Source organism: Furipterus horrens, unplaced genomic scaffold (assembly GCF_987537825.1).
Source record: "Furipterus horrens unplaced genomic scaffold, mFurHor1.1.pri manual_scaffold_1, whole genome shotgun sequence".
NCBI classification, from domain to species: domain Eukaryota; kingdom Metazoa; phylum Chordata; class Mammalia; order Chiroptera; family Furipteridae; genus Furipterus; species Furipterus horrens.
In genome coordinates, this window is record NW_028327171.1 from 210,912,748 (window position 1) to 211,201,105 (window position 288,358).

Below are 288,358 nucleotides of genomic sequence, written 5' to 3' on the forward strand. Positions count from 1 at the left end.
TCTGTACTAGAAATGCTAAGGAAGTGCAGGGAACAGCCATCAGTCCTGCCTGGGACTTGCAGAAATCACCCCGAATCAGGAAATACCTGACCTGAGCATGTGAGGTTGTGTTTCACATGGCAAAAGGGACATGTGTGCACAGACATGTGCGTGGGTGTACGTGTGTTGCAGAAATGGATAGAGATGATGGTGGGAGAGCAAGTTGTCACATTAAGGGAGGGACGCCATCCCTTAGACAATAAAAAATAAGCAAAGGGACTCCAGCGGGGAGGGACAGGGTCAGACTGGTCGACTCCTCTCTGAGAATGGCTGCCTCTCTCTTTGCTACATCTTCCCATTTCCTTACATTTATCTACTTTGTTTTACTTCTTAATTTTATGCCATCTCTTTAATATCTTGATTCCTCCATTTTATTTCAATCACAGGACTTGTCACTAAAATAACTCTCCCGCCATCATCCTTGCTCCTTTGCTTCCTTGTGGGACAAACCTGCCCCTGTGGTCTGTCCAGCCCTTCATCTTCTTCAGCTGCAGATGGCTCAGTGCTGGCAGAGTTCAGTGATGTTGCTCTGGTGTTGTTGTAAGTTCCTCAGCTGGGCTTTCACGGGGGCTGTCAGAGTGAAAACGGCACTGGACAAAGTTAAATAAACAAAGAGGACTTTATCCAAGTCGATTGCAATGAGAAAAGAGGCCATAACTAAAGTCTGGACTGAATTCCATCAAAAAAAAAAATCAGAAGAGTTTTTAAGAGTTGGGATAGGTCCTGTAGTCTATTTGTGTGTGCTAATTGGCTTTACCCAGAAGAAAAGTAAATTTTCTTGTATCTTCATGACAAGAAGTAGTTTTTTAACTTGGAGCAAGGTGCCCCCTGACGTTTGCATTTCAAAAGGTGAGATTCTATTTACAATGACAAGTTTTCTAAAGTAGGTGCTGTGAAGAAAGGGAAGGCAGGACCCCACAGGGAGGAGGATAGAGGTCTAAAGGTTGGTCAAATTGGGGGGAAGTAGGTCACAGCCAAGTGATCCCCTTTAGGTGAACTCAGCAGCTTCTTCTTTGTGTGCGCTCCAGGCTGGGGCTTGTTTTGGGGAGCCCTTGCACAGCTCCCTAGAGAGTGGTCCTCTTATTGACCCTCACTTCCAGCTTCACAAGGAACACTGATGTCATCTGACGGGAATCCCTGGCTTCTCTCACTGGCTTCTCAGCACCAGCCTGGGAGCCTTTTTAAGATTTCGCTCCAAAGATGATTCCTTCTTTGTCCTGTTTCTTCAATACCTTCTTCTCCTCTGTGTGTCAAAATTTATTTAAAACAAACTAAAGCTGGAAAACACATACAAACAAACCTTCAACTAACTGTAGGTACACTGTCCCAAAGCCGCACTTGAGAGACTGATACTGCTTTCTATTTGTTCATCTGTCTGTTAGCTCCTCTGTCTTTATTCTCTCTCTCTCCACTCACTCAGAGTTAAAACTCCAAATTCGTCTCACCCTTTCCTACCCCATGGCTAGCTGGATGCTAATCCCGATGAGCGGGGTTTGGAACAGCTGGATCTCTCTGCGCTTCACCTCCATTCTCTCCACGCTTGCCTTCTTCCTGTGACTCCTCCCTCTTGGTAAGTTCTCCAGCCTCCAACCTCTGTGTATGTGAATATACATGTATATCAAGGTCATGTTTATGCTTAAAAACTGACTTTACCATTCTCTGGACTATAAATAGCCTCTGGGTCTCCATCATCTCTCAGGTCCCTAGCCTGGGATGCAAACCCCCCATGATCTTGCCATCATACATGAAGCAAGTATCATGCTTCCAGGAGAAACTCACGTGTTCCCTGCACTGCAGGCACATGGGCTTCCTCTCCAAGGCTTGGGAAGCCTTTGCTGTGTTCTGTTTATACGTCTCTCTAGATAGTTTCACTTACAATAGAATGCTGCCCTCGCTCCTGTTTAGATCAAGACGCTGCTCACGTGCCTTCTCCGGCATGGACCTTCCCAGATCAGTCCAACCACAGCTGCTCCTTCACCCCTCTGAGCACATGTGGCTCACTGTGTCTGTCCCTATGATGGAGCGTGTACCTTGTTCTCGCAACCGCTGTACCTGCGGTGTGTGCTTCACCTCTGCCATGCTTGACCCTCCTTCACATAAAGAGCATCCTGTCATTTCTACCTCATTGCATTTCCCATGGTGTCTAGCATGGAGACTTGCACCTCGAAGGTGTTCTTCGGATGACTTTGAATGGCTCGGAAAACTACATGATAATTCCCAGGGATAATCCCCACTCAGACACAATTGGTGGAAATATAACTTGATACATTTTAAAGGCAGTTTTTAAGGACGTGTCAGAAACCTTAAATATGTGCACACACTTCACAGGGTCTCTATTACCTGGGAATTTATCCTAAGAAAATAATGGCACAATGGTATAAACATACATGGATAAAGATGCTTATGACTATGTTGAAAAAGCAGCAACCAGTTTATCCAACTAGGAGGGATAACTTTAACACACAACGGCTGTGTAAGCATGTATACACTCAGTATATCCATGGGTAGCATTTAGCAGGTGTCGCCTAGGATTATTAAAATTATCAGAGTAAGTCTCTACTGAATAGTAATGTTATCCTGCCTTGGACCTCCTGTCACTATCTCCACATGTTCCCCAGAACATCCAGAACTCTCCACAATCCAGAAACTAGAAGGGGTCCTGCCTCAAGTATCAGGGTCTTGTACCAGGGGGCAGCAACTATCAGCCTGTCAGGCACGATGCTCCTCAGTCTCTACACCACTGGCCCCTTTTAGTCCCTCACCTTGTAGTTCTACTATCGCCTCGGACAGCCCCCCAGCCTCAGTTGGTCTTCCCAGTTATTATTTCATAGAACTTTGTAGATATTGGGTTGGCCAAAGAGTTAGTTTGGCTTTTCTCTGTACGACGGCTCTTGTACTGCTTCATCGCCCTTAACTTCATTTGGAACAACTTTCTTAGACTGTTTTGTGACAGCTGTCCTATCAGCATGCATTTAAAAAAATATTATCAAAATTGGAATTTTTGCGTAGCCACTTAAATATTGAAGACAGACGAAAAACATTTTTGGCACATTATGCTTTATTATTTCAAGAAAGGTACAAATGCAACTGAAATGGAAAAAGAGAGAGAGAGAGAGAGAGAGAGAGAGAGAGAGAGAGAGAGAGAGAGAGAGAGAGAGAGAGAGAGAGATTTGGGCCGTGCATGGAGGAGGTGCTGTGACTGATGGCAGGTGTCAAAAGTGGCTGCACAGTTTCGTGCTGGACGTCTCTCGCTGGATGATGCTCTACAGCCGAGCAGATCAGCTGGAGTTGATAGTGATAAAACTGAGACATTAATTGGGAACAGCTACCACATGGGAGACAGCCAAACTATCAAATCAATGAAGTTACTGGTGAAAATGAAAAATGTGTTTTTTATTTTGTGGAAAAAAACTAAATGGACTTATTGACCAAACCAGTACTTAGATATGTTGGTAAGCAATTTGTACCTCTGTTTTAACATTTTAAAATGCGGGTACTTCTAGTACTTGCCCTGTAAGGAGTAAATGACTTTATACTTGATATCATACCTGGCACCTAGTAAGCACCTAATTATTACTATTCTGACACTTGCACTTACTATAACGTTTTATTCATTTATGTATCAGTTGGTTTCTTGACCATCTCCTGTTATGTTATAAGTTCATTAACACAGGTCTCTTCCGGCTTTTTCTTACTGGGTCCCCAGCACCTAAAACAGTGTTTGCACATAAGGGGGTCTCAATATATAATAGTTAAATAAAATTATTTATGTAAAATATGAATCATACATGTGTTCAGAATATATGGGCATTTATACAGAGAAAATCTGCAAGGAAAACAGTATTTATAGTATGACCTTAAATATTTGAGAAGACATATATATGTATATGCAATGAAAAAATAAAAAGAGAAACACCAATCTAATAATTTGTCTTAATTCTAGGCTTTGAGATGATCAATACATTTCATTTTCTTCTTGACATGTTTTGTTCTTTAAAAAAATTTTTTCCTACCATGTATGTATCTTTTTTTTTTGTTTTTTTGTATTTTTGTTTTTCTTTCTTTTTTTTTAAATGTGTTTTATTGATTATAATATTACATTTGTGCCAATTTCCCTTCCCTCTGCTCCCCTCCACCCGGTGACCCCCCTCCCTCCAGTTGTCCCCCCCCTTTTAGATCATGTCCATTAGTTGTGCATACAGTTCCTCCCAACCTCTCTCTGTCTATTCCATTCCCTCCTACCTTGATCCCCAATTCCTATATCATCTCCCTCCCTTTCCCCATTCCCCCTCCCTGTTGACCTCCCCCCAATATGCTTCCCGTACCCAGTTCCTTTTCCACTCTCGTTGCCTATTTAGTTTGCCTTTGTTTCATCTCCCTAGCTTCTGTTTTTTAAACCAGTCCCTTTAACATCTCATATAACAGTGGTTTGGATCTAATGAACTCTTTCAGTTTTATTTTGTCCTGGAAACACTTTCTCTGTCCTTCTATTCTGAATGACAATTTCGCTGGATAGAGTATTCGTGGTTGTAGGTTTTGGATTTTCATTACTTTGAATATTTCTTGCCAGTCCCTTCTTGCCTGCAGGGTCTCCCTTGAGAAGTCAGCTGATAGTCTAATTGGGACCCCTTTGTACATAATTCTTTTCTTCTCTCTTGCTGCTTTTAAGATTCTCTCTTTATCTTTAATTTTTGACATTTTGATTATAATGTGTCTTGGAGTGGTTCTCCCTGGGTCCAGTTTTTTTGGAACTCTCTGTGCTTCCTGGACCTGTAAGTCTATTTCCTTCCCCAAGTCTGGGAAGTTCTCCTTTATTATATTTTCACTCAATTTTTCAAGTTCTAGTTCATCTTCCTCACTCTCTGGCAAACCAATGATTCTTATGTTGGGCCTTTTATAGCTGTCCCAGAGGTTTCTGATCCTCTCATCGTTGCTTCCCATTTCCTCTCGCTGCATTGGTTGACTGGTTGTTCCTTCTCCATATTCCAGTTTGTTGAAATGAACTCTGGATTTTTTTCCCTCACCATCTGTCTCGTATGTGGTTTTGTTCCTTTCGTTATGAGTGTTTTTCGCTTCTTTCTCATCTTTTTCCAGATCTTTTGTGAATTCTGTAAGCCACCTGATAACAATGGCCCAGAACTGAGCATCTGACAGGTTTCTTATCTGTTCATCTGTCAGGTTCTCCATCTGTTGCCTGGTGAGCTGTGCCACTGGGATTTCTATAGTTGTCTGCCTCATTTTGACAGATGCATTTTGTTTTCTTGGGCCGGCTGTCGGGGGCAGTGCCTGTGTACTCGTCACGACCCAGCGACCGGCGCCGTTCGGCAGCCTTTCTCGCTGCGCCGTGGTGCTTTGTCGTCACAACCCAGCGACCGGCGCCTGTCCGCGACCTATTTCGCAGCCCTGCGGCGCTTTCTTTGGGGGCGGGGGTCCAAGATGGATTCACACAGTTATTCCGCTAGGAGACCGGGATCCGTCCTCCCGCCCCCCTGGGCCTCACTGTTCAAGGCGATGCGGTGGCCGCTCTCCCCAGCGCTGGGGTCGCGCACCGCCAGGGGCTTGACTGCCGCTGGGATTTTTCGCCGCCCCCGCCGCTGTCTCAGGTGCGACCGCAAACAGCGCTGCCCTCTTTAACTCTTACCTGCCCAAATGGCACCGCTGGTTTATAACTTCATATGTTGGGCTTCCGTGTAGTTTTATTTTCTGGAATTTCTAGTTATCCTTTGTTTTGAAGTAGTTGTCTTCCTCTCTAGTTGTAGAGGGAGACCTAGCGCGTCCGCCTAAGCCTCCATCTTGGCTGGAAGTCCCCATGTATGTATCTTAATTTCATAATAAGGTAAAAGTTTTTAGAAAATACTACAGTTTTTTCAAGTTACTTTATTTATTTATTTTTATAGCGAGGGAAAGGGAGGGAGAAAGAGAGGGAGAGAAACATCTACTGGGCTGGCAACAGAGGCATGTGCCCTCACCAGGAATAGAACCAGTGACCCTTCACTTTGTAGCATGACGCCCAACCAACTGAGCCACGATGGTCAGGGTAAGAACATGAAAGTTTTGGTAGAACAGCTGGACTTGTTAAACATAGAAGCAACCACCTGGTTTCATCTCTTAGTTGTTAAAAATAGAAATCTGCAGAGACTCTGATTTATTTATTAGGTCTAGAATGGAGTCTGAGAATTTTCACTTTTATAGGTGCCTCTTTGATTCCTGGGAAAGGTCCATGGAAGAGGCAACAGGCCTGCTCATCTCTTGAAGGTCATTATCAACCTCTAGAAGTCCTACCAAGGTGAGATCCCTAAGCTGGGAAATTGATTAAGGAAAAAGGAGAAAGTGGTTAAGGAAAGAACAATTTTGTTTTCTTCCCCAAGGGCTGTCCTTCCTCATCTGAAGGACATGGGTGAGCTTTCTTTCCCAACAGAGTGGGATCAGGTACTGCCCACCCCAAGGAGAAGGAGAGAGCCATGCAGGTAGGACAGCGCCCAGAGTTACATGTTTGGCAAGAGATGAGTCGGGGAGTCAAGCTCAGGTCAGCATGGCCCAGGAACCTACGCCCATAGAGCTGCTGAAGAGAATGAGACCATCAGATTATTGGTAGCATTCTAGGCACACGTGACATATCTAGAATATAAGCTCCATGAGAACAAGGGCCTTGTTCACCACCCTCTCCCAGGGCCCCACAGGGTGACAGTCACATTCTAGGTATCCAGGACATGCCTGCCAAGTTAGTGAATGATGGTGAGCTGACCTGCTGCACTACAACACAATAAGTGTGTGATTTTCTTTCTGGGGTTTGAACAACTAAATTAAGATTTTTGTTTTCCTTTATGAGTTTACTAATTCTTATTGACAGTCACTATTCTAGGAAGCAGGGACCAGTTTCTTCCCCAGACTCTTAGACGCTGACACCTGACTTTATCAGATGCAGAATCTGAATGAAGTTGTTAACTGGGAACCTACTTCTGAATAGACCCAGATAGCTATCGTGTTTACTTGTTTACCAATATGAATTTTCTGCCCTAAGCATTAGATAAAACTAGCTCTGTGGTATTTCACTATCATTTAGCCATCTAGTCTTTCAGTTTTCAAAGAATTCAACTTGGTTGATACCCAAAAGAGGGGTGAGCATTAAAAATATTGGGGAACAGCCCTGGCTGGTGTGGCTCAGTGAATTGAGTGCCAGCCTGCAAACCAAAGGTCACTGGTTCAATTCCCAGTCAGGGCACAGGCCTGGGTTGCGGGCTGGGTCCCCAGTTGGGGGCACTCGAGAGGCAACCACATATTGATGTTTCTCTCCCTCTTTCTCCCTTCCTTCCTCTCTCTTTAAAAATAAATAAAGTCTTTAAAAAAAATTAAAAATCGGGGCACAGATGAGGTCTACCTTTGTCATCACTAGAAAGCCAGTCCCTACAGTGTCACTATCAGAGCTGGAAGGTTGGAGGTGTAGGGGCTTCTATTCTCAATTATATCTTAGGCTCTCAAAGGTGACTTGGGAAGAAATTTTGCCCTTCCATCTTTGCTTTGTAATTTAAGTTCATTGTACACATGTCCATAACTACTTCTTTCTTTAAAAAGTACAGATTCTTGTTAGTTGTTTTTTTTGTTTTGTTTTGTTTTGCTTTTTTCTACTCTGTTTATGATAGAGCTGGATCCATAGGAGGAGCAAGGTTAACCAGCATCTCAAGCTAAGGCCTCAGTGAAAATGAAAGAATCGTTAAGTAGGCAAGTGAACGGATGTTGGCAGTTATTCCAAAAGAATCTGAGTGCTGCCTTAAATATGTTGCTTCATAGTCTGGAAATAAGTTGTTTCACTCTTTCTGTGAAAATGGCTTTTCCTAATAGAGTTCCTGCTAAGTTGATAAATTACAGCAGAAAGTAATATAATCAGTGGTAGAGGAAGTTGGGAAATATCGAAACGTCAGTGTTGAGGTTCTTGCATCAGATGGCAGATTAGATCTCATGACATCTACGGGCCACTTATAGCTTAACATCCTACTTCCCTGTCCTTGTACTTTGGTGCTAAGCAGGTTGTATCACACTCACCTAGAGAGATTTTAAAAATACATCCCAAGCTCCACCTAGAGAGATTCTTTTTCTGTCTTCTGGGGTGGAGTCAGGTAATCCACTTTTTTCTCATGTGTCCAAGGTGGTTTAATGTTCCAGATTTTGGGATCCCTGCCCAAGTGTAAGTTCATGTTATTTCCAAAAAGCCTCTATTTTTAGATACTTATTTTTCAGACTCACGCAATGTTATTAGCCAGACAGAGTTCAGTGTGTAAAATGAAGACCACTCTAGTTATTTTAATTAAGAAAAGTTTTAATAAAGGAAACTAGATCTCAGAAAATTATTGGAAGGTCTGAGAGAATGGGTTTCAAGTTGGGCCTCCAGGAACAATGCTGGAACCGTAAAGCATTGACCTAGCAGGGGAGCTAAGCTGGAATAAAGACTCTTGGTTGAACATCCAACAGCTAGTGATGACACTGTTGCCACCACCTCAGTCATCTGTAGACTATCCAGACACCGGGAAACGGAAACCTTCCCTGCAATGCAGGCATTAGGAGCCTCACCCAGAGACCCCAATAACTCATTATCCTTGAAAGTAGAGGAAAACATGGAGTGCTAGCAGAGAAACCTCATGTTTTTGTGGCTTTGCCAGATAGCAGAAACCAGAAAAAAGAGACATAAAGATGCACATGCCTTATTTCTACATTCCAAATCTTGAACTAGTGTGTCTAATAGGCAGATAATGTCACATCCGGCACCCTAAATGAAAGGGGGTTTGAAAAATGTTGCTTCAGGTTTCCAAACTCTCCAGATAGAGGAAGAAAGGTAAAATGGAGGTTGAGTGAGCCAATTTACAATATCCATCATACAAGAGAGCAAAGGAACCTTTGGTACCAAGGGCATTTCTATGAAGTAAAGCAAATCACTTGTCTGACTATGGTGGGGAATATATTAACAAATAGGAGTACATCAGAAGGCATGCAAAGAGATTTGGGATTTAATCCTAAACCCATGAGGGATGAATAAAATGACCACATCATTTTAGAAAGATCAGTTTGGTTGCAGGGCACAGGGGGGATTAGAGTAGACCAGCATCCAACCTGTTCCAGTTTGAGGTTACTATGAATAAAACTGCTGTGAATATTCTTTTTTTAAAAAGGTATTCTTATATGGTCTTTTGTGGACCTATATTTTTATTTCTCTTGGATAAATAAGTAGGCGTGAAATTGTGGGGTCAGAGGGTGAGTGTATATTTAGTTAGTTAAGGAACTGTGGTGCCTTTTTTGGAAATGGTTATGACATTTTAAACTCCCACTTAATCATGTTCCACATCCTTGCCAACATTTAATATTGTCCGGAAAGAAAAATATTTTTTTGGTAGCCACTGGTAAATGTGTAATAGAATTTAAAAGTTTTTTTCAAATATGTGAAACATTATGAATTCTCTCCGATTTTTTAAAAAAGATTTTATTTATTTTTAGGAAAAAAGGAAGAGAGGAATAAAGAGAGGGAGAGAAACATCAATGTGTGGTTGTCTCTTGCACGCCCTCAACTTGGGGACCTGGTTTATAACCCAGGCATGTGCCCTGACTGGTAATCTAACCAACAACCATTTGGTTCACAGGCTAGTACTTAACCCACTGAGCCACACCAGCCATGGCTCTTCGATTTTTCAAAAAAGTTTAGTTTTTCATTATTTCTGGAATCTCAGTATCAATCACAGAAATTAATGCCTTCACGTGATTTTAGATATTATCTAATTTCACTCTTCTTATAGGTACAGAAAATGAGGCTCCAGGATCTTATTTAAGTATTTACTGAGAATGTTCTAGGACCCCAGCCTAGTGTTATTTTTATTCTAAAAGTCCCTGTCATTTGATTATGTGTTTTTCCCCCTTAGAAATGCCTTTCTCTTCTTGCAAAGAGTTGCTTATTCCTGACTTTTAAGAATTAGCATGTCTGACCAGAGGGACAAATGTGATTATTTTGAATGAAGTTTTAGCATCTTGTTTCATGACTCATAACTGTAACTCGCCGGTAAGTATTCATTCATCAATTGGGAAATAATCTGATGGCTGTTGATAATTGAAAAGGTTAAAGCCTGGAGGTTCTTTCATTTAACATATCTGAAACATCACTTTCTTAGAATGTTAGGACAATTTACAGAAGTTTCCTAATGACGAATACTCCCTTTTCTTATCAACATTTTAGGAATTTCTTTTTGAAGGGGATAACTTATCTGATACACACATACCTAACATTCCATTTGGAGCATCTTTTAAAAAACACGTTATCTAAGACTAACTTTAGCAGGTTGAACTCCCTACGAGGAACGGGTGGGGTTTCCCATTCTAGAGCAGTTTTAGAGAGGGGGATTTGGGCTGTTCTAGTTTCCAGCATTCTTTACCCCTTCCGTGGCTCAACCCTCAGCTTTGGGGAAGGTAGGAACAGTATTATCTCAATTTTCAGTGTCTCTTAAGCTCTGTCTTGAGCTGTTCCCTTTGCAGGGGTCTGCTGCCCTCTGTCACGTGGGACTCTTTCCTCTCCCCCTTTGCCTCTCACACTGAATCTCTTCTTTTCTCTGGATAGTAAAGGAGATAAAGGGGGAAGGATGACCAGCCTTGGTCCTTAAGGCTTTGGAAAGGCCCTCCTCATCTTGACCTTTCCTTACCCAAAAGGAAACGCAGTCCTGTGTGTGTGTGAAAAGGTATGCACTGCCACCTAAATGTTGGAGTCATTCCCTGGAGGAGAGGGGACAGGATCACCTTCTGTCTTGGCAACATTTCCTTTCTTTTCTTATTGCCTCCCCTGCCCCTTGATTTTAGCCTATCCTACACTTCAAATTTATTTTGTCTTGAATTGCTTTTTTTCATTGCCCCCCAAACCAAAAATAAATAAGAATTGAAAAAACAACAACAACACATTATCTAAAAGATAAACTATTGAAGGTGGAAGTGATGTAAAGATAAGGATTGTAAACCAACTTACCACAGAAACCCTAACCAAAAGACATTTAAGAAACTTACAGAGTATTAATTCATACATTCAATAAACCTCTGATTTAAGGGAAACATTTGTTTGTAGGTGGGGAAATTTTTATAGCAATACTGGCATTTAAAAATAGTCCTTGAACATGTGTTCACAAGACACAGTTATTTCCTGCTCGATAGCTTCAGTCTATCTCACTTCCATCACCACTCCAGTAAACAGTCTCCACAGAGGCATGAAGACACAGTGTTAGATATTTCCAAAAGCTCTATTTTCACGTCTTTTATAAAAATATCAATCCAAAAAAAAAATTGTCAATCCATCAAGACTTGTAATTTTAGTAAACTTACTGGTGGACATGTATGAATGTACTGGGGTGGTGGTGAGTTTAAGGAGGGGCTCAGTGAGATAGGAAAGAAGGCCTATTTGTGCCTCCGGAGGTAGCAGAACTCCACAGAAGTCCCTGGAAATCTCAAGTCTCTTGAATCCGAAACTGCGATGCTCTGCTCCCTTCGTCTTCGGGTTGGCCGTCTGACACACCGCAGCCTCCCTCCCTCTGCTCCGTGGAAAGGCTTATACAACTTGGCTCTGCATACCAGCAATATTTGCGGAGTAAATCTTTTTCCATGTTAAACAAAAATAAATTATCAGAGTAGTTGTCGTCCACAAACACTTGACCACACGTGCTCCCGGGGTAGATCCTTGGAAAATATTCAGACTTCGGAATAAATGTGTAGTGATTCATGAACATCAGGAAGTTTCATGAATTAATAAACTCGTGGGAACACCTTCTGCATGCCAGCCAACTGAATAGCTCCAGGCCAACAGAGATGAAACTGCCCATTCATGTCCGTCAGATGAGCAAAGGTTGATGAGTTTATGGATCAAAAGGAATTCACAAAGACTGCAGGCAGGGATGCAATTGTTACAGGCTCTTTGGATAAACAGCTTGGCACTTTTTACTAAAGCTGAGCATGACTTAACTGCTCTTTCTGATTCATACCCTTGAGAAATGCAAGCCCACGTGGGCCAGGATTCTTGAACAGGTGTGATTTTAGTAGCTCCAAACCAGTCCACCAGCTTCAGAAAAAAGATATGGATGGTGGAAATCTAGATAGAAAGGAAGGCACGCACCCAGCAACTGGACGCAAAAATAACCTGGAATCTTAAATACATCCTTGAGCAAAAGAAAGAAGAAAGAGAGCCATCTTCAGAATGGTCCATTTCTATAAAATTCAGAGACAGGAAAAGTCAACTTTATTGCTTAAGAATGTACACAAAGGTGGAAAAACTCTAAAGAAAAGTGAGAAAATGATTAGTATAAAGGCAAGGCTAACAGTTATTTTCAGGAGAGTGAGCAGGGTGTGATGAAAACTAAATACTTGAGTTTTCAGGGTGGATGCTGTACGGATTTAAAAAATAATTATTTGATATTATGGTATGTTCATTTTATGTGCTTTTTCATATGTTGCTCTGTTGGCACACTTTAAATCCTTAAAACCTCTTTTAAACGTTAAAGTTACAATCTCACCTTGAATTTTGATTGATAAGGAGGTTGAACCCATGAGTGATAGAAGCATGGATGACATTGACTAACTAGGCTAGTGATCGAGGAAGGCGGCAGCCTGGAGAACCCTGGAAGAGGAGTGGGAGATAAGAATTCGAGGCTGCGGTAAGACTCAGCTTTGATGCCTGGGATCTCAGGCTTGTGTGTCAGGGTATAAGAAATGGGACTGACAAGGCAGGTCAGAGGTCAGAAGATGTCCTACTTTTGTCTAGGGAATGTACTAGTGTCTTTTTTTTTTTTTTTTTTTTTGAAGGAAGGACATTTTTGTTATGAAGCAAGAACAGGACGACCTAAAGAAAAGATGAGGAAACAAAGTAAAACTTAGCATAGACACAAAGGAGAGAGGACAGGGAAAGAGTTGGGAGGAAGCCGGAGATAAGATATTAAAGACAGAACACTGACGGGTGTGGCTCAGTTGGTTGGGCATCATACCGTCAAGTGAAAGACTGGATTCCCAGTCTGGGCTCATGTCTGGGCTGTGGGCTCCAACCCGGTTGGGGAACATATGAGAGGTAAGCCATCCAGGTGCCCATCAACAGATGAGTGGATAAAAAACTGTGGTACGTGTATACAAAGGATTGCTCAGCTATAAACTATCTTACTACTTGTGACAGTATGGGTGGACGTAGAGGTTATTACGCTAAGTGAAATAAGCCAGACAGAGACAACTACCATATGACTTCACTTCTATGTGGAATCTAAAGAACAAAGAAATGAACAACCAAAATAGAAACACTCACAGATGCAGAGGACAAACTGAGGGTGGCCAGAGGGGAGGAGTGTTGGGGGCCTGGGTGAAAAGGGTGAAGAGATTAAGAAGTACAAATTGAAAGTTCGGCATAGGGAATATAGTCAATAGTAATGTAATAACTGTGCATGGTCCCAAGTGGGTACTTGAATTATTAGCAGGATCACTTGGAAAATTATATGATTGACTTCTATACTGTACACCTGAAAATACAATATAATATTGAATGTCAACTGTAACTGAAAAATAAAATAAAATAAAGACTTTAGAACTGGGGTTGATAAGACCATTTCCCTTTAGGTGAGGGGAGAGGAAAGGTAAATGAAAGAGAAGTGAAAAGCAAAGTTTCTACAGGAAAAACAAGGGAAATTGATCAGAACTATCTAACAGGAATGTGAAAATTAAAAGTTCATGGGCAAGCCCTGGCTGGAGTGGCTCAGTTAGTTAAATGTCATCTCACAAACCAAAAGGTCATGGGTTCGATTCCTGGTCAGGGCACATGCTTAGGTCACAGGTTTGGTGTCTGCTCAGGTAACATATGAGAGGCAACTGACAGATGTTTTTCTCTCTTATTGATATTTCTCTTCCTCCTTTTCTCCCCCCCCCAAAAGTTCATGGGCAAGAATAATATGAGGTTTGTTTTTAAAAGGACAAACATTTATAGGAAATCAAAAGTGCTCAGATTTCAAATATCAACAAAACCCAATAATGGAAAAAAACCTTTGGGAAAGAAACAAGCTTGACATGAGAGAAAAGTTCTAATAATCTAATCATTAAGATACTGAAGGAAATAATCAGCCAAAAGAAGCAAAAAACAGTTAAGAGTTAGGATGCCAGTGAAAATATATAGACGCGGGAAAAAAAGTGATATAAATAATTAGATTTTCTAAATTTCAGGACTCTTTGCATCTTACTCTGCTAAAAACAAAGAGGGGACAGAAAAGAAGCCACCCATCTGGGGTCCCTCCAAGTCATTAAAAAGGGGAAAAACCAACCATTACAGGAAAGAGTGGCGAACCTGGCCAAAGTTGGGAAGAAGGTAGGAAAGTAAGTAGAGGGATGTTATAATCATGAGCTCACTGTTCCTTTGGGGCATGGCACTCCCTCAACTGGAAGGGCAAGTTCACTCCAGCTAAAGGAGCAGCTAGGAATTGATCTGACAAAATTCTTCCTCTGTTCTAGGGTAATTTGTGCCTTTCATGATTTAACTCAGTCTACCGCATCTTGACCTAGTTGAAAACTGGGTCAGATCATTAAAAAACAAAAAACGGAAGCATAAAAACCACCCTCCTTTAAACATATTCATCATTTGCACTATTTTCTATATTCAGTTTCTTTTCTACCCTTTTGGAGATGCTAACAGAAACTGCATGAGCCAGTTTAAGAGCCTGGAGTCTAAGTCCACCGAGAACTGGAAAGAAACCGGGATTTCACAAGATAGTAAAAGAACTTCCTTGCAGATCCCGCTTTGCATGGTCCTGGGTGTTGACTTCAATGACATTCAGCTCATTTCAGTTGTTACTTATTTTCTTCTCTGAGCAATTAGGGAGCCACAGGTGAACTTCATTTAGGCTCCAAAAATTTACAGAAGGGACCTGGAAAGTGAGGAGTAAATAATAAATAGGCAACAGATAATGAGGTGAGGGGCAGGGACTTACTCGGGAGCATTAAGGAGTCGGGAATGCTTATGAAAGCAGTGGTGATATGCTGAGATCAGCATTTTGAAGCAGATTAGAAAGGGATTAGGATGGCTGCTGGAACAGCAGGGAGGACACTGGCCTGAGTGTACCGCTAGCATGGGAAGCTGTTCATAGATGAGCAAACTCTCATCCTGTCCTGGATCCTAAAGGTCACTTAGAGCACAGTTATCTATGTGCTTTCCCCCCACCTGCCTGGCTGCAGTGAGTATGATCCCCAAGGAATGTTGTCCGATAACAGAGGGGTTACCCTGTTGATTATAAATTTCAGATAAGAAACATAATTTTGAAGCATTATGTTCCAAGCAATATTTGGAATGTACTTATATTAAGATAATGATGTATCGTTTATCTGATATTCAATGTTTATGGGCACCTTGTATTTTTATTTGCTAACCCTGGCAAGCTTACCCTCAAGGCAATATCCTTGGGCACCAGGAGTAGATGGGGGGGGGGGCAAAAGCCAGAAGAAGCCTTGTCTTTTTATCAAAACCACATGAGAATGTCACAGGATGCTGCCTAGATTCTAGGACTCTGACCTCTACACCTGTAACAGAATGAATCTGGTTTAAGCTACTGAGGTTGTGGTCAGTCATTACAGTGACCATAAGAAACAAATAGTAGCCTGGCTATTCAGGGTACTTCTGGCCAAGATAGAGGTGTAGAGAGACACGCTGCGTCTCCCTCCACAACTAAGAAGGAACACAACTACCTCAAAACTAGAGACAACCAGAAGTTCCAGAAAATCAAACTGCATGGAAGTCCAGCAAACAAAGATATAAAGAAGAAATACTCATCCAGACAGGTAGAAGGGGTGGAGCTGGGGCGGAGAGGATGTGGTGTGGTGGTAGCAGCAGTGGCGGCAGTGGCAGGCTGGCGGAAAGTGCAGTTACGCGTTTTAAAAAGTCAAGAGGGACACCTGGGGAGCGTTCCCAGCTCCTCCCGAGATCTCGCAGCTCACGGTTCCAGCGCCGGGGAAAATCAAGCCTCATTGCTCCTGACTGTGCAAACCAGTGGGGATTGGGGCGGAGGCAGAAACTGCTGGTCTCTCAGCGGAGTCTGCTTGTTTAAAGGGACCCCGTGGTCCTAGAACCTCCGCAGACCCACCAACACTGTAAATGATGGCCAGGGCAGCAGCTAGAGGGGCGCCAGTCTGGTGCAGGAATGGGAGAGGTGCCTGGAAAAGGGGCGAGTTCTGGCCAAGCGACATTGTTCCCTCTCAGACCCCTCCCCCACATACAGTGCCCCAATGTGGTGAAACAGGTCTCCCTGCACTGACGAATCCCTAAGGCTCCACCCCTTACAATGTAACAGGAGCAACATCTCTACCTGGGACGCGGAGGCAAACAAACACAGGAGCCTGTCAGAATGAGGAGACAGAGAAGTATGGCCCAAAAGGAGGAACAGATCAAGTTTCCAGTGGGAGAACTAAGCAACGAGGAGATAGCCAGCCTCACAGATGAGGAGATAGACAACCTAACAGATGCAGAATTCCAAACACTGGTGATAAAGATGCTCACAGGCTTGACACATATGCTTGAGTATGGCAAATGCATAAGAGAAGAAGTGAAGGCTATGCCAAGTGAAACGAAGGAAAATCCACACAAAACCAATGGTGAAGGGAAGGAGACCAGGGTTCAAATCAATGATTTGGAACATAAGGAAGAAAAAAACAGTCCACCAGTGCAGAATAAGGAAGCAAGAATTGAAAAAAAAAAAATGAGGGAAATTCCCCAAATTTTGTGAAGGAGATGGACATACAGAGGGTCCAACTTGCCTGGATCACACCAGGACACATCATGATTGAAGTGCTAAAGGTGAAAGATAAAGAGAGAGTCCTGGGGACAGCAAGAGAGAGTTGGAGAGTTGCCTACAGTGGGGTGCCTATAAGACTATCAGCTGATTTCTCAGAGGACACTTTGCAGGCAGGAAGGGACTGACAAGCAGTATTCAATGTGATGAAAAGCAACCCACAACCAAGACTACTCTACCCAGCAAAGCTATCATTCAGAATGGAAGGGCAGATGAAGTGCTTCCCAGACAAAGTGAAGCTAAAGGAGTTCATCATCACTAAGCCATTATTATATGAAATGTCAAAGGGACTTACTTAAGAAAAGGAAGATCAAAGCTATGAACCGTGAAATGACAACAAACTCACAACTATCAACAACTGAATCTAAAAAATAAGAACAAAATCCAACTAAGCAAACCAGAATAGGAACAGAATCCTAGGTGTGGGGATCATTTGGAGGGTTATCAGCTGGGAGGGGGAAGGGGGAGAAATGGGGGAAAGTATAGGGATTAAGAAGCATAATCGATTGGTACAAAATAGACAGGGGGAAGTTAAGAATAATATAGGAAAGGGTGAAGCCAAAGAACTTGTATGCATGACCCATGGACATGAACTAAGGGGCGGTGGGATTGCTGGAGGGAAGGTGGTACTGGGCAGAGGAGGGCAAAGGGGCAAAAAATCGGAACTACTGTAACAACATAATTAATAAAATATACTTAAAAAAAAAAAAAAAAAGAATGAGGCCAAGGAGGCCTTTGCTCATGGCAGGCTCAGAATGAAACGTACACTTGCTGCATGAAGGAAGCTAAGACTTGACCCAAGACAAACTTTCTTATTCTGTTCCAACAATCTCCCAGAGCTCTGTGCCCGGAGGAGGGGAGGGCAACTGACTTTGAGCGTGAGGCATGTAAACGCCGGTGATCTCTCCTATTCCTGCGTGCCTGCTCAAAGAAGAAGCATTTGACCTGAAGGTACAGTATTGGGCATGTGATCTTCAGAAAAAGGGCCATTAACAGCCCCTTCCTTTTGTGTTGTCATTCAGGCCATGCCAAGGGAATGAGCCATATTTTTTGCACAGGAGAAGAAAAAAGAGGGACATGTGTTCAGAGGGGAGGGCCATGATGAAAAGGAGACTGGAAGCTATGGTTTGAGGAACTAGCACAGCTTCAAGGTGGTCTTGAAGGACACTGGCCTTCTGCTGGGCTGTCCTGTAGAAGATGGATTCGACTGGCTGGGTCCAGTCTTGGGAGTAGTGGATGCAGGTGAGGATCTGTCTTATTAGAAGAAAGCTACCCCTATCTGCCTTGGGAAGTGTATTCTCTATTACTGGAAAGAGCCAAGATAGGCTGAACAATGACTCTGTGGAGGTGGGAACCACTCAGGGTCTTGGCAACTGACCTGCTGTTCTTCTGAGATGATTCCTCATGCTCTGAACAAGCGTTTATTGTCCTGGGGCTAGGCGTGAGGGGTACAGTGGTGAACGCATGGACTCGGCAGGAAGGGAAGCCGGAGATAAACAGCCTTTCTCCTACACTTATGCCCATCTGCTCCCAGGACCTAGAAGTCAGATTGAGATCATTTAACACGGTGTTTCCTGTTGTTTTTTAGAGTTAACCTCACTCTCTTTCTCCTTTTGTTCATATGCCCTGTATTTTTCTCTTATTCTTTCAGTATCTCCTCTTCTCTCCTTTTTAACCACCTGTCTTAGCTACTTTTTTCTCTCTTCTATGCTCTGTTCTCCCCTTGACCTCTTTCCTGTTATCCATTAATTAATGGTTGGAATTAACAGATTTACCAAATAATATCTAAGTGCTATACTTATGTAAATATATCATTAAATATCTATTCATTGTTTTGTTCCTGGTTATGTTAGAAGAATCAAATGAACACAGTGTGCAAATATTTAAGTATCACACATAACTTTCATCAGGCTCATGACTCTTTTACTAAAAGAAAATAGGTTCCTTCTCTTGTCTAAACCGGTTCTCTAAGGTGAACTTCCTCCCTCCACCTTGGACTGGGAAGTACTAAGCAGTTTATACCAGAAAATAGATCACGCACTGTGTATTCTGTTACTGGACAATGAATAAGTTGCTTGTTCTTCTCCGGGTTGTCAACACCAAGCATTTCTAGAACAGTAAGCTCAGCAGGACTGATAGCTCTGAAAGCCAGCTTCACGCCATTGTTTCAAAAGTAAAAGTGGTGGTTTCCACTGCGGAGAAAAACAGTTGGAATTTTTATTCTTTTTTACCTCTGAAGGTTAAGTCATGGGTGAATTTTAAGAACAAACATTTCAAGTAGTTCTGCTTTAACATGAAAGCGGAGAGCATGTAATAACGTATTTTAGGAATTTTAACTGGGAAAGTAGAAAAAAGAGAGAGAGAAAACACTCTAGGCAATTGCTATGTATTAATAGTGCTTCCTGCTTCAAAAGAGAAATAATCCAAGATGGTAAAGGAAGAAGAGGGGGCACAAAACCCTGGCTTGATCGCCTGGAAGCTACTTAACAAACGTACCTGGTGAAACAGTGATGCAGTCCAGACGTTCTAGTGTGACATTGCCCTGTACTCTAAGGCTTTGCTCAGATAACTTTCTACCTCCGAAAAGAAATCAGATCCCAGCCGAAGTGATACGTCTCCTGGCTTCATGCCCCATAAGATAATGTCACAGATTCTTTTATTATCATTCATTATATCTCTGGAAAAGATTGGATCAATTACCAAACAGCCAAACAGTTTGTTAAGGAAGGAGGAACCAACCTTTGGTGCCATGTGCCAGGTAGTCTATTAGGTGGTTTACACTCCCTATCTTCCTTATTTCTCATAATAATTTTTCCACAGTGGGTTAGTATTAAATGCATGGGATGCTGAGGCTCAGTTCTGAGAAGGTCAGGAAATTGCCCACATTCTTATACGATTTGGTGGCAGGATTGAAACTCCCATCTTTCTACTCTAACATCCCTGAAATTTCTATTACAGCTGAAAACATAACTCATATCTGGGTTTAAACACCTCTTCCCCATTCTATTTTAGAGAGGGCAAGGGGGGCAAGGTCACATGGGATACCTGAGCTGGAAGGATGTCTGGGAAAGGTAGTCTTTGGCTTCTCAGCCTCCAGCTTCCTTTAGGCCCAATACATACAAGGGGTTTGGAATGGTCTTGGTGAAGCCAGTATCTGACTCTTGACACAGACACACCTTTGGCTACTTGACAACAGTGAACATCCTTCTTCCAGGACTTAACTTTCAAACCATGACAACAGCCACAAAAATGCTCTCATTATTATAGTGAAATCGTACCTCATACAAATGATAATACACAGACCTTTGGCCCCAAAGCAAAGACCTAAAATGTCATCAGTTGCAGCGTCCACCTCTGGCTGTTGGTCTTTCCTTCTTTAGTAAATTACAATCTTGTATTGTTACAGTCTAACCTATGGAGAAAATGGTAAACAAGCTCTATGGAAAATAATAGGAAAAGTGGAGAGAGAGCAGAACGCCAATATGACAGTACAAATTGAAGAAACATGTTACATGCAACTGAGCATGAGGCTTTATTTAGTATTTGTTATTTATATCTTCCTTACTCTACTGCCAGTTCTTTGCCTTCAGCTGGCCCCTCAGCAGGTTAAGGATCTTTGATCAGGGAATAACACAAACCTTCATTCATGAAGGCATGAATCTTAGGAAGGTTCTTGTTCCATTGGTTCTCCTGGTCTTCCATTGACTTCTGCCCCTTGATGTGACATGATACGGGACTACTATGTGCCATTTTTTAGTTTGAGGAATATTCTTCCATTGTCTGCCTAATTCAACAGAAGCTCCATCTCCCCTAATAAGCAATCTAATCTCCCTGTCAATGTGGTAACTCTTCTTTTTCACTTCTTTCACCTGCTTATGCAGGGACACAGGAACCTGAAATGGGCAAAGGGCTCTTCTTAGCTATGGAAGAAGCATGGTGGTGTCTAATGGAATAATTATGTCTTTGGACTCTCAGACTTCTAAACCAGCAGAGCCGAAGCTGAAAGGATAATCAAACTTTTCACCTTTTGTGAATGAATGATTAGGTAGAATTTTAAGAGATGCCACTGTATTTCTATTTTGGGGTCCCAGGACAATGTATTCTGATTACGAGACAATCGGCACCTAATATGGTTGCTGGTTCAGAGCAAATAACTACATCAAGGCTGATACACCCCAATCTAACCAAGTACTGTTTTCCACCAGCCCTGGAAGTAGGTGCTCTGTGGGGACAATAATGGCTCTTACTTCATAAAGGTTTTGGGAAGATTAAATCAATAATAATTTGTATAATATACTTGACCCAGGGCCTGGCACGAACCTAACACTCAGTAAATGTTAATTAGTATTGTCCCCTTGTTAGCAATTTGTGTGTCTTCAGCAGGGCTAGTTAAACAACATGTTCTGATTTCTTATAGCTAAGTCCTCTAGAATTATCCCTCTTTTATTATATATTCAAAAAGTAACAGCTTTTAAAAATTCTCTTTCAAATAAATTAAATTACGGCGAAGAACACATCAGTACCATAAGAAAAGTTAAAGGCAATAGAGAACAATAAATTAATCTAGCTCTCCAATTTTGAACATTCTTTCAAAGTAGAGAGAAAGATACTTTCAAATGACCAAACCTCAACAAATACTTACAAAATTGTAAAAAGATAAACAAAAATCTGTCTTAGCCACTGTTTTGGTATATCGGGGGAATGACCTTCAAAAACAAGTTTCAGGAAACCGGAAGGAAGGCATGTAGCCTGTGAAGACCCTAAACCCCTTTGTCTGACCTGGCTCTGAACTTGGGAAGGGAGTAAATGTTACAGCTCATAGATATAACATGTGTACCCTGCTGCCCCTACTATCAACAGGTTGGTTAGCAGCTAAGTTACCACGAAATGAGTGCAAAAATCCTTTGAAGTGATATTTTGGTTAGATAGTTACATATATTGTGCATCTATGTATTTCAGAGTTAGATAATTCAGTTATAGAGGTAGATAACTGCAGTATAATAATGTTTGAAAGTTTTAGGTGGCTAGAAAAACCAAGGGGTATACAGGGCACGGCATATATTTACGTCATGTCATTTGTACAAGAATCCCATGAGGCAGATACCGTTATTGTCCCCACTGTAAGTAGAGAAAACTGAAGTCCTAAACGTGACTTTGCTAGTAAGTGGCAGAATGGCACTCAAACTTCAAACTCCTCTGACTCATTTTTGTGCCCTTTCGAGACCATGCTCCGTCCCTAAAGGGGACAGAGTCACCAGCAGCATCAAGAGTTCGACTCTCAGTGAGTCTGACTAATCACACATGAGACCATCTTTCCCCCCCTCTTCTGAATTGACAATCAACTTGCAAGCAAATGCAGTAGAAAGAGAATATGAACCAAATGGGGAAGTTGAGAGGGGTGAAGGCTTTTGTGTGAACAAGATTATAAGGATCAACAATCCCTGGGCAAGTGTGAGGACTGTGGTGGCCTGCTGGATTGGAGGGGCCAGTCTGGGCAGTTCCATAAGCCCTTCCAGCCCCTGAAGCCTGGTCCTGGAGGGGTGAAGGGATGCCTTCTGGAATCCTCCAACTCAGAGGTGACGCCTTTTGTAATTGCCCCAAAGGCACACATTCAAGTGGACTTACCAGAAAGGGGCCAGAGGCGGTCTTCTGGGTGGGGGCTTGAGGTAGGAATGGCCCAGTAGGGATATTTTAGAATCTGTGATATGAAACCCTTTCCCACCACATATACCTGGACGAATTGAGTTGAGCTTGTGGAAAAGGTGATTCTTGCCTGGTAAGACTTCAGAACGGATGGTGTGGGAGGCTTATGAGATGAAAGGAATGACAAGAATAACAGCTCAGAGCATGAATAAGTTAGCTGGGTGGTACGCTAGAGCTGAATGAATGAAAGAAAATGATTTGCTGATGAGTAACCAAACGTTAAAGGTCACTGATGAGAAGGTGAGGATGGGAACTTCGTCTTCCAACATGCAATTCACTGCTGTTCATCTTTCCACATTTATTCTCTCATGAAAACACAGAGGTGGTACACAGTTATGGAACTGTAGCATCCAGAGAGAAATTAGACCTCTTATCTAGTCCTGTCTTTCATCCGGCTTTACACTCTGTTCTACAATAATCCTGCCTCCTCAGCAGAACGCTTCCTGTGCTGGGAAATTCTCAGGACCTTTGGCAGCGGTCTTGACTGGACAGACAGCACAAACTTCTTCACATGGGGCTGAAATGTGTCTCCATGTGTCTGGCTCTCTCTTTCTCTCTTTTTAAAATTTATTTATTTATTTATTTTCAGAGAGAGGGGAAAGAAGGAAGAAAGAGGGGTAGAGAAACATCGATTGGTCGCCTCTTGTACACGCCCTGACCTGGGGCCAAAAGGGCAACAGAGGCATGTGTCCTGCCTGGGAATTGAACTTGCGACCTTTCAGTTTTCAAGATGATGCTCAACCAAGCCACACCAGTCAAGGCATGTCTGGCTCTCTTAGCCCTGACCTCTACCTGTACGTAACCAGTTACTTCCCTTTCTAAATGGATCCCCAAATTCTCAAACATCAAGCATGAATAGAGGCCCTACTGTGTACCAGGCATAGAAGGTCGTGTTGTGTTCCCCCACCCCCAAGGTGCCTTTGTTCATGTTCTTTTAACCTTGTTTAAGTCATTTTAACCTTCATTGTTCTTCTCTCCTCTTCTAAATTCTCACAGGCCATTTTTTTTAAGAAGTCAAACTTATTTGGCTGCACAGAGAAAATAGTCACGTCTTATGTAAGATAGTTTTAATATTTAGACTAATTGTTCTAATACTGTTTAACACAACAAGGAAGATACACCTGCTGTCAAGTATCATACAAAGGACTCCAGGTGCTTATAAATGATTATCAGAGTCATTGTTGGTCTAGATTATCATTTTAAATGAGAACAATGGGAACAATATACATACACCCTTTCCCTAATTTCAAACAAGCAACCTTAAGATAATAAATACTTATTGTTATCCTCACCATCCTCAATACTTACGGAGTGTTTTTGAATGATCCAGAGTTAACAATACCAACTCTATTAATTGGATACTGCAATCATTTCTTTCCAATGAGGAAGTTGGAGCCATAGGGGGTATGAACTTTGCCCCAGATCACACGGCTGGTAGATGGTAGAACCAGGCTTCAAGTTGGGTGTTCTGCTCTAAGGAATTACAGCAGAAGGAAGACCTATTGTTTCTCAGCCCTGCTAGAGTGACCTGCATGTCTCAATAGGAATCCATCAGTGCATGCAAGTGTGGCCACACCTAGAGATGGGGCCTCTTTCCATAACTTCAGTAGTTCCAAACGCACCTGATGTCAAGTCTGATTCTTTCTTCAAATGATTTCCCTGAAATATGTTTTTTAGAATTGGGTCCCTTATACCTGGAACATACCTGGCATTTGTAGGTCCTTGATACAGACTTATTGAATGATTCAATTAGCGGCCCCTGGCCCTGCCAGTTTTCTGGCTCCAGGTAAAATCAGATACTTTGTGAGTCCTTTAGTAGGGTGGAGGCAGGCATGGGAAAAAGGTGAAAAATTACGTGGTATCAGTGTGTCTCTGAGCCCCTCTTCTTGGGGGTCTGCACAGCTGAACTCTACTGCCGGGCTCTGGATACTCAGATCTCCTTTTTCTATTTTTTTTTTTCTCTAGGAGGGACCTGTGCCTGTCTTTTAAAAAAATCTACTGATTTCCATGAGGACAAGTGACAGTTTGTCATTGATTGATGCCATGGTTCTCTCCGGGAGGAGCTGGGTTACATGGAAACTGCCAGGCCCTGCCATAGCTGGAACTCCTGCCAACCTGTCCCGCCTCAGTGCCAAATCTATCCGCCAGGCTGCCTCCTGCCTCCCTTCCTTTGCCCTTCCCCCCCTTCTCTCCCTCTCCCAGTTGGAGAGGTCCCCCTGCCCTTCACTTTCCTTCCCAGGAACTTTCTGATCCTTCCCTCAGTCTGAGGTCCATCGGTTTCTCCCAGTGCATTGGAACGTCTAAAACCCAATTAACTAGGGAATTCCACTTCCTTCCCACGTTGTTTCTGTGTCGTATTCACATCCTGGGATGTGGCTGAGCAACCAGCTTCCAGGGCTATCAGGGAAGACTGTTCAGATGCATGAAAGGCCTGATCATGGGGGAAGAGCACTCAGTCTTGCTCAGCTCTGGCCGAGCAGGTTTGTAACTTATTACACTAGAGCAGTGGTTTTCAAGCTTCATCATTCATCAGAATCACTGGGAAAGCTTGTTCAAACATGGATTGTTGGGCCTCACCACCAGCGTTTCTGATTCTGTGGGTGGCGGGGTGGGGCAAGGATTTGCATTTCTAACACGTTCCCAGGTGATGCCAATGGTGAGCACTGAAGCCCAGACTGGCTTCAACGCACTACATAGAGTTGGTTTGGGGGAGAATAGTTAATGCTACTGATATTTTAGCTTCTGGTTGTGTAAGGCAGGTCTCAGTGGGAAGAAACCCAGAGGCAAATATTCCCTTTATCTGTCCAAATCTGTGTGAATGGCAATTGTTGCTTGAGTGTGTCAGAGGTCAAATCAGCAGAGAATGCCGTGAATTGATTAAAAGTATTGTACAACTTTGAGGAAGGTCTCTGCAGTAGCGCCGTGAGGAAATCATACCAAGTCAGCCCCACAAGGGGATGAGGGTCCATCACCTGGGTAAAGTAGGAGTTTTGGTTTTGCATAGTTCTGTTCAGCATTCATAACTAAATTGGGGCCAGTCTAGAATGAGACAATCATTTACTCAGGCTGAGAGATTCACAGAGCAGCTTCCAGAAATGAATCAATGGTGAGCCACTTAAACACAGATTTAACCTCAGCTGACGCCAAGGCCAACAGAGGAACCCGCCTGCACTCATGAACTCTATTTGCTTCTCTTTGGATTGCCATGTTGTCTGCGTGCAACCCCACCGCCTTCCTAGACCAGGGGTTGGGAGGCATATTGGGTACTTGTGACAAGGATTCTGGGCTGGCGACTTAGAACAGCAGGAGTCCTATGAATAGAGAGGGCCTAGATCCTTGGGGAAACTGTGAGGAGAACCTTGGAAACAACGGATAGGCAGGGTGCTCGGACATCCAGATAAAGAACTCTCAAGTAAAGACAAAAGTGCTGTGCGTAGGCTGTGGGAAGGCTGGACCTCACCTCCAAGGCTTGTGCCCCAGAGTTTAACTAACGAGGGCTCTGGATATGATGGGGAGGTAATTGGGAAGTTGTCTAAGCACCTAGATGGGAAAACTTGCCTTAAGTTTCTTGAGCCAAGGGAGAGATATCAAAATTTGCAGAGCTGGGATCCATTCCTTAAAAATTAAAAGGACAACCCATGTGTTTGGTTCAAGGAAGCAGGGGAAATCCTAGAAATGGAGAGAGTGGGGAAGGGTAGGCAATAATCATGGAGACTCTTGGTTCCGTAACTAGAGGATGATGGAGGTGGAATTAGGGATGAAACAGGGAGTGAACATGAACTTGGGACTCTCTTAACAAAACAGAAGTGGAGCCAAAGAGTTTGATTGTCATCTATATCTTGTAACATTCTGAACTGTGGGAAACAAAGTCCACTTTTTGTTTTGGAATAATTTCAAACTTATGGAGAAGTTGCATGAGTAGTACAAGGAATTTCTCAAAAGAAATCTTTTGTCTAGAGTCAACATTTTGCTCATTGGCTTTATTAGCTCTTATGTACATATCCAACTGCACACACCCTTCCCAAACACACATCATACTTACATATAATTTTTCTCACAACTATTTTAGAGTTTATTGCAGATATTATACCCCTTTATCCTTCAATAAATCTGAGTTTTTTAAAAAAGAATGACATTCTCTTACATAACCAAAGAATTATAACCAAAATTAGCAAAGTTAATACTGTATTTTTATAATATTAGTATAATTTAAATTATAAACCCTATTCACATTTCATCCAGTTCTCCCAATCATGTCCTTTATAGATAATTTTCTTTTTCTAGTTTAGGATCCAAGATCATTCAGTTTCATTCAGTTTTTTAAAAAAATTTTTTCAATCTGTCCTTCCTTTCTTGACCTTGATAGTTATTTTGAACAATTTCTTCTATTTAACTTGCTCTGATGTTTCCTCATGATTCCAGGCAGGTAATGCATTGTGGGCAGGAAACTCAGAAAATTGGTGTGTCCTTTTCAGTGCATTGTAACAGGTAGTACAGATGTCCGTTTGCCCCAATACTGGTGATGTTAAATTTGATCCTGTGGTTAAATAGTGTCCACCAGATTTCTCCATTGTAGCAAACTTACTATTTTTCTGAAGGCCTAATTTTAAATGGGTGAAAAAAAACTCCACTAAAGAGTCCCTCGTTTCTATAGATGAAATCTGTGCCCTTCCCTATTTAAACCTTTTCCAAAGTCTTAATGACTAGGGGGAAGTTTGAGCAAGATGACATCTTAGATTTCACCTGGCTCCCCATTTCCCAAATGTGGACGCTTACTGCCGATGGGGTCAGATGATTTTTGTGCTGCCCATTTGTATGATTTAGCAGCAAAGGCTTTCCCATTTCCTGCATCTCTTCAACGTTCCAAGTTGTTACATGTCGTCGAGTTGAATCCAAAATATGGTGACTCTATGGATGAGGGATGTCCACCGTGTCCTGCCTGCAATAGCCCTGCTCAGCTCCGGTAAGCTCATGTGTCTATGGTTTCTCTTGTGGAATCATATTTCGTTTTCCTCTTTTCCTGCTGTCTTCTAGTTTTCCTAGCATTATTGTCCTTTCCAGAGAACCCTGCCTTCTCACGATGTGCTCAGAGTAAGGCAACTTTCGTACCTTCTGACTCCATGAAGTAATAAGGCTCAGCTGGGTGCAGGAATTGCTTAAGTTTGGGAAATTCCTACTTAGGGACTTGGAAGGCAAATTCCTTAAAGGAAGTTGACAGCCTGCCTATCTGACTCTTCCCGGACCTGTCCACAGCCTTCCTGATGAAAACCGGAGGTGGCAGGCAAGGGGCTGATGCCGGTGGTAAGAAATAGAACCGCCCGGCCGGATGAAAGCCGGGAAAGCCCGGGCTGAGAGCGCAAGGGTAGGCTGCCCACACACCTCGTTCCCATCCTCCACCACTCGCTACACCTGGACCTGGGATAGTTCTTCATCTTCTCTAACTCTCAGTTGCCTCATTCTTGAGATGGGGGTGGTATAGATGGTGCATAATTCATACCTTTGTGAAGACTGTGAGTATAGGTGTATACGCGCTCAGCGCGGAGTATGGCACCACGTCAGCGAAGGTAGGCTATTACATTGAGGTCCCCCCCTTTTTTTTGCGGGGACACGGGCAAGGGATGAGGAGAAAACGGGAAAGGGAACCGAGAAGGGATTTTTCTGCCATCCTTGCTTCTCGGAACCCAATGGGACACAGGGCGCGCAGCCCAGGCTGTGGCCTAGGCCGGCGGTCTCCGTCTGCGCCCCTGCCCTTATGAAATCATCCTTGGTAAACACACGAGGGGGCCTGGTCCCTGCCCACCCCAGGCGCGCAGGGGTGCAGGTTCAGGTGGCGACATCGTGGGCGGGAGCGCTGTCCCAGCGTCGCGCCTTGGACCCCCCGCCTGCCACCGGGCACCCCAAGGCAGATGCGGGTGACAGCGGGGGCAGGACGTGCTCCCAGCCGGCGTCTCGCTGGGCCGGGAATACCCTTCCGCCTGGGTCACCTGCGACCCAAGCAGCACTCGGGGAGCTGGGGCTGTAAGCTCCGAACGGGAGGAGCCGGCTAAGGCGCCCGCGCATGCGCCCGGCGTCCTGCTGCTGTTTGGCCGTTTCCATGGCTACGAATTGGCTCCGTGTGGGGTCCTGCAGCGAGAAAATGAAGCTCAAGAGTCTCCTGCTCCGTTATTACCCGCCAGGTACGGGCCGGACCCGCTCCGCCCTCGCATGGGACCCTGGACTCCGCACTGGGAAGGTCTTTTGTGGAAGGAGGTGCGGGGACTGAGAGAGCAGCGCTCTCCCAGAGAGGGGGACCCCCCTGGGACAGGGAGCGGGGAGCTTCCCAACACGGTCTCCTCACTCTTTCAGATCCTGGACTCAAAACTTTAAAAATGTCTGATCTCTTAGGAAGCCTTTAAACTTTTACGTTGCTGAGATAGAGTGCTTTCTGGTTAGTTAGGAATGTGGCGGACGCAGAGGGCGAGGAGGAGATTGGCGATGTCCTGGGACCCTGGTTTCTGCGAGGGGAGACACCAATGAGGGCCCCAGTGGTCTTCATTTTACACAACTCAAGGTGTGTTGAGTATGAAAAGAAAAACGCACGCTCCACATGCTTACGTTAGTGACTGTTTTCCGAATTGCACGTATCAATGGACACTTAATATTGAGAGCCTACCGCCGAGGCGCTTTGTGCTCCGCGCAGTGGGGCCTTAAAGAAGGTCTCAGGCTTTGCTTCCAATGAGTTAAGGACATTATGAAATAAGCTTCTAGAAGGCTATCGTTTCAGCAGGATAAACTTGCCTAGTTCTCTGGTTTCATGGGTGAGGACATGGTCCCCTTTCCAGAATATTTGAAGTCCACTGGTCACCCAGCTTGTTAGGGACAGAAATAGGAGCAGAATTCTCGACTGCTAATTCAGAACTCATCTTAGGAAAAACATAAAAAAATAATAAAAAGTCTGGAAACCTTGCCACAGGCAGTAGACGACCACACGTACTCACCCAATGAAAAGCTCAGGTCTTCTGACAAGAATGGACCTAGACCACGCTCCCCCCAATGTGAAGTTAACATCTGTAGGAAAGCCATTTATCTTCTTCCTTTCAGAATTCCAATGAAAATAACACAAACTGCCTCTGTGTCTGAGAAAATTTTATATTAAGATTAATGGCTTGTTCTCTTGACGCATTCCACAACCTGCCTTTGCTTGTGTGTAGTCTGGTGCTAGTCCCCATGAACAGAATGATAAATGAATGCCTTGCTTTCATTCCTTTGCTGTGGCGTGTAGGTCAAGAATCTGAGCTCTGGGATCATAACTATTCTCACCACGTCCAAATTTAGCAACTTGGGCGATTTGTTTGGATCTCTTGAGCCGTCAGTCCGATGGGGCTAATGGCACCATCTTCCAGGTCTGCTGTCCCTTTCCAGTTACTCTGCCATTGAGGTCGCTCCCTTCAGAGTAAACCTCCTTAAAAGCATGTTGTTTCTAATTTCTCTTCCCCCTTCTGTCTTGAACATCATCCTATCATGTTTTGTACTCTCATAGCTTCTCCAAAACTTTCCTTTTCAAGATCTGCAATCACCTCCAAATGGCTGCATCCCCGACAGCATTGCCGTCCTTGCCTTTCTTTGACTTGACCGCAGCAGTTGACCCACTTGCCTGTCCTGCCCTCCTTTGGCTTCCAGAACACACTTTTATCTTCTGCCCCATTGTCACTCCTTCTCAGTCCATATCGTAGACTTCTCCTCTTTTATTTTGATCTTACTGTTGGTGTGTCCCAGAGAGCAGCCCTTGAACTTGTCTATCTATACTCATGAGCTAGGTGATCTCATCTGTTCTCAAGGCTTCAAAACTGCCCTGGGTAGTCTGAGTACCTAGCTGCCTGCCCAATTCTTCATTCAGATGTCCAGTGCGCATCTTACCTGGGCCTCCTGTGGTCTTCTTCATCCAGGTCAGTGGCAGCTCCATTTCTCCCCTGTGGCTCATGCCCCAACCTTGGGGGTTCACCCTTTCCTTCTCTCTTGCACACTCCACCTTAGGTCCAGTAACAAACCCTCTCAGCTCACCTTCAAAGTGCATATTGTCATTCACTTCTTCATGATGGGGCTATGTTCTGAGAAACGTGTCCTTAGGTGATTTTGTTGTGTGAACATCACAGAGTGCACTTACGCACGCCTAGGTGGTCTAGCCTACTGCACGCCTAGGCTGTGTGGGACGGCCTATTGCTTCCACGCTTCTAGACTACAAGCCTTCACAGCATCTTACTGTACAAAACAGCGCAACTTCCAATCAAGCACAAGAGAAAGTGATGCAGTCAAGAAGCATGGTAAGTGCAGCTGTATGAAGCTGCTGCTGGCATAACATAGCTTACTGTTTTACAGCAAACTTTTATTTTTTTTATAAGTAGAAAGAATGAAAGCCCTGGCTGGTTTGACTCAGTGGATTGAGCGTCGGCCTGCGAGCTAAGTGTCGCTGGTTCGATCTTCCAGTCAGGGCACATCAGAGAAGGAAAACTCTGATTCCAAAAAACCTCCGCTGCCTTGCGGCATACCTCTTCAGGGGAAAGGCTAAGGGAGTAAACCCCAACAGAAAATCCGGAGCCGGAGTCCCTAAGGCGGTTTGACATTGTAGTCAACACCGGCAACTCCTGCGGTGCACCTGAAGCCAAGCTGTATTGACTCCGTCTTTCCCTTGGGCCCTTCAGCTGCGAAGAGAGGGGGGGTCTGCTGCATGGGCAACAGCAGACCCTCCATATCACCCTGCCCAGGCTCTGTAGCTTCAGCTTCACTGGAGAGGACACTCCAGCGTCATCGCAAGATGTCGATTCAACACGGGAGGAGACAGATACCGTGTCACTCCCGAGTCGGACTGCACAGCCATTCTCGGCGGTGCAGACAGACTCTTAAGAAGCTACACCATCGTCTCTCGAGACGGACGGCTGCCGACGACGAGAAAGAATGCATTCTAAAATAACGATAAAAGTACAGTAAATACATATGCCAGTAACAGTCATTTATTATCATTATCAAGCATTATGCACCGTACATACTTGTACGTGCTATACTTGTATATGACTGGCGGCCAGTAGGTTTGTTTGCACCGGCATCACCACAAACATGTGATCATGTTCGTCTTCGGCTCTCCAATGGTTTTTACTTGGAGTAAAAGGGCCATGATCTCTGAGGCTGTAATCTCCAAGGCCCTGCAGGATTCTCCCCTGCTTTTGGCTCCATGACTTCAACCCTGCTTCCAGATCCAGAGACACTACTTTCCTTGGTGTGCCTTAGATGGGTCGGTCGTGCTCCCGCTTAGAGTTCCTGCAGTTCTTGGTGTTTTTCCCCCTGGTAATCAGCTTCCCCTGAACATTTGCACAGCCAGCACTCTCACTTTTTTTTTTTTTTTTTTTTTTTTTTTTTAGCTCTTTCCTCAAAAGGAAGTAGTAAAGTGAAACCTCCCTTTCTAGAATTTCCAACTTCTTCTCAAGATATTCCAAAGCCCACTCCCTGCTTTAGTTTTTCTTAGTGTAATCTCATTTCAACATTGTTTTACTTATTTATCTTAGTTTCCCCAACTAGAACAAAAGCTTCATGAGGGCAGGGACTTTGTCTATTTTGTCTACTGACATATCTCTAGCACTGTGAATGGAGCATGGTGCATTCATGGGCACTTACCTATCTGTTGAATAAATGAATGAATTTAGTGAGATGATGTATGTTTAGTAGAATGCCTAGAACTCTACCTGAAATGTGAATGGCTTGGAGAGATCTCCAAGGTCTATTTCAGTTATAAAAGTCCAGGGTTCTAATAGCAATCTTACTTAAGTTAGGTTTTAGACTCATGTTTGCAACTACTGCCTTAATGATTATCTTCTAAAGAGGGCATATCACTTGGCATGCTAGACACTTAACCTCTGAATTCCAGTCTTTGGGGGAGCATGATTAAGTGCAAATTGCTGAGGTACTCCTGAATAGCAGGTGGATGCTGAAATAATATTGTCAAATGGGAAAAAAATCACTCACCACTGAATCATCCCCATGCTCCCTTTATCCCTTTGGTCTATAAGGCAATTTTGTTTCACCTCCTAATCCTCTCATTTCAGCCCTCCCACTTTCCTTTGAATAATGTATAGGTCAGGAGCACCGTCTTGTTGGCATCCACTGAATGATCTCTCCTCCTACCTAAATTCCTGACTAAACGTGCAGAGCAGTGACAGGGCTAATCAAACACGTGGTGTTTCCTTTTTATCTTGGTCACATTCATTAATTCATAAGTGCTTCACTTCATGAAGAGTAGGTGTTGAATATATGCATTCCAACTGACTCAGCTATAACAGACTTTGTCTTTTATTTAATCAGGTACAGTCCCTAATTTTATTGCCAGGAAAAGAAATTAAATACACATTAATTAAATTTATAAATGCTCTGGGCACGTTAAAGGTTTCTGTCAACTAAATATGATCTGGGTAAGAAATATTCACATCTTTTGAAGTTTAGCCTCTTAGTACATTGCAGAATTTTGGGGTTAGTGGCTCCTTAACTAAGTGTTTTGGGAATTATATCTATTGAATAATAATTCACAGCCAGGGGAAGATCAGGAATAATCAGATACTGTGGGAGACAATTACTGAAGAACTACATGTGTTCAGGAACCTCTTTGTCTGTTTTATGATCATATCCTTTTATTGCCTGTGCCACAGCCTTCTGCTTTTGTTGGAGTTCAGTGATCGTGGAAGGGGTACTATACTGCCTTGATGTGTGTGACAATGATAAAGTTAATGTACATGTTTTAGATTTTGGACTTCATTTTTGAGATTCATTTGTATATTAGTCCAACTAATTTTTAGTAGTCAACCTAAAGACTTAGGTAACCCCCTTCACCACTTTGTGGCTCTGTGTTGGGGGAGGGCTTCGAGAGGGGACAGTGCCGCTGCCTGGCTTCTGGATGTTTGTCTGGTACTCGCCCCCTTTCCAGTCACTTTACCCACTCCCCATATATGACTGGCATCCTTCTACCTGTTGCCCTGCTGCTGAATTTTAGAGTGGGTGGGTCTGCATATGTTCTAAGACTCTGTGGGCCCTTTAAGCAGAAAATCTGCTCCTGAAAATCTGGTAGTTTCTCCCACTGCCCCAACCCCAACTCGTATTTATAGCCAGAAGTTATGGGGATTTATCTTTCCAGCTCTGGAACCCTGAGCTGTGTAGTCTGGCCTGGGGCTGGAATCGCTCACTCCTAGGGCAGCCCTCCTGAGTTTTATTCACCACATGTGAATGTGGGACCACCCATTCTGCCACTGCTGCCACCTCCCGGCACCACACCATGTCTCCTTGCCTCTCTGCCCCTCCTACCTGTCTGGATGAATGTGGCTCCTCTAAATCCTTGGTGGTCAGACTTCCATACAGTTCTATTTTCCGACAGTTCTGGGTGTTATTTGTTTTGGGGTCTAGTTGTAATTCTTTCTGTGGTTGCGTGATGAGGCATAGCATGCTTACTTACGCCTCCATCTTGAGTGGAAATCCCTAAAATTTCTAATCAGCTCAGAATATACTTCTGTACATTGTGTAGTAGAATTATAGTTTTAGTTTTTCAAAATTCAGCTGATTCTTAAATCATTATTTATTGAATAATGTATTCTTTCCCCATTAATTTGAAATATTACCTTGACTTAATATTTAAAATAAAGGGACTTCTCATATAAAGGCGATTCCATTACATTGATCTAATTTTGCATCAGAACCACACTTTATTGTTATAATATTTGGTCAATTTTTTCAAATATAAAATCATCACAATTACTTTAACCCCCTAGAATAATTTGACACCTGTTATACCAACGTATGTAGTGATTCTCAAATAGTTGGGGCCCTTGAGCCTCTTCAAAGTGGGGCTTCAGGACCAAATCTTTTTTCATAACAGTATCACTTGCTTTCTCAATGTATTGACATTTGCAGTAACGGCCCAGAAGCAGTAGAAGGCAAAACCGCCGATTCCTTACTACACAGCAAGGCAGTGGCCACTGACTCTAATGGCAGCCATTGTTTTCCTCACTGATGCAGTCTTGCCTCAGTTTCAATGGCTGTTTACCTTTCTGAGGCCTTGCGATGATCCCCTGGGCTGCTTTGTTTTTCTGGGGCTGCCAGGGCTGCCTCTTGCTCCATTTCTGCTGGTCCCACCTGCCAGGGCAGACAGAAGGTGTCCCCCAATCTGCCTGTTCTCACCGGGTGGCCGTGGGTGGAGGACCAGCACCTGGGCCTGGTTATGCCACTGCTTGGAAGGCAGAGACATTGCTTTGGTACGTGGTTGTGGAGTGCCATCTGGGACATCCTAAGGCGATGTTGTGCCCCTTTTGGAGGTGGATGACACTGCCCACCGACGGCTTGGTTGTGGAGTGGGCTCTGGAAGATCCTGGGACTTCCCTAACACTGCTGGAGACAAAAGGGATGGCTCCCTGGTACCCAGCGGAGGAGCACACTTGGGACCAGTGTGGGGCCTGGTTGCTGTGCCTGCTGCAGGCAGCTCAGACAGCTGCTGGGGTCCGGCTGCACGGGGGGGGAACTGGGGCAGCCCAGGGCCCGGGCTGTGGAGCGGCGTTTGGGGCTCCCCATTAATTCTTTGCTTGACGTCCCTTCTCTTGGTCCGTTGGCCACAGCAGGCACAGTTTACGTGGTTTTGTTGCTGTTGCTGTGGTCTGTGTCTTTTAGTGGCTCCAGGCTGCAAGTGCCTTTGGTCCCCAGTCTGTGGGTAGAGGGAGATAAAAGGAAAAGCCAGGGGGTTCACCATACTGGCATGATTCAAGAACTGAGGCCCCTGGCCGCTCCATCTCCTTCCACACAACTCTCAGTTATGTTACCTTTGCCTGATGAGTAATTTCAAGGGTACGTAGCTGTTTTTAGAGGAAGGACCAAGAAAACGTGAGTTTACATGCTCTTGTTTTAGAATTAGACATCACTGCGTACGTTTTGAAAAATTCAAAAACTTGAGAAATAAAACCAAAGTGAATTGCCAAGGTTGATTAACTTTGGACATCAGTTGTCAGTCATCATACATGTTCTGTAACATGTTTGCTAATTTTCACAGGAATTATGCTGGAATATGAGAAGAGTGGAGAACTGAAGACCAAATCCATAGATTTGCTTGACCTTGGCCCCAGGTAAGCTAGCTGTACATTACAACATGTATAACATATCCAGTTGTTTTATTTTTTTTTAATTGGAAAACCCTGACATAGGGTGACGTATGGATGGGCTGCATAAATTCAGACAATACATTGTGGTGTGTTATTTCCTGTTTCCGTGACTTCTACTTGGGTGTCTTGTTGAGTGAGGAGGAGGTGGAAAATGGATCATTAGTCTGCCTTTTTTTCCCTAAATAGAACAATTTAAAAAAGTGAACCTTTTAGTTTAGAATAGTTTTAGAAAAGTTATGAAGAGAAGGTTCCCACATACCCCAATCTCATATCCCCTGCTATTATCAGATTAATATGGTCGTCGTCGTCGTCGTCGGCAGCCGTCTGTCTCGAGAGACGATGGTGTAGCTTCTTAAGAGTCTATCTGCACCGCCGAGAATGGCTGTGCAGTCCGACTCGGGAGTGACACGGTATCTGTCTCCTCCCGTGTTGAATCGACATCTTGCGATGACGCTGGAGGGTCCTCTCCAGTGAAGCTGAAGCTACAGAGCCTGGGCAGGGTGATATGGAGGGTCTGCTGTTGCCCATGCAGCAGACCCCCCCTCTCTTCGCAGCTGAAGGGTCCAAGGGAAAGACGGAGTCAATACAGCTTGGCTTCAGGTGCGCCGCAGGAGTTGCCGGTGTTGACTACAACATCAAACCGCCTTAGGGACTCCGGCTCCGGATCTTCTGTCGGGGTTTACTCCCTTAGCCTTTCCCCTGAAGAGGTATGCCGCAAGGCAGCGGAGGTTTTTTGGAGTCAGAGTTTTCCTTCTCTGATGTGCCCTGACTGGAAGATCGAACCAGCGACACTTAGCTCGCAGGCCGACGCTCAATCCACTGAGCCAAACCAGCCAGGGTGTAGATTAATATGGTACATTCATCATAATTAATGAATTCGTATTGAAACATTATTCTTCACTAGAGGCTGTATTTTATTCAGTTTTTCTTTTGTTTTTGCCTACATCTCTTTTTTTTCTTCCAGGGTCCCCTCTAGTATCTCACATGACATTTAGTCATCAAGTGTGCCTAGGCTGTTTGCTCGTGGCTGTGAGAGTTTCTCAGACTGACAATTTTGAGAAGTATTGGTCATTAAAAATTGAAGAATATTACTGAGTTAATTTTCTTATTAGATAAACGTCTCATAGGGCTGACTGCATACAACCTTCCTCATGAATTGCCCTGGGGGCACAGTTTGGAGGACCAGACTTTTGTCTCTGAAACTTATGTGCCTAGAGGAAATCCCCCTGTGAGATCATATTGGCCGAAATTCATTCCCTCTTGAAAATCTTATGCAAGACTCCACTTCAAGGGACAGAATCGGAATAGTGATTACATCTACAGGAGCCCACGTTCAGATAAGGAGAAGCTATTCTGAATGGGAGAAAAGAAAAGGACAGGAACACTACAATGTGTGGTCTAGAGTGGTGCCCCGGAGAAATCAGTGAGTTTTCACTGTGACTGTCCTTTCACTTTGTCCTGATTAGTCGGCAGGGGGCCAGAGACTGTCAGCAAATGGACGTCTAACATAACCTAAACTAAATAGTAGGTGGGCTGCTCTCTAATTTTAAAATAAACCCAAATAGCCTCCTGGCTGGCAAGACCTGCTGCCAGATTTGGAGTCTGTTTTAGGAGGAGAACAGATGTGGTCCAGACGATGGTGGTTGTGGTGGAGGCCAAGTGTTATTCCAGAGAAGGCACTCAGGGGGCATTAAAAAAAATCAGAGTGAACAGTGGCAAAGATAATGTCATTGAATTTCATCTACAGTTTATTTTCAGGGAAGACAAGGCCTCAGATGAAATCAAGACTTTTTGTTATTTTTCGTAAAATAACTTTCCTGCCAGCAGGAGGAAAGTCCCGTTGTATAGACATTCTTTTTTTTTTTTTTTTTTTAGCCAGTAATGATATATTTGCACTTTCCACATGTAAATCTCTAGGTAAAGTTTATGAGAGGCTATAAAGACTAATCATAATTCCTACATCAATGAGCTTATTGTCTAATTTGAGAAACAACTTATATGAAGCAGTGAATCATGCAGATAAACTTCTATACAAGTGAATAACTTCAAGCTAGAGATTCAGAGCAATGTGGATTTATGTTTAAAAAATGAAGACCTTTAGGATGTCACAGTCATGCTATAAAGTCAATAAATGTCTCAACCATTTTTTTTCGGAAAAAGCAAATATCTTATTTCAAGTTCTGCCCAAGATTCTGGAAATATTCTGCACATAAAAACACTTGCATTATATAGATGACACACTAGAGTTACTACACTGGAAAACAGCAATTAGAATAGAACTGCAGGATTGGGATGTATGGATTAAATATATGGTTAAAGTAGATCTTGCTAAGAAATCTGTGTTGATTCATAACATTTGTTGGAAACTTTTCCAAAAGATGTTACTATGTTTTTAATTCTTATGAAAGTAAAAAAAATTTTTTTATAACCGACTGTCTTAGAATTTATCAAAGGCATCATTATAAACCATCCCTGGTTTATTTTCATTCCAAATATTTATTCCTATCCTGCTGTAGTGTATTTCTTGAGACTGGGACTGTATCTTTCACACTCCCAGCACCTAACCTACAGTGGGTGGAATGAGTTAATGGAATGAGTCGTCCCCTAGCTCAGCGCCTTGTACAAAACTGGAGCTCGGGAAATGTTTAGTTGTGGAGACGGGGAGGATATTCATCAGAGTTCGAGTTTCTGGGAAGCAGGTGTCAAGGCAGAGGTAGGTGGGGAAAAAGAGGCAGGGCTACCAGTGACCGAGCAGAGGATGGGGCAGGGTTGGGCAGGAGGAGACACGAACCATGGGGATGCAGATTTGACAGCAATCTCTGACAACCCAAAGGCGAGTTCTGGAGTAAAGCTGCTGGTTAGGGGAGTTCCTCACAGGCCCCACACGGCCAGACCCCTGCCTGTCCCTTTGCTCAGCCATGGGTTGAGGGCCCCTGAGGAGAGCAAGCCCTGAGTGCCAATGCCAAGGTGGATCCTGAAGCAGCTGTCACCGGAGACTGTCCACTAGAACTCATCCCCTTCCCTTCTAGAAGGATAAGTGCTGGGCAGGACACCTCTGATACATATTTTGCAAAATTACCCTATTTTAAATGTTTGACAGTTTATAGTCATTCATATTTGTCCTGAGCTAATATTATTCTGGACTAGCCAAATTTACCAGAATTACTATAGATGATTTGAATGCTGGGGAAAACCAAGAATCTGGCCTTTCCAGGACAGTTCTCTTTCAGGGAAACAAAATTCTAGCTGATAAGGAATATTGATTAAAATCATCATTATTCTTTGGATGTTTATTTTTGGTCAGATACTTTCTCTTTCCTTAAAACAATATAAAGCCTAACCTTTCTAAACCTGGTTTTTAATTTTTTTTTTTTAAATCACAGAAATAGGTACTATAAAAGCATTGAATTAGAGGGTTGTTACAGGATTAAATGAGAGAATATTTGTAAAGTGGAAAGTATAGTTGTATCAGGTACATTCAATAGATGTTCACTTAAAAGAAAAAGAAGGAAAAACTAAAGAGAAAAACCTTATATTCAGAATCAGTATACACTTGGCCTTCTTGAGGTAAGCAAACCAGATTCTTTGCACCCCCCCTCACCCCACTGACACACACACACACACACACGGGAGAGAAGTCTCAGGTAAGGAAGACACGTTCTGGAGAACACACATGGCCTACGTCCATGTCATAGTGCTTTTCATTGATTTCATGATCCCCCCCCAACCCCCCAGAAACCTCTTGGTAAAGCTGATGGTGTTCTTGACATTGTATAAATGCTATGCTTTGTAAAATATTTCAGCCTTCTGTAATGAATGCATATGTGACTTCGGGGCTGGGGACAGTAACCTTCTTCTTGTGACTTTTAGCACCGACGTGGATGCCTTAGTAGGAGAGATACAGAGAGCGGAGCCGCTCATCACAGCGTCGCGGTCAGACCAAGTCAAGCTTATAATACAGAGGTTACAGGGGAAACTCAGGCAGCACAGCGACCACAGGTTCTATCTGTTCAAGGTAACGTGTGCTTTCAGAATACGTGGTAGAACTTCAGTGAATTAATTGATATCCTCTTCATTTGAGGTGAAGTACAACTTTTTTTCCCCTCAGTGCCTCACACATATATTTGCTGAGGCTAAGGTCTCAATGAATGTTTTGTTAAATGATTGAAATTCAAACAATTATTTCTTGAGGTTTAATAAATATTTGTAGGAAATATCATTTTTCTTCATAATGATGCATTTAAAGCATAAGGATTAAGACAGCTTCAAGTTATTGAATAATTAAAACTATTTTTTCCAGTTAGAGTAATATTAAGAAGTTGTTTTTCATAATATATCAATATTTCAGAAGTTCATGTGAACCAAACTATATTTCAGTAAATTATTTATTGATATGGTGCATATAAAAATTTAATGCAATGTAAATATGCTTACTTTTCTCCATAGTTTTTGATTAAGAAATTAAAAGTGTAACAAATGCACTCAATTATTTCAGGAACAGCTTTTACTTTTTATTAACATTTAATAGTTTATTCTAGAATTGCTTCATATTACATTGATTTTATTCTGTATAATTTACATGTAATTATAATAGAATGTAATTATTATTTACACACTCAGAATATTCTATTTAATACAAAATACTCAATCTATTGTAGTCATCTATTTAATTGAGGTTATTCTTGTAACATTTCTTTGTCCAGCAGGGGGCACTATTTAACTTCAAATATGAGTGCTATAACTAAACGTGACCTTGGAATTTATCCTTCCTGGGGAATACTGTTGATATGGAAAGAAAACACTATTAATAGTAGTTACACTCCAGTAGTAGGCATAATTGAGACTGCCCCAGCCTATTCTATCACTCTGTCCATAAACAGTCTGACTAATTTATGTGTATTTGTCCAATAAATATTAAGCATCCCCTATGTGCTAGATAATGTAGGGATTGAAAGATAAGTAAAAAAAGACACATCCTGACTCTAAAAGAGCTTTAGGATTCAAAAAGTAATAATATATTGTAAATATATTTAGTGTATTTTCTCTGTACACTGTTCATACATATATATAAACCCTGTGTACGAGGTAAAAAATTATTATAAATTAGTGCTATTTGATATCTTATTTAATAGCAATCATTTACTTTAAAGGTAAGTTGATAGAAAACACAGATCCAGTTATTTTTCATTATTCTTCATAACTACCAAATATATGATTGGTCATAATAATAGAAGGTACAATGCATTTTTTCTTACTTGTTCGGATATTGGATATTGTCCATTTATTAATATAATTAAGACAAACTTGAGTATTTTTATTGGTTTGAAGTTAAAATTAATTAATTAAATTTAATTTTATTGTAGCTGTACAAAAGGTATTTTCTTTCATTGAAGGTTCTCCGAGCACATATACTGCCGTTGACTAATGTTGCACTTAATAAATCGGGCTCTTGGTAAGGTTCCCTACTTATTTTTTAAAAATAATTATATTAGACTTTATTCTTAGAGCAGTGTTAGGTTCACAGCAAAACCGAGCAGAAGATACAGAGACTTTCACATATCCCCCGTCCACATGTGCCTTCACAGCTTCCTCTACTGACAACATCCCTCAAAGCATCGGGCATTTTTTACGATTGATGAGCCTACAGCGACACATCATTATCACTCAAAGTCCATGGTTTTCATTAGGGTTCACCCCTGGCTTTGACTTTCTATGGGTTGACAAATATGTAATGACACGTGCCCACCATTATAGTATCACACAGAGCAGCTTTGCTGCCCTAAGACTCCTCTGAGCTCTGCCTACTCATTTGTATTATTTTCCTATTTCTATATATTTCTATCATTTATAATTTTTAACATTCAAGGGATAAAATTTCTTTTTAAAATAAAAGTTGTATATATGTAAGATGTACAACATGATGGTTTGATATACATATCACAGCGAAGTAATTGCTATAATCAAGCTAATCAGTATTATCATCTCACAGTTATCCTTTTTGCATGTGTGAACAAAGCACCTGAAAATTATTCTTTCAGCATATTTCCAGTAATCGATTCAGTGATATTAACTGTAGTCATTCAGCCTATATATTAGATATCTAGACTTATTCACCTTACATAATTGCAACTTTGTAACCATGGTCCAAAAGCTTCTCATTTCTCCCCCTCTCCAACCTTTGGTAACTCCTGTTCTACCCTCAGCTTCTATGAGTTTAACTTCTTTCTAAGATTTCACATATAAATGGATCAAACAGTAGTCATCCTTCCCTATCTGGCTCATTTCACTTAGCATAATGACATTCAGGTTCATCCATGTTGTCACAACTGGATCTCCTTGTTCCTCAGGGTTGAACAATATTCCATTATGCATATCACATTTGCTTTATCCATTCATCCCTTGATGGACACTTACATCGTTCCCAATCTTGGCTATTGTGAATAATAATGCTGCAATGAACACGGGAGTGCAGATATCTCTATGACATTCTGATCAGATTTCCTTTGGCTATATATGCCCACCCACAAGTACAATGGATGGATCATATTGTAGTTCTATTTTTAAATTTTTGGGGAACTGCCATATTGTCTTCCATAATGACTATACCAATTTACATTCCAGAAGACACTAGGAAGAGAATGTTTAGAGGAGAATCAGGTATACTGCCTTGGCAGCCCACCTCTTTGGTTGAGTTTAGACATCAGAATCTGTTTTCACCTTTTATCATTACCACTTGGCTTGCTTTTCAATTTGGTGCATTTTTTTCCTGTGTCGGGAAAAAATGGAATATGTAAGAAATAACTAAGATACTATTATTTTACTTTAAAACATTAGAGGTCAATATACTACCTATTCCTGTAGTAGAATAGTCATGTTGAAGAATAGCTCAATATTAAATGAATATTTACTGAACAGTTGGTAGTGTGCCAGCCATGTTCTGGGTCCTGGGGTGGTGGTGGGGAACCGGATGGGTAGAAGAATTAGCACATGTGAAATAAACATGCGGTTCTCCAGAAACTAGCAAGAAGGGGAAGGTGGATCCTGGGAAAGAGCCAGGGCTGCTGGCCTAGTGCACCGTGGGCAGAAGTTTTGAATTTCCCTCTAGAGTGCTGGAAAGCCATTTGCGGAAGGTTAAAAAAAATCACTCCAGCTTTGGTGAGGGAAATCAATTTGTAAGAACTATTTATGAGCCAAGACCCATTAGAAGACAGTTTCATTTGTTTAGGCAAGAGATGGAGGCACTGGAGCTGGTGAGAGGGCAGAGCAGGGATGCATTTGGGGGTTGGAGTAATAACAGAATTAATAACAGGTTGTGTGTGGGATGTGAGAGGAAGAGAGCAATCAATGACGATGCTAAGACTATGGTCCGACCAACTGAAAGACTGATGCTCGAGTTTCAAAAAGTGTTAGTGATGATCATGATTTAATACAATGATGTTTATTAGAAGACTGGTTATTGGCAGGATTACTCTTTATTTTATTTAACGACTCCTTTTTTGGTTTGGGATGAAATTGGAAAGTTTTCTAAGGCAAAGGATTGAAATATTGCTCCCAACTTAACTGTTTATTCTACATACACAATGTCCATTGCAAAAAGCATGATAAACGGGGTTATTGTCTTGCAGGTAAAATTGAGGTTTTTATTAACACACCACAATTCTCACCTCGTGATCTATTTCTGTTCCTGCGTTAGCTTTATCACGGGGAGCTATGACCGAACCTGCAAACTCTGGGACACCGCGTCTGGAGAGGAGCTACACACCATGGACGGTCACAGGAATGTGGTTTATGCCATAGCTTTCAACAATCCTTATGGGTAAAACCACATTCACTCATCCCCTATTAATCCATGGATTCATTTATTCATCCCTCCCCCCGGCTGTCGGAGGGGAGGAAAGTAGGAAGACAGGAAACTAAAATGTATCACGTGCCTGACGTTTGCTCTGAAAGCCTTTTAAATGCCACCTTCAATGCTTAAAGGAGCTCAGGGGTCGGTATTGCTGTCCTCAGGAAAGTATATAAAGTTCACGTCCCCTCCCCAGGGTCACACGGTAGTAAAGGAGAGAGCAGGACAGACTCAAGGCAGCCCCGCTTTGCCCTTGGGGGTTCTCTTGACTGGCGGTTCCTACTGGTACTTGTAGCGCTGGGTTGATGCTTCCCGAGAAGGTGACATGTGTTGGTAAAATGATTTACTTCGTTTGGAAGTTCATTTATGGTTTTACCAGGTAGAAAAATAATGTGCACAGTAACATGCTGAGTAACAGAACCAAATACAATAGGAGCATTTTAAAACCAACCTGTAGTTCCCGGAGTCGTGGGCTACCAACGTTTTCTACCTTTTTGGCGACATACTGCTGACACCCATGGGTCCTGAATGCTTGGAGCAGCGGGGCTACCCAATGGGGGACTCCAGTTCCCTGGGCCCTGGGTAGGCTCTAAGCTTACCGAGAGCTGGTTGCATTTGTCTGTGAACCTGCTTAAGTCGACTGCGTTCAGTTGTAGTTACATAATTTAATTAAATTCTGCATATAACTAATGAAATATGAATGTGAAAATGAAGGTTTTTTTTTATAAAAACACAGAAAAGGTAAATATTTGCAAAAACTTACTAAATGAAGTTGTCGATGAGATCAATGTAAAAACTGGAAAGCACATTGTAAAAAATTTAGACGATTCTGTATTCAGGTTGTTCTGCAAGTATTTTAAAATTTAAGTTCTCATTTTAAAGAAAAAGTTGGAGTTATAGAGGTTGGATATGGTTTATCTAAGGCAGATAATGAACTGAGGAATTAGCTGACGCGCGGCAAATGAGTGTATATTTGTACATATTTGAGTAAAAACTTAAAACGTGTATCTTTTTGTTCACGATTGCCCGCCTTAACTGACTTCTTTCACTAACCGACTTGGTTCAATAAATTTGGTTCTTGATTTCAGAATTAGGGCGAAAGGACAACACAGCAAACGGTCCAACAGCTGAGAGGTCACTGTGACCCCCGCTGGGTAGAGTTTGGGAGGTTGACAGGAGACTAAGGCGGGAGCACGAGGGGTGGAAGCTGCAGCAGAGCGGGGAGGACCCCCGGGGCCAAGGGACTGCAGCAGCTCCCGGTGTGAGGGGGGCCTGGTCAGGCGCCCAGTGGCCCAGTGTCCCTAGTGAACGTTTCACGGTGAGGAACAGAGGTGGCGGAGGCCGGAGCGCTCTGTGCAGGTGAAGTCCCCTCAGGGGGCCTGTGTCGCTGGGAAAGGTGTGTGAGCCAAGGAGGGACGCAGGGAGAGGGCTGCTTCAGAAGCACCATTCGGGCAGGGAGAAGGGGTCAGAGGGCTTGGGTGGGGAGAAGCGGGAGGCCAGGAGATGAGTCAGGAAGCAGATGGGATAACACGTTCATGAGACAATGGGAACTCAGTCTAGGGTAGCGCTGGCGGCTGTAATCGGTGTTCTATACACATTTGCTGCACTAGAGTAAGACTTTTATACGACAAAATTTTGAAACCTTGATGTCTAGTTGGCTAATGTCCTCTCTTTTGAAAGTTTGATACACTTTCTAAAGATGTTAATTGTGATGACGTGAACTCCATTAGTATGTTAACGTGATTAAATATGCTAATTAAACTACAGAAAATTTAACTTTGATGTGTGCATTTTTTAATTGTAAAGGATGATAATTTTTATAAAACCTAATTACACCAGCTTGTGGGAGAGAAAGATTTTTATTAAAGTTATAAATGATACTGTTTTACTTCTACTATAATTTTTATTTTTAATTGCCATGTTTTTTAAAGGCTTTTAAAAGTAGGTCCTCTATAATACCATATTCTTTAATAGTCTGCTTAAGAGATGTGATATTTTTGGATGTCTGTCTGAGAACAAAGTTTTTGAGGATGGAGGGGTAAGAAGCACTCCTCACTTTTTGGCCCTTTTATTGGATTCTACCAAGAGCCCTTGGTGAAAAACCCACTTGGCCAACTCTTAGTTATCTTAGTCTGACTGTTCACGTGTGCGCTATAGCAGTGTTTTTCCCTGCACTTTGGGGCATTAGGGTTTCAGCAAAATGAGTTCAAGGCAGTTGCCAAAAGAATAAGAGGAAGTGTGTGTGTGTGTGTGTGTGTGTGTGTGTGTGAGAGAGAGAGAGAGAGAGAGAGACAGAGAGATGAACTTCAACTAGATTGATGTTTATCTGTTTAATACATGTGTCAGGAGTAAGCTTTGATTCAATACAGTAATTCTAAAAAACATTGGAATCAGTATCTTTTATGACACGGTGTCATATGGATGTAGAGAACAGTATGTGATAGAAGAGAAATTGATCAAGAAACAACAGCCACTTGAGACTGATATCTTTGAGGTGTAAAGAACATGGAAAATGGAAGGAGGAAACTGATAAAAAAAAAAATCTCCCAAAATGTTCTGGGTACTTTGAATAGAATTTGAAAGACAGCTGCTGCTGGAATATGTCTTAGACTGGACACCACAGGAGAAAGTCAGGCAGAGATTCCGGGTGCAGAATCAGCCTGTGTGTTAGGACGTGGGGGTGGGTGGGGTGTTTTTCCAGAAGAAGCTGTCCCTGCAGCATCCTGGAAAGGACCTCATTTTTCCTGAGTATCAGAGATCAGCAGGATAATATGTGGGGGTGTGAGAACAAAGGAGAGATGCAAGGCCCTGTGCTAGTCTGAACAAACAGAAATTCTGCAGCTGTGCTGAGCACTTAGATTTGCTTTGGGATGTGTATTTTGGATCTTAAGACTCCTCCCACTTTTTAACAATGAGCTTGCACTGTGAATGATCACCCCATTAGAGGAACATTCTGATGACTTCCTATAAAGGACAGATGGGGTAAGGGGTAAAAGAGAAGGTTTTTGTTCCACAGTCGAAGATTAAACAGGCTAACCCAATCTTACCTGTTGGGTGTTAACAATAGCACTGCTCCACAGTAAAGAAGGGAAGACTCTTGTTTGAAAGGGACTGATATCTTTATCACATATACCTTTAATGCAAAATATTGAAAATTAAACATACAGACTGATGCCATTAAAAAATTAGACCTTTATCTCTTTACCCATCAAACAAATGTAGGATTGCATGTTGTTTTAAAAGTGAAGTCAATTTCTGAGCAGATGGGGATTCACATATTAATATCTTAATATCTTAATGTCACATAACTGTGGTTGAATTTGATTTCAAAATACAACTTTTGTTTCTTTATCTTAGTGACAAAATTGCCACTGGGTCCTTTGATAAGACTTGTAAACTGTGGAGTGTGGAAACGGGAAAGTGTTATCATACCTTTAGAGGCCATACGGCAGAAATAGTAAGTACAGTTATTTTATTAAATGTTCTATGTTGCTATTCTGTTGTTTTATCTTTTCTTTCTTTTGTTTTGATAGAATTAATTATTTTAAAGGAGTTTTATATTCACAGCAAAACTGAGAGGAAGGTAGAGAGGATTCTCACATACTCCCTGTCCCCTCCCCGCCTCCACCCCCACACGAATAGCACATCCCATTATTCACATCTTTCACAAGGGTGATACATTTCTCACAAATGAGGAGCCAACACTCACACATCATTGCTATTTCTCTCTTAGGATTTCCTTATAAGAGTAGTGGTACTATCTTTACAGTTAATTTAAAAATTCTATCTCATATTTTTATTCTCTATATAATTTGTGGTGCTGCTATAACTTACAAGCTACTCTAATTTTAATATCTTGCAGATACCTGCATGGACTAAGCAGACACATAATATAAGTATATGAGTACAATAGCCAAACTTTTCTTTTTCATTCCTATTTCTTCAAAGGACTGACTTGATGAGGGTTGATGAAGTTCTTACAAGAGCTTTTAAGTTAACTTTCTATACATATAAAGTATTTAGGCTGATTGTTTCCTGGATATCATTAGAACTCAAATCTGCCTAAACAGTCTGATGTTTTAAATAGCTTCTACTGTTGGGAAGCCCTGTCCTTGGCCAACTCTGTGATGTGTCTTACAGCAGTTAGTGAGATAATTAGCACCCTGTGGAATAAATGATGGCTGGTAAAAATAAATGGGTTGTTTATTTTAGGAGTAAAATATATTTATAGCCATCCTTCAGATTCATGCTATATTCATCTAAAAAGACCTCATACTGTGTTCAAGATACTCTCTGCTAGACATGGAGAATAGTGGGGTGAAAAAGGGTAACTGGCACTTTACGGGCATTCAGCGGGTAGGAAGCATTTCCCTAAGCCCTTTACATAGGTGTATATGAACTTGGCTGTGCCTCATAGCAGCCTTCAGTGAGAGGTATTTCCCTGTTGTAGAGTTGGGGACACTGAGGCGTAGAGAGTTTAAGTATTTGCCCAAGGTCACAGGAAAGACATAGTCTTTATTATCAGAGCATGGCCAGGTTTCCACATTCCCTTGTAAATTTGAAAAGGTTTTCTTTACATATAGTTTCTAGAAGGCATTCTTTTTTTTCATGGCCAACGTCAATCCAATAGGTATTTACTGTGTGTGACTGTGTGTGAACCCTGGCCTGCGTGCTTGGGGTATCACACCAGAATCAGACCTAGCTCTTGTCCTTCAGGGATTTTGTGGTTCAGCAGAGGGAGTAGACAGGTTATAGGTGTCTAGGAGTTCATGCGGAGTTTGGCGAGAGCACAGATGGGAGCGGTCAAGGCTTCTTGGCCAGGGGAGGCGATCAGGAAAGACTTTTCAAAGGAGTGGCACGTATGTTCCAGGCAGAGGAGCCTCGCTGGCATGGTGTGCGACAGTGGCATGCGTTTGAGTGCTCACATGGTTCTGTGTGGCAGAGCAGTGCTTTTCAAACTTCCCTGTGAGGACATGCAGAATATGCTAATACAGATTCACAGCACACTGGGGAGAACTGCTTGCTGTCCATGCCAGAGATGACATGCAAGGACTCCTGTTACTGTCCAGCTGCCTGGGTTAAGGGCATCAAGGTATTAGCATACTTGTAACCCATTCAAAGCCGGATCACAAGGTGTGTGTGTGTGACTAAGGTGAGAGAGGCCATGTGATAGACATACAAAGGGTCTCATGTGATATGGTAGGGAATTTGGACTTGACCCTGTAGATATTGCCACACTGTTGAGACTTCTTGGCTGGGAGCTGACACGGCCCATTTTTCTGGCAGTATGCAGGAGAGGTGGGAGGCGGGTAGGATCGGAAGTAGGGGCCAGTGGGGGCCTCTTGTTTCAGTCCAAACAAAATGATGAAAGCCTATCATGAGGCAGGCGAGGAGAACGTGGGAGAGATTAGGGATGAGGAGTGGGACTAGATTACTAAGTCAATATGAGGCATGAAGAAAAGGACAGGTGTCCAGGATGATCCCCTGATTTCAGGCTTGGGTGACTAGCGGCGTCATTTGCCAATTCTGCACATAGAAGAGGAGCAACAAGTTTGCTTCGTGTGACTCACGTGTCTGAGGTTGATAAAGGCTGCCTGTGTGATAACCACACATAGGCATCCACTTAGTAGTTGCCTTCTGAGGGCTGAGCATTGAGGTCTGGGAGGGAGAGACGGATATGGGTCACTGGCATCTGCGTGGCAGTAGAAGCCATCGAACAATTGACATTTCCCAAAGGAAAATGTAGAGTATGGGAGGAAGAGTGATGGAACCGTGGCAGGATGGTGATGAGAAACCATCAAAAGATAAGGAAGAAGAGATAAGAAGTAGGAGAAGAAGCCGAGCACTGTCAGAACTGTCAAGGAGGGAGAAAATATCGAGAACCTCAGGGAGGGCAAGTGAGATGACCAGCCACACCCTTTGGACTGGACATTTAGCCACAGTCGTTAAGTTGAATTGAAGAGTGGAAAATGGGCAAACACTGAGTGATGGTAGACTATTTTTGCAAGGAATTTAGTTTAAAGGGAAAAGAAGGTAGTGAAGAGGTACAGAGAGTCAAGGGAGGATTTTTTTTTTAATGTGGGAAAAGCTCAAGCCCATTTAGGCCACTGGGAGGGATCTCGTCTGGTTGATGGGCACATCTCCCCTAAGAGTGTCTTAAATTGGGCAAAAGGATCTCTCTGAATCTGAGATTGAAGAACAGGAAAGTGAGCCTCAGTGAGGAAACTCCCCCCTGCTTAGTGAGTTTTCTCAGGGAAGCAGGAGGAGGCCAGGTGATCAGCTAAGAAGGAATGAGCACCGTAGTGTGGTGATGAGTGGGGAATGGGAGGATGGAGTGAACTAAAGACACGTTAGACAAAGTAGGGGATGAATGCTACCGAGGATGCGGATGAGGACAGACGGCATGAATGAGGAGCAGCAGCAGTCGGCTCTGCTGTTTTCTTCAGCTGCTTTTGCCGAGAGATGAGGTAGGGGGGCACATGAGTGGGTAGCTTTCCAGCTTGTTACAAGCTGCTAGGAGTTCTGTGGATGGTGCCGTTGAAAGACAGAGCATTGAAGGTGCTGGCAGGAGTGATCTTTCCAGATGTCAGTGGAATGGCAGATGCTGGACTAGGAGGAAGGAAGGGCTCTTAATGAGATGGAAGGTAGCCTGGTTGGGGGAAGGGGTGTGATAAGGAAGAGTGAAAACTGAAGTTTTGAGAAACCGTAACTAAATATTGGTGTGTTAGTAGTGAATCTTCTAGAGAAGGTGATGTCAAGGTCTAGGGTGTGGCCATGGAGGGGATTATGAAAAGGAGTCCAGGCTCAGAGGCTGGAGGTGTTGGGTGGATGGCCCGCACAGAGGCCACCTAGGACTTTGAACTGAGACTGAGCAGATGGCCAAAGCCCTTGACGAGTGAAGGGGCGTTATCGGAAGAAACGTGATGATGGCAACAAGGAAGATGGGAGCCACATAGCATGGACCTCAAGGGCGATGGGTCTTGTCCTTGTCCTTCTGTTGATCTGAAAGTGGTAAAGGGAGCCAGAGAGCAAGCAGCTTTCTCTCAGGAAGAGCCTGCTTCAGGAGGCAACCTGCAGAGGGCAGGCTGCTCGTAGGAGGTATTTCGTTGACCATTTGTAAAAATAATTAGGCTGAATCTGCTAAGGTAATGCACCTTGAAGCTCTTCTATATAAAAACTCACCATGGAAAACTCTATATTTCTAAAACCTTTTACATTTCATGTAATGCAGGTGTGTTTGTCATTCAATCCTCAAAGCACCTTGGTGGCTACCGGAAGTATGGACACAATGGCCAAACTGTGGGACATTCAGAATGGAGAGGAAGTCATCACGTTAACTGTATGTTAACAATGTTAATAACTTCAAGAGTTTTCTATTTTGATCAGCCATTCCTTAGGAGAAGCCTATTGTTTGTGTTTGTTTCTAGTTACATTTTTTATTACAAAATTAGATCTAAGTTAGACAATGTTTTTGAGACAGGAGTGAAAGAGTGTTCCAGTAGCTTTGCTGGCTGGTCTCAAAGGCGTGGCTGGCTGTACTGGGGAAGCCGGATGAAGCCAGGTTTATTTGGACTCACTTCAGCCTATGAACCACACCTATTACAGCTCAAAAACTATCATCATCTATCTGGCTAAAAGCAAAGTAGGTGGAGACTGGCACTTTAAAAAAGAGGCAGAACTGAGGAACCTTGCCAGAAAATTCCTTAAGAGGATGACTGTTGCCACGCCTCTCCTCTACCTCCCAGCCTTCTGTACTAAGCAAACTCTGAAATGACAAGAGGCAAGTGGTAGGAAGGAAACAGGCCAGAGGGCACTGTCCAAGGGTAAATTCTGGTGCTGTGTCTCCACTGGGGCTCCTGTCTGTCACCCCCACAAGTCTGACATCTTCTGGTGAAGTACTGCCCTCCACTTCTTTCCATCCCATCCCAAACGACTCAGCAAAAATAGGGCAGTTCTCAGCCTTGGCTGCTGTGGCTCGGTGGATTGAGTGTTGGCCTGTGAGCCAAGTGTCGCTGGTTCGATTCCCAGTCAGAGCACATGAATAGGTTGCATGTCAGGTCCCCAGTTGGGGGCACGAGTGAGAGGCAACCACACAGTGATGCTTTTCTCCCTTTCTTTCTCCTTTCCCCTCATTCTAAAAATAAATAAACAAACAAACAAATAAATAAAAATTAAAAAAAATGGTGCAGTTCTCTGTGGCAATATGTAGGAACATCTGGATAGGAATTCCAATTTTATTATCTTTTCAAATTATAAATGAGTTAAAAAATAGGAACCCTTTCTAGGAGAGCTTTTTCTAAGAAAGTTAAAAAATGGACTAAAACGAGAGAGAGAGAGAGAGAGAGAGAGAGAGAGAGAGAGAGAGAGAGAGAGAGAAATAAAAAGTGTTTTTAACTAACATCAAGGGTTTTTCTTTCTTAACTCCGAGTGCCTAGATTCTTTGTACGTGTGCCTAGTGTTATTAAAAAGTATTTTTCTGATCTGTGTTCTCCTCATTTCTGCGGGTCACTGCCTCTTTACCGCTTCTTCCTCCAGAACATTCAAAAGGATAAACCCTGCTCTGCACACCTGTGTCCTGCCAGACGTTACATTTTGTGTGTGTGTGTGCTCAAAATTGTAATGTTTAGCTACATTTGATTTTTGTCACTTGGAATGAACCAGAAATTTAATCTGTAAATGAACTTCTGTATTATTTTGTGAAATAATTATGTGAATGCATTGAAATCATTAGAAAAATGAGGGATCTCCTCCAAACAGAATCTACTGTAGAGAAGGGTTTTCTCATTGTCTCAGTTTAAGTCATTGGTTCTAGACTGTAACAAGGTGAATGTCAGACCAAAGGCCAGATATTTATTAATTAATTTATGTTAAATTATCATAAGAATTTCTGGTTTTAAAGTTATTAACTTCACAAGCATTTTTCTTTTACTCATCACTTAATATTGGCCCATAAAGTATAGAGCCCTCTTCAGTGTTTCCAAGACATTGTGCAAGCTGCCCTCTGATTTCCCAAAACATGTCCTCTTCCTTTAAAAAACACACAAATAAACAAGTGAACAGCTGTATTGAGTTAAAGTGGACTTGCTTTAAGTGTATGCTCACTTTTAGTAAACCTACAAAGTCATACTGTCATCCCCCAACAAATCTAGTTTTAGAACATTTCCATCACAGGGAAAAGACATCTCATGCCCAGTGGCAGTCACTCCCCACTCCTGCCCCAGCCAACCATTAATCTTTCCCCCCCTTGTATGTATAGCTTTGCCTTTTCTGGTGTTTTCTCTCAGGCACTGATGTGATGCATTTGTAGCACTTGCTTTATCTAAAAGTACACATGATGATATCTGCTCTTTTCTAGGGGCATTCAGCTGAAATCGTCTCCTTGTCCTTCAACACCTCAGGAGACAGAATCATTACAGGGTCTTTTGATCACACAGTTATAGTGTGGGATGCTGGGACTGGAAGGTATTCTTAATTTTTAAGAATTTTTCTACCTGGATCAGAGAGTTAAGAAGACAAGTCTTTGTTATTTATTAGTTTAGTCTTAAATGTACTAACTGCACTCTGTAGTCCATACAAATAGGACACAATTAAGTATTTCATTCTTTAACAATATTTCTGATCCACAAAAAATATAGAACTTTTCAGAATTCTGAGCAAAGAATGCCAATTAGTGACATGGAAGGGGAATGGTAGCAATAGCCTGGTTATATAGCTGTCATTTATACCTTGTACCAGTAAGAAAATTTCAATGGCTTGTTATTATGGTAGGCATGGATAGTGTGAATAAATAAAATCATGGCAAATTTCCCCAATTTAATTTAATCTGAGAACTTCAACATCCTTCGTAATTATCTCTGGTTCTAGTTGCTAAGAAGTTAACCTATTTGTGTGGTGAAACTGCACTCTTGGACTTGTCTGCATTTTGATAAAAGGGGTAATTATTGGGGGTCCCGATCAAGACGGTGGCAACAAGAAACGAGAGAGCAGGATGACCCTGCAGACATTGATGGGTAGTTTCTGAACTACCAGGGGTGCACTCATCTGCTGTAAGAATACTTCCAGAATTCCAGACCTGTTTTTACCCACACCTTTCTGAAGTGTTATCTTAAGTTCTGCTGCTATCTTTGTTTAAAATTTAAGTATGTTGTTGTCGAAATGAAAGTAATAGTTAACTCCTTTTGAGCTACAGTAAATCCATCTTTGTTTAGTTGTCAAAGACATTATTTTGTGAAAACTAGAATTTAGACTCTTACACGAACGGGGCTGCCATCATTAATTGTGCGCAGATGCGGATGGAGGGCATCTTTGAATCGTTTGCATTTTGCAGGAAGGTCTACATTTTAATCGGGCATTGCGCTGAGATTGGCAGCGCCTCGTTCAACTGGGACTGCTCTGTGATATTGACCGGCTCTGTGGACAAAACGTGCATGGTGAGCTCAAGTGACAGCTTTGCTCTATGATCCTCGCATTTGTGTGTTTTACTGGGTCAGATATTCATTGCAACATTAACAAAATTTAAAGGTGCTAGAAACTTAAGATATTAACTTATAAATCACAATTGGTCATTTTAAAATTTCAAGCTTTTGATCCCTCAAGTTTAAAGGAACTATGATGTAGTAAGAACAATTTTCATCAGTTCAAATGTATTAAGAGGTTATTTTAAAAAGGCACACTATTTTTGTTTATTGTCCCTCTATTCATTTATTAAACATTGATTAGAATGAAGCTCAAGAAGTCTCAACACAGCGTGTCCCTGCTTTTACATTTTGTAGAGCTTATACTCTGGAGTTATTATTTAATTATATATCAGATATATGATAACCTTAATGAACTTTTCATTTTCTGGCATTTTAGTTTTCGATCAAGCTCCTTGGCATTAGGTGACCTTGTTATGAAAAGAGCACATTTCCACTCCAATCGGTGAAGTGTACGCTTCAAGATTTTTTTTCCAAATGTAGGGTCAGGTTTGCACCACCCTTTTCTAAATGTCTTTCTTTGGTCTCCTCTGTGTCCAAAGTGTGCCTCGGTTAGCTGTGGTCAAAAATTAAGGTAAAATAAACAGAACATGTGAGAAGTATACACATGATTTTCGCACAGTTATTTAACCAGCCAGAAAAATGTCATTAAGACTACTTCTGGCCATTTTGGATTTTAACAAGAAGTCATAGTCTTCTTCTTTGTAATAATTGCAGTTGTGGGATGCTACAAATGGAAAATGCATGGCAACATTAACAGGCCATGATGATCAAATACTAGACTGCTGTTTTGATTACACTGGAAAGCTTATTGCAACTGCTTCAGCCGATGGTAGGACACCTCTTCATACATTTAATTTGTGGGGGGATTTAAGCTTTATTTGAAACGTGTGTGATTCTACACTATAGGTCACCTCCCTGATGACCAGCTATGGTAGGAAGTGTATCTGCCTCATCTCTGTGATAGCCATGTATGTAACTACACTATATTGGCATCATATTCTTGATAAGCCCGTGTGATGCTCTACAAGGTCTGCATCACCTCCTTGACAGCCACTTGCGGTTTTGTGCTAGGTCTTCATCATCTCCTTGAGAGTGATATGCAGAGGTATATTCTCAGTCATCTCCCTGATGTTCATGCATGATGCTACCCAATGTCAGCCTCATCAACTTGACCCCTGTCAATGGTTCTACTATAACAAATCTGCAAATTACATTTGCTTACTATGATTTTTAAAAGTATTTTATTTATTTATTTCTGTGTTTTCTGAAGATTAAAAATGCTTTTGTGTTAATTTGGAGTATCGCTCTATGCAGGATATTCCCTTTTGTGTTATTAACAAACTCGTAAAACAAGTTGGTTATGTTCTTTTAAGGCCAAAATGCCCCACTAAGTGACAAGCTTTACATTTCTGATCATATTAATTCTAAAATAGCAACTTTTAAAATCAGTTTGTCTACTTCCTCCTGAGTTGACACTGTCAGAAAAGTAAGCAAAAATTTAACATATTTTGCTTTTATCTGAAAGAAAATTAAGTGACCAAAACACCTTATCCTTGCTAATTTTCCTTCTGTGTAATGCCGTGATTTGCAATAAGAAAGCATCCTTTATATGGCCTGACAAATGTTACCTTTTTTTCTGACAACAATTCCATGACTGCTGTTTTTCTCCTCTCTGCTTATTTAACTCTTCCATTCTTTGATTCTAAAGAAACATATACTTTTCCTCTTATTTATCCATCCATCCATCCTCCCACCCACCCACACTACAGCTATTTACTGAGTGGCACTTCTGAGCACTGGGGTTACAACAGGGAAACAGGGACAAGCTATTCTCTTAGTTCTTTCTGTTGAAAAGGGTTTTCTCATGCCCCTTCTTTGTCCCTTGAGTGACAGCCACTGTTCCTTCTCAGGGTGCCTGCTTACACCTTCTATAACCTTAGACTCATGTTTGGTGCATGATGCTAAGCTTTCTGCTTGTCTCATCCCCAGCCTATCAAACCTTATTTCCATTCCCTCTTTTTCCCTTAAAAAAATTTTTTTTTCATTCTGAATTGGTGTCTCTCTGCCTTTTCTACCTTGGAGGCCATTACCTCTTGCCATATTCTCTTACCCACAGTGAGACCAGCTTGCATTTACAGAATCAAGTGACTGGCGCTCAACACAGGCAAGAGGACAAACTCAGAAGAGAGCTGTGTGCCAGAGGGATAGATATTTAGATAACTTAAGGCATGTGGTTCAAAGTTCTGTATTTCAGATGAATTTATATATATATTTCTACTCCTCTCAAAAAAGGAACGGCAAGAGTTTTCAGCACAGCCACAAGGAAATGTATTACTAAACTGGAAGGTCATGAAGGTGAGATTTCAAAGGTGAGCTGCTTTCTCACTTGGAGCAATTTATTTCCTTTCAAGAAATAGATAGCATGTTGAGTGTAAGTAGGTGCATTGGCACCAAGCTACTCAGGTTTGTGCAATTATCTCATTCTTTCTAGAAATCAGTTGCCTAAAGACTTTATTTTTAAGTGTGTCCTCAAACTCAGTATAATAAATTATTTCTAAAGATTTTCAAAAACTATAAACAATGTTTCCCTCAGCCATCAGCAAAGGATTTAGTTAGCAGAAAATACTTATTAAAGCTGTTTAAGAAGCTTACAGAGACTTCCAGCCAAGATGGAGGCGTAGACAGACACGCTGCATCTCCCTCCACAACTAAGAAGGAATACAACTACCTCAAAACTAGAAACAACCAGAAGTTCCAGAAAATCAAACTGCATGAAAGTCCAGCAAACAAAGATATAAAGAAGACATACTCATCCAGACAGGTAGGAGGGGCGGAGCTGGGGCAGAGAGGATGCGGTGTGGTGGTGGCAGCAATAGTGGCAGTGGCAGGCCAGCAGAAAACATAGCTACACATTTTAAAAAGCCAGGAGTGACACCTGGAGAGTGTTCCCAGCTGCTCACCAGACCACGCAGCCCACGGTCCCAGCACTGGGGAAAATCAAGCCTCATTGATTCTAACTGTGCAAACCCGTGGGGGTGGGGGTGGAGGCAGAGACTGCCGGTCTCAGCAGAATCCACTTGTTTAAAGGGCCCCCACAGTCCTAGAACACCCACAGACCCACCCACTCTTGGAACGACAGCCAGGGCAGCAGCTAGAGGGATGCCAGTCCAGTGCAGAAGTGGGAGAGGTGCCTGGAAAAGGAGAAAGTGCTGGGCAAGTGGCATTGTTCCCTCTCAGACCCCTCCCCCACATACAGCACCACAACGTGGTGAAACAGGTCGCCCTGTACTGACGAATTCCTAAGGCTCTGCCCCTTACAACGTAACAGGTGCGACAGCTCTACCTACAACACAGAGGCAAACAAACACAGGAGCCTGTCAAGATGAGGAGACAGAGAAGTATGGCCCAAAAGAGGGAACGAATCAAGATTCAAGTGGGAGAACTAAGTGACGATGAGATAGCCAACCTAACAGAAAAGGAGATAGCCAACCTAACAGATGCAGAATTCTAAACACTGATATAAAGATGCTCACAGGCTTGACAGATATGCTTGAGTACGGCAAACACATAAGAGAAGAAGTGAAGACTATGCTAAGTGAAACGAAGGAAAATCCACACAAAACCAATGGTGAAGGGAAGAAAATTGGGGTTCAAATTAATGATTTGGAACATAAGTAAGAAAAAAACAGTCAACCAGTACAGAATGAGGAAATAAGACTTGAAAAAAATGAGGAGAGGCTTAAGAACCTCTGGGACAACTTTAAATGTGCCAACATCTGAATCATAGAGGTGCCAGAAGGAGAAGAGGAAGAGCAAGAAATTGAAAACTTATGTGAAAAAATAAAAGAGGAAAACTTCTCAAATTTTGTGAAGGAAATAGACATACAAGTCCAGGAAGCACAGAGAGTCCCGGGCAAGCTGGACCCAGAGGGGACCACACCAAGACACATCATGATTAAAATGCCAAAGGTGAAAGATAAAGAGAGAACCCTAAAGGCAGCAAGAGAGAAGCGAAGAGTTGCCTACAAAGGGGTGCCTGTAAGACTATCAGCTGATTTCTCAAAAGACACTTTGCAGGCAAGAAGGGACTGGCAAGCAGTATTTAATGTGATGAAAAGCAAGGACCTACAACCAAGATGACTCTGTCCAGCAAAGCTATCATTTAGCATGGAAGGGCAGATGAAGTGCTTCCCAGACAAGATAAAGCTAAAGGAGTTCATCATCACCAAGCCATTATTATCTGAAATGTCAAAGGGACTACTTAAGAAAGAGAAGATCAAAATTATGAACACTGAAATGACAACAAACTCACAACTAGCAACAACTGAATCTAAAAAATAAAAACGAAACCCAACTAAGCAAACCAGAATAGGAACAGAATCATAGGTATGGGGATCATTTGGAGGGTTATCAGCTGGGATGGGGAAGGGGGAGAAATGGGGAAATGGTGCAGGGATTAAGAAGCATAATCAGTTGGTACAAAATAGAAAAGAGGAAGTTAAGAATAACATAGGAAAGGGTGGAGCCAAAGAACTTATATGCACGACCCATGGACATGAACTAAGGGGGGTGGGACTGCTGGAGGGAAGAAGGGTACTGGACAGAGGGGAGCAAAGGGGCAAAAAATTGGAACTACTGTAACAACATAATCAATAAAATATACCTTAAAAAAAAAGAAGCTTAAAAAGTGCTTGGCCTGGTTCTGGTAGACACACATGTTTATACTGTGCAAAGAAAATGTCGTGTAGAGGTATCAAATATTCTGTGAACTAGATGCAGTTGAGGAATTAGTTCATGGAAATACTTGACACTCAATAACCTATTTTGAAACTCCAAGGCTGTAACCTTGAATTTTATATAAACCCCTCCCAAAAGCTTATTCATAGACAGGGCCATCCAGTTGGTGATCTGAGATGTCGCTGTGTCCTCAGAGAATTTTAGGGAAGGCTGCGCTTGGTGACTCTCAGCTCCCAGCTCAGCCCAATTCCTTGATCTCATACCCAAGGTCAGATGTGCTTCTTCCTTTTAAAATACAAGCTTGATGGTTTCAAGTCTCCAAAGGTTCTACCTGGAGCCCCACACCACCCCCTGCCATGCTCTCTCTCCTCCTGGACCCACACCTGCTGCTGGTGGTCATTGCCAACCCAGGAGGTCTGGTCTCCAATGAAGTGCAGAGTATTCCCTTCATAGGCTGGGAGGCCTTAGGGACTGGCAGAAGCAGGGATGGGGCAAGTGTGAGCGTGGGAAACAGGCTGAGGAGAGAGCCTGTGTCGTATTTCTGAGTGTCTGGCTTGATTGCTATTGACATGTCTGGTGCGTTTCACTCAACAACTGTCCATCTATTTTTTTGTGTGTGTGTGCGTGTGCGTGTGTGTGTGTGAATATAGAGTTCTAAGTTTCTATATGATTGCATTTTATGCTTAAGTGATATATTGCTTCTTGAATTGCCACCTAGTAATAACATTTCTATGGAGTGCCAAACTAAAGTTTCATATTCATTCATTCATTTGTTCGTTCATTCATTCAACAAATGTTTTCGGAGAGCTCCCAGTGTGCTAGACATTGCTCTTGGCCTTGGTGACACAATGATGAAGAAAACACATGGCTCTGCCTTCATCAAATCTTAGCGGAGGTGGCACAAATCATTGTCTTCTGATGATGTGGAGAGGTTATAAGCATGGCACCCAAAGGAAAGGAAAGCCAACAATTGTACTTGACTGCTCAGATACCATTAGCAATAGACAGAAAGCCCTCTCTCATAGGCCCTGATGTTCCTTTATTCTCTGGCACAGATTGTATGCTTTTGACCACAGGGAGTGGGGTTGCAGCTGTAGCTTTGGGTGTGGGTATAAAGGAGCCTGACTTGGGTTCTCAGGCTCTTTGCATGAAGAAAGCCATCCCGAGTCTTTGCAAAGAAGTAGGTGGAGAATGTTCAAACGATAAGGGCACTTTGGTCTTTGTCCTTAGAATTGTGAGGGGCTAGACAATAACATTTTTCTGTCTAGATTTTAATTTACATGTATTAGTCCCTGCAATATTTTCCCATCCTGAAGGAACTTTTCTGTGTAAGAATAAACACCACGCTGGGAAGGTGACCGGTGCTTAGAAATGTCCCCTTTTCACCGATTAAAGATATGTTGGGAATCATTATGTCAACCTGTCATGGCGTTTTCCTTCTCTTTTGTAGATTTCTTTCAACCCACAAGGGAACCGTCTTCTAACGGGAAGCTCGGACAAAACAGCAAGGATCTGGGATGCTCAGACTGGCCAGTGCTTGCAGGTGCTTGAGGGCCACACCGATGAGATCTTTTCCTGTGCTTTCAACTATGAAGGCAACATAATCATTACAGGTAGGGAAAATTAGACACCATAGCCTTTGTTCTCCTTTTAAATCGGCTAGTAGGGATCCTAAGCTGAACACAGAAGGAGTTCATCTCCCTCCCTGCCTCTCTTCCAGTGTCCCTGGCTCATCTCGGGGGGCGGGGGGTCCTATACCCATTATTTAACTTTAGCTGCATCATGGAACCACAGGAGTGAGCTCCGCCACTGACTGTAAGGCTTTATGATTTTAAATTTTTGTTGCTCTACACAAAGTAAGAATTTGGGAGCCTGCTTTGCTGGTTGCTACATTTCCCCAGGCATTGTCCACTGAATGGTTACTATTCAGTTGATGTCAGTTAGGTGTTAGTAATTAAAACAAGTCAGGGCCCAGGTTCTCCAGAGTCAGATTTTAGCTTATTAGAGATTTATGCCTTGAGCTATGTTGTTTTTGCCTTGGTGTCCTCTGCTAATGTAGAAATATTTGGAGAAGAAAACATGTATTGAGCATTTTTCAACCACTACCAATTTATTGTGAATTAATCATTAACAACATTTGGTAAGAACTGAACTGAGAATAGATTAATTTAGATCACAGAAAGGAGAGAAAAAACAACAAGAATAAGGTACAACATCAGCGCAGTGCCCCTGGAGGAGGCTCGGCAGGGGTGGGGGCTACAACAGTGTGGAGCAGGGATACCCTAAGAAGTCACCGAAGACCCAGGATGCCGAACTCTCAGTGATTCCCCCAGTGTTGAGTGAATTTAAAAATTGCTTAACTGTCTAATAAGTTCAACGTCACATATGCAAGTCTGGCTTTGTATGTTGGCTGCCGTGTAGTCATATAACTTCAGGGGAGGCCTAAATAATCTCCCCTTTTGCCTTAAAGTACCTCCCCCTTCTAGGCAAGTATGAATAAGTTCTAAAATTACAGATTCCTTTCTTTGGGTTTCCAATTTTTGATGGTTACTAAAATGTAGCTACTCCTACAAGAGCACCATTAGAAGCCATATATTTTATCGTGAACAGCATGTCAAACGCTTTCCCAGGAAAAGAAAGGAGTGGGGGCTGTGATTAAAGGCACAGGATGCTCTGCAGGGCACTGCTGCCAAGTAGGGAACGGGGTGGGTGGGCACGGCTGGGCTGGCAGAGGACCAGCCTTTCCTAGTCCATGTGCTTCTGGGAGGCAGCTCTCCATACTTCATCTCACAACCCGTTTTCACAGGCTCTGGAGAGCTTAGGAGAGGAATCTTCTTTGTCTCTGCCCTCCTGAGTGCTGGCACTTAGATTCCTGAGCTCTTTGAAAGATATTTTTATTTATTTAGTGTATCCCAAGGCCCACTGGGCGACAGAGCCTATCAGAGTTGGGGTGACATACTTGTCTTGCCGACAGCAGAGCCATTTCTTTGTTTGAATTGACCCGCTCTGTTTTATTACACTTAAAACAGTAAGGTGCTTTGGGGGCAGCATGTAGTTTTCACAGGCTTCTCTCATCCAATCGCCCCCAGAATTCTTAAATGGATGATAGGCGCCTGGCCTCTGAAGAACACCACACCACGACTGTCATTGCCATAGAGGAAATGTGAAAGGTGACCCTTGGCAGGGGAAGTATGACAAGGCTGTTTTGGAAGAGTGTCTCTCATAGTAGTGGAGAGTGTAGGAAGGATGCCAGTTTTACATTTTGACTGATGATGAGAAACATCTATTGACATTTTGATATGCTCTAAGGCGGAATGCACTGTCTTCTCATAGGCGAGCACCCAAACCGGGAGATGCTCAGGTTCGCTGTATTTCTACCTGGTGGTGATGCTTGAGGGGAGGGCAGGGGAGTAGCAGAGAAGGATGACTGATGTGGTTGCCATCTCAGGTCCTCTCCAATTTTAACCAACTGTGAGTCTTGCTGGTGTGAGTAGGACATTAACGTGTACATTTTAGGACTGACAGAATCATGCAAAACAAAGACAGAGAGAAAGGAAGGAATGAAGGAAGGAAGGAAGAGAGAGAAAGAAGGAAAGAAAAAGAAAGACAGAAAGAAAGAAAGGAAGGAAGGAAGAAGAAAGGGAAAGAAAAAGATTCCCACTCCCCAGACTCCTGAGCTGAGCATCTCAGGGACTTGGTAGTTGGGCGCTGAGAATCTAGCACATTTAACACAGTGAAAATTGACAGTGACCCAGAAAATGTCAACTTGTAAAAAGAGAAAGTGAAGGGAATAAAATAAAGAAAAAATAACTTTGTGAAATTTGTCTTAACAGGCAGCAAGGATAACACCTGTAGGATATGGCGTTGACTGAAGAAAGCCAGTCGATGAATACAGTTACTGGCAGTGGGGACAGGAACCGGAGCTCCACAGAGGACACCCAAGCTATGTCGCTATTCCATGTTTTCTCTTTGTTCCACAAGTCAACTATTTATACACTGTCCTTAGCTTCACAGATGTGACTATTAAAACTGAAGAAGTTATATCGTTTCTTGGTATCATTTGTTGGAGATGACAGGAAACAGCCTACTGTTTGGAAAATGTCACTGGTCATTTCAATTTTATTTTTTAATAGCATCATGACACTGATAAATGAAACCAGACTGCTTTGACAATGTGTCTCCTAGATTCTACTTTGAAGGTTGTTACTTAGGTTTCTGCTGAATAAAGTTTTTGGAAAAATTCTTAGTGAATTGTACATAGATATGTATAATGTGTTTTTAGGGGGATATGTATGTTAAAGATGTGATTAGAAGTTTTATTATTTAATTAGATATTTTACTTTTTTCAGCTGAGAATGAAAAGGAAACTTTGGAATAGAAAGTTAATCTTTTTTCTTTCACATTCAAGAACATATTCCTTCCATCCACCCACAAAAAAAGTTTGAGGACCTACACCAAATTAAATTAAGGCAGCATATAGAGAAAATAAAACGAATCTCATTTAATAGCTAACATATTCTTGATTCATAGTGGGCTGAAAAAGTGTAGGCAGGTTTATTTATAAGGAAAAGCTAAGTGGAATAGACATTCAGACTATTGAATTAAGAAACGTAGGTGGGAAACAATTGCAGTAGCAGGGGAAAAAAAAATTAAACGCCAACGTGACCGCAGTTGAAACACTAAAAATGTTTTAATGAAGGCTGTTTTATGTAAAAGTGCCACATATTACAAGTTAATGTTTACATACATGCTACAAATTAACGTTAAAAGAAAAAACACAAGATAAAACCAGTGATCCAGAGCAAGAGAATCTTATAGAATTATTTTCTTAATAATAAAAATAGTAATCATTGGGGCTTATCATGTGCCAGACATTACCCAACCATATAGTAGATAATCTCATTTAATCCCCCAGCAACTGTTCCAAAGCAGGTCACAGTCCTGGTTTTAAAGTGAGGAAGGTGAGTCACAGCAAAGGTAAGTATTTTACGCAAGACCTCCAGGTATTAGCAGACTGAATCCTATAACACTGTGTTCTTAAGTGAATGAGATTTAATTATGGCAGAAGAGTGTCAGATCTATCAGTAGGAAGGTTTGGGGTGAGATTCGCCTTTCAGATTATCTGTGGATGTTGAACCCTCAAGAAGAAAATAAATACATAAAACAAAAGTGAAGCAAAGGAAATGAAATGTCTGTGTGGCTGTCGGAAGGAGGAAGTTCAGAGATGGTGAAGACGTGGAGAGCTCAGGTTCGAGGAAACTTGACCCAAGTTCAGCGGCTACGTTTACAACTCTCAAGAAGCAGCAGACACGGACTCTTCCTCTCTCCCTCTTTGATGACTTAAGGGAAGGAAAGTGAAGATACTGTCTTGCTTCATCGCTCCAGAGTCAGCCGAGGTATGGCTATGGAGATCATCTTGTCTTTAGACCAATGTCGGAGTAGGAACGCCTGGGCCAGAAAATGGCTTTTGTTCCTCTGATTTTTATGTACTGAAGAATTTTTAAATACAATATTTATGAAGGTTTCCAGATATCATTAACTACTTAAAAATAAGTGTTTAAATACTTAAAATCATAAGAAAAGCTACGATATACTGTTTTGTGTTGGTTCTTAGCCTATGGATAGGGATGCTATTGGCTAGGAGGCTCTCACCTGGGCCCATGACTGCTTGTGGCTGCCCCCAGAATCATTTCTTCACCGGGAGCCAGGGTCATGACTGGACTTCAGCAACAACCATCGGGGAGGGAGAAGGAGGGTGTATGGACTTAGGCCTCCGCCTTCGTTGGGGTCAAGTGTGGGGTGCCTAGGGATTTGTGGGAACAGTGGGGCTACTCCAGCAGTTAGTTCCCCAGGTTGCCCCAGAAGGGAAACTTCATGCGTGGGAGAGGCCTGGCTTCTTCCCCAGTTGTTTAGCTGATAGCTGGGTCCCCTTGCTGGCAATGTTTATTCGAGATGAATGTCTTTGAAATGGACACTTCAGCAACCCAAAGCTTAATGTCATGCACTTACACTGCCGTAAAAAAGCTCATTGTCAGGCACGCACGCTACATAGACTCGCTTTATTTCCATCTGCATTATTGTAGTGTTTAATGAAATGTGTATGGATGGGGTCTGGAGTCAGATTGCCCGGAGGTACTCATCATATATTCTGTTTTCAAACTCTTAAGTGTTGGCAAGCTACCTTCCCACTCTGTCTCAGTTTTCTCATCTGGAAAGTGGTAATAATTATAGTTCTTGTTTTGAGGACTATCTGGCACATAACAAGTGTGATGATAAATGTTTGCTATTATTTTTATGTTCAATAGTTGGCAGTCATCTTTAAAAAATTGTGTTTCATATATAAACAAAAATTTCAAGAAGGAACACAGTATTATTTACACATAAATCACAGTTGAAATAGAACTCACTTCATTTATTATGCATGTCCTAGGAAGAATGGTAAATTGAATTTTTATCAATTAAATTAAAATTGAAGATCCCTGGAAAATTTTTCTTTTAACAGTTCTCTGTTGAATAGAGGAGCTGAGATGTAAGGAGATCATCACTATAGAAGATTGTGGCCTAATCCATTTCCATATATTTAGATTTCATGTAGGATTTATGAAAGTAGATCATCCTCATAAAAATGAAATATCTTTTCTAACAACTCATATATAAAACTATAGTAGTTCATGCTTAGGCCTAATTTAAAGACAAAATAAATGCATTTTGAATTAAACAATGTTTTTATACCTGTAAATCTTACTTTTAAAAACACATCAGTAATCTTTTCATTGAGATTACAAGTAAATTTATTATTGTATGTTTCTTTCCACTGCTGCTGTTACTCTAAAAATAACTTACCTTTTTGCATCTCCAAAGGAATGAAATTTGAAATTAAAAAGAAAAAAGAAAAGCAATTAAGATATTTAAAGACATAGTCCTCAAACACAAGGAATTGTAAACTGACTCGAAATACCTACAATAATTTTAGCTATCCTACCAAGATTATTTTACATTTTTGTTTAATTCAACTTTAAAATTTTATTTTGGTTAAGATGGCAAGTAATAAAGGACAATTAGAATAAGGTCAGTCCCAAGGTCGTCTATTCAGTGGCAGGATGACTCAAGCCCCTGGGGTCTGGGGGCTTCCTCTCTGCCACCTTTTCTGGCATCTGTCCTGCATCTCCTTCCCAGTTGCAAGAAAATCAACACCATTTTCTTAGTTTAAGTAGCTTACCTTCTCTTTTCATCTCATCAAGTCCAGAAGAGAACTTCTTGCTACCCCTTCTATTTCCATCTGCCCTGTCATTTTAGCAGTTCCAGTCCTGCTTAAAATGAAATCATCTATCACTTTTTCCCCTTTATTTTCCTTATCTACCCATGAAATCATAAACGTTTTCTTTAATTAAAAAACAAATTTTAGCTAGCCAGTCCTATTTTCATTTTAATCTATAATTTCATTACTCCCCTTCCACACTAAAAACCCAAGAAATATTCTAGTTAATTACCTTGCTTTCTTTGCCCTGCCAGAGTATTTTTTCTAAAATATAAAGAAAAATATCTTCAAATATTTACATATTTTACAGTTTACAAGATTTTCATAAATTAGTTTATTTAATAAAAGAAATAGGAATTATTAGAGCCCTAATTTCGAAGTGATAGAACATGCGTGGGAAAGAGAAGGTGGCTTGCCCTCACTGGTGTGGCTTGGTTGGTTGGAGTGTTGTCCTGTAGCCAAAGGGTCGCTGGTTCGATTCCCAGCCAGGGCACATGCCTGGTCTGTGGGCTCGATCCTCAGTTGGGGCACATGCACGAGGCAGCCAACTGATCTTTCTCTCTTGCACCGATGTTTTTATTTCGTCTCCCTTCCTCTCTTTCTCAAATAAGGATAAAATAAACCTTTAGTAAATGGAGGGTGGCTTCCCCAAGATCATTTGGCCAATATGTGGCCAAACATGAACTCAAACCTACAAAGATTGTGTCCGACAAATAGCCCCCTGAGGCTATAAAACAGTGATCTGCTGCGTGTGAGTTTTCCCACACGGTTGTGCAATGACATGTGTGGTTCTTTCGTTTGCCCGAATTTCTTTTGAAGCTCTTAATGAATTAAAAAAATAAAATTATAAAGCATGTTTTTATTTTTTTCCAATTAACAACAGTGTGAGTTTGGGTCTCTATTTTGCCTGTATTTACTTAGTAATTGAGTCCAAGTTCCAAATGGCCTGATAATTCTAAACTCACTCTTATCCCAGCAATGATATTGTAACAGATTAGAAACATTTCTTCTAAACATTATAGAAACTAAGTGAAAAAATTAAAAATAATAGCTCTTGAAAATATAAAGGAGTAAATGCTTAGATTCTTTCTGTTCACATTTACACAATGAAAAGGTAGATACAATAGTGATCTGGGAGCTCCTTTTGGTGATAGAAAGGCCTATGTGAGATTATCAAACAAGCTGCTCATTCTCGACTGCAAGGTTTTCTACCCTGTAACAATAGCCGCAGTAAGATAAGAGTGGGCCCCACTCATTATTACTAAGGAATTCATTTCACAAATGCAGGTGTTAGAATTACTTTTTCCAAGACACACACTCTTGCTGAGACAATGGAAACAAAGACAAAGTCTTAGGGGTATAAAACAGGGCTCCCTATATATTAAAATGTGTATTTGTTTAATTGCTTAGTAAAGTGGTCTAATCTTATTATCTTTATATGAAACAAAGAATCTGAAAAAAGGCTTTAGAAAATGTAGGGCAAAAAAGACCACAAAAGCCAATCAAAATATTCATTATGGTAACCACATTGAGTTAATTTTGTTTAATAAAATTGATACTTTATTAGATGAATATAATGAATGAAGAACACTATATGGAGTTTTTCCTCTGATTTATATAACTGCACTTCTGTTTATCTTTTGGTGAAAACAGTCTTGCTTCTTCCAGTTACAAATGAAGGGTATAAAGAGTAAACTTTATTTTATATCCTTTGCAGATCAGGGTTTTGTGAGGATATATAACAGTGATCAGTGGTATGGCTTAAAGCTTAGAACCGTCTTGGCATATTTGGGGCAAATGACATATCTCATTAACCCTGATGCACCGTAGAGGCATTTTTCCATCTATTTATGATGACACAGACAAGTAAGGAAGAAATAATTCTATTTTTCTCTATAGATCCCTCTCTGGGAACCAAGTTATAATGATTTATTTTATAATGACTCAATCCATCCAGAATCCAACATGCAGTTATGTCTTTTATTATAATACTTGATCAGAGGTGTCATGAATTTCTTTTAAGTTTATTGTCATTTCAGTGGGTTGAGAATCTAAGAATTGTGAGTTCTTTGAATTTTACTATTTTAACATAACTTTAAGTCAAAAGGGTCAAAGTGATTTGTGTTAGATTATTAAAGACAAAAGTAAACCTAAAACTAAATTACTAAAGACCACCTATTTATAAATGTGTCAAGGGAAATCATCCGCTGTTACTTTCATTGCAACAGGGCTTCCCGGTGTTTAAAGGCAAGTCAGTTTCATAGAATAAAAAGGTGTAATAGTGAGATAGTTTCTGATTGCCAAGTGTTCTATTAAGGGGGAAATGGAGCAACTTTCTAGTTGGTCTTCATGCACATTTGGTCGCTCTTGGTTGGCGACAAGGGAGCAACCAGCACTTTGAGGCATTACACAGGAAGATTGCTCAGTGTTGTAGGTGGAGGGTTTTCTCTTGTTGCCATTTCCTGGGACAATTGTTTGGGGGTTCAGTGGCTGCTTTGTTGCCATTAAGTTTTCATAATATCCTTTATTTGGTGGGTGGGGAGTGCCTGCCATGACAGCTACTCATGAGTGACAGAAGTTTGGCCATTAGAAACAGAGACTCAGGAATCGGAATACATGTGTTACTATCCTGTTCAACCACTTCTTGAGTTTTCTCATCTATAAAATGGGACTCATAATAACATACAGAGGTTTAACAGCAATCCATAAAGGGCCTAATACATCATAAACAATTAATGTGTAGCTAATAGCATTCGTGGACACTGCTTCAATGATGTGGAGTTAAAGAATATAAGAGAAAAAATCTCTACACTCAATGTAAATTTCCTCATTAATTACTATGGCTTGGGGTGCCCCTGCAGTAGACAGAAACCTTCCAATCCAGCTTTTCCTAGGAATTGAAAAGGGAGTAGAATAAACACAGTCAATATTTTCAGTGCCGCTCTCTCATAAATGCTTATGGATTCAGGCATGTGAATAAAATTCTGGTTCAGCTGAATAAACAAGTGGTCTTGGCTCTGAATATGCCCAGTAATCACTGCTGATTAGAAGAAGGAAGATGCAGATATTCCTAAGTGGAATTTCAAAGATCTTCCTGAAACCTCCGTTTTAGTTCTTGAGAAGATATTTATATTAGAACAGTTAGAGGAAATTTGTCAAATACTTAAAAAGTCTTAAAGGTGGAAATATTCCCCAGGGTGTTCTGATGGGTCTCTTAAGATTTCACTGATTCATACATATTGGAAGAGTTGACAAATGCCATCACATTTAGATTTTTTTTATTATTATTTTTTTATTTTTTAAAGTATATTTTATTTATTATATTGTTACAATAGTTCCAATTTTTTCCCCTTTGCTCCCCTCTGCCCAGCACCCCCCTCCCCCACCAATCACCCCCCCAAGCTCATGCCCATGGGTCATACATATAAGCTCTCCTACTTCACCCTTTCATATATTCTTCTTCTTTTTTAAAAAATAAATAATTAATTAATTAATTTAACAATAAAAAAGAACAATCCCTCCCTCTCAGACTTAAGATCCTTTATAATCTTATAAAGGACGATGGGCGAAGGTCTCAAGCTCCTCTAGCTGCTTCAAGCTGGACATGGTCGTTGTCCTACCTACCCTTGGGTCCAGAAGTCCCTAATAAGAGTGGGGGTGTGGAGGGGAGGGTGGCCTTCCCACATGGGGAAGGATCGTGCAGACTCCAGGTCAGTTGGCTGTCCCCGGACAATTGCGTGCTTGGTTTAACAGGCTGGCATTCTTGTTGTGTTCTGGAGGCAACAGATTTGGCAACAGGGTTAAAGGACATCATTCAATCCATAACTACTAGAAGACAAAAGACAGGTATTAATTTTTCAATGTCCCACATTAGGGAAAATAAGGGCTTCTTTGGAGGAAGGTGTGCCAGGTACATCTCACCTGTCCAAAACCCTTTTGCCCATTATACTTAGTTTGGGCTGAGAGAAATATTTTAGGTTTCTCCCCTCTCAGGCCTCTGAGCTCTTTCTGTCCAAGTCTTTAGGACAGAAAAGAGAAATCAGTTTTAAAGTGAAGCCCACAGACCACCCCGTTCTTCACCAACCCAGCCACTTAGTTCAGCCAAACCGTTGAGTCTCAGGAGGTAGCGCTGCAGAGAGGATTAAGTGAGGCCTATACATACAGACAATCACTCAGGTAATGAGATCATAGGCTTATGCCCTTTGAAAACAGAAAACACATGTTAATTTATGTAACATAACCCACATACAAGTCTCTAAATCTGTAGGACTGTCTTATTGGAAAGACATCCAGTTGCAAGGCATTTGACATTCTTTTTGCCTGTAAATTAAACATCTTTGATAATGCCACAGACATAGTTTAAATTTCAAATGAAAACAAATTTTAAATGAAAAGAAACTTTAAAAACGGTTAGCTGCACTACTTTATAGTCTACCACTAAGCATTGTGATTCTCCTTGAATCGCGATTTTTCTCCCTAAGATTACCCTCCTTGTCATTAAAGGGACTGCATTAAGTCCATTTTTAATTTATCCTGTTCATTTGCATAAACACAACAAGAGCAGCAAATGATCACTTATGATCTTTAGTTCCACTTTGCTGGAACTTATGCAAGGAACATTTAGGGTGACCTTCAGTCTGCCCTTCAAGGCACAGAAGCAGAACCACATACCTGGCATTCAGCCTTGCCTGTAAACACCTGTCTTTTCCAAGGCCTTCTGGTTTTCCATTGTGCCTTAAGGTCCCATCTAGCCATCTTTCAGGAAAACAACCTTTATTCCTTCCCTGGAAAGATTGCCATGGACTGCTCATCCATCCAAGGTACCAGGCCTTTTATCTTGTGAACCTTTATTACCTTTGAAAGTCAATCCCAGTTCCTCAGAGCTTTTTGGTAACAGCCAAAGCCCAAGCATGTCTCCTTTAGGCATGACATTCCAGTCAAAGTCTTAGTTAAAAAAAAAAAAAAACAAACCTCTATTAACAACTGGTCTTATTAGTTTTATGCAAAGAAACTTAGGTCATTACTTACTTCTTTAGAATGCCAAACTCTGGAGGGATCAGATAGGGAGAAAAATATACAGTGTGAAGGAAAATCCTTGTCCTTCTAGTATTCACTGAACTTGGATTTCTATTCTTTATATTTTCATTCTTTCCCCCACTAAAATTTTTTTTGTTTGTTTTTCCATTACAGTTGTCCCACTTTATTCCCCCTCTTGCTTCCCTGCACCCTGCCTGCCCTTCTCCCACATTCAGTCCCCACCCAGTTGTCCATGTCCATGGGTCATTTATACATGTTCTTTGACTAGACCCTTCTCCTTCTTACCCCCTTCTCTCCTTCCCATCTCCCCCTTTGTTACTGTTAGTTTATTCCTTATTTACATACCTCTGGTTCAATTTTGCTCATTTGTTTGTATTGTTCATTAGTTTCCTGTAATAGGTGATAGCATAAGGTATTTTTCTTTCATTCCTGGCTTATTTCACTAAGCATAATTCTCTCTAGTTCCAACCATGTTGTTGCAAATGGTAGAAGTTCCTTCTTTCTTTCAGTACTTATTCATTGTTATTTTCCCCCTTTGTACTGGTGTTCCTCTCTGTCTGTCTCTGTTTCTTCATCTTCTTAAAGCAGCCCCTTTAGCATCTCTTGCAATGCTGGTTTGGTGGAGATGTATTCTTTTAGCCTCCTTTTGTCTTGGAAACTCCTTATTTCACCTTCCATTTTGAATGAGAGCCTTGCTGGGTAGAGTATTCTTGGTTGTCGGCCTTTGTTTTTCATTACTTGGAATATTTTTTGCCATTCCCTTCTGGCTTGTAGTGTTTCTGCTGAGAAATCTGATGATAGCCTTATTGGAGCTCCCTTGTATGTTATTAGTTGTTTCTCTCTTGCTGCTTTTAGGATTCTCTCTTTGTCTTTGAAGGTTGCCATTTTAATTATGATGTGTCTTGAAGTGGGCTTTGGGGTTCATCTTCATTGGGACCCTCTGTGCTTCCTGGACTTGCGTGACTCTTTCTCTCCTCATGTTAGGGAAGTTTTCTGTCATTAGTTTTTCAAAGAGGTTTTCTATCCCTTGCTCTTCTTCTTCTCCTTCTGGAATTCCTATGATACAGATATTATTATGTTTCATGTTGTCCTGCAGCTGTCTTAGAACCTCTTCAGTCTTGTTCAGTCTTTTTTCATTTTGTTGCACTGTCTGGGAGTTTTTGTCTAAGTTGTCCTCCAGCTCGCTGATCCGATCTTCTGCTTCCTCTAGCCTGCTTTTAATTCCTTCTGCTGTGTTCTTCAATTCAGAGATCGTATTCTTCATTTCCTCCTGGCTCTTATTGATAGCTTCCATGTCCTTTTTCATGCTGGTGTAATTCTCAGTAAGTTCCTTGTAGTATTTCTGGAGTTTCTTGTAGTTTCCCTGGAGTTCTTTGTAGTTTCCGCTGAGCTCATTGAGCTTCTCCATAATCCATGTTTTGAATTCCATATCTGATAGTTTGCTCTCCTCTATTTCATTTAGCATTCTTTCTGGGGATTCTACCTTTCCTTTTGATGGGGGGTTGTTTCTCTGTCTCCCCATTTTTGTGACTCCTATTGTTTGTTGGTGCTTCTTAGAATGATCTGCACTTCCTGGATCTGCCCCTGGTGGCGTCAGATCCTGTACCAGTCTGGGCCTAAGCAGCCTGTTGCAGACTTCCAGGGATCTACTGCCTTCATCTGTCTCCTTTAGTTGTTAATCTATTCAATCTGTGATTAGCTGTCAGGCTTAAGGGCTGTGGGTGTGGCAGCTTAATTCCTGTAGGCAGGGCTTTTGTTTCCCTCAGGCTGACGCCACTTGGAGGGGAATGGTCTGTCTGCAGTACTGGGGATGAGTCAGCACTGGGACCCAGCTGGCCGCTTCCCCAGCTCTCCCCTCAAAGCCACCACACCAAACCGTCCCCAAGCGTCTCCAGTCCTCTCTGCCTTCCCTCTGCTTGAGCCCAGGGTAAGTGGGGGTAAAATATTTTCATATGTGATCCACTTAAGAGCTCTTTTTCTCCTGACGTTTCTCTCCAGCTAGCAAGAAACCCTGTGGCTTTTCACTTTTCACAGCTGGATACTATTTTACTTTCCACTCTGTTGCTGTAGGCTGGGAAGCCCAGCTGGGGGTTTAGACCCTGCCCTTCTCAGGGGGAACCCCCGGCTCCTGAGCTGTTTCTCAGTCCCTTCAGCTGCCACCCGTGTGAGCCCAGCCAGCCCTTCCATGTCTCCGCACTCCCTACCGGTCACGTTGTGATGTAGTGGCCTTTTCTGTCTCTCCGTGGTTATAAGACTTCTCTCCAGCTGGTGTTCGGTTGGTTATTCCAGATGATTTCTCCAAAATTAAGTTGTAAATCCAGACTAGTTCTGGGAAGAGGTTAGTGTAGCTTCAACTTACTCCTCCGCCATCTTCTTTCTCCCATCACATTTAGATTTTAATTATTCACAGTGTCAATCTAAGAACCCAATGCCTCTTTGTAAAAATGATCACAGGCACACTTCCCTTGGCAGTTCCAGTCTGTTGGCCTGTATTGTTTTCAGAGGGGGCTAATGTTAAATGTGTGACGATCCCTTTGGAATCTTCTCAGGTATGGTTCCCAGTTTAGTATCTTTCCTCATTTATACACCTTATCTGTAGGTATATCTTAGACACATCCTCTTGTCTTTAATTATGGTGATAGCAATCAAGGGGTAAATGCCTGAATTTTTGCTCCATTTAGATGTGGTTTTTCCCTACTTTTCCAGAGGAGTACATATTCCTGAGGAGGAGGAGGATGCTGAGCATTTTTCCCCAGGCAAGAAGAGACTTGTTTTTTAGGTGCACCTGAGGCCTATAGACATGTTTTATTTTTTACTTTTTTCTAGGCCATAAAATCTCCAAGAGGTATTAGACTAGCAGTTACAGTTATTAACTCTTGAGTTATTACCATGAGCTAATAATTAGGTTGACTCATATGAAATTGCTAAATTTGACAAATTTTGGTCTGCGAACCCTAATTTTATCTGGTTCAACAAAACATATTGCTGTATATGTGCAGGGTGAGAGGTTTTTGTCCAGGCTGGTCCCCAAACAGATGCTCGAGACTAGTGTTTTCCTCCTGCAGGGGGCCCGTGGCAGGATTCAAACAAGGTCTGAAGACCTTAGAATCATTACATGACCCTGGAAGAGAAAAGCCACTTAACGTGGTATGTGACAAAGAGCTGGGACTTTGGAATAGGACAGCGCTCAACTTGTTGTCCTACTGCTCTGAGCAAGTCGTTTCACTTCTCTGAGTTTCTTTCCTGTCTATAAAATGGAAATACAATAGGAGAATGAGATGAGGTAACGCACAAAAGCAAAACTAGCTCACAAGGTCTGTGGTGCAGTTGGCAGCACCTTTTCAGTCCTCTGGACCTGCCCTTTCTCCACTGAGAATGTGCCACTCAAGGCTGGAATCCGGGCTGGAAACCGGGCTGTCTTGGGTGATGGAAGAGACGATCTTGCATGAACTGTCCTTGACATGAGCAAGGGCCGCTGCTCTGTCTCTGTGGTGGCGTCGCGCCCACGCTGCGGCCCTGAGCCTGCCCTTCTCCTCAGCCACGCACTCAGGATTTACTGGCCCCTTTGGGAAAAGCAAGTGGCCTGTGTTTAGAATAGCATCAGCTACTTTCTTACTAATTTGGGCTCATGCTCAACTCTAATTTAGCCTTAATAAAATTGTCTTGAGCATTGGCTATATGTGAACACCTTGCTTCAGACCATCTTTTAAATATGTATAAGGCATTTTTAGATTTGGTTTGAAGGAGGAGGATAATAATAGAAGAATATAAATATATATGTCTAAAGCAAGTCTCTTTAGAGAGAAGTCAGTTGCTGAAAAAATATATATTATATGTTATATAGATAATTCATTAGTAAATGAATCACATTAAGAGGTTTCACCTTCAATTTGAACAGTTTACTGAGATAAGGATGTTATATCATATCAGGAACTCATATAAGCCATTGTCTAAAGAAGTTCAAGTTTCCCATTTTCATGTTCCAAGGCCTCTGGTCTAACCCTTCTCCTCCCCTATAGGCCGTATTTTATGGGCTGAATTGTGTCTTCCCCAAATTTATATTGTGAGGTACTAATCCACTTCAGGATGTGAACAGAACGTAGTTGCATTTGGAGACGAGGTCTTTAAAGAAGTGATTAAATAAGATCTTTAATCTGTTCCTAATCCAATCTGACTGATGTCCAAAGAGGAAATCTGGACATACAAGGGGACACCAGGGAGGTGTGTGTGTACAGAAAAAAAAACCACTTGAGGACACAGAAAAAAGACAGCCATCTGCCAGCCAAGGAGAAGCCTCCGAAGAAACCAAATGTGCCAACAGTTTGCTCTTGGACTTCTAGACCCCAGAATGGTGAGAAGTAAATTTCTGCCGCTTAAGCCCTTCCATCTGTGGCGATATGTTATGGTAGCCCAAGCAGACTGATATAGCACACCATTGGACTTCTCAGATACATGCCAGCCTTTTCCTTTCCCTGTGATTTTTTTTTACCTGCTGTCTTAGTCCACTTGGGCTGCTATACCTAAATGCCATAGGCGGAGTGGCCTATTCACAACAGAAATGGATTTCTCACAATTCTAGGGGCTGCAAAGTCTAAGACCAAAGTGCCAGCAGATTCATGTCTGGTGAGAGCCAAATTCCTGATTCACAGAAAATCATTTTCCTGCTGTGTCCTCACATGGTGGAAGGGGTAAGGGAGCTCTTTGGGGGTCTCTTTTATAAGGGCACAACCTCATTCACAAGGGCTCCATTCTTAAGATATAATCACCTCCCACTTCCTAATGCCATCACATTGGGCGTTAGTTTTCAAGGTAGGAATTTTGAAGGAACACAAACATTTAATCTATAGCACCTCCATACCCCCAAATTTCTTTTCTTGTATCTCTAGCCGGGCATATCCACCGCCCCTCTGCATGGTTTCCACTTTACCGCAGATTCTTTTTTTCTTGAACTCTTCTTTATCTCTCCTACCCACACTCACCCCTCCAAAGTAGAACAAATTTTATTCATAATGCCTCTTATAATTTTTAAGCATGTTGTTCTTGGAAATAATAATAGATGAGGGTTTATAGACCTTGAACTGATGATGGAAAAGACCATGGAGTCTTTGAATGTAATTATGGTTTGTTTTTAGAATGAATAAATTTGTGCCTAATTTTGGACCAAAGTGATGGTTCTTATGGTGAAAGAAAGGTTGAAGAATTAGAAGAAAATTGGTCTTTGCTGGAACCAGGTGTTAAAGGAGACAAGAGAGGTAATTACAGAGGAGACACAGGAAATATTGGTATTGAAAGGAGAAGCAGTTCATGATCTGAGACTAGATATAAATAAGAGAATGGCCTTGTTAATACTGGAGTTTGTTATTTCTAAAATCATTAAGAACAGAGCCCCAGAGCCAGAATTGAATCCCTCCACACATTATGCTGGACCAGTGATCAACATGGCTTTGAAATTCTGTTAAATCTTAGTTTTTCCATGTTTACAATGGGTAAAATCATCACTGTCATCAAAATATTAAATGGATAACACATGTAAAGTACTTAGCACAGAGCCTAATGATAGTGCTAATAATAATAATTCATTTTACTATTGTCAATGCCCTCTAGCCAAAGACCACCAGGAATATGTCTGTCATTGAACAAATTGAGTTAATTGTTCTTTGGGGGAAATGCGTTCCCATGGAAAAGCATAGGGCATCGCAGAAAGAGAATGTTAGAAGTAATTTACTATAGGATTTGGTCTTGTGTTAGATTCATTGGGGCACAGTTTAGAGACTGCGTCTTTCTCTAGAGTGGGTGATGCTGGGAAGTGGGGTTAACTCTTTGACTGGGTATCTTCCTAACTTGTATGCACAGGGAAGGTAGACTAGAGCAAGGCTGCAGCAGGAATTCACAAAGGAGAAGCTGGTGCTCATATTAGGCAGGAGAGGAGGACACTTGGTCAGTTTTGTGCTTTGAACAATGCTCATAATTTGTGTTCAGACATGATATGGGATGGGTCCTGCTTTTGTCTTGATCCATCACAAGCACAGAGTGGTCTTGTCTGATGCTGATGCTCTGTGAGGTGGTTTACGAGAACACCGGGGCCTGGCCTCGAGTGTCAGGGCAGTAGCCGCACAAACGCCTGACTGCTCAATGCCCGATGACCTCAGCTTCTGTCAAGCTGTCTGCCGAGAATGAAGTGTTTAGGGATGCAGAGGGCTATTGACAATTTTGGGGGGGGGAGTAGTCACTGAAGAATGATGAGCAGACCCGAAGGTTCAGTCAAGGTTGGAGACTACAGGTGTGTTATGGCCATAGGCACTGTGGTTGCGTGATTCTCTCTCAGGGGAATAGCCATGTCGCACAGATAAAAAGAAGACGTAGTCTAACACTGTCCTAGCCTGGGGTTTACAGAGAGACCAGGATGAAAGGGTAGGAATTCAAAGTTGAAAGTGCCTACGACTATAGTTCTGTTGGTTTGCTGGGAGGTATGGGCAATGCAATGACTAAAGACAGACTATGAGGGAATTGACCACTGAGAAGAGACGGGAAGTCTTTCAGAGACTTTCTGAGTAGAAGCACTTTTGGATAATGAGATGATTTTTGAATGGAAAGAATCTAAGGTATTAGAAATGAGGAGATTGGTAAAAGAAAAAAGAAAAAGAGAAAAGAAAAGTCTTCATTGAAACATGGGCAAAGCCAGTGGACTTTGAAGTCCCCTTGGTTGTTTTGAATGCGTCAGACTTTGTGCCCCTTCCAAGACACGGTGCAGGTGACGAGATGAGTACACCTGCCTCCGCCCCCATGACCCCCACTCTTCCCTCTTCCGGTAGCTGACCTTCTCCGGCATTCCATTTTTAGAATTGCGGTCTGGGCTATGAAGCAGCTCTGCTGTCACCCCAATGTCTTAGACCTTTTTATGATGGAGTAGGAAATATAATTTTATCTGGGTTGATGTCTTTAGTTTTAAAATAAGGAAGACAGATAAATAGAAGATTTGTAGATGCAGCCTAGTGTGACTAATGGGCTGTGACAGAGCTCCTCTAGAAAATTATTCTCATGTGCTTGGAGTTTCTGATGAACGTCTCTAGTTTAAGCAATGGATTCATATACTGTTGTTTATGCTTCTGCCGTAATTCTGCATGGACCATTTTGCATCAAAAGCTAGCATTTCTTCATAGAAAACATCAAACTCATATGCACACATAAATACACACATGCAGACGAACTCTTCATGTAATTATAAAATTGAACAGGATAAAAAGGAAGAAAAAAATATCATTGACCATGATCAATGAGGAGAAAAGAAGGTAAACAGCCCTTCTACAGTTCTTAATGTATGAGTCACTTACCATGACTAGTCTTTGTGTATTATAGTTATTGACGAACAAGAATGCTTTTCCGGAAAGTGGGAACTTAGTTTTGGTGCTCACAGGGTGCCCAGGTACAGTGATGTTTAAATGTCTAACAGTTAAATCTGTTAGGCAGTGAAGTACATCGCCAGAGGAGAAAGCTATTCTTACAATGCTCTTAAAGGACATTTTATAAGGGATTCTAAAAGTCAACACCTCTATAGTCCTTTTGGTCTAATAATTTTATATTTTCTCTCTGTGTTCATATAGAGAACTAGACAGAGAGGCACATACAAACCAATCACAATTTATCTTTTATTACTAGAAAAGAATCTTCAAATGGCACATTTCAACTCTAATGCATTTTTTTCCCCTTTACTAAAATATTAAGAGTTGGAACTACTGCTGGTCAGGTAGCCTCATAAGAGCCATTGTTTTCCATGAAAGAAAATATATTAGCAGACAGGAATGCCAAGGAGCGTGGGGGACTAAAGCTGGAATTTCCTCTTTTTTGGAAATTCTGGACCTGTTAATGTTTGCATGCTCAACTGAGAATGTGTTATAAAATACATTTTTCTCAAGTCCACAGGAACAAGGTCCAGTATACAGAAAAGCATTCTTCTTTCAGGTCACAGTTTTATCACTTGAGGGCATTTTGAGAGGCTAATGTGGAAGTGTGATTTTTAGTATTCAAAGTGGATCTTGATTTAAAATTTATCATATTCATGCTAAAGAATAATTTTCAAGGATGCTGGTTGAATAGCAGCATGTGGTATGGCTGAGATAAATTAATGCACAGTTGTTTTAGGAAGATCTGCTTTGTGAATTATGTTTTCACACATGATTATTAATGAATTTATCTGAACTGGTTAGAGTGGGGCTATAGTATTTGTGTCTTCTCTAAATAATAAAACTTTTAGAACAATTATGCTTACCATATTGATATTTTAAAAAATCTGAGAATGATCTACTTTGGGGAGATGAACAGATTACCTTTTCCCTCGATTATTAAATAGAAACAAAGTTTATTAGTTAATTATTGCAAGTCTGTTTGCCTCAACTTCGAAATGGTGTGAACAGATAAATCACTGCTCCCAACCTGGTGCATCTGTTTTATAAAAATGGAGAGAAGAGAAGACTTACATTTCCATTCCTTTGAGTTTTTATGTGACGCTGATTTCCAGAGCATCTCTTGTCCAAATATTACAGATCGTCTGTCATCGCAGTCCTAATTGGATAAAACAGTGACTTTGGATTTAGATATATAGTTTAAGTTGTTGGTACTGAGGTAAGGGAAAAATTACAGGCACTTCATTTATCATGTGGTATCTAGACATGGCAAATCACCCAAATCACCATGGCAAGTGATTTGTCAAGTTTGTCACATTTAAACTTTACAAACTCTCTGAAATTTAAGAAGTTAAATAACTGACACAAAGTGACCCAGTTAGTCATGACAGAGCAAGGATTTGAAACTTGAAAGACCTGTTTAAAAACCCTGTACACTTTCCAATATGCTTTACTACTTCTATTAGTTATGAATTCCCTTCCATTTTGGAAATCATGCCTGGAGATGCTAAAAAGTGATATATATATATATATATAAAATACACACACACATACATTTACATATATATATGAAAAAAGTATAATCATACTTTTTTGAGATGTGTATATTTATATGTATTAATAATTGCTCAAACTCCACTACATTTTAAATCTTCATATGTGTACTGAAGGGCCTTCATTTAATTATTTTTGAGAATTCCTGGAAGTATTTCTTGCCCGCTCAAAATTTACTCATGGTCTTTTATTTTGGGACCTCCCAATCTGCAAGTCACTCATTTAGTATTTTTGAATGCTCACCTGGTACCAGTTATTGGGGATGGGTCAAAGGTTGATTTTCCAGAAATTCAGAGCCTCCTGCAAGGTTTGATGATGATAAGTGGCCTCGACCTACACCCGTAGGTCTCACGTTGTTTTGTTTGAAAGCACTTCCTTTAGCTTTTATCTGCAGACCTACCCTCCACGGAGCTTAGACATGCCCATTTGTGCGGAGTAAGGGAGGGGCAGCTATCACGCTCTTCTCTGTGTTATCTTTCTCCGCTTCACTTATAAGCCTCTTACTCCTTGCAAATCATCTGCACTGAGCCCTCACCACTGCATGAGGTACTCTCACACATGCTGGTATATTTAACATATTATAAAGAAAAAGTTCAAATATGTTTGATTTGGGGTGGCATATTGTTTAAAAGTGCACTTAGAATGTGTTCTATTGTTAGTTTTAATTTTCCTAACTCCCACTCAGTATTCCTATCCAACTTTACACATGTTATTCAAAGTTTAGCATTACTATTATCTTGGAGCTTGTTAAAAATGCAGAATTTGCCCCCTGACCCTAGACCCGCTGAATGAGAATCTGCATTGCTGTTGACGATTTCACCTTTTAAGGAGATGTCAGGGGAAACAGAACGTTGCTCACTTGAATGAGTGTTAAATAACCTGTGGCCATTCTTTAAAAAAATTACCTTATCAAAATGATAAAAGTTGTGTGTAAACTAAGGACAACTCTTAGAGGCATGAATTATTTCAATGACTTATATTGGTTTGATATGATTTTCATGGTGCTTTATTAGGGCATCCATTATAATAGATTTATTGTGCTAATCAGTTTTTAGGGGAGAGATGCCAGGCTTAAGTGCAGTTCATTCTACAGAAAGATAACAAGATAATTCTTTGGAGAGATAGTCAATCGATTTTTTGACTGGTTAGCTCCAAAATCAATTAAACTTTTTAAAAAGATAGAATGACCTTTCCAATATTTAGGAAGAAATACATTTTAGTTTCAGGAAACCTCAACTCAAAAGGACCATGTGTAATACCACAAATACTCAATGAACAAGATGTAAAATGAAAAAATAAAAATAAACAAATAAGCACTTTCATCCAGACAGATATATTTAGTCAGAACACAATGGTCAATCAACTCTTTCTTAACTCTCTAGGCTCAGTCATATGTCCACCCCCAAATCAATTACTGCAACCAATGAAATAGGAATGATGTTTGGTTAAGCCTAGGTTATGTGCTGACCCCTGAAGGTTGGGAAGGTATTAGTTTCCCTATAAGTAAGTAGTTATAAGTATGGAAATTGGGAGTCATTGGGGTGAGGCAAACAGATGCCAGAAGAGCCTCCATAAAGTGCTCATAATAAAAAATGTATAGTTAAGGCAGAGAAAACTGCTTGTGGAAGGTTCTTCAAGGTCATGGATCATTTTGGGGGAAATGGCAGGAACTGTTATGGCTGGGGTAAATTATATCCATAATCTGTGACCACTAAAAACATAGGAAGAAGATTATAATTATGTTATACTGAATGATAATTATATAATTGTTTTACTATAGATTCTTTTTCAAAATAAAGCAAAAACCTGTATTCTTATGGAGCTGAGATATGAGACTTGGGAAATATAGAGAATACAGAAATACTCCATAAAAGTTTTATTTAAAATCTTTTTTATGTTCGCCAGGATTTTAGCAACTCTACTTCAAGCTAAAGTTTATCCTCAATTATAAGTTCTGTTCATAGGTCCATGAACTTGACACTTGAAAGCTTCCCCTGAGAATCACCTGTCAAAAGTATGCTTTGCCCAGCTGAAATCTAAATTTATATAAATACTTCAGTGTGGTTTAACTCTGCCTCTGCAGACTCATATGTCATTTATCAAGCAGGTATCAATTGGAATGACCTTTCCAAAATAGAGTCAAGGATTCAGGAATCACATTGACATTGTACCTTGGATAGTGTCTTGCTGCTTACAAAACATGTTAATGAATGTTGTCAAATTTAATACTTATAACCCTGTAATGAAGCTATATTAATGCTCATTTTATAGACAATAAACTGAGGGTCAGAAAAGTTAATGATTTTTCTAAAGATACACAGATGGTCAGTGTCAAGTGAGACTCAAGACTAGACTCACCTATCCCAAATTCAGCACTCTTCCAGCTGTTGACTTTTTCTATCATCAATAAAGCAGACATTACCAGATTCCTCTCACTTGTTAAAATATGGCTTGAAACATAGATGCTACATTATATTTTGAGCTACTCTATGTAACTGGAAATACAGCAATAATTTGCCAATACACAGACTACTAGAATAATAGGAAATACAAGTAACCTACTTTCAAAACAAATGCATATAAAACACCACATTGCTTTGATGGACCCCATATCTTAGTTATACATTCAATATCTTCCATCCTTTGGAAAATAAGTTCTCCCATATTCCTATGCTTTGTCTTATATTGTCTTGGGTTTGAGGCCCCATCCCATCACCTACACTCTTCCTTTTCTTTAGTTAGAATTATCTTCCTTACCCTTCTTACATTTCTGCTTTTCCAAATCTGGCTTGGGCTTTAAGGTACTGTCCACATGGAACCTCGAAGTTACTATACTCCAGTTGACCCCTGAAGCTCTCTCATTGTAACTGTATTCCTGTCTAGTACTATCTCTGCCTCAGAATGTGTGTGATGGTACAAATGCAGATTAAAGGCATAAAGGTTCTCTGGGGTTTCCTTACAACAGTCTATACTGCCATAGACTGGGTGGATTAAACAATAAGCATTTGTTTCTCATAGTTCCAGAGGCTGGGAGAGTCTAAGATCAAGGTGCCAGGAGATCTAGTATCTGGTGGGTCATGCTTCTTGATTTGTAGATGGCCATCTTTTTTATATCCTCACCGGGTAGAGATCAGAGAGAGATTATGATTATCTCTTTATATCTCTCTTTATAAGAACACTAATTTTATTCATGAGCAATCCATTCTTATTATCTAATTATTTCCCAAAGGTCCCACCTCCAAATACCATCACATTGGGGATTTAGGCTTCAATATATGAATTTGTGGAGGACATGTTCAGCCCATAACATTTTGCTTCCCACCAATCTATGTCCTCATATAAAAAATACATTTGTTTCATCCCAACAGCTACAAAATCTTATCTCATTCCACTTTCAACTCTAAAGTCTCAAGTGAAAAGTATTATCTAAATCTCATCTAAATAAGATATGGGTGAGACTAGAGGTAAGAAACATCTAGAGTCAAAATTCCTTTCCAGCTATGAACCTGTGAAACCAGTAGGCTATATGCTTCCAAAATACAGTGGTAGGATGGGTATAAGATGAACATTTCCATTCCAAAAGGGAGAAATAAAAAAGAAAGAAGGGGTGAAGGGGAAGTCCAAAACATGACGAGACAAACTGGAGATCTTAAGGTTCAATAGCCATCCTCGACTCTGCCTTCTGGACCCACTGGGTAATTAATGCAATCTGTGCTGTCACATAGTTAGGGCCTCATGCAGGCCTCGTACTTGATTTAATGGTCTATTGTCTCCACCTTGGAATTGTTAGTAATTTGTCAACAAGGGAATCTGCATTACGATTTTTCACTGAAGCCTGCACATTATGTAGCTGATCCTGCTTTCTTGATTTCAATTGTTCCAACAGGTTGGTGCAGAAGGGAGGGAGAAGGAAAGGAGGAGTCATCTCTTATTTTTCTGGCCAACTTTGAAATCCACTCTTTCAGTTGTCACTGTTCCTCTGGCCAAGACTGATCTCTAAAAATGGGAAGAACATAGCTTCATGTATATACTCCTTAGCATGCCAGCCATCACCCTTGGCCCCCAGCTGCATGACTACTAAGTAATGAACCGGTGACTTTTCTTCTTCTTGTGGAAGAAAGTGTTTTTCTTTTCCTCTCCTTGAAATCAAGAGAGGGGATACCATGATCACCCCATAAGAATGAGATTATGCTTTACTTCCTCTTTTGATTAGTTTCCTGTTTACACAGCTGACTTGATGATTTTATCTCAAGCACATCTGAGTGGAGAAGAAAATTCCAGAAAAGAGGCCCAGCTGAGATGATGGGGAAAGAGGGACAGCTTTGGTGCAGATAAGATTCTTGGCATGATGACTGTTTAAGTTTACTGTGCACGTTGTGATAGATGACGAAGCTTTTTGAGCTGTTTGTTGGTACCTATCCAAGAGGGTTGTCTATTGGGTATTGGGAACCAGAAGAGGCTTAGATGGGGCAGGTAGGGAGAGAGATTGAGTAAGAAACAGGTGTGGCTCATTGGCTGCAAGAAAGAGAGGTGAAGGTGAAGTTGGAGTTTCATCTCCCACTTCACGGAAATGTTAAGTGTGACCCCTTGGGCTCTCGATGGTGTAACAGAACCACTGGGCTGCACCGATTGAAACAGAACCCACAAGCTGTTTACTTAGGGGTCCAATTGCCCGCCACCAGAATTACAACTCTCAGTACTAAAGTTTAGTGAAAAGAAAAAGAACTCTTTATTTAACAGTTAAATAGATTTAGATTGTTTGCGGATTTCTGCTGTTTAGTCTTATGTTCTTTAAAATACACACAAACACATAGTTCTGCCTCCCCCTACCAAACCAGGACAGCCTTAGGAAAGTCAGAAACACCGTTTCCCTACTTCCTAGGCACAGTTCAGCTTTACCAGCGGCTGCCAATCACTCAGTTCTGATTGGGGAGGTCCTTTCTGTGCTGGGGTGCCCTCCAGCTCTCAATGCAGGACCGCCTGGATTCTCAGCCTCCTTGTAAACTGCCTTCTTCCTGCAAACTGCATGGATCTCCTCTCCTCAGAACCGCATGGCGAGAGCCTCTTAAAGCAGCCTGGAGAGCCCTCTCAAAACCGCATGGAGAACTCAGCTTCTTTAATTCGCATGGAGAACCTAGCTTCTCAAAACCACATGGAGAAGGCCCCTTCACCAAGCTGCATGGAGGGAGCATGTGAGAGAGAGCAACCTGGAGAGCCCCCTCCTCCAAACCACATGGAGGGAGAGCAAGAGAGTGAGAGAGAGAGAGAGCCGGAGCTAAAATGTCCACAGCCGCTTATATATCCCTGACTGACACAGTGGGTCTTGCAACCAGTTCTGACCATTCACAGAACCCTACGCAGCCTCTGTAGGCTCCTTCCACATAATCCCACAGTTCAAGACTCCTCCCATCTTCTTGGGCCTTGGAAGTATCAAAGCCATTTTGCATAACAAAGACACTAGCAATGAGCCCCAGGCATGCAAAGGTGTCTTAAAAGCTGCTTCCTTTTCCCCAACCCCCAGCTGCAAACTCTGGGGTTTGTTTTGGGACACCCTTTTTTCTGCAACAATGGGAAAGCAGATGTTTGGGTTCCTTCTCCAAGGTGTGAAATTAACTAGAAAGCAATCACGTTCAACAGAGAGTTGCTATTGCTCTTCCAGGTGAAGACAGGAGCATTTGCCCTTCTGCCCTTTCCTCCCTCCAGTGCCCAGCGCTGATGGAGACAGAGCAGAGGAGCTAGAAGAGGAGGGGCAAGAAGAGCACAGACACAGACTCCCCCCAGTTTGAGCTCCAGGCCAAAGTTCGGCTGGAGCTTAGGGGAAGAAAACAAGAGCTTTCAATTGCATGCAAGAGCCAGGCTAGAAACTGGGTTAGATTCTCTGGAGGTCTAAGTCATGAAAGTGACCAGAAACTGTGAGATCTGTCCTAGATACATAATAGGGTCACAAAAAGGAACTCGACAAAGCACAGTTGGGTGAGTAGTGAAAGAAAGTTAGAAATGCATCCTGTGTTTGTCTGTCTCATGTAATTCAGATTGTTTCATAAAGCATTTACATTGGCACGCTGGCTGCCAGATGCAGAGGGAGGGAGGAAGACAGGGAGCGAGTTAGTTCTTGAGTGCTCCATGCCATTCCTTCCCTTCAGTTTGGGCCAATTTAAGTCCCGTGTCCCTCCCTGAACCCATAAGTGTTCCAATAAGGGGAGGCTGGGCTCTGAGGAGCTTCATCCAGCCTGCATCCAGCCCGGGCCCTGGGATGGAATCAGCTTCTCCTGTACCACGTGGGTTATGGGGAGGATGGTGGATTCTCATATAAAATCAGGTGAGGAAGAGAGGGGAAGGGTACCACCGGCCAGGGCACCGAAGCTCTCCACTACATGGGGGCCGCCATATGTGATAACCACGCCTTTGCCTCGTGGTAGTGACCCGTGTGGCCCTTGGCAGTGGTGATCAAGCTCCTTCTTTAGTATTCACAGTCAGGGGAAGTCGCCCATGCCCCTACTGGAAAAGGATGGGTAATACTTGCAGCACGGAATTGTTGACCAGCAGGCCTGTTTGCTGTGGTCATGACATCCTTCCTTCCCTCAGCCTCACTGGTCTGCCTTAGGGGAAGCTTCCTCTAACTCCCGCCATGAGTCAGCCTTGGTGTTTGTTGTTTGGAAACTACCCTCTTCTTAATCATTTTTTTCTTGCTGCCTTCTGGAGTCAAGCTGTAAAAACAGGATTTAGAAGCCATTTCCAATGTGTTGGTGATATTCATTCTTCCCAGGCTGGAACCACTCCTGGGTTCGCTGTTTCACTTTTACTTTGCGCAGATAAAGGGCACAGCATTGCTGTTGAGAATGTTTAATATAATATGACATTTTAGAAAGTTAAATATAACGTCTTAACGGGGATTTTAAAAAGCATGAGAGAAACCGAACAATTTTTTTCTTTGTGATTTAAGAGGAAAGTTTTATTGCCATTTTAAAGTGTAGGGGAATAGAACCTGTGTTGACTCATGTTATAAGATTGTGGACATCTTTACATTTTGCATTAAAATGAAGTGTGTGCCTGAAGGTAGTTTATGTGATTGATCCAGGAGTATGATCTCCTTGCATGGAGGTACTCTCCAATAGTTAAACCAGCCTCTAACTGGTCTTCAACTCCATTTTTCCCAGCCTTAGTTGCTGCCAATGTCAAGTAAGTAGCATGGGGTTTTGTTCGTTGTCCTCTATCTTTATTTGGGGACAGTGACGGTAGCTGAGAAAACATACGGTTGAGCTGATGAAGGCTGATCTGTGGTTTGTGACTGTTTCTTTTGCTTTCTGAATCGTCTCTCTTCTGACCGCCCTCATCTCTCATGCCTCCAATTTATGTCACCTTAAAACCTTCCTTCAGAAAGTAAGAGTGCAGGCTCTGAAGTTAATCTGACAAGCAAAAATCCTGCTCTGCCTATTTCTAGTTCTGTCACCTTAAGCAAGCTACTTACGTTCACCCTGCTCCAGATTCTTCAATAATGAGGTAGTAATAATAATACCCACTTCATGGGGCTGTTGTGGAGATTAAACAAGTTAATATAAGCAAAGCACTTAAAATAGTGTCTGGCATATATAGCTACTGCTTGATATATGTTATTATTATTATTATTATTATTATTATTATTATTATTATTATTCTTTGGTACTTTCATGAGGTCCCTTTACACCTCTGAATATCAATTTCCTTACCTGCAAAACTGAGACCATAATCTCTTCACGCTCAAATGAACTACATGGACCTGGACAAGGAGCACAGAAGGAGAAGTCACTAGTAAAATTTTGGTGAACTAACATTGGGCAGCATCATGCCAAGGCCGTCCTCTATTTACAGAATCTCTAGAAATTGACCACACTTGGACTTCTGTCACATACCCATTAGCTAATGTCATATCTTCCAACTCAAGGGCTTGCCAAAGCTCTTTGCTAAATCAGGAAAATGTATTTTCTTTCAGGAATACATTCATTTATTTTTTAAATGTTATTTATTCATGAGTCAGAGGAGTTCTGATGATGACAGCGTTGACCTTGACATTAGTAAAACACAAGACCCGATGCCTCAGGCTCGATGCTATGTCATCAACCCATTTGCTCAAGAGGGCAGGTAAATGCCACCTGCGGGGCTAGGAGGAGCTGGAGGAAGCTCAGAAAAGGTCACGAAGAAATGGATTAGAATCTTAGCCAAGGGTGGAAAAATACACAGCCCAAGGGACAGGGTGGGGTGAGAAAAGACCCTGCTCAAAGAATAGGTTTGCACTGGCTCCTTGCACATTTCTGTTCTTCAGAGTCCAGTGAAATCTTCAACCTTTGTTCTCACCACTGCTTACTAGGTGCGTGTCAATGTTGCCATGGCAACAAGCCACCTTGGCTCCCTTACTTGCTAAAGTGTGAAAAATAGCTGACTCTGTCACTGTTTCTTTGTTTAGTATGAAAACCACATGTTTATATAATGGTCAGGGGCCATTTCAAGTGATAATTTTGACTTCTTCAAAAACTTTGCAATTTATCGAAAGAGCAACTTGAAACTGCTGGAGTTAGGCCTGAGGTAAAGTAACGCTTTCCATCTGTCTTTACTCCGCTCCCTGTTACGTGCCCAATTAAGTTTATTTTATATAATGTCTTTTTATTAGGGCTCAGCATCTGTATTTCTCAAGAGAATGAAATTCTAAAATGCCAAGAACCTTGTCTGTTCTCGTTTGCACTTTTTCTGTCCTCCAGAAAGGTACTTGGTATGTCTGTGGCTGAATACATGTTTGTGGGCTGAAGGGCTAAATATGAATGCCTATCCAGTTTTCTCAACATCATTTTATCAGACTATCTTTAACCCATTGTATGAATATGGGTTGAATATGAATATGAATGCCTCCTTTGTCATAGATTCATTGAATGGATATAGGCATGGATTTATTTCAGGGCCCTCTTTTCTGTTCCATTGATCTTTGTGTCTGTTTTTACGCCCATACCATGCTGTTTTGATAACTATAGATTTAGAGTATAGTTTGATATCAGGGAGTGTGACTCCTCCAACTTTGTTCTCCAGGCCCTTGGAGTTTGACCCATCCTCAGCCTGATCCAGCCCCTCCTGAAGGAGCCCCTCCTGAGAATAGGCTGAGCTGTTCCATCATGCTACCTCCCACTGGCTCATCTTGTCCATCCTACTCTCTGCACTGGTTCTTGCTAGTCTTGTTTACTCCTCCCTATAAAGTAACCCCCTTTGTGCCTAACCTTTGAGACACTTGCAGATCTCACAGCTGGAGCATTCTCCCTGTTGAAACATTCCCTACCCCCATTGCGACAGCCCCCTTTCCTCTCTTGTAATAATCCTTTCAAATAAAGTCTTTCCTTGTCAATGTCCAGAGTTTGTTTTTATTTGACATTATACTCTGGCTGACTTGAGACTTCTTTATATAAGCATATTCATACCTTCTTATTACTGAATAAAGTGCCTGGGAGTCTCGATGCCTTATTTGCATAAATTCTAGTAATTTTTTTCCTGAATTCAAAGAGCATTTACCTCTAAATCTGATGACTTTACCTCTAGTTTACTTGAGTCTAAGTTGGCTTAGTCCCAGACCAGGGGATCCCTTGCTTGTCTTGTGTCTTTTTCTCTGTCCCTCTGACTTACTGTAAAGGTCCCTGGGTCTTGGGTGGCTGAGGAGGACAAGGTTTGGGTTTCAGGTTCCCTCTGAGGTTCCCCAGACAAGGGGCTATATGCTCCTCCTCCTCTGCCCTAATGTCTCCTTGAGTCTCTGGCTCTGCCCCTTCAATGCATTATTGGTACCAGTGGTCCTTAACCCAGAGGACCCTTGGCCATGCTGGAAGATAGGTTTGGTTGCCATACTGGGAGGAAGTGAGTACTGGCATGTAGTGGTCAGGAGCCAGGGGTGCTGCTAAACATCCTGCAACGTTCAGGACAACCCTCTGTGACAACCATCCAGCCCCAAATGTCAAATAGTGCCAAGGCAGAGAGACACTGATCTACATGAGCATCACTGATCCTAACACATTGAACCAAAGACCATTTGCTTATTCAACACCTGACAGCGAGAAAGCAAAACTTGTCTGAGGTATTATACCTACCTTCATGTAATCATACTGTGAGGTTTTTCTTCGACGTGCTTAAGCTCCTGGAGAAAAAAGGATCAACAATTTGGCAACGGAAATTTATTGTTGGTTTGCAACGTTAAGTACAACATATATAACTTCACCACATGGTTACAATCCAATATTTGTGCTTTGTAGGATAAGTAAACATTCATTAGAGCACAAGAAAGTACACACGTTATTCTGAGATGGTGTGAAAAATAAATAGATCCTTTTTCAGTTAATAGCACAAAGGATGTTCAGCTTGAGAGGATGATACATTTTAAAACTTGACATTTGATTAATGCGTCGAAGTCCGTGAGTAACTGAAATTTGGACTGCTTACGTGGTAAATGCCTGACGAGTACTGGGACGGATTCCTGGGGTGGGTGGTGAGGGGAAAGTGGCTTGCAAGGAAGCTTTCTGGACATTTCAAGATGTGGCTGATATCTAGGGCCAGCATTGCCGGTGGGGGGGCCTCGCTCCCATTTAAAATTACTTCACAGTCTTTAAAGGTGGCGGAAAAGCGTAGTATTTCAGGAAATCTTCAATAAACACCTTTTGATCAAGAAAAGAAAAGCCAGTGTAGCTTATTTAGTTGAAAGGAAAGACTTATTAAGGAGAAGTTAGATACTTTCATTTTCCAAAAGACCACATCTCTGTTATAAAAATACTTAAATGTAGTAAGGTTTTCTTTTCCCCAAATTAAACACCAACATCTGTCAATCAGGAAGACTCTATGACTAGCTGGCTTCGTCAAATCCTCCATCTGTCGGTCTGAATGTCATCTGGGTAGCAGGTCTGCCACATGGGTTCCATCACATTTATAATGAAGCCACTGAGCTCAAGTATCAGTTTGTGACAAGACAACAATCTCTTCAGATTTCGTGACTCTCTAAAATAACTCAATATATTATTTAAGATAATCTCTTCATAATTTACAATATTAATAAAATGAAAGTTCATATTTTATATAATGTAATAGAAAAGAAGATTTTATCTCAAAAGACCTTTCTTCCTTCCTTCCTTCCTTCCTTTCCTCCCTCCCTCCTTCCCTCTCTCTTTCTTTTCTTTCTTTCTTTTTCTTTCTTTCTTTCTTTCTTTCTTTCTTTCTTTCTTTCTTTCTTTCTTTCTTCTTTCTTTCTTTCTTTCTTTCTTTCTTTCTTTCTTTCTTTCTTTCTTTCTTTCTTTCTTTCTTTCTTTCTTTCTTTCTTTTTCTTTCTTTCTCTCTCTCTCTTTCTCCCTCCCTCTCTCTCCTTCTTTTATTATTATTTTCTGTACAAAGCTTGCCCTTAGGGTAAGGGTTCTATAACCATATCAGCCACCTAATATAGATGGAAACAAAACAATCTTTGATATTTCTCTTTCTCAGCTGAACACCAATAGTTTTCTGATTAGTTAGGCATCCGGATCTTATTGGGGAGATGTGAAATATTTATCAGTGGGTTGCAGTAAATAAATGAAAACACCTCATTAGAAGACATTGTTGATACTCTTACATTTCTGTTAATATCCACTGACATTAATCTGAAAATGGAAATTTTTTTATACCAAAGTCCTGGAAATTTCCCACCCATATTTTGGGTTCACCTGGGCTGACAGCCCCATAATCAGCTCAAAAAAGTAACATAAAGGTTACAGTATAGTTTACAAAATTATTTTGACCAATGACTTTGTTTCCAGTTTGATTCACATAATTGGTGATTTTACACATTTTATATTGTTAAAAATATACAATAGCAGCTTTCTTAGAATTTGGGCCTAGCTATAAGCTTTTAATTTGAGGCCCAGTCAAGTGTCTGTTTTCCCAGCCACTCTAACACAAACTCTTTTGAGTTCACCCAGAAGTTGTATAGATTTGTATACATTGATTTACTCCATGGTAGTAGCCTTGAACAGATTTCTTTTTATAGCGCTGCTAATGTGATGCAATGTTTGAGAAAGGTTAGAGCATTTAGAGCAAGTCACTGTAATTTAAGCTGGAAATAAGGAAAGGAATTCTGTACATGGCGCAGCTGCCTTATCCCAGTTCCAACAGCCAGTCAAAGAGACTCGGGGTCCCATCTTTCTGCTCCTCGTGCATTTTGCAGTACTGAACAACGGCATGGAAAATATCTCCCACTTTCCAGGACTTCTGATGAACCAGCCGCACGACATCTAGAAACTAAAGTAAAGCACTGAGTTAGAACTCACACAGCACAGAGGATCCTCAAGGTCATCTCACTCAAACACTCTTCCAAAGTTAACAGCTCTCCAGGCTATTTTTGAACATCTCTATTTGAGATATTTTGAATATCTATTTGAATATCTCTGTATGACACTATTTTCCAAGGCAGTCTACTTTCTTCCTAGACAGTTCAGCTCATTGGAGAATTCTTTTAACTGAACAGGAATTTTTCTCACAGCGGTAGGCATTCATTGATGAGAGAGACTAGATACAATTTTTCTTTCAAGAGTCTGTCTTTTTCAATATTTAAACATTTTCCTCTGGTCTGATTTTCTCTGGGATAGACTTTCTCTGACAGGATGGTATAGTATGGCACCTAATACCTTCTATATGATATGTGTCACAAATAATCTTTTATTGGACATATATAATTAGACCAAATAAACCAAGTGTTAAACTTTTGCGTTGGGTCCCCTACTGATTCCTCATTTCATCTGGGAAAGTCCCCTCTGCCATGATCAAGGACTAAGAGAGGCTGGCTTTCCATTGTAACAGGAAAAGGAAAGGTTGAAGGGGCGCCCTAAATTTATCACCTGATTATTGCTACTAGCTTCAATTGACCACAATTTAGAGAGTTTTTGACTGCAGGTAAATTGTGAGTTGAAATGTTGGATGGTGGTGAATCCATTATAGATTATTCCTTTCATGATATTGAATATTTTGGGATGGACCCCAGCTTGAAGAGTTCTCGAACTCTTCAGTAAGATACTTTTTAAAAAAGTAACAATTATTAATAGTCCAACTCTTTAGGAAGTATTTTCTTGCATGTAATTTCAATCAATTCTGTCAACACCCAATGAAGTAGGCATTAACAGATGAAAAAATTGAGGGCTTGAGAGGTAAAAGTTTGGTAATATGATGTGTGGTTTTCTAACACTCTAGTCCAGTGCTATGTTTATTCCAGCACAGGGCTGCATTTCGGTGGTGGGAGAATCTGCCATGGATATTTATTTTGAGTACTAGGAGAAAGGATTGGCTGGGGTTGTGATATAATTTTACGAAGATGAATGGCCTATTCAGAAGATGAGGGTTGTGGTTTAGTGACTATTTCTTCAATATTTCCTTCTAGGATTTTTTTGCTCTGCTCCTTTTGTGTTTGCTTAGATTTTTAAGATCAGCCAGAAACTGAAATGCTAATTTCTAGCTGTCTTTTTCCTTCTCTCCAGCTTGAATTTGTTAATTCATTTCAATTACTGTGAAGTCATCTTCCAAAGAGCTACTATTAGATTATGTCTCTTCTTGCAGCTGCGATAGTACCAACTATTTGTGCAGTTATAGAAATCAGTGCTTTATTGTACTCACTTGTGTTGTGTTGGCTTAGTCAGAATAAAGCAATTTTCTAGGCTTGAAAATGAAATACTTTTAATGCATAGAAACATAAACATTATGTCAAAGAGTTCTAGGATGCTATAAAAAGGGAGACAGGTGAGAGGCCAATGGCAGCTATGTAATCTCCCAGGGAAGAACAGCATCTTAGCCATCTTGTAATATCTTGTGCCTGTGCTTAATAGGCGCTCAATAAATATTTGCTGAGTGACAGAAGGAAGGAATGTTCACATGGAAGTCAAATAAACTCAAAATCATCAGGAAGACTATTTGAAATATGGAGTGACATCCAGAATCATTACAGATGAACCTTGTCTAAGTATATATTCTTGAGTTTTATGTAATGTATTTGCACAGATATAATTAAAAATAAACATGCCTATCTCTAGGCTGCTTATTCAATAATTTTCTATTGATAGGATGCTCATCAAAAAGGATTGGAGGCTGTGGAGCTAGGAAAAGGCTGAACAGAGCTCAGATTGGGGCAATAATAGTGAGCAAGGAGTGTAATCAAAGCTGGTCATGGGGCACGCCTCCAAAGTCCTACTGACTGAGGGTGAGTGTTTGGGGGTGAATAGCCTGGACTTTTCTTCACTGCTCATTACAACAGCAATGGAGGGGTAGCTCCATCAGCTTTATTTGCCTCTCTCATAGAACTTCAGAGACTCTTAATTGTCTGGGATCCCTCCCAATTCTTCCTACCTTCTTGTCTATCCTGTTCCTAAGATTTTAGAAACCTTTATGCTTTAGGTTAAGGCTTTGCTTAAAATGCACAAACCCTTAGATAGGGGGATATTACTGGCAGCTATTAGTAGGTTATAGGGATGCATAAAAATAATTTTTGAGCTGTTACTTATATCCTGGTGTGTGTAAATGAGCTGAGGCATGTTTTCTACTGGACAAAGTGGCAAAAACATGAGGCATCAGGGAAAAGGGGGGAAGGTTAGAATGTCTTTGCATGATTTGATTAATAAGGCTTTTTCACCTCTTACTGGAAGTCTGGAAAGTAGGTGTACTCAATTCAGAATGCATGAACATCAAGTTTCTGGGGTCTCACTGTGAAAGGCTCATAGATTGTTGACTTCTCAACATTTCCCTCCAAGGTCAACAGTGCTCTTACCCTAGACATAGCCCTTGAGAGTGTCCTCTTGCTAAACATGTCTTACAAAGACACAGTCAACACAAAGTACACAGAAATATAAAATAAGCTGTAGCTCCTTTCTTTTTTGTTTCTGTAAATCCTGGTTCACTGGATTACCATTTCACTCCCAACTTTGATCTCTGACTCACTGCTCTGAGAGAAAATCAAAGTTCTAGGACAAATACCAATAATTGTCAAAACTTTCCCAAAAGGCTCTCTGCTGCAGGCCTTTCTAGAAGCCCAATACCACTTTTTTTCCATCTATATGGGACGTGCTGAAGGAGAGTCTACCAATGTGGTGATGACACAGGACGCATTCTGACCCAAAGTTGTCAAAATGCTCCATCAGCAAGGCCACCATGCCAGTAATTTGCGGAATGGTCACAGACTGGAATCTGTCTCTTGATTTTTAAATCCAAGCCAATATCCTAATAATATAGCTTTTAAAAATGATCTGGTCCCACTACATATACCCTCCTCTGAGGCAGTCACTTAACCTCAGACATTGAGACCTTGAAACATCTGTGGGGCAGATGAGCAAGAAGGTCGCATACTTTTTCCCCTTCATTTACAAAAACTTTTATATAAAAATGGAGCTTCTCTGTGAAGAAAAGAACATTTCTGGCTCATTGCCATAGCCTTCTAAAACTACATTCTGAAGAGCAGCTGATCCTAGATTTTTCATTGCACCTATTCATTGGGCCTTTGTAGTTTCATAATCAGCTTTCATATGTCAGGGATCTGGGTTTTTCTTTCCAATTAATTGAAAACATAAAAGTCAAAATTGTCCTCTTCCTGCCATTTCAGAATCAGTAATAATTAGATTCCCTTCATATATGTCATAGTTGGGATTTCCCTGAGCAAATGTTTTGTCTTAGGGACCTGGAAGACTTTACATCCTGTGATGGTATATCATTGGTAGATGCATTTGAAGAAAAATATCACATAGCAGGTGGCTGGTAAGAGTCTCAGGTGCATTTACCAAATTAGGTTGTTTACCAAATCATACAGTGGAATCTGTGGGAGCTGTTGCAAACTGTGTGTGTTTTTTTGGAAACATTCAACATAGATTTCTGAGAGCAACTACCTTCTTCTGCTCCAAAGCAGAATTCCATACCACTAAGCACAAGTGAGCTGGTTTTTATATCGTTCCTGCAATTATGGCCTATATAGCTCTGGTCCTTAGCTATGACAGCACCCTGGAACCGTCAGGGACCCCTGGAAAACCCTGATGCCTGCGTTTCATCCTGAGAGTAGATTCTGATTTAAGTGGCCAGAGCATTGAGGTATCTAAAATCTCCCCAGATGATTCTAGCACCCACTGAGTTTGAGAATCATGACTAAAGGATGCAGTTCAAGAACATGTTTTACATTTGTAGACGGAGAGACTTAGTACATATTATGGACTGAAAGTATCCCACCCCCAAATTCATCTGTTGAAGCCCTAACCACCAGTGTGTATTGGAAGGTGGAACCTTTGGGATATAAACAGGTTTAGACAGGTCTTGAGGACAGGACTCCCATGGTAGGATTCATGCCCTTATAAGATGAGAAAAGGACCCCAGAGCCTTCTCTCTCCACTGTGTGAGGACACAGCTAGGAAGAAGGTCCTCACTAGCAACGAAATCTGCTGGCACCTTGCTCTTGGACTTCCCAGCCCCAAACTTGTGAGACATAAAACTCTGTTGTCTAACCCACTCAGTCTACGATATTTTGTTATAGCAGCCCAAGCTGACTAAGGCAGCACCTAATTCTTCCTTATTTTTCTTTCCTTTACTATGTACTTGTTAAAAACTAAGACTTTGCCCTGGTCAGGTAGCTTCCACCATTGTCCCCAAATATCAAGGTTGTGGATTCAACCTCCAGTCAAGGAGGGCACATACAGGAATCAACAAATGAATGCATAAGTAAGTGAAATAACAAATGGAACAAATCTCTCTCTCTTTCTCTAAAATCAATAAATAAAACATTAAAAAAACTGAGACTGTAAAGGTAGTATTTTTGAAAAAGTGAGGCCAATAGTCAATACCATCATCAATTTCTCTGTTATTCTCCTTCTTTTCTGACCCCCACTTTCTTAGGAAGGTAAGCATCCATCTGTTTCCTCTCTTCCCTCTGTTCTCTGCACTGCTTCCAAGAAAAGGAAATAATTCCCAATGCAAGCTTAAGGATGAGAAGGGCACTGGGTTCACTGGGAGGCTAGGCACCTGCCCAGTCCAGTTCACAGAAGCGCACTGACTTTAAACAGAGAACAATGATGCCCTGGAGCTAAATAGCAGGACCCTTAGCCAGTTGCTGTTATTTTTTTAACCGTTTGCTTTCATGATTCTTTCTTCTGTCTCATATAAAGTGCATTAAATTGAACTGATGGCATGGTCCTTGTGAATTAAATTTACAAGCTGTTTTAGATCATCAGGTGTTAGGATTCTCAGCAATTTTTTTTTTTGCCCTGGAATTTAGCATACTTAAAAGCCATCTGACATTCGACCTCTCCTTCAGGGTATTTCTGGTGGCAGATAGTCTCAGACTTTAGTGCTCATCAGAATCACCACATTTGAGCGAAGTTGGTACAAAGGCATATTTTTGGACCCCCTGTCTAGAAATGTGAATTGTGAATAAAAATGCCCCAGGTGATTCAGTACATCTGACTGATGGTCTCAGTGTAAAATGCACTATTTCAGTGTCCTCATCTCTCATCCAGAATAAGTTTTCCAACCTGAGCATCTCTTGGTTTGAGTTCTCCCTACTTTGGGTCCTTCTAGAACTAGAATGTAAACTCCAAGAGGGTAGGGAATTTTGTCTCTTTTGTTCTCTGTATCCCCAGAGCCTAGAACGGTGCCTGGCATGTTGTACATGCTCAAGGAATGTTTAATGGACATTCTGAATGGATGACTTTTAAGTAGATGTAGCATGTTAATAAATGGAAAAAATACAATGAAAGAGAAAGTTTGACAATGAATGTCTCATTTATCAGAGAAGAGTCATAGTACATTGGACACCCAGAATACTTGGAATTTGCCTTTAGAGTTGAAATAGGAGTGGAATCAGTTTTAAGCTGATCTCAGGTGCTCTCCAACTCCAAGGTCAATGGTGGGAAGCATAAGTTGCTTCAGTGTTTATTCATGATACCCTCTGCCTCTTTGGCTTATGCCTGTATTTTCACAAGGCAAGGGGGTTAATAAGTTGGAAATATCATACAGGAGAAATGTTGGCTGAGTTAATTTATCCCCCACCCCAAATTCAGAATTCACACAAATAAGGATTAAGTACAGTATTCCTTCACTTACTGCGGGTATTATGTTATTATGTTCTAGACCCCCCGCGATAGGTGAAAATCCGTGAAGTAGGTACCTTACATTTACTTTAGTATTTATATATGTTTTAAGGCTTTATAAACCCTTCCCACACACTTATAAACCATTCCCAGTCCCTTATTAACCTTTCCCACTCCCTTATTAACCTTTTCCACACTTTCATAAACACTATTTCTGTTCTTAAACATATTCTACACTCTTAAACCTACGTAACTTTAACAACATATGTACGTATACAGTACTACAAAATCCTGCGATATAGCTAAAGATCTGTGATGAATAATTAAATATAACATTTTTAAAAGTTCTGTGATACAGTGAGGCCGCGATAAGTGGACCGCAATATAGAGAGGGACTGCTGTATATACATTTCTCAATGGTGTTTAATGCCCAAGTGACAGTGGAAAAATGACACTTGTGAACTTAACCTTCTCCAAGTTGGTGAGATGCTAAGGAGACACTCTTGCTCTATTGTCACCCAGCTTCCTCAGTGGGGAGCCGTGATCTCTCTTCCACACCACTTAAGTATGGCCACACAACCACCTGGCTAATTAAAACAAATCAGAATGAGGTCTCCAAAGGCACTGTTGATTTTACAAAGTCAAAATTCTGCTTAAGGGTTTGCTTTAGTTAACCAGTTCTGAAGGAGACAGCAAACAGCACCTATTTATAGAGAAGCCACTGTGTGTGGAGAATCTTAACCAACTCCAGGAGGAAAAAAATGAGATTTTTGTTCTTAACATTACCTTACTTGGAAGTAAGATCCTGATGCTGAAGGAAATGAATTGGATCATCATTTAATGTTTTTCTTAATAAAACTCATGGAACACTTATTGTCTTAGAAAAATAGTAGTGAGCAAAGATAGGTATTCTCTTTGAAAACTGACAGTCACTGGGGATGAATTAATATTGTCAGGGCACGGTCTACATAATCAAAGTGTCAGTGACGCAGCTCTTGGGCTTTTGCCTAATGGGAAACGAGGAGACATATTTTCACATAAACCATTATGTTGTTTCTTCAAAATGGTGGGTTATATGAAAATCTCTCCCATTAAGAGATCATCTGAAAATGCACCATGTAATTCTCTTGAGATAAAGTTGGCAAACAACCCATCTTTCATTTTTCCAGGAGTTCGAAAATGTACTTTCCCTAAAATGTTCTTATTCTTCTCCCCAAAGACAGGAGGTCTTTGGGGTTGTACACAGCAGGATGGAGGGATCAAATGTAGAGTGCTCTTTCCCTTCAGCCCTTGCACTGGGCAGGCTGGGTGGGAAGGCAGAGGGAGAAATTATCAAACAGTAAATAACTCATCACCTTGCACACAAAGCACAGGCTACTATCCAGATGCAGATAGTACAGAATGGTAGGCAGTCCTAGGCACCAAGAGAAATATAGATTACTGGTTGGAGACAGAGGCTGAAGTGAGAGAGGGCAGAGGAAATGAATTAGGTTCCCTTCTTGATTTCTCCAGTGGCTAGCTTGATTGGTTGGTGTTGAGAGATGAGGAAGCTGTTCTAACTACCACACACACGGGTAAGATGGTAATGAATCCTTCGTTTCAGGCTGCCAGGTTTGGGCAGTGAGGATGAGAATAGAATTACAGTTAAACAAAACCAGGATTATAACTCCATGGCAACTTTACTTGAGAAGGACACGTTGTTGAGAGGGATTCGTGGAGAAAGCAACATTCCAGGATGAGGCTCTACCCTGAGTATCTGAGGGCTCTCCCATGGACCAGCCTCTCCGAATCCTGACTCGCTCATGCATAACCAAGGAACAATTATATCCATTCTCCTCTTCTCACAGGATTGTTGAGAAACAAGTACAATGGGTATGTGGCGATATTTTATGACAATAAGTCATTTAAAAAACACACAGTGGCAGTGATAGGCAGGATCCTAAAACAGCTCCCAAGATTTTCTACCTAATGCTTGACACCATGGGTAGGACGAGAGAATTAAGCTCCCGTTATGTTACTCTACACAGCAAAAGGGATTCTTCAGTTTTTGAATCAAGTGGGAGATGATCCGTTGAGCCTAAACTAATCACATGAACCCTCTCAAAGCAAAGTTTTCTCTGGCAGGTGGAAGAAGGGAGGCTGATAGCATGAAAACATGGAGGGGCCACATGATAAGGAATGGGGGCAGTTTTTAGAAACCGAGAGTGGCCGTCAGCTCATAGCCAGCAAGGATACGAGGACCAAAGCCCTACAACCACAAGGAGCTGAATTAGGGCGCCCTGAACAAACGTGGGCTTGTTCCTCCCCACAGTTTCCAGATGAGGGCCCAGCCAGGCTGACACCTTGATTCCTGCCATGGAAGTCCCCGAGCAGGGAGCGCAGTGCAATCTCCCTGAATTTCTGACAGCAGAGATTAGTGCTGCTGGCTTAAACTATCAAAGTCGTGGCCGTGTGCTACATAGCAGTAGAAAGTAAATATGGCAGCGTTACTGTTCATTTGAAAAATTTAAAAAGCAGCACACTTTTGAATTATGGAAAATTGAGCTTGAAGGTAGATGAATTCTTGCCTTAGTCTTACTAATTGAGATTCTACCGCAATTATTGGTAGGTCTTAGAGATATGGAATGAGAATGAGAGTGGTTATTAATTGTGATGTTGGCCAAGGGCGTATTCCCTAGGTTTATATTCCTGGTATGTGGGGAATGACAAAGAGAAAATCCCCCTCGTGCAGACCTGTTTGGTAGGGAATTAAAAATGCCTTCTTTTTGACAGCATGCCACAATCTGGTTTAAATATCAGGGTTGCCTCACTTTGATTTCCAGCATATGTCAAGCCTTTGCTTCTACCTTATTCTTTTTGTTTAAATGAGTGTTATGAAGAGGTTTGTTTCAGAACAAGGATGTAGAAAAAAACCAGACTTCTTGAAAAAGTTTCCATTTCAATTTACTTTCTCATCTTCGCCGACTAGTTGAGACAAACTGAAGGTCAAAGAAAAAGTCATCATGATTATACTTATGCAGCGCAAGTCTCCAAAGTTCTAGGCACAATTTTAAGGTGAACAGTCAAGAACAAACCAAATTCAAGTGGGTTAACTGAGCATTTACTGAGTTTTCAGCAGTGATAAAAACACAAACTTCATCGACATCCAACAGGAAGCATCATACCTTTTCAATTCGGTTTTCCTGAGATTTCTTAAAGTAGATGGTAGGAATCCCAAGTTCAGAGGCAGCTATCCACTGCAACGTGGCGCGAAGCTCGCTGTCAGGACACTCTGGCTCCAGGTCAAAGTTGATCACCAGCAGGCTGCCCTGGTGGCTGGTACCTCCCACGGGTGCTCCGGGGGCGTGTACTGAACACAGACAATGACACAGCCTTACCATGCTTTCCACAGGGAGGGCGTGGGCCAATAGTGTGTCAAAATGATGGGAACGTGGCTTACCCTCTCCTTTTTCTGACTGTCCTTTAAGAATCTCCTTTTCTTCTACTAATTCACTTGGGGAGAAAACAACAGTATATGGTTGGTAATGTTTAGGAAGAGTCAGCAGTAAATGGAAGATGAGGTGATGGGTTTTATTGACCTAAAAGCTTCTGAAGTTTCGTTCTGCATTTATCATTTTCATAGACGGAAGTGATACTAGAAAAACACCAATGTGATTGTTATGTAGGACTATGGGTCTTCAATAAATATTGCACCCCTCAAAAGCAAAAAGGCCAGAGATACTACCTGGTTTTAGTAGGGATGATTGGTGTGAGAGACTCTGAGAGAGGCATCCTCCTCAAACTTCTTCCTATTAACCTCCAGAGGCTTGAACTGTTCAGGAGAGATTCTGTTAACTAGTTTCGATTGAAGGATTTACCCTTCTACGTGTTTTATCTGTCATTTTTTATCAATTGGTTGATATCTTTTCTTTTTCTTTTTATTGGGAGACTGTAATAAGCTGGATGTGGTTTAGAACTAAAGATTCATGACTGACATGAGTATTTCCTTAGATACAAAAAATTCAATATTTAGGGTGTTTTCAAATATTGAGTGCTTAAATGGGGAACTTTGAATATCGTGGGAGGCTCAGCAAGTGCTTGCCAAAATGAGAACATATGGCCCACCAGTTAAGAGGAAGTGACCACTTTGGGAAGCCTAGGATTGTCCTATGTTTTTGTCTTGTCTAAAAATTAAAGAGATTCTCTCTTATATTTTATGTTACTGCTGAGATCTGGATGATAAATTCTATTATATTCCTAGTGTTGAGAGAGCCTAGTTCTTACTGTGTTTCCCCCAAAATAAGACATCCCCCCAAAATAAGACCTAGTGCAATTTTTTTCAAGCTTAGAAATATAAGGCCTCCCCTGAAAATAAGACCTAGCAGCAGTCGTGGCTACAGCTCCCCCCAAATTCTTGATGGAATTCAGAGTTTGGCTGGTTATGCTGATGTTTGTGGTGACATGACTACAGAATATTAATAAATGTTGATTTTTTGTTAAACAATAAATGTGAATTCCTGTTCATGGAAAAATAAGACATCCCCTGAAAATAAGACCTAGTGCGTCTTTAGGAGCAAAAATTAATATAAGACACTGTCTTATTTTTAGGGAAACAGGGTACATGCACACCCAATAATTACATAGAAGGATGACCAATTTCCTAAGGGTCTAGATTTTCTGTTAGACCTCTGTGAGAGCGACATTAAGTGAAATGACACGTGGTAGGGACAGTTCCTGCTCTTATGAAGCTATATGATGCTGCTGTGCGTGGTGGTGGTCTTGGTTTTCCCTAAATTCATGTAGTCTGTGGGGTTGTAGGCTCGTACCATGGAGAAAGATGGAAAAAGTAGCTAAACAAATGGTTCCTGCAGGAGGAAAGTCAATTCATCCCAAAGTATTTTTTATTTGTTTTGTTCTCCCACAGACAAGATATTTGGTTGCATAAGAAAGTAAAAATGCTTTAGCTATAGAAAGTAATTGAGGAAGTAGGTCAGACAGCCAATTTTGTCCTATACTTTATTTTCATATTTTTCTCAAATTTCAGAAATCTCCAAATAATAAGCTAAGTCATCATGGTCAAAAAATAAATAAATTGTAATTTACTTAATTTTCCAGAAGCACCACAGACTCTAGGTGTAGTCCTGACCTCAGGTTGCTCTGCCCATATTTTGTGTCGTACATATTGTGTTCCTTTCAGTGCATTTTCCCCTTGCTCCTTCAGAAGGTCCTCACGGTGCAGAGGGCAGAGTTACTGTGTGTGAATGACGTATCTCCGACATGCACCCTATGGTGTTATATGCATATAGCAGTAATCACCCCAGGTGTCTACAACTAAAGGAAAAGCCATTCCACTATAAGGTATTGAACAATAATGCCTGCTGGTTTTCATGGTATAATTTAAATAGATTTTAGCTTCGGTGTCCAGTTAGGGAAAATGACATATTTCTAATTCCGTGGATGAGTTTTATCAGAAATGATTATATCATAGGGGGCAGATCTGAAATCCAGAAAGGAGGTGATGGTAGGCTAGGGCCATTCTAGGCTTGAGTTCCTGCTCCGGTGACATGGAACCACATACGCCTGGGACCCACGGTAGGACAGACATCATGAAATCAGTGGCTGGGCACAACCTGAAAGATCACAATGGATGGCCAGATGGAATCGGAGTGGCGGTCTCACAATCACTGCGTCTCCATGGCTACTTACTTAATCATGGGAGAAGATGGCATGCTTTCCTGATAAATGTCCAGGTCCATAATGCCAAGACTGCTAGTGGCACTACTGTTGCCATTGCTGACAAAGCAAAAATTTACATATTAATGCCAGTCTCCACCACCTGGCCGCACTGATAATTTACTGTTCTCAGGGGTCCTTCCTTTAGTCCCCAGAATAATATTGCTTTGTATCTAGGACTCCTAAATTCACATTTATTTCTGACCAGATTAGGAGAACACACAACAAAAGACATTTGTGGCTCAAGCCAAACACCATCGATGTTTTCTAATTTCTGCAGTGGTGTTACAGAGGGGTAGGTCACACCTAGTAGGTGACAATCAGCATGACATTTTTCTTCCTCATTCTAGTTACAGTAAAGATATTTATTTATTAGCAAAAGACCCACAGAAACTAAGATACTTCTGAGAATTCCATCTGGGAAAGGTACTGGAATACTCATCTGCCTGCTTTTGACAGAAATCAGTGGGTGCACATTGTCCCTTTGTCATTTAGGGGATTTTTCTGAGGGACATTCCACAGGATGTGCACCTGGTTCATTTTTTTAAACTACAGAATTCACAAGTACAAAGTTGGGAAATGCCAAGTTTTATAGTTCCTTTATCTTAAAATCTGCTACCTCATGTATCATGGAGAAGGAGAGATCACATATTGTGTCGTCGTCAAAGGTTGCACAACCAACATACGGTCAAGTTAGTAGCCTGAAACTTATTTCCTGAAACAGCTGAGTTAATTTTTAGGTTCTGTCTGTACTTGCAAAATGGAATGCATTCAGTTTCACCGAACCCACTGAGTTTCCTCTTGCCTCCTCTATTTTCCAACAACATCTCTTCCAAGGAAGGTTTCCCAAGGGTGAGAACTGGCATGTCATAAGGAGACAGTCTTCCCTTGGGAACACCATGAGTTACCACCTATACTGCCTTCATCTCAAATTCCTGTCTTGGGTCTTGTGTGGGGTGCTGAATATATTCACTGATTGAAGTCTGATGACTCAGCTCTTGTGCTGAAAGAAATTAACCCTGTCAACTTCTGCTAAATCCAGAGATTCCAGTTCTCATTGCTTTTAGGCTCTACATTGTTTTTGGAATTTTAGACAAGTTGTTTAACATTATGAAATTTTCCTAAGTCCAAACAGACTGAACTAGCAGAAATCAAACTTTCAAGGAGCCAGACACCCAGATGTATCTGAATCCCGTGTTCAACTGGCCTCTGTGGAAAGTCTCCAGTATCAAACAAGACTTCAGGCTAAAATGTGGAGATCTGTTCATTTTTACATTACAGAGGGATAATTTTTAGTTTATATCGGCTGGCTGGCTGGCGTCTGATCAGATCTGACCTCCGATTAGTTTCTCTCTAGTTTTTCCAAAGCAACAGTAGAGAGAAGGGCAGAAAAAGCAGAGGAACAGTCAGGTCAAACAACACAGCACAGTGTGGAAACGCTTGCCTCATGTAAACCCAGCCTGGGTTGCATCTGAAATACAAATGAACCAGAAAAAAAGTATCAACCACACCAGGCGTAATAGCAGCTCTTATTAAGAAATTCACAGTTGTTATCATGGAATGAATTAGCTGGGGCTTGCAGAGAAGTGAACACAGTGGACTCTTAACCTTGGCCAAGGTCATTGAAGCCATTATTGGATATGAATATACCTTTCAGCACAAATCGTGACAGGCAGACACCTTGACCTAGCGGGAGCTTGCGTTTTTGCGTTCTCTATTAGGATCCCTTTGCAGAGAATGATTTAAAATGCATTTCTGAAATATGTGTTGAGGCCTCTTTCCCTGGGAGGTCAAATGAAGAGCAGGTACCTCATGGATTGCTCACTGAACTGCAGAAAGCTACTTGTGTCTTCTGGGTTATCCTCCTCATTGGCGAGCTGGCACCAGCTGTCTGTGCTCTCCCCACTGCTGCTGGGAGGGTTGGGGACCTCACTGGGGGCTCTGCCTTCTGCTGAGACTTCAGCCTCTGGTACATCTCTGGCATCAAGGCTGTCACTGTAGATGGTAAGATATTATTACCAAGAGCGGGAGCACAAAACTGAACTTTTCACGGGAACTTGCTGGCTGCTCTGTTGAGCATGAATCTCTGCCACTGAGCAGGATGCCCTTGGATACAGGTGCACTCTTTCTTTTAGGCTAATACTTGTGCTAGTGCCTTAGGTCCCATTTCGCTATTTCAGGTTAACTCTCCATCAGTTCTCTCATCTCTTCATTTGATCTCTGTCTTTTAACCCCCTCTGTTCATTTCAAAAACACCTGTAAGTAGTGCCCTGATCTCCATACAGAAGAACACAGTAAGAATTATCGAGGGGCAGTGGTGTTTGGAATGAAGACACTCAGAGGATCCTCCCCAGAGGTTATGACTCAGTGTTTCTGCAGAGAAGCTCACCCCTGGTGATTCTAATGCAAGTGGGAGGTGGACCTTGCTGGAAAACAATATACACCCAGTTCTGGTAGTTTCCAATGTCATTTTGCCTAGAAATGCCTCTGAACATATTTTGCACTTACAGGCACATTTTTACAACATTCTCTTCCTTTAAACGTTGTGATTTATATCAGTACCACTTTTCTGGATCAGTGCTTTCTAGACCAGGTGAGCTCTCCAGAGTGTTGAACCCCTGATCTGACAGGCTTTACTCCTTGAAGCCTCTCCTCCCTGGCCTCCCCTGAAGTCCTACCTGTCTGGACTTTTCCCTTGGAACTTGGTTCTCTGTTCTGCCTTTAAGGGTCACTATAGACAGGTCTGAGGGTTCACTGCCCTCCTTTCCAGTTTGTCCCTAGCAACCTCACCTGCTCTTCTGCCTACGAAAATAACTTCCAAGACCGAACTCCAACCAGGACCGCTCTCCCTGACTCAGCTGGTCTTCTGACCATATCCAATCTGTCTCATTAACATCTCAAAATCGATGTTTCTTAAATGAATTCTAATGGTCCTGCATCCTCTTCCTGTGTTTTTTAATTTCTATTGATTTTTCTGAGTGTCTGGGCTTAAAATCTTGCAGTCTTCTGCATTTAGCCCTTACATTCACTTAGCTGCTCTGTTCTTTCAGTTCCATCTCTGAACTATCTCCCACATTCTTATCTCAGTCTCAGTGCTCATAAAATGATCTTAATTTAGGTCCTTAGAAGTTGCTAGAATTTTAGATTTAAAAGAAACATCATGAATTTGCAGTGGATTAGGATGCTAAGCCCAGTGAGGTCCGATGAGTTGGTACCAGACATTAAATCTCAAGTCTTGAGAGTGGTGGGCATTGCACCCACTGTTACTCTTTGGCTGCATGACATACTGTATCAGTATCCAAACAGGAGAGATCTAACTGTTTCTCTTCTGCAAAGCCCTCTACACATTTCTGCTTAATTAGTGTTCCTAAGGCATATCTTTCACCATTCCTGTCAAAAACCTACATGGTCTCTCTCTGAAGCTAAAATCTTCAATGTCTTCCTCTGCCTACTCAGTATTATCTGCCTCCACCCTAGTCGTTATTAAGCAAACAAAACCATCTGTTGTTTATTAAACATGCCAGGAATTCCCTGCCTCTAGCTCTTTGTCCCATTGGGTACCCTAACCAAAGGCTGGAGATGAGAGTGCTTTGAGCACCATTCTTACAGTCCAAATGCTGTAGGTTCCCTAACCCTAACCCTAACCCTGACCCTAACCCTGACCCTGACCCTGACCCTAACCCTAACCTTTACCCTAACCCTTCTACCACCTGTCATCTCTTCAACCTCTCTAAGACTGATAATAATACCATCTCACCAGGGTTTTTGCAACATATAAACTAGAAAATAAAGATCACTTAATGCATTTATCTTAGTGCCTGGATCCACACCCCTAAGATTCTTTCTCACAGCATCCTGGAAAAGTAGGGTATTGTGGTGTGGCTGTTTCTAGCATGTTGTGCTGTTAACCTTTGGTAAAAAGGGATCTTTAATAAAACTAATTTTTCTTTTTTCTTTTCTTTTTTAAGTATATTTTATTGATTATGCTATTACAGTTGTCCTAATTTTTCCCCCTTTGCCCCCCCTCAAGTACTCCCTTACCTCCAGCAATCCTCCCACCTTAGTTCATGTCCATGGGTCATGTGTGTCAGTTCTTTGGCTTCTCCCTTTCCTATACTATTCTTAACACCCCCCCCCCACCTCATCTATATTGTAGCAACCGATTATGCTTCTTGATCCTTGCACTTTTTCTCATTCTCCCCCTCCCCCCTCCCAGCTGATAACCCTCCAGATGCTCTCCATCCTATGATCCTATGATTCTGTTCCTGTTCTGGTTTTTCACACACATATATATATATATATATTTAGATTCAGTTGTTGATAGTTGTGAATTTGTTGCCTTTTAAATGTTTATGGCTTTGGTCTTCTTTTTCTTAAGTAAGTTCCTTTCACATTTCATGTAATAATGGCTTGGTGATGATGAATTCCTTTAGCTTTACCTTGTCTGGGAAGCACTTCATCTGCCCTTCCATTCTAAATGATAGCTTTGCTGGATAGAATAATTTCGGTTATAGGTCCTTGTTTTACATCACTTTGAGTGCTTCTTGCCAGTCCCTTCTTGTCTGCAAAGTTTTTTTTGAGAAATCAGCTGATAGTCTTATGCGAACTTCTTTGTAGGTAACTCTCTGCTTTTCTCTTGCTGCTTTTAAGAGTCTCTCTTTGTCTTTAAGCTTTGGCATTTTAATTATGATGTGTCTTGGTGTGGTCCTTTTTGGGTCCAACTTGTTTGGGACTCTCTGTGCTTCCTGGACTTGTATGTTTATTTCCTTTGCCAAATTAGGGAAGATTTTTTTCATTAATTTTTCAAATAAGCTTTCAATTTCTTGCTTTTCTTCTTCTTCTTGCATCCTTATGATTTGGATGTTGATACTTTTGGAGATGTCCCAGAGTCTTCTTATATTCCTCTTGTTTTTTTCAATTCTTATTTCCTCTTTTTATCTGGGCTGAATGTTTATTTCTTCCTTATTTGTTGATTTGAATCCCAGCTTCCTCCCCTTCACTGTTGGTTCCCTATAGATTTTTCTTTATTTCACTTATTGTAACCCTCATTTCTTCCTTTAAGTTGTTATCCTACGCAGTTTTTTGAGCATCCTGATCATGAGTGTTTTGAACTCTGCATCTGATAGGTTGGTTATCTCTGTTTCATTTAGTTCTTTTCCTGGGGTTTTGTTCTGTTCTTTAATTTGGACCATATTTCTTTGACTCCTCAATTTGGCAGCCCCCCTGTGTTTGTTTCTGTGTATTAAGTAGAACTGCTTTGACTCCCTGTCTTATTTGCATGGCCTATTATAAAAAAGGCACCTGCAAATTGTGTGGGGCAGAGCCTTAGGTAATCATCAGGGTGAGGCAATCAACTTCACTGCTTAGTGGCTCTGTACAGGAGGCAGGCTTGGAAAGGGGACAGTGCCACTGCCTGGCTTCTGGAGGTTTTCTCAACACTCACCCCATTTCTAGTCACTTCACCTACGTCCCATATGCAGCTGAACCCTTCCAGTTGCTGCCCTGGTGGTGAAACTCAGAGTGGGCAGGTTTGCATCCATTCGAAGTCTGTGCAGGCTCTTTAAGTGGTGAAAATCCAGCAGTTTCTTCCACCAGCCCAATCCCCACTGGTTTATATAGTCAGAGGTAATGGAGATTTATCTTCCTGGTGGTGAAACCCTGGGCTGTGTGGTCTGGCCCGGGGCTGGGTTTGTTCACTCCCAAGGTATCCCTACTAATTTTTGTTCACCGCACCTGAATGTGGGACCATCCATTCTGTCACTTCCATGGCCTCTACACCCATCTCTGTGACTCTGCTCTTCCTACCTATCTAGATGAATGTGGCTTCTTTAAATATTTGGTTGTCATACTTCCGTACAGCTTGATTTTCTGACAGTTCTGGGTGTTATTTGTTTTGAGATCTGGTTGTAATTCTCTCAATGGTTGCACGAGGAGATGAAGCATATCTACCTATGTCTCCATCTTGACTGGAAGCCCCGATTTTTCTTTAAAAAAAATGTTGATATTCTTCCAAATTAAGCCAGGAGAAAGGAAAAGAATTGATGTAGTCACAGAGACATTTAGTGAATTTAGTTAAATTCAAATGAAAGAAAAGTTCATTGGAAACAAATGGAAACTATATATATATATTCCGCAAAAAGTGGAAATGAGCCAAGAACTGAGCACAGAGGAGGGAGCTCCCAAACTATTTGTTTCCTTCATTAAAAAGTAATTTTCTGGACGAATTTTTTTACTATATTAGAACCTTATGTGATTAGAAAATTTTATTCCAGGATATTTCTTACTAAAGCACAAGTTACGTCTCAGTGACTGACATTCAACATCCAGGTTAAAAATGAGTCTGTCAGTGTATTTTCTTTATCTTAATTTCATGGTCTGTTTTACAGTAAATCTCATATTCCCTGATTCATAATTGGGGAATTCAGAATGAATATGATTACCAGAAACACTGGCTTTCATTTTCTTTTGAGATAATTTATAGCTCTGCTTGTTAATTTATGAATAATGCACAGATGTGTTATGCAGATGGGTATATTTGACCTTTTACCACTTCTGATCTTAGAGTCCATGCACAGAGCTTTAAAGGACTGAATCTGATATGCTATCAAATTAAACTGTAGAATTTCTAAGTTAACAGAGACCTCAGTGGTCATCTAGCTCAGTGTTCTCCCAACTTCACTTACTAGCAAACTACTGTCATGATTTTTGCCATATCTGTATTCCCTATGTATTATAAGAATAATAAAATTTATGATAATTAGTTTAGTTTATATAACCCCTATATGTTTATATAAAAAGAAATTTGAGACATTACTATAAGTGGAAAAGAGGAATCACTTGCCATATGTAAAAAGTAATAATAAAACTAAATACATAACCACATTAAGAGTATTCTTTCCAATAAGCTATGAAGTTGTTTATTACCACAAAAATTCATTGAAGAGGGGAATCATGACAATGAAACATTTACATATCTGAAATATTACTTTAGCTTTAAATGCATAAACATGTACTTATTTGCCAACTTCTGGACTAAAAGAGCTTTGGGTTTCATCAATTTCCTCTATTCTAATTTTGTAACTATTAATTTCTACTCTTATTTTTATTATTTTCTTCTTTATGTTTCTTTGAGTTTAACTTAATCATCCTTTAGTTAGGCTAAGGCAAAAATTTAGGTCATTTATGTTAGATAACTCTCCTTTAAAAAGAAACATTTAAAGGTATTAATTTCTTTCCTAAGTACTGCTTTAGCTGTATCCCACAGGTTTTATTGTGTTGTGTTTTCATTTTCATTCAATTTAAAGTTTATTCTAATTTCCCTTGTGACTTATTCTTTTACAAATGGACAATTTAGAAGTGTGTTGTTAATTTTCAAATATTTTGGAGGACTGACTTATACTTCCATTGTGATTGAAGAACATGCTCCTTACGATTTTAGTTCTTTTTAATTTTATCATGAGTTATCTTGGTGAATGCTTCAAGTGCACTCAAACAATGTATATTCTATTGTTGATGGAGTGTTTAATAAATATTAATTAGGTCAAGTTGATTGAGAATGATGTTCAAGTCTTGTATATCCTATTGTCTTTCTACCTGTTATTTTCTCAGTTACTGAGAGAAGAGTGTGAAATTTCCAACTATAATTGTGAATTTGTCTATTTATCCTTCTAGCTCTACCAGGTTTTGTTTCATGTAGCTTGAAATTTCTTTATTTAAGAAATTACATATTTGTAATTATTATGTCTTTTTTATGAATTGGCCCCTCTGTCATTATAAAATATCCTGCTTTATTTCTGGTAAAATTCAATATCCTATATTCTACTCAGTCTGATATTAATATAGTTGCTCCATCTTTGTCATATTTCTTTCCCATCATTTTACTTATAAATTATCTGCATCTTTACATTTGAAATGCATTTCTTTATAATTTATGGTAGAATTTTGCTTTTCTAATCAGTCTGACAATCTCTGCCTTTTAATAATAGTGTTCAGACCATCACTAATTAATGTAATTATCATATGATTGCATTTAAATATATCATCTTTATAATTTTCCATTAGTGCCACTTGCTCTTTCTTTCCTTTTCCCCTTTTTCCACATTTCTCTGTTAAGTGAAAAAAATTTTAGTTCCCATTTTAACTCAACTATTAGCTTACTAGCATAGCTATTCATTTTACTTTATTTTTTAGTAGTTATTCCAGAATAACAATATGCATCTTCAATTTATCATGATCTGCCTTCTGATTAAATTATACAAATTCACATAAAATGGAAGACTCTTAAAATAGTATACTTCCATTTCCTTCTTCCATTCTTTGTGCTGTAATTGATACATTTTAGTTATATACATGTCATAAACATTTCTTTTGTTTTAAGTGTTTACATTTTAAAGAACATTTAAAAGTAAGAGAATGTGCTTTGTATTTACCTACATGTTCACTATTTGTGGAATTCTTTGTTCCTTTGTCAAGATGTAAGTTTCCATCAGTATTATATTCCTTTAGCCTGGAAACTTCCACTAACACTTCTTGTCATGCGGATCTCCTAGTGGTATAGTCTCTAATGTTTTATTTTTATAAAAGGTTACTATTCAGGTTTTTTTTGTTATTTAAATGTTCTTCTTTTTTTTTTTTTTTAAAGAGATGTTTTAGGCTCACAGTAAAATTGAGCAGAAAGAACCGAGTTCCCGTATGGTCCCCGCCCTCACACATGCACAGCCCTCCCCACCACCCACATCCTGCATCAGAGTGGTACTTTCATTATAGACAAAGGACCTGCATTCATGCATCATTATCACTCAAAGTCCGTAGTTTACATTAGAGCTCACATCGGTGTATATATTACAAGTAGGAACGAATGTATAATGACACATGCCCACCATTTTAGTATTCTACAGAATAGCACCACTGCTCTAAAAGTTCAGTGTGCTCCACCTAGTTATCCCTCCTGTCCTCCCTCTGAACCTCTAAAAAACACTGAGCTTTTTACTGTCGTCTGAAAAAGGAACCCAGGCAGAAAGTTGGGGTAATTATAGGGACCACCATATTTGTTTTCCTTCTCTCAATGTAATGTTTGCTGCACAATCATCTCACAGAATCTGTCCATTTTTCTCATCGTTTACAGAAGCAGGGCAAGTCCCGCCTCAATTCCTCAACTGAGGGTGGAAACAGAGTTCTTTCACATTTTCCTATGTTTCCCTCCACAGGTATACCATTGAAATTTTGATTGTGATCATTTAATTTAAAAAATAATATATTTTTATGTCTAAAGACTTTATTTTCAATGATTACATTTGTTATCTCTTAGAGTATTTGACATATTTTTAAAAATTATTTAATTTTCTGGGGTGACAATGGTTAATAAAATTATATAGGCTTTGGGTGTACAATTTGATAATACATCATCTGTATATTGTACTGTGTGCTTACCACCCGAAGTCAATATTGAACTGATTTTTTAATTTATCTCATCCTACTCTGATTGTAATTTGTTTCTTAATCTTGCTTTGTATGCCTTATTTTTCCAAGTGTATATGTATATTTATTTCATATTCTATATCTCATAATTCCAATATCTGAAATTCTTGTTAGGGCTAATTCGGTTATCTGATGTTTGGCAAGAGTCTTGTTTACTATGTATTGATTCATGTGTATCTTGCAATTTGAGGTTCTGAACTAATATTTGATGGGGCTTTCTCTGTTGGAATCCTTTGAGACTTGGGCTTGAATATCCAGAGATTCATTTTTGTGTCTGCTAAGTTCTCAGGGTGCTATTAACCTGAGATTGTTTTACGGTAGTTTACCGGCTTGGAATCTCCATAGACCCCTGGGATGGTACAAATTAGGCCTCAAAACTGCGTTAGGAAAAGCTGTGGTAATAAATTCTTAGGGGATTTTTTTCTTCTACCCAGAACTCTAAACCTGAAAAATATTTTTTTAAATTCCTCAACCAAGGATATGTTTAATGATTTTAGAGAGACAAGAAGGGAGAGAGAAAGATAACGAGAGAGCAATAAAGAGAGACAGACAGACAGACAGACAGACATCAATGTGAGAGAGAAACATTGATTAATTGTCTCTTGTACGTGTCCTGACTAGGGATCAGATCCGCAACCTAGTTATGTGCCCTGGGATCAAATCTGCCCAGCCAGGGCCTGAAAGATAGATTTTAAAAATCAGCTCCCTTTTCTAGTGGTGATCCTTTTTCTTAAGTTCATTTTTATAATAAGGATGAACTCTTCAGAATATGGAGGATGGTGTTAGTTCTAAGTCTTAACCACTGAGGGACCCACAGTATAATTTCCTGGTTTCTTTTAGCCTTTAGAAAGTAAACTTGTATATTACTGAAACTGATAAATGCTTTGGAAGCGGGTATAGAATCTACTTTAACTCACCACTTTAATTTCCAGTTCCTTCCATTTTCTACCTCTGAGATGATAATGATGATGATGATGATGATGATGATGATAATGATTAATAATAATGTTAAGCTCAGCTCTGTATTTAAAAGTACATTTATTATATTAATCCAGAATTTCTCATTGATGCATAGTGGGAGAATTTTTTAGTTTACCTAGAAAACCATAATGTTTGAAATACAAGTCTCCCCTCATTTCTTCTACCTTATCTATTTACCTTTTAGGTCTCACCTCAAATGCCAACACCTCATATTAACAGCCACTTTGACCAATTAGTTATTCTCTATCACATTATTCTTTTTATTTTTATCTTGTCACACTCTAGAAGAATTTTTTCTAAAGAGGTTTTTCATGTGTATTGCTTATCTCTCTTACTGCTGTGTAAGAGCCTTGGGATCAGGCACCAAATATCTATATTCTTCTGTGTTTGCAGCAACAAATATAGCGTGCATTAATGGGTATCAGATATTTACCTGATGAATATTATTTGTTCTTGAAATAAACATAAATGAATACACAGCATAAAATACGTTTTTAAAAACTCAGATTATGTCAGTGAGTGCAACATGTTGATTTTCGGAATCTCAGTTTGGTGTTTATACTTGTGGTTCCAAATTATCAAAAAGTTAGGTAATTATTCTTCAATTATCTCAGAGTGTGGCTGAGTTAAGAACACACTGCTGCCCATCAATAACATGATGTTTTTTTTCCAGAAATCAAGAACTGAGATACACTATAGCATTTAAACTCTTTATAACTGAAGGATAATTCAGGTATCTGGACAAACATGGTGGCCTAAAATACAAGTATTTCTATTTGGATGTGACTTCTATAATATATTCTGAAGTTGTTATTCTATTATCAAATCAAAAATTAAGAAAGTAATATTTATTTCAGTAAGAATTATGAAAATGTCCCTCAGAGAGTAGCTTTAAGATATCTTCAGGACATGACATGTTCTTACCTCCAAACAGAATTAAGAGTGCCTGTGTCATTTACCTCTCTCTGTAAGTCGATAGGAACTCTTTCTTAGGGAATTAAGTTCTATAGTTATTTTGACACATCAAATTTCATAATAACAACTCTGAGATTAGAAAATGTGATCTAAGTGTGACTAATTTTTCCTCTTTCAAAGCCTGGGATGTCTTCTGTGTCAATAAAATTCTCACACTATTCATGACAAGTTTGTCTTGGGAAACTAATCTCCTGGAATTAAGGCAACCCTATACCCTAACCTCCAAAAAACAATAACAACCAGATAGCAAACATTTATTGAGTGGTAGGCACTTAATAATCCTCTTGTGACATTATTATTATCATTATTCCCATCTATAGGTGAGTAAATCGAGGTAGAGAGATTGGGGAACTTGCCCAAGGTGACATGGTTACAAGGTTAGTTAGTGGAGGTGATGTTCTATAACAATTCTTTATGTTGCTCCACAAAGAAAAATATACTTAATATTTAGGAATCCTTATGTTTTTTTGGAAGCAGACCCACCTCTTGAATTTCTAAGACTGATGATTACACATTTTTTTTCCTGTTACTATTGGAAAACAAAATGAGGAATCCACATCATGAGTTGAGAGAATACGTGCTTGGGTCATTATATGAAACAGGAACCTAAATCACTTGGACGCTTTATTCATGTGTTTCCAAATTTTTGAAAGTCCCCAGCTTGTACCTATTTTAAGCACCATATCAGTGCCATCTCAGTCAAAATCGTATACTGAACGTTATTTAACTGTAGCCTCACAGATCATTCACTCACCTACGGTCCTGGCAGGCTCCCTCCTCAGCGTCTCCGCCCTTCACATCTGGGACTTCTTCTTCCTTCAACTGCTCCTCTACTTCTTCTGCGGAGCTGCTTTTGGAAAGAATGTCTTCAGGTTCACCAACACACTCTTCTCTCTGATCCATTTCGATCTGAATTAAAGGCACTTCCCTTGAACAAAGCGATTGCTTGGCGTGGTTTATAGGGACACCGCCATACTGCGAGGAAGTTTCCTTTGCAGACTCTAAACTAAGAGGAGCAGCTTTACTTGGAGAGGACCCTGGGGGATGCCGGCTTTCGATAACAGAGTCTTTCCTCTGGTAATCGCCTGACGCCTGGACAAGAAGAACTGGCCCACTTGGCACTCTGTTTGAAGCTGATCTGTTTGCGCACTTGTCCACTTGCAAGGGAGAGCCACCAGTATCGGGCTCAGCATCTGCCTGGCCATCATCCGCTATAATTTTGTTCTTCCGCATGAGAGCCTCGATGGAGTTTGCCCATGTCTCATGAATCAGCATGGTTGTGATCTGGTCCGTTCCGCCTCGGCGATACAAGCAAGAATCGGACTGGCAGAGCCCGGTTGAGGAAGCGCTGCCGACCGGCTGCACGTGCAGGAAGTCTCGCTGGCTGTTTTGAGCAAAGCCATCTAAGGAGTTGGCTTTCAATGGCGCGTTCACGGTCAGCCTGGCGCCCAGCGATCTGCTGTCCGGCATAGACGACTGTCTGTACCACAGCGGGGATCTCGTGGGAGACAATAAACCGGCCGTCCAGTCTTGGCTGCTCCGTCTGGAGGAGGCGGTAGCTCTGCTCTCTCTCTCCATGTCCCGCAGCATGTACCTGTAGAACTCCTCGGTGATGCTGTCCGTGCTGGACTGCTTGGAGGGGCAGCGCGACCGCACCCCGAGGTGGTCGCTTCGGCGGCAGGCCTGCTGCACGGCCGAGGCCACGATGCTGCCGGCGTTCTTGCCTGCGTAGTAATCCAGCAGCAGCTCAAACCCCCTGCCCTCGTTTTCCATCTGGTTCACCATGAACCTGGAGAACTCGTCGGTGATGCTCTCGCAGCTGGACTGCTTGGACACGGAGCTGGCCCTGCTCCCGGGCTGACTGAGGGCGCCCACCAAGCACAGGCTGCTGACACCGGCAGGGGCGCGCGCGTCCTCCTCGGCGATGCTCTCGCAGCTGGAGGCCTTCCGCCGGGTGCCCCTGTCCCCGCCGTGCAGCCGGCTCCGCGGAAGGCTCTGAGCTTGCCAGACGCCATCCGCCAGGGAGAAGTCTGTGAGGGTCATGATCTTGGCTGTCACTTCGTTCGCAAAGGTACTGACAGAATCTGGGACGTCCTCAAGGTTCATCGATTCATCCACAACCCTGTTCATCAGCTTCTCCTTAAGCTCCGGGTGCTCGTCCGTTTTCCTCTTGATCTCGCTGAGCCGCGGCGGCTTGTGTTTCCGCACAGAGGCCCCGCCGGCCTGGCTCTCCTTCTTCCTCTTCAGGGATCGGCAGGGCACGTTCGGGGTAACCAGAAACTCATTCCCTCTTTTCCATGCACAAAACCAGGGTTGTTTTCCATTTGAGTTGTCAAGGCAAATTGCTGCGATTTCAGTTGCCATGGAGACGATGGTCTCTGCTAATTCTTCGGCGAAGTCTGTAATGCAGTACTCGGCTGTGCGTTCTGTCTGTAGCGTGGACTGAGCAGGGGGCAGCAGGTCGTTCCCTAACAAAGACAGATTGACTTGAAATTCATTGTTTAGAGGCGAGGCCCAACGGTACTTCTCTTGGGTGTTTGGACTGAAGCTGTCCTCAGAATCCTGGGGACCGCCATTGAACTTCGTGGCTGTGGGCATCCTTTCTCCCTCTGAAGAGGCTTTGCAGTCATTCTCATTGTGACTTGGCGTCTGGGGAGGGTTTTTTATATCCTTTCCCATGGTTCCTTTCAGATATGTTTCCTTGGGGGATACGTTTGCAGTCAAAGGACCAGACGCTCTGGCGCCACAAGACAACTCAGATTGCAACGTGGGGTTCTGGAAGGCGCCTGGCTTTGTGGAGTCGTTGCTGTCTTGCGGTGGAGGCATGTCACCTACAAGGTCATTGGCAACAAGACTAGTGCTACGCGGATTAGTAAGTGGACGGCTGCTGGAGGATTCAGCAGCTTTTGTCCACGTCGGACTAGCAACCTGATCGGCTGGTTGGTTGCCGAGTTCTGTTCTGCTCCATCCAATGGTCTCCTTAGGAAGGACAGTGGGACATTCACCACGATGTACCATATGGCTCATCTTCTTGAACGTGAAGCAGATCACGTCAAAGAGCAGTTGATTTGTACTTTCCATTAAAGTGTCCAGAGTTTCAGATGAATGCCCGCCGTTGTGGGGGTGGGTTATTTTATTTTGCTGGTGAACTTCGTCAATGGAGTGCTTCAGGATAACATTAGATAGGGCCTGTGCCAGTTCATTTCCAAGGACATTTTCTGGGCACAAGCTCTGAGGCTTGGAAGCGGTCTCCATAATTCTTCGGTTCATCGATTCCATGAGGTCTCCGATGCTGCTGTAGGTATCAGGCCTTGTTAAAACCAGCGCGGCCTCCTTGAACAACCCTTTGGCAATGGCTTCCTTTCCCAGCTCCAGGCCCCCCCCTGTTGCTACATTAAAAAGTGGGGGGATTGCTGCAGAACACTCGGCAGCAGACAAGACTCCGCTTGAATCCTCAGGGCACTTCACCTCCCCTATTTCACCCAGGCCGCAGACGGCAACGGCGCTGGCCACCTGAGTCATGCCACACAAAGCAGATGAAAATGAGTATTCACTAATGGGAGTGTCCTTGAATACTTGGGATGCTTGAGTCTGCAGCGGTTCACTGCATCCGAGTGGATGGTTTGAAATAAGGGATTCTTGCTCCATTTTCAGTCTTTCTGTGGCCTGTGGACTGGAAATAGTTCCAATCATGGTGGCTGCACAAGCTAATGCTACTTCTAGAGCACTCTGGGGGTGTCTGCCAGCATCCTCTCCAGAGGGGACATCTGAGGTTTCAAAAGAGACTTCCATCTCAGAACATGAAGAGATGCCTGGCTCAGGGGCAGCATTACTGCCATCTGGACTCTGAACAATGACAATTTTGGGCAGCTCATTCCATGACCGAGAGACCACGATATCTTTTGTGGGACAGCCACCGGGGAGCAGAGTACTTCCTACAGAGACACTGACTGCAGGCTCCTGGGGTAGTGGAGGCTGAGACTGAGATAATCTAATAAACGCATCTTGCAGCACAGATTCCGCTAAATTTGTAGCATACTCGCCGGTCGTGGCTTCTCCATCTTGTATGGAAAGAAGAGAGTTTGTTCCATTTTCATGGTCTCCTGGGTCTAAATTGTGGCCACACTCCATGACGGTACCATAGGCACAAGGTCCATCTTGCTTCAGCACCCTGGAGAGACAGGCATTGCCTGGAATATATAGTGCCTGCGATGTTTCTGCCTGACCTTTGAAATTTTCTGAGTAATGATCATTTGTGGCTGTCCTCTCATTCCATACAGCTTCACCTTTCCACTCTGATAGCTTAGCTGAGAGGTCTAGACTCTGCAAAGCTGTGTCTTCTGCTACATTTTCCAGAGATCCTTCTGTTTTAATCAATGACATATGATATTTGTTAATGTGTTTGTTTTCCAAAGTATAAAGCGACTTTTCCTTATTGTAATTCCATTCCTCCTGAGTGATTTCCTTTGGCTTTTTACTTTCTATAACATTAGTTGAGACATTTATATTCTCATAACCTAGTGAAGAGAAAATAAGGACCACTATTACTTTTTGAATATCAGGTTCCCCTGAGTCTAACATAACAATTATTTTCTAAAAATGCTTTAAAGCATCAGGCATTGTTTTACCCCCAAAATAGCATTTGAATGTTTCTTCAAGAAAAATGAATCTGAAAGGCTTCTGTGTTTCATTATAGAATGCTGCCCAACAAAATGGGTTTCAATGCAGAAAAGAAACGAAATGTTATAATGGGAGAAGAAAGCTTTTGGGAGCTGGGAACTGGCCACCATTTTTTAGGGGAAAAATAACCCAAAGCTTCCCAGTGAATCAAGAGGGAGGAGAGAGGATGTTTAGAGCAACCTCAGTAGTGGGTCTCCTTACAAAACTTTGCTCTGATGTTTGCATAGTACTTGTCCCAAGGACAGTGGCAACAACATCTAGGTGTCCCTTCCTAAGGCTAAGAGTTGGGAGGGAGTCCATTGTTCACTGAACCTCATTAGTAAGTCAATAGAAAGAGGGAATAAATGAGTGCTAAGCACTTTCCTGGGTTATTTTCTTCCATCTTCACATTAGTAATAGTATAATAGAGTCATACATTACATAACGACCTTTTGGCCAATGTCAGACCACATATATGGCAGTGGTCCCATAGGATTATAATGGAGATAAATAATTTTTATCAGCTAGTGATACCATAGCCATTGCAATGTCTGGGCAAAACTCCTTCAACTCATATTTTTTTTTAAAGTTGGCTGTGAAATAGTCTGCTATGATACACCTGCAGGAGTCGCATACATATGAGCACATCTTGTTTTTACCAAGTGTCTTGATAGGACCATTTACTTCTGTTGTTGATTTAGTCTCATGTTGTTTTGTACAATCAAATGCTGTACAGGCTTATATCCTAGGAGCTACAGGCTCTAACATACAGCTTAAGTGTGTAGCTGTCTATAACATCTAAGTTTGTGTAAGTGAACTACCATATTTGCACAAAAACAAACTTGCCTAACAATTCATTTCCCAGACACATGGCAATATCATATCATATCATATCATATCATATCATATCATATCATATCATATCAGTTTTAAGTATAATAGTGCTATAGGAACAACTATACTCCCACATTATAGTTTCTTTTTTTTAAATGTAATTTTACTTTCTTTCTTACTTTCTCTCTCTCTCTCTCTCTCTCTCTTTCTTTTTTGAAAGAGGGGAAGGGAAAGAGAGAGAGAGATATGAATGTGTGGTTGCCTCTCGTGTGCCCCCAGCTGGGGACCCGGCCCACAACCTAGTCATGCGCCCTGACTGGAAATTGAACCAGCAACCATTTGGTTCGCAGGCCAGCACTCAATCCACAGAACCACACCAGCCAGGGCTACTCCCACATTCTAGAGAAGTGCTCAGAAAGACTAGGTAACTGGCCCCAGGTTTCACAGCTTCAAAGAGGATGTGTTAGGATTCAGGCCTATCTAACTTGCTTCAACAAATCAATGGCTCTGATGGAAATCTTAGGGAAATTAACTTTCTTCCCAGTGATAGTCTCCATATCTTGGCAGGTAGAAATATTTCTCTTTAAAAAAAAAATTAAATTTATTGAGGTGACATTGGTTATTAGGGTCATGTAGGTTTCAAGTGTACATTCCTAGGATACATGATCTGTATATTGCATTGTGTGCCCACCACCCAAAGTCGAATCATCTTCTGTCACCATCTATTTGGCCCCCATTACCCCCCCCCACTCCCCTACTTGCTGTTGTCTGTGTCTTACTTGGGCAAATAATTTTTGACAAAGGAACCAAAAACACACAACGGGGACGTAAAAGCATTTCCCTTAAAAACACACAGATTGCCTTCAGCAGCCCTAAGGCACCTTCAAAGAGAAAGGAGCCATCTAACCATTAAATCTGAGTGCATCAGTCAGCATCTTCCCCAGTGTCCTCTTCTCCTCCTTCCTTCCTAAACTCAGTGAAGACTGTGATGTGTCAGCTGAACCTACGTGGCCTGAAACTTTTCTCAAATTTCATGCAGACATTTTTATAGGGAAACTAATTTTAGAGTGCACATTTGTTTTATTGGAGAGTTCTTACCATTCCTGTATTCTTCCACCTCGCTCTCCTCCTCCAAGTGTTCAGATGCAGTGAGAAAGTCTTCCTCGATGGAAGACAGGGAGCAGTTTGTATCATCCTCCACCTTCAAGATGTTTGTTTCCAGGTGGAGCTGCCGCTCCTGAACCAGTCCCAGACCAATCAGAAATTTGTTGATTTCAAAGATGATGCAATTGGCACTGTTTGGTCTGTCCCCTCTCGCACACTGGACCAAGCAGATATCTGGCAGCCAAGGATGCTAAACGTGGGGGGGGTGGGGTGGGGGAGGGGAAAGGTCATCTTATTAAAAGAGAAAATAAAAAAACATTGACTCTGACCGTTCTTCTTCCACCAATCTCTCCTGTTAGAAGGAGTGGGGACCTTTAAAATATAAACATTTGGAAGATCTTCTGGGCTTCTATTGATGAAGTGCTTGAAAAAAAATTCAAGTGATGTTTGGGAACACAGAGTACCTAGGAGAAAATTTGACTTAGGGGAAAATAGACCAGTTGTATCACATATTTTTGTTCTCTTCTGGCAAAGCAAAATTGCCCTGGCCAAAGTTAAAAAGGTAAGGAAGACTTTATTCAAAGCTATTAAAATAGGGGAAAGAGGCCAGAACCGAGTCAGACCACAACTCCACTGAAACAGAAGGCAACTGGGTTTTTAAGAGCTGGTGCAGGAGAATTGCAGTCTATCTGTGCTCCATAAATGGCTTTACTGAAAAAAAAAAGGGGGGGGGGCTTTACCAATTTGTAAAAGTACTTCCTATCATGAAGATATTAAATTATACAATTGGAAAAATGAAAGAAAATGTTCATAAGATTCTTCATTTATTTACATGTTAATTCATTCGATAAGCATTTATTATGCACCTACTAAGTGCTAAGGTATTGAAATGCAGTGGTAGGTAAGTTGGACATCTTGTTCACGTGAACTTACTTCCTTACAGTCTGGTATTCTCTTGAACCTTATTTCTTGTGGATATTGTTAAATATATACAAACAAGTATACAGCTGTACATGCATACGTGTCTCAAAAGACTAATGAATACATACAGGTGTCCCACAAATAAGGAGGGGGTACAACAGTTACCTTTTCTTCCTCAAACTCTCCTCAGTAGAGTCTTAGAAAAAGACTCTAAAAAAATCATAAGAAAAATAATCATTACAACAACCAACGGTCAAGTAAAATACTAAGTCGGAAATACAAGTAAAATCAGTTATTTTCCTACAGAAGAAGATTTTTCTGAGATGCTTTTCTTGTGAACCATAAGATCTCCTCCTGTGGCTGTCCCTTCTATGAGATGAAGATGTAATTCTACTAAGCATGCCTGACTTTGAGGAGATCCAGGTGCAACGCACCATCCTTTCCAAAGCGCGCATGTCTTCTGTGGATGTTGGATCTTTGTTGGTTAAACCAGGAGGCCACGGGGAGAATTGAAAAGGATACAGGATTTGGAGTCCAACACACTTGGCTTACAGTGCAGCTCTTGCACGTTACATTTGTGTGACCTTGAAAAGACCAGTTAGCTTTTCTGTGGGTGAAGGGATACATAGGAAGTGATGGGGACCCTTGGAAAAAAGAAGTCTGAAGTTTTTCTGTTTAACTCACAGACTATTTTGACAACTCTTAGAAAAAGTATGCAGAATTTTAAACATGCTTTTGATGGATGATGTTCAATGAGTCCTGGGCAATTCCACTCTTCTTTTCCCTAATAAACATTCATGTTGCTTTTGTGACCAAACATCATTCAGTCTTCTTTTGGTTCTGAGACTCTGTGGGATGCCATTTTCTGGCCTATTTACAGTCCAAGCGATTCACATGAAGTTAATTTACCTCCAAGTTCAGAGGTGATCATGTGACCCAAGCCTGGCCAATCCGATATGGCATTCCTCAGACCACATTGATTGGTTCAGAAATAGGCATATGACACTTGAGAGCCAATAGGACATAATGAAACTTTTGCTGGGAACCACCTGGAAGAGACATTCACTTTTTCTTGCTCAAGTTGAACCCAAAGGGATATTGCCTTCTAGTGGGAAGAGCTTGCCTGATAATGGGGTAAACAGAGAAAGCAGAAGAGAGGCCAAAAGAGAAAATCCGCATCTAAGGGCATTATTCAAGTTCTTATACCCAATCTTCCCCTGGCTGGTTTGGCTCAGTGGATTGAGCGTCGGCCTGCGAGCTAAGTGTCGCTGGTTCGATCTTCCAGTCAGGGCACATCAGAGAAGGAAAACTCTGATTCCAAAAAACCTCTGCTGCCTTGCGGCATACCTCTTCAGGGGAAAGGCTAGGGGAGTAAACCCCGACAGAAAATCCGGAGCCGGAGTCCCTAAGGCGGTTTGACGTTGTAGTCAACACCGGCAACTCCTGCGGCGCACCTGAAGCCAAGCTGTATTGACTCCGTCTTTCCCTTGGACCCTTCAGCTGCGAAGAGAGGGGGTGTCTGCTGCATGGGCAACAGCAGACCCTCCATATCACCCTGCCCAGGCTCTGTAGCTTCAGCTTCACTGGAGAGGACACTCCAGCGTCATCGCAAGATGTCGATTCAACACGGGAGGAGACAGATACCGTGTCACTCCCGAGTCGGACTGCACAGCCATTCTCGGCGGTGCAGATAGACTCTTAAGAAGCTACACCATCGTCTCTCGAGACGGACGGCTGCCGACGGATACCCAATCTACTTACTGGCTTCTTTCGTTACGTGAGAAAATGCATTCCCTTTCGTCTGAAGTCAGTTTTCTGTCATGCGTAATTAGAAACCCTAACCAAGAGGCCTGGTCCGATCTCTTAAAACTCAGGTTTGTAAATGACTTTTGGTCATCATGATTTTGTCTAATATAAAGAAAGAGTGTTTAGAGCCACTTCTGTGTTCTTTTTTCAGATGATTAATTTTCTCAGTAAGGAAATGTATCATTAGATTAACTTTGAGGAAATTTTTTACAGTCTTTTTTTTTTTTTTTTTTACTGTGTGGTTGCCTCTCACTCGTGCCCCTAACTGGGGACCTGACGTGCAACCTAGTCATGTGCCCTGACTGGGAATCGAACCAGCGACACTTGGCTCGCAGGCCGATGCTCAATCCACTGAGCCACGCAGCCAGGGCCTTTTTTATAGTCTTGATTAGCAAATTGAAATGGGCTGTTTGTATATTTTTACGAAGCATCAGGAGTAGAGCAAGAAACAGTGGGTGGGCCTCTAAATTTTTTGATGTTTTGAAAGACTGAAGAATAAAGGATTTAAAAATTTTCAGCGAAACTAAACCCAAGGAAAAACAATTTGAAGGAAAACAAATACTCATTACTTTAACCTGTAGCTATCACTACCCACATATCTTATTTGAGAATATTAGCAAATTTTTAATACAGTGTGCCTTTAGAAAATCTTTTATACTTTTTTCCTGTAAATTGATTATACAAGTTAATTTTTTTTACTTTTCTTTAAATAAAGAGTATAAAATGGTTTATCTAATAACAACGGACATCAATGTGTTGAATGAGAATAACAGCATTTAATTTCTATTTTATCTTCAGTAACACTCTTTTCTTCTGGGAACTTCATTCCTTGGGACCAGGAAGCTCCCTTTGCATCCTAGGGGCTGCTCTCTTGTATTTATTATTTGGCTGTTTGGTGCATCCTAAGAGAAAAGTAACTTCCAAAAAGAAGAAACTGTGGGATTCAGGGACTACATAAGATGAGTTAGAATTTTGGTATTGTTCTTGAAATAGAAGACAATTCCATTTTTTATTACTCAGTAGGTATGTAGAAAACCAAGCTAATTAATCAGTGCCTAGTGTGTCTACTCTGGTTTAAGTGCCACTTAAGCACCATGAACTTGAGAAAATAACAAATGTCAGGAGTTGATGTAAAGGAAGGTCTGTTGAGCTCAAAGTGACAATATTTAGGAGAAATGCAAATGAACTATTTGAAGACTTTTTATTTTTATGCTATAAGAGTTTATGTGCAGTATCTATTTGGGGTTCATATTGATATTTGCCAAGAGCCAACCATAGATAACATATCACTACTGAATAAATGTGAATAAACACCCTATCCAGAGCTTCAACTTCTTACCTGTGACACTTTAAAATCTGCCTGGAGATTTCCAGATGTTAACCCACTGAGGAGGACAATTTCATTTTCTTTTGGTTTTTGGACATTCATGGAGCTGATAAGTTTTGGGAGATCTGGGGAAACGTTGACCAATTTCTGCAGAGCAAGAGTCTTTATTAGTTTAGAGAATTTCTTTTCACTTTCAAAACACTATCCCAAAACTATTTTACTTGCAAAAATAATATACTTATATAATTCTTCATACTATAGATTACTTAATCTACTAAAATTATTACTTAGAAGAGATTGTGTGAAATTGAAGCATAAAGGTTTAGATTGCCATAGAAAAGTCTTTAAGCACAAAGATTTTTAAAAATTCAGTACTAAATTTCCAAAAGTAAATTTAATAATTATTGTCAAGCCAAGGTATACTTGGTAGTTTAGAAATGTTTTTCTCTTAAGTCCTGGAATAAGAGACCTGTTGACTAGATTATCTGCTCTAATAAAGTCAATAATAATATTAATAATAAAATAATTACTAGCACTGATGTTGCTCTATCTACTAGGCACTAAGCGAAAGTCTGTACGTACACGTATGTTACAATTCACCACATTTAATCCCCACAACTCCCCTATATAGATTAGGTACTATTATTCCATTTTTTTAACACTTAAGTAACGTGAGGCCCAGAGAAGATTAGTGCCTCACATTAGCCTGTGTAGCTAAGTCAATGCCAAAGTGTCTGCTCTTAGCCTCAGAAATCTCCAAACACACAGTTCTGAAGATGCCAAGTTGTGCTGGCACCTCTCTTTGATGGACTCTGCACCATAATTCTATCAAATAAAGTCATGTGTACGATTTATTTTGAAAATCCTTCCAGTACTACACAGATAAAAGATATTTGGAGCTTGGTGGAAAGCTTCTGACGAAGCACTTGCAATGAAAACATTACAAGAGTAGGTGGGTAATTGCAGGCCTACTGTTCTGTGATAATCAAGCTGCAAATGGTGTGCTGTTAGCCATTCAAAGCATTATACCAACCAGTGAGATCAAACCACCTTCAGCCTTGGGCATACAGTGATAATCGTATCACACCAACCACTCTTCCCATTGTGTCCACAGGCTCTAGTTCAAAGGACTGAGTGAGCCTTCAAGTTCCTGTGTGTTGTCGAGGATTTCCATTAAGGCCCTCACAACCTCGGGTGATCTTAGAATATCTAGCTGCTGCAGAGTGCAGAACGTTTGAGTCCCAGATCAGTGTTGGGCCGTGGAAGCAAGCTTAGCAATAAGGCAGTTGATGATGAAAACGCAGCAGGAACAGCACCTCTGGGAGCCCGAGGAAAGGGCAGGCTGGTATCAAGCAGGGTTTGGAAAAACCTTGCAAAAGTCATCTCAGACAAGTGCTTAAAAATAGAGAAGGGGAGAGCAGAGAAGTCACCTTAAGGGACTGGTAGGCAGGACACAGTGCCTGCTTGGAGAGTAGCCCTGTCCCTTGGGAAAGCAAGTTTCATAAATACAAGGCAGGCAGACTGCGTGGGAAGGTGCAGGAAAGGGGTCAGGGAAATGGGCTGTGATGAAACCATCAGTGAAAGAGCCCTTTACAAAAGGAGCATCATTTACAGATGAAGTCACGTTGGTTCTCTGGTCAGTGCCGCCCGCCCTTCGGTGAGCTCCCGGAGAGCTCAAGTCCCCAGCCTTACCTGCTGCAGGTGCTCTGTGCTACACTCATCCTTCTTCACATCCAGGTTCACAAAGCAGACCTGGGATGAGGAGCACAAAGAGGCAGTTAAGCAAAGAGCCCAGCACTTCTTTCTGGAGAAAGCAGGAATCCATTGAAGGCAGATGAGAGTCCTGAACACAGACAGCCGTTTCACCTGTGGGCTTCTATGCAGACCTCTATACCCTAGTCATAATTCCCACTGACCCCACCAGTGCCCTGTTTCTTTCACGGCCCAACAAAGCATCCTCTTTGTCTTAGAGTCAATGTAACAGTCACAGCAAAATCTCCAGATTTATAAAGGGTTATTAAATCTCATGAGAGAGGAAAAAAGACTTGTAGCACTCTAAACTTCTTCTATAATTGCAATAAACATGTCTCCTCATTTCCTTCTTTCCTCTTCTCATTTCCTGCTCCCTCTCTCCTCTCACTTTTAATATTGTCTGCACCAAGTGGATTTCTCTTTGTTTCATGGTTTTAAGTTAATTTTAATTTATTTACTCTTGCTGCATGGTTTGTCTGTTTTTAGCCATCTTAAATAAATGTCTGAATACATCAGATCATAAAAACAATAGCTACAATATTAAGTAGTAATTCAGAATAACAGTAACTTAAATCCCAAACACATCACATAGATATAAACCTACTATGAGCATTCAGATAGAGATGCAGAGAAGAAAAGTTTCAAAGAGGTGAGATACACTCTTGAGAGTTGTAGGATCTCGGTGGGTAGAGATCAGGAAGGTGTCCCTGGGAGTTTGGGTAGCATGAGTGTTACTTGGAGGTAGAAAGTTCCACATACTGCAGAGGATCAGGGAGGAAGAGAGTCTTAATGGGGCACAGATAGGCCTACAGAAAGGGGAGTGTTCGAAACAAGGTCCTGGAAGGTTCACATTAAGTGTGATCATGGAAATGAGGCTTTATAATATTTTGCTAAAAATAATCCAGAGACGTTTTTTCTTAGCAAGTGGGTTTGACCATGTAAAACTGACAACCTTAATTATGTGGCTTTTTAATCAGATATTTGGACTGTAGATGCCTGCAGGCATATGGGGCTTTCTGATTTCACTAGTTGTTCATGGTCACGGTTTTTCAGAGTCTATACCTCTTCCTTCTGAGGTTAATAAGAACTATCAAAAGATTTGGGGAAAGTCCTTAAAAACTAAAATAGTTATATATTGCTGAAATATAAAGGTCACTATTGTTTTACTCTTCCCAGTAATGGGAGATTTCCTTAGGTTTCCTGGGCTCACAATAGTCTTACAATGTACCCCTGGGACAAAGTCCTTGCTTGATGAGGATAACTAGGTAGAGGTGGAAGCACAGTAGTAGTGGTACTTGAAAGGGGTTCATGATCCAGAGCAGTTTCAGGATTCTTATATAATAGCAGTAACTTTACCCTTGAAAAACTGGTTCAGTATCTATTAGTACTCCAGGAATTTTAATAACATGTACCTGGGATGGCAGTTATTGAATTGATTAGACAGTTTTCCATTCCTCTTGAAGAAAGATGCACTACCTTGACCCTGGGCTCTTATGGTCTTATATCATTGCATGAGAGGGCGAAGCGGAGGCCAAAAAAGGCATCTGTAATAAGGACTTCTCTGCCCTCTGATACTGTCATTAGTTCTCTGAAGATGAACTTGCTTTTCATTCATTTGGGGCTACCATATGAACTCTGCCTACATTTGGAGGAAATCCTTCACACTAGCTGAGCCAAGACCAAAATAAAGCAAGATATGAGTCAACCACTTGCTTGTACTTGGCATATGTGTCTTTCTTTGGGGATAATACAGGTTTTTAGGGTCTGATGTACATATAATTTTGGAAGACCCTCTTTAAGAGAAAAAAAAAATTGAAAATCTATCCTATGTGTGAAAGTGAACATTCATTTATTTAGAAGGAGAAAAGAAATCACACAAATTTCAAATATAAAATAGCTAACAAATACCACAAACATAATACAGAAAAGTGATATTTTAACAAAGCAGCTGCCAATACGCCTCCACAATACTTTCCCCCTACATTTTGGCTCCATAATCTTTGACTATCTCTTAATAGCATCATTTTCTCTAGGAGAAATAGAAAGACAATTCAGTCATTATAATACTGTTGACTGAAGTTTTCCAGCTCGATAGACTTTTACTGATGACATCTTAGACATTTTCTAAGCTGATGTCAAATTTGGTAGGAAACCATTTAAATTTTTAAAAAATACATAGGTTGTTACAGGTGTACTTATTATTTGTAATACTGTTACGGGTCCTTCTGTATACAAACCTAAGAATTTGGGTAGATTCTCTTTGATCTGATTCTTATTAAAAAAAGAAAAAAACACATGGTGTAGTTAGTATTTTTGGTGCTGCATTATCAGGTAAATTCCTTCTAGGAGAGAACCCAATCTTGTATTGATATTTTCACATGTCTGATGATGAGAAGAATTCTCCACAGACTAGCTTTTGGCATACATACCTTGTTTTCTCTCTACTATTTACATATTTTTGGTATTTGAGACAGTAGGATATGCTCATATTGCAAAACCATCTCTGAGCTGACACTTTTGTGTCTCAATGCCTGGTTGAGTTATCAGTGTCCACGGCAGGAGTATTTCTGGAAGCTCATCTGAAATACGGATGGCTAGCAGTCATTTAGCTATCCATGAAAGTGATCTCAAACCCCATAAATGTATCTCACATAAACAGGATGCCGCTCAATTTCCCTTAAGCGAGACCCCCACATCTGCCTATGGTTACTCCAATGACCTCAGCATGAGAAGAGGTAAGATGTAGTGGGAGTCTGAGTGAAAAGAAATGACTGTTGGTAAAATACTCTCCTTCTGAAAATTTTACAAAGACATATAACTGCGTGGGCACATTGCCAATCCCCTTACCAGATCACTGAAAATGGAGCCGGTGCAACGGGGCAGCCAAGAATTTTAATCTTTGCTGATTTTGTAGTAAAGCCACTTCATGGTGAAATGGTTCTGGTGACCAAATTGCTCTCTGCATATGTTCACTCTCCAAGACCTTGAGTTCTTTACTTGAGATTTGGGCACCCACTAATGCTGAACTCCAAGTGGAGCTTACAACAAGTCTGTTTCTAGAAGTGCTGGGGAATGGTGGGGGTGGGGTAGGGACGTTGTGTAGTTTAGTGAGGGGACCAGGTGATCTCCATCTCCAAGGTGGATTGGTTTGGTGCTGGTGTTGAGAAGACAAACAGTAAGAGGTACTGTTCTTGCTCTCGGGGAGTTCTGATATGTCTGCAGCTAGAACACGTTGCTGAAACTATGAAGACAGTATTAAGCATTATGGGAGCAATGGGTATGTGTGCACAGGAGGAGGAATTTGGGAGAATGGGCTCAATCACAAATGGAATTGCAGAGGAGGCTGGATATGAGGTGAGCTTGGAAGGCAGGCAGAACACAGAAAAGCAAAGAGGGAAAATGGCACAAACAACAAATAGATGATTGTTCCCTAATCAGCACCTGCTTAGTAATGATTAGAGGCTCTCGGTTCAGCCCAAGGTGAGAAGAGGGAGAAGACAGAGGCTGTGAAGTCCAAGGCAAGAGGTACCTCCTAGAGAAATTCCAGAAGTGAGATCAAAGTTGCGAGCAAAATGCCTTCCTTTCTACACAGTGAAGACCCTGGGTGTAATTCAGTAGACTTTTCAAAGAGTTGAATGAAACAAGAACTCATAGTTCTATGATATGTCCCCTATGCAATAAGAGTGAAAGACCTAAGCATTAGATGAGGTATTTCCATCTCTAAAAAGTGGGGCTGCTCCCCGTGTTATTACAGGAGATTATAAGGAAATTTTGGTAATGAGAATTTGAAAATAAATTCCTGGAGGGTTGGTGTGCTACATGTGACTAAAATATTAAAGCTTGGGACATTCTGCATTATAGTTCTGTGAGCTGTGTATTGAAAGGAATGCCTAGGCTATGGTAGGAATGCTATGGACAAGGAGGCTGAGACTGTGTGTTTGAGACACTTGCCACTGGATGCAAGTACTCTTTGTTGACTCTTGACCTCAATTTGAAGTGATGCTATGGAGTTATCTGTAAAATGCCCACAAATGCAGGTCCATGTGAGCCAAATGGCCCATGGAATGATTTTTTTAGAAGTCTATGTGTTCACTTAGTTATCTTTTTTCTTGAACACAGTCTATTTTCCTTCAGTCTTCACTAGATTGTAATTTCAGGAGGGCAGGCCTTGTTCATCACTGTAATTTTAGGGCTAAGCAGAGCCCAGAGTTTGGTAGGTGCTCAATAAATGCTTATTGATAAATGTATATGTATGAATGAAGTGGAGGTACTGTCTCAGGTGATAGGTGTAATAATTATTTCAGCTGTGATAATTATTTTCTTTATTTATGTAGTGAATTCCAATGTAGTCCATAAACAAAGCTTTCTTCTAGTAAGGGTATAAAGGACTAAATAGAGAAGTTATAGAAGAATTAACTGGGCTAATGTTAACCCACTGATTGCTATAGTTTAAAGAACTCAGATTGATTGGCAGTTACAAAATAGTCATGGGAATGTGAAGTGTACCATAGGGAATAGAGTCAATAATATTGTAATAACTATGTGTGGGGCTAGGTGGGTACTGGAATTACTTGGGGTATAAATTTGTAAATTATATAAATGTTTATGCTGTATACCTGGAACTAATATAATATTGTCAACTGTAACTGAAAAAGAAAAAAATAGTACTTAGATTAGCTTTTTTGTCCCATGAATAAGGATTTGCTAAAAAATAGAAAAAGACAAAATGTTGAGACCCATCATTAGTACTAAATACACATAAAAGCTTTTAATGTTCTTCTTGTAACAGAAGCTCCTTTCTTTCCACGTAAAGAACATTTTGTGTTGTGTCTGCACATGGCCTTGTTTCGACCATCTGCAGATACACTCCACCAGAAGCAGATGGAAATATCTCCATTGAGGAAACACAAACACCTCCTTTCCCGCCTCCTTCACAGAGCTAATTTTGTGGTGGCACATAACTTTAACATTCAAATACCTCTCTTCTTTCATTATTATAGTTTTAAAATGAAATGTTGTAGAAATAAGTATCACTAAGAAAATGATGCCACTTTGTGATTTTGACTTTCACATTAACAAAAAGTCTTCCAAGTTATTTATGCATAATAAAAATCATCATGTCCATACTCAGTATGCTGTCTTCTCTGCTTAGTATTATGGATTATTTACTCAAACAATATTAATTATTTATTTTACTTATAAGTTTCTTTCATATATGGAAAACCATGTAGCCACATTTAAAATTTCATAATAGGACTTCCAGCCAAGATGGAGGTCTAGACAGGCATGCTGTATCTCCCTCCACAACTAAAAAGGAATGCAACTACCTCAAAACTAGAGACAACCAGAAGTTCCAGAAAATCAAACTGCATGGAAGTCCAGCAAACAAAAATATAAAGAAGAAATACTCATACAGACAGGTAGGAGGGGGTGGAGATGACACGGTGTGGTGGTGGCAGCAGTGGTGGCAGTGGCAGGCTGCTGGAAAGCACAGTCACACATTTTAAAGTCAGGAGTGACATCTGGAGAGCATTCCCAGCTTCTCACCAGACCCCGCAGCTCACGGTCCCAGCACTGGGGAAAATCAAGCTTCATTGCCTCTGACTGTGCAAACCAATGGAGGTTGGGGTGGAGGAAGAAACAGCCGGTCTCTCAGCAGAGTCTGCTTGTTAAAAGGGCCCCCATGGTCCTAGAACATCCATAGACCCACCAGGGTAATAACTAGAGAGGTGCCAGTCCCATACAAAGTGGGAGAACTGCCTGGAAAAGGGGCGAGTGCTGAGCAAGCAACATTGTTCCCTCTCAAAACTCTCCCCCACATACAGCACCACAACATGGTGAAACAGGTCACCCTGTACTGGTGAGAAAATCTAAGGCTCCACCCCTTACAACATAACAGGAGCAACAGCTCTACCTAAGACACAGAGGCAAACAAACACAGGAGCCTGTCAAGATGAGGAGACAGAGAAGTATGGCCCAAAAGGGGGAATGGATCAAGGTTCCAGTGGGAGAACTAATCGACGAGGAGATAGCCAACCTAACAGATGAGGAGATAGCCAACCTAACAGATGCAGAGTTCAAAACACTGGTGATAAAGATGCTCACAGGCTTGACAGATATGCTTAAGGATGGCAAACGTATAACGGAAGAAGTGCTAAATGAAATGAAGGAAAATCCACACAAGACCGATGGTGAAGGGAAGAAAACCGGGATTCAAATCAATGATTTGGAACGTAAGGAGGAAAACAACAGTCAACCAGTACAGAATGAGGAAACAAGAATTGAAAAAAATGAGGAGAGGCTTAGGAACCTCTGGGACAACTTTAAACATGCCAACATCCAAACCATAGGGGTACCAGAAGAAGAACAGCAAGAAATTGAAAACTTTTGTGAGAAAATAATGAAGGAAAACTTCCCATATTTGGCAAAGGAAATAGACAAGTCCAGGAAGCACAGAGAGTCCCAAACAAGCTAGACCGAAAAAGGACCACACCAAGACACATCATAATTAAAACACCAAAGGTTAAAGATAAAGAGAGAATCTTAAAAGCAGCAAGAGAAAAGCAGAGAGTTACCTACAAAAGAAACTTTGTAGACAAGAAGGGACTGGCAAACAGTATTCAAGATGATGAAAAGCAAGGACTTACAACCAAGATTACTCTATCCAGCAAAGCTATCATTTAGAATGGAAGGGCAGATGAAGTGCTTCCCAGACAAGATTAAGCTAAAGGAGCGCATCATCACCAAGCTATTATTCTATGAAATGTCAAAGGAATTTACTTAAGAAAAAGAAGATCAAAATTATGAACACTAAAATGACAACAAACTCACAACTATCAACAACTGAATCTAAAAAATAAAAACAAAATCCAACTAAGCAAACCAGAATAGGAACAGAATCATAGGTATGGGGATCATTTGGAGGGTTATCAGCTGGGAGGGGGAAGAGGGAGAAATGGGGAAATGGTGCAGGGACTAAGAAGCATAATCGATTGGTACAAACTAGACAGGGGGAAGTTAAGAATAATATAGGAAAGGGTGAAGCCAAAGAACATATATGCATGACCCATGTACATGAACTAAGGGGGGTGGGATTGCTGGAGGGAAGGAGTGTACTTGGCAGAGGGAAACAAAGGGGGAAAAATTGGAACTACTGTAACAACATAATCAATAAAATATACTTTAAAAATTTAAAACATTTTTCATAATAAAAATTTTATTAGATAGTGATATAATATATGTTTTGGTAAAAGGCTACTATGAGAGAGGAGAACATTAAAATCTAAGAAAGAATAGTTTTAAGTAGATTGTAATTCACAACTTTTGTGAGTTCACTATGTTTAATGAATAGATTTATTTCAAGACAAATTAAGTCAGACAAAAACAATAATTATCATGTTACGTAAAAATTTCAGATTTGACTTTTTGAATTGAAACTACAGAAAAAGAAGTGATAATTATTGTCAGGGTCAAACCATATTGCAGATGGATAGTTTTATTTTTTTCATGTATTCATTTTAGTAAACATTTTGGACTCTTCAGACAGTCAGATGCAATTTTTTTTTTGAAATTTTTACTGTTTCATTAGAGTTGTCCCAGTTTTTCCCACACTGCTCTCCATTGCCATGTCCAGCCCCCCCAGTCAACTCAAATACAATCTTTGAGAAATGTCACTGCATTATGCTTCCACCAAGGTCAAATTGTTGTGCAAGAAATTATATGACAGTGGGACTCTTAGCCCAGAATATGGGGCTTTGGACTTTCTCCCCTGGGTATTTTTGTCATGACTCCTAAAGTCAGCTAAGTCTTATTAAAAGAATCATTCTTATGGAGATCCTGCTTGTAAATGTTAACAAAAGACATGATGTCCAATTGCCTTTAAAACCTAAGCATTTGAATGTTTACCATGACCAAATGTATACTTAAGCTTTATCTTCAAAGAAACCCAGTGCCTTCTTTCTGCAGCTTCTAACAATGTAGCCATCTGGCCATGTGGTAATCATAGGATCTCTTAACTTGATGGTATTAAAATGCTGATCCACAAATCTTCAAAAGAAAAAACTTGTCTCCTTTCTTCTCCCAACAAAAGACTTCTGCTAGATTCAGGACCCGGGACCAAAATTCTCTCTTAAAAAGAATACGACATTTTTCTCTGATCAGTACTTTAGGCTGATGACAACTAAAATGGCAATTTATGCATCAATGTTGTTATGCCATGCTGCTGTCAGACATTCTGAAACACAATGACACCGCATTTGTGTCCAGTTAGTACTGCTTTGGAATGACTGCAGCAATCACACACACACACACACACACACACACACACACACACACACACACACACACACACTTTATATATATAGATATATAAACTGTAGAAACTCATGTCTGTAGTCTGGGTAGCTCAATTATTTTGGAGTAGATGAAAAGCAATTTAAACACAAAATTACTAGGAATAAATGATAGTGAGTCTAGTTTTAAAATGTAAGTAATTTACCTAAACTTGATATGTAACTAGCATCTTTCATATTTCTGACAACCAAAATTGGAAATAACTCCAAACTTTATACCTCTCCAGGATGCTTCAGGTACACCTGAGCAAACACTTTGTGCCTCTTTAACAGTTAAGCAATGCTGCAATCTCATTACTAGTATAGGTTAATTGTATGAAAATCAAAAACAATAGCAACTACTAAATACACATCCTGGGTGATGCTACACAGGGAAGCAAAGTGATTATTTAGAGAATTTCGTCCTCACATCAAGCTGCTAATGTAACAGTGGGGGATTGTAACCTACTCCATCATTCTTTTGACATTGTTTCTGTAAATGCTGACTCTGAATAATATGTAGATTGTAGATAAAGGCATGTTTGTATAAGAATAAGGAACTAACTTCAAAAGATAAAGACTCAGACCTTCAGGTGTTCCAGCTCTGGATTTGTTGACCTCCAAACATAAAAGTAGGATGATGAAAACCAAGATGACGCAAAACAAGATCATGCACACCCAGACCATTGTTTGCCCAGTTTTGAGGTCCTTATCAGAATGCACTGCGCTCGTCTGCATGTAGAAAAAGTTTCAACCCCTTTCCCTTGATCTCTGTGTTCTGTTTTCCCTCTCCTTATAAGAACTTCTGCTTGCACTAAGATGTTAAGATGGGCTTTGAGACAAGAGACCCTCAGCTTCTCAGATTGCTGGCGTCTGAGTAAGCCACTTTCCTTCTCTCCTGCACCTGTCTCATGAGTTTGGCTTCCAGCCGCAGGCAGCTGGACCTGCATTCTGTTACACTAAGGGGCAGAATGTACTTTTCCTTCTCTTGAACAATACTATCCAGATGGACATGTACACTGATGAGAGGTACTAGAAAGTGATTGTCAGTTCCATTGCATGGGGTCTCTAAGAACCACCCCCGTTGGCCTGCTCTAGGTCTGCCCATGAAACCATTAGCTCAAGGCAGGCATTAGAATTACTGTCCCTATAGCTTGGTTGTCTGGGGCCCTTTAGAGACTTATGAATTTCAAATGTTCTAACAGACTGGATAGTGCTTAAGACATAAGTTGCTTTTCAAGTAAATGACAATTAAACCTCTGCACTTAAGCTCTGATTGTGGAATCAGATGTTCAAGATACATGACTCAGCTCTTCAAACACCTGATATTCTCTAACCACTCCAAAAGGCATGGGTAGCAATAGGGCGGGGAGCTGGGTTTTGTGTTTCATTTTGTTTTAAGCTTTATGCTTTGATGCTTCTGACTTCAATTGTTGAAGCACTCATTAATCTGCCCTCGTTGTTTACAGAACAAACTTAAAATATATATATATATGTATATATATATGTATATATATATAATCACTATAGTTTCCTGGCTGAGATTTAAAATTCCAGCTCTCAGTTAAAGGATACTGTGAATTGCCTATTTGTAGCTTTTGGGAAGCCTTAAAAAGACAGCTCCTCTCTGAGCAAGGATTGACAGCACTGTCTGGGAAAGGCGAACTTGGGCCATGAAGTTCATTCCTTTGTAATGTCCAAACCTCATCATAACACCATGTGTGTTGCAGGCTAACATTTTCCCCCTCAAAAGAAAAGCAGAAGAAAGCATCAAAATATACTTGGGCTTCCAATAGCTCTTGTTGAATAAATTTACATTTCTGTAGGAGTAACGTAAATAAGAAACAATAGAAAAAATAACTTTCTGAAACGTAAGTAAAAATATATGTAAAAAAATGTTTTTAGTCTTTTTATTGCACTATTGAATCATAGAATTTTAAAGTAGAAAGTGCATTTAAAAATTATCTGGTTCAACTCTCTTGTCTGTAAGGAAATGAAAACCTAGATAAGCAAAGAATGCCAAATCCCCTAGTTAGTTAATTCATTCTTTCATTCATTCATTTATTCATTCATCTGCTCACTCATTTATTTATTCATTTAAAGAATATTTACAGGGCAATTCTTTTGTTCCTATTAAGCTAAGTTACTACCATAAAATAGAAAATCAGAGCTAGATGTGTCAGCCCATTAAGTCTTATCACCCTGTTCTAGGTAGGGTGAAAAGTTAGGGTATACAACATGATTTGACAAGACTGTGGAATAAAGGGAAGGCCAGAAGAGGATTTAAGACAAAGGAAATGTAAGTACATTTATTTCTTAGAGTGGCCAAGTCAACAGGGAGGGAGAGATGGAGAAGGTGACAGGGAGGTGATAAATAGTGGAGGAACTGAAAATGACCATATCAAAACTAAGTGGAAAACAGAACAAAATGATAGTATGATCAGGAAATTCAGATTACTAACAGTGCCATAGATCAGCTCCTGGGATTTTTTTTTTTCTCCCCTTGGGGCAGGTTCATTCCTATGGCACTGATTCTCTTCCACCCGGAGAGGAAGTTCCAAGGGCACAAAGCAGCGGGTTGGGGAGAATTCAAGAACTTACTGTTCCTTCTGATGGCAGCTTGGAAGTTCTGTCAACCCACTCGCTTTTGCCATGAGTGGAGGGAGGGTTAATAGTGGTGACAGTGGAATCTCACGGGAGAGCTCAGCTCACACAGCGAGAGGAGCCGGGGTACCTTTCCTCAGCAAGCGCTGTCCGCACATTGATGACAGCTGATGGCGCTGCCGCTCGCAGTTGGTGGGGGCTGGTTTGCCATCTGAAATCTATTGCTCTCTTGAATCCTGGGCTTTGTAGCAAAACCTCTGTCTCCTGAAAATGCCAACAATCCTTAGCGATCTCAGGCTTCCAAACTGCTACTTCAATTCCTTTGAGCACATTACTGCCCCTGTCTTCAACAGCCCAGAGGCCCCGGGTGTGAGAAACAGACACACAAAGTCGATGAGATAGTCCCGACGCTGCCCGCAGGGTGGGTTTTTATTTGTTGCACACCTGATCTCCCCACGCGGTCTTGAAGAACAGACGAGGGTAGACAATGAGAGCGCATTTATTTCTTCTCGTCTTTCGGACTTCCTCGTCAGTGCTCCCTCCTCGGAGGGACCTCTCCCAGTCCCCCTGCTGTGCTCTCTTACAGCACTACTGTACGCACGTATCCTTCACCGCGGTTATCACAGTTTTCATACACTGTGTTTAATCATTTGCTCTCTGTTTTTCCACCTAGAAGGCAGACTCATGAAGAGTGGGATGGCGGTCTATTACTGCTTACCCAGCATCTTTCAGAGTGCATGAAACAGCAAAAACGTTCCGTAAGTAGCTGCGAAATAAATGAAGGGTGACCAGGTCCCAGGTGAAGACAGAGCGATCTTGAATTGTCCATATCGAATGCCCCGTGTTGGCTCATGCCTGTGTTATTTCGGGCTATTACTCTCAGCTCGATTTGATCAGGAGCTCTGTTATAATAAATCTTGGCGTGATCTGGTGGGACTGACTTTCCCTAGGCATTGAGCTAGCAATTCTCATTCTTTCTTACTTGAGAGTGTCTTAAAATGTGTTTTATTCACTTTGGATATGAACAAAATAATAAAGCAAATGGGCAAGAAAAATAAACTCCCTGCTCTTCAGGAGTATTACATTAGAGCAAGAGCCAGCAGAGTAAATCATACTTCCCCAGGGAGTAAAGGCATGAATAAAAGTTTTCTTATGAGGTATTGACAAATGTACTTTTAAGCCCATTATCAGACAGCTTTGAAGTATGAGTAGGTTAGCATTGGAAAAGCCTCTTTTCCTTGGAATGTCTGCATGTATGGGTTCCGACACATCTTAAGGTGGGCTGTTCTAGCTGTATTTCTCAGTGTAGCTTAGATGGGCCCCATGGTTAGAAAACTAATAAAATAAGAAATCACCAAGGCTCAAGAAGGCACATTTGACTTGTTCAATGGACTAAAGAAATCTCATCAAATATCTGCATTTGACATCTTAAGCACATACGCTCACGTGCCACTGTGCAATAAAGAAGAGATGTAACTAAAAACAGAAATGGACTTAACTTTATGCTCCACCTCTTCCTTCAAACTTATCTTATATACTATAGATGCAGAAAATATTCTCACGTTCTCTACAAATATCCCAAAATCTCTTAAAAAAATATCCTATTGAGAGAGTATGCTAGAAACCATGCTTTAATTAATGAATATTAAATAAACATTTTAATCCATATACATTCTGATATTATTGCACTTACATCATTTTATTGAGATGATAGCAATAAAACTTTCTAATGCAAAGCAAAACCCAAGCAAGGTCTTTTTTTAATTTTTTTTTTCAAACTATGTCCTCCCTTACTGTTTTCTATTATTACAAGCATATTTGAAGTTCAGAGCTTACGAGTTGTTTCATTCCTTCCTTGGAAAAATATTTGACTGACTGTGAGAGTAATAACCATGAGAGAAATCACAACTACAAGGGACAGTCCATGGTCTTTAGAGATTGTGCGACAAAGGACGTTGACCTGATAAAGGAGGAGAAGGAAATGAACTTCGAATCCAGATCTGAAAGCATTAGAGGTGATGTGGGGGGATGGGAAGAGGACGAGCGGGAATCCAGGAAGGTAGGGGAGGGTTTCATGTAGGGAACTGGTAATGTTTTCAAGGTTTTGTAACAAGAGGGAGGATAGCAGAGTTAAGACATTAAAAGAAAGAGTGGTTGGAGTGTAGGGAGTTGGCAGACGGACGACAGAGGGATGAGGTTTCACGCTAGGCTGGACTTTGGAGGGAATTTTAAAGAATCCTGAATGCAATGGAAAAACTGTGAAGAGAAAGAGAGGAAGACCCCCAGAGGAGGGGAGGCTGCCATAATCTTGCATTTTAGTGCGGGCCGCTGTAACAACCATAAACTCGGTGGCGTATAAACAACAGAAATCTATTTCTCAGCTCTGGAGGCTGGAAGTCCAAGATCAGAGAGTGAAGATGGTCAGATTCTGGTGAGAACCCTCCTCCAGGTTGTAGATTGCTGACTTCTCCTGGCGTCCTCACTTGCTGGAGAGCAGAGAAGAAGAGGAAAGTTTTCTCTTGCCTCTTACAAGGGCATTGATCCCACTCATGAGGGCTTTATTCTAAAGATTTCACCTAGTTCTAATTACTTTCTCATGTCATCACGCTGGGTACGTGGTCCGCTTTCCCCCGATGCCCGGTTGTGAAATTGATTTTTAGTAACGTCATAGTGGAAGGGTTTTCATCTTATTATATTCTGAGAAAAGATTGTGTTTTTCCCTCCTGCTGTTCATGCATGAAATGCCTGCAATACCGGATCTAGCCATGTGTGAACTATGCAGCAATGAAATTAACTGCTGCTGTCTGAGGTTTCTGTCTCCTTTTATAATGAAGAAAATAAGCCTTTAGGAAAAAGGTTAATTAAATATCTACAGAGCTTCAACAATTTGATATTTATACACAAATTCAATAGACAGAGTTACAACGCAATTCATGGGCGCTCAGCTGAGACCTTCAGAACTAAGATGGTAGCGGATGCTTTTCATAATGTGTCCTCTGGGCCAGACATTGGTCCCCATGACATTGCTACAAAGAAGATCCTATTATGATCTCCAAAATACATGTGAGGAGCCTGCAGTACAGAAAGGTTAAGTAACTTGTGCAGTCACAGAGCCGCTGAGTGATAGTCATGATTCATTCCCGAGCAGTTTGTCTTAAAGGTCTGTGCTACGCTGTGCTGTCTTTTTAACCTAGCATTTATTACATGCTATGTTATGCCTTATGTAATATGCCATGTTATATATAACATAACAGTCTATATTATATATGTTATATTTAATGCTATGCTGTTTTTTCCCTTAAAAAACTATAATAGCATAAACAAACAACTAAACAAACCCCAAAATCTTTCCACTAAGAATTAAAAACCCCAGAAGCTTTCCAGTGAGCATAATTTTTCCTATCAAAAAACTTCTATAAGATCTTTATAGATTTTCATAAGCCTGGATACAAATTCTATAATAACATTCTTAGCTAATGACAAGAGCAACCCCAAACCTATGTTACTTAAAAAAGAAAAGTTGTTAATCTACTTTTTCCTTCCAAGAATATTTCATGCTGTTAAAAGGACTTGAATGGTTATATAGATTAAATATTCAAGAATAATTCCTGTCATTTTAATAATAAGTGTAAAAAAATAATATTATGCTGTTTTTAAAGAATAGTGAATTGCTTAGATTATTAGAGATTTTACTTTGATTAAGAATTAGATACATTTTCAGCATTTCATTCTAATAGTTAACAAAAGTTTTTTTTAACCATGGACTAGTGAGAGGAATGTGATATTTACTTCCGGGACTTTAATATATTTGCAGTTAACTCTATAATGTTCTTTGAGGATCCTCTCCAAAAGGGATCTAAATTTGGGCTCAATTGCTGGTCTGGACGAAGCCACAAGGAGCTAGAAGTAAGAGCCAAGGGCGGCCCCTGAGGGGGGGCCCCCAGTGGTCTTGTCTCCCAACAGCAGAGCACAGGCTGGTGCTGGTCACAAAGGCTCCATGAACCACCCTGGATTCCCAAACCAACTAGTGGAAACCGTCACAGCACATCACCGTCTCCATTTTGTGTGCTTCAAAGATCACATATGTGGATATTCTTTGCTCAGTGTTCACCTTTCTCCATAACAATGTAATGATAGGGGCTGTCGAGAGCACACATGATGGACTCTGTTTCTAAGGTATGTCTTGTGTGGATAGCACAGTCAGGAATAAGAACTTAAGTCAGTTAGCTTTACTATTTATAATAATAATAATTATTATTAATACTATTATTAATAAGAATATATAATATGCAATTCAAACAAGGATTTTTGCTTGGCAGCACCTGTACTATTTGGGCTGACCATCCAGCAAATGAATTTTCTTGAAAAATATCATTAGCTGTGGCCACTATAAAAAAAATAAAAAGGAAAGAAAAAAGAGAAAAAAAAACCCCTAATTTTCCTTGAAAAATTAATTGATCCTATAGAGACTGAACCTGGACTCCCACCTAATTATCCTGATATAATGGATATTATCAGAGGGTGCAAACTGGCATTTTCAGTCCAAAACTAGCTGATATCCAGCTTGCAAATGTGTTTAGTGTGGAATAGGTTGCGTTTTTCATGAAATCGAGGTAGCATTAATCAATCAAATGATTTCATATTAAAAAATCCGGGTTACTAGCCTTTTACAAAGGAAAATGTCTGGGACAATAAACCTGCATTTCGACGTGGTAGTAATTCCCCAGATCCTGTTAAGGGTGGCAGGTGCCCCCTGCTCCCCAGAGTCTCCATCACTTCCTATTGTGTCTTGCACACTGAGGTCTAATAGCAAATGTCCTTTGTCGTTGTCGATTGCATGATATTTTTTTTTAATAGTAGAAAACTTCGTCTCTGTGCTGAGTTTCTTTGTCAAAGTGTGTACCAGATCCACACATTTATCAGGTGAAGAGTGTTTGTGTTTAAAATAAACACACACACAAAAAGACTATTAACTAATATTATGAAATGATCCATCATTCAAAAACTATACAGGTTTAAAGGAAAGATGCAGGGCGGAACAACTGGCAATCTGTAAAAAATAAAGGGTTTGTTTTGGATGTGAGTAAAATAACTGATGATTCTGTGGAATTAGTTATGCATTAGGGAGAATAACTTGTCTGGGCAATTGCTCTTTCCAGATGGCAGATTTATTAAATAAAGTCTGAGTGCAGCAGAAATCATGTGTCCTAAACAGAAACAAGGTTTTGTAAACAAAATTCTAGCTGGCAAAAATGTTGCTTGGCATGTTGAGGCAACTGATGAGATTTTACTATCTTATTTACAGAAAATGTTATTTGTGGCATCCGCTGAAAGCGCAGATTAATCTCTATCTGATCATACACCTACGCACCCAAGTACCTACCTATCATCTATCTGTCTATGTAGTGTCATCCAGTCAGTTATATTTGCTCTTCAGTGTTGATGACAATTTTGATGTAACCACAAATTTTTGGATCTAGTGCTCGCGTAATAACAGGTAATGACATGCCTTGTTTATTGAGAAAAGTTATGTAACTTGTTGCAGACTGGTTACAATTAGTAAGAAGGGGTATTGCTGCTGTTCACAGTGGCAACATTTTTCAATGATGCAGAATTGTAGTTCATGTAATACATTATAATCTTGGTTTTGTTTGTTTTGCTTCAAAAATTAACACTGAACAATGCTATGAACAGAGCAATGAACTCCGTGAACTCCACAGGCTTGACCGGAAGTCAGAGTGAGGAGGCTGAATGAACTGGATGTGAAATACGACACAATTTGGGTAGCTTTGGTATAACAAGGTGCCGAAGAGTTTTAACTGTTGGGAAGCATTGTGATTGCATGAAAGATTTGGCTACTTTAGTTGCCATTCCAACCACTGAATAGTTGTCCAGATGCATGCTTTTATTGGTCCAGTTGACCTGAAATTATTTGGAGATGTCATTTGGGAGGAAACAGCCTGGTGCATGTTTATAGCTAAACGCAGTTCCCCAGATAAAAATGAACCAAAGTCCCCAAACCTTTTAAAGACTGATGTTTCGAAAGATTTTCCTGGCGGATGTTAAACTGCAAGTAAAATTAATTACCATTTCTTCATTTCTCTCCTTTAACATTTAAATTGTGAAAGAAATGCTACCAATGGAGATTACTGAACTACAGAATCATGAGTATGGAATACTAGAAAAAGGATAACAGTGGGACAGAGGAATCCTATAATTCTCCCACGTGTAACTACCGTAATGTAAGAAGCGTGCGTTTATCCACGGTTGGCAGTGTCTGTGTTTGGGAACGGCTGTTTTCTACTATGTAAGTTAATAAAAGTAAATATCATGCCCAGCCGGAGGAATCATGGCTGAACTTGGTTTTGCACATTGTAAAAGGGGGGGGGGGGGGAATACCAGAATTTATTTATAAAAAACTGTATATTTATTCATACGTGTTTGAACTTCAGTCACCCTCAAAGTCCTCTCCATTGCATGCCATACACCTACCGAGACTTTTTTCCCACTGCTCAGGACAGTTTTTGAACTGGCTGATTTTGTTGCCTTTTAGTGCTTCTGCCCTCTTTTGTTTCACCTCTTCCACATCAGCAAAATGTTTCCCTCTGAGGACTTTTTTCATCAGGGGAAACAAAAAAAGTAATCGCTTGGGGCACTTGAATAAGAAGGGTGGGCATGGGGGTCACGTCATTGTTGGTTAAAAACTGCTGAACACTCAGCACGGTGTGGGCAGGTGCACTTGTAAATCCCCCATCACGAAATGGGCAAAGGCATTGGAAGAATCTTCAAGAAACTTCACTGAAGCCGAGCACAGCTGCTCACAACAGCGCCAGCTGGTACACTGATAGAGATGGGTTCCTAGAACACTCACCCAGTGGGGGAAATCTGTACTACAGGGGCTCTACCCTTCAAAAGATAATTCTGTTTTTGGGGGGGTTCCTCTTGTACATTGGAAAATAAAACTTCCCATTGACATCTTATGTAGGAGAAAAGGTTTCAGATCAAACTCGAATAACTTAAATATAAAAACTTAAAATGGAATTTAATAAGGGGATGTTTCTATTTTTAGAGTATACAATTAAAATTTTTGACTTCACATTGTTTTGGTCCATCTCAGTTATGTTTGTGGTATGTTAAATATGTTCATCTCCATTCAGTAAAAATGAATCGCTGATTATATGGCCATATTACCTGCCTCCTTCCTGTGGGCACTTGAATTTGCGTTTCCTGATTCAGACGTTAATAAAGAATGAGATCAGGAAGGGAAAGCGTAAGCAGAAGGAATGAGAAGCTAGTGCAGAACTCCATTTACAGTCCTGCATAGGGGCAGAGTCAGGGAACTGACAAAGCACAAGAGGAGCCAGAGAAAAGAGCCAGAAAACGGGAAAGATGTGATGCTGGAGAACTGGAGGGAAGACGCTGCTGGAAGACGCAGTCTGCCGGGAGCCTGGGCATCCTTGTGTGTTCTTGCCAGGAAGGGCACAGTCGCGAGGCCCTGCCTGCTCTTTCCCCTGGCCGCTCCTCAGCCTTCAGTCTGCAGAAAGCAGTCTTCCAGGATGAAGTCATGTCTCCCCTCCCTGCTGACTAGGCGTGGGCTCACTTAACAGCTCTCTCTAAAAGGAGTGAATTCTCCAAGCTCAGCAGCCCTTGGTTGTGATGCAAACTCATTGTGTCCCTGGCTTGCTCCTCATGCCCACCTGTGTCACCCCTGTGGTTCTTGGGAGGCAGGAAAAACTAACACAATCACACTGCCTCCCTGGCTACTGTTGTGCTGCGAGTAAGAAAAGTCCTTTCTGACCCCGCAGCCTCCTGTCTGTCCCCGGCGTTCATGAACCAGTGAGAGGCGATTTCACTGGGTCAGGCCCTGGAAGCTTTTGTTTGGGATTCCTGCGGCCGCTGCTTAGGGCTGTGCAGTGAGCTCGGTGGGCTCCAGGGGGCGCCAGTCCCCGCCGTGTAAGTTAAAGAGCGTGATTCACAGCAGAACTTCCAAGTGCTTCCAGGAGGTGCGAACACCCCAATACCTGTAGTAGTCCCGGAAGGAAGTAAAGAGCTATACTTAACTTCTTCTAATAATTAGACAACTGAAGCAAAGCTAGAGAACCTCCAAATGTTGTTTTCGTTTGTCTCATGTCTTCTTTGTCTTTTGTCCCCAAATAAATTTCCAGTGGAAAGTGATTTATTCTGCAGTTAAAATATGCCCATGTTCAGAACTTTCAGAGACCTGTGGTCCCAGTGCCCATCTGACCTCATCAGTCACGGGTCACATCCTGTCAGACCTTACATTCTTGACTTTCTCCCTTCGGTCTCACCTTGACACAAGGTAAGCCATCGTCTATAAAATGGTAATTTGTGCCTTTTTAGAGTTTATCCTTTTTAAAAGGCTAATTACCCGTTGTCCCCTTTCAAGCCACCGTCCAGCTGTTTGAGTCTGCAGGTGCAAAGTTCCCCCCGCTTTCCAGGGACAACTGAACGCACCTGGCGCTGCCCCGAGGGCCCGCTGTGGGCGGGCGGCGGACCCAGAGTTCAGCGTTGTCATGAGCACACGTTTCTAGGCTGCATGTTGACCAGACAGTGACAAACCACTCCTGTCAGTGTCCACGTGCAACGGAACAGGTTCCGCAGCTAGTAGAACGATTTGAACCAAGAGCTCTACAGGAGCATCCATTCTCCATAGTAAATTCACAGAGTGAATAGAGCAGATACCCTCTTAAAATTCACCCACTGTCAATGTATTTTTGGTGGGCTGTCCTGTCTATGGAGCTCCCTTTCATGTCTTTATCCATCTGTCCTGCTTTGTTACCTTTATTCTCTATTGCAAAACATACCCAGTGTTGTCTGTCTTCACATCACTTGAAAATGCAACCCCACAGATGTGACTTTAAAAGCCCAAACCACAAAATATTGGTTGAAAGACAGTCACTTTGCCTTTTTTTTTTTTTTTTTTGGTTGAGGATAGTGTCAGGGCAGGCTATTTATTCTGCTTCCCCCTTTCAGCAGAGGAGTGAAAAGAACTAAGTGTTGGTGGGGGCATGCAGGTTTTATTTTGCACGCTACTGCTGCTAAATGGTTTGAATCCCATGGGCTCATGGGTATCTGCTGGAAATGGTGATGGGTGCTCCCAATCCCAGTAAACAGTGGATATGTTCTTAAAGTGGCTCAATGAAAGAAAATGGATAAAAGCTCAATATCAAGCTAACAAAGTTTACAAAATATAAAATTATATATAAAATGTAAGACAGGGAGCCAGAAATCTAGGAAAGCAGAGGTACTGCATTTCATATGCTCCATTAAAAATCATCTTGGCTTAGTGACTGAGAGGCTGTCCTGGGGGCTGAGCCAGCCAGACATCAGACAGGCCATCTGTCAGCCAACCAGGTAGATGGACAGACACTGCCATTCAGTCTTCTCTTTAAGGGTCTCTGGTTCAGAGCTGCTGAATGAATTTGATTTCAAACAGGGCCACAGGCCTTCGAATGAGTATTTATGCTTTTCTCTGTTTATATACTGGGGGATAGGTAAGATTTCACTTGAAAAAAGATTTCTGCTGTTAAAAACCAGACTCTGATGCAGGCATACTCAGAGGCTCTGTATGAATTATTTACAAATATATATGCATAGTTACTGAAATGTCAGCATGAGTTATTCAATATATAAGGAGATGAAAATCTGCAATTCTCTTTGGGAGAAAACAAACTTTAAGAGTATTTCCTAAAGCAGGCCAGAGTAGATTGGCACTAATATTTTGAACACCTGAAAATTTTCTGCTCAGATATTCTTTAGTTATCTTTAGAAGATCTGTGTTATCATTTATAGTTTCAAACATTTTCTCTCACTTCTGGCATTTTAGGTTTTATTCCTTTGGATTTTAATATTAACATGACTTTCATTTTTGATGAAAGTCAATTACCAGATAACTATGAAGTAGTTGAATTCCGGCATTAAAATCATGTAACTCCTATAGTCCTTTCATTCAGAAAGGCATTAGGATTTTTCTTTAATGTAAATATTAAACTTGGCTAATGATTATGTATATTTGCCTTTGGTTGTGTTTCTGCACCTGCCTAGAATTCTCTCACCTGTCTTCATTGTCTAATTTCCGCTTTTCTACTTTCCATGCTACAACTTAAAAGAAAATCACATCTTCTCAAGAATCTACTTTGGATGCTTAGTTTTTCCCACCTCCTCCTCTGACTGTAGCTCTTCCCTCTCCTATTGTTACAGAAACAGGGGAGTCCAAAAATCCCCAGAGTTTGTGGCTGGGGGATGGGGAGAAGGAAGCAGCTTTTAGAATGCCTCCACATGCCTGAGGCTGGTGGCTAGTGTCTTTCTTATGCAAAATGGCTTTAATGCATCCAAAGCCTCAGGTAGATGGGAGGAGTCTTGAACCAGGGGATGGTATGGAAAAGGCACACAGAGCCTACCTAAGGTTCTGTGAATTGTCAGAACTGTTTGGACGCAGTCAGGGATATATAGGCAGCTGCGGACATTTTATCTCTCACGCTCTCGCTCTCTTGCTCTCTCACCCCCTCCATGCGGCTTGGCGAAGGGGCCTTCTCCATGCAGAATAAAGAAGCTAAGTTCTCCATGTGGCTTGGAGAAGGGGTCTCCAGTCTATTTAAGAGGCTCTCACTATGCGGTTTTGAGGAGAGGATATCCCTGCAGTTTGCAAGGAGGCTGAGAATCCAGGCTGTTCTGCATTGAGAGCTGGAGGGCACCCCAGCACAGAAAGGACCTCCCCAATCAGATTTGAGTGATTGGCAGCTGTTGGTAAAGCTGAACTGTGTTTGGGAAGTAGGGAAACGGTTTCTCTAACTTTTCTAAAACTAGCCTGGTTTGGTAGAGGGGAGGCAAGGATATGTGTTCATGGGTGTTTTAAAGAACATAAGACTTAACAACAGAAATCTGCAAATAACTAAATCTATATAACTGTTAAATAAATAATTCTTTTTCTTTTCACTAAACTCTGGTATCGAGAGTTATAATTTTGGCGGCGGGCAATTGGGCCCCTGACTAAAGAGCCTGTGGGTTTGTTTTCAGTTGGAGGAGCCCAGGGGTTCTGTAACACTATGATCCCACGTCCCTTTATTTGGGTCCTTGGTGATAACATATCACTATGAAATGGAATTGAGAGTGAGAATCTTCCCCCAGCTCTGCAGAGCACCCTGTGGACATGACTTATCTACTTCTTAAAAATTCATTTAAAATTTTTAATTATTTTACAGATAATGTGGTCATTAAAATAAGTGAAACAAAAGATAATAAAAGATATGTAAAGGCGAAACTTATAAATTCTCTCCCATACAAGTGCAATAATAAATTTTAACAGTGTCATGTATATGCTTCCACATCTCTCTCTAAATAAATATATATCTATCGATCTATAGATTTGGACCTTTATCTCTCCATCACCTATATCTATCATCTATCAGTATGTATACATATGTATAGAAAAGTACAAAGGTTTGTCAGTAACAGAACATCTGTATGCATATTACAATAAGCTTTTTTACATAGATGTCTATATACCTTACTAAATATGTTTTTCCTAATTTTACATACACACACTATAGTTTTCAATAAATAAAATCATCACACATGTTCAGTTTTCTTAAAAGCAAAAATATTCTATAATGTGGGGTAATTGATATAATCTCAGATACATTATCTGTGCTCTATATTAATGCCCTTGAGAAAATTAGTCTTGAATTGTTTGAAGTCTTTCAGAAATACCCCATTGGTGGTATATGACTTCGTCTTTATTTTGAGCTTCTCCATCTTTCTTTTCCTCCTTTCTCCCCTTCTTCTCTCCTTTCTTCCTTCTTCCTATCCCTTTCTCCCTCTCCTCTTCTCTCTCAACCTGTATTCCTGTCAATCAAGTTTCTGTTCAGCGTGAAATAACAAATGTTATCAAAGAAAAGTGAGGTCCTTCCATTCCAAAGCCAACAAGAATTTAGCTTTAAGAAGGCAGAGACTATATCTATCTCAGTCACCATTGTACTACAATGATTATTAAGGTAAGAAGAACAGAATTATGGGAGTAAATTCCAATTACACAGTATCATCACAAAATCAGATCTCAGGGATTAAAAGATTTTTGTAATACCTACATTTTTTTCTTTTGTGCCACAAATGTAGTGACTTTTCAGCACATGGTCTTTGGGTTTACACACATTTCTTTTTTTCAAAATAATCCATAACTCGGGGCTCAAGTGTGAATGTCATACCCAGGTTAGCATACTTCCTGAAATCAGAGGCTGAGAAATAGGGAGATGTATCCTCTAATTACATCCCCTTTGTGTTACCAAGGACTTGCTTTTCTTTTCTAAAGGGCTGACAAGTGTTTGATTCTCTTTCTGAATTGCAAACAAACCCCACATCAAATGTTTCTCAACCACCATGACCATGGCTTTTGTAATTTCTGGTGGGTTGTGATTAAGAGGCTATAGTAAAATGGGATGGAAAATTAGGGCTTACGGATCTAAAAATACTGTTAGTAATTACAGCTTTGAGAACAAACAAAAGCTAGATTTATTCAGGAAGCAATATTGTTGTAAAAGATGCCAGATCTTTAGAGGAAAAAGAAAACGCAAAATATCTGTCTAATTCTCAGCTGTAAATCAGGGGAAAATATATGAAACATGCAATTTCTTAGAACATTTGGAATTGTCACATTAGAAGTAGCTAAGAAGTAAAGCAGAAAATGACTGAAATAAGAACAAGAGTTTGCGGGAAATTGCTGTGGGAAGGGCATTTTGATAAAAATTTCAAAACATATCATGACTTTATGTGACGGGAAGCAGAGATTTAAGTCGATGGTGGAGAGTAAAGTCTGTCAAACACTTGATGCAAAAATGATCTGAAATATTCCTCGGCTAGAATACAAGTAGTTTTATTGTTATGCTTGCTCAACCTGCAATGCAGAGAAGCGGTATTTCTCTTTCAAAGTGTTAGCTCCTCGCTCTGGAGCAGAAGTTGGCAAACATTTTCTGCAAAGGGGCACGCAGTGAATATTTTAGGTGTGTAGGCCGTCAAGGTGTTGCATTCACTCAACTAACTCTTCTGTGGAAGCAGCTGGAGACAACATGGACATAAATGAGCGTGGCTGTGTCTCAAAAACTTTATTTACAAAAGTGGACAGTGAGCCAGATTTGGCCGAAGGCCTGTATTTTGTCAGAAAATGAAGTCTATGAAATCCCAAGACTTTACGTTCTCAATTAACCTTTTGATTGGCAAGTGACAAAGCAGTGAAGAGGTTGCTTGGCAAATGCCATTGGATATCTGGCTTCAGGCAGCAACTCCATCACTTCATGATCTGGGACAAGCACTGAAATTTTCAACAGCCATGAAAATCTCTTCACTTATAGTATCTATTCAGGCTACTTCATAGGATTTCTGAAAAACCTCAGTGAAATAGTATTGTTCGTGGAAACTTACAAATTAAAGCATTATAAAGCTCTCATTCTTAACAGGTTATAAATGAGCTGAACAGTGATCAGATAGGCATTTAAAACAGCAGCAGTAAGATTTGTGGAATCACTAAACAATCACTTTTGTAATTAAGGAGTCCTCCGTCTCTGCGTAAAAAGGAACACGCCGATCTCTCGGTTGCCATGAAGTCAGAGGCGTGCAAATGGCTACAATCAATTTGGAGACCGTGCAGGCTAGGCTGGGAGACTGGACTTGGTGCAGTTGCCTGGGTCTTATTCTTGACTCCACCGATTACTAGCCGTGTGACTCAGGTATGCCATCCAAGTCAGTCTCACCCGGAGAAAATAATACTCTCAAAGGTATAGAGAGGTTGTCTAAATTAATGAATTCACTTCATGTTCTCAGCAGAGATTCCTAGCAGAACAGACATATTCCATAAGTATTTGTTCATTTTACTGAGTATTTCACAAAGTCACATAAGTTTGGAATGGAAGAGCCTGTCGAGGTCTTCAACCCGATGTGTGAGTCATCTGTACAAAACTGTGGCTCTGTGTTTACCCCAACACCATTTGAGCACTTTTTTTAAATTAAAAAGATCATTACTTTGTACAGAGCTCTGTATAGGTAATGAATTCAATATTTCTACATTAATACAGAAGGGGTATCTCTTCATTCCTCCAACATACTTCTAAGTCCAGGTAAGACAATGGGTAGCATCTTGTCCACTTTATAAATGGTGCCCGCTGGACGTAGCTTTTAGAATGCAACAGCGGCTAAGAAACTTTACTTCGCCTGCGTCTCGAAGGATTGACTGGCAAATCCATGCCCATTGCATCTTGCAAGGACAGCATGTTTATTAATCGCTTCCTAGCATTGATACTTCATATCACAACTTAAAAAATTCTAAAGAAGAGATGATGTTGGTAACAGAGTAGGCCTACAAATGGAAAGTAAACAAATGGCTGCAGAACTGATTTCAAGAGAGCTGAGAGCCCACAAGAATTTTCCCATGATTGTCAGCACATTAAGAAAGCATAAGTTCTATTCATTTCACATTATCATATACTCATACATAAATATGGTTTATTATAATAAATCAAGGTTTTTTTTGGATTTTGTTTTCAAACAAATGGCGTGATGAGAATTTTCATGCAGCATGGGAATCCATGATTTCTGTAACATCCTAAATGTCTTGTGGAGATTTGTTGTCGGCACTCTCTAAAATGTTCCCCATTAATGGAAAGTGCTTTCATTCGCTAAAAACCTAAATGCACTTTTCCTAAGCACATTAATTCTCCTTTCAGGTTCTAGACACTTGAACAGAGCTTGAGTCCATTTTTTACTTTTATTTTTGCTTTTACTCCTTCAAAGAACTTCTCTTAAGGACTTCTCTGCCTAGATGAAGAGTGAAAAAGGATTATGACCAACAGAGGAAAAAGGGCATCTTTGCAGACAAAATTATAACGGAAGAAAAGTAGCCAATACAATTGAATTGTCATAAGAAGAGCTCGAAGTCTGTGGCATTGATTGATGCATTGCCTTTGCAGTTACCAAAGTGAACTAAAAATATACCCCTAGTTCTTTTACTTCTGAGGTAATTTGGACAGGATGTGTTTTCACAGACAAAACGTCAGAACAATGGCAATCTGCTGAGTTAATAGAACACCATCTTGAACATCAGTGTAAAAGAAAAAAAAAAAGGGCAGGGAAATTATGCTGCTGTCACTAATTAGGCAAAAAATAGCACTTTATTCCAATACTGCACCGTCAAGAAGAATATATGTAAACATTTGAAAAGAGTCTTAAAATTGGAAGAAAGTTTTGAGATCACGAAGACCAAGTCACTTGGGAATATGTCATGATAAATGATGACCTTTAATTTTAATATCTGCTATTTTAGCCTGTACCTACCTCATTTTACTTATCAATGCTAATTAACATAAAAATTACAGTGACCCAAGAATTTTCATTGGTATAAAAATCTATCCATGAATTTATAGTTGAGAATACATGAAAATTACAGTGGTTTCAAGGATTCAAGGATCCATGACTAAATTTCTTGGTAGGTTGTTAACAAGATTGTGTGGGAACACATGAGTGACATAAATAGACTACTGGGTCTGCTTTGCAGTTAGTGCCACAGAGGATGACTCAGTTTTAGCTATTTCTCATTTCTCGTCCTTTGTCAGACTTCCTTTAATGTCTAAATAGCTTCCAGTTAACAAGTATATTGCAATTCAATTCACCTCATCAAAGGAAAGTATTTTACAAATAAATTATTTTGGGAGCTTATTTTCAAATTACCCGTATACCCCTAAAGTTAAAAAAAAAAAAAATCAGTGCTGTTTAACAAGTTTTTAATGGCTGCTCTGGACATTGAGTGACACCTGTTGAGTGTTTTAGGATAAAATTAACAAAGGCACCTTCTCAAGTTGGACCCCATGCGTTACAAGGGACTCCATGGTTCTCCACTTAGGAAAATACTGGCTCTCCCCATAAACATTCATTTGTCAGCTTTATACAGAAATGAGATGCTCTTTCTTAGGGGCATTAGATGCTTCAACGTCCATGACAGACTGTCAACTCGACCCTCCACAAGGCTGGATGCTAAGGGATATTAAGCTGCCTTTAATAGGAGATGTAAACACCCAGACTTGTTAGAAACCCAGCCTGGGTCACAAACACTCAAGTGCCTCCAAGGATTGAATTTAGTCACAGGATGAAGTGGACTAAAAATAAGAAACTGTAGGGAGTTCCAGGCTGGGGGGACAGTTCCAGGTTGGGGAGCTCTGTGGACCAGCTCTCCAGTGAAATAAGCAATATTGGCAAAAATTATGAATGCAGATATTTAAGTTCTTTAGAAATTGCCCTAAAACATATAGAACATTAAGAAACACTGCAGATCTGTTATAACTCAACAGCCCGTGGCATTTTAACCACACCTCATTTCCTAGTTTCTCCTGACTCCCCTCTCTCCCCCCAAGTTCAGCTTGAGAGAAACTCCACGGGACCCCTCTCCCCTCAGCTCCCAAACAAGAGTTACTCTGTCTCACTGAGAGTCAGAGACAGCCAGCATTTCTCACCCCCTCCAACTCCAAGTTAAAGAGGTGGAATTCCTGGAGAAGGAAGCCGAGAAGTCTGGGGCTTCTTTCCTCCCTGGAGGCCCCACTCAGATGCTACCCGGGATGTGACAGATTAAAATCCTAGGCCCATTGCCACTCATTCCAGCCTGCTTAGGGACCAGAAGTTCCACACTGGGAGGGCCAGCCAAGAAAACCAGAGGCTGCTTTCTTACTCGGTGTGTGGGGCTCAGAAGGTTTGCCTAGGAGGAGAGGTCGTCGGCAGCCGTCCGTCTCGAGAGACGATGGTGTAGCTTCTTAAGAGTCTATCTGCACCGCCGAGAATGGCTGTGCAGTCCCACTCGGGAGTGACACGGTATCTGTCTCCTCCTGTGTTGAATCGACATCTTGCGATGACGCTGGAGTGTCCTCTCCAGTGAAGCTGAAGCTACAGAGCCTGGGCAGGGTGATATGGAGGGTCTGCTGTTGCCCATGCAGCAGACCCCCCCTCTCTTTGCAGCTGAAGGGTCCAAGGGAAAGACGGAGTCGATACAGCTTGGGTTCAGGTGCGCCGCAGGAGTTGCCGGTGTTGACTACAACGTCAAACCGCCTTAGGGACTCCGGCTCCGGATTTTCTGTCGGGGTTTACTCCCTTAGCCTTTCCCCTGAAGAGGTATGCCGCAAGGCAGCGGAGGTTTTTTGGAGTCAGAGTTTTCCTTCTCTGATGTGCCCTGACTGGAAGATCGAACCAGCGACACTTAGCTCGCAGGCCGACGCTCAATCCACTGAGCCAAACCAGCCAGGGTAAGGAGGAGAGGTACCCTATAACAAAAGAGAGCTTTTAAAAAAAAAAGATTTTATTTATTTTTAGAGAAAGGGGAAGGGAGGGAGAAAGAGAGGGAGAGAAACATCCATGTATGGTTGCCTCTGTCACATCCCCAACTGGGGACCTGGCCTGCAACCCAAGCATGTGCCCTGACTGAGAATTGAACCTGTGACCCTTCGGTTGGCAGGCTAGCAATCAGTCCACTGAACCATATATACCAGCCAGGCCAAAAGAGAGTTCTGACGCTCTCCCCAAATACTGAGATTATTTGAAACAGAGCCTGGGCAAGTTCAAGTCTAAGGGCACTTTTGGGAACAATAGCTCCTCTTAATTAAGAGCAATAAACTAAAACACAGACCAGCTAGTTTACTAGTGAGAACAAGAAGATGTAGCTACGAAGAACCCTCAATGAATCAGAACAAAATTCTAAACTGGTCTCAAAAACTACACCTGCCTAAGTGTAATTGGAGCAGACTGCCGAGCCATTTATATTCCAGAGCTTTGTTAAAAGCAATAGAACAGTCAGCGGGCGGAGAGTGAAGTCAAGTAGGCAAGAGTGTCACACTAAATGAAGCAGGCAGCTTCAAAGAAAGGTCAGAGAATGACACAGCGAAGAGGGCCTTGCTAGGACCAGTGTCTTCCCAGGTGACCGTGTGCAGGCCCAAGACTGTTCATCTCTGAGGATGACAAGAAAGGCTTAACCCTGTGAGAGAAAGGTAGACTTCACAAGCTAGCTAGCCCTGGCCTTAGTTGGTTGGAGTGTCGTCCTATATACCAAAAATTTGGGTGTTCGATTCCCAGTGAGGACATGTACTTAGGTTGTGGGTTCGATCCCTGTTCGGGGTGTGTATGGCAGGCAACGAATCGATGTTTCTTTTCCACGCTGATGTTTCTCTCTCTCTTTCTCTCTCCCTCTAAAATCAATAAACATATTTAAAAAAACAACAAGCTAGCCAAATTTAAAAAAAAACAAAATCAAATTAAAAAATCAAACGACGAAATAAACCTAGAAGAAACGGATCGGGGAATCAGTTCCCAGAGTTACTGTGTTATCTAAATTGTCTCGCTTTCTGAACTTCTAAGATGCAGAGAATATTTTTAATACCTGTCAGAGATTTTGGAAGAGTAATTTGCATATTATAAGATCCAGTGAATGCCCGCTTGATGAGTTAGTGTAAGAACTGCCACTCGAGAAGACCAAGGGCTGTGTTATTTGGCTTGATGGTACAGACATTTCAGATCTTAATAACATTTGTACCTATTGATGATATGCCTAGATGTTTGTAAAATATAACCTGACAGTAGTTTAAATACAAGCATGTGGCAATCTTAAATGTACTCAATACAACCAAAAAGCTAAATATATTGGAACTTTTCAATAATACTAATTTAGGGTCTTCAGCATGGATTAGTAATACAACTCTTTTATGCCTCAAATAAATATAACCCTATAACAGAGACATTGCATCTTTTATTATATTTAAATGAAATTGTTATATTGGGGAAAAGGTCTACCAGGATATAGAAAAAGTGCTGTATGTACTCCTTGCACTAGAAGCTGATGAATTTGAGCTTTAGACCTGGCCTTGCTATTAATTTACTCTGCAGCCTGGAGCAGTCCTTCCTTTCACTGAGATTTTGTTCTCTTACCTGAAAGGTGAGGGGGATGGGCAATATCCCTTCTCAGGTTCATTCCAGCTCTTGGCTCCTGCAGTTTCAGGAGTGGAAGCTTAGTCACGTGGTTTGGCAGAAAAGAGAACCCTAGTGCTTTCTGTCTGTTTAGCATATGACGTAAATACCCTCACCAAGGGATATTGTATTTTGGTGATTACTGTGAGTGTGTTTTCAATGTTGGTGTGTACTGATGTCAAAGTGTTTCCTCATTGTCTTGTCGTTTTAAAACCTAAAATTACAATGGTGAGTCAGTCCCTTTGGAATTTATATTTAGTTGAATTAAAACTAGAGCCATGGTCTTGATTTAGATACTCAACTGACTCAGAAGGCCCTGGAGGAATTATGTGATGCTGAGGGTGGAGGTGGGGGGGGGGGGCTGGAAATGCAATTATTTATGCCATTGGAATCTTAAAATAAATCTAGGAACTTGGCAGTCTGAAGGGTTTTAGGAGGAAAATATACTGGTGGCCTTTCAAGATTGCTAGAGTCTTCTTTGCCTTTTTATTTTTTTCTTTCTGTGGTTGCTTTTGATTTTCGTGTATTAAATATTTAGAAGAAATATGTGGGGCTAAAGTGACAGCGGACTTAAAAGGCACAGCCGGACTGAAAAATCAAAAGTTTCTGATGACCAATTAGAGATGAAGAGTGAGAAAAATGAGTGTCATTCCGAGGATGGTAGGTAGCTGGGGAAACGTGTGTGGATTACAGAACCATTGATTTAAATGGAAACTGTGAGCAGCAGAAATATTTTTGGATACTTATGTTCAGTTATGTTGAATTGGGGTTATTTTTGAAATGTTCAGGTAGGTGTATCGAACAGGGACTTAGCAACACGTTTGTTGTCCAGAGTTGGTGGTCTCTAGATGGGGCTGAAGTCGTGAGGTGTACTCGAGTGGTCCAATGACAGAAAGGGCAAGGCATTTGCACAGACCTTTGGGAAATGTCGCATTTTTAAGCGCCAGGCAGGAGAGCAGCACTAAAAGAAAGCAGTAATGATCGCAGAGGCAGGACCATAATTAGAAGAGAGAATAACTCTCTCAAGGTCTTTGAGAAGATAGCTAGTTTTCAGAAGCTGGGTAGAGGTATGAGTTCAGTTAGTTCTGTTTAAAAACTAAAGTGAGCAGTGAAAACACATCAGTGGTTTGGTGACATTAAGAGCAATTTCAGCAGAATGGTAAGACCGCCAGGCGGTGGCCACATAGCAGAGCCAATATACTTTTTATTGGTTTTTCAGTGTGGCAGTCAAGAGAAGAAGGTCCATGGGATGAATGGTTTCTCAAGGAGATGGAGTCAGGATGGTATTTTTTGTTTTATTTGTTGTCTCTAGAGAGCATCTGGAGAAACATAAGCATTTATAAGGATGGAGGAAAAGTATATACAAATACATAAGAATGCAGTGGGGAATTATATTTTTATTAAGAACAGTGACCATTTGATCTCTTTCCTGATAATGTCGTTTTGAAAGAATACAATATTGAAGCAATTGACAAACTAGCTGCCAGTACCAAATAAGGGAAGGAATACAAGAAATTATAGTAAGTTTTCCAGGAAGTAATCTGAAAAACTTTCCCAAACTGTCCTGAATAATAATGAAGAGTTGAAATGACTGTTTCATATTAACATAAGTGGACTGAAAAAGTCTGTAAGAATTTTGAGGCAGCAGGCTGGTTTCAGGGTAGCCTAGAGTAGGGAAACAGCATGGGCCAGAAACATAGCTGTTTGAAGAATGGCAACTATTCTAATGAACCTGGGGAAAGGGAGTGAGGAGAGTGAGGGCTGATCTGGAGGCAAATTCGGGCAGGGCAGAGATGGAGGGTCTTGAACTGGGTACATGGATGCAAATATACCTATTGGGTTAATTTTTATCTTTTGGACCATACGTTATTGTTTGTCTTCATGAAGTGAATATATATGTATTTATATCTTCAATACAGATATGATGTACATAGAATATATATTATGTATTATATGTATATGTATGCATATATAAACACACATGTGAATAAATGAAATAAATTAGTTAACTCATGTCAACTACCCTTTATTTTCCAGATTGGGTAAGACTTTATTTTCCAAATCATCCTCTGAGAGGATAGATACAGAGGTTGGTATTGTCTATTTGTAGAGAGTGGTAAAAATGTAGACTAGCTAATTCAGGTAACGAGAAAGGGAGTTCTGGTAATGTACTTGGTCCTAGACTCCCAGAATTTTCAAGCTGGAAAGCACTTGAGGGATTGTCTTAAATTCAAATACAAATAGAAGCTGGCAGATGGCAAGAGTGACGCCAGGTGAGCACAAGCTGAGATGACAGGTGTCAGAAACTGGAGTTCTACCAGCTGGTTCCAACCCAATAGGTGAGCTCTGTTTTGCTTATACAGTGTTGGAAGGAAATTTTATTACTGGCCAACATTTAGAGATCAGATTTCATGTAGAAAGTTAGGTTTCTGAGTTCTTTTTAAAAATTAGAAGATCTTCAACCCAGGGCCCATGTTCCCATTTAAAACTGAAGTGTGTTGAAATGCCTGCTCTTTTTGGCTCATGAAGAAGGTGTGGAAGGAAATACTGTAGGTACAAAGAGCAGATTCATTCGTCAGTGGGATTAGGGTGCTTTTCTTCCTATTGTTTCGAAAGTATCTGTTATAAAATTACATTATACTTGATAGAAGAAAGAAAATAAGATATAAGTATATGTAATTTATCTTAATCTAGAAACTGGTTGGCTGGGGTTTTCCAGTGGTACTGGCTTCTAATTGATGGGAGAAGAAGCAGCCATACATTAATTGATCTTGACCTACAGGCAGATATCCTGAGCTGGTTTGACTGTCTCATGAACTTTTCATTTTCTGTCCTTCTTCCTACTGCAGATGATCTTGAATGAGAGCCACAGGTGGACTGGGACCATTTAGGAGAAGTGGAGACCGTGTTTTCATTCCATGTCAATATGGGAATGAAATGCAGGTGCAACTCAGGTTGACACATACGAGTACGAAATGCCTCAGTGGTGACTGGAAGTTCAAATCTGAGAAACAATGGAGCAGCTGCTACAACTGAGTGTGATTTTGCCCCCTACCCACCACCCCTGGCCAGGGGACATCGGCAATGTCTGGAGACATTTTTGTTTGTCACAAATGGAACGTTGAAGCTACTGGCATCTAGTGGGCAGAGGCCAAGGATGCTGCTAAATATCCTACAGTGCACAGGACAGCCCTTGCTACAAAGAACCACGTGGCCTAGTACAACATAAAGCCCAAAGTAGGAAGACCCTGGTGTAGAAGGAGTCATCCCTGGCGTCTAGTAGAACTACCAGAGCCCCTGCTGACTTACGCTGTCTGCTTAGTGATTATAGTAAAACAAACCTAAGGCGTCGCTTAGCGAGAGGCAAACTTCCTGAACTCCTGTCCTCCTTTCTGGCTTTTCTGGCAAGTACATATATTGAATGTCTCCAGATACCGCAGTTAACGTAATTCCACCATCACTGATGCTATTGACCAGCTGATGTGCGGAGTACTCTGAAATAGTAAGTCAGAGTCGTCTCTGGTCCTAAAAAGAGTGTAATGTCCAAGCACGGAAGGGCAGAAATTCTGCTCTGAGCACTCACTCAGTTCCTAATAGACCTCTAGGGTGAGCATGTCTCATGGTTATAAAAGAAACAGATAATACTCAACTAAGAAACAGACATTCCACCATGGTTACTAGCCAGGCACAGGTAAAAAACTTATTTATTTATTTATTTATAATCTGAGATTCTAAGTTGTTAATACTAATAATACTATTACTTCTAACGAGTTCTCCTGAGATTTTGGGTGAACTGATTAAGAAAGGCAAATTAATGCAAACAAATAATTCTACTAAAAAGAAATAAAAATTATGCAATCAAAATCCTTAAAGCTTAAAGGTATTTTAATGAGAAACATTGATTTTTGTTGGTTTTTCTTGACAGGTTCTTCGGTCAGAGGGAAATTGTAATAATAGCAGAAAGTGTATGAAATTTGAAACTCAAAGCTATTCTGAGCTATTTTAATAATGCATTCTTCTGTCAAAATAAATTTTAAAACAGTTGAGAAATGGTATAAATGCCAAGTTTAAAAGTACACTCAGATCTATTCATCTGGCTGCATTTTTAGTGGCAAAAATCTCAGGATCTATAAATCCTTTACTATGTATTGGAAACTCATGCTTAAATGTCTCAGCTCTTGGGTTTGGAGCTTGACTTCTATTTCCATGATTCTCCTCCATAGCCACCCTCACCTTTTAAAGTAAAGAATCAAGTTTAAAAAAAAAAAAATCTGAAGTCTAGTATACAATTTCTTTTTCAGAATGGCAAATCAGAAAGAAAAATAAAATTTTATAGCTTGACAGGAGAAAGCATTTAGAAAAATATAAGCACAGTTTTCATATTAAATATCTTCTGAAAAACTTTTAAACGTGACCTTCAGGGGGCTTCAGACTTCCTGGCCAGCAGCTCTTGTTTGGCATGTCTGTCATGTTTCCTACTGCCTCAAACGGCCCTTCACTAAGCTGTCTCATTTTAGCTGTGGAAGGAACACAGTTCACGATGGAAATAATAACTGAAACTCATTGTTGGGTGCTTAAGAACAAACAGCTGTATTGCCCCCAACACGTACCACCCTGAAGGCTTTCCGAGCCTGAGATTGTTTTTCAGTGAAAATTTTAAGTGGACACCTTGAATTCAGAAAGCGTGGTCCACTGAGGTAATTCTAAGACACAATAAACGTATAAACTGTACTTGTAGTTCAATAGAATGAGGACAAGCCAACCAAAACTAAATGTGAAAAAGTTACTAAGTCTGATCAGAAAGAAATGAGTTAAAAACAACAACAAAATGATTCATGTAGGAAAGAGTACCCTAGAATTATGAACAAAAATATGGGACAAGATTGTTACAGTTTCCTTGGATTCTGATGTGATTATTTGTAAATAGGTTTAGCTTTGGGATAATTTTATGAAACTAAATTAAAAAAAAATTAAACTTCAATAGTGATATTATTGTAAAATACAGGTTTTTGGAGAATTTGTTTGAAAAGGAGTTAAGTCCTTTTTCCTTGACTATTTTGGCTACTCCTGAGTGGCTACTTTGATCAAGAACTCCCTGTGCTGGTCAAAGATCTTTCTGGCTCGCCTTTCTCCTGTAGATAATAATTGCCCATCAGCAATGTCCAGCTCTGGACTCTGTTTCTTCTCCCCTTCCTAGAAATCTATGCCAAATCAGAAAGAGAGAAAGGATGTGTAAATTAAGAAAGTGACTACAGGAGACCTTTTGAGAGATGAGAGCAAATTTTTCAAAGGGACCCAGATATTTAGGTTTAGAATCATGAATGTTTGTGTCAGTTTCAATTATAGTGGACTATTGTGGGAAAACAACTCTCCCAGTATGCCTTTTATGTGTGTTTTGATTTCTCCCCTTTTGAAAAATAAAGGAAGAACCACAAAGACAGGATAAATCAGCTCAACCTCACTGACGTCATTTGACACTATAAAGGGGCAAAGAATTAAGAAAGGATGTCAGATAGTTTTAAGTCTAAATTTGAGTCCATTGGGATTGATGGGGAATGGGAAGAGACTTTTCTTACACCTAGGAAGATTCAAGGTAATCTTAAGTTTAGCTATACATTTAGTATTTCTAATTGTAGATCAGCAAACAGGATTCCAGAAATAAAAAGTTGAGAGAAGACCTCTTTGGCCTTCACTAGACAGTCTTTGGTGCCCCAAAATTGTGTGCCTTCTTCAAATGGGAGACTTCTTAATATGGGAGCTGCTTGGATGACGACTTTGACCCAAGTGTAGCTGCTGCCAGGGTTTGCTCTCCATTTCTCTCCTTCTACGATTTATAGCTGTGTAATTAGAGATTGGTATCGGCTAATGCCTGGATTTTCCAACTCATCTCAGAGCTGAATTTGCAGAGAAGTTATCATTATTAAATTATTTTCCTCCTAATCCTTTTGGTTTTTCCCAAAGATTTTTAGCCACCAACTAGCATTCCGGACAAGGGATAAAAAAAAATAGCAGATTCAAGTTCGTTGGCTTAAACCAAGATACTGAATTAAGCCTGTTGAATGGACTCTGTTTTCCCTGTGCTGCGAGACTCTGCAGTGTGAACTGGTTTACATCTTCCGTCTGTCTGCTGGTTCTTCGGGTTCTGTTCATTACATAGAAAAAGTGTCTCCATCCCAGTTTCAGCTTCCTTTTCTTTTTTTTTTTTTAAACAGAAGTGCTGGCATGCAACTTACCTCCAGGAATAGCTCCGAGCTAGTGCTCTCAATATAGTCATGAGAATTACATTTCTCTCCTTTTTGAAACTGTTCTCCCCCAACCTCTGTAATCATGACCCCGTAAGAACTGGGTGATTTCAATTCAAATGAAACAAATAACCTTGTAGAACATACAACAAGGAGCACATGTCATATCAGCCATACAAACTCCCATTCTAAGCCATAAGAATGAGATTTATCTATCACCACATCTCTTCCTTTCAAAGGGAAGGTTTTGTATGTAAAGCTTGCCTCTGGTATATGAAAATACAGGCTTGTATATTTCTTAGGTTGAAAAGGTTTTCAGACAATGACTATAATTTATGAAAATGGTGGAGAAATGGACCACAGCTTTCATGATAGGAAATACCTGCTAAAAGGAGCTATACAATACACTGAAAAGAATCCTAGAGAGCTCCCCTGTGGTCTTTAACTTCTCAGCACACAATTTTGTTTCTGAATCTTTTTGTTAGTCAATTTTGAAAATATTATGGTTTTTCCTTTTCCAATAACTGATCAGAATAATTAACCTGTTGAAATGAGGAGAATGGGAGTAGAAACATGAGGTCTGTGGTTTTTTGTTTTCTGTTTTTTTGTTAACAGACCACGTTAACCAGTTATGTATTTTCCCAAGGAGACGTTCACAGCCTCGTATTTGCATTTGCCGAATTAGGAAACATTCGTCCTAAGTCCAAGGCCTTGTGCCCGATCTCCTCCCTGCTTTCTCAGACCACGTCCCGGGCCGCGTTTACTTACGGAGGCGCACGCTGCGTTTTCGGACTTGTCTTCCACAAAACCGATCTGGCAGGGCGTCCGCTGGTTCTGCAGCCAGTAGTCTGTAGACTCGAGCAGGCTGTTGCTGCGAAGCACCTGTGGGGACCCAGAGACCTCCTCAGTGCCGTTCAGCAAGGTTTTCTGTTTCCGCAGGCGGCTCTTTTCCGAGGAAACGAGGTGCTTTCTTTTCCTCGAGCCGCTGCCTATGAGAAAATGCTTGCAGGGTAACAGCACCTCTAGACTGTGTAAAATATCCAACCAGGAATTGGTGATAAAGGGACACGTTGAGGTTAATACTGATGTTTCCTTTCTCATCAAATCCAGCATCTGAACACATTAATATATGTATGACTTTTGCATGATTTGCAGCCACATGCTTGTTTGGGGGAATAGTTCTACTGACAATGGAGATCGAACTTCATTTTAGTGTAAGTGCTCTTTGACTAAATATTTTCAACTCTAAAAAATGTAGTGTTTGTCCTTTCAGTGCCACGTTGCTACTGAAATGACCCTTCTTCAGTCCTTCAGCTTTGCTAACTTACCTGTGAAAAAGGGCACAAATCTTCTAGAACATCTATGGTACTATGTTACATTTAAAAGTTATTAGGAGTGAGTATAGTGCATCACAACCATCAGTTTTTTCATTTAGGAGGACTATGGTAATGCAATGTGCACTTGCATACATAATTTAACAAAAGCAAACATGTTTTACAAATACTTTGCTTCTGAGCTTGGATTAAAGCAAGGAAGGAAAATCACATTTTTTTTTAGCCAAAACATGTTGAAGAAGCAATCTCATATATAACCAAATGATTCAATTTATTCCATGTCTAAACACTACTTAAATATTGCATAGATTTTTCTCATTTATGTAAGATTTCCAACAGTCTCCTGGTCGCCTTTATTTTTGTTAGGGTATGTGTCTGCTAGTATTTGATTAGTACCTTCACTGAGGCACTATAACAGATTTAATCAGTACTTTCACTGAGGCAATGTAACAGATTTAATCAATTTGGTTAATGCCAGGAAAATAGAATGACACTCCAATTACATTTCATTTGTGGCAACAAAGGACTGTCATTCTGTAAAGATAAAAATACATTAATTTTTGTCTCTGAAGAGTGAGCCAACCAAATATATTTCTGACATATTTTTCTATCACATCTTTTTGTTTTAGCCAAGTGATATTATTACTTTTAAATCTTTTCCTGCTGAAAGTTATTATTACCTAGAGATGACACATTTTCAGTATTCTTTTCCAGATCAGTATAAAGAGACACTTTGTGGGTGAGCAGGTAGTTGAGGGATGAACTTGGGTTATTTCTGAAGATGAAAGTCCACAATAGAATGCAGTTCTCTTACAGATTTTACCTGAACTGTGGTTCTTCATGTGTCAGCTGGTACCCCGAGGGGTCCCTGAGACCTTTCGGGGGGTCCAACAGTCAAAGGATTTTTATAGTAACAGTAGGATGATACTGGTCCGTTTCACCCTCATGACCTCAGGAGACCTCTGGAGTGCTTCAGACTCCACAGCACCCGGGAGAGCGCAACAGAGCGAATGCAGAAGCAAATCCCCTTAACTCTCCTCATAAGCATGGTTTGTTTGGGAAAAGAGGTATTTTACATAGAATATGTGTGTTCACATGTACTGTGCTTACTTATCATTCTTTTAAAATTATTTATAAAATAATAAATTTGTATTTTAAATGGCATTATTATTTAAAAATAACTAAAGAATTACACATAAACAGGCTTTTTTTTTTACCTTTAATTTATAATATATAATATGGAAATATCAATGAATATACCCCCCTATAACAAAAGTTTTGTGAGGGTCACCAATTTTTTTAGAGTGTGGAAGAAAATTTGATTTCAAGAAAATTGACAACCATTGATCTAGGTTAATTTTGGTTAAAGTAAGAAACAGGCTCTCAGTCCACCTCCCCACCACCACTCACTTTTATTTCCAGCATAGAGTAGAGTTCGAGAGTATGGCATTAGTGGTCTAACTAGGTTGAAACCTGACAAGGTCATTAGTAGCAGGACAAACTTGAACAACTGATATAAAGTCTGAGTTTCAATTTCCACATCTGGGAAGAAAGATAAGAAATAAAGCCCCTGGTGGGATCATTGGGATGTTCTGTGAGTTGATAAGTCATGCAGATAGCAGGTTATCCTCTTAATACAAGGTCTTCATTGTTATTATTTGGGACAAACTACAACAGAAATAGAAAATCAGATGCTGTCACCCGATCTTTAGCTGATTGAAAGCATTTCATATGTTTGAAGATAATTTTTTTTAGCAAATATTCTCATTGAAGGTATAACTTCAGTTCTGCAGTTTGTAGTACTAATAGTTACAGCTACTTTTATTTATGTGCTTAGAATGTGCTGGGAAATGGGCTAAAATGTCCATATACTTATTTAATCCTCATCGCAATGCCATAAGGTAGGAATTATTGTAAAAGTTAGGTTCTTCAAAGAAATTGCCATTTTGAATATGATCTTGAGGCTCAGAAATGTTGGCATTTCTGCCCATCTTGCTCAGAGCCTGATTTTGGGTTTGGTTTTGAAGACACCAAGGCCTGTAAGTGAAGTCATTTAACAATGTTGCCTTCCATAACCCATGCAAATGGGTCTAATTTGGGATATGTTTCTGAAAAGTTACATGCAGCTAATATTTGTAAATATAACTGCATTTTTCTTATGGACTTCCATTTTAAAGTTTCCATTAATAAAATACTGAGGTGATATTTTTCCTGAAGAAGAAGAAACTTTGTGTAATGTAAATTACAATGATATTAATCCAGCTGGCGAGTATTACCAGTAGTTTAATTTCCCAAAGGAAAGCATGCCTTTACACCTGCTTGCATTAACATTAAACTAGACCTATGTCATTATACTCTGCTTTTGTTTTGAGCTTTGAAACTTAACACCCATCAATAAAACAGAGCCTTCACTCACGGCATCACGAGAACATTAGTGATTGAAGATGGATGCATCAAATGAACATAACAGCATAGTATTTTACAATGTTTTAATAAATCCTTGACTGGAATCACTTCTTAGATCACTGCTCAAAATTAAGCCCTGGATTTTAGAGAGAGGGAAGGAGAGAGAGAAAAACATCAGTTTGTTGTTCCACTTATTTATGTCTTCATTGGTTGCTTCTTGTATGTGCCCTGACTAGAGATCAAATCTGCAACCCTGGTGTATTGAGATGATGCTCTAACCCAGGGGTCCCCCATCCCTGGGTCATGAACTGGTCCATGGCCTATTAGGAACCGGGCTGCACAGCAGGAAGTGAGTGGTAGGCCAGTGAGTAAAGTTCTGCTCTCATTACCATCTGAGCTTTGCCTCCTGCCCACATCCCTGCCCCATGGAAAAATTGTCTTCCATAAAACTGGTCCCTAGTGCCAAAAAGGTCGGGGACGACTGCTCCAACCCACTGAGCTAGCTGGCCAGAGCCTGGATTTCTTCTATATTTGAATGTATTCAGGGCACCATAGTATCATGATTGCAACAAAATATGTCAACAGAAGAAAGCACTGCCACTTATCAGAACAAATGAATTATCCCTGCCCTAGACCATCCTTAGGAAGAGGACAGAGTTCAGACATATGCACTTGGGCCTTTCAGAAAAGTGGTGGGTTGCATTGGTATACATTTTTTGAAACACAGAGAGGCAGCAATGAAGGTGCCAAAAGGTATCAGCCTGACACTTGACACTGCCAGCTTCCTGAGGCTGTGAAAGACTGTCTCATGACATGACTGAGGGAATTGACGGCTACCTGTTGGATTCCTTCGGGAAATGAGCACAGAAAGAGTAATCTGTCGAGTCTTCTCCTTTAAGGGTGTTTTTTGTTCCTATCTTTAAAATAAATAATAACTAAAACTATACAAAGACTTGTCCCAACCTATCCTAGGAGTGAAGAAAAGGCCAACAGCCTATACACCTGATTACTCAGTGGAAAATGCTAGAAAGACTTCCCACTTGGGGTTACATGTCTTGGGTACTGAGTGGCAGAGCAAGGAAGTGGCTTGTAAATGAAACCTAAATCTTTCAATACTCAAGAGGTGTTTCGGTGAGAGCGACTTTGTTTCATGAGCGTATTCATTCACTTTGGAACCTTAAAATTTAAATTTTATTTAACATAACTTAAAAAACAGTGCATCATCTTACATTAATATTTAAAATAAAATAAGTATTTCCCATATAGTTTATAACTCTTTACAGGTGATTAATTATTTGAAACTTACATTCTTTAATTATTGATCGAAATAATACTACATTTACTGAGAACTCTCTGGGCTAATTCAAAAAATTTGAATTTAACCTCTGAATTTATGAGATAGAATATAAGGGTTAATATATCTAATGTGCTTAAAAACAGTACTTGGCACATAGCAAAGGCTCAATACACATTGGCTAACACAGAAATGATTATTGTCATGCCCAGGCTTAGAGGGACCAATACTTTGTCTAGTTAGTGGACAACTAGGATATAAGCCAGGTTCTCTGGCCCCAAAGCCCCCATTAGGCAATGCTCCACTGCCAGTTGGGAAAATTACATAATTTCTCACTCTTGGCTTCTACCAAATCCCAGTCTGTGCATTTATCTGCCTCTCCCTCAGGGCCCCGGTCTGGGTGGCTGGGAGAGCTGAGTTCCAGTCCCGATCCTACTGTCTGTGCGGTGAAATGACCCACGAGCCCCCAGACTCAGTTTGCCTTCTGTGAACAATGAAATCAAGTCGTTCAAAGTTCCCTTCCACGCTGAACATCCAATAATTCACCCCTGTTTCCTCCATTCACTCCCCCTTCCTCCCTTTTCCCAAATACAGTAAAAGCCACATAAGCCAAGAGAACAAAAATTCAGGCTTCAATAAACCACAGAGCATCACCATATGGGAAGCAATTGTAACCTGTGAAAAGCTTTCGGTTTAATGGGTTAGACAAAGCATTAGAAAAAGAAGAATGCTTGAAGGAAGAATATGTGCTTGAGAATTTAATGATTTTGAACCTTTATGAATGTAATCTCCCCCACTGAGAGAGTCACTTTCTGAGGGGGAAAAGAATAAAACTCACCAGGCTCCTAATGGGCTCATTTATTTATCTGCTATTTTTAGTTGCAGGTTCACTTATTTCAGATGAAGAGCTAATAATGAATGTGCTGTGTGTTCACAAGTTTGAAACAATAATGGCATGTTTTCTCTTAAAATTTCATGAGTGTCCTAAACGATAAAGGAAAAAAAATCCTTCTGCTCTATTTTACACTTTCCTTTTTAATAGAGAGAGCTAAGTTGCAATAATTCAGTATTGATATGGAAAAGGGTCAGTGAGATAGACTCTTAGTGACTTGGACACCACCCTAAACACTGCTGAGCCATGCCTTAGTTTTTTTTTAATAAAAAGCAATGTAGATTGGTGAAGACAGTAATTTATAGTTTGTTTGGAGGTGGAACTGAAATTCTGTCCCTTCTTATCACTTCCTGAGTGACCTTGGGCAACTCCTTTAACTTCAGTGAGACTTAGTTTCTGTCACTATTACAGGAGGACAATTAAAGTCACTCCGCAAAGGTGTTTCAAGGCTCAGATGACAAAATGGTTGGGAAGGGCTAACCTCCTAACAGTGTAGGCAAAGGACCCATTATAGCGACTATTATGAGAGCACAGTAGAATTTAGACAACACGTTTTCCACCTTAACCTTTTCTTGATCTTGGTATAACAGTTGACAAATTCTCCTTATTTATTATTTGTGACGCTTTATTCTTGTGTTTCTCCACTTGCTTCTCTGACCTCCTCGAGTCAATATTCTGCCAACAAAGGTTTGTTGAGCTCTTTGATGTTTGACGCTGGGAATATTAAAATGAACGACCATCACTGCTGTCCTTTTGGAAATTAATCTCTAGTAGGGAGAACAAGAACTTAAAGGACTGTGATAAATAAGGCAGGTGCTTTGATTAATGGCCACCCAGGTCAGACGTCAGTTCCACCTCCGAGAGGGGTAACTACAGATCGTGCACTTGACCGGCATGTCTGGGGTGTTGGGGAGGGTGGAGAGGACACAGCCCGCCTCCTAGCTTTCCCTCCTCTAATGCCGTAAGAGTCTCAGCCTGTTACTCTCTCCACACCCCTCGGTCATTTCCCTGGGAGGGCTCGCTAACTCCCAGGACGTTAGTTACCACCTGGATGGATGACTCCCCAGCTTCAGCTTTGACCTTTCCCTGGAGCTCAGTGTTTCACTTTTCTAACACTGTTAGTTGACTCTTGGACCCCTTGCTGTTACCTTGGACTCTGTCTAAATTCAGAACAAACCCCTGCTGTTCCCTATTCCAGTCCCTAAAGGAAACCTGAGTCCTTGGCTGCCCTATTTGCAAAGAATTGCAAAGCAATTCTCCTAGTTACTCTCACGGCATCTGGAAGATGTCTTTGTCTATTTCTAGCCTTAGATTCTGCCCTCCATAGTTTACTATGTTCTTTAATTCACTTAATACTTGAGGGCAGGCTGTGGACCAGTCTCTGGGTAACACAATAGACTGTGTGACCACGATAGAACTGAACACTGTATTTATAAAACTTAAAATCTGCAGGGGAGCCAAACAGTAAACAAAGGAACATTGAAACCCACATTTGATTACAAATTGTGGTTGGTAACATGAAGAAATTCAACATGGTTCAGTGACAGAGAATAATAGGGAGGAGGATAATATTTGGAAAAGGCCTCTAGGGAGGGAAGGATACCCACAGGGACTGAACAATTCCTGTCGTAACCATCTCTCTCTCTCTCTCTCTCTCTCTCTCTCTCTCTCTTTCTCTCTCCCCTTACCTGCCAGATCCACCTAGCTCACTGAAATCAGAATAAACACCAGGTACCTAAATTTTGAAGACAAATTTTGAAGTTCCAATTTTTTCTTTATTTAACTCTGCAGCCTCAGGCAAGTCAATTTCTTTGAGACTTAGTTTCCCCATTGACAAAATGAGGGTGGTTTATTCCTCCCAGTGGAGGATTTTTAGTAGATATTAGAAATAATAAATGTACAAAGGATCTGATTCTTTGAGGTGTTATGAATATGGTGACTGATGTTATGTAATTTTCTCCCAGGAATTTAACTTCAGTTGATTAATTGACTCAAGAAACATGAGCGTTTGACCTTCTAGTCCTAAGACACCAGGCTCAGCCCTGGGAAACAAGGAAGAGAGATAACATTTGCTGTCGGCAAGTCTGTAATTTAATGGGATTCAAGACCGATCCTAACTCAGTTCCCTCCTCTTAACCATTTCATGAATATTTAATAAGCCCCAATGTTTAGGATATTGTGCTGTGCCCAGTTGAGGTGTTTTCCAGGCTTTCTCTCCAATTATCTCCCTGCACATACTCTCTGCTACAATCTACCAGCTTACTTACGAGCTCGCCTCTCTTCTTTGAAATTAATGGATGCAATTTAGAGACTTCGACGGTTTACCCCTGCCAGAGTGCATCTTAATGTGGCAAGAAGTAAATTGGGCAGCTTTCCTGACAGTTTCAGACAGCTGCCTGCTTCTCTTGTGCAGCACAGACACTTGCATCCTGACCACAACCTTTTATTTCCCTGCATTCACAAGGATGGTATAAGAGCACTGAGAACAATTTAGAAGTTTCCAGTCACACTGGTTTATTTCTGCCGTATCACACAGGTGCCAGCTGGCTGAAGAATGCTTTGGAAAGGGATTGGAGCTTTTTCCACATCAAAGTGCTAGCTGAGTTTGAGTCTCAAGCACAAAATGCAAGAGTTACAAAAACAGATATACCCAGGAAATGCAAATATAGCACAATTTATGAGTGGTCAGCAATCAGTTAAACAGAATCAGATTAGACATATAAATGGAGAACAGTTGATTAATTGCTTTTTAGAATTAATATAAATCTGTTAATACATGAGGAGAATGGGATTTTTAATGTTACAAGAAGCAAAAATGTAAGAAAAATTATGCAAGTTGGAAAATGTATGATGTGCATCCAGGCCCACCATTGATTTGGGATGATTTGTGTAGGTATGCAATATAAAGGTAGTGGAGAATTTGCCACCGAACAAAGGGACAGCAGACTTAATGGCCATGTATCACTTGCGTGTTAGTGGATGCCTTTTGCCTTTGACGATGATAAGAAAGTGATCATTCTCACGACTAGGACTCTTCTCTTCTTTGAAAGAAGCTACTGAAAACAGCTACCATTTAAGCTGTAACCAAATAGACACATAATTTGCTAAGGGACACACCTCAGCTTCTTGGATGCTCTCCATCTTGGAGAGTATGGGTCTCTGTAGGAGTCTTTCAGGGGTGCCATTCTCAAAACACAGAGATAAACCTAGTATGTGTGGGCTTACAAATGAGGGGCTCTTTCTCAGGGATTCATGAGTGACAGGGCCCATTTAGAGGGCTGTTCAGATTTATCTGGGCCATATTTCTTTCTTCCCGCTCTGAAACTGGCAGAACGGAAAACTGGACACTTTAATCAGAAGGACGGGCTTGGTGCGACACACGGTGCTCTTAGGACTGGGGGGTTATAGTGTCTACTCCGGACCACAAAGCTGAGAAGTTTTCTTAGATGGGGTCTGAGAGGAAAGAGAGAATCCCTTCAGGCTAGCGTTAGGAAGCAAGGATGGCAATACCTGAAGATAGAAAGGAAAATTCTGAATGCCAGAGTCGGTATTTAAAAAAAAAAAAAAAAGTTAGGGCCCTTCCATTTCTGCCTAAAGATATTCAGTACATAACATGAAGGTCTGGGGTGCGGATAAAGATTCAGGAAGAAAAGCTTACTCGCCCAGTTCCAAAGGCACAACACCACCCTCAATTCCGCAGAATGTTCTAAGCTATTTCGGGCTCTCAGAGTCCTACTTTTTGATTAAAAAGAAAAGGAAGAAAAGAACAGACATGGCAAGATCCTTCCAGGAGTCCTTTACACACAGCCGGAAGCACACTCCGGGAGCTGAGCCGCAGAGAACGGAGTAAGACAGCTTATTGAAACCTTAAACACGGCGGAGCCATTGTCGTCGGCAAAGGGAGGGGTGGGGCATCCTGCACAGAAGCCCTTGACTATATTGACTTTTGGAATAAGAAACTGACTCATGGTCAAACTGCCAAACAAGCCCTAATTGATAGTGTGAAACAAAGGTTCCCACGTAGGACAACCGAATTGACATTTCCCAAAGAAGAACCTCGCACCCGCAGCCCCGCCTCCCTGCTTCAGTGCGGGCCAGGCTGCTCTAGAGGGCGCAGAGGACGTGCAGGGTTTCAGCCTGTTTCTGCTGAAGGCCGAGGTCAGGCCCCTCCAGAGCCCTTGCTCTCTGCCTGTGGCTTCAGTGCCTCCCAGGCTCCTAGCTGTCACTGTGCTTCAGCGCCTACAGGCAGGGACGTGTCAGGGAAATTGCCCCCAGAGGGAATTTTGTGGCTGGCTCTTTCGATGCAGCTGGGCTGAATCTGAACCCAGGGACTTCTTCCTGTAGCTTCTCTCCCAGGCTCTCGTCCCAGTGAGCTCCATGGCACCACCACACATGGGTGTCTTGGCCTAACTAGTCAGAATCCACTCTTCTGTTTAACTCTCACTGCCGTAGAGACCTACCGATCTTGACTTCCCAGTTTTCCTCGCTCCTCCCATTATCTGCATACTGGTCTTACCTGTCCTGTCCCGCCCCCCCACCCCCCCATACACACCGCAGACGCCTCTCCTGACGTCCCAGATTCCAGTCTCTTCTGCTCGAAGAAATCATCTTTAGATCTACTGGACTTTCTTTCTTCAGCTATCACTTCTACTAAGACCATTCTCTTTCTTTTCTTAAAAATCTCTGTTTCTTCAATGCCTCTCCGTAATCCTGCAGAATGGTGATAGCGCAGGACGCCCAGCCATCTGACAAAATTTGGAGAGGGTGTTCTCTCATATTAGAAGCTGGGCTTGAAAACCATTTCAAGGTTGCTTGATCAGGAGAGTGTTTACAGAACTGTGAGAGTTTTATACTCCAAGGGGAAAAACCTAGAGTCTTTCTTCTATAAGAAGGTAAATAGGTTCAATTGTGCTGATTTTGTCTTTAATTTTATTTATTCAACCTTATTTTTATTTTAAGTTCTTACTTCCTTTAAGGAAATGGCTTCTACAAATACAGAATATTATAGCTATTTTTCATCATGTGCTTCCTGACATTTGAGGCTTTTGGCCAAGAGCAATACAGTGCTGACTAATAAAAATGTCTTCAGAGATATGGCTCAGACTGTGCAAGAGCCTCCCAATTCGTATGCCTGTTCCTGCACACATTCATTGAATTGTTTTAGTTAATTACATGCCATCAAAAGGATATTGGCTGTGGGAGACGGGGTGGGTAAGACTGGGGGGAGCAATGGGGGAAAAAGTGGGACAGTTGTAATAGAAAAACAACAAATAAATTTAAAAAAAGATATGGGTTTAGTTGAAAGCATACTTTGCAGAATAAGATGAAGCATTGAGGGACACCCATTCTGTCATTCTTTAGATGTATCTATGCCACTGTCATAAGCAAACTAAAGGCAGTTTAAAGGAGACCTCTCATAGCAAAGAATGTTCTTGAAACTTCAAAGAGCTATTTAGAAGACATATTATGATCCAACTCTGCTTCTGGGACCCTGAAGTGTTTACAGTCTGCTGCCTTTGATAAGTCCAAGTTTAAGGTGGATTTCATTAACATGACATAAAAAGAAGATACCTGTGGTGTTGATTTCTCTCCAGCAATTCTTCCCGGGCACAAAACCTATTCAGACACTTGGTTCTACTATATCACAAATAGCAAATCTTCAGACCATGAAGTAAAGCATGGATTGACAATGTCCAGCTTTCAAAGTAGAGGAAAATCCAACAGATATTCAACAGTGAGGGGACATTGGGTGTGGTGTTCAGATTAGTTTTAAAATTCTATTTAAATAAAATTTGTTCTGGGCAACAGTCATTTATTTGGAATCAACTAAAATCTTCGAGCATCAATTATGTATACCAAGGGTTTCCACATAAAACTTCAACATCACACCAACCCTAAGACATCTGAATCAGAAAACTTATGTCACTGGCCTAACAGCACAAAGTGAGAAGAGAAACCTGAAATTTAACACAGGTCTTTAAATTCCAAGTTCAGGTTTGTTACATAACATTCAACTACCATTCTAGAGATAACAGATTTTGATTTATTTTAAAGAGCTACAATGACCTTTCACTTAGTGTTTAACATGTATAAAAGGATAACAGTAATGATCATTTAGCTCCTTTAATGCAAAATCCCTATGACTCACTTTAACAATGGTGGCTGTATTGTCTTATAAGAACTGGTCCTATCAGAAGAAAGGACATCAGGCAATGTCTGTGAGATACACAATGTAAGGGATACCACGAAAGCCTCCACTCTCCATTTTCTACCAGCAACTCTTTCTCTCCCAATTTTTCCTGTAATATTTTGAAGTCCTATCATTTTACATGCGTTACTTTGGAGAATTATATTGCATACATTAAAAATTCCCCCAGGTTTGGTGCTCACTAAATTATAGTGACTTAGAGGTTAGCTCACATTCCCACTTGGATGGGCTGACCATGTCTGCTTGGAGCTTCATGATGGGTAGAATTCTGTAGTCATGCCTGGGTTCCAGTGGCCTAATTATAAATGTCAATTAAGCGAGGGCGCAATAGCACTAGTTCATCGATAATAATAGTTAAGTCAAAACAGATTTTCCTTGTCATAATGATACTAAGCTATGCAATCACTAACACCTCAGTATGAATTTATCTGATAACCTCCCTAATATTAGAAAAGGAGAGATGGGAGAGAAAGATAATTCTGGAGCTAGCACTTGGATAACCATATAAGTTATTGTGTATACCAGGGCACTTCTGAGAGCAAAAGGGGGTCTATGAACAAAACTCTAACGCAATATATAATTGTGACAGAGTGGTGTGGTCCTCTTGGCTCTGGGGAAAGGCAGTCCCTCACTGACAAAAATATGTCTTAAAGAGTTCTTCCTTCCAATAAGTCCACCTATGTCTCTTTCCTGACACTATGGCTTTTTCACAGCTATGAATTCCAGTGGACATATTTCTCCAACAGCAAAGAGAAATGAAGCAATTGCATGTGGGTAGGATTCCTGAAAGCCTTAAAGTTGTTACTATGAAGCACATGAAAGAAATAGTCACTTCGTAGTTTTTCAGAGGCTGATTATCCAACTGATGAATTATCTGCTGGGCCTCTGTTTTATTTCTTCCACCAATTAATTTAATAAAGTGTCAGTTCTGATAAGAAGATTTAATGGGGAAGAAGATGAAGCTATTATATGAAATGAGTTTGGGGAATTAGCGATGGATTTCAATTATTCACATTACTCTTATTGAAAGTGATCAGCTGTGAAGACTGGTGATGCAGCCAGGCAATCTTGCTATTTCTAAAATACAGCATCCTTTTCTTCTTGTCTCTTTAAACAGAACATACATGATATGTGCACTTATGAACACATAGATCCTCACTTCCTCAGTCCCATTGCTGTGATTAACAAGATTTTCAAAATAATTCATCCATGATCATTTAAATCAGTTTGTAGTAATAAAATAAGGGCATTAAGTCATTCAATAGTCAATGTTTTTTTTAAATTGAGGGTCTATGTTCTAGATATGAAGAAGGAAACATTGTTGAGCTACTGTTTTGAAGGGAAGAAAAACTATTAGAACCCACATGGTATATGATGAATTGCACATATGCCCACTAAGCTGTCTTTGAATGCAATTATTATGTAAGCCTAAGAGAACAGTTAAAATGAAAGAAATGCACTATGAAATTTAAAAAATACCTTACCAGTACACAAAGGTGTTGATTTTGTAGTAGCTCTTCCTAAATTTGATAGGTTATATATATTTTTTACTCTTTCAAATAATAATCATACTCCAAAGTCCAAATTAAGGTTCACTTCCCTGTTGAAGGTTGTTTCCTATTACAGATTCAGTGTCCCTCTGTCCTTAGATTTTAATGCCTACAATACTGGTTGTGTACCTAATTTATACTGTCTTGACTTATTACTCCATAGTTATCTTACATAATTATCTTTTGATTTTTGAATTATTGTTTGACTTTTCACATGAGAAACCAGTATTCTCTCCCAAACTACACTGCAAATTCTTCAACAGTAGGTGCCAGTTATCATCTATAGTTATATCTTTGTCCAAGATCCTACAGAATTTTGACTGTATTTAGGTTGAACCATATGAAATTGCAGAACATTTTATCAGTCTGACCTATAAAAAAGAAAATTTTACATGGTTTAACCTACAAATAGTTGTTCTAGAAATAACTGTGGAAAGAGTGAGATTGTATTTAAAACTTTAAATTCTTATTTGTAAATATATTTATAAATATATTTTAAGTATAAAATATATATGTACTGATGAAGTCCTCTAAAATAGATGATTAAGTTTGGGTTTTAAGTTTTCAAGTAGACATCCAGCCCCAAACACTTCTTCCAGTAACTTCCAGATCTGATTTTTAAAGAAATTAATATAATTCCCTTTTTTCCAGGCAAATAACTGTACCTTAAATAACAGATCATAAAGCACTGACTCTCTCACCATGGTAACGCTTATATTAAGTTATTTTCTGGCACTGTATACTTGTTGATAAAATTATTCTGTAGAATAATATTAGTAATCTTTATTCTGAGTGCTTACAATATGGCAGGCATTGCTCTAAACATTCCACACCTTTGAACTCATTGCATCCTTTCCTATCTTCTTTTTGCAGATGAGCAAACTGAGACAAGACAAGGTAATGTAATTTGTTCAAGATCACACTGCGAGTACTACTAGAACTGGGTGTCAAAGCCAGGCAGCCTGACTTCAACCCTCCTTTTAAATACCTCAGTGATTCTAACCAATAGGAATAATGTTATCTAAAAGTTAGATGTATTGAAAATCATTTAGCCTTGTGAAATGTACAGCATCTCGTGAAGACTTCATACTTTGGAGTTACAGAGTTGAATAGAATATACCTTGGGCTTAGAGACCGGCAGTCTTAGTTATTTTATAAGCAACACAAAATCATTTTGAATTACACTCTGACAGTTTCCTGCATTAAAAACTGGAATTTGTAGAAGAGAAAGAAATATAGGTCATATAACACTTGAAAATAAAGTCCCTTAATTATCAGATTCATTTTTGTATTTGGTTATGAGTGCAAGCATGCAAATACTTTTGTAAAATTATGTTTAATGCTATTTTTAATAGTCAATATATGTTCTCTAATGCAAGGATTTGTTCGTTTCTTTGTTACCTGAAACTATACAAAATCACATAAGCAGAGAATAAATAAGGCTGCTTAACTGCATATAGTAATCAATAAGTAGGTATATATGTACACACATATATAATTACATCATGTACACATATATATGTTTAGTAACAAAGGTCGTCTCAAGTCATATCAAGTATTTTTCATAATTTAATTTTTGTTATAATAACTTAAATAATCCAGTGTGGTTTCCTCTAACTTTAAATCAGAAGAAATCCCTTTCCTCTGGAATTCAGCATCAAGTTAGTGAATAAATCATTGGGTGGAGAATTGGGCATTTTGCTTTAAGTTTCTGGGCCTTAGGTTGATTGGCTAGAAAAATGAAGTCATTAAATGAGACAATTTTATGTTGTTCAAATGACAACTTTCTGCAAATACCTCACAGCAGGATTTGTCAGTTAAAAAAAATCTTATTAAACTTATTGGGGTGATGTTGATTATTAAAATTATATAGGTTTCAAGTGTACAATTCTTTAAAAGATCATCTGTATTTTGTATTGTGTGTTCACCACCCAAAGTCAAGTTTCCTTCCATCACCATTTACCCCGCTTCACCCTCTCCTACCTCCCCCACCCCCCACTCCCTCTGGTATTCATGGTAACGTTGTCTGTGTCTGTGAGTTTGTTCTTTTCTTAACTTCATCACCTTTTTTGTCCATCCCCCCGGTTTCCCTCTGCTCTGACAGCTGTCCACCCGTTCCTTGTGTTCTCTGTATCTGTGCCTCTGTTTCTATTTTGCTTGTTAGTTCAGTTTGTTCATTGGCTCCCACACATAAGTGAAATCACATTCTGTTTGTCTTCCCTTGACCGGCTTACATCACTTAGCATAATACTCTCTGGGTCTACCCACTGTTGCAAAAATCCATAGTCTAGGATTTTAAAAAAATCCTCACCCCAGGACATGCTCATTGACTTCAGAGAGAGGGGAAGGGAGGGAGGGAGAGAGAAAGAGAGGGAGAGAGAGAGAGAGAGAGAGAGAGAGAGAGAAACTTTAGTTGGTTGCCTCTCGCACTCCACCCAACTGACTGGGGATCAAATCCAAAACTTAAACCTAGGTATGCGCCCTGGCCAGGGATCAAACCTGCTACTCTATGAATGACACTCCAACCCACTGAGCCATACCTGGCAGGGCCAGGAGGGGCAAATTTGTTTCTTCTAATAAATAAACCTGGCACACCCTTCTCTTTAAGGGAATATCAAAAGGAGACTAGCCAGGGATTTTTCTTAGATACAGACTTAGAAGTCCAATATTGTAAGATGAGCCATTCAAAGCCTGTGGAGACTCTTCTGAATGGAGATCCAAGAAGCTGTTCTGCCTGCCTGGCTCAGTGTGGGAAGATGGACTGAGAGGAGGTCAGAATAGAGGTGCTGTGGCCCTGGAGGCTTATTATTTCCAAGTCACATCTTTCTGAACTCCTTGAGTTTTCTGATAATTTTCATGAATTAACTTTTTAATGTCATTGGAGGTTATCACAAACAAATCATGGGACAGTCTATTGCTTGTTGTTTCTGCCTTAGAAGAAGTCCTTGGAAAGGCAACCTAAACTAGCGTTCAGGTTCAATCGGGGAGAAGAAGGAGGGGCTGGGCAAGGCTACCTTCTTACAGGCCGTGACGGAGGTCGCAAGGCCGCTTCCCGAGCTGCTGGCGGTGCCCTGCTGGGCTGCCGGAACCTCACACATCAGTGGCGACTCCGAGCTGCTGTTCGGGCCCAAGACACAAAAGAGAACACGTTAATCCAGTGAGCCATCTCCGTCCGTATTCAGACAGGAAGAAACACGTGGCGGGGGGTGGGGGTGGGGGATAGGTATGAAAAATCATCTTTTCTGATTGGTTGACCGCTGCAAATCCTCCTGCTGACACTTCTGGGCTGGCTACACCCTTGTAACTGTGGGACCAGCGTGAGTTATTCTGTGAATACAAAACTGCATCCCAGTGCTCGGGTGGGTGCAATGCATCTGCCTGACCTCTGGCTTTGTGAACGTCTTTTCCTTTTTTTAATTCTTATTTTCTTATTATTTAAAATTTTATTTTTCAGTTACAGTTGACATTCAATATTATTTTGTGTTGGTTTCAGGTGTCCAGAATAGCAGCTGGACAATCATATACAATATCTTACAAAGTGCTCCCCTTGATATTTCCAGTGACACCACACATAGTTATAATCGTATTGACCGTGTTCCCTGTGCTGTACTTTCCATCCCCATGACTGTTCTGTAACTGCCAATCTGTGCTTCTTAATCTCTTCACCGTTTTCACCCATCCTAACCCTCTTCTCCAGCAACCATCAGTCTGTTCCCTGTATCTGTGAGTTTGTTCCTGTTTTGTTAACCTCTTTTCCTAAGCAAGAGGTTTTAAAACCCAAATAACGTCTTTCCATCTTTACTCATTTTATGCTTTTTTTTTTTTTTTTAATGAGGAGGCGGGGTGGTACCATGAAAGAGCATGAACTTTCAAAAATATAGATCCTCTCCTCTTTTTAAATTGAAACATATCTGATGCATAACATTGTGTAAATTTAAGGTGTATGGCATGTTAATTATTCTAACCACCAGAAAGAAATGTTCACTCTGTAAACAGGTCCTCTCTTTATGAACTCGTGGCTGGAGGCAGGGTGGTATCTTAGTTTCTCTGCCTCCAAAATTCCAGGCTTTATATCTTTTTTCCATATCTCTGTCCTATCTTGGTGGGACAGAGGGCTGTATACACAGGGCTGTATCAGTACTTTAAAAGATTTAAAATTATTTCTACATTCTTAAGACTTGATGAAGTTGAAATTGTTATCAAACCTGCTTCTTATGATTTGGCTGGAGATTTTAAATGAGATCAATTTAAACACAAAAAGCCCTCTTAATCTCCAGGATTTCTAAACATTTCCCTTCTGAAAATAAAATTTGGAATTAAAAAATAGTACTGATATCTCAAGTCTACATATTTTATTTTATTCTTTTGATGTTCACCACATAGAACATGCACAATTCATTAATATACACTTTTTGGAATATGATCTAACGATTCCTTATATAATTATCAATCCAACATATAGAATTTTCTCTTAAAAGTAGCACCAAATAAATTGGTTAAACAAGCAATGCATTTCTTATATATAACTCATGATTTAGAATCTAAATTAATTTTCATTACTTTGTAATTAGCCATAAGTCAAACAGTGCATGAATATAATCTGTTAGTATTCCCATTATTAATTACTATAATAACTTTTTAAAAATGAGTGCTAATAGTGTTATGTAACCTTATCAACTTAGGTAAAAATTGCACAGTAAAATTCAAAAAATAATCTGTCTTGTTTTAAATTTTTATATATTATTTTCTGCGTAACTGCCACATTGAGAACAAAAATGAGTTTAATTTAAATTAAAGGATATCACGATGTTACCTTTGCTTAGCTGAGAAAAGATACTGGAAGGAAGGAAGGAAGGAAGGAAGGAAGGGACTGCCTAGCTTTTCTGGGTCTGTCTCTTTATTTATAAATGAAATGTTTGGAGTAAAGTCTGTGGTGCTTCCTAGCTCAAGAAGTCACTTGCAAAATATCATGAGGGCCTGAATTTTCAGCCCAATTTTATAGGTTTCTCACAACATGGGACCCGTAGCATTTTAAGCTGCCATTTAAGTGTGTCTGTAACTTAAATGTAACTGCAGATGATCTTCTGAATGCTTTTTGGCCATAAGACAGTTTGGCTTTTACCCAACTACCAAACATGTTCCAAATCATTTACACATAAAAGATAAGACCGTAAACCAAGCTAACTTCATCTGTAATAATTTAACCCTTGAGTTAAGGAAATTATATATTATTTCTTCCAGGAGTCAGCCCAGTCCCGTGTGCAGGAGTTCAAGGAGACATGCAGAAGAGCCCACACAACATGTGTCCTGTTGCTGTCGTGCCCCTAGGCAGCCCTGACAATCTAGTGAGGAACTTGCATCCCAGGACTTCTGTCTATTTTTTTTTTTTAATAAAACTATCTCACTCTTTTTCTAAAAATTTTATTGATTTGAGAGAGAAAGACAGAAACATCAATCTGTTGATCCACTCATTGATGCATTCATTCGTTGATTCTTGTATGTGCCCTGACTGAGGGATCAAACCCACAACCTTGGCGTATGGAGATGACTCTTTAACCAACTGAGCTAGCAGTCCAGGGCCTGGACTTCTGTCTATTGTTAGAACACCTCTCATGTCTCTTTACAGGGTTAGCAATCCTGGGAATTAGGCAGGGTGAGAAGTAAGGTTGAGACAGACCTGATATTGTATAAAACGGAGTACAAACAGAGCTTCAGCAATCTCTGATCACTCTAGAGGGGAATCGCATTTAACTAGGGTAGAATTGGGTAGGTCCAAAATCAGGGTGTAATGGGAACAAAGAGAAGAGGAAAAGATCACCCATGAGAATTTCTTCTTTCTCCACAAAACATGTTGTATATGACTTCAAGTAGACAAGGAGTGCTATAGGAATTGTTACACACCAAAAAGTTTAAGAACTTCTGACCTAGTCAGGTGCTAGGCAGAAAGAGCAAGTCTACCCACATATATCTTGGTATGAAAGCCCTTCTGCCTCTAAGATGATTGTAAGATTATAGTTAGAAATGAAGGTGAGGAAGGAAATTTGAAAATCTTGCTTGCCTTCAGGACTTACTCCATTTCCCCTAATGCTAAGTCTGCATAGCATGCATAAAATAATTTTTAAAATATACATTTGTTTATTGTGTGAATTAAATGAGGCAGTAGAGTCACAGAGTGAGACTCACGTCAAGGCATTACTCGGTAACAAGTGCAATTCAACTCCACTGCACCAATATCCAAAGCGAAAGCATCTTCTAGTCTCCAGACACACATTAGAAATGAATTCAATGATGCCTACTATCCAAAACTATATGTAGAGAGTCTTATCTTTTACACCATGTGACATAGGTGTGAATGTCCAGCAGGTGACTTTACAACACAGCCCAATCTGCTCTTATGCCTTTGGGATGGAGATGGAATTTTCAGAGTATTTGCAAAGATGCTGTCCTTGGTCTCTATCAAAGCAGAACATCGGCTGCTACAGGATGAGGCAAAGATGGCAGCAAAATGAAACTTGTGCATTCTTTAACATGAGTTCAAATTGACATTAAAATGAGGAAGAAGCAAAAAGGACCCATGGACATGGGCAACAGGGCGGCGATTGACTGTGGGAATGGGGGTGGGGTGGGCGGGGCAGGGGAGAGCAATGGGGAAAAATTGGGACGACAGTAGTTGAACCACAATAAAAAGCAACAGCTGTCAAGACACTGTTACAGAAACAGGGGAGTCCAAAAATCCCCAGAGCTTGCAGCTGGGGGATGGGGAGAAGGAAGCAGCTTTTCAAATGCTTACACATGCCTGAGGCTGGTGGCTACTGTCTTTCTTATGCAAAATGGCTTTAATGCATCCAAAGCCTCAGGCAGATGGGAGGAGTCTTGAACCAGGGGACGGTATGGAAAGCACACAGAGCCTACGTAAGGGTCTGTGAATGGTCAGAACTGTTTGCAACGCCCACTGCGTCAGAGGACGCAGTCAGGGATATATAAGCAGCTGCAGACATTTTAGCGGAGACTCTCTCTGGCTCTCGCTCGTGCTCTCACTCTGGGACTCTCGCTCTCTGACTCGGGTTCTCACTCGCGCTCTGGCTCTGGCGCTCTGACTCTCTCTCTCTGGCGCACTCGCGCGCTCGCTCTCGCTCTCTCGCTCTCTCGTGTGCTCCCTCCACGTGGCTTGGTGAAGTGGTCTCCAGGCTGCTTTAAGAGGCTCTCGCCATGCAGTTTTGAGAAGGAGAGAAGATCCACGCAGTTTGCAGGAAGAAGGCAGTTTGCAAGGAGGCTGAGAATCCAGGTGGTTCTGCACTGAGAGCTGGAGGGCACCACAGCACAGAAAGGACCTCCCCAATCAGATTGAATGATTGGCAGCTGCTGGTAAAGCTGAACTGTGTTTGGAAAGTAGGGAAACAGTTTCTCTGACTTTCCTAAAACTAGCCTGGTTTGGAAGGAGGGGAGGCAAGGATATGTGTTTGTGGGTATTTTAAAGAGCATAAGACTTAACAACAGAAATCCGCAAATAACTAAATCTATATAACTGTTAAATAAACAATTCTTTTTCTTTTCGCTAAACTCTGGTATTGAGAGTTGTAATTTTGGCGGTGGGCAATTGGGCCCCTAACTAAGGAGCCCGTGGGTTTGTTTTCAACTGGAGTAGCCCAGGGGTTCTGTAACAACACCACACGGCCTCATAACTTGCTCCTAATGAGTAAGGCTGCAGGTTCTTCCCTGGGATATTTTCCTCTGATTTTGACAAGTGACAATATTTATGAAGCACATCCTTTCAAATCCATTCCATGCTTGAAACTGCTAAATGGGTTTCAACGAGGAAGGAGATCAGGTGGAGAAAAAGATACAAAAGCAGAATATGAAGTAGTGACTTTTAGAACCACTATGGGAAGAGAAGCAGGCTCCATTAACAGAAAATGTCATTTCTGAGTAAGCGCCGAGTTGTTACGGTGCTGTAATTATTAATGATCCACACATGGTGAATAAGTAGGTCACCAACAGGAGTGGCAACGGCTTAGGGGACATTTGGCTATTTCCCCAGAAAGAAGTGTCCGATGCCTGGAAATTGAGTTCTCTGTTGTACTCAAAGTTTGGTCTGTGAACGAGGAGCATTGATATTGCCTGGGCGCTTGTTAGCCACCGCAGTTCAGCCCCTCCCTAGTACTACTGAGTCAGTACCTGCATTTTGACATTAAACTCAGCTAACACATACACCCATTAAAGCTTAAGAAGCACTTATCTGGCATTTTCATTTGCCTTTGGGTCTTTGCACACGCTGTTCCTTCTTTTAGGAACACCCTTCCTGGTCCTCCTCCTTCCTCTTCGATAATCCCTGCTTTACCCACTGGTTTAGCCCTGGCTGGTTTAGCTCAGTGGATTGAGCGTTGGCCTGCGAGCTAAGTGTCGCTGGTTCGATCTTCCAGTCAGGGCACATCAGAGAAGGAAAACTCTGATTCCAAAAAACCTCCGCTGCCTTGCGGCATACCTCTTCAGGGGAAAGGCTAAGGGAGTAAACCCCGACAGAAAATCCGGAGCCGGAGTCCCTAAGGCGGTTTGACGTTGTAGTCAACACCGGCAACTCCTGCGGCGCACCTGAACCCAAGCTGTATTGACTCCGTCTTTCCCTTGGACCCTTCAGCTGCGAAGAGAGGGGGGGTCTGCTGCATGGGCAACAGCAGACCCTCCATATTACCCTGCCCAGGCTCTGTAGCTTCAGCGTCATCACAAGATGTCGATTCAACACGGGAGGAGACAGATACCATGTCACTCCCGAGTCGGACTGCACAGCCATTCTCGGCGGTGCAGAGACTCTTGAGAAGCTACACCATCGTCTCTCGAGACGGACGGCTGCCGACGACGACGACGACGACGACGACCCACTGGTATTACCTCTTCTACCTCTCTCTTCCCCTGGCTGGTTTGGCTCAGTGGATTAAGCGTTGGCCTGCGAGCTAAGTGTCGCTGGTTTGATCTTCCAGTCAGGGCACATCAGAGAAGGAAAACTCTGACTCCAAAAAAACCTCCGCTGCCTTGCGGCATACCTCTTCAGGGGAAAGGCTAAAGGAGTAAACCCCGACAGAAAATCCGGAGCCGGAGTCCCTAAGGCGGTTTGACGTTGTAGTCAACACCGGCAACTCCTGCGGCGCACCTGAAGCCAAGCTGTATTGACTCCGTCTTTCCCTTGGATCCTTCAGCTGCGAAGAGATGGGGGGTCTGCTGCATGGGCAACAGCAGACCCTCCATATCACCCTGCCCAGGCTCTGTAGCTTCAGCTTCACTGGAGAGGACACTCCAGCGTCATCGCAAGATGTCGATTCAACACGGGAGGAGACAGATACCGTGTCACTCCCGAGTCGGACTGCACAGCCATTCTCGGTGGTGCAGACAGACTCTTAAGAAGCTACACCATCGTCTCTCGAGACGGACGGCTGCCGACGACGACTGAAAAAAGGGGGACCCTCTAGGACCTAGAACAGTGCTAGGTAGTGATGGGTAATCAATTAGTATTTATTAGTGTTGTTTGTTCTTATTTTTCTAAGTATCCTGGTTGACCTTAAATGACTATGCACAAAACGGTGCTTGAGTTCAATGCTAATTTTCTGCAGTGGTGACAGATGGTGGGATCAACTGCATTGGAGGAGATAATTTAAAGAATTTCCCTGGATAGTTCTAATGAGAAGGGATCCTGCTGCTATTGCTTGTTACTAACTTGCCAAGTAATCACAGTGTAAAGTTTAAGAATTTTAACAGATCCTTAAAGATAAGATTTGCTCTTATCTTCTTCCTTACTTAAAGAATGCTTTTAGTAAAATGTAGTAATTACCAGTGGTTTGATTGTCTTGGTTCTGTTAAGGATATCTATTCTTGAGCTTTCTTCTAACCCTTTAATCTCAATGCTGGAAAAAACAAAGACATCAGAAGAGATCTTGAGCAAGAAATTGAGTTGTTCTGGTTAAAATTAATTTAATGAATTTAGAGGATTTTAAAATATGGCTTCTCATGGGTCAAAATAAGTTTGCTAAGATGGATGTTCTCATTTTACCCTCAGCCAAAAACATTGAATTGTTACATGAAGCTCATGGGTTTGGATCAGTCTTTCAAACACTGAATTGTTTTTAAAAGGTCATGTGAGGTGTTAGTTTCTTTTACATTCATATTCTGACCAATCTGTTGACTAAGACTCCCTCCTTGACCAAATTTTAGTTGGTCTACTCTGAACTTTCTTTTTAACTAGATTTTAAGCTGCTAAGTTCGTTTAGCAAGAATCTACCCACCTCTGATATCGGATCAACTTCTTCATCCCTTAACCTTGGTATCTTAAGTCCTGGGTCAGCCTTTGTGAGAATCCTCTTAGACCATTTTAGCAGGAATCCCTCTATCCTTGCTCTTTTCTCTTAGAAATTTTCATCCACTAATCCCTTCACTCTGACCACTGGCCATCAGTCCCCATTGCTCCCTGTTGTATTTGGAGTAAAACTTAGTTCTACATACACCAACACCTCTCTCCCCTACTGCAGTAGCTCAAGTAAAATCTGTCTTGCATTTTAAAAAGTTCCTGGTGCAAAAATTTTCTTTTACACTGTGTACTCTTCTGTTCCTTTTCTAGTTTTATCTCCTAGGTAAGAATTAGGAAAATTACTCTTTTTTTTTTTTTTTACTTTTAGGTTGGAGACATCAGATTGTGATTTTTTCATTATGTCATCCATGCATATTAAATATGTCACCAGCTCATCAGTGGCTGAAAGGTCTATAAAATCCTCATTCATTCTGTAGGATTTTAGTAAACTTTTCACAAGAAACAACTACTCAGACCTTGAAACTATTTAGAAACCATTGTTATGTGCATTGTTTCACTGTTTAAAAGTGGCTGACTAGTTGTAGAACGGCAGCTTTCAGACTCTTCAATCTCCTGTACAAGGACAGCAACAATAATATTATAAAGAGGCCAACTTTTCATTGTTCCAAATAAGGACATTTAAAAAAATCCTTTGCTACCTCTGTTCTCACCATAATTCTTCAGAGAAAGGACATTGTAACAGCACACACATCAGACGCTCTGCTTTCCAGACCTACAGAGGTGATGGCAAGCAATGCTCTCACGCATTTAGTCATTGCTATAGGGTTTATTGTCCTCAGACCTTTAAATGTTGTTTCACATCTTGGTCTTCACCAAGATCCCCTAAAATAATTTTTAAACTAAAACTCCTTGTTTAGACCAGAGGATCCAGTAAGAGAACATGATAGCTTAGTTTTTTCCCCTTCTTCTTCATCAGGGCAATGGGCAAATATTAAACACTTAAGCCCTACAAATGGTGTAGGTGCAAAGATATTATTTTAGTGTAAGGGGAAAATGTACACATTACTGTTGCTAATTTAGTGTAGCAGAAATGTATATTTATATGTGACGATCATTGCATGCTTACTGTTGAATAATTAGTCCCGAAGGTGCTTTAGTTATTATTTTTTTTAAGTTTTAGGTGTCTGTTTGTTTGGATGGCCAAAACTCATTGTATCACTGCATTCGGCTGCATCTCAACTTTAGTTCAGAGTATGTTACAGTAGGTTTCTCCGCTTCTCTATTTTTGTTCTTTCACCAAAGCGCCTGGCAAGTGCTTCCCTCTGTTACAGAGTCTTCTTTATATGACTTCTAACAAAAACGAGTATCACTGAAAGCACAGCAGGTGTCTAGCACTATATAAAGTATTTTAGGCAGTCATTTAACTATACCCTTTTTATAGATGAGCAGTCAAGGATTAGAGGTTAATACAGAATCCAAGGCTATCATACCGGCAGGTGACAGAACTGAGATTTGACCTGCTTCTCTTAATGCTGCGCTATGTTATTTCCCACTGTAGCCTTTACCATTTCTTCTAGTCCTTTTCTGTTATGACCATGACATCTAAGTGAGTCCTAGTGGAGACAAACCCGATGCTTACCATTTGAAAAACCTAGGTTCGGGTTTCCACTCTACCGTGTACTAGCTGGATAAAATTAAACACATTGCTTAAATTTCCCTAATCCTTAGTTTCCTCCTTTGTAAAATGCAGATTATAATAGAAACTTCATCATGGAATTCTTCTGGTGGTTAAATGGGGTTATCCTTGTAAGCCAGTAGCATAGTGATGGCTTAGGAGAAGCACTCAATATTAAGAAATATTACCACGTTAAGCCTTATATATTTATTTACTCTTAAGAGTGTCCCTGTTAGATTTTCAGCACATTTTGATACTAAATTTAACATAATAATGCAAACCTTTTGAACAAATCATTGTTATAGTGACATTTCTATTATCTGCTCTCAGACTTTGGTTTCTAAAATAAATACAGTAAAAATGTCCATGCTTATGTAGACTCGGTTATTTTCATGAGTTTATAAAACAAAAAAATAACTAAGTCATTTTTAAATCCAGGAAAAGACAGAATTCATTCAGTCTAAAACCGTATAAAGATGCGGCCCATTCGGGCACACAGTTTCATATTCCTCACCATGGGAAGATATCCAGGTAATTGAAGCAAAGCCCTGAAGCTTACAGAAGACCAACCTGACGTGTGAAAATCTAAACTGACAGTGTTTCAAGAGAAAAGGAGTTGTATTGCTAAAATAGTACTTAATTGGAAAACTTCGATAAATACATGAGTGATTTTTCTAAGGTATTTTATTTTATTTTTTCTCTGTGTTTCTACTTCCACCTCAGTTTATTGGCTTGGTAACCCTTTTCTTCCAGAGATACGGAGAGTTTGGCTCCCATGGAGGCTGATTCAATTACCCCAAACATCACATCAGGTAATTGAATTAAAGAAATACTACCGGAAGGGAGAACAGGAATGGGATCCTGGCTTGAACCATGCATGGTGGTCATTTACATTGAAAGCCGGTTATATGAAAATGGTATAATGAAGCAAAGGGAAGTAAAAGGAAAGATAACAAATGTAAGTATGTGAAGAATATGGACGTGTGTTCTTCTGATGTGTCTGGAGTTTGTGGTAGAGAGCCTAGATTTTAAGAATTCTTTGTTGATAAGTGAGTGAGTGTATTCTGTTGGTCTCTTAAATTAGGAAAACTTGCGTATGGTTCTGTTATCAAAATAATGTGTGATATTTTACTTGTTGCCTTGGTGAGTGGAAATTGATATGACTTTTATGAAAAACAATCTGAACATGCTTTCCAAGATTCTTATCCATGCATGTCTGTTACCTAGTAATGCTCTTTGTAGGAATCTGCCCCGGAGAGCAGACACTAAAATAAAGATTTAGGTACCAAGATACTTAACTCAATATTATTAACAGAAAAAACTGAAAAGAAACTATATATTCACCAATAGTCACATCTGATGGAGTTAGAGTGCAGACATTAAGCTGGTGTCCCCTCCCCCTAAAAACTTACACGGGGAAACGCCCTAGTGGTAAGTGAACAGGGTTGAATACAAAATACTGTAATGACTGATGCAGGTAGCACCACTTTAAAATGTAAGATAGATCAGGTCATTTCTGTGCTTAAAAGCTCCCCGTAGCTCTGCATTTCATCTGAAGTAAAACCATATAGTCTGTTGCCACGGGTTACAAGGACCTATATGCTGGGACTCCAAGTCACCTCGGGAGCTTGTGTCCTCCAGGCTTCCTGCCTCCACTCTGGCCACGCTGGCCTCCTTGCTGTTCCTAAAACAGGGCAGGCGCACCGCTGTCTTAGCACTTTCCCTAGCTGTCCGCTCTGCTTGGGATGGTCTTTGTTTGAAGACCTGCGTCCCTCACTCCACCACCTGCGCTAGGTATTTCTCAAATACCCCATTTTCACAGGGCTCCTCCTGACCTTCCTATTGAGTTGCCACCCAGGCCTTCTTATTCCTGGCTTCCCAGTCCCTCCTAGCCTGCTCTGTTTTTTTTTTTTTTTTCCTTTTTTTAGCATCAGAATCACCTTCTAATGTTCTACAGGATGTATTTATTTACTACGTTTGTTATTTATTATGTGTTTACTCCTTGCCTAACTAAAAATTTCTGTCTGTTTTTTATTCTGAATTCTGTATTAATGGTTTAGAATTGTTTAAACTAGAAGAGGGCAGCAGGACCCTGAAGGGTAAAATTTGACTATAAAAATAGGTAAGGTGCACAGCAGAGTTTGCATTTTGGGGGAAGTCATTCTATAAGCCAGAAAGCCTTCAAAATCAGGGTCAGAATCTGAGGTTTGGGTACCCAGGGGGCTCATCGGATGCTGAAGTATAAAAGGAGGCCCTGGTCATGACTTGGCACGCCACACCCCACAACGAACCTGGATTCCTGGGACTGGTTCCTGGCATGCAACGCAGCAGAGAGGCAGGTAGGTGAGTTTGGTTCAGTTACCCACATGGCTGATGGAGTGGGCCACACCCACAATGAAGGAGTTATCATCACCAGCAGATGTGGAGAGGAGGCAGAAGAAGCGGAGAGGACAGGGGCGGGGAAAAAAAGAAACAGAAGTTTTAGTATTATGCAAAGAGAAAGACACTAAATGGAAGCTTGATGATAAGGTTGTAACAATTAAAAAGAATCAGAGAAGGGTTCAAATATTACACGCATGGCTTCAGATAGCATTTCTCATGGCTAATACGCTGGATTTTTGTCTTAGATCGAACGTCACATCTTTGATGCATAAAAAGGTAATTTACATCTTGTAGGTAAGGACTTTAGAGTCTTCCAATCTGGTTAACGGGTATCAACAGATAAAAAGCACACTTTGCACTTCTCGAGTTTAATATTGTTAATATTAAAATTAATTTTAGGAGATCAGGACTACAGATTTTTGTGGACATTTATTCCAGTTTCTCTGAATGCCGCACAGTCAGTTTCTATCCGATGCTTACCTTAGCATGCTCTAGCCCTTTTTCAGCGTAAGTCAAAGGCACATTACCTCAAAGCAATTCCAATGGCTATAAAGTCACTATAACTTTGAAAAATAAACAATAATACCAATAACTATAGTGCAAAGTAAGTAAGAAGTCAGGTTTTAGGATAAGATGCAAAAAATGGAACAAAGAATCAAACATCTACTTCCTCTTCTCACAGGTTCACTCAACTAAAAAAATGTAAGTAAACGAATAAAGTAAAAACAGACAAAATGCAGCTCATCACACTAAATCCTAATTATTATGCTTAAAGGCATTGATTTTGCCAAAGAAAAATACATCCACATTTTTCTACTTCTTGAAAAAAAATGTACATGAGCCCAATCAATGTTTTACACAAAGACTATTAGGGAGATTTTGTAGAATTCCTCTAAGCTTTTATATTTGAGGGGGAAATTTTAATGAAAGTAATAGTTTTAATTTGGGCAGCATTTCAGAAATAGGGATACCTGATATGACTGGCTAAATTATATCTTTGCAAAATTTACCGATAAATTATTTTTAAGTCAATTATCCCTTTACAAGGGTTATTTTTTAGCCTATCTGAAATTTTTTTTTTCAAAATAATATAGCAGCATTTCTTCTTTTTGTGCATGTTTTATTCTTAACCACGAGTTCCTTTCCAAGGTACTATTAGGAATTATCAAAATATTCAACTGTATTTACTATCCAAATTAATTTCAATTATTGAGGTTTCTATTTATTTGATTTTAGAAGATAAAACCAAGGCCTAGAGCTGCAGTAGGATATCTGTTGAAAGGTTAAGGATTAATACTCTTTTCACTCATTCAGCAGGAGCTATTTCTGAGTTAAAATTGGATAGAGTAAGAAACCTTTGCTTTCTAAAGGTAGATGATAAGATAAAAGCAATCAGAACACAAATTATTAAATATTTATAATCTATATGCAATTATTATTAATGAGAACATAAGAATTATGCCACAATATAAATTATAGCAACCAAGAAGGTTGCACACTAAAAATATCATAAAATAAATATGAATGAATATTATATATATGATGTTATAATTCCATAGATTCCCAAATAGCCAAGATTCAAGAGACCGTGACTTGTTCTTGGAAATCACATTACATCCTTTCTAGCGGAAGCAGAGCACGAACTTGACTGAGACTGAGCCAATGAATGTGTTTCACCATTATAAGGACAATAAAACTGTCGGCACAGCAGGTTTATGCTGCTGCCTCATTAGAGGCCACTGAGAAAAGGGAAGTGAGAGCTGGCAGTGAGCACATCCATCAAGAGAGATTATTACATCCAGGGTGCTTAGTGCCTCCAACAGTTATTTTCTTACTTCTCAAGTGTCCAAGAGTGCTGTAAGCAATTCTGACAGAAATCCTATCACTTTAGTATTTATTACAAATTATCGTTGCAAACAGGCAATAGAACTTCTGTGTGGAATAGGCAAAGAGAGGAAGGCAAAGCCTCGAAGTTTAGGAGCCATTAACCGTAGCTCAGGGAGAAAACTCAGCAGGAATCAGTTTAATAGCCTGTTTTTGGGCAGTGCGGAACTGAATATGTCCTATATAGAAGATCATCATAGTTAGCAATGGCATCCCTGGTGACAGATTGAAGTTAAAGTATGCCTGTTAAGAGAACAAGACACTTTACCCACCTCAAGACCCACTTGGAGATGATTACTACCTTTTGTACAGACTTTCATGGCGTCTGCGTTATGATTTTCCAAAGAAGCTGACATGTGCATCTTGGATATAGGTATTGCACATCCCGATTGTGAGGGGGTTTACAGAGAGAAGTCCCAAAGAAGCTTTATTTATGTCAGTAGTCCTGATGTGTCCTGGGTGAATGCCTCAATTCTTCTCCACTGTAGGGAAAATGAAACTTATCCCTCCAACCAAGATTGTATGTGCAAGAGCTGACATCAATTAATCATCATACTTATATGCACCAGACCTCCTGGTCACGGATTCAGATTTACCTCTGAGCTTCTAAGTTTCTAAGGCAGGAAATTCTACACCACACAAGTATTTCATTTCTCCCGAAATGCTCAATCGAAATGGTTTCTTTCTAACAATGTGTTAGCAATTTCATCAGCCATTTTGTAAGCAGAAACAGCAGAAAGGACATAATTCTTTCTAAGCAATCCTAAACTAGGTAGGAATCTAGGAGTACATTTCTTTTTTCATTCTTAAAAAAAAAAAAGCTACTGAGCACCAACTACTGTGTGAAGTGCTCAAGATATTGCAATGAACAAACCAGATAAAATCTACACCTTCATCAAGTTCATGCTGTTTGGGAGGAGACTAAAAAAGCAACGTACATGAAGTAAAACATACAAGAGATTAAGGAAAACAACATTTAAGTGTTATTCTGGTAAAGTAAAAATTTTCACATAAGTTGCCTAGTTTTGTTTTTTTTTCCTGCACAAAAAGAATGAGACTCAGGTCAGGAAAAGTTAATATACAAAGGGTTAAATAATTTCACCGAAGTCTCATGGTACATCAAAGAATATGATCTTAAACCCAAGTTTTCCAATTCCCACACCTTAGGATTGTTTTTCATTACAGAAGACTGTCTATAGAGCACCCAAAGTAAATGAAATGTTCTCAAAGACTTGTGTCTTGAATATCATGGGGAAAAATTTCCAAAAGATCTCAGAGATTAAATATTTATATGAATACTTCAGGGATCTCCACTCACAGTCTCAGAAAGAACAGAACTTGATGAGAATAGAATGAAGCAGCTGGATAATCAACAATGAAACACCTGTCATTCTCTTCTTCTACTGGTTTTTAATAGAAATTACTTTCTGAGGAATTCTGAGTCTATTTACCTCATTGCAGGTGCTTTTATTACTTTGGATGACTCATATCGGGGTAAAGGAAGTATTATTTTGGGGAAAAGGCAGTAGAAGAAAGCTAGGGTGCAGTATATGTACCTAAGGGCAAGGCTGGCCTACAGAGACCCCTGGAATTTGGGTAAGTTGAACTCTTCCCAATTTCTAGGGAAGCCTTCATTGGAGAGCCTTGAAAAGAAACAGTTAAGGTGAAATATTTTCACAGACTATTTAGATGGCCACACAAGAGCAGTAGTTGTTTTCTTTATGTTGCATAACTATGATTCTTGAAAGAAAAGGAAGGTCAGCCCGAGAAAGCAGAAACCAGGTTTTAAATAGTGCTGCTTCTTATTAGCCATAGTTATTAGCCAGTAGCAAAACGGACAAGACTGATGGGGAAATGCCAGGGGCACAGCAGCATGCTCATTTTAGTGAAGCTAATTATGACAGATGCTCTTGAAAAGGTCAGGAAGTGTACAGCAGATTGGGTACCACACTCACAGATTTGTGTCTCCCACGACTGTGGGCTAAAAGTGAGGCAATGGGGAGAATCCAGCGATTATCAAGTGAATTTAATCAGTGCCCATGTTCATTGTGGATCATTTGGACAATTTTCTATTTCTTGTGTAAATTATCCACTAATTTCATTCTTCACCTCCTTTTCTCTTGTTCGGACCTGAGAGGGCTCTGTGAAATTAAAATATGCAGGATAATTGTGATTGGGTCTTATGTCTCTCTTTTTCACATAGTTTGCATCATTTTACCCCTTACAATGGGACCAAGAGGCCGACCACCCCCAGCTCCAGTCTTAGGGGCGGAGTGGGTGGGTGAAATAGTCAGGAGTGGGAAGAAACAAAAGCAAGCCTAAGGTATGTTGTAGGGAGTATGAAAGGTCGAAGTTCAAGAGACTGAATTCTAAATTGCCACTTTTTCAGAGTGATCATGGGGCCCACCGGAAAAGTGAGAATATCAAAAGAATAAAAATGTGGAAGGATTAGAATAGGCCGTGAGGTATGGGCAGTATGACCTATTCCTCGTATCTGGAGTTGAGAACAGCCTAACATCGCCACAAATGCCACAAAGAAGCCCTTTAGGACCCTCTGGGTTCCCTTCCCTATCTGCATGTCATATGGCCAACCTGTTGGATGTCTTTCACCACGCCCTTCTGTAGCCTGATGCTCAAGAAATCCTTTTGAAGTGTCTTTTAATGACAGCTGCCACTGTTGACTGACCTTCTTCTGGTGATCCTGTGATCTTAGCTCTCTATCTTCTTCCTACCTCTGTCTTCAAGCATTGTGATATTGCAGTTATAATTAATAAGCAACAATAACAGCTCCTATTTATGGAACATTTAAAATATGTCAGGCACTTGGCTCTTTCCTTTATATGCATTATCATAATTAGCACTTTCAGCCACCCCCAGTTTGAAGAACAATGACTTCCCACTGTTTGTTTAGAATGAAGACCCAGTGGACCCTAAGGCTTAAAATATTCTGGCTTCTATCTAAGTTTCAGGGGTCCTATGTCTCCCTGCTCTTCCTCATTTCCTGCGCCCCAGGCACACACCTGGAGCTGCCTACACACTCCCCTCCTTCCTTGCCCAGCACCTTTCTGACACTCTCTGGCTGCAAGAAACTTTTTTCTCCTGAGGCCTTTCTTCCATCTGAAGTCTGGTTTGTTGTTTTCTGTTCTCAAAGACCGCGCTCTTCTTCCTCTGGAGGACACGTGCTGATTTACTACATATTCAATGATTTTATTTGACTTGTGTCTTTCTGTCCCACCGATACTGCAGTTTCATGACAATGGGATTGGCCTTATTTCTATTTATTATTGCATACCCAGCTGATGTTAGCTGGTGTACAGTAAGGACTCAATATCTGTGCTGAATAAATAAGTGAATGAATAAATTTTATTTTTCAAAGGCTTATATTTATCTCATATTTGACCTCAGCTCTTCATAAAGGAGCTATTTTGCATGGTAGCCTTTTAAATTTTTTTCCCCACCCACTCCAGAGGCATGTGGGACCCATAACTGGGATCAGTGATTCAGTGACTATAGGGATTAGACTGAATCTAGCTCACCGAGGTCCTGGTCACTACAGACACTGTCAGAAGAGCCCTCACACAGTTTTAATCCAATTGATCTGCCTGCTGCCTTTTCGATTTTGAACAAAATTGTGGTCTTATAAAAAGGAAGAGAAAGGGATTGCCACTTTTGGAAGGTCTCCTATCTTCTTGGAACACCATTTGGTGGTTTTCATACATTCAATGCAAATTCATACTTTTGCATTAAAAACAGATGGATAATTGTGGGGTATTTTGCAAACAGAAAGACCTCTGTAATCTTAACTATGGAGGAGAATTTCCCAGAAGCTTGTTTGAGTTTGTGCAATATTCAACTGCACCTGCGTTGCTTCATTAGATAATTTGCTCATCTACCGATAATAATGTTTGTAAAAATGAAAACGATTTTCAACAGTGTCATTCCCTGGAGAAAATCTGGTAAACTTAAAAGTGATTGGAAATTGTACCTCAAAGATCAGGTGTCTTTGTTATTCATTAGCCAGTCCCTGCAGTTTCAAGACTGGATGAGAAAGCAAACGGACCTATCACTAACAATGGGTCTCCAGGGACGACCCCTCTCCTCCTGAGTGTTTATCTCTGTTCACGACTTAATACCGGTTTTGTGACTTATATTTCAATAAAATGCTAATCAATGAAAATGACAAATCTAGCAGAAGATTCAAAAAGAACAAGAAAATTGATGCTGGAGAAGTCTTGGTCACCTGTCAAACCGTTGTTAAAGGCAAGTCCACCAGAGTGCGATCGGTTCAGAGTGGAAGAAGAGAAAATGGATGAGGAAGATGACATAACAAATTCTCCACAAGAGTATTGGAAAATCAAAGGATTCAAGGGAGAGTTGGCAAAATTAATGAGGCTGTTGAGTATCTTTACAGAACTGACAGTGTTTGCGATCTTGTGGGGAAAACTGTCATATTAACAAGCAATTTTGAAGAAATAATTATGATCTTCCAATCCAATCAACATTTAGTTCATTACTTATTAGCTAGTTCATATTTAATTTTTTCAGAGAAGGAAAACTCTGATTCCAAAAAACCTCCGCTGCCTTGCGGCATACCTCTTCAGGGGAAAGGCTAAGGGAGTAAACCCCGACAGAAAATCCGGAGCCGGAGTCCCTAAGGCGGTTTGACGTTGTAGTCAACACCGGCAACTCCTGCGGCGCACCTGAAGCCAAGCTGTATTGACTCCGTCTTTCCCTTGGACCCTTCAGCTGCGAAGAGAGGGGGGGTCTGCTGCATGGGCAACAGCAGATCCTCCATATCACCCTGCCCAGGCTCTGTAGCTTCAGCTTCACTGGAGAGGACACTCCAGCGTCATCGCAAGATGTCGATTCAACACGGGAGGAGACAGATACCGTGTCACTCCCGAGTCGGACTGCACAACTATTCTCGGTGGTGCAGATAGACTCTTAAGAAGCTACACCATCGTCTCTCGAGATGGACGGCTGCCAACGATGACGATTTAATTTTTATTTTTAAATGAATTTTACATGTTTTGTTATTTTTAAGGATGAAGCCCCAAACATATTAATTTTTTTTTTTTTTTTTTACTACTTAATGACATTTAGTCTTCTTTGTGGTGAATTGCTGTGTCCTTTTCCAGGATCTAATTATCTTCACATGATAAAGATGAAATTCAAGGTTTTACACTTTCCTTTCATGTGAGAAGGAAGCTCTCCTCCATATTTTTCCCCCCACTCCCAAACATCCATATCGGTCCCATATAAACTTCAAAGTCAAACCTTGGACTACATCTTCCCCATTTCTGCCTCCTAAGGACAGGTCTCAGACCCAGTAGAAATAGCGAGGAAAAGGCCATTATTAATATTTTGCCCACAGTCCTCCTCCTCCATGAAGAATGTCTAGGATCTACAGTGGCGGAGTATAATTAAGGTGGGGATGACGGCTTCTCTGCATAACACGTTTTCCGGATCTGGAATCTCTTCTTTTGACACTTCTTTTATAGTGAGAGATTCATGCACTAAAATTGTAGCTCATTTTCTAAATGATGCGATTCTAGGGCAGTCACCACATTGTTTCCATCATTGCGAGAGATGAAGACCAGCACTTTAACAGAATGCCCACTCAGATCCCTGATGTGTTGAAAATTCCACAAGTGAAGGGTATGCACCTTTTTAATTGCTATTTTGAAACACTGTTGATTCAGTCAGGAAAAAAGTGAAAATTAAAAATATTCAGGTTATAATGAGTGCATGAGTCAGCAATGAGCACATTAGGTAGGGTTGATACTTTATATAGAAAAAATTGCTTCGCTTGGTCCTTTATTTATTTTTTAATCTGAATTTTATTTTTGGTTTGAATTATCCAGATAAATTCTTTAATTTAAACTACCCACTCAAACTGTGAGTGAATAAATCTATTCATAGGCACACTCTATCAAAATTCACTGTTCTCATTATATTCTTATTATTACAATAAAAATTATAGATTTTTTAGGACAAAAAACAATTGTGTGGTTCAACTTATATTGATGCTGAAGAATAAAAAGAGAAAATTACAAATTTTCCTTGTATCTTAGGATGTAAAATTAAATATTAAAATCTTTTTTTATTTTACCTAATACATTTTGATACCTGAGTAAAATACACTAAAATATAAAATGTACAGACTAAAAAGGGTACATTTAGGCATTAATAGTCTTGATCCAAACTGTTTATAATTTCATATGCACAAATATTTAAAATGTATGTGCAACATCATGTTTAATAAATAATCGAGAAACACACCTCATAAAACTTTAGAATTCTATTTTTTATGTGTTTATTCTAAAGTAGTTGGTTTTATTTTAATCATAGTAATATATTAATCATTTCAAGGGAACTGTTTGTAACTTTTCAGATATAATTACTCTATCATTAAAGAAAGTCTAATTAAATATGAATAGGCCATTATTTTATAGAGTTCCAATTTGCCACAGATTATTTTAATTCCCCAATGTGCAAAAAATTATTCTTTTGCATTGTTAATAAAGAAAATGATTGATTGCATGATTGATTTAAAGATAGATATTCTATCTTGTTCCACTAAGAATCTGTGACAACGAAGAGAAAAGACCTATGAAATAAAATGGTAAAATACAAGTTAAAATGCAGTGCAAAGGAACATAGAAATTATAACAAGAGGTCAGTATCATGGTTAAAAACAGTACAAGTATTCAGGTAATGAACTCCTATATGGTTGTTATGACTGAACTTTAAATTCCTTTCTAGGATTTCTAGCCATTGAAGTGATATGGAGATATGAACAATTGTACAGATAGTATATCTCTTAAGGAAAGTAAGGAAGGTGAAGGTAAAAGAAGACATGGGTGACAGACAAGTTCTACTGTACGAGAAAATTCTAAGAGCTTCTAACTGTATTTTGGAATTTTTTATTATTATTTTGAACAAATCCAATGCAGTAGTAAGTATAGGAATCAGGGATTCAGGATTTCATTCTTGGATCTATCTCTAAATATTTGTAAGGCTGAGCAGATCATTAAACTTTTCTTGACTTCAGTTTCCTTATCTGTAAAGAAGGGGGCAGGTGTTGAGCAAGGTGATTTCTACTGAAGTCCTTTGTAGTTCTAATATCCCATGTTCAGTGGGCTCCCATTTCTCCAGCACAGAGAGAAAAGAATTGGAAATTTCAAAAGACGTATTTTATAGGTAAATTTCTCACTGGGGAGATATTGTTTTAAAAAGTTAGAGACCATTTGTCAGTTATATCAAATGCTGCAGGGAATCAAATATGATCAATCTGGTGAAGTCTCAGGCTCTCTCTCAGGAGGCCTCACTCAAGTGGTCACCCAGGAAATGAAAATAGGAACTGAAATTAGCGTGTGCTGAATATCTACTTCCCAGCCTGTCTCTTTCCATCCAAAATTCCATCTGCCCCCAAGGCACTGTGGAAGGAAGGCAGGAACTCTGTCTTAGTCTATCCCAGAATCTTGAAGGGTCAGGGGGGAGTGTCTGCTCAGTATTTGCCTTCTGATGACTGATTCTTCAGTCTTCCTCCTCTCATGTTGACATGCTACCAAAATCAGTGTTTTGCCAATTACTGTGTAGTATTAGAAACATCTAAATGTGCGGTTTTGGGTTTAAGATCATTGCCTAGCTTGAAAATGCTGTGAAGTAAAAATGAAAAATCCCAAAGAGGCTTATAAATTACAGCATGTTGGACTTTGTAGAAAAGTCCTTCTAAAGTTATGTGAGTGTGTGTGTGTGTGTATGCACTATATAGAAATGTACAATATGTAATAGAATATACAAGTTAAATATAAGCTTACTATATTTCTACTAAAGAGAGAGAAATAAAAGGAAAATGAGCCTGTAGTATTAAATTTGCATGAGTTCAATGTGTGTGTGCTTCACTATTATATCCCTGACTAGCATAGCTGTATGAGGCTGTGAAATGGGAAATGTGTGAACTAAAGTCAGAATGAGTGTGATTCTGAGTTCATACTCCACGGGCCTGGGAGGAGAGCCGTATAGGCCTCAGTATTTACTATTATTAGCGGAAGCTGGCCCACAGGGTCTGCTTCCTGACTGCTTCAGCCATTGATCAGAGTGAGCGCCAGTCCTCCTTTTCTCCAACCCCACCCTCGTATCACCACATTCAGGAATATACTGTCAGTGGTGAGGAACTTTGGAAGTCCAGAGCAATGAGGGGATTCTGTGAGGCCTCTTGGAAACCTTTTATAAGCCAGTCAACAGCCCATCGAACCACCTACCGTTTCAACTCCAAAGACAACGGCCAAGGTCAGGCACTATGACCCTGCAGCTAGGTCATGCTGCCGTATCACATGACTCAAAAATTCCAGAGGATTGAAGCACAAAGGTCTATTTCTTGCCCATACCACATGTTCATCATGAATCGGCTGGTGGCTCTGCCTCAAGATCTGCTCATGCTGAAACTTGGGCTGTTGAAGCAACCGCTATGTGAAATCTGTTATTCCTCGTGGCAGAAAACAGTAGAAAGGAAGCAAATTACATATAGCCTCTTTTAAATTTCCACTTGGAACAGACGCACATCCCTTCTCATGCTTTGCCTGGGCCCAAGCAAGTCGCACGGCACATCTTCTACCGCAGAGACTGGCAAATGCAATCCCACCTCTGTTTAGGGGCACAACGGGAAATATTATACTTGGTGACGAGCCCGAATAACCATCGCTACAGACAGATGTCCCAGGAAGTAAAATCTGCAGGGAATCCTGGTCTGCTCTGACCTAGCCTTATGGTCTTGAATAAGCTTCAGGAACTAGGTGCTTGTTTCGGCTCGGCTACATGAACAAGTCACATACTGCAGTGGAGTAACAAATAGCCTTTTTGTTCTTCCCCTTTATTTAAGAAAGACGGAGGCAGAGGGGAGTGGGTTAGTGGCGGGGTGAAAGAGGTGAGGAGATTAAGCAAAGGGAAAGAGAAACAAATCTCGTAGACAGTGATATGGTGATTATCGGGGGGGGGTGGAGGTAGATAGAATCGGGTAAAGGGATAAGTGGTGATGGAAGGAGACTTGACTTGTGCTGAACACACAATATAATATACAGATGGTGTCTTATAGAATCCTATATAATTTTATTAACAAATGTCACTCCGATATGTTTAGCAAAATTTTTTAAAAGTAGAAATTGGCAGCGGCGAAACAGTCATGGAGATTAAAGGACAGCATAGGGAATATAGTAAATAATATTGTAATATGTCTGTATGGTGCCGGGTGGGTACTTGAAATTATCAGGAAGAACACTGTAATGCACATCATTATCTAACCACTAAGTGGCCGAACCAGGACCTTAATCGCTGTGCTGTATTCTTTACAGAAGAGTGAGTTTTATTATACCTTCTGGGAGCACTATGTGCTCTACCCCTGGGGGGACACTAAAAACAAACCAACCCATTCTCTAAGCAGGGCTATTTGTTTTTTTGGAAGGGTGGGACCCTTGACTAAGTGCCCTGATTTCACCTGTCTCTTTCAAGAGAAGGAGATGTTCATCTCTTTGTGTCCAGCTGAGAATCAATGCTACAAGGAAGGCTGTGACATTAGAGAGGACTGGAAGTAAAAGGGACCTAGAAGACCAGTCTATGCAAAGTATATGTCATTATGTCCAGGAGGAGACAGCGAAGCAACAGGTCAAGCAACTTGCCCTGGCAGTCACAGACATTAATTTCAGAACAGGACCAAGCTCCACGTCTCCCAATATCAAATACCTCACTCTTTCCTCTTCCCCTCCTTATAAGCCTTTGTAGCTCTAATGCCATTAAAATGAATATAGTACAAAGCCCTGGCTGCTGTGGCTCAGTGGATTGAGCGTCGGCCTGCAAGCCAAGTGTCACTGGTTCGATTCCCAGTCAGGGCACATGATTAGGTTGCACGTCAGGTCCCCAGTTTGGGGCGTGAGTGAGAGGCAACCACACAGTGATGTTTCTCTCCCTCTCTTTCTCCCTTCCCCTCTCTCTAAAAATAAACAAACAAACAAATAAATAAATAATTAAAAAAAAAGAATATAGTACAAAGGCAGCCCCTTCTAAGTAAATGAGATGAGTTTTAATAGTTCATTTACAGATTGGTTACTTGGTATCAGACACATATTTTACTAAAGGAACCATGTAGATGGAGATTAAGGTTCCCTAAAGTATCCGTAGGTAAAGTGTAGCAGCAAGGGTGGGCTTCAAGGCTTTCAATAATGTTGCTTCTATGGGAATGCCCTTCAGAGTTGCCATCTCTTCTCCAGGTACCCATTACCCTGCAGCAATGTGGGATCTCAGTGTCCCAAGCACTGGAATTGACTAATTCCCAGTTTCATTCTCTACAGGAAATAGTACCTCTTGGGCAGTGTTGCACTGAGAATTACGAATTGGGGTATATGACTACATCAGTCATGGTCTTGAGGAGGGCATGCTTTTCGGGATAGAGAATAAGCTTAAGTTTACACTCCAGACAGTATCTGATATCTGTCCTGAGCCTCAATTTGTTAGGAGTGATAGATAAATCTTTTCTGAGAGTTTTTGATAAATAAGTCACAGAAATGTAAACGTATTTTTGAATTTCTCCTTCTCTATGAATTTGAAAACAGATAACTTTTCCATAAAAATCTGTTGATGGAAGACCTTAGTCTAGTTTACAGGATTAGATTGTTTGTTCCATTAAGCAAAAACTAGTTGGTTTTCTGTAGATTTAACACTCAAAGATAAAACCTTGAGATTCTGTTGGGCTTTCACGAAATGTTGCTAGGTAAACTAAGGTTTGGTTAAAATAAACTGTCAAGAAATCTAAAGCAAAATACCAAATTTTTTCAAAAGCTCATCTTTGATGATTTTCTAATTTAAAATGCAATATAAAAACCTTATTATTGAAATAAAGTCCAGTAAGCCAAACAAAACAAAAAGAACAAAACAATACAGTATAAAGATGCAAATGATTTAGGAAATAAGAGAAGTCACCTTTCTTAAACTTCAAATTCAAGCTTAGATGTGGTCTGGGTGACAAATTATTTCTGCTTGCAAATAATGGTATTTTTCAGTATTTGTTGGCTTTAAAGAAGATCTTCCTTTTAGGCTGACCCTGTGCGTTCTAATGATATCGGTGTTTGTCCAAACTGTGCACCAGAATCTCTCTTTTCCTCATTTGAAATAACACATGCATTTTCAATCACTACAAGAAAGAAAACTCAACCTGAAGCCAGGAGACCTTTGTGGATGATCTAGCTCTGCTACGGACTAATTGTTTTCTTCATTTTATTTCCTTTGGTTTCAATGTTTTTAATCTTTAGCTGGGAAGCGGAGATGATGCTATCCACCCTAATTAACTCAGAGATGCAATGAGCAAATAATTTACTGTATGGGCTAACACTTAATGAAACGAAAATCCTTCTATACACACACTAGTTACCGTTATGAGTGAGCCTGCCTTTCGCCTTGCCAGGGATAAACCACTTTGCCCTCCAAGGTGCTAGAACAATAACACCAACTAGACAAGAGTTCTTGGGTTTTTGTCTATTTTCATTATACCTAGTTGTGTAAGCTTAGTAAGTCAAATAAACGTCTTTAAACTTTGAGATCTACAAAAAGAAACTCCCTCTTTCTTTTTCTTTGAACTGTACAACTGCTTAGAAAACAGTTGGGTTCTGGGTCTATGATGCAACTGACACGGGGACCTTTCTTTTCTCCCCACCTCAGCCTCCTTATTAGAGACACCGTCTAACTTTGATAAGCAGTTACTTTGAGAAATCTGTGGTGGAATCCACATAACTTACTTTACACTTAAAAATAAAAATATTCAAAGTAAAAACTAATTGGAGGTCTCACAGAGGTAAGGTAATAGAGTATAGTAACTCAAAAAAATCATAAATGATTCTTTAAAAAACAACAACCCATGCTTCCAAGTTTCTAATATATATAAATCACATAAAACTTTGAGATCAATCTTTGCAGAATATTGCTCAATTAAAATTTCAGTCACTGAAAAGATAAAATGCACCATGATAAATGAAAAAATTTTTAAAAATAAATTCTCAGTCATTTATATTTTTGATTCATTGAAAACTTTGAGATCTAAAACCCAGAACAAAAAATATATTCTCTAATTAACTTGATATATTACTAAATCATTGTGTTTTTTTTGATCCAATTGTTAAACAGAACAGCTAAAGTTGCTTTAAATAGTCCAGATCTAGACAACACGAATCTTGGTTGATAACAACTTGATTTTTCCTGATCATAGTCACTTTCTTGAAAAAGCTTTTATTTTCAGTCATCAAGTCTTTCAATTTCAAAATTGTGTGGACAAGTGGCATAACTAATATAATATTTCTACACAACATTTTAAAATTCTAGATCAGTTTTTGCATATCAATACCTACCACTTCCAATTACATATTATAGAAAGGTAATTATTTCTTGTATGCAATAAAATGGAGGATCAGATTAACTCACCTAGTGGAGTTAACTTAATTTTCTATACAAAAATAAATATGCTACTAAAATAGCTGAATTACTACATTGATTTGTGGAAATATAATTCATCTTGGTGAATAAACAGCAATACTCAAAAGGTTTAATTGGCTTCAGCTGATGTTCAATCTATATTAACACTTAGAGGCTACTACAAAATACAGACAGGATCATTTGGTTTGCTCTTTAAAGGGTCATTTTACAGGACCACGATAGACATAATATGGAGGAATCCCTGGCATAATGTGTTTCTAATATTTCAGAAGTTGTCCAAGCTTTTCAATAGGAATCCAATCCTGAATCAGGCACAATAGTATTGATCTGCAAAACTAGATTTAAAACAAGCAACCTCTTATCAAAAATGTCTCTATTGAATGTTGGAACCACACCGTTCATGATCTCGATTCTAATGACCTTAGGCAGTAGAACACATGGTATAGAAAGTGAGCCCCCAGTTTTCTTGACTTTCAAAATGACTCACACTTTCACCTAAAAATCAGTGCCAATCTATATGTTTTTAAGTTTGAAAGAGTCTTGCTGCGGCTTTTCCTGTCCTTTGCATGCATTAGGGCAGAATGGAAAGACTCAGTGGTAGCGTGACCTTGTTTGGTCCCAGGGTTAGAGAGTTTTCCCTGGCGGAGCCTAGAAACCGCAGCGCGCCTTTTCGGAGCGCTTTGCTACCCGGACAGCAAGGGGTGCTAACGGAAGAAATGCCTGTGCAGTTGGGAAAGCTCTGGTTTGTTACAGAATAGGAACAACTGCACGTCTCTAGATGGCAGCCTTCAACGAGTTTGGAAAGCAGTCTCCGAGCTCCTCTGCCACCCGTTTCCCGGCGCACCCCCACCGCGGCCCCTCGGCTCCTTGGTGGTGGCATCAGCTGCGTGTGTGCCCAGCTGTGGACGCCGGGGTTTGCTGCTCTCCAAGAACGGGATCTTAAAATGTTCATTCCGGCGGTGCCTGATGTTTGCTGGGGGCAGGGGGGAGGGGAAAGGATGACGAGACCATACCTCGGAGAGGTGGGGCTGCAGGGCAGGCTGGGGTGGGGGTGGGGGGCGCCCTGAGCCACTGTCACCCAGCCAGCGGTGGCACCCCTGTTCTCGGTGTGGACGCTCCGTTCCCATCATGAACAGAGCAAAAGCCACCCGCCCAGCTGGTGGAATACCAGGAGGGCTAAGACCTCAGTTTACCCCTGAGGTTTATGCGGGTAAAAATAGAAAAATCTTAGTTTCTCAAATTCGAGACGGTCCGTGTTAGAAGGAGCGCAGGACACGGGCAAAGGGAGAGAAGGCGGCAGGAGCGGCAGACACAAACCGGGGGAGTCACGTTGCTCCCACCTGGCGGGGTCTAAGGTTGCGTCCTTGACCCTCCCAGCGTGGGGACCCCAGGGCTGGGTGGAGTCAGGAGTGAGCGTGGCGAGAGCTGTTCAGGAGGACTCGCAGCGTGGCAGGGGGTGTGGGGGCAGCCGAGGCAGGTGGTACTGGGGCGCATCAAGGTCTTTTCTGCCCCGAGCTTAGAGGCCATCTCTCCACTCCACCCCATCCATCCCTTACATCGCATCGCCGCCCAGCGACCTCTGACACGCACCCTGGTCCAGGTGGACTCGAAGGCGGTAGTTTCCCCTCTGGGGAACGGGACTCCCTACAAGGCGCAAAACCTCTCCAGGCTGCGTCTGCAGACTGTCCGGCTCCTGCTTCCCGAGGCAGAGCAGCCCCCAACTCCCCTAGCCCTGCCGCTCCCGTGCGCAGGCCGCACCCAGCCCCGCGCTCCGCTGGGCGGTTACCAAGGGACTACCATCTCCCGAGCGCTCCTCGCCCAGCCAGGGACCGTCTTAATTGCAAGTACAGAGTCCTCCCTCTGCTCCAAGGGAGCCCCGCGCAGACCCAGGTGCTCCCAGGGCAAGTTCGTGAGCCACCCGGGGCGGAAAACTGAGTTTTCGGGGCACTGGGTTGCGCAAGGAGGGAAGCATGTCTTACCTCGGTACCGAGAGCAGGGAGTTGCTATCCATTGTCGATGGGCGCGTGGAGAAGAAAGGCGTAAAGTGCAAAGGACCGGAACTGCTGTGCGAGGACCCGGCTCCCAGAGTCAGGGACAGAGTCAGGGACAGACACGCACGCGAGGACAGAGGCGCGCAGACTGGGACAGCCGCTGGGCTGTCGGAGACTCGCTCCTCCCCGGCGGGGAGTGATGCGCACTGCGCGCTGCCACCGCTGGAAAGTCCCTCCCCGTCGCCCCTTATGATCTGACAAGGAGGCTTGGCCAAAGCTCTAACTCTTCTGCCCAGCTGCCGTTTTCCTTAAGGTCGGCCGCAGTCTCAGTGGCCACTAGCCCCTTCTGAGCTTTCCCTGTGGCTCCCGGTGCCCAGCAGAAGCGACTCCAACAACATTCATCTCTCTCCACCCTACATTCCTGTCCCCTCCCCTCTCTTTATCTCTGGGGTACAGCAGACTGAGCCCTAAAGTTATTCACCTCTTTCCCAGATTCATGCTCTTCTCCTGGCAATAGCCACGTCCCCAGTCCCCACTGGTCTCTCACCATTCCTTTGGCTACCTCGCCTAGGTGTGACTTTGGTTTGTCTTCTACCGGGTAACAATGTTCCTTGATCCCCCAGCTACTTTCCCTTTACTTAGACTTCACCGGTTTTGATTCACACAATTCTTCACCTAACTTATTTGGCTTCACAGTGACTTGCTCATAGAGACCTCAAAACCAATGACAGCGACAGCCTTGAGAGGCCAGCACCCAGGCCCTGGAAAGAAGGGCTGTCACAGAAATCTGACGATGCCTGCATCAGAGTCTCCCTGAGCAAAAAAATGACAGTTATTTTAGGAAGAAAGACATTGATAGTAGCAATGATTATTAAGATGATTATGCTATTGATTTTGATCCTTAAAAACAATTTTTTCATTAAGAAACTTTTTAAAGGCAAACGAACTTTGTAGAAGTCTCACACTGAAATGTGAAATATAAAACTGCAACACTTTTACTGCCAAACTTAGGAGCAGATCTTTGGTATCTAGGGCTGGGCAAAGCCTCTTGGATTTGGCAACAAAAGCACAATCTATAAAATAAAAATTGGATAAATCGAACCTCATTGAATTTACTGAATAAAAACTTTTGCTATGAGGAAGACCCCGTTAGGAGGATTCAAAGACGAGCTACACACTGGAAGAAGTTATTTGCCAGTGAGATAGCTGACAAAAGGCTAGCATCTGGAATATGTTTTTTAAAACCTCTCAAAACTCGACTGTAAAAAAAAAAAACAAAAAAAAAAACCAAACAATTGAACTAAAACAAGGGCAAAGAAACAATTTCACTAAAATCATGGGTAAACTGCAACTTCACACAAGGCGAATTGCAGGTGACAAGCAAGCACATGAAAAGAAGTTCTACCTACTAGAAACATGCAACTTAAAGCCGTAATATTTCCCTCTCCACCTGACAGAATGACTGACATAAAAAATAGTAACAAGACTAAGAGCTGGTGTGGATACAGAGAAAATCAGTTTCTCATCACTCATCTTTTGCTGATGGGAATGTAAAAGGTAAAAATCACTCTGGGGCAACCAGAGGCTTCTCACCCCCTCCACCATCCTCAGAATGTGCATACTGCTTGCTTTCCCCATGCTCCCAGCTACTCCGGGGACACAGACTGGAGGTAGTAAGCTGTAGTTGAGACCATCTGGATTGAATCTCTGACCGAACCCCATTAAAGCCTCTGTGTAAAAGTCTAAGGCTGTGGCGGGCAGGGGTGAATATCTATTCATCTTGTGGTCACCCAAGACAAGCCTCATATGTAAGTTCCCTTGGTTATTAAGCCTACCACCTACCAATCTGGAGTGGTCTTTATCTTTCTTATGTCTTTTATTGTCTTCTGTGTAAGGTGGTGGGGGGAGGTGATGGTGGTTTCACATTTCCCCAGGAAGCTCCCAAGGTTTCCAGCCAATAATCGGTGAGCCATCCAGGAGACTGAAGAAATTTGCCTTATGAAAAAGACGTCTGATGGGAGATCCAGAGTTGGACATTTACCTCTTTGTGGGGAGGGGTGGTCCTTCTGTTAGATGCTGGGGACTACTGAGTGAGTAAGGGCATTCGCTGAAAACCTCAAGCGGTCTAGTTTGCTTGTTTGAGGAACTGTGCAGAGCATGCTGTGGCAAAGGAGGGAAAGAAATGGCTGATGCAGTGAGCTGGCCTCTACTGTGGGCAGTTCTGTGGGTCACCCAGCTAGAGGTTTAAGCTCAAGTTAGAAAGCTGGACGAAGAGCTGAGGTTAGGAGGACTTGACTAAATTTGGAGCTAGCAGAGAAGGTGGGAGAGCGAGATGATTGGTTGGAGACTGTAGAACGCCATTTTGCAAAGCTATGAGGATGTAGGTTGCCACGGATTAAGATCCAGGTGCTTGCGACTGGACCTGTCTGGATGCTAAGAGGTGGGATCCCTGGGAAAGCGATGTGAGTGCAGAGGAGGAAGTTGTGTGATTGACAGCAGAAGAGATAAAAATCCCTGTGATGTCCCACCCCTAAAACAAAGAAAAGCAAAAGCACAGCAACAACCACCCCAGCCAGTAAGGCAGCCCCAGTTCAGGAAATGTCCATGACGAGAGGAAATATTCCCGTTGAGTTTAGGGATCTAGCTGCCAGCTTCAAGCAAAAGACCAGGCAAACCATTGAGGTGCAATTAGTGTACCTATGGGGCGGGGGCGGGGGGTGGTAACAACATTTCTCTGACCAGGCAGGAGGCAGACAAAATAGGCAACATTACCATACACCGCATTTTCCAGCAGCACCTGCACAGTGTTATACTTGGGTGGGCCAAGGTTCTCACCTCCTTATAGAACGGATTACTTTGTCCTGCAGGGGGGCTTGGTTCAGTGAAGGGAGCCTCCCTGTGCATGCGAGACCCTGCAAACCTATAGAGAAGGTACAACAGATTCTTACGGAGTTGGGAATGAGACAGGCAATCTGTCCCCCTGTCTTAGAAGGCCCTGATGGGGGATTGTTAAGAGTTGATGAAAATATCCCTGTGCATTCAAAGTTGAAAAAATTTCCTGGTTACTGAGACTCAGAGTCTCAAGTTACAAAACAAAGCAGAACATTTTTGTGTTTTACAATTGCAGTGACCACTGATCCTGTCAAAGCAACTAAGCAACGAGGTTCCACAGAAACTAATGAGGGATATTTGTAACTTACTGTGCATCATGTTAAAATAAACAGTTGGGAAGTTTATATTTTTAAAAATGGAGAATATGGCATCATGAAACCCTCCAAAAACATTAGTTAGACTATAATTTTCTTTTCCAATTTCTTAGCTTAACCAGGTTTCTCAGTTCTGGAGGTGGCACTGCTCCCCAAAATGTAGGCTGCTATCAGTTATGAAAACAGGAAGAAGGAGGTGTCATTAAGCAGATGGTCCTGGATGGTGGCCATCACAATTCGGTCTCCTGAGGGTGTGGGAGGGCTCTAGGTGCTGTTATTTTAATATGGCCTCAAAACACAGTCAGAAATCATTTATTTTGGTTCTGATTTCTGGAACAAGTTTGAGTGGCTAAAATGTGAGGATTCTGAGGTTTCAGATTCAAGATTCAACGATAGTCCTAAAACTTGAAAGGATACTGCACAGAGCCTATGCAGTTCCCAAGAGCACATGAAAATGACCCAGATTAACCTACGTTGGCATGAGCAAGCCATGCTTAACTTTAAGGATCGGTATAGAATGGAAGCAAGTGAGGTGTGAGGTTTTTTTTTTAACACCTTTAGAAGTTCGGAAATCAATAGTCAGTGCACTCAAAGGCAGCAGAAAAATGGGGAGAAGCCTCCACGGAGTGCAGCTATGGCCATTCTTGTTTGTGCAGCCTCCTTGGTTTCTGCAGCAGCACTGGTGATGTTGGCCAACTCAACAAGACACGCTTCAATACTATTAACTTAACGTGAGCCCCATTCAACTTTAACAGTAAATACATGGCTGGACACATTAACTTACGGCCATGGGCGACTGCTCTTGAATATGGTTGTACCATGATCTTTGGGTCAGTGGGTCTCGCTCCTGGCTATATATCAATGTTTAAGCCCCACAAAACCAATTCATTAGAGTCTTTGGAGATAGTGCCCACACATCAGCATTTTAGAGACATTTCTGAGCTGATGCTAATGTGCAAAGTCTATATGAACCTTGCCTAAGTCTACAGCAGGTCTTGAGAAGCTTTTTTTCCAAACACCTTATTTTATAGAACAGAAAGGAAACCTAGGGAGAAGCTGACTTGTTTAAGATTTCCTAATGAGTTCGATACAAAGCTGGGCTCAGAATAGAAGTGTTCTAAATCTTGCCACTTAAAAAGGCCATGGCTGTGCTAGTGACAGTGTCAGGTCACACAGGGCAAATGTAACTGTGCTTTTAATAGGTCCTTAAAGCTTCTTTTCTACGTCCTAAGAGTTCCCAGCAAACTTTATCAGCTTACATCGCTTCTAATTATTTCTCTGTTCCACAAATATTTATAAAGCTCCTATTAAATGGCAGGCCCTTTTTGTAGGTACTTGGGTTATATCAGTAACTAAACTATGCAAAAACTCTTGTCCTCCTGTTCCTTCCATTCTAGTAGGAGGATACACAGGCAGTCACACCTATAGGAATACAGGCATCTCCTGCTTTTTGAAAGTCCGCAGTAAGCCACTGCGCTTTATGAGAGTTCCCCAGGGAACTTATACTCATCATCTCAGTATCCAGCTGCCACAGCTTTGAACTGTATCTGTGAGCCTCTGTGCTTTTCCTCAATTGATTCTATGCATCTGTTAGCGAGATGTGTCCTCAGGAACCAGAAAGTCCTGAGAGAGATCCTAAGGGTGTTAGGCCTAGTGTAAAACTGGGCATAATTAAGTGTGTCTATTGTGGTGAACAAAAGAAAGACATTGGTGTGTGAACTGATTTTGCCTGCATCCACCATTTATACTATTTACATGCAGAGCTGGAGAATCTTGAAAATTCCTGGAGTTACTGTTGGTTCTGCTGGTAGCAAAGTTGCCTCTAAGTTGGCACCTAGTAGTGGATGCAACGGGAAGTCTGTTCCTTGAGTGCATCGTTGGGCGTACACAGCTTATGTGTATTTATCATATCATTCCTGCTTTTACTATAAGTTAGTGTTACTTGAGGTTTTAAGTGTTATTTGGTATAATTGGGTTGGTTATTTTTGGAGTCTGGGAAAGCTCAGAAATTTTTCTGTATAAATTAATGGTAATTGCTTCTTCGCTTTGTGGTGTTTTGGCTTATGAAAAGTTTCATAGAAACATTCTACTTTTGAATAGTGGGGAAAATCTCTAAATGAATTAGTTTAGTGGAAGGTAAGTGCTCAAATAAAAGTTGAGCAATGGAATTGAAAGTACAGCAGTCCCTCGCTATATCGCGGCTCACTTATCGCGGCCTCACTGTATTGCGGGATTTTAAAAAATACTATATTTAATTATTTATCACAGATTTTTCGCTCTGTCGCAGGATTTTGCGGTACTGTATACGTATGTTGTTAAAGTGACGTAGGTTTAAGAGTATAGAATAAAGTAAGGTTCCTACTCCGCGGGGGGCGGGGGGTCTAGAACAAAATACCTGCGATAAGTGAGGGGATCCTGTACTGGGTAGAGGGGGTACCTTCCAGCATTAAGTTAAGTGTTCAGGTTCAGCCTTACTGGGATGGTGATCACTGAGGAAAGCCTGGATGGGAGTGGGTATCTCAGGGAGACTGTTGCAGAAGGAGGGGGTGGATGACAGCTAGGGCAAAGGTGTGTGTGTTTCAGGTGGGTCAATACGAAGGCGGGTGTAACTGGAATGGGGTAGCTACTGGAGAGTCTAGAAGAGGAGGTGCGGAGGAGCAAATTAGAGAGGCCCTTGTAGGCTATTTTAAGGACTTTGGTTTTATTCTGGATGAAATGGGGAGTCTTTGAGCAGTTTTGAGCAGAGGAGTGAAATCTGGTTTATATGCTCAAGAGCTTACTCTGGCTGTGAATGGGAAGAACTTAGAGAAGCAAGAGAGAAAGCAACTGTCCAGTCTGTGGTGGTCTCAGTGCAGTGGTGAGAAATAAATGGGTTCTGATTATATTTTGTTGTTTTGGTTTTTTTTAGGTATATTATTAAATTTATTTTGTGAAATTTCCTTACAGTATAAGTCACTTTCTTTTGAGTGTGTATACTTCCATGAGGTTTGACAGATGTTTCAAGTCAGGTAATGATCACCTCAATCAGGATTCAGAACAGTTCCCTCTCTTCCCATCCCTAATTCCTTAACAGCATACTTTTTATTCAAGCCTTCCTCCCATCCCTAACCCAGGATAACACTGATCTCTCCACCCCCAAAGGTCCCCCTTTCCCCAGGTGTCATGTATGTAAAAGTATACAGTCTGTAATCATTTGTCTGCCCTTGTTTTCATAGCATAATGCCCTTGAGATTCAACCATGTTGACATGCATATCAGTAATTTACTTATTTTTATTGCTGAGTAATATTCCATCATATGAATTCCAGTTCAGTTATCAGTTTACCTACTCAGGGACATTGGGTTTGTTTTAAGTCTACTTCATTTCTTTTTGCCCTGGCTGGTTTAGCTCAGTGGATTGAGCGTCGGCCTGCGAGCTAAGTGTCGCTGGTTCGATCTTCCAGTCAGGGCACATCAGAGAAGGAAAACTCTGACTCCAAAAAACCTCCGCTGCCTTGCGGTATACCTCTTCAGGGGAAAGGCTAAGGGAGTAAACCCCGACAGAAAATCCGGAGCCGGAGTCCCTAAGGCGGTTTGACGTTGTAGTCAACACCGGCAACTCCTGCGGCGCACCTGAAGCCAAGCTGTATTGACTCCGTCTTTCCCTTGGACCCTTCAGCTGCGAAGAGAGGGGGGGTCTGCTGCATGGGCAACAGCAGACCCTCCATATCACCCTGCCCAGGCTCTGTAGCTTCAGCGTCATCGCAAGATGTCGATTCAACACGGGAGGAGACAGATACCGTGTCACTCCCGAGTCGGACTGCACAGCCATTCTCGGCGGTGCAGATAGACTCTTAAGAAGCTACACCATCGTCTCTCGAGACGGACGGCTGCCGCCGACTTCATTTCTTTCATGACATAATACTCTCAGATTTACAACATACTTATTTGCATCAGTGTTTTACTTTTCAAGAGATCTGCAAGCCTCTCGAGACACTGACCAAGTGTTATTCACATGTATCTCACTTTCATTGAGCAAGAAGACTTGAAAGTGCTACAGAAAGTCCTTCTGGTCTGTTTGTTCAAGTAAATTCCAATGATGGAATTTCTAGATGAGCCTGACATTTTACCTAAACTAAGAAAATTATAAACATATAAAACCTTAAGCTAAATAATGTAAATTGATAAGTCATCTTTACTCAGCAAAAAAACTCTCAACAGGATAGATAGGACATGCATATAAGTAGATATGAACAGTAAATTATTTTAAGTCCATTAAAAAAATTAAATTAAGAAAGCTATAATTAGTTTCAATGGAACTGGTCAGCCTTTTATAGAAAGTCAACATTTTATTCTGACTACGTTTTGAAAGTATACTATTCAACCCTGGGTTTTAATATCTGGCTTTTTCTTTGGGAACTCACTAAAACTTAATAATTATTTTGTGTAATACTTTTCATTTTACAATACTTTTGGCTTTACAAAGCACTTGCATATATGTTACAACACTTGAGGCAAAAAGCAACCCTGTTGGGGAAGCATGTCTTTTGATGGGTGGCTAAATTGATTTTGTTACCTTTCCAGCTAAAATAATTCAAGTGCTTGTCATTGCAGTAAAAACATATTCCTAACTCTGCACAGGATGTGGCATGATTGGCCCTCCCTCCCTTATCCTTGGTTGACTGTATCTCCTGCCATTCACTGCCCTCCAGGTGCACTACTCTTCCTCCGGTCCACTGAATGCATCTTGGTCATCTCCAGCTCGGGGCCATTGACATACTGCTCCCTTTGCATGGAACACAATCCTTATGCAAATAAGGTCCACTTCTCTTTGTTTAGTTGCATGACATCTATCCTCTATGATTGCAACCCAAATATCAATGTCTCACAGAAGCTTACCCTGACCCCAGACATGGTCCTGACCCTCTGTTATATATTCATAGTCCCATACACCTTCCCTCAATGACACACATTGCAATGTAACTTCACACCATCTATTTGTGATCATTGCTTAGTCTCCTGTTGTCCTCACTAAACTTGAGGTTCCGGGAAGGCAGCGAGTATGTAATCCCATCATCTATTGCTATATAGATACCAGCCTAAAGCTTAGCTGCTTTAATGACCAATTTCTTACTATATCCTCTAGTTCTGGGAAATAATGGGCTCCACTGGGAAATTCACTCTTTGGGTATTTCAAATGATTGAAGTCAAATGTCTCATAAGACTGGATTCATTTGAAGACATCTGTACATAGTATGGTGCTGGGGCTGGAGCTGCCAGAGACTGACCATCCCTGCCTCTCTGCCCCCAGCCCCTGTTCTTCTCTTTTTCTCTCTTCCCATGGCTTCTCCACATGGCTAGTTTGTGTTTCCTCATGGGCGGCAGGATAGTTGGAATTCTTACATGGTTGGCTCAAGATTCTACAAGTTGAAGTTCCAAGAGATAGGAAATAGAAGCCTATGGTCTTTTAAAGCCTGGGCCTGTAATCTGGCACCAGATCAATTCCATTGTATTCTATTGGTCAAGCAGTTATAGAGCCTATGTAGATTTTCAGGGAGGTGAAATTGATTTCATCTTGCAATGCAGAAAAGGATTAAGCATAGGAGAGGGAAGAAATTGATGATGGTCATCTAGGAGGCCAGTTATTACAATCTGTTATGGTCATTATTTTATTGGCCTGGAGTAAACATGCAAAGAATACTTGTTCTTAAATGAATGAGCAAATGAATGGATGATAAAATGAAATGTCAGAGCAGTTAGGCAAGCTACACAGTGTCTGGTACCCAATTAATGGTAGAAATAAAAAAATGAGTTTTTTCAGACTTCTGGCCAAGATGGAGGCCTGGACAGATGACATGCTGCATCTCCCTCCACAACTAAGAAGGAGCACAACTATCTCAAAACTAGAGACAACCAGAAGTTCCAGAAAATTGAGCTGCATGGAAGTCCAACAAACAAAGAAACAAAGAAGAAATACTCACCCAGACAGGTAGGAGCAGTGAAGCTGGGGTGGAGAGGATGTGGTGTGGTGGTGGAGGCAGTGGCGGTGGCGGCAGGCTGGTGGAAAGCACAGTCACACATTTAAAAGTTGGGAGGGACACCTGGGAGCGCTCCCAGCACCACACCAGACCGTGCAGCTCATGGTCCCAGAGCTGGGAAAAATAAAGCTTTATTGCTTCTGACTGTGCAAAAGAGTGGGGGTTGGGGCTGAGGAAGAAACTGCCAGTCTCTCAGCAGAGTCTGCTTGTTTAAAAGACCCCATGGTCCTAGAACATCTGCAGACCCACTCACTCTGGGAAAAATGTCCAGGGCAGCAGCTAGAGAGGCGCCAATCCCATATGGAAGTGGGAAAAGTGTCTGGAAAAGGGGGCGAGTGCTGAGCAAGTGGCATTGTTCTCTCTCAGACCCCCGCCCACACACACAGCACCACAACGTGGTGAAATGGGTTATTCTGTACTGATGAATACCTAAGGCTCCGCTCATTACAACATAACAGGTGCGACAACTCTACCTAAGACACAGAGGCAAACAAACACAGGAGCCTGTCAAGATGAGGAGACAGAGAAGTATGGCCCAAAAGAGGAAATGGATTAAGGTTCCAGTGGGAGAACTAAGCAATGAGAAGATAGCCAAGATAACAAATGAGGAGATACCCAACCTAACAGTTGGAGAGTTCAAAACACTTGTGATAAAGATGCTCACAGGCTTGACAGATATGCTTAAGGATGGCAAACACATAAGGGAAAAAGTGAAGGCTATGCTAAATAAAACGAAGGAAAATCGACACAAAACCAATGGTGAAGGGAAGGAAACCAGGGTTTAAATCAATGATTTGGAACATAAGGAAGAAAAAAACAGTCAACCAGTACAGAATGAGGAAACAAGAATTGAAAAAAATGAGGAGAGGCTTAGGAACCTCTGGGACACCTTTAAACATGCCAACATCTGAACCATAGGGGTGCCAGAAGGAGAAGAGGAAGTGCAAGAAATTGAAAGCCTATGTGAAAAAATAATGAAGGAAAACTCCCCAAATTTGGTGAAGAAAATAGACATACAAGTCCAGGAAGCACAGAGAGTCCCAAACAAGCTGGACCACACCAAGACACATCATAATTAAAATGCCAAAGGTTGAAGATGAAGAGAGAATCTTAAAAGTACCAACAGAAAAGGAAAGAGTTACCTACAAAAGGATGCCTATAAGACTATCAACTGATTTCTCAAAAGAAACTTTGCAGGCAAGAAGCAACTGGCAAGAAGTATTCAAGGTGATGAAAAGCAAGGACCCACAACCAAGATTACTCTATCCAGCAAAGCTATCATTTAGAATGGAAGGGCAGAAAAAGTGCTTCCTACCCAAGGTAAAGCTAAAGGAGTTCATCATCACCAAGCTATTATTATATGAAATGTCAAAGGGACTTACTTAAGAAAAAGAAGATCAAAATTATGAACATTAAAATGACAACAAACTCACAACTATCAACAACTGAATCTAAAAAATAAAAACAAAATTCAACTAAGCCAACTGGAATAGGAACAGAATCATAAGTATGGGGATTATTTGGAGGGTTATCAGCCGGGAGGGGGAAGAGGGAGAAATGGGGAAATGGTGCAGGGATTAAGAAGTATAATTGCTTGGTGCAAAGTAGACAGGGGGAAGTTAAGAATAATATAGGAAAGGGTGAAGCCAAAGAACTTATATGCACGACCCATGGGCATGAACTAGGGGGGTGGGATTGCTGGAGGGAAGGGGGGGTACCGGGCAGAGGGAAGCAAAGGGAAGAAAATGAGACTACTGTAACAACATAATCAATAAAATATACTTAAAAAAATTTTTTTTAAATGGGTCTTTTCACTTTAAGTCTGACATTAATTTCATGACACTAACCTGTATAACAAAGTGGTCAGTGACATGAAGATCTCAAAGAGTTTACAGGCATTCCTTGAGATAAAGAAATATCCAGCACAAGAAGAATAGACTGGAAAAAGACCTGGAGACAATGAGAGTCTCAGGGATCATTTAGCACAATACTGATTCTTCAGCCTCCCCACCCCTCGAAAGTAATGAGTACAATACTCACTAGCCTCAAATTCCTATAAATGATTTCCCCTTCAAAGAAAAGAAATGAGATATTATCTATTAAACAGTTCAAATCTTCAGACTGGAACCCTGAGGGAAAACCGAATTCCCAGCCCCTCAAAGCAGAAAAACGTGTTGCTGGCTCTGAAATTCTGTTAGCTGTGCAGACAGCCAGACTCCACTCGGGAGGAAAGAGTATGATGCATTGTTCTTAGAGGTGATGCAGAGCTTAGGAGCTGCCTGTGCAGACTTCCCCAGTTAATTCAAATCTGGAAGTATGCGCAGTCTTTCCAAAAATGCTGTCCTTGAGAGGTTGCCAGCCTCATTTTAAAAAGCATTTTATTTTGTAAAACTTTCGATTTCATGAACGTTTATCCAAACCAAATGGGCTCCCGGGAGACTATCATGGGGCCAGTGAACATTCATTTACACAGGCATGTCTTTTGTTGTTGGGGGAGGTGATGAATGGGAGACTTGAAGTGAATAGCGCTTGTAAATCACACTTTAGAACATCCTCTGACTGTGCCAACATTCTTTACAAAAGGTAGGAGTTACTCTCTCTGGATAGCAGGCTTACATGGGAATAGAGGTCTGGAGAAGTCACTCTAATTTGCTCCGACAGACTGACTGGGGAACATATCAACCAAGGCTTTTATATTTACCAAAGATGTGCAGAGGCACCCATGGGGGAGCATAAAGCCCGGTGTTCCTAATTGGGACCCCAAAGGCCAATGTCAGCTCTAGTGTATTTGTAAACTACCTCCATTTCCTAATTCCCAACCCAGTTTTGCTTTAAAGAACAACCTGTCAAATCCAAGATTTAGATTCTTTTCTGGAAAAGAGATAACTGCCAGGCCATAACACTGTCTTTATGGCTAAAGAAGACATAGCAGGTTTATTTCCATAAGGCAGGTGGGTCCATAAACCAAATGACCTGCTCTCATTTTGAGTCAGTTTCAGATTTTTAATAGCTGTCTGAGTTATTCCTAATATTTGTGTTGACATGAATAGAATGTCTCAGAAACCCAATCTGCTTGGAAAAAAACAATATATATATATATATATATATATATATATATATATATATATATATATGGCTTTTCACACAGATGGTAATCAATGATACTTTTTACCCTGCACTAAATCGTTAGCAGACCAAAATGTACATGTTTGTGTTCCACATTAAAGGGTTTTGTCAGAGCACAGCTAAGCATGGGCATTTCCAGACATTTCCTTGATAATAGGGATGTTTCTTAGTTTAAAGTGAAAGAAGTTCCTTGTTGGAAATCCTTCTGGTGACCTTGAGGAAGCCATTCTCCACATGCAATGTCCTCATTGAACTGAATTTTGAGCACTCCAGGGGCTTTTGTCACTGTCCCAGTCCCTCAGTTCTAACTCCTTAGCCAGAGGTCCCAGCATTTGGACAACAGAAGAGAGTTGTTCCACTCATTCCCAGAAGGACCTCTTCTTCTTTTTTTTTTTTTTCTTAAAAAGGAAATATACATGTATTTTGTAATGCAATTGAAAAATAACGTTTTCTAGAGGTTTTCTATATAGAGTACCTATTGACAATATTTCTATGATCTTTGATGACAACCTGGGGAAATCATAAAGTTATAAAATCAATAATTTACTAATATTTTTTCAAATAACTTTGCTTTTCTCTGTCCATGTTTCTTAGTATTATTCAGAGATACAAAGAAAAGTTTTCTGTGTGTGTGTATACGGAGAGAGAGAGAGAAAGAGAGAGAGAGAGAGAGAGAGAGAGAGAGAGAGAGAGAGAGAGAGAGAGAGATCTGACTAGGGCTAAATGAATGGTCCTTTCTGGTCTTTGCAATCAATTTTTACCTTGGATAGTTGAATCCTCATTACTAATATGTACTTTTACCTATTTTTTCTGAGGATCTTGTCCCTTTCCAAGTGCTAAGAAAGTCCATTTCTTTCCACTTCAATCCTTGTTGGTGTTGTTCAAGTGGCATTCCTCTCAGATAGCTAATTAACTTACATGTGTGATTTTTTAATATAGAATTTTGATTATATATATATATTCCCCTTTATACCTGAAGTCCCTGGTAATAGTTTGTACTCAACAAACACTTCTTCAGTTTATTTAATCAACAAATATTTATTGAGCACTAGCACATATTCATTATGTTGTGATAGCTCCTGGAGGCTATAGGGTGAATGAGATTGATTCCGAAATAAGAAAGGGCTTTGCATCTCATTAGATAGTAAATAGGTTACAAATTTAAACATTTATTAGTCACTTTATAAAGTTCTTTCGTACATATTTTTCTTGTGATGTTCACAACCACCTTATGGTCTTAATAAAACAGATATAATTCTCATTGTGGATGAGAAAAGAAAAAGTCAGAAATTAATTTCAATGGTGGCACTAAAACTGGAACCAAGCTTTTGTTGTTTTGTTTTAAATTCTGAATATTAATTTTTTATTACCAGAAGAGAGAAGTATATTATTCTAGGTTATATCAGGAATATGCTACAGAATGGCACTGTATGACACACACATTCCATATACTTTGATATACTTTGCCATTTTTATAGCTCAAAGTTCATTTTTTACTTTGACAATGATGTTTACTGAGACCTAAGACACAAATAATAAAACACTGCTTTGAAGGGCACGATTCAATGAGTTTTGACAAATGTGTACACTCATCTAGCAACCTTTCAGATCAAAGTATAAAACATCAGAACCAGATCCTAATCTTCAAGTTTTCCCACCATGCCCTCTTGGACGTGAACTCTGTCCTTGAGCAGAGGTTTCTGAGGAGCACATGGAGCCGTGGATACGGGGGTAGGAGTTGATGCAGATACAACTTGGCCCTTTCAACTTGCCTGGGCTCCCCGCTTCAAAGCCCACAACGGTGGGTGCCAGAACGAGGCCGTCTAGTGGAAGGGCAGGGCACCGATTTTATTCTAGATGCTCCCAGCAAATGAAGTCTTTTTTTATTCTTCCAGAGCCCATATTCTTGCTATTGTTTACTCGGTCTCTTTTTTTTCTCACTTCGTATTTCTAGACCCTCTCAATCCGGGAAAGCATCCCTTTCATCTGAATAACTCTGGTTACGCATTGCTTACAGGAAGATGAGCTTCCTCATTTTTATATTTTTCAGTTTGAAGACACATATAACAGACAATTTTGGAAAGGGAAAGCACAGGTAATTGAGGCGATTTCTGCCAAACGTAGAAGAAAATGTATCAGTAGGCAGGAGGTTTAGAGTGTAACTGCTGACCTCCTATTAGGATGCTTCTCTGCAAATTATCGCTCTGTGGAAATGAAAATTACATCCTTTACATGAAATGTCAACTGAAAGTAATGTGCGATGACTCGCACAGGAAAATGCCCCCTGCGAAGCCCAGGGGGTCACCCAGGAACACATAGCATCCCCGTAACAATATCGTTTGTCATTTAAGAAATCTACTTGCGAGTTCTGCGTGTTCTTCCCTGTGCGTGAAAATAAAACATGCTGCGCTCATTGTTGATAAAAAGCAAATGAGGGAAACAGTGACTATCTTGTTCATTTACAGGACACGAAATTGTTGTTATTTACTTTGACTTTGGGTGTGGAAAACTCACAAGAGAAGCGTGAAAATAAAAGGAACTTTATTTTCGATCCTTTATGAAATATATTAAGCCCACCAAGGAATCATTTCCAAAGCTATGTCAAGCTGTGGACTGAGCCGTTGAAAAGAGAATCAGAAGACTAAAAATAGCAGAGGCTCCATGCTGCATTTAAGAAGAGACTATGGTGTGTTCTATATACACCTGTGAGGTGTAGGAAAGGAAGCCTATTTGAAAAGCGAGCATTTGTCCTTAAAACATTAGAGCTTTTCTACCAATTATCTACCCGAGAGCTATAAAACTTATGTTTTTAATCTATGCGATAGGCTCCCTAGAGCGTAACTGGAAACTTTAATTTTTAAATTCAGCACAGAGAAACCCTGCATAAATATAAATATATAAAAATGTATTTAGGTATATAGATACATATATAAATCCCTAAATGTGTGGATATAGAGATGTCTAAGAAGCCAGATAACTATTCAAAGAAAAGAACACATTGAAAAAAATGAACACTTCATTTTATTTTATATCTTTAGCTTATTGTCCTGTGTTCTTTTCCATCTTTCTGATTTCAAAAGTGAGGTGCCTAGAGACAATTTGAGGGGGGAAAATCTCAGAAATTCCTTGTATCCGCTCATGAGCACGCAGCCCGCCTGCAGTGACGTCGCTGGGTAACTGCGGTTTACCCCTGCCAGCCCCATGGCCTCAGCACTGCCCCCTATTGGCTAGCGTTTGGTACATGCTAGGCGCTCAACGTCTTACATAATTAGATGTGTTCTCCCCTATTAGCCTGCTCTCCCAATCTTCACGTTTTTTTTTAAAAAAAGCTTTTCAAAACCCCTCCATACTTTTTAAATTGCCCATCCTTTTGTATCTCCTCTTGCCCTTGATAGACAGTCTCATCTTTTATTTCACAGAGAAAGCAGAGTGATGAAACTGGAGCTGGCTACAGAAGCCAAAAAGTCTGCCTGAGTCCACAGCAGTCCACCAGTCACTGATACTCTTGTCCCTGTGGGAGAGGACTCCTGGAATGTTAGTCCTGAGAGAGAGAGAGAGAGAGAGAGAGAGAGAGAGAGAGAGAGAGAGAGAGAGAGAGAGAGAGAGAGAGGGAGGGAGGAGAGAGAGAGAGAGAGAGAGAAAATCTCTCTCATGTTGATGTAAGTGTGTAAGAGCTTACCCCCTGGACATAAAGAGCTGATCATAACAACTCTGAGACCCTCATTGCCCTACTGGCTTAGCCAGTAGATTAACAGTTGCAGAACAGATCAAACAGCCTAATGAGTGAGCCTCAAAATCAAACAACTGGACAAAAATGAAAACTAATACCCCGAAACACTGAGCAAGACTGGGATTGTGAGCAAGAATGGGAGGTTAGCATTATACTCCAGATAGAAACTCATGCTGCAGAAAACCTTCTATGCCCATTTGGGGCCACAGTGGGGCAAAGCACTGTGTGTGGATAAACGTCATAGGTACATTCTAGAGTTGGGGTGTGCATGAACATCAAGGCACGTGCCTGCTGCTCTAAGGAGTCCTGTAAGCCGGAGAAGAACAGACAATGCTCAGGTGGCCTTTGCTCCTGATGTTTGGGAAGGCAAGGATTTGTGGGTTTTCCTTTGGCTTAGTGGGCACATGGATTGAGCGTTGGCCTGCAAGCTAAGTGTCGCTGGTTCGATCTTCCAGTCAGAGCACATCAGAGAAGGAAAACTCTGACTCCAAAAAACCTCCGCTGCCTTGCGGCATACCTCTTCAGGGGAAAGGCTAAGGGAGTAAACCCCGACAGAAAATCCGGAGCCGGAGTCCCTAAGGCGGTTTGACGTTGTAGTCAACACCAGCAACTCTTGCGGCGCACCTGAAGCCAAGCTGTATTGACTCCGTCTTTCCCTTGGATCCCTCAGCTGCGAAGAGAGGGGGGGGGGGGTCTGCTGCATGGGCAACAGCAGACCCTCCATATCACCCTGCCCAGGCTCTGTAGCTTCAGCTTCACTGGAGAGGACACTCCAGCGTCATCGCAAGATGTCGATTCAACACGGGAGGAGACAGATACCGTGTCACTCCCGAGTCGGACTGCACAGCCATTCTCGGCGGTGCAGATAGACTCTTAAGAAGCTACACCATCGTCTCTCGAGACGGACGGCTGCCAACGAGTGGGCACAATACAACAAGGCTTGTTTCTTCCCCAAGAGGGTGGTCAGCCAACATAAGGAGGCCCAGCATGGAAGGCTGTGGGATGTCCTTCCTAACACAAGCTGAGATGAGAGTGACAAATTATGGCCCAAACCACATCAGCCACATTGGAAAGCTATGTTGAGTGGAGCTCCTGAAGGGCCTCCTTGGAAGCCCAGTCCTGGGGCCACGGGAAAGGGCGTCTCTGAACATGTGTTTCCCTGGGGATCTAGAGGATCAAACAGATTCCAACTGGACAGGCGAGCAGACAGAGAAGGCTGGTCCTTTCTTTAAATCCCTTTCTCACTCCTTCCTGGAAGAGCTAGAGGTGGAAGAACAGAAGAAGAAAAGAGCAAGAAGAAATATTTCACAAAAGAAGAGACGCAGTCTTGTCTGTGATGGAACTGTCATACTGGTACTTGGACCAGATCTTTTATTAACACCATCCTGTATGTAAAAAAATATTTTCAGTAATAATCTTGAAAAAGTTACTATGGCAAGAAAAAAATGCAGGCAGTGAAAAATTTCTTTAATTGAACTTCATAGATTAATTATGCCAGTAAAAATATTAAAAGAAATTTGAAATAAAAATAAAATAAGTGTTAAGGTATGAAAGATGAAAAAGTAATGAATTGATATTTTTAAATTACGTTATTGTATTTTTTAAATTTAAATTTATTTTTATTGAGGTATAATTGACACATAACATTATATTATTTTCAAGTGTATAATACAATAATTCAATATTTGTATATATTGCAAAATGATCACCACAATGTCTGGTTAACATTCATCACCATACATAGTCACAAATTTTAAAAAATTTATTGTTGTTCTATTACAGTTGTCCCATTTTATTTGATTTGGGAACTTTTAAATCTACGTTTCTAGCAACTTTAAAATATCCAATACCAACACTGTATTTTTTATAAATTTAAAACTACATTATTGTATTAGTCTATCACAGTAATAAATAACATTATGGTTTCAGTTTTCTCCAAATTTGTCAATGACTCAAAATTGTTCTTTGCATAAATACGCTCATATCTGATGGATGAATGTATTTTATTCATCTGAATTACAAATTATTGCTTTCACATATAGCAAAAGATCTAAAAATAATTAAGAAAATGCTTAAACATAAAAATAAGTTTAGCAGAAATCCATTAAAACTTTATTTCATAATAAAATACTATTTAGATTTTTATTTCTTCAGAGTTGTTACTAGAGGCAATCAAATATCCATGTAGTTGAAACATTTTCACTAAAATACATATCTTCACCTGAAAATTTATCACATACTTCTGTTATATTTGGAAGAAACTTCCAAATTTTCTTTCTTTCTATTTTTTTTCAGATTTAATGTGTTTTATTGATTAAAATATTACATTTGTGCCAATTTCCCTTCCCTCTGCTCCCCTCCACCCGGTGGCCCCCCTCCCTCCAGTTGTCCCCCCCCTTTTAGATTATGTCCATTAGTTGTGCATACAGTTCCTCCCAACCTCTCTCCGTCTATTCCATTCCCTCCTACCATGATCCCCAATTCCTATATCATCTCCCTCCCTCTCCCCACTCCCCCTCCCTGTTGACCTCCCCCCAATATGCTTCCCGTACCCACAGTTCCTTTTCCACTCTCGTTGCCTGTTTAGTTTGCCTTTGTTTCATCTCCCTAGCTTCTGTTTTTTAAACCAGTCCCTTTAACATCTCATATAACAGTGGTTTGGATCTAATGAACTCTTTCAGTTTTATTTTGTCCTGGAAACACTTTCTCTGTCCTTCTATTCTGAATGACAATTTCGCTGGATAGAGTATTCGTGGTTGTAGGTTTTGGATTTTCATTACTTTGAATATTTCTTGCCAGTCCCTTCTTGCTTGTAGGGTCTCCCTTGAGAAGTCAGCTGATAGTCTAATTGGGACCCCTTTGTACATAATTCTTTTCTTCTCTCTTGCTGCTTTTAAGATTCTCTCTTTATCTTTAATTTTTGACATTTTGATTATAATGTGTCTTGGAGTGGTTCTCCCTGGGTCCAGTCTCTTGGGAACTCTCCTTGCTTCCTGGACCTGCAAGTCTATTCCCTTCCCCAAGTCTGGGAAGTTCTCCTTTATTATATTTTCACTCAATTTTTCAAGTTCTAGTTCATCTTCCTCACTCTCTGGCAAACCAATGATTCTTATGTTGGGCCTTTTATAGCTGTCCCAGAGGTTTCTGATCCTTTCGTTGTTGCTTCCCATTTCCTCTCGCTGCATTGGTTGACTGCTTGTTCCTTCTCCATATTCCGGTTTGTTGAAATGAACTCTGGATTTTTTTTCCTCACCATCTGTCTCGTATGCGGTTTTGTTCCTTTCGTTATGAATGTTTTTCGCTTCTTTCTTATCTTTTTCCTGCTCTTTTGTGAATTCTGTAAGCCACCTGATAACAATGGCCCAGAACTGAGCCTCTGACAGGTTTCTTATCTGTTCATCTGTCAGGTTCTCTATCTGCTGCCTGGTGAGCTGTGTCACCGGGATTTCTATAGTTGTCTGCCTCATTTTGACAGATGCGTTTTGTTTTCTTGGGCCGGCTGTTGGGGGCGGTGCCTGTGTACGCGTCACAAGTCAGCGACCGGCGCCTGTCCGCGACCTATTTCGCAGCCCTGTGGCGCTTTCTTTGGGGGCGGGGGTCCAAGATGGATTCACACAGTTATTCAGCTAGGAGACCGGGATCTGTCCTCCCGCCCCCCTGGGCCTCACTGTTCAAGGCGATGCGGTGGCTGCTTTCCCCAGCGGCAGGGTCGCGCACCGCCAGGGGCTTGACGGATCCGGGATTCCTCGCCGCCCCGCCGCTGTCCCAGGTGCGACTGCAAACAGCACTGCCCTCTTTAACTCTTACCTGCCCAAATGGCACCGCTGGTTTATAACTTCATATGTTGGGCTTCCGTGTAGTTTTATTTTCTGGAATTTCTAGTTATCCTTTGTTTTGAAGTAGTTGTATTCCTCTCTAGTTGTAGAGGGAGACCTAGCGTGTCCGTCTAAGCCTCCATCTTGGCCGGAAGTCTCCCAAATTTTCTTTCTTCTGCAAAAATTGGAGTAACTGGCTAAATGGCTTTACTTGATTCATTGATTTACAACAAGTGTCTAGTTCTTGGTGAAAATAACTAGGCATTCAAATATCGCCTTTCCAATATCTCTGGCAATGGCACACCATCATCTTTTGTCATTTCTCTTGGTATTCTTCTTTGAAATTCCATTTTTTTCTATATAACTTTTATTTACTTGCGTTTTATTATTGCATAGTCAAAAAATTCCTCACAAGAAATAATTTCAAAGCACAGGGTATTACTGTACATGGTTCAAGTTTCATTCTGGCTGTTTGCAAATCGGTATCCTACTTGCCTCATCTAAAACTTCACCTCTGAACAAAATAACTCAGAAGAGGAAAACTCTGTATGGCTCGCACTGTTTATTCTGAATCTCTTGTTCACACCCAAGAATAAGTAGGGGTTGGAGACATGAGTTGTGCCTAATGAAGTGCAAATGATTCCAAAACTTTGTGAACTTACTCTTGAAATTAATGCGCATGGCTGAGGCTGCCAGCGCTGCAGGTTGACTCTCTCGCTGAGAGTTCCCCAAATTAGCTCCCACGTAGAGTACTGCATTTATTAAAGGGAAAGTAAGACGAAGGTGCTCATTTTCAGCTTCCATGTGTGTTACTAAAACTCTACAATAACGCTGGCACTTGTTTACAGGTTGGGTTATATAAAAGAATTTTTCAGGGAGGAGTATTTCACTGCTGACCTTGTGTTACAGTGACCATGGATGGTGATAATAAAAACAAACTGACCTTTCATCGGTTTTATTTGTCGCCTGCATCCTGAGCTGACGGCTCCCATGTCCTTGCTCTTGCAGATCATGACCTACAGAAAACAAAAGCCTGTCTGAGGCAGGGAGGAATAAATAAAACCAACAAGCAAAAGCAAACCAATCCAGGGAACAACTGAAAAATAAAAAGGAACTAAGGCTGAAGGGGAACGCTCTAAATATAATATGTGAGCTCCTGGGTCTGCTCGGGTCCTAGATCCAAGCTCTGGATTTAGCAGTAATATGAGCATTTCATGTGGAAGAGCACCAGGTCACTTCCATGCCCAGGAAAGGAGGTAGAGAGAGCGCTGTGGTCAGGGAACTCGCCTAGGTAGCTAGGTAACTGAAGGCCCATTTCCCACACCTATTATTATTGCTGTGGTTAATCTGTCTGTCTACTGTGGATGCACATCTAATTAGCAATTGTTACTTCCAGGACATTCTAATGCAGATATGATACTGTCGCGCATATAAAAAACATTTATGCATGCGGTCTAGTTTTCAGAACTACAGAAATGCGAAGGGTTCAGACACAGTGGATTCTCAAAACTAACTCAAACCATCCCTGTGTGCACTGTTACAACCTAAAGGCCAGTCTCCCAGTGATGTTTTGAATTTTTTTTTTTGTATTTCTGTTCAGAATATTTTTTCACACTTTATTCTCAATTATTTTTGGTGTATATCAAAGTGAGATCATTTTATTACACCTCACCTCCCTTGCAAAAAGTACCAGAAACCTTAATAAAACCCACATATATTTCCTGAATGTTAAGTAACTTCCTAGTAAATAAGCACAGAAATATATGCAATTTTAACTTTATTCTAAAATTATTTGCCTGGTGTGCGCTCCATCATGAAGGAGCTTTAAATCAATCGTATGTGAAATTAGCCTACATAAAAAGAAGAGAAGAAGCTTGCTATTTCACTGGCTTAGCAGAGTTGTCCTGGTGACTAATGAGAAATCCAATTTCTCTTTGTTTCGTCTAACCGGTGATCTCCCAACAGGCACTGCCCGCTCAACAGCTCAGAGGAAAGTTAATTCTTCGGCTCATTTGCTGCAGGAGCCGTGTTCAGCCTCTATAACCTGCATTTAATGCAGCTTAATCTCAGCGTTCTCAACTGTAAATGGGGATCATAATGATTCTACTATAGGGATTTTACTTGATGTGGAAATAGCAATACTGCATGTAGTGCCTGGCATAGATGGTATCATCTTTACTACTGCATTTAATAGTGTTTTATCTGTTGATAACTAAATTACAAACATATTCCATGTATTACGTAGAGCGTGACCCCTTATGGATATAACTATATCGTAGAATACCAAATCTTGTTCTCATGAGCATCTTTCCCTGACAAATGTGGTGAGCATCTTCACGCTGTGAGTTTTCATCCTCCTTCAAGAGTGAAAAATTCTTAGCCGTATTGATGCCTACCCTATTATCTTTTTCGTCTTATCCCGAGACATATAGCATGTCATTTTATCCATGTTTCTTAATCTTGCTGTCATTTTTCCTTCTCTTTGCAGTCATTTTTCCTCCTCTCTGTGCTGCATCCTGGTAATTTTCGCAGCTATACTATACAGTTCATTAATTTTCTCTTCTACTATAATCCACACAAGGAATTTTAATTAGTTGATGGCAGGTGGATCATGAAGCTAATTTAGGGATGGGCAAAGTGGGAATTCTCAACCCTGACTGCACATACAATCGCTTGGGGGGGTTTAAAAAAATCCTGACATCAAGGCATTCTCTCAGACAACCTAATCAGAGTCTCTCGGAATGGGGACCTGGGAGCCAGCCATTTTTAAAGGTCTGTGGCTTTAATGAGAACCCATTGATGAGGAATCTAGGAAGAGGCAAGAGGAAGGCCTCAACTCTACATCATAGTTTTGAGGGTGACCCATGTATGGGGCCTGACTAATGACAAACAAAGAGAACAAAATCTACCTACTTGAACTTTGACGTTTTCAAAGGACCATAACCAACTTCAAAGATATTTATTGTGTATTTCAGCACGTAAAAGGGAAAAAACTAATTTCCAAGAAACATTTATTTTTAATTTAACTTTATTCTACATCTACATTTCCAAAAATAAAAATTCTGTACTGAAAATGGCATTGTCATGTTATAATTTTTTTCCCTATAACTGAGTGGATCACAATATTCTGCTATGATAGAGTAAGTTTTGGGTAAGTGACAGAAAAGTTTAGGGACGGGGAACTTGACAGTGGTAATAGTAGTGCTTGAGTATTTTCTGTGTGTCCTGCACTTTATGTGTTTTCTTCTAGTTTTTACAAAGAATTGGGTACTATGATTGTCTCATTTTACAGCTGAAGAAACAAACATGAAAAGTTTCAGCCAACTATTTGAGTTTTCAGAGCTGCTGAATGGCAGAGCTCAGATTCAAAACCCACCATTCTAACTACAGGGTCTACCCTACCGCTTCTGCCCTTGCCAGTTGGCTATTGCTTATTTGTAACTGCAACCATTCTTCACAGCTTATTCCAATGCCCAGAGGAGACCTGCTGCCAGTCCTCTCAGGTCTTTTTTTGGCGGCCACAATCAGACGTTTTTGGACAATTGCATTCACAGGTGTCTCCCTCTTGGAAAGATTTTCCAACAGCTGTCCATAAACACTCTCTAACTCTAAAGACTCTATAATCTATGATTATTTATCCTCAATCCAGGACATGGTGGTTGCAGAGAGGAAGTGCTCAGTATATATTTATGGAGCAAATAAATGAACAGAGAATGAGGCAAGTTGGGGATGAATCCCTCAAAGACTTGTATTGGGTAAGAACGTGTAAAGCTCACAATCATCCTGATTTTGGAGCAAATGATATGGGCCTTGAAATAAGGCAAATTTGGGGTTGAATTCACATTTTTACACTCATAAACTCTGTAAGCATAAGTTGTTTATCTTTCTGAGCTTCGGTTTTCTTATCTGTAAAGTGGGATTAATAATGATGACATCTAAGGGTTGTTTTATAGATTAAAAAAAATGCTTGTGTAGAGCAGCCAACATAAATATTATAACTTCTCAGTTGCAGTCCTTATTTTCATGATGGTGTGTTCAGTCCTGTGAAATTTATAAATGCCCTTAAATCTGCTGGCTTTTAAAAGAACTGGAAGGAAATTTATGTATTTTTCACATATTTTCAGCACAAATTATAGATGGTCTTTTAATAACATCATGCACACTGGAACTCAAGAAGCCTACATTAATAATTAATAAAAGATTTAATTATATGTATACATATATATTGGACAGCCAGGTTCCAATAGTTTAATCTTAATTTTAGAAATTACATTAAAAACTCTGTATTAAAGTTACTTCTGACTGTTGTATATAATTCTGATATTTTTAGACTAATAATATTTTTATTGTTTCATTTATTCGACTAAGAACACATCTGCTATCTGCCTAATATGAAAGTATGCACAACATCACCAGTCATCAGAGAGATGAAAATTAAAACCACAATGAGATACCACCTTACACCTGTCAGAATGGCCATCATTAATAAATCAACAAACAACAAGTGCTGGCGAGGATGTGGAGAGATGGGAACCCTACTGCACTCTTGGTGGGAATGCAGACCGCTGCGGCCACTGTGGAAAACAGTATGGGATTTCCTCAGAAAACTAAAAATGGAACTGCCTTTTGACCCAGGGATTCCATGCTGTGAATATACCCTAAGCATCTTGAAACATCAATTCAAAAGAACCTATGCACCCCTGTGCTCATAGCAGAATTATTTACAATAACCAGTTGCTAGAAGTAGCCTAAGTGCCCATCAGTGGATGAGTGGATAAAAAAAATGTAGTACATTTACACAATGGAATACTATGCAGCAGAGAGAAAGAAGGAACCCCTGCCTTTCAAGACAGCATGGATAGAACTAGAGCATAATATTCTAAGTGAAATAAGCCAGGCGGTGAAAGACAAATACCATGTGACCTCACCTATAAGAGGAAACTAATGAACAAAACAAACAAATGAGCAAAACAGAACCAGAGTCATGGAAACAAGAAAGAGTCTGACAGTGACCAGAGGGGAGGGGGGCAGGGAATAATGGTGGAAAAAAGTGGAAGGGACTAGTCAAGGAACATGTATGAATGACCCATGGACATGGACAAGAATCTAGGAATTGACTCTGGAAACAGGGGCTGGGCTAGGCACAGGAAAGCAAAGGGGGAAAAATTGGGACAACTATAATAGAACAACAATAAAATATTTAATAGAAATTATTTGCCTAGATTTTCACTAAGTAATTTAAAGTAAGTATATTTTGAAAGAAGGATAGCCATGATTCCAGAGCTGGTAGATAAAGGACAATTCCCTATGATTTTCTGAGCAATAACAAGAGAAAAAGCATTGACCCCCAAATATGAGAGAAATATAAAGATGGATTAACGTGGTCTCTAAATAGTAAATACGTCAGCCCTGGTTTCCTTTTTCTTTCTGCAGTGCAAGATTTTTAATGTTGATCTTGAATCTAAGAAATGGTTTATAGATTGTTTCAATGGATTTGCTAATAAAAAGACTGTCACTTAAACTGCATTCTAAACATATAGAAACATCTTATTTTATTTTTGGAGGAACTTCATCTTACCACATTCTATTATTTCCATGATAGATGTTTCCAGCCAACACAGTGAGTCATCATGCTTTTTATGTATTTGACTTTCATCTTGATGTGCATGTTCTCAAGAAATCCTTTATAATGCCAGTCTTGAGCCAGCAACCTTTTACGGGACTAACTGTTTTTTGATACCATGTAATCTGTAATTGAAGAACCAAGCAGAACACTAGGAAAATATTATCACTCTCTCAAGTAGGTTTTCTGGGAAGGCAAGGCTTTTTTCCTTAAATTTACTGGTATTTTTATACTGTTGTGTCATATGGGGGAATAATGAGGCTGATCAGATATGTTCACTTTAATGGATGGTTTCTTCTTTTTATAACACTTGACTGAATTTTCCACTGTTTCTAATGAGAACCAAATACCAGCTTGATTTTCCATGTTTAGAGATGGAAATCCAGTATGCAGCTTCCTTAAATGAGAGTTTGTTTTCCTTATAGTTATATCATTGATGCCATGAACAACAACTTTCATTTGTACTAAGGTCCATCATCTTATTTCCCTGACTCTTCCTCAAATGTAACCAATAATGTTAATTTTATATTTTTCAGTTCTCTGTTTTTAAAAATAATTTTACCACATGTAACTAACAACACAATGATTAGTTTTCCTTTTTCTTTGGTGAGATCCATATGTAATCTCCCAGGATTTATATTTTTAACTCAATATGGTATTTCTTTTTTTTAAAGTATATTTTATTGATTATGTTGTTACAGTAGTTTCAATTTTTCCCCCTTTGTTCCCCTCTGCTCAGGATCCCCTTTCCCTCCAGCAATCCCACCCCATTAGTTCATGTCCATGGGTCATGCATATACATTCTTTGACTTCACCCTTTTCTATATTATTCTTAACTTCCTCCTGTCTAGTTTGTATTTACCAGTTATGCTTCTTAATCACTGCACCGTTTCCCCATTTCTCCCCCTCGCCCCTCCCAACTGATAACCCACCAAATGATCCCCATACCTATGATTCTGTTTCTATTCTGGTTTGCTTAGTTGGATTTTGTTCTTGTTTTTTAGATTAAGTTGTTGATAGTTGTGAATTTGTTGTCATTAATATTCATAATTTGGATCTTCTTTTTCTTAAGTAAATTCCTTTGACATTTCATATAACAATAGCTTGGTGATGAGTTTCTTGAGTTTTACCTTGTCTGGGAAGCCTTTCATCTACCCTTTCATTCTAAATGATAGCTTTTCTGGATAGAGTAATCTTGGTTGTAAGTCCTTGCTTTTTATCATCTTGAATACTTCTTGCCAGTCCCTTCTTGCATGCAAAGTTTCTTTTGAGAAATCAGCTGATAGTGTTCTAGGAACCCATTTGTAGGTAACTCTCTGCTTCTCTCTTGCTGCTTTTAAGATTCTCTCTTTATCTTTAACCTTTGGTGTTTTAATTATGATGTGTCTTGGTGTGGTCCTTTTTGGGTCCAGCTTGTTTGGGACTCTCTGTGCTTCCTGGACTTGTATGTCTATTTCCTTCACCAAATTTGGGGAGTTCTTCATTATTTTTTCACATAGGCTTTCAATTTCTTGCTCTTCCTCTTCTCCTTCTGGCACCCCTATAGTTTGGATACTGGCATGTTTAAAGTTGTCCCAGAGGTTCCTAAACATTTCTTAATTTTTTTCAATTCTTATTTCCTCATTCTGTACTGGTTGACAGTATTTTTCTTCCTTATGTTCCAAATCATTGATTTGAACCCTGGTTTCCTTCCCTTCACCATTGGTTTTGTGTGGGTTTTCCTTTGTTTCATTTAGCATAGTCTTCACTTCTTCCCTTATGTGTTTACCATACTTAAGCATATCTGTCAAGCCTATGAGCATCTTTATCACCAGTGTTTTGAATTGTCTATCTGTTAGGTTGGCTATCTCCTCGTTTGTTAGGTTGGTTATCTCCTCATCACTTAGTTCTCCCACTGGCACCTTTATCCATTCCCTCTTTTGGGCCATACTTCTCTGTCTCCTCATCTTGACAGGTTCCTGTGTTTGTTTACCTCTGTGTCTTAGGTAGAGCTGTCACTCCTGTTGTGTTGTAAGGGGCGGAGCCTTAGGTTTTCTCATCAGTACAGGGCGACCTGTTTCACCATGTTTTGGTGCTGTGTGGGGGGGAGGAGTCTGAGAGGGAACAATGTCACTTGCTCAACACTCATCACATTTCCAGTCAGTTCTCCCACTTTGTATGGGACTGGCACCTCTCTAATTGTTGCCCTGGGCATTGTTCCCAGAGTGGGTGGGTCTGTGGATGTTCTAGGACCATGGGGGCCCTTTAAACAAGTGGACTCTGCTGATACTGGCAGTTTCTGCCTCCACCCCAACCCCCACTGGTTTGCACAGTCAGAAGCAATGAGGCTTGATTTTCCCTGGTGCTGGGACCGTGAGCTGTGTGGTCTTGTCTGGAGCTGGGAATACTCCCCAGGTATCCCCCCTGACTTTTTAAAATGTGTGACTGCACTTTCCGGTAGCCTGCCGCTGCCACCACTGCTGCTGCACCACACAGCGTCTTCTGTGCCCCAGCTCTGCCCCTCCTACCTGTCTGGATGAGTATTTCTTCTTTATATTTTTGTTTGTGGGACTTCCATGCAGCCTGATTTTCTGGAACTTCTGGTTGTCTATTTTTGAGGTAGTTGTGTTCCTTCTTAGTTGTGGAGGGAGATGAAGCATGTCTGTCCAGGCCTCCATCTTGGCTGGAAGTCTCTCAATACGATATTTCTAAAAGTAATCTAGGTTATTTCTAAATGAGACATTAATCTTCCCTGTTGTATAATAATCTATGGAGATGATAAAAGAATCTGTTCCTTTTTTTCCTATGGATAGACTTTTATTCTCCTAGGTATTTGGAAATTCTTTTACCTTTCTCCTGGTTGTAAATATGCAAGCATTTCTGTAGGACAGAAATTTCCTGGGCTGTGAATATACATGTATTCACATCTCCTTCAAAACGGAAAATAAGTTGTTTTCCAAAAGGTTGTACTAATTACAGTGTCCACAAGAGTACATATGTTCTTGTTGTTCCATATCCACAACAACATTTGATGCTTGTCAGGTTCCCGAGCATTTGTCAATCTAATGAATGTAAACTAGAATCTGACTGTAGTCTTAGCCTGCATTTCTTACATCACTAATGAGACCGAACATCTTTTCATATGTCAACCATATGCACTTATTATTCCATATAATGCTCTTTTTTATGTTCTTTGTGTAGTTTTCTATTGTGTAACCTATTATCTAATATTCCTGTACTGAGTAATTACTCCATTTCTTAATGATCTTCCATGTTCGCTGATAACCTAGTCTCTCCCAAGGGTTCACTCGGAGGCCTTCTCACTAGATTGTGTGAGGTTCAAAAAACAACATGGCATGCACAACCCCTGATCAGATAGTAAAAACTCAGGGGAGTACAACAGAGAAAGTCTTCCTTTTTTTCTCTACAAATTTACTTTATAAAATTAAGAATATTGATGGATTTATTTATTATAAGCTTTAAAACAGTATATTAGTTTTCCAGAACTGCCATAGCAAGTTACCACCAAGTAGATGGCTTAAACAATAGAAATTTATTGTCTCATAGTTTTGGAGGCCGTAAGTCCAAGATCAAGATGTTGGCCAGGTTGGCGATATCTGAGGGCTATGGGAGAGCATCTGTGTATGCCTCTCTTCTGGTGTCTGGCAGTTTGCTGGCAGCCTTTGGCATTACTCAGCTTGTGGAACATCATTGTATCTCTGCCTTCATTTTTTACATCTCATTTTCCCTGTGTGCATGTCTGGGTCCAAATTTCTCCTTCTTACAAGAATGGTACTCATAATGGCTTAGGGGCCAACTCTATTCCAGTAGGACCTCAACTTAATTAATTACATCTGCCATGATTCTATTTCTACAGAAGGTCAGATTTTGAACTATGGGGGTTAGGACTTCAACAAATGAATTTTTAGGGAACACAATTCAGCCTATAACAATCCATATCCTTCCATTTTTAAGTATTTCTTTCCAGCCTCAATGTAATAACAACAATAATAATAATGAATTTACATTTAAACACACACATATATACTAAACACTCTTGTTAGTCTGTTACATATACTGACTAAATAATTGTTACCACCTTTCAGGTAGGTGTGAGTGTTACGCTCATTTGACAAATAGAAGAAAGAAGGCAAAGAGAGGTTAAGAAATTTGATCAAGGTCATAGAGAAAGAAAGGCATACCCCTAGCATCAGTAGTACTAGCTTTATGCATTTCTTCTTCCATGAATAATATTCAACTTGAAAATAAAGAACAAGTGTGGCTGTCGCTAGCATACCATTACTGTTTTAAATTATGGGTCTGGATAATAACCCCTTTATGTACCCTAATATTGTTGCTCTAGGTTTTATGGAATGCAGGGGTTTCAGAATTAACAAGTTAATGTTATTTAAACACTGTGAAAATTATTTGACTTTCAAAGCTATTTTTTTACTTTTGTGATTTGATTCATCCCTGTTTGCATTTCTCTTTAGGATGCAATTCTCTTTCATCCTGGATTAGGATTTTACTTCCTAGCCTACTTTTCAATTATACTTAGGACTCAATTCTTTACTTGGTCACAATCTGTGCTGTTTCTAAAAATTTTTTAAAAGTCTAAATAAATACATTTTAATGAGAAATCTCATAAAATAATGATATTGCCCTATGTTTTGAAATACAAGGAAGAAAGGAACTGTAAAATGAATCAGCTTTTTAACAAGTACAAGTAATTAAAGGCCAATCTTTTCAACAAATTGTGTGATAAAAACTGGACAGCTACATGCAAAAGAATGAAACCAACACTAATTGAATGAAAATGCACAAAACATTTAGCAAGATTTTCTCAAAGAAGATACATAAATGGACCATCAACACATGAAATGGTGATCAACATTACTAATTGTTAGAACACTACAAATCAAGACTGACAGTGACCAAAGAGGAGGGGGGAAGGGGAAAAGGTGGAAAAAAAGAGGAAAGGTCTAGTCAAGGAACTATTATTAATGGCCCATGGACATGAACAACAGGGTGGGGATTGACTGTGGGAGGGGAGATGGATAGGTAAGAGGTAGCAATGGGGGAAAATGGGGCAACTATAACAGAAAAACAATAAAAAAATAAAAGAAAAAAACAATGAAATATCACTTCATCCATGTTAGTATGACTTCTATACACAAACAGAAAATAACGAGTGTTGGTGAGGATGTGGCAACATTGGAACGCTTGGCACTGTTGGGAGAAATGTAAAATGGTGCAGTGACAATGAAAAACAGTATGGTGATTCCTCAAAAAATTAAGCCTAGAATTACTCTATGACTCAGAAATTCCACTTCTGGATATATATTCAAAATAATTAAAAGCAGGAACACAGACATATATTTACATACCCATGTTCATAGCAGCATTATTCACAACAGCCAAAAAAGGGGGAAGGAATTCAAGTGTCCATTGATGGATAAATGGATAAACAAAATGTTGTATAAGCACCCAATGAATATATCCAGCCTCAAAAAGAAATGAAATTCTGATTCATGCTACAACATGGATGAATCTCGAAAATACTATCAGAAGTTAAATAAAGCATACTAAACAATACAAACATTGTATGATTCTACTTGCCTGTGGCACCTAGAGTGGCTAAATCCATAGAGACGGAAACTAGAATAATGGTTTCTAGGAGCTGAGGGGAGAGAAAACGAGGAGTGATTGGTTAATAGGTACAGAGTTTCAGTTTGGGGATAATGAAAAAGTTCTGGAGGTGGATAGCAATCATGGCTGCACACCCATGTTAGTTTGAAAAATTATCCAAAAATTATAAATGCTTGATAAAATTTTCAAACAATACAGAGGTGCATCAAGTAGAAAGTGAAATCCTTACCTACCCTACTCTCACTCTATCAAGGATTCTTTATCTTTGAAATTTTATAATATTAGCCCATATTTCTTAAGTAAAGAACACAGGCCATGTGTAGGAAGTGCTAGTAAAAATTATCAAAAACATGACACTTATAAAGCAAAAGATAAGTGTACCCATGACAAAAGAGCAATTAGTTATACAAGATCATAAGTGTTTATCCAAACAGAGGGCTCAGGAAGAGCTTGAGTTCTTTCTAGATGGTGAAATAAGATCTAGAGCACAGATGGGACTTCTTGGCTCCTCACACATATAAAATGTGATGTGTTTATAAGATAAGCCCTTATGGCATGGCAAAGCATTCCTCTATTTTACATAAAACTTATTTTTTACTCAATATCTCCTTAAGCTTAAAATTTGAACCTCAGAAGTCTGCTCTGTGAAACACTTAATTGAATAGGTTTTCACCACAGTCTTGTTTGCTCAGATAGTAGTTCACCAGGATAAAGCAATTGGGTCAAAAGCAAGTGTGCTTGTCATTACTCTAATTCTCATCCTAAAATCAGCCAGACTCCATTCTTACTATCCAGAGAAAGAGGTTTCTTTGTTCTTGCATTTTTCCATATTCTTACTTCTGTCTGTTGTCCTAACTTGGAATTCCTTCTGCCATACTTTAAATAACCTATCCTACCTAAGGCAGAAGCACATTCCTCTTTGGAGTCTTCCCCATACTTTCTCAGCATACATGTGCATACTCTTTATCCTACTCTTTGAGCCAATGTCCTTTGAAACATTTATTTTCTTGTATTGTACCTTTGTTTCTTAGAGACGTCATCTGGGTAAACCTCGTTGTCTCTGTATATTGTCTACACACATAACAGGCCATCATCACCACACTAGAGGCAGGACAGATGATCAACAGGGACATAACAATAGCATATGTTACCTGTGACAGATTTTCTTTAATTATACGTTATCTGCCATTTTAATATCTGCTGATGGTATTAAAAAAGTACTTCACATACTTTATCTAATCATTCTTTTTGCATGTGTCCTCTAGCCTCTTAAACATGACATGATCTCTCAATTTTCCTAAACTCTACCCATCAAAAAATATTCACTTGACTGATTTTCTAGTCCTCTAATTGGTTTGAGATTATAAATCCGTGCCAAGATTCTAGTTCCCAGAATGTAATGTTTTAGAAAATGTAAAAGATGAATACCTTTCTTATTTTACATATTCAGGAGTTTGGAGAAAAATGATATATTTTATATTGCACTTAAATTTCTTAAAATAATTCTTGTTATTTTAAATGATTTGTACTGGCCAATATTTTGAACCAAAGAATTGATTTGCTTTGCACAGATCAGGTGTTATTTTATAGTTTATTTCTTTATATAGTTGACATAATGAAGCACAGCACAAAACTCTTCTTAGAACTATTAAGATTGACATTGATTCAGTGCAGGCTCCCACTATGAGTGGGAGGCGTCCACTAACCCTTGCCTATAACTGACTGTAGGTAGGGCCAGTGCCGACCTTGTCTGCAACAGTAAACGAGACCCACGTTAGTCCTGCGTATGCCTGAAGGAAGCCAACAGTAGCCCTGGACTTCACCTGGAGCTGATGTGGTCCTGTCCGTGAGGCTGATGCTTGCCTTCCTTCATAGTTCTCAGGGTGTCATCTCCAAAATGGCAGCAGCAGCAGCAGCAGCAGGCGAGAAGTTGTTAGAAATGCAGATTTTCATGTTCAACCTGAAACCTACTGAAGCAAAAACTCAGGGGGCTGGGCCCCAAACTCTGTGTTTTAATCAGTATTCCAGATGATTCTGATGCACTATTTTGTGTCTAAACCATTGGCCTGCTCAGCAGTTCTTGCTAACATAATCCCTACTTTGTTTAGTAGCAACATCAAGACTTCTCTCCAGTTAATGGGGGTCAGTCATGATGAGTCTAAGCCAGGCTTGTGTACAGTATATACCTTTGCCAGGACTGGTGCAGGGGAGGGACTGCCAGGTACCTCTGGCCGATGCATTCTAAGACGAGCCAGCTCTTCTCTTGTGGCAAAGATTCTGTTCCTTTGTAGAAGAGAGAGCGGTAGCCCTGAGAAGAAAAAGCTATTTTACCACCAACACATCACCTACCCACTGTGTTCTGCATGAATATAGTTCTGTGATGTCTGGAATAGCAAGTGCCATATTTTAGTTAGAAAGGAAAGGCTGAAAGAATGCAGAAATACCAACTCAGTGGGGTAATACTATGAATCTCCTGAGTGGCCTGAAAACCCCTTGTCCCAGAGTTCTTGGTGGGACAGTCAGATGTTTCTTATTTTCAGTCAACCCACATGAACTGATGAAAACGGCTAATGCCAACGTTTTAGCAGACATCGTACCAAATGCAGCAGGTAATAAAGGGATTGCTAGCTTAATTTTAAAATCAAATGCCTGTGTTTTCTAACTGTGCATCAGGCATAATAAATTTTAGGGGCTGTGATAGAGTAAGAAAACAGTAGACTTGTGGTGGCATTAGGAGAATGGAGGAGAGAAGCTGGCCCATTTGGTGAATGGATATAGTGCATGACTCTCTTCTGCAATGGCGAACATGGTGGAATTCCACTAATCAAGGGAATAATAAATTGGGAGGAAGTTGGGCAGGGAATTGGCAGGTATTCCTGACGAATTGGCAGTTAAGCAAAGAAGCAACGTGCTATGAAAGAAGAGAGGGAAAAGTTATCTGTTCTGCCTTGAGAGATTGAAAAAAGCAAATTTTATACTGAGTAGTACTTTATTTAGTTATGCAATTTGGGGACGGGCTCCCCTATACCACCCATATATTCAGCAATTTGCTAGAGAAACTCAGAGACTCAGCATAGAGTCTTATACCTAAAATGTATTATATCCACACATCACACATCACAGCTAGGTCTGTAAGGAGAAAGAATCCAGGAGTCTAGATCGATATACACTCTTCTGCCTGTAAATGGCTTCGCAGAGCACATCTCACTCCAGCAGCGAAAATGCAGCAACCTGTGAGGGATGTTTCTGCTCAGGGAAAGCCAGGTATTCCCTGCCTAGCAACTAGAAAAATTCCAGACTACCAGCAGATGTTAACCGTAAGTTAAATTGTGCGTACAAGCTGTCTGGGCACAACAGAACGACCCTATCAGTGAGGGAAATTTTCGGAAGCCACGCCAAGATCCAGCCAAGAGCCAACCTCGAAAGCAAACTCTTCTAATGATAGCAGCCCCAGGCCTGTTATGTTAACTGTTTTCTGAACACGATTACCATTTAAATCATAAAACTGGCCAGTGTTATCCTTACACATTACATATTTAGTTGGTCAAAATATTCTAAATTTACTCTGTAATGATTTCAGGTTGATGTTGTATATGACCTTTAGAGTAACTCAAGTATGACTTATATAGTAAATATAAACATTGACAAAACATTAATATCTTTAGTAAACAGTAGAAAATCATAAAAATCATCATAAAAATTAGAATAATATCTTTAACTTTAGTGAGTGATATTTATCTTGCTATATTTTTTAAAACACTATTTTAGCTGATGTGTAAAGAGATAATGGTCATGGCATTTGGGTAGGGAATTGTGTTTAAGAGGAGATGAAAAATAAAGGGTTAACATGCGAGGTGAATGTAATTAATTGTCAGAATTGGGGGAAGGTGTTAGAGATGGCGGAGTTGGTGATATGATGGAAGCCAATAATATACATTTAAATGTGGATTTTTTAAAGCAAAACTGGTTATGTGGATATTTAAAGTGATGGTGTAAGAATTCCTTCTTACTTTTAAATTGGAGAAGGGACTACTGTCTCCTCTTTTTTATAGTTCTCAGTTTTGCTCAACTTGCAGAAATAACAAATGCTCCTAAGAAGAAACTAGATTTTTCTGGGTAGTTCCCAAAAGAACTCAGGGTAGTCTGTTTTCCAGATGGTACATCCTTCTATCATTTCTAGCCAAGGCCCAGAGTTTTTGGACCATAGATACTTTAAAGAAAAAAAAAATGTTTTCCTCCCTATTCAGTGGAAGGAAAAGCTATCACTTCCAGATACCAAGTATGAAATCATGGTACCAACGATAAACTCTTGTTCCCTGGTTGAATTTGAAATTGCGTAGTGTAATAGCATGGCCGAAATCCATAACATTTCTTAATATGTCTTTATACACTGAATCTCAGAAAGAGTCCAAAAGAGCTCTCAGTTCTTCAGTTAAAATATTCAGCCAAAACTCCAATGGTGATCCTGGAATGTATAACCCAAGTTAAGGAGACATATTGTGTGTATGTAACTACACCACTAAACATATGGTAGCTGCTCGTGAGGCAACTAATAGTCAAGCATGGCTTTGCTCTCATTTCACATTTATCTGCAGCATGTTCAACCTCGTTATTGGGAGGGAAAAAGTTATAACCTCAGTTAACCTTTTGAAATCTAGTTCAAAACTGTATATGTTCACAGAAGTTAAAAATTGCAGTCATGAAATGGCTCTCTCTGCTGTCGTTAGGGTGCTATGAGTAGGAGAGGGCACCTCTAGAAGGAACTAAGAGTGCCTACCACATGCCAAGGGCTATGATAGTTGATTTAAAATGGTAACCTGCTGTAGTCTCCACCATGACTCTAGGGACTACTCTATAACTTTATTTCATTATTGAAAGAAATTGGAACTAGAGTGGTCGAAGTAAAAAGCCCAAGTTCACATGGTTTTAAGTGGAAGAGCCAGAACTGAGTCATCATCTGTCTTGGTTCATAGTTTAAGCTTTTTGTTCGCTATAATGGCTGAATATGTGAATGAAAAAGAATAACTTTTATTCAATCAAACATGGATATGAAGATTAAAAATTACTCTTCAGAAAAAGACAAATAAAGGACATTTTAAAATCTCAGTCTTAGAAAATGTGTTGTGTTGGATGTCTTGAAGTATTCTGAGCTGTCTTTCTGGTCACTATCACATTTTCCTCTCCTTTGGGACTCTATTGTTCACTTGGTATTCATGCATGAGACAACTAATAGTCCATCCCTATTTTACCCTCACTTTGCACCTGTAAGCACATTGACCAATTTTTGGAGAGAAAAGAAACATGTTCTTACTTCACTTCTTTCAAAAGTATGTATGTTCTGAACCATGAACTTCCCTTCCTACCATCATGCCTTATTTTCCATTGAATTAATATGCTTGAAATTAAAAATGAGAGTCTCTCTGATATTAAACAACTGCAGCTGTCAAGAGAATGAGGGGGAGTGAAAAATGGGGAACTGAACCGAACTTTCTAGAACTATGGAGTTAGTCCTTCAGCATGCCCAATAACCCAATAATCATCTGTATCCTTGAGAAAAATGCAGTATGTCTAGAAATCTGCATTTTTGATTAGCAATGATCAATCAAGTCTAGTGTATATGATTAGACTATACTAAGAGAAACATTACCGTAAGGCAAGGAGCTATCAAAAGTTTAAGAAGGTTTTTAAAAACTTCAGATAGACTGAGAATTCCACCGAATCATTAATGTTTGAACATGGCTAGTAGCCCTTTGAGATATGGAATCACATGGATGTCCCAACATGAACATAATCAGTTCTACAAAGAGCAAGATTTACTTAACCTACTAGGGTGGCATTCCTCCTACCCAATGAAGTGACCATCTAAGACAATGGGATGGGATGAGTCATTTGGTGAGAGAAGTGATGCAGGGACTTATATGTTGAAGGATTTGTGGAAGAAATAAAGTTATTGATATCTGAAGAGAAGACATTCATTAGGCAGCATTGGTGCACGGAGCAGCGAAGTGCACAGTGGGAGACAAGTCAGGAGCCTAAATAAGCATGATTCTGTAGAATCCAGTCTAAATTCTGTTTTTCAGAGGATAAAGAGTGTTGAGTTTTGATAATGGCGCTCAAAACAAGTTTTTTCATACTTTATTTTAAGGGTGCTCAAAATTTAAATGTGTTCATGTTTTCAGTTAATCAACATGGTATCTAATAAATTGCAACTGAACTTTCACTCTAAAGAAGTTATTCTATACTGAAATATAAGATGAAATCACATTAGCCTTTAAAATGGTCACTCAGGTTAGCAGTTAGTTGTATGGGATATTAAAAATATGTATATAATGTATATGTAAATATATGTACGTGTATAATTTTGAGTTCTAGTTAATAAACCCCCCTTGGATAAAGACTATCTGTTCTCATGACTGATCTTTGAAGTAAAGATGTGATAATGCTATTTTCACAAGTTCAGTGCATTTTTATTTCTTTTTTGAAATATTTCAGGCTTCTCTATATTTTGAAGTGCTGATTGACAGAGTAGTTGTTGTGTTTCAAGAATGTCACCAAGTTTAAAAATTGCTGACAGCGACCACTTGTGTCAAAACTGGGTGCCAGATTATAAAAATGTCTTTTAAGTTTTCTTTAAGACGCTTCCTTCTGTTTGTATCTTGCTATTAGCCAAGTTAAAAAAAACAAACAAAAAAACAAATATCCCAATACCAAATATAACAATTATGACGAGCCTGTCTCATGGGTGTTGTTTACCTGTTACATTTCCTTAGGGAGAGTGGGAAGGCTGTTAATTGTTAGCGGCAAACACTTTAATTTAATTAAGTTTGTTTTTATTAAGAACTCTTGGTAGCTTCAAATTTACAAAAATTTTCTCTGCAGAAAGGACCTGGCTAGGAAAGTCTACCAGGAAAAATTGATGTACACCTCCTAAGGTACTCTCTAAAAATGTTATAATTGTATTGAGGCATACTTGAAATACTATAAATTGTACACATTAAAAATCTACAGTTTGGTAGTTTTTAACATATGTATATACCCATAAAATAATTATCACAATCAAACTAATTTGCATAGTTATCACCTCCAAAGTTTCTTGAACTCTTTAGTAATTCCTACATCTCCCCCGGTTTTTGCCACCATCCCTAGGCAATCACTGGTATACTTTCAGTCACCAGAGATTAGCTTGTGTTTTATAGAATTTTATGTAAGTAATGTCATACTATATATATATATATATTTTTTTTTCCTATTGGCTTCTTTCTCTCAGCATAATGATTTTGAAATGCATTCATGTTGGTACATGGATCAACAGCTCATTCCTTTTATTTTGTTGAGTAGTATTTCAGTGTGTGAATATATTACTCTGTGTTTATCCATTCACCTATTGAGGGACCTTTAGTTTGCTTCCAGCTTTGGCTACTACACATAAAACTGCTTTGAATATTTGTGTGCAAGTATCTGTGTGGAAATATGCTTTGACTTGTCATTGGTGATTCCCTAGAAGTGTAATGTTTAGGCCATATGGTAGATGTATGTTCAAATTTATAAGAAACTGTTTTCCTAAGTAGTTATACCATTTTATATTTTCACTGGAAGTATATGATAGTTCCAAACCCTCAGTTCCTTTTAATTTTTAATTATGTTTTTAATTTTAATTTTTTAATTTTGATTTTTTAATTTTAGCCAACCTGCTAAGGGTAAAATAATATCTTCTGTGGTTTAATTTTGTATTTCCTGAATGACTAAGGATGTTGAACATTATTTCATGTGTTTATTAGCCATTCAATTATCTTCTTTGGTGAAATTTTTGTTCAGCTCTTTTGAAGATTTATTATTATTTTCCTTATTCTTTTATCACTAACTTGTGCTTATTATATTTTCTAGATACCCATTGCTGGATATGTTTTACAAATGCTTTCTCCAAGTCTATGGCTTGCCTCTTCTTTATTTTTCAATCCTCACTCAATTGCTTTTAAGACAGACAGAGAGAGAGAGAGAGAGAGAGAGAGAGAGAGAGAGAGAGAGAGAGAGACCATACACATCCTGATCAGGGATCGAATCGAACCAAAACCTAGTTATGTATGTTGCCCTGACCAGGAATCAAACCCGCAATACTTCGGTGCATGGGACGATGTTCCAACCAACCAAGCCACACCATCTAGGGCACCCTTTTAATTTTTATAACCATGTCTTTTGAGGAGAAAAAGATTTTTTTAAAATCTTTGATATATTTATAATTTGTTATTTTTCTGTCTTATTGTGAAATCTTCATTAAATCCAAGGTCACTAAGATTTTCTCCTATATTGTCTTATAGAAGTTTTATAGTCTTAACTCTTTTAATCCATTTCTAGTAATTTTTTGTATATAGTGTGAAATACGGGCCAAAGGGTTTTGCATGTAACTATCCAGGTGTTCCAGTATCATTTGATGACATGATTATACTAAGTCATTAAAGTGTATTGACATTTTTGTCACAAATATGTTGGCCATGTTCCTGTGGGCTTATTTATGGACTATCTAGTAGATTCCATTGGTCTATGTTTCTATCTTTACATCAATAACACCCTGATGGGTTATTGTAACTCTATAAAAAATCTTAAAATTAGATTATGGTAAACTTTAAACTTTGCTCTACGTTTTCAAAGTTGTTTAGCTATCCTGGTTCTTGAGTTTCCATATAAATGTTAAATTAGTTATCATTTATTTCAAAAATTTCAGCTGGGATACTGATTAAGATTACATTAAATGTATGGATCACTGGAAAAATAGTTTATTAACTGTAAGGACGGTGTCACTCAGAGAACCACGAGGAGGCAGTGAGCAGAAGAAAAGAAGTTTATTTGCGGGAATTAGCAAGCGGGGAGGAAGCCGTGCCGCGAATGGCCCCTCTCTGGGGTGCTAGGGAAGGAGGGGCTGTTTTATAGGGGGAAGAAAAAAGAAACTATTGAATTCAGTCGTTTTCTCACAGCTTTGAGTCTAGGGCTGGTCAAGGCCAAACGGAGCTCGGGTTGATGTACCCCACTATCATGGGAAACTCCCAGACAGCTGCAGGCGGGTGGGGGAAGGGGGGACGGCACAGGAATCGAAGCTGTCATTAACAATATTGAATCATGTGACCCATACATATAACATATTTCCCCATTTATTTAGATTTGATGTTACTTCTTTCAGCAATATTTTGTATTTCTTACTGCACAGTTCTTGCATATCTTTTGTTAAATTTATTACTAAGTAGTTTAAAATTTTTGATGCCAGTATAATGTGAGAGAGAACCCTCCATAAAACCAGGATTATTTTCTGGAGGGTGTTTCTTTCTGTTTCTTTCATCCACACAAACATGAAAAGCTGGGCTGTGGTTTCTGACACTCGTCCGTTCTCGCTTTGGTACAAAGACCTAATTTCTTTTGTGAGTCTGTTTTCCCCAGGTGAGCTGCCCAGGAGTTTCTGAAGCAATATTCAGTTTTTAAAAATCATGTTAAAATTGTCATGTTTTCCTTAAGAGTCTTAGGGAATTTGAAGCTATTTGTAAATATGTAAATTCAGTGGATTCTGCTATTTTCTCCCATGTCTTCTTTTGTGTGTTCACACTGAAAAATAAATCTCAGGATTTTATACTTATGAATAATTCACACACAGTGAAAAATGCAAAAAGAAATCACCCTATGAGCTCCCGATTTGAAAGTCTCAAAATATCAGCCTTGAAATTCTCCAGCATCTGGCTATATATGAGTTTAACTACAACAGAGAAAATTACCTGCTTCTGTAATAAATCTTCCAAGTTCAGAGCAAAATGAAGTCTATGTTTTTAAATTAAATTTGGCTGTTGGATGGAGGATTCATTTTGGGTTAGAAAAAGAGATGTTGCAGCCGTTAGTAACTGCCACCTGTTTTTGAAAGGAGGGCCGCCTTTATCTTTTTACAAGTAATCCGTTTTTTTTTCCCCAGGCTGTTTCAGGCCTCAGCTGAACACAGAATAGAAGGCACTTTATGGGGAAAAATATTAATATTAACAGCGCCAGGTCTGAGAGAGATTGCGAGGCAGGCGTAGCTTAGTCTGGTGTTAGCAGCTCTATCAGCTGCTGTTTCTCCCATCTGGGAAGCCGTTACCTGAGAAAGAGATGGATCTGGCATCATTCATTTATAGCTTTAATCAAATTTACTCAACATTTTGATATTTTTTAAATCCAAGATCCCTTGTATTACACTCATGAAAACAAAGAAAAGAAAAAAGGGAAAGATGTAGCAGCCACGCAGCCACGCAGCCAGAAGCTAGGATTGCAAATAGCGTTTGGCTTGGGAGACTTTTCCCTGGGTTATCCACCGAAGGATTCTGCTTACATTTGTGCCTCTGGGGTTCTAGCTGCCCAAATCCAAGTTCGTAACTAGGAGAATATAGCCGATGCTGGATGTGGACACAGAGATTGTTTGTGTAACATTATTGAAATGGTAGCGAGTCTTTCAGTAATTAGCTTCTACTGGATTTCAGAAGCCAGCATTTATGAGGTAGGATAACAGAGACTCCCCACAATGATTCTATGCATTAGAGTCCTTTAAGGCAGATCTTGAGAGGAAGCCTTTGTTTTTCTTGGGAAAAGCATGTCTGTTCGTTATTAAAATGGGCTCATGATCTAATGATCTCCTGAGCAGTTTTCTCTCTCCTTCTCCTGGCAAATGCAGCAGTGCTGACAGATACCATGGCGTGCATTACCACTGCCAGCCAGGGAGGCATGCCTGCCACAGTCAGAGCAATAGTCTGGCCGTTTCCACTGCAGGCCTGGACATTATTCGTGCAGATGCCAACACCGAATAAGCAAGACAAAGCAGACAGTTGTCAAGATGGGTGGGCACTTGCCTCTCCCTCAGGGACCCAGCATCTCCTCACTTGTCTTACATATTCTGTCCAGGGCTCTCAACCACAGATAAAAAAGAAATGGACACTAGTTTTATTTCCTCTCTTCCAAACTTCAGTATTTTAATGAGTTATATAAATATTATATAACAGGAAGCTGGGTATTTGATAAGGAATTGTTACTCCTTTTAAGTGTATTTCTTCTTTGGCATTAGAGGGATGTGACTGATGGCACATTATAGCTTAAATCTGCATAAACTAGACATTGTGTGAAAACAATTTTCAGTTCACCATCAGCTATATTATGTCTTTATGCAACAGCCCAACGACAAAACTTCAACCTAACATCCTCAATAGGTAAAGAGATTGAGCAAATTCATCCCTTAGGGTTCTATTTGTAGTTTTGTTTTGTTTTTGAACCAGAAAACTTATTACGATGATTGTATACTCCTCAACTATAAGATAACTATAAATAAAAGATTTGCTTGACTTGAAACATATTAGTTATTCTAACAGTAAGTTTTATTTACCAATTTTTTTTTTTTTTTAGTAAATTTGGGTAGTAGTGCACCAGTTGTGTGGTCTTGAAACAGGTCACTTCTGTGTGTTTCTTCACCTAATGAGCCAAGATTAGGGTAGGTCATCTTTAAAGTCACTTTCAAATCTGATTCTCTTATTATATTAATGATCAAAAACCAGGGTTTATATATTTTTTTCAGTAAAGATTTAGCAACCGTATTTGTGCCTGGCACTTAGGTAAATAAATAGTGAGGTATTCACAGGCACTATTTAGCCTTGGGCACAATTCTGTAAACTGAGTATTTTATTCTGGATGTTACCAAGAAGAAAACTGGGGGAAACTGAGTGACTCCCCCCAGATTTCACAGCTCATAATTGGTCAAAGTGGGACTCAAACCCAAATGTGTGTGTGTGTGTGTGTCTGTCTGTAGGTGTGTGTGTGTGTGTCATAAACTTTGAGACCACGTACCTGTGTGTACTTTTTCCTTGACTGCTTCTTATGAATATAATTCTCTCTTAGGCTTTGTGGCAAATATAAAGAAGTAAAATATCAGGTCTCTTCTCTCAGAGAATTTGTATCCTAGTTAAAGAGGTAAGACATGGAATATTAAATAACATGGCAACGCAGCAGTTTATAAAGACTGGAAACAGGTTGCAAATGAACTGGGGAGACAACAGATGTCCTGGGTTCCTGTGGGTCGGAAAGAATAAGGAAGTTTGGGGGGAGCCTAGTCAAACTTAGGGAAGAAAGGCTGGAGAAGGGGTTCTAGGCTCCTCAGAGCCTAAGAAGTTCTCGGTTTCACGCTGGCAGAGTAGTTTCCAAGTCTGGAGGTATGATTCTTGAATAAAAACAAAAAACCAAAATAAAAACCAAACATGTTGATTGATCATGTAATTTATTTTAAAGCAGAGAATGCAAACCTGTTCTAAAAATTTAGAAAGATGCTGCAAGATTTCAAACAGAAGGGGCTATTGTGGTGTTGGCCTTGCATTGCGATGAGGAGCCAATTGCCTCAACTCTGTGCAAAAAACGAGGGGCACCGAGGTGAGGAACCGGGCAGTCAGCTCATTGCTACCAGTTATTGAAATACATATTTCATGACTCTTCCTCTGTTTTTCTGATGTGAAATTCCCAGAAAATCCCCAGCTTTATATGCACACATGCTCTGGCATCTAAATCAAGTGTATGGCACTGCTTCCATTAATTCTGATGCTTCTTTATTGTTCAAATTATCAAAGCAGTTATTGGTTGAATTGTTAAAATAAGTGTGTGCAACTTTTTAAATTCTAACAACTCACATTTAAAATACGTTTCACTGCATCCTCTTGAATCTCTTGAACTTTATACTTCTGAACAAACTAGAATATAGATCCAAGGAGTTGAGCATCCATTTCTATTTTAGAAAATTGTAGGTGGCATAAAAAAAAATAAGAAAAAAAAATGTACAGAAGGCACTATGGCTGGTTAGCTCAGTTGGTTGGAAAATGAAGTTACTGTTGGCCAGGGAAGAGCTTTAGTCCTTAGTGGCTTTTTCGTTATGATCAGTTTCCAGCCCTCCAGCTGCCTGCCCAGACAAACCCCAAAGAGCCTCTTGACAAAAGCATATCGTCGTTCTTAACAGGAATCAAGTAACAAAATGTGGCTGGTTCAGTGAAATCCAAATCACCTATGGAGGAAGAGATCCCTCCACATTAAGGGTGGAGATCAGTATTAGCTTCATGCATAAAGAGAAGCAATATTTTCCTATGGCACAATTTATTTTTAAAATAGTTCTCCAGCCCTGGCTGGTGTGGCTCAGTAGACCGAGCGCTGGCCTGAGAACCAAAGGGTTGCTGGTTCAATTCCCAGCCGGGGCACATGCCTGGGTTGCGGGCAGGGGCCCCAGTTTGGGGCACATGAGAGGCAACCACACATTGATGTTTTTCTCCTTCTTTTTCTCTCACCCTTCTCCTCTCTCTAAAAACAAAAAAACAAAACAAAAAAAAAACGAAAAAAAAACCTAAGTAAATAAAATATGTTAAAAACAAAACAGGACTTTCCCAGAAAACCTGTCAGGTATTTTTAATAAAATAAAATAAAATAAAATATTTCTCCAATATATAAAGTTATAATTCAATTTTAGAAATTATTTTCCCAACCCCTTACTGTGGACGGTATTATTAGAGAAATCTTTGACCAACCTAATTTTCACACAGTGCATTATATAGTATAGATCGATTTGTAGACTCCTAAATTTATCTCCCAACATGGTCAAGATTGGATGAAGGTAGCTCTTATTTTGGCTCCAACCTGATGACATTTTTATTGAAACATGGAAGTCACTGGAAACGTATCTGACTGCAGAAAAAAAGAATTTGCCTTTGTAACAGTGTAGTTTTCGTTATGTCCATAAATTCGAAGCTATCCAAATTAAAGTGTCTATAAGGGTTTGTTTGGTGTAATTTCAGAAAGTAAAATGGAAGCTCAAAGTTTTTTGGAAAAGAATCATGTAAAAATAACCAAGATTATTCTAAAAATGAGGAGTAATAGGACGAGGGCATGGATTTGACTAGACATTAGAGTCTATTAAAATTGTGCATTAATTAAAAGACTTCTTAAATTTAATCTTGTATTTTTCTCCATTACCAGTTAGTGTCCCTACACCCTTCCCCCAGCAATCACCACATTGTCGCCCACGCCCACGAGTCCTGTTTCCTTCTTGCTCTATCCCTCCACCTCCTTAAAGAAGAAACAAAGAAACAAATCAATAAATTGAATAGGGACTCCTGACCATGATATGAATATTTGAAAAGTTTGCATATAGTGACTGACATTTTAAATAATTTTTGAAACATGGATGTAATTCATAATATTATTATTATAACTGGCTAGATAGTTAGAAAGAAAAATCAATAGATTCTTACTGCATTTAACTCATTAAGAGAAATTCCAGGTGACCAAAATTCAAATATTTTTAAAAAATGTTTCTCATATGCATTGGAAAAAAGCTAGAAGAAATAGTTTTCCTTAAAATATTTTCTTGAAAAAATCTAATATACATTATAAATAAATCAAATTTAGTTCTAAAAATAATTCTTAAAATAAATTCAAAATGCATTGGATTTTTGTTTTTTAAATTCATGGGACATATAGGAGCAGGGGGGTGGGGCGGGGCAGGGGAGAGCAATGGGAGAAAAATGGGAACAATTGTAATTGAACAACAATAAAATAAAATAAATTAAGACCTCTATAAAGTCATGGGATAACCATGTATGTCACTAAAATGACACACACACACACAAAATTTATAAATTAGCTACTTAGAAATAAAATCTTCAAAATGTTCAATATTATTTAAGAAGTCAGACTTCCGGCCAAGATGGAGGCTTAGACGGACACGCTAGGTCTCCCTCTACAACTATACAGGAATACAACTACTTCAAAACAAAGGATAACTAGAAATTCCAGAAAATAAAACTACACGGAAGTCCAACATATGAAGTTATAAACCAGCGGTGCCATTTGGGCAGGTAAGAGTTAAAGAGGGCAGTGCTGTTTGCGGTCGCACCCGGAGCGGCGGGTGGCGAGGAGTCCCGGTGGCCAAGCCCCTGGCGGTGCGCGACCCCGGCGAGGAGTCCCGGTGGCCAAGTCCCTGGCGGTGCGCGACCCCGGCGAGGAGTCCCGGTGGCCAAGTCCCTGGCGGTGCGCGACTCCGGAGCTGGGGAGAGCGGCCGCCGCATCGCCTTGAAGAGTGAGGCCCAGGGGGGCGGGAGGACGGATCCCGGTCTCCTAGCTGAATAACTGTGTGAATCCATCTTGGACCCCCGCCCCCAAAGAAAGCACCACAGGGCTGCGAAATAGGTCGCGGACAAGCAGGCGCCGGTCGCTAATTTGTGACGCGTACGCAGGCACTGCCCCCACAGCCAGCCCAAGAAAACAAAAAGCATCTGTCAAAATGAGGCAGACAAATATAGAAATCCCGGTGACACAACTCACCAGGCAGCAGATAGAGAACCTGACAGATGAACAGATAAGAAACCTGTCAGAGGCTCAGTTCTGGGCCATTGTTATCAGGTGGCTTACAGAATTCACAAAAGAGCAGGAAAAAGATATGAAAGAAGCGAAAAACTTTCATAACGAAAGGAACAAAACCGCATACGAGATAGAAGGAAAGGAAATAAAATCCAGAGTTCATTTCAACAAACTGGAATATGGAGAAGGAACAAGCAGTCAACCAATGCAGAGAGAGGAAATGGGAAGCAACAACGAAAGGATCAGAAACCTCTGGGACAGCTATAAAAGGCCCAACATAAGAATCATTGGTTTGCCAGAGAATGAGGAAGATGAACTAGAACTTGAAAAATTGAGTGAAAATATAATAAAGGAGAACTTCCCAGACTTGGGGAAGGGAATAGACATGCAGGTCCAGGAAGCAAGGAGAGTTCCCAAGAGACTGGACCCAGGGAGAACCACTCCAAGACACATTATAATCAAAATGTCAAAAATTAAAGATAAAGAGAGAATCTTAAAAGCAGCAAGAGAGAAGAAAAGAATTATGTACAAAGGGGTCCCAATTAGACTATCAGCTGACTTCTCAAGGGAGACCCTGCAGGCAAGAAGGGACTGGCAAGAAATATTCAAAGTAATGAAAATCCAAAACCTACAACCACGAATACTCTATCCAGCGAAATTGTCATTCAGAATAGAAGGACAGAGAAAGTGTTTCCAGGACAAAATAAAACTGAAAGAGTTCATTAGATCCAAACCACTGTTATATGAGATGTTAAAGGGACTGGTTTAAAAAACAGAAGCTAGGGAGATGAAACAAAGGCAAACTAAATAGGCAATGAGAGGGAAAGAGGAACTGTGGGTACGGGAAGCATATTGGGGGGAGGTCAACAGGGAGGGGGAATGAGGAAAGGGAGGGAGATGATATAGGAATTGGGGATCAAGGTAGGAGGGAATGGAATAGACGGAGAGAGGTTGGGAGGAACTGTATGCACAACTAATGGACATAATCTAAAAGGGGGGGACAACTGGAGGGAGGGGGGCCACCGGGTGGAGGGGAGCAGAGGGAAGGGAAATTGGCACAAATGTAATAATTTAATCAATAAAACACATTAAATCATTAAAAAAAAAAAAAAAGAAGTCAAACAACAAACCATTAACAGAATAGTTGCAACAAATATGAAAAACGAAGGCGCATGTTCACCATACGGAAGGGCGTGACAATAGTTTAAATGTACAGCACAGTCTTTAAAAACTCCATGTCTCAGGAAGCTGATATTCTGCCTGGCAATGATTTTTACCTTGTTTAAAATCGCAGCGAATTGTGCTTCTGGCTATGGAGCTTAACGGGACATCTTTGGGTGCGTGAGGAGCTAGGCCATCGCTGGCTGGAGCTGGTCTGCTGTGGTCACGGCGACTAGTGCCTCGGCTGCATTCACACCACATCACAGTGAAGGTGACGGGACTGCCGGGTCTTCCTGCTGTCAACAGTTCAGGTGTCAGGCAAGGAGACGGGTTGGGGTAAGGTTCAGCTTTGTCAGGGCCCATCATGTGCCAGGCAGTGCACTGAGAACTTTGCATATATTTGTTCATTCAGCCCTCACCAAACCAATGCAATCGTTCTGTTTATTAATTCTCACCTTACAGGTAGAAAATTGAGGCACAGAAAGTTCCAGATTTCTAACGCTGGTGGAGAGCTGCCTGGGGTTAGCCCGGAGGGTGGTTGCAGGCTCTGGGCTCGTATTTACTGTGCTGCCTATAAGTGAGAACAATAAATTAGATTTTTAACATTCATCTGGCTATTTTTTTCTTGCATAGATAGGAAAAGAAAGAAAGATAAAATTTGTTTTTGTTTTTGTTTTTAAGGAAAGAAAGCAAAGTGTCTTGATTCTTCTTCCTCTGCCTCCCCCTCCATTTCACTTACCCTCCACTCCCCGCCCCTCCCCCCCCCCCCCCAAAATATGTTTCCTGGGGAAAACCACAAGAAGTGATATTTTTAAATGATAAAGTTTTAGTAGCATAGAGCTAGAACTCTCTGGTTCTGTCTTTAATTATCATTGTTTCAGAGATGCTTATGAACTAAACTGGTCCACATCATAGTAAAACGGGTGAAGAAAGCATGTCCCATCGCCCATGAGTGGACAAAGTAGTTTGAATATCCAGACACAGAAGAGACCTGGTGACAGATGGAAGTGCTTCAGGCAGCAATTGCTACACACAGTCCCCTATCTGCACTACCATCTGTTAGCACAAGTGTATTACTATTTTGGGATTCAATTTATCTGTTTGGAGAATAATTTTTAGGCTTGTTCTTAAGGTTAAAATGAAATCTGTAACTCACCAAGACTTTTCCTTTTTGCCACACAATTCCCTCTTTTTTTCTCAAGAAGGAAGAACCAGGGAGAGAATTATAAATTTGGGGGGAAGAAGAGGGGCGTAGGTGTGCTTGGAGGGGATGACAGAATATTAAAATTTTACACTGAAACAAAATAAAAGTAATTAAAAAGAAGACTGAGGTTAGCATGCCTTCTGAAGGGAACAAGTTGATTTGAAAATATAATCTGAAAATAATAGTCCATGAATAGGTGAGTTCAGATTCAGAATAGAAATATCCATTTCCACTACATCTATTAAGTAACTGTGAACTTAATTCCTGGATTTAAAAGAAATACCCAAGGAGTATATTCTTAGCCAAGTGACTTTTATTTTCCCTCACAATTGAATAGCCTAGAGGTTAGATCAGCCATGGACTTAGTTCAGTAAAAAGAGATGAACAAACCAATGTTTGCCTGCACCTTGTAAGAGTGGAGCATATCAGTCTCTGAGAGCAAAGACTCACTGTGAGAATAGGAAAAGGAGTTCAGAGGACACTGTTATCATGTGCTCCATCAAGGTAACTGCTAAGCCAAGTCGCCTCACTTTTGCCTGAAAACAAACTCATGTGTGCCATTTCCTCTGAATGAACAAAGGAAATAAAAGGCTATAATAAATACAAAGAAAGTAAATCATATATATTTAGGCCTTAGATAAGCCCCAAATGATGCTCGCGGAATAAAATGGCTTGGCAGATGCCTTGCACACTTGTTGTCAGGAGTTAGGTAACATTGCCAAGGCTGACCATTCCCAACGTGCGGTGATGGAAACTCCCAAGGAAGGCCCTACCTCCTGTCCTCTGAAACCCCCCTGTGCTTTCCCCAGCCTCTCTCATGCTCCTCTCACTAAAATTACCCGACCACTCTCCAGCGTGTGTAAATCCTACACAGCCTCTGGATACACGTCTAATTTCTCCCTCCACGAAGTTCTATCAGATGACTCTGTTCTACAAAGTTTCTCTTTGATGACTCTCCTTCTTAACCACGTGAAGTCCAGTGGCCCATCAGAGGCTCTCAGCTCACTGGCTTGTGCCAGCTGAGCAAGAAGAAACTGAGATGGGGTTAGGTATGTGGGACTTACTGGGGAAGGTAAAGGAGGAAGCAAGCGGGACGGGGGCAGGAAAAGCCTTCAAACTGGGCTGTAGACCTGACATCTGTGAAAGGAAAGAGGGGAGAAGTAGAAGCGGCCAAGGAAACGCTCAGCTGCGATGCAGATCTGACAGTCTGGGCCGAAGGCGGCCTATGAGAAGGGTCTCGCAGTGGGCAGAGATTGCCAGACTCATGAAGCTTTGCTGTGTTCAGTTACTACATAGAGCTTGTCCAGGAAGAGGAGGACATTTGCCCAAAGGCTCTGGTGGCTGTAGAAGGTGCTGCAACTAGAGGCCATCGGCTAAGTGTGTGCCCGTTTTATAAATTCTTTTCTGAAGGGAGATCCTGGTGACACACCTCCAGGTTGCCAGTTATAACCTGTGCTTGTTACTTTGTGTTATTATTTGTCTTGTTGCTGTTTCATTTACCAGGTATGGCAGGCTGAATAATGCCCGTCCCCAGTAGATGTCCAACTCCTAATCTCTACCATTTGTAAATGTGTGCATAAATTAAAGGGACTTTGCAGATGGGAGTAAATTAAGGATCTTGAGGAAGGGCAATTATCCTGGATTGTCCAGATGGCTCCGTTATAATCACCAGGATCCTCATAGGAGGAAGGCTATAGAATTAGAAGCAGAGTGGCAGATATCAAGGTAAAGGCAGAAGCTGCAGTGATGAGAAGACGGGGTCACGAACCAAGGAACACAAGAGGCCTCTAGAAGCTGGAAAAAGCTAGAATATGGATTCTTACCTATAGTCTCCAGAAGAACATGGCCTTATGAACACCTTGCTTTTAGGACTCCTGACCCAGAACTGTAAAACCGTAAATTGTGGGTTTTTAAAATATCACTGAATTTGTTGTGATTTATTATAACATTAACAGGAAACTAAGACACCTTGTACAACGTGACCTTCTTATAAAGAAATTTCAGGGGACAAATATCTTATGATTATATAGATTTTATTGGCTCAGGTATTGGCCCGATACCAGATGCAAAGCTAAGGCAACTGGCTTTCTCTCACTATTCAGGTTATAAAGGCTGGTTACTTAAACCAAATTCATCAAGAACTTTTCCTGAGGTTGGAATTACAACCCCAGGACCCACTGGTTGGAACTGTGGATGTGAGAGAAGGGAAATGAGACTGTCTTGGGATGCCAGTCATATAGGGAATGAAACCCATGGAGAGGAGCAGAGTTTGTCACCCCCACATAAACTTGGCATAAGGATTATTTTATGCTGATTATTTTAAAGAAAAACACAGATGTAGTGAAAGCTCTGAAAACTGAGAAGTTAGCCTTTTGAAAAAGACATTTAAATTCATAAGTGAAATCTCCATTTTTCAAGGTGTTTCTTCTCTGTACCAGAAAGAAGAGGATGTCCAAATCTCTAGAAACTTTGATCAATGGAGGAGGCACTGATTTAAATCTGCCTGACAACCATACCCTTGCTTACTATGCTTTTTCTGACAACCTCCAATAACTGTTCCCCCACATACATCTTTTCTCTTTAGCTGGAGACAGTATTTGAGGTGGTGGCTTGGGCTTTTTTGAGATGGTATTCTGCTTTCCTGGGTATCTCTAGATGTATGCGTATTATTAAACTTCTATTTGTTTTTCTCCTGTTAATCTGTCTTTTGTTAAGGGGGGAAAGGTCTCAGCTATAAACCTAGAAAAGCAGAGAGAGAATTATTTTTCTTCTCCACATCACAAGGGAGCCCCAGAATTGAGCCATCTCTACAAGTGGATGTAGGCCACCTCCCTGCTCCTCCTTACACAAGGAAGTGATGACATTTTGCTCCAAAGCACACAGCCTCCTCCCTTGGTTAGAGTCCAGATTGCTTGCCCTGAAGGGGATCCTTGTAAGCTAGTTCAAAGCAAATGTTCTCTTTTTTTGTGGCTATTGCTGTTACTGTGTACAACCCGGATAATAGAGTTGATAGTAGACCCCCCAGGCCTAACTTTATCTCAAGAGACAAACAAGGAATTCAGCCAGGTGCACAAACATACAGCAGGGTGGCTGAACGCCAAGTGCTGGCGGGTTCTGTTAGAAGAGTTTCTGCCAAGAGTGCAACCAGGATGGCTTCTGAACCAGAGGTCCCCTCCCTCTACAATGAATAGTGTCAATGGAAGTGATGCTTAAACAAGTCCACTCCCTCCTTATCCTATGCCTGGAGCTATTTCCTGGGCAACGTGGCCTTCCCACTTGTCACTAGCAGACCCATCTGGCTGGCAGATTTCTGTGCTAATGATCCTACTATAATTTTAGCGGTGCAATCTTGGGACTTCAAAGCTGCCGTCCACAAAACGTCCTTACAATTAACTCAGCAATTACCTAGGATTATCATGCATTGTGGATGGAATCCCCACAAAGCTCAGTAGGGGACAGATATCCTGTGCTCCCTTGCAAAACAATCTGGAGATGCACTCAACAAGCTGTAGAGCCCGCACTTGTAACTCCACCCTGAGCCATTCCTCCAGCACATATAACTCAGAACAGAAGACCAGCCAACTGCTTCTGCCCTCCATGGAGATCTTTGCCTGGGAAGATCATTTTCCTCCAAGGTGCTTCCGCCACCCCCAAGTACGCCAGTGCCTCAGATATCATCACCCCAGCTTGAGACAATAGCAGGGTGACAGCAGCCCCCAATTTTATCATATATTGGAATTCCACCCTCTGCACCCCCACCCCCACCCCATCACCTCTGGAATAGAAGGTAAATGAGCTTTATTGGCTGTCCACCCGGAGCTTGAGTGCAAAAGTGCCTCCAATTGGCCAACTCCGAGGGCCCTACAGAATACTGTTCTGAAATACTCAACTGCTGTCCCGTGACCCTTGCCTCTCTCAAAATGCTGCAGAACTCTAAGTTCCCTGTGGGCTGCCTAACAGCACTAACTTGCATTTCACTTTTATGAGAAGCCAAACAATGAGTTCTAACCACGTTGCCATGATAAGGCATTTCCAGGCAAGATGCCTAGCCTAACATGCTTAGACGCCATGGCTGGGACCTTTCACTGTGGTGTTTTCTGCTCAGTGTACTAGATTACAGCTTTTGCTTTCCACTTGATGGATCCACAACAGACTCTTTTCCCCTACCTGGTGGTTCTTACTCAGAGGGCATCACTTACTCCATTAGCATTTTGACTGAGAGCTCAAGGTGTTCCCAGGGTCCTTATATCTAGCCATCCCCAGATTCCAGTATCTCTCCATCATGCAGAGATCTCTGAAATCTGTGTTCAGCTCTGCTGGCTCCCAGTCACTGTTCACAGCTAAGCTTCGCAAAGTCTTTCCTTGGGCATGTGCAGGTGGGAATCATCTAAGGAATGGAAGTAATTTTTTTCTTTTTGCAAACCTTCAGGGCTCCTTTTCTACAGACCCCTCCTCTCTGGTAATCTGCCCCTACCTGCACTAGTAGCCCAAACTCTAATTTCCATTTTCTCCATCCAGAAACACTTCTATTCTCTATGTCCTATTTCCTTGCACCACTGTTTTGAAAAATGTCTTGCAGGAGAAAGTCAGAATGGGTGACCTGTTGTGCTTACCTTCCCTCTAGGACCTTAGTATTGATTGCTGTTTAAGACCTTCAAACATTCAAACAGTTTTATATATACACGTGAATACAAATGTACATTATATGCATCTATATCTGAATGCATGAGATCTGCCTGGAAAAAGTCCAACCATTGTTAATACAATGAGAATGGTTCGGGCAGCATCAATGTAACCTGGCAGCCAAAGAGCATGAACTGGAATGCACATGTGTGAACAATGACGACTTCACTGTACTAGTCAGTGGGGGTGGTAGACGCCATTGAGTGTGCATGGGTACTGTGTGTCTGTCACATTCAAAATGAGAAAGTAGAGCAATGAATCTGTGTTAAGTTTTGCTTTAAACTTGAACATTTCTCCATGGAAACTATTTGGATGATTCAGAAGGCTGCAACTATGGGCAACTGGTGATTGGCAGCTTCATCATGACAATGCGCCTGCTCATGCATCACTTCTTGTGCAGAGTTTTTTGGTGAAACATCAAATCACCCAGTTGACTAAAACCCCCTATAGCCCAGATTTGGTGCCCTATGACTTCTGGATTTTCCCAAAACTCAAATCACCTTTCAAAGGGAAGAGATTTAAGACTGCTGATGAGATTCAGGAAAATATAATAGGACAGCTAATGGCAATTGGGAGACCTATGCAAGGTCCCAGGGTGACTACTTTGAAAGGGACTGAGGTGTTATTCTCTTACGTACAATATTTCTTGTATCTTATGTTTTCTTCAATAAGTGTCTTTATTTTTCATATTACATGGTTGTATACCTTCTGGACAGACTATATACACATATTATATATATATGTATATATATGTATATATATGTTATATATGTGTGTGTGTGTATATCTATATATATATCTATATATATATAGATATATATATATGAAAGTGTATATAGTTATTTGAAGCAACATGGTAGATCAGATATCCACTATTTTATCATGGCCAGAAAGGAAGTCTTGATATTGGTGGCTTTATTTTATTCAATTTTTTCCCTAATTTTTCTTGTCTATGTATCTATGTTCATGAAGTTGTCATGATGTTATATGTGCACTCTCTTAATCTTTTAAAAAATCATGCATGCAAGTTTAGTGGCTTGTACCACAATAAATAAAAATACCATTTCTTGGTATGAACCCAAAACTTCAATTTTTAATGCAGCTATGGTATCTTCTTTTGGGCTTTTGCTATGTATTTGAGTAGCTTGTCACATGAGTTTATCTTAAACAGGATCTCTCCCATTCAGTTCTGTATGATTCATTTTAAATTAGAATGTAGGGCTATACATATACTGCTGTCAAATTCCATCTTATTAATTTTGTGCAAGTTTTTCTAAGTGAGGATTTTCTTAAAGCTTAGTCTACCATGTGCTGAAATACAATTTGGTAGTAACTAGATAAATACAACCATTAACTCATGTTTTAAACTAAAATGTAGTTTCAGACCAACATGTGATTAAATAAGTTGGTAACAAGACCTGAAATTTAGTTATACCCAAAGGGCTATGAAACCATCGTTAGCACGAAGACATACCATTCACAGTTTTAGCAAGTGCTATTTCTGGCTGAGTCTAAGACCAAATACCTGATTGATAATGGTAAAGACTGCAGTAGTACTGGTGTGAAGCAATTAGTGACTGAAAACCATTAAAATAATTGAATGATATGGATGAAATAACTTATTATTAGAAAATATTAGAATAATTTAGGTTTTATACCTCTTTAGCAACATAATTCTAACCCTTATTAGGAGCAAGAAAATGGTCACTTAAAGAATACAATTTGATGATGATGTACATTACGAGCATTAAAAACTTATTAAATTAATACATTTTATTTAGTGTCTAATATTTACAACGCACTTGTGAGTACTGCTGTAAGAAGTAGGGCGAAGTTGGAAAACAACAGAATACTAGACTTTGGTCTTATAGGTATCTTAGTTAGAGAAATAAATTGATGTTTTCTCTCCATTTTTAAATAAACTCTTTAAAAATGAGAGTCTATCCTCTATAGAACCACAAAAAAAAAAAAAAAATTCCATAAAGAAACTGCTTTAAAACTGTACAAAGAGGGGGAGATTAAGTGGTGCACTGTGTATGTGACTATTTTCTCACTTAACAGGACAGAAAAGTAATGTTTTTAGAAAATGTTATAACAAAAGTTGTAACCAAGAAAATGGTGTCACGTATTGCTTTCCAGGCTACAATGAGGCAGGTAATGGTGACAATGTGACCCGGGGGTACTCAGAGCTGGGATTCAGATCCTATTCTGAATGGTTGCAAAGTCTGCATTTCTTAACCACAAGGCACCACTTTTGCAGTGATTTGCTTTCCCTAAGATGGCGAGACGTTTCCATTCCTTAGTCACTGAGTGATTTGTTCAATCCATGTCACTCTTGCCTCTTCCAGTCACTTCAGTCTTAGCTTGTTTCTGAGAACTCTGCACAGTCAGAGGACCTACACAAAGAGCTCTTCCTGAAGTGAAAACCCATACCCTGGTTTTATAGGAAATTACAACCCATAGACTTCTTAGTTAGCAGCTTTTCTGTTTAATTGCCAATTCATTTGATAATTGATGTGCCTTATGTCCAAATCCACACTAGAAAAGTGTTGCTCTGTGTACAAAGTTTGCGAATGTCCTAAAATAGGATTCCTGTATGAAATAAACTCACATTAAAATGTTATTTGTTACAGATTTTGTTGACTTAAATCATGGTTGCTGACTGTGCTTCAAAGATGGCTTCACAGTATCTACAGGCTCTTTTCAGTGATGTGACTTTGTCCTTTTCTATCAGGAGTTGGAGCTTACTTCTCCACCTTCCCGATATCTGGGAGGACTGTAATTCCTCTGAGCAACAGGATTAAATAAAGTAACACTCTGCAGATTTTATACAACCCTTCAGAAGACTGGCAGCTTCAGGCCCTTGCCTCTTGATTCACTTCTCCTTGGAACCCATCTGCCTTGCAGTGAGAAGCTCAGAATACAGTAAGAGACCTTGTATAGGGACTCTGGCCCACAGCTCCAGCTAAGCTCTCAGAGGACATCCAGCAGAAACTGACAGTTACATGGGTGAGCCTTTTTGAACAGTGAGCCTCAACTAAATTTCAGGTGATGACAGCTCCACCTGATATGTGACTGAACTATGTGAAAGAGAGACCCAGATGACAACCACCTTATTAAGCCCAGTCATCGCACAGAAACATGACAAATAATAAGTTGTCACTTTAACCCACCGAGTTTTAAGATGGTCTATTATGCCACAGTGCATGACTGGAATGGCTATAAAACCTTTCTGTTTTTTTCTCCCCCTATCCCCAAGGAGTACTGGAATGGCTTTACCTTCAAGTGCTTTGCATAAGACTACTTATATAAGAAACCTAATTTTGAAGCAGCAACATAGTGAGTTGCTATTCTTATATTTATTTAGTAGATATGAAAAATAGATGTAGAGAAGCAATATTACCTAACCAAAGTTTTAAACAAATAATAACTAGCTATGTGCTAAATGTATACAAGAATTTAAGTAACCTCTTGATTTCTTAGGTACTGTGACCTCAAGATACAGCCAGGGCTCCCAGGCACCGGAACTTGAGAAAAGGCATTAGGTCTACAGCTAATGACTGTTCTCTATGTCTGTTATTCTTAGTGGGTTGGCCAAAAAGTTCTTTTTTTTTTCATAAGATGGCTCCAGTAGTGCTTAGTTTTCTTTAACTTCATTTGAAACAATTGTGGTAGGTATCAGCATGCATTTAAAAAGAAACATTGAAATTGGTGAATTTGTGTGTAGCCATTTTAATATTACGGATGGAAGAAAATATACAACATTTTTGGCATATTATGCTTTATTATTTCAATAAAGTAAAAACAACTGAAATGCAAAAAAAAAAAAAAAAAAAAAAAGATTTGTACAGTCTATGGAGAAGGTGCTGTGACTGATCAAAAGTGTCAAAAGTGGTTTACAAAGTTTCATCCCGGAGATCTCTCGCTGGACAATGCTCGATAGTCGTGTAGGCCACTTGAAGTTGATAGTGATCATGTCGAGACATTAATTGAGAACAATCAATGTTGCACTATATGGGAAATAGCCGACATACTCAAAATATCCAAATCAAAAAAGTTATTGGTGAAAATGAAAAATGGGTCATTTATTTTACAGAAAAGCCATACAGACTTTTTGGACAACCCACATGTTATTTAGAACTCTTTTTATTCTTGTTTAAATTACTATGTGACTTTATCCCCTGACTGGATATAACCTAATATATTCCAATTATATCGCTCCCTCTAGAGAACCATTTAAGGGATTTGTGTTTTCTATCCTTATAATTCTAGGCTCTGCAGGTGTAATGGTCTTGATTCACAGACCTCGGATTTCTTCAGGGACACAACAAGGGATTTATCAAATGACAGGCTATGGAGGAGACCTGGTTTATTTGCTATGTTGCCCAAGAGATCAGGTTGCAGAGAAAGGGGTCACCATTTGGCACCCAGGTCATCCACTTGGATATTTCTTATTACTTCCCTGACAAGTTTTGGTGGTAACGTTTTCTAAGGTAGTCATTATGACCAGGGGCTCATTCTCCTTAGCCATTGAAGGTTTGCGTTATCCCTCCTGCTAAGCCATCTAGGCCAGTGTAAGTCTTAGCTGAGGTTGAGGGAAACAGAAAATGTGCAGTAGAAGAGAGCATGATGGGTAACAGTAGAGGCACCAGGAGCATTCACATAGTTCTGTGTTGCAACAATTGTGAACTCTCATCCTGTTACCCTGGGGAAGATGTGTCCGCCCCCAGTCCTATGCCTCTCCTCATACAGCACAGTGCTCCTCTGACAGGTCCAAGTCTACCTTTGGTGAAGGGAAGAAGAGGGAGGGTGGGTGTCAAAGTGGGACGGGAGGGATGGGGGTGCTGCAGGAAAGAGATCCTTGGAGAGCTTGTAGGGAGAGTAAGGACACCGGGAGAAGGCAGAGACAATAAAGACAGGAGGAGCTGGAGCGAAAAACAAGGGGAGCAAATGGAACTCCTGACCAATATCTCCAATAATGACATGGTGCCGAGAACAGCCCTGCACTGATGTCGTCCCCCCAGACCATCGAATACTGAAGCCACTCCACAACAGCCTGGGCGCTCCTGATGGAATGTTTCTTTTATCTAACAAAGTTGTGTTTAGGCTCTCTAAAGTCAAACAGATGTTACTCTCTAACACATTATGCCCATAAATAATTTAAGAGTTTTCCTTTTATTTTCTTCTTATTGTTCTCCTCCCGTGGGGTTGTATGATTCAGCTAAAGTCAGAGGGGCTGTGAGCATTGAAACGGTCTGGTAGCTTCATTCCCTTGAACATGTTACTCAAGTCCCATGTGACCGGTTAGGTCAGTAGACAAAAAAGCTAATGAGTCCACGACAAAAGATTTAATTTCTCTGTGGATCTGTAGTGATTACCAGGTCTTCAGGGATGACACACTCAGTTCCCTCCCAGGCAACTTCTGGGAATATCAACTCCTAATTATAGCTCCATCCCTGATTGGGAATTGGCCTCAGCCATAAAGAAGTGCCTCAGTCTGGGTGATAGGCTCTTTCAAGGGGTGGGTTGCTGCTAATGACTGGCTGATGCAAAAATACAGAGGTCCAGCCATATTTTCTTAATTTGGGGCGATGCTGGAGGTCTATCTAAGCTCAACCCTCTCCACAGAATTGGGAGAAGCCTTAAATGTAATAACAGTGCAGGTCAGCTCTGCCCTCTGTCCAATCCTGCCTTTCTTACTTCCTTATAGTATCATCCAAGAGCAACCCCCAATAATCCATCTGTGCACAGTTTTCATCTGAGTCTTGTTTCCAGGAAACCCAATCTAAGGCAGGTGACAGAATCTGTTTCCAGGAAACCCAGTGTAAGGCAGGTGACAGGCTGACAATTATTGTTCTGTTACGTGGCCAGAAACTACACATGTATAAGCTTGGCTGTTTTTCATGAGAAAGTTGGGAGAGGTGCAAAGCCATCTTCCGCCATGGACAAACTCCTCCAAAGTCAGGCAGGCCATTCGTCACATTTCTCAGATGAGGAGAACAGAAGATAAATCCTACTGCATCAAAGCAGAACACAAGGGACATTAACCATGAGCAATTTCAAGTTATTATTACTACAATGCATTAGTTTGCCAGCAACGAAATGTGGAAAAGTAATCATAAATTGTTGGTGTAGCACATGAGAGTGCAGTTCCAACACCTACTGAAAATTTCCAACATAGAAACAGCAGAAAATAAACTGTTATTTTAGATTTCAACCCATATGTTGGGCAAACTAAGGAAAAAGTTGTGAAGTAGTAAGTTTAATGTGTAGTAGAGATAAAAGACTAAGAAACTGGGAAGAGGCTAAATTCAACAACCCTTCGCCAGCTTTCCAAGACTCTTTCTTTTACGGACATGTGCGTTGCTTTTGTTGTTTTTGTTATGCCCTCATGAAGTTATTTCTGCTTCTTAAAAGTCTGCTTCCTGGACAGGCAGCTCACACAGCAGAGACGTCTTTTCTGGAACACGAATTGCAAGCTCTCGGGCAGGAGGTCACTAATTTGTGGTTTGAAGGTTGCCCGATGCTATTGAGGCGTGAGCTGCGTGTTGTTGAACTGATGAATTCCGCCTTATCGACAGTCTTGTTGGTTTATCTTCAGTAAGTATCTGCTCATGTTGTTGAACTCTGTGCAGTTGAGGTAGGGGACCAGCCCCCAAACCTCCTGAGCCAGGTAGGTATGTAAGACTTGAGATCTAGTTTATTACTGGCAGTATCGTTCCAAGAACCTGAGTTGTGTTAGCTACTTCACAAAGATGATCTCGTTTGATCTTTATGATAGCGCTTCTGAGATAAGTATTAAGGGCCTAACTGTGGTTAGGGAGTCTGAGACCATAAATTATAGCTCAGTGGAAATATTTTGGCATATGTGGACTCAGAATTTGAACCCAACTCTCCCAGGCTACAGAGGTTATTTTATTATGCATACCCATAAAATGCATGCTTCTTCCCTCCCTGTAGAGCTTGGGCTCCTTTTTATGAGCAATGGAGAGCGCTTGAATTCCTAGAGCAAAAAGACAAAGCAATCGGCGTGGCATTTCAGGATTACTATTCTTCCTAAAGGAGAAAGTTGGGTGGGGGCAAGACAGAAAGTTGTGGAAACTACTGTAATAGTCAGTGATATGTAAGGTAAAATGGCTGATTGTCAGGGTGCTGACAGTGGAGAAGAGAGAACAGATATGAGACATATTTCAGAGTGACAATTACTGGTACTTCCCTGATTGCGTAGTGAGCCAGACAAGGGACAGGAAGCTATAAGGATGGCATTGAGTCAAAAAAAGAAATGGGGAACATGACATTCCATTTTTCTGTATACATTTTAATTTTGAGATGCTTTCTGGACTTCCACATAGGAATGACCACTCCCCAGTTGGAAACTCAGAGTGATAGTAAGTACTACTAGATCCTTGCTGTTTTGAATTAAAGAATTAACTTTCAAGTATAACAACCAATTGACATTACCTGATTTAGTTCAATTTAATCACACGGGCTATATAAAGCCTGATATTGATCTGATGAACAACTGAGCAGTCATCCATAGAATTAAATGGCACGGACTCAAACGATACAATGATGTCATCAGAAAGCTCTGAAGTCTAATATGGAAACACAGCAATCTAGTATCTAGAGTCCCAAAGACAAAATTCCATTGTCTTTATTCCTAACAAAGGTTAAGGGCCTTACATAAAATAAATATTTCTGATATTTATTGTTCTTAGCTCAGTTTTCAAAAGCTATACCCAATATTTAAAAAAAAATGAACAGATTTCCTATGAAAAAACTTCACAATTGTCTATTTCCTTTGAAATGGGAAACCCTAGACAACACTTTTTTTTTTTTTTTTTTTTTTTTTTTTTACTTAGCTGAACCTGAGTAAAGGGGTTTCTTTTAGATGGGCATGAGCTTCTCCCTTCATCAGCGTTCCCATCTCTTTCTGCCTTTGACATCTACTTGCTTCATTTTTTAAAAACCTTACAAGTACGTGTTTGTTCCCTGTAGGGGTTTAACTGTAAGACCTCCTTTGGGATAGAGGTAAATTATCCTGGTTGATTAAAACCTACACACCACATGTACATGAAGATACAGAAAAAAAATTATTTAAGGTCTTGGCTAGTGGACTCACTTTAGTGTATGAATACATTTAAGTGAAATGTGTATGTTTGACAACTTTAGCAAACTGATTACTATAGTTTTGGTCATTGAAATACCAAAAAAAAAAGAAAGTAAGTGAAGCCTGCAATTATAGTAGGTAGGTCATTAGAACACAATAAAATATAATTATTTTAACATTTACTGCCTAAGTTATGAGGATCTGTGACTCTGTCTGGCTTGATGACAATAGCTTTGGGTTTAATTACAGATCACTCCTGCTCAAATATTTTTAAAGTCACAGCAGTGTGCTTCCGTATGGCCAAAATTCTGTGTCAACGACAGTATGCTGAACCCGGAGCTGCTTTGGGCCTAATTCTCGCTAAACCAGTAACCTCCAGAAAGATGCCCTTATTGTCGACTAGAGAGAGCTGTCTTCTGTGTGGATAGGCCTGACCTAGCATCACCTTCATCTGTTCAAGCACTGCTGGCTCCTCTCATCCTCCCGTCTGCAAGCTTCTCTAGCCTACTTATTTTTTTAGTTGCGATACAATCCACATACTATAAAATTCACCCTTTTAAAGTATATAATTCAATGATTTTGAGTATATTCACAGAATTGTAGAACCATCACCACTACTTCATCCCAGAAAATTTTATCACCTCCCCCCCAAATCTCTGTCCCCATTAACAACTATCCCCTTCTCCCCAAGTCCCTGGCAGCCACTAAGCTATTCTCTGTGTTAGTAGGCTTGGGTTGCTGTAACAAAATACCGTAGATTGGGTGGTTTAAACAATAAACATTTCTCACAGTCCTGGAGTATAGGGGTGCCAGATCGGGGTGCTACCTGGTTGGATTCTGATGAGAGTGGGCTTCCCGGCCTGTAGACAGCCATCTTCTCCCTGTACCCTCGGGTAGCCAAGAGAGGGAGCTCTAGTCTCTCTCTCTTTTGAAACCACTCATCATCCTCATGAAAGCTCCACCCTCATGACCTCATCTAAACTTGATGACCATCCAAGGACTGCAGTCATTTTCACAATGCTTACTGGACAAAGGTCTTCCTCCTAAGCTCATTCCCACAGTTATTGGTAGGATTTGTTTCCTTATGGGATGTTGGATTAAGGAGGGTCTGCCTTTGTTCATTGTTGGCTGTTGGCCAGAATCACCTCTTTGTTCAGCACCACATGGTCCCTCTGACATTGAGTTGACAACATGCATTTTCTTTCATCAGGGCAAGCAAGGAGAACACCGCAGGGAGCCACAACCTTAATCACCACTCCCTGTGTTTCAGTTTTAGTATATAAAGCATCTAAAAGAGCTATTAAGGTAGTTCTTCCCTCAAAATATTCTACTGAAGATTAAATGGCATGATATGTGTTAAACTACTGCAGTAATATGTTATAGAGTTGGTACCTAATAAATGTGAGGTGTTTATTATCTTGAGAAACCAGCATGCATTACCCAAAAAACTTTTGGAGAAATGAGAAATGTCAGGACTACACAATATCAAAACGTTTTCTGAAGATGAAATCAAATTTCAAGGCTAAATTTCCTCATTACATTACTCTTCTTTCAAAAGGCCTTTTAAGTACTACATTTATGATCACTGACAAATAAAACATTTAGTCTACTCAATTCTTGATCATACTAGAAAGCTATGGGTTTAAGGTACTGTTTTATATTTATTTTTCTACTTTTCCTTAAAATGTTCTTCAACTTTAGTTCAAAATCAATGAGTTTTTTATATCACCATTAAGAAATGTATTACATGTTCATTGCTTAAAACTTTGAGTTTAAAATTTAACTGTGAACACACTCTGCAGGACATCATATCAGGCAGTTGCAAACATGCTATTTATTCATAGACCATTAATTCATGTGTATTATAGTATATTGTAAATAAATTACTGGGTTTTTCAAGGAGAAACTTAAATTCACCATAATAAAACATTGAATTTGTTTTAAACTAGAAAGGAAATGGTTTCTAAATGAGCCATTAACTTGGGTCATGTAACCATAATTTTGAAAGTCTAAGCATGAGCAGTTTTACCACTTTTGTCAAGAAAAGAGTGGGAGAATTATACCAATGTGATTGCAAAGGAAGTCAGATTTTATATATTTTTCTTAGCTGTCATGTTTCCATAGAAACGGTGACTGAAAAAAAATCAATGTTAATTTTTGCTCCATTGTGTGACTTTTCACACAACATATGTATGTGTGTATAAATGTGTTTATACATGTGTGTATAAACATATATGTAAATATATCTATGGAAACATTTCAATTTATTATTTTTATTATTAATAATATTAATTTTTATTGCTGATAAACACCCTGAAACTGCAATCCTATATTCAGGGGTGAGTTGAGAAAGCCAACTAAAAACTCCAGAGAAATGTGACCTTTACTTAACTTTATGTTATCCATTTTTCTTTCATTAAACTGATAAAAATATAAAAATAATATAAAATTTGATTTATTTAATCAAAAGTTATGTGTTTTGTGTATAAATTAATGTTCATTTATTTAAATAACAATGTGTTTTATACTTTATTGCATTTATTATTATTACATTACTTGAATAGAATACACAATTAAAAATTTTCATTTTTAAAATATTTCAAAGTCATAATTTGGCATATTTAAAAGCACTTGATACTTTATACCTGGAGATCCCTATAAGAATATGGTGAATATTTTCAGTTCCTGCATAGAAAATTTTGTTTCTTAATTTGGCACAATGCAAAAGCAGTATTGTATCTCTTTGGTTATTTTTCAAATGCTGGATTTTGATGGGAAATGACTATATGCTTCCTACCAATTTTCTAAATGTATAATTTAATGTGAGGATGTCAACATCCTCTGGGGAATAATTCAGTTAACATAATTTTGAGATATGGAAGGCTTGTGGCAATAATTTGAGCTGCGTGAAAAATGAAGGCAGGACGGATCCAAGCTGAATGTCTTACGTCCTCTAAGTTCTTTCTCATAAGTCCTAACCTATAGGCTAGGAGAGCAATATAAACCAGAGGTCTTTCCTAGCAGATGCGGGAGTGCGATAGTACATTTTTACCTTTTACGGGACTGTTTACAGTCTCATATCCTTAGAGTTGTTGGATGTTAATAAATTATATTTATCTAATTACTGTGTGTCAGGCCCTGTTTTCCATTAAAACCTTATAATTCTGCATAGCAAGTACTATTATTTTCCTGATTTCACAATCAGTCTAGAAATCAAACTTAAATGGTCTCACCCTAGAGCTTGTCTTTTTTAAATTAAATTTATTGGGGGTGACACTGGTTAATAAAATTATAAAGGTTTTAAGTGTATAACTTAATATATATATACATATATATAGTGGATTGAGCGTCGGCCTGCGAGCTAAGTGTCGCTGGTTCGATCTTCCAGTCAGGGCACATCAGAGAAGGAAAACTCTGACTCCAAAAAACCTCCGCTGCCTTGCGGCATACCTCTTCAGGGGAAAGGCTAAGGGAGTAAACCCCGACAGAAAATCCGGAGCCGGAGTCCCTAAGGCGGTTTGACGTTGTAGTCAACACCGGCAACTCCTGCGGTGCACCTGAAGCCAAGCTGTATTGACTCCGTCTTTCCCTTGGACCCTTCAGCTGCGAAGAGAGGGGGGGTCTGCTGCATGGGCAACAGCAGACCCTCCATATCACCCTGCCCAGGCTCTGTAGCTTCAGCTTCACTGGAGAGGACACTCCAGCGTCATCGCAAGATGTCGATTCAACACGGGAGGAGACAGATACCGTGTCACTCCCAAGTTGGACTGCACAGCCATTCTCGGCGGTGCAGATAGACTCTTAAGAAGCTATACCATCGTCTCTCGAGACGGACGGCTGCCGACTTATGGTAACAGTTTGACTGCTGTTAATGGAGGAATACAGAGATCTCTGTGTGAGACATCCATGTGGGGGGAACCGGGTGTCACCACCACTCAGTTCCCCGAGGTGGGAGCCTCTGTTTGAGTGGTTCCCAGGAACTTATGTGCAGCATCTCCCTGAAGAGCCCCTTTCTCTTTCAGGCTTTGTTCTCCAGATGGATCTTCAGGAATCAGACATATGGGTCTTCATCAGTGGTATGTATTTTTTTCAGTCCATCTTTCCTAGTTTAGCACAAGGATATGCAAGGTAAATTATAAAATAGCATATCTTACACTTAAAAAATGTGGCCATTCTGTTAGACATAATAAGAAGACACACTGGTAGATAAATCCGTAGATTGAATGGCCTGATTTACTAACTTGGGGAAGATATTAATTCTCATCTCTTTTATATCCAAATTAGTATCTCAAGCCACTCTCTGTCCAGGTGAACAGGCAATCTAATATTTCTCTTGTGGGACCTCCAAGAATTAATTAAGATGTCTGGATGCTTCCTACATCAATAGAGGCCTTTGTTTTTCTTGTATTTGTATAGATATTTGAGGACTCAGAGGTGTACTTTCATGGAGATTACAAATCTACAGCTGCCTCTGAACTATCTACTTTAGAACTGACTCGGAATTACAGCTACTGAAAAGGAAGACTTCAGAAACCCCTGTCTCATTGTTACAGCTGTTTCAGAAGTGTGCTCTCTGATGGAAGTGTTCTGTGCCTGGGACCCAGTCTCCTACCCTATAGCCGCCGGTATTAACATAGCTCTCAGCCTCCTGTCTCAATTTCATGTTCACTCAAGGTTGCTCTAACCTGAGAGCATAAATCTTCAACTCTCATTTGTAGTTATATACTCTTGCCATTGTACTTAAAGCTCATTCTCAGCATCATATACTCAGGCATAAATCAGCCAGAACCGGCACTCCATCAGCATGGAGGAGTATTTTCATGTGGTGAGGAAATATTTAGATCATTTGTTATGTCAGCCAGGCTGCCTCTCCTGGCAACCCTTTCATATACGAGGACATATTTAGGGTCTTTCCTATGTTTTTGGTGGAAACCATGCTGGAACGAACGGCCTTCTATATATATATACTTGTATATTTGTACAATTTTAGAATAAAATTTTAGAATCTCTGTTATAGGGGCAAAGATTAAATATTTTAAAAGACTTTGGTACTTACTTCCAAAGGGCTTTTAGATTCATTATACATTTTTTTTTTCTTCTAACAGTGTTGTATAAGAAGCATAACTCATCAATTATATCTTAGAAGCATCTTGCGCTTTTCAAACAAAGCATTTGTTCATGCTTTAATCTCCATATCAATCTCGTGAGACTGGCAATATTATTTCAAATTTACCAATAATAAAAATAAAGCTTAGGAGATTAAACTATCATGTGAAGATCAAACAGATAATAATTAGTTGAGGTGCTATTTAAATAGGAACCATGTGGACTATATTTATTTGCTGATTAATTCCCTTATCCCATGTAGATTTGTTGAGCACCTACTATAGATCAGGTACATTGAAGTGAGCTGTGTATGTGCCTATCCGCTGGAAGATGATCTCTCTGATACGACAGAGCTCACATTTTGGGAGGGAAGTAAAACATTTTACAAAATACTTACATAGTGATTAATATTGCAATTGTGATAGGTACATACCGAATGTCTGATGCAAGGAGAGCAGATAAGGGGAGTTGGTAACCTAGTGAGGGCATTCGGCATGGCGCCAGGAATGTGGAACGCAGACGCAGCTACGAGAGGGCCACGGTGGGTAGAGTTTGCGTTGCATAAGCTAAAGCTGAAGAAGTGGAGGCCAGAGTGCGCAGAGACCATCGGTCCAGAATTTTTCCAATTTCCAGTTGCAAAGGACCAGGTTTTTAAATGTTTCTTTCAATATTTTAGGGTCTAATACTTTTATAAAATAAAAGAAACAATGGCTCACTAAAGTATGGACTTTAAAATTAAAAAATAAAGCATGTAGAAATACAAGCCTAACATTTAACATTGGTTTTTAATTTCATCAGACCTTAAATTACTCTGAGATGTTGAGAGAATGTCTCGATGCTTGCTCGCGGTTTCTGGGCGGGTGGCCCTGCAGAGCAGGAGCAGGCACGGGGCTGCAGAAGGGAAAACCAGCGACACTGTTTTAGGCGTGGCTGTGCCTCAGAGCGCTCGGAAGCGTATGGGTAACGTCATCAGGTTTGTTTTGGGAGATGATCACGCTGGCTGCGGTGCGAGCAGACTAGAATGGGGGAAACAATGGATCTGGGTGAACGAATCAGGAGGCCAGTTCATCATGTGGAGAGTGCTGATAACTTGGGCCAATGCTGTAGGAAGATGCTTTGGGTCTCCTAAAGATACCTCACCTTAACCCCCAGAAAACTTTAGTTTGAAAAGATACTGCAGCCTTGCTTCTACGAAGACAGGAAGATTATTCAGGTGGCCCGCTCTAATCACAGGACTCTATAAAGTAGCTTTTTATAGCCGGCTGTAGGAGGGGAAGTCAGAGAGATGCAAAAGGAAGACTCACCGCACCGCTGCTAATTTGGAGCTGGAGGACACAGCAGATCCCGAACGTGGGTGGCTCCCAGCTGCTGAGAGCGGTCCCCTGCTGATATCCATCAAAGGACTGAGGCCCTCGGTGCCTTAAATGTAAAAAGCTGAATTCTCCCAGTAATAGGACTGATCTTGCAAGGGGAGCCTGGCCCCCAGATGACAGCAGCCGGCTGACATCTTGATTTCAGCCTGAGCAGAGAACCTAGCCCATACTCTGTGGACTTCTGACCTACAGAATTGGGACCTGAAAAACAGTTGTTGTTTTAACCTGCTAAGTTTGTGCTAATTTCCTAGGCAAAAATACAGTCAGAATGATGGCAACGGAGAGGTAAAGAAGTGGACAAGTGTTGGCAATATTTAGTAAGTAAGATGGATGGAACACAGAGATGAGTTTCATGTAGGAGATGAGGGAGAGGTGTCAAAGATGACTCCTAAGTGTCTGGCTTGTATAACCAGGTGGGTGATAGTTCCATTGACAGGAATAGAACATGCTGGAAGAGGATCAGGTTTTGGGGGGAAAGGTCACGATTTCTCTTGGGCTGTATTTGTTTTGAAGTGACTGTGATTCATCTGAGAAGAACTGTCAGGTAAGCAGTTGTATTTATAGACCTGGAACTCAACAGGAAGTATGGGCTTGGAATATAAATGTGTGAGTTGTCTGTGTTGAGGGGGCGATTAGAGCCCTGGACAGGGACAGTACAGGGAGAGCAGAACCTGCCTCCAGGACAGAGGACGAGGGTTTAAAGGAAGGAGAAAATGCATGCCAAGGTGAGGACAGTCTGAAACATAGTAGGAAAGCAAGGAATAGTTTAAAGGACTTGCATTTGTTTCCTATGGCTGTTATTGCAAATTACCACCAACTAGGCTGTTTAAAGTAACACAAATTTACACTCATACAATGCTTAATGACAGGGATACCTTCTGAGAAATGTGTCGTTGGGCTATTTGGTCATTGTGTGAACATCACAGAGCACACTTACACAAACCTAGAGGGTGTAGCCTATTGCACACCTAGACTATATGGTATAGCCTATTGCTCCTAGGCTACACACCTACACAGCAAGTTAATGTACTGACGATCACTGGCAACTGTAATGTGTCCTACCACATTACAATGGCTAAAATGTAGGTAATTGGAATTTTCAGATCCATTATAATGTATGGGGCCACCATCGTGTATGTGGTCCATTGGTGATTGAAACATTATGTGGTGCATGACTATATTATCTACAGTTCTGTCAGCAAGAAAGGTCTTCCACAGATCTTACTGAGCTAGAATCAAGGCATCAGTAAGGCTGCACTTCTTTCTAGAGGCTCCAGACAGGATAAATTCTCTTGCCTTTCACATATTGCAGGGTTGCTTGGATTCCTTGGCTCAGGGCTCCTTCCTCCATCTTCAAAGCCAGAAACATCAAGCCAAGTCCTATGAGTACTGCCATCCCTCAGGTTCCCTCTAATATAATACATACACAGGGGTCCCAGGGATTAGAATATAGATATCTTTAGGGGTCATTTTTGTCTCCCACAGAAGTTAATGATTTATATACAGGATGTGTGCTGTGACGATCTCGGAGAGAGCTGGTTGATTAACACAGGAGGAAAAAGTAAGTTAACGATAGTTCAGTAGGTTTGGAGGGAAGTGAGAAGAAATGAGTTGACTCTAAAAAACCTTAACAAGTTTGGTTGGGAGTAAGTAAAAGGAAGCAGAGTATGGCTGTGGGTCGTTCGGGATCTAAGAAGAACTATTTTATGGAAAATCATAAAAACGTCTAGTAACTAATGTGAGGTATCCAAATGAGAGAAGTTGTCTATACAACAGAGAGAAGTGATATTCATTAGCCTAAGGATCCTGAGAGGACAGGTAGGGGGCTAAACTTAAGGCTGCATTTATGTTTATGTACCATAGAATTATACACTTGCGACATATATAGTTTCATTAGACAAAATCAACCCAATAAATCCATTTTTTATTGATTTGAGAGAAAGAGAGACATCATTTTATTGTTCCACTTAGTTATGCATTCATTGGTTGATATTTTTATGCCCTGACCAGGGATTGAACCCACCACCTTGGCATAAAGGGATGATGCTCTAACCAACAAAGTGAGCTACCTAGCCAGGGAAAAATCCAACAAATTTAATTTTTAAACATAAACAGTAAAAATGAGGGTGGGGTGGGTACACATGTGGATACAGCTGTATGTTTATTAGCAGAAATCTAAGAAGTTCTCATTTTATGTTCTCTTTTCTAAATGAACATGCCAACCAGAAAAAGAGAACTGAGTTTGCAAACTAGGAACACAACCATTAAATATAAACATATCCCGCAGCAACCATGTTCCCAGCGCGTGACAAGTTCTGCCTGCTTAGTGAGAAGGTCCATCTCACACTGCACATAAATGAGGTAACTCCCCGATGTGGCCATGTTTTATGACCCATCAAGCTTTATGAGATACTTACTACTGTTTGAGAAACATAAAACCTTTCCCTCTAGTGCTTTCTCTTAAAATGCTTTGGAGTTTTGACAGAATAACTGACTAAACAGCAGTTTGTTTGATGACTGATGTAACCAAGTGATAGTTAATGGAGTCTCAGAAGATTTTGAGAAAAAGAAAATGTGCTGTTTATGGATACATACATGGATGTGCAATGTACAAATGCATATTTCATATCTTGGGCCCAATTCGTTACTGAACCGAGGGTCAAAGCACCCATTAAGTCCCAGAGTTCAAGGCAATCGGTGAATCTTTTCTTTTATTAGGTTGGCTAAAAAGTTCATTTGATTTTTCTCCATAAGATGGCTTCAGCAGCACTTAGTTGTCTTTAACTTCATTTGAAACAATTCTGTTTGATTGTATTGTGACAACTGTCATATGAATGTGCTTTAAAAAGAAAACATCAAAATTGGTAAATTTTTGTATAGCTATTTTAATATTGAAGATGGAAAAAATATGAACATTTTCAACATATTCTGCTTTATTATTTCAAGAAAGGTAAAAGTGCAACTGAAACACACAAAAAAGATTTGTGCAGGGTGTGGAGAAAGTTCTGTGACTGATGGAACGTGTCAGAAATGGTTTCCAAAGTTTTCTGCTGGAGATTTCTCACTGGACGATGGTCTACAGTCAGGTAGACCAGTTGCAGTTGATAGTGATCAAGTCAAGACATTCATTGAGAACAATTGTATACCATGCAGGAGATATCTGACATACTCAAAATATCCAAATCAATAAAGTTATTGGTGAAAATGAAAAATGGGTCTTTTATTTTATAGAAACAACTAAATAGACTTTTTGGCCAACCCAAAATGCTCATGAAGTCTCAGGAAGCAAGAACTGGATGCTAAGTATTCTAAGTGCACCAATTAGAGGAGACACCACTCATTAGTGGACCCTAGTCAGACTTATTGGTAAGATACAAGACCTGCAGTTCAATTTGAACTTCAGATGAGCAGCAAACAGTTATTTAGCACAAATGTGTCCCAGATGCTACATGGAACATACACTATAGTTTCTTTTTTTGTTTATCTGAGATTCAAATTCAAATTTAACTGGTTGTCTTCTATTTTTATTTGCTAAATCTGGCATCCACAACTATAGTGAAATCCAGATTATCTTCTATTTGTCTAGGATAAACGTATTTGATAGAAAGACAAGTCTGTATTCATGGGCTGAAAAATAATATTTGAACTACTTTCTGACTTGAGAAATGTGAGCATATTGTTTGAAATTCAAAATACTAGTGTTTCTGGCATATTTCACTAGTTCTTAGGGATAATCATCAGTATGTTTGCAATTGAAATAGGGCTAAAACTGCTATTCTGGGAAAACACATACAGTTTCTACATGTATTTGGGCTGTGGGTTTCCTTGAGGTCTTCCCTAGTAAGATTTCAGGACTGATTTTCAATGGGCTTTTGTTGGTGTGTTTGTTTTGGTGTAATACAAAATACCATAGAGAGAGATAGGTAATATAGTTTTGTGTGTTCATCATTCATCAATGAACTGGGCAAATACCATAACCCTCATCTTTTCAGGATAGACTACTTTTTCAGCCCTATGTAGAAACCAGCAGCAACTTCAGAGAGTTGAGACCAAGCATTACAATCATCTTGAAATCTACCTTATGAGCACTAACTTATTCAACAGATGTTACTAAGGGACTCCACTGACCAAAGTAAAGGCAAAATGGTAAACAAGATAGACAAGATCTGGCACTAGAGAGGCTAGTACTACATCCTGTTAGGGAGACAGCAACGTGCAGAAAGTGTCCATGAAAGAAGGCAACTCGGAGAAACAAAAGAGCTTGATGTGATAGAGACACATCATGGTGGGCCATTTTAGGTGGGGTGATCAGGGACACTGGTTGGAGGGGGTGGGTATTTAAACTGAGATTCTGAAGTTGTAATTCTGAAGGCCAGCAGAGAATTGCTTGGTGAGATGAAAATACAGAGCGGAGGAGAGTGGGAAGAGTGATAGGAATGAAAGCGAGAGAAGTCAGCTGGGAGACCCTGCAGGGCTGGGTAAGCCAGGGAAGGGACTCAGTTTTCTTCTTTCTTTCCTGGGAAGCCTTTGAGGGGCTTTAAACAAGAGAATAACTTTATTGTGCTCAATTGTAAGAAAACAAAATGAAAATCTTGAAAGGTTTTAATGTTAATCATCGTGACAATAAATACTCTGTGTCAAAATGAAATGATTCTGATCTGCCCATATGGCAAAATGCAGAAAATATCAAAACAATGTTAATAGATGTAGCTAAAAATCAGAGAGAGAACAAAAATGTGCAGAAAAGTTACAATAAAGACATCAGTTATCAAGAATTGTAAGTGAAATGTTTTCTTATTAAAGAAATGCTCTCATATTAGTTAAGAACAAAGAAATCCAATAAAATAATTATATTAATTCATAAAGAGATGTACATAGATGTTGCTATTGAGCTCTTTTAAAAGTAAATTTCTATTTCTAATTTATTGTTTAAATGAATAAAAATATTATATTTGAAGTCTAACTTTTTGAATTTTAATATAAAAATACTGATCAATTTTCAGACATTCTATAATAATTACAATACTAATTCCTAGGTGTTAATGAATGTTAACTAGACTTATTGTGATAATTTCTCAATGTATACAGATGTCAAGTCATTATGTTGCACACCTGAAACTATTATATGTCAATTATACTTCAATAAAAATAAAACTAAATTAAAAACTAATTTCCTCATACTTGAAGAAACAAAAATTTTTCCATATACATACTGGAAAATATTTGATCAACTTTTAGACTGATGTCTATTAAGCAGTGTTTCATGTTTAAAGGAGAAAAAAATTTTTAAATATTTTATTCATTTATTTTTAGAGAGAGGACAAAAGAAGGAGAAAAAGAAAACAAAACAAAACATCAATGTGGGAGAGAAACATCGATCGATTGCCTCTGGTATGTGCCCTGACCAGGAATCAAACCCTCAAACGAAGTATGTGCCCTGACTGGGAGTTGAACATTTTGTTTTTCAGGACAATAACACCCAGCCAGCTGAGCCACAGCACTCAGGGCTAAAGCAGAAAATTTTTACATACGTAATGAGTAAGTGAAAATAGAAAATTGTAGGGAGAAAGCCACATATAACCCATATGGTTACACAGAATTGAAATTGTATCGTATACCCGAGTCAGCCAGGATACAGGAAGCTAATTCCCATAGTGAGAGGAACTGACCTGGATAGATGTGAGTGCAACATCTCCCCACCTCCAAGGTGCTGTGGATTCAGGGGTGTGTGTGTGTGTGTGTGTGTGTGTGTGTGTGTGTGTTCTCTGCTGTGGTGCAGGTTGGGAAGAAAGGTATTTAAAACTACAAAGTGGTGATTATTACGAGTCCTGTATTTTCCTGCAGTGAAATAATTCCTTTAGTGAAATAATTGCCTTTTAATTCATTGCTGATCATACCAAGAACCATTTCATAAATGAAATGTGTGGGTGCAGAGAGAGGGAATTCAGTTCCAATGAACAGAGATGACCAAGCTGAGTGTTTCAGGAAATGACTGGAGATTTTGGAGGAAATTTTTGGTAAGAAGAGCACTCTTCCCGGCTGTCATGCGTTTAGAACCATTCCCAAGAGAGCTCCTATGGTGTGACTTGGAGTTCCATTTCATCATTAAAGAAGGAAAAATCTTATACACATTAGTTGGAAAGTTTATTATAACAGACATTCTGCACTTGGCAATTCTTGTCTAAAGTTTATAAAGTGAGGTGATAAGTGATTGGCTGTCAATATTGATATTCAAGTAAGAATGAAAAATGATCATTTGATTCTAATTTGCCCTAACTTGTAATTACTAATATTTTAACTGAAATATATTAAATTATATTTCATTTCAAATTGAAAGCTTGTTCCTTTCATGTCACGCGAATGGCAGTTAACAGTCCTTAAAACTTCTCAAAGGGACCAGTTTCCAAAATAACTTAAAGTGATGTTCACTCTTTCTCAACACTTGCTCAGTGAAATAGAAACAACTGTAAATTCTGTTGAGTTCTTGATCATCTGGCAAATCAAGACAAAGCACAAAGGATATGTTAGTCCATAAACAAGCGACAATTTATCTCATGAACGAAAGCAGATGGTGGTCGAAGGACAAATCTTTCAGTTACAATCGCGCCTGAAAGCATCCTGTAATTACAGTGCCGTGTTCCTCAATCAGACCATGTCATTGCTAGGGAAAGCAGGTTGCTTGGGAGACTCAAAAGATTTTCCTTCTTATCAACTGTGAATCACGCCTTTCATCTCTGTAATTAAGGCCTCTGATATGCATGGCAGTGAATAGCACCGAGACAATGAAATGAAAGAGGCCAAACGTTCTTCTTCTGAAGTTAGAGAAACGACAACAAATGCTGTCTCCTCTTGCCTCAACTTGTGCACACGAAAAAATGTTGACAAAGAGAAGATATTGTCCATTTTTTGAAATATGATATATTAAGCAAAGATAATATTTGATTCCTTTAGTTGATGATCTTTGATAATTTCAACATATGAGTTAAATATGCAACAGGGTATATTCCTACTGCTGTTTGTGGTCTGTTTTATGTGACTCTATTATTGTGAATTTCCCCAAAATTTATGCTATATCATTCCTGCTCTCAGAACCAAAATCATCTGTTATATACATACCTTGTTCTTTATTTAATTGAACAAACATTCATTGAACATTTTTTAGGACATAGGAGTCATGCTGGTTTCTGGGGATATAGAGGTGAATTAGGGCATCATTATCAACCTCAAGGACCTTACATGAAATTAAAAGGGATAGACCAGTAACATAGTTATTGAAAATCACTTAATAAACCATTATACAAATAACGTTATACAAAGAATACAAGCTCATTTGATACACAGGAAACTGGCAGTAAGGCTAATCTGGGACTTTGGGTCAAATCTTTTACCTGCATGGGAAGCAGCCCATGTCTATGAGACATGAAGCCATGATTTTGGATTCTCAACAACAGCACGCTTCACGGGACTGGGTCCGTGAACTCAGCCCTCAGGAAACCTCACTTATCCAGAACACAACTGGCACACCGGAAACATTTATAAAAAACTTCCAACAAGTAAAATAAGTATCACAAGTACCATACACTGAAGTTCATATATTCTACTCGTATTATTTACCCAGAGGGCCTCCAATCAGAAAATATTCCCTTTCATCAGGTGCAAATTTCACAGCATATCTTAGAGTGGTTGGAAAGCATGTTTCAGGCAGAATAATGAATGTTGGCACAGCCTATATGTAAAATTGGAATCTAAAAATAAAATTAAATAAGGGCTACTCTATGAACCCACTGATTTTGTGTGATTTAAGGGAGAGAAAAAGAATGACCTCTATAATAAGAAAAACCTATATCTAAACCAAAATGAAGTCAGTTTCTATAACAGGTAGGGCTGAGGGTGTGGCTTTAGCTGGTGAGAGGAATTAACCCTACGTAAGTGTCACTTGTCGATGGCCTTCTTTAGAAGATTTACGGTCTGACCGCTAATATTTCACTGGTTTCTTTTTCTATGCTTTTCTAACCGCTTTTCATCATTGTCTTACCAACACTGATGTTAACAAATCTTTGTTCTGAGAGACACGACGCTTCTGGTTTATTTCAGTTAGTGGTGTCTTTTTGTCCAGAGTCCAAAGGTAAGGGACTCCTTGCAAGTGTTGCGCCAGCTTCCAGGTGCAAAAGATATCTAAAGGTGGCATTGGCCATGGTCTGCCAGGGCCTGGTTCAATGAACATGGGTTATACAACAACTAATCTCTATGCAAGAACTGACTTTGATGACCATAACCGGGTATGCCAGTTTTATAAAAGAAATAAACAAACTTTTTCTTATGATAGAGAGCTGTCTTCTTACAGAATTCTCTTACTGATCGCTTTTATTTTTATTTAAATGAGACCATCTAAAAACTGGACTTCAAATAGATCAGCAAAGGCAGTGCAGTTCTGTGAGAGATACTGTGTGCTAAAAGGCATCAAACAGATTTGCATTTCTGCATTTATAGTGCAAAATCAAAGGAAAGCTACATATGAGCACAACTGCCATCTCTTCCTGGTTAAACAGTAATTGCAAAACAACGGTGCATTTTAAATGAATGAGCCTCAGAAGCAGGAGAACCCCCCTGAAAGGAAGACTTAAGTGCAGAACGCAGAAGAGAATGTTCCGTTGGCCATATGCTCTGTGGGTGTGCCACTGGCAAAGTACAGGGCTGGAAAGAAGCCGAACTTCAGCGTGATACACGTTTTGTTTCCCTTGGACTGCAGGCAGAGCAGTAAGCGAGAGCGATTTTTCAAATGCTATCATAGAACATGGAACACTTGTTACCGAAGGCAGAGTTTGGTTGCAATTTTCTTTTCGTATCTTTCTTCTTGCGACCATTTTACAATAAATGATGCATTGATGCCATCAGTATGGGTTTTCCCTCCCTCAAACCTCAAGTCTTATGAAACCAACAATATTAATTATAACTGATACTCACAATGATATTTGTGCCTGGCACCTTGCTTAGTTCCTTAGGTGCAGTGTATCATTTAATCATAAACACAGTCTTCTGAATTCAGTACTGGTGATTTCCTGACAGGGAAACCAAGGCTTAGAAAGGTATAGCACTTGCGGAGATTCAGGTTAAGCTAAGCAAAGGTGAGGTTCTTGATAAGGTTCACAGGGCACAGCTAGGGTTTGATCCAAGGTGGAAACCCAGACTGTAACCATAAGCCACTAGATTTTCTCTAGTAAAGGATCAAAACCTGCAGTCAATGATGTGTAGGAACCTATGTGCACATACTAATTAAGATGTCATAAAGCTCCCGATGACAAATTCTGTCTTGGCAGCGTGAATGGCATTTCTTTCTTTCTTTCTTTCTTTTTTTTTTTTTTTTTGCATAATTAGATGCTGCTAGAAAATATGTGAGATCAAGACATTTTTCCTTCATGGAAAACTTGAGTGGAAATGGTCTATCTTCATTTGTTGGTGTATGTTTTTGTATGTTTTTCTCCATTGCTGTGTTACCCATTATTTCATTATTATTGTATAAATAATCATTTAGAAGTTTATAATTTTCAAAATACTTAGTGATATTATTATTGTCATTATGACCTCAAAACTATTCATTCAATTTGTAAATTTGCCCATATTTACTATTGGGCATTTTTGAACCAACTTCTTAATTTCAGGCAGTATTATGATATGAGCCCGTGGAAACCACAAGATAACTTGTGGATATAAGGAAAGGAAAAGGTATTCTTTCATCTTTTAATGTTTAGCAAGTGTCTCTCTATGATAGAAACAACATAACTTTTGAACAAGAAGATATTGAAACACAATCAATTCATAATGCCTTTGTGTTAAGCTTTCGTATTTTTAAAATCAGAAAATAAAACAGCTTCAATTTATCAGCTGTTGTGAGGATTAAGTGAGATTTTTTATGGAACAAACTTTATTAACAAAAATATTTTTAACCAAAATAAGTAATGCACGGTAACATTCTCACTGTACCAAAACATATAAATTTCCTTGTACATTTTTTTTCCCAGGAAGAAGCACGCAGAAGTAAGTTGAAATACAAAGATATATATCCAGAAAACAGTGAGTCTCATCCAGGTGATTTGAGAAGGGAAATTAATGAATAAAACATGTAACACAGATTTCAATTCAAAAAAGAACAACTGTCCACATAGAGGAGGCATATGGAGGGTATATCATCTGGGCATCAGTTAAGAAAACAGAAACCATGCTAACTATTTGAGGCAGAAAAGAAACTAATGTAAAGAAATGGATGCTTCTAAAACCTTACAAAGGGCTGGAAGAGACATACTTCTAGTATGGCCGTCAAAGTCTCAGGAAATTAGCATGTTTCACGGTTCACAAAATATCTACTTCTGATCACCTTGGCGGCCTCCAGCCTGAGGCAGATTTTCTCAAGAGAATGCATGGGAGCCGCAGTAAACTTTGAGACCCACTACTCAAACATCGGCATCTCAGAAATGGAAAGCTCCTTTTCCCCTTCCCAGTGTTTCAGAAATACCTGTCGTGGTGTAGTCTAAACCACAAGGCTGCTGGTGTGCAAGGGAAGGAAAGATAGCTTCCAGACTTCCAGGCTCTGCAGAACACGAGTGGGTTTAGAAGGGCAGGATGGTGCTGAGTTCCAGCGGGAAGTCTCAGGGAAATGAATAGAATAAGTAGAAACAGAAGGGCATTGAAAAAACAAATCTAGGTTTGTAACAAAAGATAAACATAAGCTGTATCTATTTGAAGTTGATGCCAAGAACACGTCCTTTAGAGTGGTACAAGATTTGTAAACTTGAGTTCAAAGGCAAAAAAATGTATTTCTCACATTCTACTAGCTTTAGATTAACATATATTTATTTTTTTTTTAAATTTAAAATCAACTTAGAGAAAAATAACTTAATATGTATGTATTAATAACATTAGAACACTAATATGTATTAAGATTTCATGGGTGGTTTAAAGGGACATAAGGGATTTTTAAGAAAGGTAGAAGCAAGAGTACTGAATAGTTGTCACCTATAATGATGTATTGATGGACAATGAATGGACGTGTTAGTTGGATGCCGCAGTGACAGAAATGACTGATAGGGTAACTAAGGGCACCCATGTGGAGTGGTGTAGGTAAGCTTAACATTTTTGTCTGCCATTCAGACCTTCACTAGGAAATACCTCAAAAAGATAAATTTTAAAATAGCTATTTAAGGAAATTATGTGGAACCTTGGAAGGTAATTATAAAAAAAAAAAAAGATGGTATTTGTGTCTGTAGAGCAGATAAGAAGCAGAACAAGGACTGTTAATTTTTATTATAGGCTCTACATTTTAATTCTTGTAAAAGCATATTAATATATTATATTGATTGGTGCAAAAATTCACAAACAATTACAAACAATAAGCAGAAGTTTTCCTGAGTAATTTCTGTGTGCTTGGCATGGTGTTAACAACTAGGCATACAAAGCTTAGTTACTAATAATTTCTGCCGTCACAGTTTTGCAGGTTAGTAAGGCTAAAGTATGTGTGGCTAAAAGTTACAATATAATATGAAGAGTTCAACAAATGGGGTATATAGTTAAGAATCAACAATTTTATATATAATCTTAATATATGTTTTTATTTTAAATGTAGTTTTTAATAAGATACACTGCTTCATAAGTGTTCACTCCAGGAGATAAATTGCAGCAACAAACTATTAGCTCTCATAAGATATAATCCATAGGATACCTAAAGAGAACCAAGCAGCAGAAGTTGGTTCTATATAAGAAACAGACTTCATTAAGCTTCCCAAGTTATTAGTATGTAATGAAAAACTCAGAAAAAATATGTGGCGGTGTGGGGAAGACAGATTTTTTAGGTTTTCTGCAGCTTCAATTAAGACTAGAAAATTGTCTGTTTATAATTGGCATTTGCCCATTTATAAATTTAACGTAGAGAGAACTTCAAGATTGGGCTGTTATTTTTTATTTCACAAAATACAAATAACCTCTAGTTTTATTATGAAAACAA

The 288,358-nt window shown here is 40.4% G+C and overlaps 2 protein-coding genes across 3 annotated transcripts; one reads left to right on the forward strand and one right to left on the reverse strand.

Annotated features, from left to right (window-relative positions):
- The first annotated feature begins 35,609 nt into the window (after positions 1-35,609).
- On the forward strand, positions 35,610-62,876 carry DAW1 (dynein assembly factor with WD repeats 1). The gene is made up of 12 exons (XM_090269227.1): positions 35,610-35,677; positions 39,584-39,728; positions 41,107-41,165; positions 43,407-43,529; positions 46,917-47,016; positions 50,791-50,898; positions 52,915-53,021; positions 53,887-53,989; positions 54,752-54,866; positions 56,330-56,406; positions 60,225-60,387; positions 62,608-62,876. The coding sequence occupies exons 1-12, from the start codon at positions 35,610-35,612 to the stop codon at positions 62,640-62,642; spliced, it is 1,203 nt and encodes a 400-aa protein (XP_090125353.1). The 3' UTR covers positions 62,643-62,876.
- Positions 62,877-91,352: 28,476 nt separating this feature from the next.
- SPHKAP (SPHK1 interactor, AKAP domain containing) lies at positions 91,353-208,337 on the reverse strand. Of its 2 annotated transcripts, none has more exons than XM_090284902.1 (11): positions 208,190-208,337; positions 180,513-180,615; positions 164,583-164,696; positions 127,577-127,636; positions 125,897-126,031; positions 121,825-122,080; positions 115,988-119,750; positions 105,610-105,795; positions 101,528-101,580; positions 101,253-101,437; positions 91,353-92,284 (listed from the first exon to the last, which is right to left on the reverse strand). In XM_090284902.1, exons 1-11 carry the CDS (start codon positions 208,219-208,221, stop codon positions 92,141-92,143), a joined length of 5,031 nt encoding a protein of 1,676 aa, XP_090141028.1. In that variant the 5' UTR covers positions 208,222-208,337; the 3' UTR covers positions 91,353-92,140. The 2 variants fall into 2 exon arrangements, with proteins under 2 accessions (XP_090141028.1, XP_090141026.1); XM_090284900.1 differs by lacking the exon at positions 208,190-208,337 and adding an exon at positions 103,774-103,860.
- Between the last annotated feature and the right edge of the window lie 80,021 nt (positions 208,338-288,358).

Bases quoted from the DNA above. Each gene is read 5' to 3' on its own strand.
- DAW1 (XM_090269227.1), top strand. From the start codon at position 35,610: ATGCTGGAATATGAGAAGAGTGGAGAACTGAAGACCAAATCCATAGAT. The intron at 35,678-39,583 runs GTAAGCTAGCTG...TGTGACTTTTAG, and splicing joins TTGCTTGACCTTGGCCCCAG to CACCGACGTGGATGCCTTAG. The intron at 53,990-54,751 runs GTGAGCTCAAGT...TAATAATTGCAG, and splicing joins CTGTGGACAAAACGTGCATG to TTGTGGGATGCTACAAATGG.
- SPHKAP (XM_090284900.1), bottom strand. From the start codon at position 180,596: ATGTGTGAGGTTCCGGCAGCCCAGCAGGGCACCGCCAGCAGCTCGGGA. The intron at 127,637-164,582 runs GTAAGTAAACGC...TCCTCATCCCAG, and splicing joins AAAACGCAGCGTGCGCCTCC to GTCTGCTTTGTGAACCTGGA. The intron at 122,081-125,896 runs GTAAGAAGTTGA...CCCCACGTTTAG, and splicing joins CAGATTTTAAAGTGTCACAG to CATCCTTGGCTGCCAGATAT.